General features: G+C 44.4%; 2 protein-coding genes across 2 annotated transcripts; both read right to left on the bottom strand.

Moving 5' to 3' along the window:
• Positions 1–59,019: 59,019 nt before the first annotated feature.
• Positions 59,020–276,190, bottom strand: LOC148008865 (uncharacterized). The gene is made up of 22 exons (XM_087673975.1): positions 276,074–276,190; positions 260,060–260,257; positions 239,697–239,918; positions 238,763–238,936; positions 238,454–238,668; positions 209,823–210,008; positions 198,913–198,982; positions 198,169–198,273; positions 187,518–187,685; positions 185,489–185,648; positions 183,017–183,117; positions 176,972–177,154; positions 149,239–149,463; positions 149,056–149,142; positions 137,167–137,273; positions 124,196–124,469; positions 74,670–74,927; positions 71,769–71,852; positions 70,287–70,406; positions 70,107–70,193; positions 59,844–60,008; positions 59,020–59,247 (listed from the first exon to the last, which is right to left on the bottom strand). Exons 1-22 carry the CDS (start codon positions 276,188–276,190, stop codon positions 59,020–59,022), a joined length of 3,534 nt encoding a protein of 1,177 aa, XP_087530101.1.
• Positions 175,045–176,624, bottom strand: LOC148008866 (uncharacterized). The gene is made up of 3 exons (XM_087673978.1): positions 176,589–176,624; positions 175,237–175,809; positions 175,045–175,199 (listed from the first exon to the last, which is right to left on the bottom strand). Exons 1-3 carry the CDS (start codon positions 176,622–176,624, stop codon positions 175,149–175,151), a joined length of 660 nt encoding a protein of 219 aa, XP_087530104.1. The 3' UTR covers positions 175,045–175,148.
• Positions 276,191–288,358: the final 12,168 nt, after the last annotated feature.

Raw genomic sequence — 288,358 nt, 5'->3', positions numbered from 1 at the left:
TTGTTTTCTTTCTGGGTTGTTTTTTTTTCTTGTGGTGTTGCTTTGTTGTTGTTTTTTAAAAAATTATTTTTTTGGATTTATTTATCATTATGATTATGTATTAGGTTGTGTTTTTTTCTTCTTTGTTTTGTGTCCTTATTGTTTGATTTTTTCATTTTTTTCCTTTTTTTTTTGCGAGGTGGGTTTTTTTTTCTTTTGCTGTGTTTTTTTTTGTTTTAATGGAAAAAGAAAAATAAAATAAATAATGAAAAAATGGAAAATGGAGGGGTAAGAAACACACCCCCGTCCCGTGCGCATGCCCGGGTAGGGGTAAGAAAATTTGCAATGATGGGGTCAAACGGGGCAGGGATGGCAATGCGCAAACCACAGACGCCACGGGGGCATCCCAAGGCACGTAAAACAAAAAACATGCGCGTTCACGCGCGATACGAGAAACGCGATCACACAGCAAAAAGAAAGAAAAATTAATAAAATCCAAACTGTTCGTCGGATTGAAAAACCTTAAGAAGGAAAAATGTGCCCGGAGACGAGAGGAAAATGATGGAAACATGCGACACCGGGTCCGAGGCAAAATCAGGGTGTTCACATGGAAAAAACGCAAAAAACAAACCCAAAGACACATACGGGCATTAATATCGGAAAATCTGCGTATTGGAATGAAGTGCGGAAAGAAGGAAATTTATGCAGAACACTGTGTCCTACAACCCTATTCATGACAAAACACAGTTTCGATCGAGATAGGATGCGTTCACATGGGAAAAACCCAAAAAATGGACCTGAAAATGGACTCGAAAATTAATACGAGAAAAATTGTGTGCCAGAATAGAGGACAATAAAAGGGAAAAATGTCTGAAAGAAAGGGATTCATAGGGCTGGCACATCAAAACTCAGTTTGGGGGAAATTATGAGGGGTTCACATGGAAAAAACAAGAAAAATGCATCCGAAAACACTTGGAAAAATTACTAACTAAAAACCCAGGAGTCGAAAGAGGGGAAAGGAAAAAGAAAAAAGTCAGGGAAAGGCTGATAAGACACGACTGTCAAATCAAACTGGAATTCTGGTGAAAATAGGGCAGGTTCACATGGAAAACTGTGAAAAAATAAGCACGAAAAGGTTCCAAAACTCATAAAAATTAATAACGGATGAAACATGCATTGAAATAACACGAATTAAAAAGTAAAAGTGTCAGGAGGGATGGGTAGGACAGGGCTGGCACATTAGATTAGAGTTCTGAAGCAATAAAGATGCGTTCACATGAAAAACCGTCCATTTTACGGGAATTGCTTCAAAAATTAATAACTTGAGAACCGTCTCTCGAAAAAGGGATCGATAAAAAGGAAAAATAGGTAGTTCAAAGGGACGAACAGGGCTCTAAGGTTGGATGTGATTCTCAGTGTATGTAGGGTGCGTTCGTATGAAAAAGTCACTAAACAAAGAATAAAAGAAAACGATCAAGAGACAACCCTAGGGACAGGGTGAAAAAGAATGGAAGGGTGGACAAGGGACCCCATCAGGGTAAAATGAATTCATGGCATAGATGCATGATCATAACAGGGTATATGCATGGGGGTAGGCAACATAGACGTGCAGGGACGTGTCCCCACACTTAAAACCTTAGCAGGAAGGGTAAACCAAACGTCAGACCAACCACGAATTTCCCCACACTTAAGACATAACCATCACTGAGAAACAGAAGGTGTAGGGTTAGAAAAACTTGGCCCATATTGCTGAGGAGGAATGTCAACTATCGAGGTTGCGTCTAGTGTCGTTGTGTCGGCTGGAGGAGGTAACAAGGTGTCTTCACAGCACACATCCTTCATCCTTCGTGGCAAGGACAATGCAGCACCACCCAGGGAGGTAGCTAGTTGAAGGAATCACAGAAAATTCGTTGATTGCGATGGATATGGCACTCAACTCACGATCACTCAAATGGAATAAAAGAGCAGTCACTCGCCCCATTACTAACATCACTAGAGGAAATAATGATGAAAACCCAGAGCTCACATCGGATTTAAAAATCGACAAAGGAATGGTGCAGAGGGAGTATGCCAAGATGCACAATTGATGGTGCATTAGTGCGTCCAACCTCTTTGGCATAGGTGCAAGGAGAAAGGCTAGGGAGCCTTGTAGTGCAATGTACAGAATAGAGTGACATGTCCTGTGCTGATGGCAAAGACCCATCCTGTGGGTGCATAGGGAAACGGGAACGTACCTGACTCCAATTGTTGTAACATCCCTCAATCCTCACCTCTCGATAATCGATTGAAGAAACGCCAGTCACACTCAGCCCACCCTCTGTCTCGCGCTCTGTTGATAGATACAGAGCGCAGCCCGTTCCTGAAACCCATTGATATAATCCTCACTATCACTTGTGCAAAGGTTGTATGCCTTGTGCGCATTTGATGGTGCAACTGTGCATCCCACCCTGTGTCGGCATACAGTGCAAGAAGGAAGACCAGGGAGCCTTATGGTGCAGTGCACATGAATAGATCATGCTTTGTGCATTAAGAGGCCCATCTCGTGCATGCAACACTCCGTTCACACATCTCACCTCTCATTTGATTTAAAGAGAAAGTCTGGTCACTCACCCCACCCTCTGTCTCACTCTTTAATAGATACAGAGGGCAGCCCATACTCACATCCCCATCCTGTTAGGATGAAAGCTCACATCACTCAAAGGATGGGTGATGAAGATCATGGCGGCTATTATTGTCATCAAGATCTTGAAGATGAGGCGTACCCAAGGAGGCAACCAACAAATCTCGTACTTCAATGATTGGTAAGAAAAGTCATCTGTTAAGAAGGGCAGACGAACTGATATTACAGAGACATCGCACCAAGGGAGGTGGCTTCAAATTACTTGTTGAAGAGGTTCTGCTAGTGATGAGTCAGCTATTCCGAACTGCGTGGTGTTACCACCTTTTCCACAGTCAGCTTCTCGCCCAAGGGTGTTTTCACCTTTTCTTGGAACGAGGCCTATTATGATAGGGAATTTCTTCCTTTTCTCCCATAACAGTTTCGTTTTTTTTTTTTTTTTTTAATTTTTTCTTTTCTTTTCTTTTTTCCTTTCTTTTTTTTCTCTTTTTTCATTAAGAAAGAGAATGGTAGAAATACCATGTGTCAGGACCAACCTCGCCACTGTTGTTGGATCAAACGAGAAGAGAACAAGGTCGGGTTGAGAGGTTTCTACGAGGGGTTAGCAGAATGAGACCACCTCATGAGGAGAATCATAAGGGCTATCAGAAGCACGACGAGAAGGACAGTGCGACGCCCAAAAGGGAAAGGGTAGGTCGACTGTGATTGTCAAGATTCCCAAGGAGGGAAGTACATCTTCAGGCAATAGCCATTGATGAGGAAGGGATCATTAGAGGCATCAACGGTCTGTAACTGAACAGAGCTGTTAGGATTGACAGCGAGTACCTTGTATGGACCCATCCACCGTTGTTGAAGCTTGCTAGGAAACTTGCCAAATCTCGAATCATAGGCCAAAACAAGATCACCTTCTTTGAACTCCTTGTGCTTGATGAAACTGTCATGATAGGCCTTGGGTCACGCTTGAGTAGTTCCCATGCACTGTAGGGCCAAATCTCGAATCATAGGCCAAAACAAGATCACCGTCTTTGAACTCCTTGTGCTTAATGAAACTGTCATAATAGGCCTTGCGCGTGCCTGAGTAGTTTCCATGCACTGTAGGGCCATCCGCTGTATCTCATCCAAGCATTCCAAGTACAGGAGACGGTGTTGAAGTGACTCATCGTCTCCCAAGCATTCTTTAACTGCCACTCGCAAAGAGGGCAATTCCAGTTCAACAGGGAAGATAGCTTATGTACCATACACTAGCTGGAAAGGAGTCTGTCCTGTAGCTGCCTTATGGAAAAAACTTTATGCGGCCCAGAGGGCCTCTGTAAGTTGATCGTCCCAGTCGCGACGATGTGCGACAATCGTTCTTGTCAGAATCAAGTAGAGGATGCGATTGGTGACTTCAACTTGGACATTGGCTCTGGGATAATAAGGAGTGGACTTACGACGGCGGATCTTATACAGCTCAGTCAGCTCCTCCATGACTTTGTTAAGGAAACGAGTACCTCTGTCACTTACCAGCTTGAGGGGACTGCCAAAACGGGTGATAATATTCTTGTACATGAATAGGGCTACGCTGTTACCATCATCCCACTTCAAGGCTTTAGCTTCACACCACTTTGTGACATAATCCGTACATACTAAGATGTATCTGTTCTACTTTGGCCTGGTAGGTGGATCAATGGGACCCACGAAATCAATCCCCCACTTCTCAAACAGCTTTAGGGGAATAATGGGTTGCAATGGCATGGCACTTGTTTTGTGGGTTTCCCCATTCGTTGACAAGCATCACATCTCTTACAGTAATCATATGCATCCTTGTGGAGGGTCGGCCACCAGTATCCTGCTAACAGAGCCTTCCTAGTTGTCACTTCTCCTGCAAAGTATCCACCACATGGTTCATCATGGCATGCTTTCAATACTATGCCAATTTCATCCCCTGCAACACATCTTCGCAGCACTTCATCTTTGCCTCTCTTCTACAGTGCACCGCCTAGCAAAGTGTAGGGGGTTGATTCTAACAGAAGCTTCTTCTTCTCACGGCTTGAGATGCCAAGAGGATACTGTTGAGTTGCCAGGAGGTTTGCTATGTCTGCATACTAGGGAGTAACTGTTTCAACTAGAAACAAAGAAGCATCAGGAAGGTCATGATCATCCTGTTCCACTTCTTCTATTTGAGGGATCCGTGATAGATGATCGACTAGGGTATGGGAACGGCCAGGCTTAGTGACCACTTCAAAGTCAAATTCTTGGAAGAGGAGCAACCATCTCATCAGTCATCCTTTAACATATGCTTTGTTCATCAGGAAGGACAAGGCTTCATGATCCATGTAGAACTTGAAATGTGTTGACATTAGATAGTGTCTAAACTTCTCTAGTGCAGACACCATTGCCAAGCATTCAAGCTCTGTCTCACTGTGTAGTTCCGTTCCCTATCAGTGACCTTTCGGCTTGCATAATATATCGATTGATCTAATTTAGAGGGGCCCTTTTGACATAGGACAGCATCTAGCCCTTCAACTGATGCATTGATGTGCACATGGAATTCCTTCATCTAGTCAGGAGGCTGCAAAATAGGTGCTTAGATAAGGCATTGTTTCAGGGTATTAAAGGCTTCTTCACAGTCATCATTCCAAAGGAAATCCGCATTTTTCCTTAGAAGCTTGTGCAGAGGGGCTGCCTTGGTTGCAAAATTTGCAATAAATCTTCTGTAGTAGCCCACATGGCCAAGAAATCCTCTCAATTTCTCGAGATTTGTTGGTGCTATTAAAGCGGCAATCTTTTCAATCTTTGCCGGGTCTGTTGCAATCTCTTGTGCGGAGACAATATGTCCCAGAAGAACTCCTGATGAGACACCAAATACACATTTGTCAGGGTACCAAAGTCCATTATTTCATAGACTACTAACATAACATAAGTGTATGCAATAGTACTAAGGTCCGTAGGACCATTCACACTGGGTCTAAGACCATGGACTTATTTAATGTCCCACACTTGCTGATACAGTTGGACACAGCTAATGTCGGTCATACATACTGACAGGAGAGTAATGGGAGCTTGATATTCTAACACTCCCCCTCAAGCTCAAATCATCTGATGAACTCCAAGTAGCTGTCTGAAACTACTAAACTTATCTTTACCCAAAGACTTGGTAAAGATATCTGCAACCTGTTCATTAGTCTTCACATGCATAAGATCTATTCTCCCTGCAAGAACCATCTTTTTGATAAAATGGTAGTGTACCTCTATGTGTTTTTTCATGGCATGGTAAACTGGATTCATTGCCAAGAGTACACTACTGAGATTGTCACATAATAAGGTCACTGGAGCATCCACCTGAATATCCAAATCAGCCATAAGCTTGAGCAGCCATGAAATCTCACATGCTGCCAATGCAGCACCCTTGTACTCTGCCTCAGTGCTAGACAATGCAACCATTGGTTGCTTCTTGCTGCTCCAGTTGATCATGCCACTTCCAAGGCCAAAAGCATAACCACTCATAGATCTATTAGAGTCAAGTGTATGCTGTATACTCACTAATTACAACAGTTCTTCACTGTTTTCAGACCTGTGGTCAACTGTTACAGCTCATAGATGAGCTCATAATCAAGTACTGACACATCCAGGACTTCAATGACCTTCCAGAGAGCATAGACAAGCTGTGTGTCAGTCATGGATGATGGAGTTGATGATTTGCAGACCATGAAGGCAGCAACATAAACAGGCACAGTTCACATAGCCTATAGATCTGATTCCAGCAACTCTTGTTGATGATAATAATGATGATGAGCACTCAAATATGCTCAAGGGTGCTCCCCAAAGCTCCCACAGAAGCCTCAAACACTAACATGAAGCACAGACTCCATCTGATAAAAAATGCATACCTTCACAGATACAATGACAGCCTGCACACTGTCAGCTTGCTTCTCTTCAATCACTGCCTTGAGTCTTTAGGTTGCAGGTCTTTCTCATAGCTTCATGCCTTCAAGAGCCTATCCATGATGGCTCTGATACCATGTTGGAAGAGAGAGGGAGAGAGACAATGTAATGGAGTAGCAACCTGACCTTTAGGTCGTTCATCATCTTCCATTATTTCATAGACTACTAACATAACATAAGTGTATACAATAGTACTAAGGTCCGTAGGACCATTCACACTAGGTCTAAGACCATTGACTTATTTAATGTCCCACACTTGCTGATACAGCTGGACATAGCCAATGTCGGTCATACATACTGATAGGAGAGTAATGGGAGCTTGATATTCTAAGACTTTCAGGTGACGTTCAGTATCGTCAGTATCCAAGAATGTTACTTTCCTTTCACCTTCCAGTTCGCGGATAAATGTCCCACGGATATAGAGGTCTGACTCTTTCAAGAGAGTAGTGTCCTCGTATGATGCTCCACTAGAACTAGTGTCCTCCTTCTGAACAGACGACTTATTTGTCTGTTGAGGTTGCTGGAAGGGTATCAGAGGTTTGTTTGCATTTGTGTGAGTGGTAATTTCTTCTGGACTTAGGGATTCATCTTCAGAGGATGCATCCAGGAATGTCACATAGCACGGACCTTCTAGAGGCCGTGGCTCTGATGGCTCTAGCTTCTATTGGCAAGGGGCATCATCATCATCTTTTCTCTGGACTGAACAGTTAGGGTGATAGGATCCACTGGTGAACTTAATTTTTATGCTTTTAATCTATTGCTTATACAGATTTTGCATACTTTGTGGTCCATTGGCCCCAAATGGAACTATAGTCATTCCATCCAACACCCTGAGATCTTCGGCCTCTAAGGTCTCTGTAGGGATATCAACAAGATCATTTGCTATCAGAGGAAATTCTTCATCTGCACTTTCATAACCTGCTTCATTTTCTTCCTCATCATTTTCATTCTCTTCCTCTGGAGGCTCTATCTCTGCTTCTGTAGAGGCTCTGTAGGAGAAGAATAGATCTTCTGCATCTGCAACTGCTTCTGCTTCTATCACAGCTTCTGACTCTGCTTCAGCCTCTGGTTCTGGCTCTCACTCTGTGTCTATTACTGTCTCTGTGAGGACTGTCTCTATATTCGCTCTGTATCTGTTTTGCCTCTGTACTGTCTTTGGTCTGTCTCTGCTTTGTATCTGTACTGCCTCTGCTCTATCTCTGCTCTATAACTGTTCTGCCTCTGCTCTGTCTCTACGACTGTCATGTAATAGGGAGAATAGTACATCCATGCTTCTATTTCACTGTCAGAGGTGATTTCAGAAGTTAATTCTAATTAAGGGAGGAGATATTCTCCCATGGACAAGGATTTTACTTCCCTTGGCAGTTGGCTTACAGTGCCCACTGTTAGGGATTGTGCCTTTGTTTTCTTAGGAAAGATCTGCTTAACAGCCTCTTCATCTCCTAATGTACCATCTGTTACCTCGTTGGAGGAGTCAGTTATGACTTCAATGGATGTGGATTCATTGACTTTTTGCGATCCATACAGCTTTAATACCACTTTGTTGAGTCCTCTGTCTAGGGTTAGGGTTCCTTTGAACCAGTCCGTCCTGGCTCTTGCTTCAAAAAGCCAAGGTCTTCCCAATAGCAAAGGGTATGAGGTCCCATAAGAATTTGGTTTGACCACCAGATATGTCAATGTCAGCCAATAGTCTCTTCCCGCAAGGGTTGTTTTGACGTATGGGAGGATGCCCAACGGTTTAATTCTACTTTGGTCTGCCAATCTGATAAGCCACTATGTAGGTTGAATTCCTTGCAACCCTAAGTCCTTCATTGTCACATCCACCATTATGTTTACTGATGAGCCTCCATCAATCAATGCATCTCAAATAAAGCATCCTTCTATCCATACACTAATCTCTGGGGTTCCAGGATCTAGGAAGACATTAGCCACATCGACTTCTTTTACAGGCTCCGAGGCCTTATTGGTCTTAGTCGCTGTTGAAGGAGCAATCCTTAGTCCACATCTTTTTGTCAAGTTGCTTTTGAATCTCTTTCGATAGCTAGGAGATAGCATTAGCAATTGTCAGAATGTTAAATTTGGTTTAAAAGTGTCTAGGTCTTTGACTAAGTCATAATCTTTGATAGGATCCACAAGCTTCTCTAGCCGACTGGGGAATGGGGCTACATTCATTTTCATCTTTCCTTTTTCTTCTAATAATTGCAGTATTAGCACTTCTTCTATTTCTAGAAGTGCTTTTGTCTCATCTATCTCCTGGACCTCTGGTCCTGTCTCTGGGACTGTCTCTGTAACTCTCTGTGGCATTGTAGTGCTCTGTACTGCACTGTTCTGTTCTGTACTGCTCTGTCCCTCTGTTGGTAGGTTGAACTTCACAATCTTGGCATGAGAATTATTTTCATTCTGAATAATTAGTTCATTCTTCTTGGTGCACGTAACAGCGGTAACTTCCAACTCTACTAAATTGGAGGTAGACTCTTGTACCTTCTGTTGGCTATCAGTGCCATTGGCCTTTACAAGGGCTGGGCTTGGACAATCCTTTGCAGTGTGGCTTTCACCTTTGCATCGGCTACATAAGGGCTTGTAATCCACAGATCGTCTAGGGTTTGGATAATTTCAGGAGATATGTCCATTTTCTCCACACCTATAACATTCCACCACTGATCTCTGACCACCACCAAACTGTCGTCCTCTGTAAATTTGAGAGGGAAACCTCCTTGGACCGAAATTAGGACCAAACTCCCTAGGCTTTGGTCCAATATCTTGTGTTGTCATTTTGGATTCCAACAAGTTGAATCTTGCATTTTCATCCTTCTGTCTTCGTTCATGCATCTCTTTCAGAGAGCAAATATCCTCTGTATGGTTCTTGCGCAAACAGTAGAAACATAAGGCTCCAGGAATGGTTGGTTTTCGGGTACATTCAGTGGCTAAATGTCCCGCTTGATGATACTTTTTGCACCATGTATTAGAGCGCATCACATCTCTTCCAGCTCCTGCAGGAGTGGATATATTGGCAGTATTCACCTTCAGCGTCTGTAGTTGCTTTGTAATCACATCCAGAAGCTCTTTCTTGATGCTTGCAACTGAGTCGGATAAGTAGTCCTTCAGATTTTCACCTCCTGAAGTGCTTGTAGTAGGGTTTTGGAAGCTTCTGTAATTACTGCATACATTGGTTGGGTTGATCTAGAAGGTCCTCTGATCTGACTCTGATTCAGAGCGCCTGCTGAGACTTGGGATTGTTGATTCCAGTTGGTAGGATTCCACTGTTGTTGAGTTGCCATTGGAGGAATTGTTTGAGGCCACTGTTGCTGTGGTTGAACCATCATTTGAGGCACTGTCGTCTGTGGTGACCACAATGAATTAGGTGCATTATACTGCAGCACTGTTTGCATCTGGGGATAGGGGTGGAGAACTGTCCCTGGGACTGCATTTGGTGGGTATACCATTCCAAGCATGGGAGGAGGTAAGACTCCTCTTCTTGGAGTCATTGACAGCCTTGCTTCAACTTCGTCATACAATCTTGCACCTTCCACTACAGCTTGTAGATTGACTGGTCTTCTCAATTCCACGAACTTGAGAACTTCTGGTTGTAGGCCCCTGAGAAACACTCCTTTCTGGATACCTTCGTCCAAATGATGGTTAGTCCATCTCTTCAGGATGGATTCCATTCGCGAGACATAAGCTTCTACTCTTTCTCCAGAGGACCGACTTAGGTTCATGAACTCCTCTCGCATCCGCTCTTCAAAACCTTCATGCCTGAATTTAGTGAGGAAGGCCAACTTCAGGTCGTCGCATGTGCCAAAAGTTCATGCTGCTTGACTCTCATACCATTGAAACACCGCACCCTTGAAAGTGGCGGGGAATATTGCTAACCAATGCTGAGGGGTTCTGGCATTGTTAGCCACACATGCTACCATGAACTTTGCTACATGAAGATTAGGGTCTTCATTGTACTCTCCCTTAAAAACTGGCAAAGGGACTACATTTGCTGGCCTGTCATCAATATTTCCAGGACGAATCTGACTAGGAAGGGAACCTTGAGTCGCCATGGAGACTTCTGTAAAGAGTGCTTTTAGGGTGTCAAAGGAAGCTTCTATTGCGAGCTCGTTCTCAGCTTTGATTTTTGCCTTCTCTCTTCTCACATACCTCTGGACTCGTTCTAACACTTGCCTCTTGATTGCGTCATTCATCAGGGGGTTGGCTCCAACCAATTGGTCTGTAATCAACAGGATAGTATCAGAGAGGGCTTCAGTCTCTGGAGGATTCTCTTGCCAACATCTCCTCTACTTCCTTCTTTTCAACATCTCTGAATTCGGCTTTCAAACCACTACAAAGGGGGAGATATTCCATTTTCAAAGTATCAAAACTCATTCTTCTTAAGATCGTTGTTGTGCCATTATAATAATGCCAGCTTCTGAGGGTTTCAATAGTATATGTTGTGAAAAACACTCTATCTACCAACTTCCAGTGGGTTGCTAATTGGACAAACAGAAGATTATCAGTGCACCAAGCATCCCACGTATCTTGCTGTTGAGCATCCACGAACAAATTGCAACTCTTTTCCTTCTTGTCTTCATGAACCTCCACAGACCATGACTCCTGAAGCTTCTTCACAATCTCCCACTTGATGATGTCTGGAAACTTCTCAATGAATGCAAAATCTTCCATGGGTAGTCATTCTCTCTGTTTCTGCTCTTCAATTTGTTTCCAAATAGTTTGCCACCAAGATGCAAGTTTCTGCTGCTTCAACAGGAAGAGGAAACAGTCCACCACATAGAGCATGCATCATGATGGTGATGTGTTTCCGCCATTATGGGATGAAATTCTTGTGGAAAGTGGCTTTGATAATGAGAATCTCCAACTATTCAGTGGAAGAAGGAACTTTGCAAACTTCCATTGACTTCTCCTCTTCTTGGCAATGCCATTTCTTTCATATTCAGCCTCTTCTGATGCTTGTTGATGGCAAGTTTCCCTGGCTGCACACCAAAAACATGGAGCCCCAAGAGGAACACCAAGGAAAATGGAATTCTCTTGCAAGAAAATCTATCTTGTAACATCAAAAAGCTTTTATTTCATTCTTTTGATAACCAAAACAAAGAAAACAGCAATTCTTCACGCAGCATCATAGTAGATATCTCCCACGGATTTGATAGAATCAACCATAATCTTCAACATCTTCATAGAATTCTTCAATATAACAAAGAAAATAAAAGAATACACCATCTTTGAATGGAAATCAATTACATAATATTCATCTTCAATGTCTTCATAGTTCTCTCTCTTAATCTCTCATATACAATTACACTGTTTTAATAGAATTGACTATCTCTGACTCTCTCTCTATCTTTCCATCAATAGTACATCATCTCCTCACTACAACACTCTCATAATAACTCTCAATAATCCTTATTAGGTCGTGGATGTACCTCCTAAGAGGTATGTCTGATATGAAGAGTCACCAGAGCCACTACAGTGTCTTTTCACAACTCACTACTGTCACTGTCACTCAGTCTTCTCTTCAGTCTTCAGCAGCTGCTTCTTCCATTTGTTTTAGCTCTTTTGAACTTAGATTCATCCTTTCCAAAGGTTAGAAAACTTTCCCAAAGTCACACATACATTCTATAGAATACTTACAAAAGGTCTACAGAACAGCTACAGTACAGTACCAGAGCTGTTACAGTATAGTTACAGTACAGAGACAGAGGAGAGACATAGGCTCTACAGAAGGTCTACAAGGGGTTACAGAAGGTCATCAGAACCTCATAACTCATACTCAAACCATTCCATACTATCAAAAACTATTCAATAGGCTTCCAAAATATCTCAATCTTCATAAATCATCAATCCATGCTTCATACATAAGAAAATCAGAACAAAACAGAAGCTATACAAAAGGTATACAGAACCAATCAGAACCTCAACAGAACATCATAGAGCTTCATATCTCCACTAAGAATCATCATGAACTTCCAAAACATAATCAATATCATCCAAAACACTCTCAAACAATTCCTTTAACAACCATACATCACTCTAAATCCATCAAAAATCAATCATTCAGACCTAAAAAACAACAAAAATCAGTCAAAAATTGTCTTTTTCCACTCTCAACAACCCTAGGCAAAGGATCCAACAAGAGGTGGTAGTAAAATTATATGGTTCACAAAAAGGTAATGGATCTACCTCTATTGAAGTCTTAATAAACTCCTCCAACAAAGTTATAGATGGTACATCAGTAATGAAAAAGTTGCCAAACATATATTTCCCAAGAAAATAGAGGTATAGTCCTTGACACAGTGGGCATTGTAAGCCAGATCCTGAAAGAAGTAAAGATCATACACAAGACCTCTATGAGAAATGGATTAAGCAAAATAATTCTTCCTTTAGTAGTGGCTCTTATCGCCTTAATTTAAACTTTTCAAGAAAGGACAATGATGATACACCTTGCCAATAAGCACTAGTCCCACAACCTAAACAAAACTTAGATGGTTCCTATTATGTAACATTCCTGCATGCATCCTCAAAAGATGAGTCATCGAGTCAAGAGGTAACTAACTCTCAAAAAAATTTAGAATAGCCATGATACCATTCTAGCATCCCAAAGAGCTAGGCGAGCCACCATTAAAGGAATAAGTCACTTATAGTGAATGATTAGATGAGGAGGCCACTCCCTTGAATGAGTCAGATCTATATCATCTAGAAGTAGTTTGCAAGATCTTCATCCACAAACTAATAGGTGAAAAGAAATTAACTTTTGTGGGTATAGATGGCATTAAACATCACTTGAAGGTAGCTAGTAATCTCCCAAAAAAGGAGTTGTTGGCCCTGCATGACCTACTGAAGGAGAACTTGAACATGTTTGCATGGTCATATAAAGACTTGAAGGAGATTGATCCCACAGTGTGTCAGCATCACATTGTCCTAGAGCCTGATGCCAATCCGATACGAGAAAGACAAAAGTGCATGAATCCAAATTACTCAGGCCTAGTGAAAGCAAAGTTGTTGAAGCTCTTAGAAGCTAATGTTTATCTATCCAGTGGCCAATAGTAAATGGGTTTTACCCATCATGGTAGTACCCAAGAAGAATCGAAAGCTGTGGATTTGTGTGGATTTTTGCAAGTTGATCTCTAAGATAAGGAAGGATCATTTTCCTATTCCTTTCACATACCAATTATTGGATACAATGGCTAAACATGAGCTCTATTCCCTCTATTGGATGGATTCAATGGATATAACCAAGTCCAGATAGAAAAAGGGGATCAATTTAAGACAACCTTCACAATAGAATGGGGAACTTATGCTTATAGAGTGATGCCATTTGGGCCACCCCTTCCACCTTTCAAAGAGTGATGATGGTTGCATTTCAAAATCACTTGAATGATTCCATTGAGATATACTTGGATGAATTCTATGTTTATAGTCTAATCGGTAAGCATTGGGGACACTTGGAGTAGTGCTTTGATCGATGTCGGGAGTATGGGATCTCCCTCAATCCTGACAAATGCATCTTTGGAGTCTTTTTAGGTATTTTACTAGGTCACATTGTCTTTGCACAAGGAATAGCAATAGACCTTGCCAAGACTGAGAAGATTATAGATCTAACACCACTAAACAACCTTAAAATATTGAGGGAATTTTGCGGCCATATGGGCTATTACAAGTGGTTCATTGCACACTTTGCAACAAAGGTATCACCCTTGCAGAAGCTTGTGAGGAAATATTCAGATTCTAATTGGACAAATGATTGTGAAGAAGCTTTCAACACTCTGAAGCAGTGCTTGATTGAGGTAGCTATCTTGCAACCTCCTAATTAGACAAAGGAGTTTCATGTGCATACTAATGCATTTGTAAAAGGCTTGGACACAGTCTTATGCCAAAAAGGCTCCTCTAAGCTTGATCAAATTATATACTATATGCAAGTCATAAGGTCACTGAGATCGAGAGAGAAACTACACAATGATGGAGTTAGACACAGTCTTATGCCAAAAAGGCTCCTCTAAGCTTGATTAGCCTATCTACTATATGCAAGTCGTAAGGTCACTGAATTCGAGAGAGAAACTACACAGTGATGGAGTTAGAGTGCATGGCAATAGTGTTTACCTTGGAGAAGTTTCAACACTACATGCTATCAACACACTTCAAGTTTTATATGGATCATGCAGCATTGTCCTTCTTGATGAACAAGGCTGATGTTAAAGTAAGAATGATGAGATGGTTACTTCTATTCTAGGAGTTTAACTTTGAAGTGATTACCAAGCCCATTCACTTTCATGTTTTGGATGATCACAGTGATCCCTTAGACTAAAAAGGAGGAGCAGGATGATCTGGACCTCCATGATGCTTCCATGTTTCTAATCGAAACAGTAATCCCATGGTATGTAGACATTGCCAACCTCGTAGACATTGCCAACCTCATGGCCACACAACAATATCCCCCCAAACATCTCTAGCAGAGAAAAGAAGAAGCTTCTGTTGGAATTGGCCCCCTTATATCTTGCTAGGTGACGCTTTGTTGGCCACACAACAATATCCCCCTTGGGCATCTCTAGCAAAGAGAAGAAGAAGCTTATGTTGGAATAAGCCCCCTACACCTTGCTAGGTGATGCTTTGTACAAGAGAGGAAAAGATGAAGTGCTATGGAGATGTGTTGTGAGAGATGAGATTAGGATCATGATGAAAGTATGCTATGGTGAGCCATGTGGGAAACACTTTGTGAGAGAAGAAACAACTAGGAAGGCTCTACTAGTAGGATATTGATGGCCTACATTGCATAAGAGCACCTATGACTACTACAATGCTATGATGCATGTCTCAGTGGATTGGAAAGCCCACCAAATCCAGTACCATGCCACTATAACCCACCTTCCCTTAAAGTTGTTCAAAAAGTGGGGCTTTGACTTTGTGGGTCGAATAAACTCTTCAACTAGAAGGATGCATAACCAATATATTTTGGTAATGTACGAACTATATGATGAAGTGGTGTTACAAACATGATACAGACCATGCAACCCAAAAAGAAGCAAAGAAAGACCAAGGAATCCCAAGTCAAAAAGTAAATAGAGAAGCTCATTCTGCCCAGGCAAGAAAAGTGGAGGAGAAGGCAAGCTTAGAAAAAACGTGGGAGAGCACCAAATATTCTAGCAAGGTGCTCTGAATGTCCTAGCAAGGAAAGCATAGGGCACAATGTAATTGATTTTATAAAAGAGTGCCAGGCTCCCTCCTGTGAAAATTGTAATGTCTAAATGGGCATAGGTGAAGGGATAAGGCAACTAGAAGGGAGTAGGGAAAGAGGACCTTGGCAAGTTGCTTGGTCATATAAAAAAGGGGATAGGTGCCCAAGGGATTGAAGGCTTATATATAAACTCAAAAAGTGAATGAGAAGCTCATTCTTTGGTGTGTGGAAAAAGTGCCAGTCTCTTCTCCTTCTCTTCTTCTCTCCTTCTTGCTTGCTTGTGTGTGCTTGAGAAAGGGAGTGTGAGAGTGTGAGGGTGAGGGATCTTGGAGAAGAAGCTCTCCATCACCTCCTCTCTTCTTCTTCTCTTCTCTTCTTCTTCTCTTGTCTCGTGCATAGCTATGGAGGATGGAGCTTGGAGGAAGAGGCTTGAGGTTGCTTGAGCTTGCATCTCGAATCATGGACCTACCAAGTTTCTTGAGGAAGGAGGCCACTCATTCGGGCATCAAGGTAAGCTCACTACATCCCCGTAGGATCGAAGGTGTGTCGACTAGGTGAGAGATAGCCATTTGTGCTCGCTTGAAATGCTTGAAGTAAGATGGGGTTCGTGGATTTTAATGGATGAGTGTGAGCTCCCACTACATTTTGGTTTCATTGCCAAGGCCAACGGATTCAAGCTTAAGCACTTGCATGCCTCGAATCAAGATCGAGCGTCAAAGTAGGGTTTCATCCCTGAACTGGTGCTTGATATTAGGTAGGAGATTTGGGGTTTTTAATTTTCAAAATAAGTAAGGATTTTGGGATTTTGATAAGTAGATAAGTAGGATAAATCATTTCGGTATTTGAGTTTTGATTTTTGTTACATTTAGAGTAGGATAGGATCGAGAGATCGAACTGAAATGCTTTAGGATTTTTGCCGTAAAACGGGCCCAAATAGGATAGAAACAAGGGAAAAATGGGGGAAAAGAGTGCTTAGATGTGTTAATACCACAAGGGGAGCAATCGGAGCGGTCATGACTAAGTGGAACAAGGGTTTAAGACACCATAGAGCAAGAGGAAAGCTCATTTTCACCTTCAACAGTAAAAGAGAGAGAGAGACCTTGAGCTTCAAGTGAATCAATCAACATCCACATGAGTTTTTTGTGCATATTAGGTATATAGAGACCTTTCTCTATGTCCATTATTGTATTTTGGAGCTCATTGCATGTTGGTGTTACCAAAATTGTTACCTTGAGTCAATTTTTTATTGTTGCTATTTTCACTCTGCTAGAATCGGACATGGTTCATAGGGTCCAATTCCCAAAATCCAATACTCAAACGTCTGATTTTGGGCAATTGGACGCTTGGACTAACTCAACCTGTCTAATCAGACGCTACTTGTTTGATTTTGAGGATAGGATCAACTAGGATTGGGAAGGCGGTCACCTCTAAAAATCTGATTCAGATGCTCGGCCATTGGCCACTCCGACAAATGATAATCGGACACAGCACAATCAGATGCTAGAATCAAACAAGTTTGAATCGAACGCATGGAAATCGTACGGTTGAAAATCGAGCATCCGATTCTAGGGATTGGACACTACAAAATTGGACACTGTAGAATCAAACCAAAACTCAAACAAGAGAAAAACTGACAAATTTAGCACATCCCAAGCAAAGCGAGACACCTCCCGCAATAGGGGAAAGCTTTGAAAGCCTCACAAGTGCAATCGACCTTAGAAATTGTAGTCGGATGGCTAGATACGACCATTGATAGTCATGTTAGCTTTTAGCCCCTCTTAGAGCCATAAATTGTCTTGTAGACTCCAATTGACCTTGATCGAGCTAAATAATGTAGCATTGACCCTAGAGACCAGTGAGAGTGGCCAGTGATGGAGCCTAAAGTCCTATTCGAACATATACTAGAGTGCGAAAGCTGTATTAATTATCTTGTGTTCACACCCATATTGTTTTCAACACTTGAAGTGCACTTGAAAAAACTGAAAGCCTAATTTTGCATAGTGAACGGAAAAGAGCACCATGCACACAGTGAGTGAACATAAATTGAAGATTGTTTGTAAATAAGAAGGAACATACTTAGGCTTAATGAATAAAATGAACCCACCAATAGAAGACAATCGTCAAATTTAGATGAGTGATCAAGAACCCCAATTGGTAGGACCAAGTGAGAGGCGCAACATGAAAACCTAGACATAGAAGGAGTGACCATTGGGAGCACAACACTGCCCAACTTGATCAACCTCATCGACAACTTGGTGGAGCAAGAGACTGCAGATGTGGCAGAACCCAGTATAGACTATAGAACTCGACCCTGGGGGATTTACCAGTCGAAATCCAGCAGATGGTAAATATGAGCCACAAACCAGGTTAGACCACCATGGAAAACCATCAGAAGACATCATAATGGACCTTGAGGAAGAAAGAAAGCTGGCGCGGAAAGCTTTGCAAAGTATAATAGCATACAACCAACAGCAATATGCTAGGAGATTGCGGCAGGACATAGAGATGCAAGAACTCTAGCCCTAGCAAATAGAAATCAAAACAGGAACTAGACGCAGAGAGAGAAAGAGCGCTAGAGGAGGATTTAACACTGGCTCCTCAGAAAGTGACTAATAGACAACACGTCAGCAGAACAAAGTGCAGCATTGCTTGTAGGATTAGGAGTTACCTGCTCTAAGAGCCAATCAAGAATCCTCGTAGTTGCAAAAAAACTAGACAAGTACCAGTCGAGAAATGACCCATATAGTTCATAGAGTAGTTCGAGTAGGTCTGCAAGGCTAACAGCCTCACTAATCTCGCTCAGTACTCACAAGATTTTGGCCTATGCTTGGGTGATAAGGGTAGGATGTGGTACACAAGCTTAGATGCTCTCGAGCGCAACAATTTCAATGACCTCAAGAGTCTCTCCATTAAGAGATTCTCGGAGGCCAGGTACTCAGATAATCTTATAGTGTGGCTAATGAATGTCAAGTAGGGGGACAAAGAGGACATCAATGAAAACATTACTCATGTGCAGAGTCTCTATAAGAGAATCCCCACTAACGAACAACCCACTAAGAGAGCGGTGTCCACCATGTTTATCAACAGAATACGTAATGAGGAGCTCTACAAGGTCTTGGCAAGCAACTCAAGCTTGTAGAGAGATGCACTAGCTAGGGTCTTTGAAGAGGCCATACAGGTGTATTACTAGCTCAAGGAGAGAAGCTTCAGGAGCTCGAATCGAGATGAAGCCAATCTAGAACCTTAGAAATGGCAACAACATCTAGCAAATGATCATGCCCAAGCAACCAAGACAAAGGGAAGGGCATTGACCCAAGCCAAGAGCTAGTAGAAATGAAAATGGAGCTAGCCAAACTAAAAGAGATGATGAGAAGACCTATGTGCCCACATGTCCAATGTGTGTATTGTGGCAAAAACAACCTTCTAGCTGAGTGTCCTGACCTTGCACCAACTGCCTTCGAATGTCTTTGGGATAGGAGCCCCATTGGCCCTTTTGGCACCTACTGATGCAAAGCCAGTCATCCCTAGGATGGAGATCAATCCCACAGGCATACCTAAACCACCTAGACCTTAGGTAACCCACCATCGAGCGATGCTCCAGTCCACTACGTGGACGATCCAAATGATGAGGAGTCTTATGTTAACCCTTATGTCTCATACGACGAAGAGGGAAATCCAATTCTCATGGACTATCGAACAATCCTAGTGATGGAAAATTTAGGAAGAGGGAGAGATAGAGGCTTAGGAGGGTAGACCCAAGAGTCAATTTCTTGTTGGACTTGCGTCATCCACCAGGGCACGTCTCTTTGTATTGCCCTGCGAGGGAGCAATTGTACCATTTCTTCCATTGGGGTTGTTTGGTGTTGATACACTCGATGGGGAGGCCACACCCATCCCGTTGTATATTATGACCCATGTGCACACAAAGTAGGCAAACATATCATTGCCAGGGCCTAGTAACTTGGACACATCGTCAATCAAAAAGAAAATTCATAGGCAAAGAAAAAAGAAAAGAAAAGAAAAGGTCATGTTGAAAACTGATAATGCAATGACACTACCTGTGGAAAGAAAGTCATGGACACTAAGGCAGAAACATCTGATCCAAAGACTGCTGAGAAAGGGAGTGCTAAGATAGGGGAATACCCCAACCTAAAGCGTCAATTAGAAGCCATAGAAAAGGTCAAGGAGTGGGTGAGAGAAGCGTAGGAACACCTAAAGGATGTTGAGCCCATCTTGGAGGATGAGATTGGCGATCTCTCTAGCATGAGCACACCAGTCTCTCCCACACTACCAAGAGACACATCCACACCTCAAATTGTGCCGCCTAGATAGAGCTTGAATGCCACGGGCCACAAAACCAATCAAAGCCATTGGCAAAGGAGCGTAGAATTAGGAGAGAAGAGAGCAGCTAGCAATCTTCTCACAATGCTAGTGACCACCCCTTTAACTCTGAGCTTAGGAGACCTAGTTAGGTAGCATCCAATGCTTTGACAGGAACTGAAGCAATGGGTGGAAGGATCAATAGAGTGAGCTATTGTTGGCTTGCAAGATCACGACACAGTAACGCAAATACTGAGCCTAACTTTGCACTTCGTGCCCAAGTCTTTGCATGTTAATGCTTTCTATGAAGGCACAGAGATGCAGGAGGTCTTGCTAGTCCTAGCTCTAGGTAATACCACTAGGAAAGGGATTATAGATACGGGGGCAGGAGCCAGTGTGCTTAGCCACGTAGTACTCTAGGCTTGGGATAGCCCACCTATTGAGGATGCTAGGTTCAACATCACACTGGCTAGCAAAATAAAAGCAAAGCCATCCAGAGTGTTGAAAAAATTGGCCATTGAAGATCACAAGAGTTGGGTTCTCCCTAGACTTCATAGTCATGAAAGGAGTGGACTAGGATATCCTGTTAGGCCGACCTTAGATGTGCAACACATGGGTCATAGAAGATTGGGGGAATGGTCTAATCTGCTTGGGAAATCAGATGGGATGTGGTAAGAGTGGAGATGGATACTTGGAAGACTACACCAGTCAACCTAGACATCATCTCCATTATGCTGAAGGACGACACTCATATTAGGAAATCTTACCCAAGTATATCCCTTGCCCTGAGGATGAGCGAGATTGGATGCATGTGCTAGCCACAATTGATCTGCCATTCTCGGATAACGAGGAATACGGGAAAGCTGATAAGGCAGTTGGTGAGCCTAGAGACGTGCCCTCAGTACTAGTTTGCATGATGGCTAGGGCATGGGTGACACACCTTTGTCACATTCCATGTCCCAAACAACAAATGAGACCTCCACGAGATCTTTGAGCACTTGATGGACAATTAAGCTTGTAACCCAGTTGCAAATCTTGAACCACTCGAGGATCTCTTGGATGATGAACCCAAGTGGCAAGGGACCAAGATGCATGATCTAAACCTGATGTACAATTGTGTCTTAGTCACCGATGACAAGGAAACACAATATCAAGACTTAGGAGATGAAAAGCAGTCGGATGAGGATTGTTCAGATGATGAGTATGAAGACTGCTATTCCTCCAATGGTGAAGAAGAGATTGACGCAATAGAGTACGACACTTAGGGACACATGATTGAACAAATACATGCAGACTTCAAACGACAGAAGAAAACATCTTCAAAATCAAGAAAGGAGTCATGCGAATGGATTGCGATCGCACTTGGTTGGGGCACATAGGATTGATTGATTATGAACGAGTGAGTCTTGGCCATGAAATCACCATCAGAGCTATGACCTCTAGGAGAGACTTCCTCTTCTAGAAATGATGGAGATTTCAATTTCAAGTCGGAAGGGAGCTCAGACAGTGATCCTGAGATACCTCGACTACCTAAGACCAAACGCACCAAAGGAGACCTACCAGTCTACCTAAGGCGTTGAATGTTGAAGGAGGAAAAAAGAAAATAGCCTAGGGATCTATAAGTTGAGGAGCTAAGGAAGCCGCAAGACCTATCAAAAAAATTCACAAGATTTAAGAAAGGTGATAGGGTAGTAGTCTTGCTTGGAGCCAAAAGACAAGGGCAAGCATGTGATCCTATAGAGGGACCCACCAAAGTCAAGGAGGTCAATCTAGCTAAGGAAGGGGAGACGCCTCGACCTATTTTTATGGCTATTGACTTGATTGAGGAAGAGGAGGAAACTCTTATTTCTTTCTTGTGTGAGTACATAGGCATATTCTCTTACTCCCTCAATCAGCTAAAAGAGGTAGATCCAAGTGTAGTGACTCATAACATCCTGATGACACCTGACACAATGTCGGTCAAGAAACAACTATATTCAATGAATCCCAAACATTCCCACATTGTCAAAGAGGAAATTGATAAGATGTTAAGAGTAGGGTTCATTTATGAAATTGAGCACACGGACTGGGTGTCACCCATAGTGATCATAATGAAGAAGAATGGAAAGATCAGAGTGTGCGTCAATTACAAGAAAGTCAATGTTGCCACAAAGAGAGACAATTATCCGTTGCCATACACTGAGCATATGCTCGAGAGGGTGGTGGGTAAAGAGGCCTATAGTTTTCTAGATAGTTTCTCTGGATACAATCAGTTACAAGTGCATCCGGATGATAGGCACAAGACCACATTCACCATTGAGTGTGGCATCTTTGCCTACATAATCATGCCCTTTGGGTTGATGAATGCACAAGCCACATTCCAAAGTCTCATGTGTACCATTTTCAAAGACATGCTTAGGTGAGAGTTAGAGGTATTCCTTGACAATTTTTATGTTCACTCTAATTGGAAGGAACACCTAGACAAGCTCTGAGCAATCTTTGAAAGATGTAGATTGTATCATTGAACCCCTTGAAGTGCCAATTCTGGGTAAAACATGGATGCATCCTAGGGCACGTGGTATCAAAGAATGACATTGCCACCAACCTCTTGAAAGTTAGGGTTATCATTGATCTTCTACCACTGCGACTGATTACAAGGGAGTTCAATGCTTCCTAGGCCATATAGGATACTATCAATGATTTGTGTTGAACTATGCATTGATTGTTGGACCTCTATACAAATTTCTAGTGATATTTGAATGGACCGAGGAATGCCAATGTGCATATGAAGAGTTGAAGAAGACTCTAACCACAACACCTATTCTAAGCGCCCTAGACTGGACCATAATCTTCCATGTTCACATTGATACATCGAAGTTTGCCATGGGAGTTGTGTTGTGCCAGCCTGGTGAACACAATTTAGACTATCTAGTGAACTTTGCTAGCAAACAACTCAGAATACTAAAATGAACTACTTCACCATGGAGAGGGAAGGTTAGCCATGGTGTTTGCTATAAGGAAATTTCAACATTACCTTTTAGCTACACCTTTTGTCTTCTTTGTTGACCAGTAAGCCTTGCTTTATCATGTTAACAAACCCTATGCTACAAGATGCATTGCTCAATGGTTACTTCTGCTTCTAGAGTTCAACTTCTCTTGGTTGTACATAAAGGAAAGCAACACTACATGGCCGACCATATGTCTCACATACCCACAGGAGAAGCTACTGGATAGGGCATCATTGACAACTTGCTTGACACACATCTATTTAACCTGTCTAGCAAAAGGGAATTTTTTAAAGCTAACTTGGGCAGACGATATAGTCCAAGTGCTTGAGTATGGATTACCTGAAAGACCCATTGAGAAGGTTTGACTTAGGCGACTCATCCTTAAAATACAACCATATCAATTGATAGCAGAGGACAACTCTATTTATAGGTTAGGGCAAGATGGCTTGCTATGTAGATGCATGTGAAAACATGAGATGCATAATGCAATTGTAGAAGCACACGACAAAATTGCAAAAGGGCACTTCAACAAAGACAAGATGTCCTGCAAGGTGTTGCAATCTCAACTATGGTGGCCTAATCTTTTTCAGATGTAGCACAATTTGTAAATCATTGTGACAAGTGCCAACAAACCAAGGTACCCGCTGTTTGCAAGGAGAAAATGGAGCTCAGTCCAATCATTACAAGACAACCATTCGAGAAATGGGAAATTGACTTCATTGGGTTGATTAGCCCTGCGGCACAGTATTCACAGGCCAAGTGCATCATCATTGCTACAGACTATCTCACAAAATGGGTAGAAGCATGAGCCACAAGATAAAATGATGCTAGAACCATTGTTAAGTTTCTTTGGAAGCAGGTGATCTCACGCTTTGGCTACCCCATTGAACTAGTTAGTGATCAAGGCACACACTTCATTAATGAAGTGATCACTCACCTCTTGTCGACCTTTCTAATCATCCATCAAAAATCCTCACCCTAATACCCTCATGAAAATGGCCAAGCTGAGTCTACTAATAAGGTCTTAGTGAACGTCTTGACCAAAATAGTCTCTGCCTTGTGTAGTGATCGAGACAACAAATTGATGGCAGCCTTATGGGCATATCGAATAGCCTATAAAACATTGGTAGGATAGACTCCCTCTTCAAGTTAACCTATGGGACTGAATCCATTCTACCTATAGAGTTCTTTGTCATGATCCTGAGATTGGCCATCCAAGAGAGATGGGAAGGAAAGGAGGCATGGACAGAGCACCTAATCAAGCTAGAATGCTTATCAGAGACTCATTTCTAGCCACCCATGCGTTGATTTGCGAAAAGGGACACTGCAAAAGTTGGTTTGACAAGAATGTCAAGTAGTGAGAATTCAAACAGGGTGAGTTAGTGTTGTTGCACTCAATTAAAAGCTATAAATAGAAGATTAAGTTCAAGGGATTAGGGCCTTTTCGAGTCCACACTATTAGCCAAACCAACAATGTAGAGCTCAAGACCCTAGATGGAGAGGGCATAGGCTTCTCCAATGGTAGCTACATAAAGAAGTACTACCCTCTCACACATCCACTGCATGAACCTCCCATGCTAAGTCCCTTGTGAAGGTCCGAGTGGCCACAATAATGGAAATTGATGAGGAGGAAGAGGCAGTAGCACTTGCTTACTTGCGCATAACGGTCACTACTTGACAAACACATACCTTCAATGCATTGATCGATGAGGGAGCTGATTTTAATATCTTAACTCACTATCATTGCACTCAAATTGGTCACCCACGACTACAACCCTTTTAATATCTTAACTCACTATCATTGCACTCAAATTGGTCACCCACGACTACAACCCACCAACTCTAAACTTAGCCCATTTGGGGGCCATTCATATGCCCTTTTAGGAAAGTGCAAGGTTGTAGCCTCTATCGAGTCTGAAAGCATACCCATAATCTTTTATGTGCTACTGAACACAAAAGATGTTGGTAAGGAATCGTTTTTAGGACACTCATTTAAAAAGTAAGCACATTATAATGTTGACTATGAGCCACAGATATTCACCTTACTATCAGCAATGTACGAATAGTCACAGCTTTCAGCAAGGGCACAATGTAGCTCCATCAAAGCTCGTGAGGCCACTAGTTGAGAAACCCACCACCAAGTCTAAGGAGGGGGGTCGAGACTTGTCACAACCCTCCATACCACACTGTCAGCACATCTCTGAGATCAAAGCTAAGGCCCCTAAACAATAGTTCAAATGGGTGCCTAAACATCAAGGGTTGCCACCTAGGAACATGCAATCATGACTTCACAAGCCTAGGAACTCATACTCAAAACCTAGGAGGCAACAGAGAAACTATAGACACCAACAAATGATCAAGCCAAGATGGGTCCCCAAAATCTTATTGCAAGCGCAAGGCTATTATGAGGGCAATGCTTGGATATGGGTGCCTAAAACCAAGAGGACCAATGACACTATTCAAATGCCACCCTCAAACTCGACCACACAAAGCCGCATGATGCATTAGGCACTAAAGCCGTAAAAATCTCAAGCTACGAAGCCCATAGAGTGCAACAATGTTAAGCTTGCACAGCCTCAATGAGTTTATCGACTAAAACCAGAGTTTGCTGACTCCAAACTGACCCAACCCAGCATTGCTAGTGCTACTCAAGCCTCAAAAACATCTAGCAGCACAACTGTATAATCTCAAACCACGCTTAGTGCATGAGGAACCAAACCGCACACTCAAAAACAGCCGCAACCGCAAATGTCAGATGTTGAGTTGTCGAGTCTAGTCAAAACCCCAGCCTCCAGTAGGTCTTAAACCCTCTTACAAATGACAATAAATCTTTACCTTAGCCGTAGACTTAGCTAAAAATACAAGGATGACATGGTTGGTTGCCTTTGGCATTTGGATGCCACGTTTACCACACTTGCTAAAAGTTATGACTAATTAGACCTAGGTCTTTTAGATGAGCCTTTAGCAACGAAAGTACACACGCTACCTCACTCATGGGAAGAATCAAATTTTGTATTTACCAAGGTTCCCTAGGCAGCTAAGGAACTCATTATCACCAAGATTTCCCACGAACAAGCACATAAGCAATGCCTCATTACGTCTTATGATGAGGGCACGGTCTTTGCCACCAACCAAGAAATTGCAAGCTGAAACAACTGGCTACCAACAACGACTCCTCTTTCTTCTTCTGACAATGGTATGCTCTTCGACTTCAATGAGAGTAAGAGGGCTACCAGATCATGATCAATGCGTAGCAAAGACATGCAATCAAGACCTCGTAATATGACCCAAATTACGTAGCCCCAACCTTCCATAGGGTATTGACCACCATTCTCAACCGGCCCCTCAAAGAGCATATCATGACTCACCCTTACCTAGATCGCAATTTGACAAAGGAGGAGTTACACATTGCTAGTAGAATAGGCTCTGGTGATTTCCTAATGGGGATGTCCTCACCTACATCACTCATATAAGTTTCCAACCTGTTGACATGAACCACTACGCTAACATGGAGTATAACCTGAAATTCTAGGCTTGGCTCATGTAAAAGAGAAACATCGTGAGCATGCGCTAAATGGTCTTATCCCTTCAACCTCTAATCTTAGGAAGTATTTTTCTCATTTCCAAAGGGGGAGGGGGTAAGGTGGAAAAAGTGGTAAGATGGACAAACAAACTTACTTTAAGAAAATTCTCATGGACCTTCATTAGATTGGGTGAATTGTTTATTGGATTATGTGAATTGTGAAGAAAAATTCTCTTTCTACACAAGCTTTTCATTTTTCTATAAGCACACAATCACTCTCTACTCGTTATCTTAAGAAAACTAATGGTGAACTATGGTGTTATGACAAGGACCCACAATGGCAGGCTAGGAGAAGAGCAACAAACTTCCATTCTCGAAAGAGGAACAAGCTAAATATGGCCTCTTAGTGGAGACGAGGGCCTTCAACTAGTTCAGGTTTAGAGTCCTGAACTTGGAGGATGTGGCCATGAAGGAATAGGCCGTAAAATAGATCGTGAAGCAATGCAATTTGCAGAAGTACTTAGAGAAAGTCAGCCAAGCCATGGAGTATGAGAAGTGCATGGAATTCCTCCAAACTTTCAACAGGAACCGCGGCACCATAATGATGTCAAGAAAATAAAACCTGCCAGGTGGAGATCGAGTTGAGCCCCGAGTTGGTGTAGAGAGCATTGAGCTTGCCCAACAAGGTCAAGAGACGGCCCAAAAGAGACGTATATGATATGCTAGGGATGGACAAGATCCTAGTCTACACCAATGACATCATCAACCTTTGCCAACCTCTCAGATCTAGAAGTCCAATTGCAAGCAAAGATGGTCCATGCATTGTTTTCCAATCATAGGTACAATGCATTGATGAGCCGAATCAATGTGCCTATGTTGGAGATCATTGTAGCCAAATCCCTGGATTAAGCAAACTTGAATGACTTCATGCAGAAGACAATAGAAACTTCAGCAAAGGCACTAGCCACAAGTGGAAGACTCGTGGATGGAGAATCCCCAACCTCCAAATTAAGGAAGAAGTCGTCATCAAAGGCCTCAACCATTGGGTTTTGGAGGGGCATTGATAGTCGTCATCAAAGAGGCTTTGGGGCAAGTGCAAAAATATGAGGGAGTTGGCGAGACACCAGGCAGGTCCCCTTCCCCTACCAAGAGCAGGAACAATCTAGTGAGAGGAAGGAGAGTGACGAACATGAGAGCAGGAAGAAAGAGAGAACAGACCTGCAAAGGTCCCAAAGAGAGTCCAAAAGCACCGAAGACAGAAGAAAGAAAAGACAAAAGGAGGAGGCAAAAATAATAAAAGAGGAATTCAAGAGGGCTGAAGAGGAGAGGAAAAAGCTGATGAGTTAAGGAGGAAAGAAGAAGAAGACATAGACCTGGCCATCTGCACCTATCAGTGGAGCAGTCCTCAAGGGAAAAAGAGCTGGCTGCCATGAGCCCACCTAGACACAAAGGCCCCAGTACTAGTACCCAAGTGCAAGGGTAAAGGCCTATTGCACCCACTTCTAGCCAGCCTAGTGCCAACCACCCCAACAACCACAAGCACCTAGGGATCTACACCTAAAGTCAATGCCAGCAACATCATGGCATGGGTGCAATTTTTGGTCAACAAAGAAATGGCCCAGGAGGGAGATGTAGGAGTTCCAATGATAGGGATGAAGAGACCAACAGAAAAGTAGATATCGAGTCGATGCAGGAACCTAATACGCATAAAATTGAAACATCCACAACCACTACCCCCATCACACTACCATCGTCCATGAACTATGACAACTATGTTCAAGAACTTCTATCACAATTTGAGAGAGAAAAAGAAGAAAGGAAAATATTTGTTGCTCAATTAGAGGCTAAAAAGGAGACTATGATAGCCTTGCAACTAGAAAGAACCTACCAAGTGGCCATGTGTCAAAGAGAGATAAATGAGCTAAAGGAGGAGCTCAAGGCCAAGGAAGGAGGAGAAGAAGGGTGGCAAGTAAAGCTCGCTGAAGAAACATAGGCTCTCATGAGCCTGCAACAACTGAATGAAAAGCTAGTAATATTGTATGAAGTGCTGCAAGGGGAGATGAAAAATGTCCAGGATGCCACAGAGTTGGTTGGAAGCAACAAGAGAGGAGAAAGCACAAAGGTATAAAAAAGACATAGAAAATTTAAAAAATAAGGTCACCTTAGAGCTAGTGAGGAGCAGAAGAGATTGGAGAGGGAAATTGAGGAACAAGAGCAGAGGATGATGATCCTAGCTCAAAGGTAGGGAGAAAGCTTCAAAGAAACGAAAAAGAAGGCAAAAGAATAGACAACTAGAGGTGGAAGATGAGTACAAGACTTAGCATGCCATCTAGCTCGTGAAAAATGGGACAAGGTGCTTGCAGAGAGCAAGGTAGAGGCTGCACAATTGAGCTTAGAGACCCAACAAAACACCTTCCTCAACACTATCATGGATGTCACCCAAACGAAAGAAGGGGAGGCTGTTGATTCATTGAAAAGAAAGTTGGGGATTGCGCGCAGGGACTGCATATGCCACCACAAGCAACATGAGTCAACTTAAGCCTACAAGACTAGAGAAATTATTTTTTGAGGGCAGGCTTGAAGATGCAAGAAGTGGATGCCTTGGGATTCACCGAAGGAGCACCATAGGAACACAGGGAGGAGGAAGAGGTAGAACACTTTGAAATGGGACAACAAGAGGAGGCGCTAGTCCCACAACCTCCTTTCCCACAACCTGAAGAGCAATAGCAAGTCAACACCCCTACTACTAGGAAAACCGAGCTCAAAAAGAAGAGGAAGCAAATGCTAGAGCAAGCATGAAGAAGGTTGACAATAATGCTAGCAACGCCCATCCCACCAAGAGAAGACTGCTTCCTAATAAACTATAATGCTAAACTCATATTTTGGGATCAGAGAGAGAATAACGTGAACCGTTTGACTTTGATTTTTGATTCCCCATTGCATTGAGCAAGGTATTATCAACCAAAGTGGTGGAAGAGGTGATCAATGTCGGAAGGAGGTTGAGAGATAGGTGGACCTCTGAGAGAGAGAGAAATCCTAACCAATGGGGAACAAAGGATCTAGACTACTGGGAGAACAAAGTCCATAAAGTGCCCAAAATAGTGAAGGGCTATGAGTGCCAACAAAGTGGAGGAGGCAAATTTGGGAAGGCAACACAGACACCTAGATATCATTTTGTAACACCCTACCTTTTGAAAGAAATAACCCTGCTTTCATGCCATATCCAAGAAGGGTAGGGGTGGATTACAATCTAGACATCCACGGTTGATATGACTTCCCCAACACATACAATGTCAATGCCACCAAGCCTGAGGACGCCCTCACTTTTATGCTGTAATATCTATATGATTCCATAGCCCACTTCCTTAATGAATTCAGTTCATGCCCAAGCCCAACCTTACATGTAATTATCTTAGATTACTTAGGGTACTATTAAAGTAAGAGCGTACATCACAAGAGTACCACCTGCTACCACTCTTGTTTTATTCGAATGGCACAGATAGCTATGCTATGACTAGGTTAATGATGCGGGCTGCCCTTCTTCTCTTTTTTTGTTTAGCTCTCTTAGAATATATGAATGATAGCCACTTCACTCACTATAAGCATCCATTTCTTTCCACTACTTCTCTTCAGGCATGAATGAACCTCAAAGGATGCATGCAAAGCTGGAGATTCCTTAACAAATCTCTTAAGCCCCCAACTCCTCCGTCTCATGACTATGATGATGAAGATTAGATTTTTGTCTTTTTTTTAAGAGAAAGAAAAAAAAAGAGAAAAGACAAAGAAAAGAGAAGAGAAGAGAAAAGAATAAGAGATCACGAAAAGAAAAGCAACCAAATCATCTCACTACATGTAGGCCATAGTCATTGCACTTAGTGGTCCTCAAGTTAGGCACATATGGTGGCTTCGATCACAGCCGACTGCTCTATCCCTAACCCCCTAGCCCATTTTAATTCCCCACATCATGCTTAGGGAACATCAAGGGTAGGACATACCTAGGGAGGTCACACTCGCCCTATGGTTAGACATGTCTCCCCAAGCCACACTCATTGAACCCCCTTAGGCAAGAACTGGGTCCTCAAGTGTGGGACAACACCGAGGCTTCGACCCAGGCGACCCAACTCCTAGTTCCACTACCATAAGCACAATGCACACACGGTAAGGTAAACACACCCCCAAGCACTGCATCTTCTTTTCTTTACAGGTAAATACAAATAATGCAAACCACCAACTTCAAAGGCCCCATCATCCACTCGATCCACTCTTGGCCTCCACCACCTTAATCATGTGATCAGTTTCTCCCCAGGGCCAATCCCCACAAGGCCCCATCATCATCAACTCACACCACCACCCTTCAAATCACCGAACCCTCATCAACTCAGACCCGCAAGTGCCATGGGATTAACACTCATCTAGGAGAGAGAGGGGTAATGTTACAGACATGTTACGGACCATGCAGCCCAAAAAGAAGCAGAGGAAGACTAAGGAACCCCAAGTCAAAAAGTGAATAGAGAAGCTCATTCTGCCCAAGCAAGAAAAGTGGAGGAGAAGGAAAGCTCAGAAAAAGTGTGGGAGAGCACCGAATATTCTAGCAATGTGCTTAGAAAAAATGTGGGAGAGTATATAATATTCTAGCAAGGTGCTCAGAAAAAATGTGGGAGAGGACCCAATGTTCTAGCAAGGCGCTCTAAACATCCTAGCAAGGAAAGCATAGGGCATAATGCAATTCATTTTATAAAAGAGTTCCAGGCTTCCTCCTATGCAAATTGTAAAGTCTAAATGGGCATAGGTGAAGGGATAAGGCAACCAGAAGGGAGTAGGAAAAGAGGACCTTGGCAAGATGCTTGGTCATGTAAAAAAGGGGATGGGTGCCCAAGGGATTGAGGGCTTGTATATAAACTCAAAAATTGAATGAGAAGCTCATTCTTTAGTGTGCGGAAAAAGTGGTCTCTTCTTCTTCTCTTCTTCTCTCCTTCATGCTTGCTTGTGTGTGCTTGAGAGAGGGAGTGTGAGGGAGTGAGTATGTGAGGGTGAGGGATCTTGGAGAAGAAGCTTTCCATCACCTTCTCTCTTCTTCTTCTCTTCTCTTGTGCACAACTATGGAGGATGGAGCTTAGAGGTGGAGGCTTGAGGTTTCTTGACCTTGCATCTCAAATCATGGAGCTACTAGGTTGTTTGAGGGAGGGGGCCACTCATTCGGGCATCAAGGTAAGCTCACTACACCCCTGTAAGATCGAAGGCACGTCGGCTAGGTGAGAGATAGCAATTTGTGCTCACTTGAAACAATTGAAGCAAGAAGCAATCCTTCCGTGGGTCTTGGCAAATGAGTCTGATCTCCCACTACAAGTGGTGTGAAGCCAAACTCTTAAACGAGATGATAGCAAGAACATAGCCTTATTTTTGTATGAGAATATCATCACCCGCTTTGGTAGTCCCTTAGAGCTATTCACTGGGACAAAGGTACTCACTTTCTGAATAAGATTATGGAAGAGCTGACAAAGCTTTACAAGATCTACAATGGCAAGTTCACACCGTACTACCCAAGAGTCAATGGCCAAGTTGAAGTTACCAATAGCATCATCTGTTTGATCTTGACAAGAACGATTGTTGCATATCACCGTGATTGGGACAATCGACTTATAGAGGCTCTCTAGGCATACAGAACCTCCCATAAGGTTGCTACATACACATTTCCAACTAGTGTACAACAATGAAGTCCTCTTCCTCCTTGTCGACTTAGAACTACCCTCTTTGTGAGTTGTTATCATAGAGTGCTTGGGAGATGTTGAGTCCCTACATCATCACCTCCTATACTCGAAATGTTAGGATGAAATACGACAGATGGCCTTACAATGTATGGAAGCCACACAAGCTTGCCAAAAGGCTTAGCATGATAGCTTCATAAAGCACAAAGAATTCAAGAAAGGTGACCTAGTCGTCACCTATGATTCATGCTTGGTTAAGTTTTCAAGGAAGCTCCAACAATGTTAGATGGGCGCATACAAGGTACTCAATGTCAACCCTACAGCTCTGTGTCCCTTCCTGATTAATGGTTACTGCTTGAAGAAGTGTTACCCTCCCTGATGATCCTGACAATCAAGCCAATAGACCCTCTCCCTTTTGAGCATCGCTTCTTACTGCTTCTCATGTTGTTGTTGATATCCATCATTCTCATTTTGATGATGTGGTATTGTTCTTTTAGCCCCTTACCTCCACCTCTTGTCTTTGTTCAATTACCCTCCTATTCAATTCAACTGGCATGGCAATGTTGGTTCTAATCTATAGTGTTCCGCCATTTACCTGAAAAAAAAGAAAAGAAAAATAGGTCATGAGAGGAAAGGACTTCGGTCCCTGTCATGCTGACTTACTCTTCGAGAAAAGGTGGAAACACCCTCGAGAGTAGAAAAGAAAATAGAACATAAATAAATAAATAAATAAGACAAAATAGATAGAAACAAAAAGAAAAATAAAAGAATAATAGAAACTATTATGGGAAAAAAGAAAAAATTCCATGTCATAACAGGCTTCATTCTAAGAAAAGGTGGCAAACACCCTTGGGACAAGAAGTTGGCTGTGAAAAAGGTGGTAGTACCCTATACTCTAGAACAACTGACTCCTCAAGATGATGGAAATCCCCAAGATGTAGTCTTGAAACCACCTCCCTTGGGATGCTGTATCTTGTGCTCCATTAGTGCATCTCTGACCCCTACAACATACATCTTCTACATGCAATTCCAATTTTTTATTTGTTGGCCACCTCCCTAGGTACACCTCTTCATTAATGGACACTATTTGACATCATCGCAAAGATGAAACCACTCTTCATTGACAACCCCTTGAGTAATGTGTGCCTTCATCCTAACCGGATGGGGATGTGAGTATGGGTTGCCCTCCTGTATCTATCAATAGAGCATGAGATAGAGGGGGACCTAAATGTGACGATTTTCCCTTTAACCAACTTTGATATGTGAGGATCGAGGGACGTTATGACACTAGCATCGAGTATGCTTTCATTTTTCTATGTACATGTTAAAGGCATGATTAAGGCATAACCTAGGGGTCTATTAAGTAGTTTTAAACCTTTGCAATGATTCAGATATGAATAGTCATGAGTAGATTATGAATTCTTTTTGGGAAGTTGGAAGGAATGATTCAAAATTAATGCTCGAGTCAAGAGAACACGAATTTTTGTAATCGATGTTTTCTAAGCAGAAGATGTGGAATATATAGAGCAGATTAATCTTGTTGTGTCTCAATTGGTCTTATACAATGTTTCCTATCTTGGTTTAAATTGTATCTGAATTGGGAAATGAATTATGAAACAAAAAATTGGTACGTATGTTGAAGTGATGTTCAATGGTGCGTGATGACAAAGACAGAAAGGCGAATATTAGTGGTAATTTGAATTTGTTTTATATCAGAGAGATGTCCGTTTTGGGTTAACTTAGGGGAAGCTTTTTGACCCCTAACACTTGGCAATCCTGTAAATTATTCTTTGGACATCAGGCAGGATGGTTCAAAATGGAATATGTGCAAAAGATTCATGAGTTAAAGGATAGAGTCAAAAATGGATTCATGGCTTGAGGAATTTCAGTATTGGACTACTAAAGAGGAGGAACGGGAATTATTTTGGCAATTTCGTTAACCATATGGGCTGAGTTATACACCTAGATTGGTCAGGGGAGGACAGAAAAATCAACGTGGTTGTGCCAGTCATCACTGTGAACATTGTGCACCTGGGTCTCAACAGTAAAATAATCTGATGACAGAATAGGTGCATGGTGTATGTCTGCTGAAAAATATACGGGTGAAGGTTTTGGAACCTATTATACCAAGCTACATGCAAAATTAGAGGATGAAGAGAAATAGAAGAAGAAAGAACAACAAAGGTCTAGCAGTGGCAGTCAAATGGATATCCTGGATTTAGGTTATCTGAGTGATCAGGAAGTACATATTGAAAAAGTAGGCCCTAGTCATACAACATGAGATGTTGTTATTGATCAGCAATTACAGGTTACACCAGGTGAGGAGGAGAGAAACATAAACCGATTTGTGGGACTGGTAGCATGGTCTCAAATTCAGAAACAGGCAAGGAGAAAACTAAGGTTTCAACCATTGCCTAAAAAACCAACAAGAAGAAAGGTTGCAGTAACACAATATCCAAGATCAATGGCACAACCCCCTAATCCAGCAATTCTAAAAGTCAAATTTGCAAACTTCAAGGGTGAGTCCAAAAAAGAAGACCATGACGTGCATGTAGCTCAATTCAGCACAAAATGGAAAGCAAGTGGACTAGGAGTATTGTATGGAGATGATGTGAAAAAACAGCAATTTGCAGCCACATTGGAGGGTAAGGCTATGAACTGGTTTATATAGTATGGTGCAGCCCATTTTGCTGATACACAAGCATTACAAATAGCATTTCTGGCAAGATTCAGAAGGTGGAAAACACCCACTGATATTCTGAAGAAGCTTAAAACAATGAAACAGAAGAGGCTCCTTGTGGAGGATTATGCACAGTAGTTTTTAGATTTGAATGGAAGACTTGCACCCAATGAAAGGCCAATCAATGAGTTGATGGGGGAATATTTCTCTATAATGGGTTGAAGGAATCCCTGAGAACTACAATAGCCAGTACAGATATTCTTGGTGCATGGGGGAATATTTCGACATATCAGAAGAAGGACAAACTATATTGTAATACATGCCAGAAGCATGGGTACACAAATGCTACTTGTTGGTATAATCCTAACAATAGGGCAAACCCAAGACAACAAGTGCCAAGGGTAAATACACTAGTTGCAAATGCAGTAGAACTAGATAGAAATAGAGCAATGGAAGGTCCACCTAGAAGATTTCAGGGGAGAAATAACTCGGGACCACCTAATCCTCAAGGATGGTAATTTGAATGATGACCCATGCACATACTTTGGAGAAATGAATCACAGGCAGGGTCCTAATTATTCATTGTGGTGTAAACACAAAGAGAAGAGAGGCATTCCTACTATTATTAGATATAACAATCAGAGACCACCTGCACAGGCACAATAGAATAGGCCACCACAAGCTAATGTAGTCATTGCGGAGGAAGCAAGGCAAGTTAATGAACCTATGTTGTGAAAAAAACAAGGGGACTATCTCAATGTTTTGTAGATACAATGTGATTGTTCAAATTGCATCCAAATGGAGGAGATTCCTAAAAAACTAGCATCAGTTCTGGTTATTACAAGATCAGGTGGAAAGTATGTGGTTGATCCTATTATATCCCATAAGGAATGAAACATCCTCAGTATTGGGAGAATCAAAGACATGTTAGACAAGGATGTTTGAAGGAAATTTAGAAGAGTCAGAAAACTGACTATGGTCAACAAAAATTGCAGTAGCAAATTCTTGATATACAATTAAGTATTCAGGAGGAGATTCAGCAGCAAGAAACAAGGGAGACTCAGTTTATAGCTGAAGTTTTGAGGAATACCACAGTTACAATGGATCATATTTTAAGTTTGGTTCCTGAATTTAAAAGATAGGTACTCCAAAATTTGAGTGAGGAGAAAGAATAGGTGGATGAACCTGAAGCATGTCAGATTGAAGCTGAAGATGTGGACTACAAAGTGCCCAAAATCACTGTTAATTTTCAGGAATAGGAGATTCAGGGAGCATTATCGGATGGAGGTTCACGCGTGAATATTTTACTTGAGTTCCTGTATACCAAATTAAAGCTACCTGAGTTAGAAGAAGCTCATTTTCAACTGAAGATGGCAGATCAGAGGAGGATTCCGTCTCTAGGAATTCTCCAAAATCAGCAAATTTTTGTTTCAAGACTTACCTTTCCTGTGAATTTTGTGGTTTTGAAAATGGATGAAGGAGACAGCCCTTATCCAATTTTGTTGGGAAGGCCTTGGTTCAAATAAGAAAATGTCAAACAGGATTGGGGAGCTGCTAAAATTACAATCAGGAAGAGAAGAAGAAAGTGCATATGAATATGGTGCCAAATGCAACTTTGCCCAGAGAAGCTAGAGCCTTGTATGCACATGGTATTAACATGGTGAATGAAGTTGTTGATGATGATGATGATTCTTTCCTTAAAGTCAATGAATCAGTTGTACTTGTTTTTGATATAGATGTGATTAGAATTTTGGAACATTATAAGGGGGCATAAGAAACCTGAAGCTTCACAACAACAGAATGAGAGTAAATAGGAAGATTCAGAAGAGGAAGACATAAACAAGAAGTTATTTGAATAGGAGGAGAAGATGCATATTCAACAAACTATTCGGGCATAAAAGGCTTTTGAGGAGTAGATGGCTAAAATAGCAAGAGTCTAAGAAGATGATTTACAAGATCTTAATTTAGGTTCTACAGAGGATCCTCAGATGGTCAAAGTTAGTGTTCATGTGGAAGGCCAGTTCAAAATAGATCTGAGTCAGCTATTACAAGAATTTAAAGATATTTTTGCATGGACTTACACTAATATGAAAGGAGTGGATCCTAGGTTTTGTATGCACATGATCAACCTAAAAAAAGATGCAGTTCATATTATTTCATAGAGATACAGGATGAATCCAAATTATGCAAAGGCTATTAAGGAGGAGTTGGATAAACTTCTGAAAGTGGGATTTATTTATCCTTTGGAGAAGGTGACATGGTTATCACCTATAGTGGTGGTGCCAAAGAGGAATGGCAAAACTCAAAATATGTGTTAACTACAGGAAACTAAATGTAGCCACTATAACTGATCCTTTCCCATTATCATTTCAGGATACTCTGTTGGATGCAGTTGCAGGTCATCAGATGTATAGTTTCTTGGATGGATTTAGTGGTTACAATCAGATATTGATGGCAGAAGAAGACAGAGAGAAGACTGCTTTTGTTACAGAGTGGGGAGTATATGCCAGTAATGGAATGGTATTTGGCTTGAAAAATGCTCCACCTACATTTCAAATATGGGTACAGGAAGTCTTTGCTCCATACTTGACAACATTCATGAGAGTCTTTCTAGATGATTTTAGCATGTTTGGGAAGGCTATGGATCACCTTAATCAACTCAGATTATACTTTGAAAGATGCAGAATGGCTAGGTTGAGTCTTAATCTAGCCAAATGTGCTTTTGCTATTAAAAGAGGGATTTTACTAGGGCATATCATTTCAGAAGAAGGAATGCAAGTTGATCCCAGGAAAATGGCAGCTATTCAAAAGGCCAAGGCACCAGCAAACTTGAAGGAATTGAGCAGATTTGTTGGATAGATCAAGTGGCATAAAAGATTTCTAAAATATTTGTCTCATGTCTGTGTCCCATTGACCAAGTTGACCAAGAAGGATATGAAGTATGTCGACAGAAGAATAGGAAAAAGCATATTTGTCTCATGTTTGTGTTCCATTGACCAAGTTGACCAAGAAGGATATGAAGTATGTTGACAGAAGTTGACCAAGTTGACCAAGAAGGATATGAAGTATGTCGACAGAAGGACAGGAAAAAGAATTCAAATTATTGAAGATATTACAAGTAGCACCAATAATGCAGCCTCCTTATTGAAGTTTACCATTCCATGTGTTTGGAGATGCATCTGATATTGCAGTGGGAGCTGTGTTAATGCAGGAAAAATAGAAAGGCTGGTTTAGACCAGTTTATTATGCAAGCAAGGTCATGATAGGAGCAAAAAGAAAATATTTTGTTACTGAAAGGGAGTAACACAATATTAGTGAGTTTGGAAATCTCCCAATTCCCATTTTTTGAATACTAAAAAGGTGGCACCCAGAAAACATGCCCATAAGTTTCTCAAAACCATATGATGTGACCTATCATTGGAAAGCACTTGAAAAATGGAATCTATTGAGCTATAGAGCGCTCGATTTGGAGTTATAGTGTCAAAGTTATGACAAGTCCAAATATTTGACCACGTGTCCTAAACTTATGGAAAATTTCCATATTCCCCAATATGGTGTTGAGTGCTTGGGAGTTATCTTTGCACTGAAAAAGTTCAGACATTATTTGTTGGGCAATTCAATCATAATTCATGTGGATCATCATGCATTGATCTATTTGGTCAACAAACCACAACCAACAAGAAGATTGGCTAGATGGATTCTACTATTACAGGAATTTGATTATTCCATTGTGCATAGACCTAGAAGAGAACACTTGATTGCTAATTATTTAAGTAGATTGGAGTCATGAGAACCTCCTGAAGGGATACCAGATGATTTACCTCATGCAGACTTATTTCATATTCAGGCAACCAAGTCAAATGATTGGTATGAACAGATGCTTAATTACCTTACTAAAGGTATATTCCCTGAGGGAATGACCAAAGACCACAGGAGAGGAAGCTAGTATTAAGAAGTGCAACCTATTCAGTAACTGGAGGATATCTATACAAGAGAGAAGTGGATCAAATTATCATGAGATGTGTTCCTGACAGTCAGCACAGGCAGCAGTGTTAACTGAAGCTCATACAGGAAGGTCTAAGGGTCACTTTTCAGGTGACATAACCAGTAGAAAAATATTTCGGAGTGGTTTATGGTGGCCAATAGTAATCAAAGATTCACATCAGTATGCAAAGGCCTATGATAAATGTCAAAGGGATGGATATCCAAGGAATCAAGATAGAATGAGGTAGCATCTAGTTTTGCCATTGGTTCCTTTTGAGAAGTGGGGAATGGATTTTATGGGTCCATTCAAGCCAGTAGTAGAACTTTCAAGAAACATATATATTTTGGTTGCTACAGATTATTGTACCAAATGGGTAGAAGTTGTTGCATTAAAGGATAATAAGGCAAGGAGTGTGGCCTATTTCCTGTACAATAACATAATGACAAGATTTGGCTGCCCAATGGAGCTTGTATCAGATCAAGGAGTCCATTTTCTTAACAAGGTGATTAAAGTTCTGATTGAAACTCATATGATTATAGCCATAAAATGTCCTCAGCATATCATCCACAAGCTAATGGGTTAGTTGAGTGCAGTAATAAGATTTTGGTTAAAATTCTTAAAAGGACTGTTTCAGAAAACAGGAAGGATTGGGATGTGAAATTGAATTCAGCACTATGGGCATTCAGAACAGTCTTTAAGGTCAATATAGGACTCATACCATTCAGATTGGTCTATGGCATGGAATCTGTGGTACCAATGGAGTTCAATGGAGTTCATAGTACCATCTTTGAGGATGGTAGTTTCAAATAGACTAACACAAGAGGATTCACTTAAACAGAGATTGGAGTAGTTGATGACTTTGGATGAAGACAGATTTCATAGTGCTTATGTGGCTATTGTAATTCAGAATAGAAGATCTGCATGGCTGAATCAGTACTTGAAGAAGAAGAAATTCAAACAGGGAAATTTGGTCTTAATGTATAACTTAAATTGGGCAAGCATCGTGGCAAATTAAAACTCAGGTACGTGGGACCATACATAATTTTTAAGGACTTAGAGCAAGGAACATTTCAGTTGGCTGATTTGGAAGATAAATTGTTGGCTAAACTTGTGAATGGTTTTAGACTAAAGTTGTTTTTTCTCAATAAGTTCCAAGAAACTGATTTGAATTTGGTGGGAGTGGACACAAATTCATTTTGAGTAACTCAAATTGATAAAGTTGTTCGAGGAGGAGAGGAAGAAAGCAAAAATGATGCAGAGATTGAGAAATCAATTCAATCAATTTTAACAAATATTTAGGCAAAGCAGAATTGACAGTCAGGAATGCACGAATGAAATTCTCAGGATTGAAATGAAATCAAGGGATTTTGTGGGTTCATGTCTACTATTTTGGGAAAATAGTAACCGCCATGTGTGCTAATGTTAAAGGCATGATTAAGGCATAACCTAGGGGTCTATTAAGTAGTTTTAAACCTTTGTAATGGTTCAAATATGAAAAGTCATGAGTAGATTATGAGTCTTTTTGGGAAGTTGGAAGGAATGATTCAAAATTAATGCTGGAGTCAAGAGAACAGGAATTTCTGTAATCGATGTTTTCTAAGCAGAAGATGTGGAATATACAAAACAGATTAATCTCGATGTGTCTCAATTTGTCTTATACAATGTTTCTTATCTTGGTTTAAAGTGTATCTGAATTGCGAAATGAATTATTAAATGGAAAACTAGTATGTATGTTGAAGTGATGTTCAATGGTGTGTGATGACAAAGACAAAATGGCGAATATTAGTTGTAATCTTAATCTATTTTATATCAGAGAGATGTCCATTTTGGGTTAACTTAGGAGAAGCTTTTTGACCCCTAACAGTACAAATGGGATGGGCCTCTACCATCACCACAAGACACATCACTTTGCTCTGTGAACTGCACTTCAAGGCTCCCTAGCCTACTTGCTTGTGCCTATGCTAGAAGGGTTTGGAAACATTGATGCACCATCAATTGTACATGCTAGCATACTCCCTTAACATCATTTCTCTTGTCAATTTCTCGATCGGGTGTAAGATATGGGTTCTCCTTTCTTCCTCTCTGAGTAACGTGAGCCATAAGGCAAGAGGCAAATCTATCATTCTCACATGAGCATTGTATTCTTCGTCATCAATAACTTCACAGCTCTTCATCAGCGACGCTACCTCCCCAAGTGTTGATGCATGGTCCCTGCCTTGTTGGATGTGTGGTGTGCCAAGCTATGGTACCTCTCGCGGCCAACTCCAACTCCGAGCGTGTTGACAATGGTCCACCTCGACCATCTGAATGGGACAAGTATTTCTAACCCTACCTTTTACATTTATATATATGTCATGTCTTAAGTGTGGGAATACAAGGGTTCAATTCATGGACAAGTGGTAGGTCCTTGCGAATTAGACAAACCGCTCCATTAAGGTTTTAAGTATGGGAACATGTCCTTGTATGTCTTGTCTACATATATTCATGAACACATTACTATATGATCTCTAAATGATGTGATGATTTATTTATGGTCTGTTGGGATCCTTCCTGACCCTATTGTCCTATTCTAACCTATCCTTGAGGTCTTCTCTTGCCCATTTAGCCTTTTTTTTCCTATTTTGATGCTTTTCCTGTCAAGGAGAGGATTGGGGTGAGAGAAATAGGAGAGATAAGACTACAAAAGAGAGAAAGAGAGTGCCGAGGAGAGAGAAATACTAGAAATGGAGAGAGAAAGACAAGAAAGAGAAGAGAGATGGTTGGAAGCCATGAAAGGACAGGAGAAGCTAGAGAGAGAGGAAGGACAAAGATGTATTATTGTGTAAAAACTGGTTGCATGTACATTTGTCCTTTGCCCTTTTATATGCCCCTAATTCAGTTCTTTACATCCCATCCCCACTCGGATGTTTTGGTCCTCAAAAACAAAATAGGACTTATTACAAATTGCCAAGTGGTGAAAAGGGGCAAGGTACTCTACATGGACTAAAATAAAATGGCCTAATCTTCAAGGATTCACAAAATAAGTATAATTAGAGGGTTGGGAATCAAGTACAAAGCATTGACAACCATTGGGAAATATGAAAATGAAATCTTGGACCAAAATGTTGCCATTAAGAGCTCCTCCCAGATGAAGACTCTGTGCTGTCTACTGCAGACCTTGTTGTACTAAATCTATAATAACTTTGGATTGGCTGATCCAAATCAGATATGCTATAGCTCCAGATGAAGCTCTCATTAAGTGCTATCAGCCCATATGACTCACACATCTCTATCATTAATTCAACATTAAATCTGATCCAAAGTAGAGATCTGTTCTGCAGTGAAGCAAAGCCCACTAGCTAGCATGATAGTTGTCTCAAAATTCTTGAAGATAAGGACATCATTCCCAGAGTAATGTTGGTCCACGCAGAACCTCCTGGATCAAAAGGAAATGTAATATCCCATCCATGTATCATGATCACCAAATTAGAGATATCATCACTCATAAAATAATAGGCATGTACGAATGAATCCACAAAAATTAAACCAACCAAATCAAATAGAAGCCCATGGTCATGGTCTTCAGCAACTGAATCAAAGAGAAGCCCATGGTCATAGTCTTCCACAAGTGAATCTTTATAGGCTGCAATTGTAAACCCTTTATTTTCCTTTGGATCATCATCAAAATTGTCTTTAGCATGATTGTCTTTATCCTCTTCATATGAATATTCAAGTACCACAAATATCCTTGCATTCTTTGCTCTGCAGATGTCTTGATTATTAGAATGCATCGGTTCAACACATCAATAGCATAACCCTTGAGCATGCAACTCTCTGATCTGATCACTAGTTAATTGTCGAGCTTTACGGGTTTTAGACCTAATGTTGGCCATATCATCACTATATAGATCAGCAATAGAATAATTATAGTGCTATCCATGGTACTCATGAGAAGCATATGGCTAAGAAGTACATGAATGCTGCTCATGGTCATATTGTTGTCCATATAGGTATCGGTGTCCATGAGAGAGTGATTGGCTATACTCATTGCTATATATGTTTAGCAATGATTGCAACAAGTCTTGCTGAACTACTGCATCAAACATGATAGTCGATACAACCAGCATACACTTGTCATATACATGTACTAAACCCTCTTGCAAAACATCATTACCATAAAGATTGATGAGAGCATCCAAGATGCATGGATGTACCAACAACTGATCCACATGGGATGTCAAATGTTTAACAAGTGCTCATTCTATCCGAATGGCATCTATCACTTCAGTTGCCATCATGGTTGCATCAAAATGCATAAGTGCATATGGCAACACGTCAATCATGTCAAGCATGTGAGCAACTGACTTGCTGAATTCCAATGCTCTTATGATGCTCATAATATTGCTATTGGATGCCACTTGCCTCCTATAAGACACTTAGAGTCAATATTGCCTTGTGGTACATGATAGGGATCAAAACCATGTGACCCTTGATGAAGCATCTCTTGCATCATAATCCACTAATGTTGATGAAGTTGCACTGCCATCTGTGCTGAAGCTCTACTTAAGGCTATAGATTTTGCATTCTAGGAAACTATATAGAGGGCATCAGAAATCTGCTTGTAATCTTCCTGTATAGAAATTGAGATTTTAATCTCATCTGACCGCTCCCATATTAGGATTAGTGATCACTCCCAAATGTGAATTAGCAGAACAGCTCATAGCACCGTAAGTGTCCAATTGTGGTTGTTAACCTGTGACCAAGAAGATAATGGAGCTTCCAGTCAGTTAGATAATGACAATGCCTTTCATCAAAATGTGTCACTGTAGACAACTCAGATAAGGGTATGAAAATCTGTACATACTCAGAACCCTCCTGAATTTACAAAGCTCCCCGGAAATGCAACAGATGGTACAGTAGTCAGATCTCTTTGGAATCCAGAGTTGCATATGCTTGTCGTTGCAAGAATGTTTATAGGAGTTGGACCAAATAGCTCAAGTAGTATGTTGGGAGACAAAATTGCTCTTGCAATGTTTTTCCAAATTTGAAAGCACATTTCAGAGAGTCCACTCAGCTCTTTTGAAATATTCAACTTGCTTTCAAAAATATCCAACTTGCTTCCAACATCTGTGGTAAATGATTTGCAATGCTTGGAAAGCTTAGTATAACTGTCCTTATGACATCAACAACTCCAGGTGCACAAAGTATAAGAAAGATATATCTTCATTTTATTGATGTAAAGCGTGTTACATCTCCCATTCTCTAACCATTTTTGAGTTTTTGATAAGACTCCTAATGCCTTTAGATGCCTGGGTCAGATGGTGATTGGCTCAACACTTGTTATTTCCACCAAAGAGCTGAAATGTGTTGATCTGAATCCTACTAGTTTAGCAGAGACTAGACCACTAAAGAGTAGTCAAGCTGTACTAAAAAATACAACTTCAGATCAGCTAGGTTATATGGAATCAATAATAAGTGGTGAACTAAGTTCTGATGGAGGTCATTCAAGACTTGATGTTCATGATTTTAGCTTTCACAAAGAAGGGAAAGACTTTGAAGAAGCTCAGCCTGCCAGAGTCTTGTTCTTTATCTTTGTGATCATCACCAACAAATCAATCATCATCATCATCTCTATCATCTAGAGTAGCAATAGTAACCAGACATCATTATAATCATCTTCACGATCTTCATCATCATCAATTGATTACACTTGATATGGACAACTTGTTGGCTATTGCCTCGATTTTCCATACTATCTATATTGTGCCCAGATTGCACCATTCCCACACGTTTCCTTGTCCATGCCAGCATGCCATCTAGTATCCATGCAATCAGCTATGAAATTTCATCCTCATTGGTTGAAGAACTAGCTCTTGAATATCCAAACTCAAGGTTGGTTCCAGAAGATCACCTCGAGTGGTTTCTCTTCCTTATGCCGCTCTTAATGTTGCCAATACCACCAATGATTATGTTTCATATTGCTTGACTGATCTAAGTTTGTTTGGAAATGTTCAGTTTCAATCTTGGCAATCTGTAGCTATGCTTCTTCAAGCATGCTCTGTGTTTTGGCTCCTGCAGATACCTGTTCTTTCATTTCATTAATTAAGTTCTAACACCCTGTAGAGTGTTTCCCTCCACAAGATTACCAAGTACATGAACACTTCTAACACATGGAAGAGTTGCATGTATTACACCCGTAGTTGCAAAATGAGGTTCTCCTTTTACACTTTCTTGAGTTACAGGTGTGTACATTAACAATAAATTGGCTCCAACATCATCAATTGATAGCAAGTACTCCAAATATTCTGCACTGGGGATTACAACTGGGCTGCAATTCTTGTATCTTCTTAGCCAACTTACAATACCCCTTGCTAGGAGTCCCACCACACCATTTGGTACCTGGTAATACAGGGAATGAAACAATTGAAATAGGAGGATATCATGTTGATCCAAGAATGGAAGTGCACTCAATCTTCAAGCATTGGCCAACATCATCATGATTTGGCCGATGAGGATAGACCAGATCAAGCCATTGAAATCCATGCACGTGGTTCAAGGATTTTTTGTTCTTGCTTTCCCCCTCTCCACTTGCTGTGTTTGTCTCTCCCAAATCCAAAGCACACGACTCCAGTTCAAGCCAGAGGAATCAGCAGGGAGACAACTTCTCACAGCCACAAATGGCAGATCTCCAACTATTTCAACATTTCTTAACTTCAATTCTGAAGGTCATCTACTCTTGTAGCCAGTACTCTTTTTGGATAGAACTTCAGTTCTTCATCAAGCTTTTTGGTATTCAAACCTGGAGTGCTGGAGGATGCCTTGTTTGAGCTAGTGTTGTACTTCTTGATTATTTCCACGAGGCCTCTAGTCCTATGAGTAGCGTTCACAACCTTCTCATCTAATAAACTAGTAAAAGAAACAGATTCTATTTTCGTATCACTTTCTATCAGCAAAAACAATGCTTCACATAGAGCATCATTCTCACAAACTCTTCGAAATTCACTTGTTCATAACCATCAACATCTGCTTCACGTATCATTTCATTGACTTCCTCATCAGAGCTTCTCCCCAAGTTTGTCATTACATGCCGAAGCTCAGCAACTGAAATAAAACCATTTTGATCCTTATCAAAGACTTTAAATGCCTCCTTCAGCTCTTCTTCAGAATCAATGTTCTTCAACTTCTAGGCCATGAGGTTGAGGAACTCAAGGAAATCAATGGTGCCATTTCCATCTGCATTTGTTTGAGGGAATGCATAACTGTCCCCAGTTCCTTAGTTGTGATGCTACCATCTAGATCTACCTGTTGGAGGCACTCATTGCAAACTGAAGGTCTTGAGTTCGATCCTTAGCGGGGGCACCATTGCAGCACAAAAACCTTTTCTTGCACCTCGAGCTCTGCACCGGAGGCAGGGTCCCTGAAGTGAGATTGGTCTCATTCTTGTTTTTTTGTTAGATGTTTTACCAAAATCTCTCCAGTTACAGCATTCTTAAGGTGTATCGGTTGACGTCAAGATTCTTCCACACAATAAGCATCTCAACAGTCCCCCCCCCTTCTAGAGCTTTAAGAGTGTCCTCAATCCCAAACACATACTTCCCAATGTCCTGACTGATCTCCTCAAAATACTTGCCAATAAGCTGTTTCTCCTAAATAGACTTTACATTGGCAAGAATTTCTGGATCTTGCGGGGAGGAAATGAGGCGTCCTCGATCTTTGGCTATTGGATAAAGCATGGATCCTGCGGCGGGGAGGAAATGAGGCATCCTCGATCTCTGGCTATTGGATAAAGCCTGCAGAGAGGAGTGCTTAGTATGATATTGTTCAGACTGTTTTGATGAATGACAATCTCAATCGTGATCTGACAAAGCCCCAACCATCTCCCTTTCTTATCATCCCTATGAGGCATTGAGTTCCTAGACACTTTTGGAGACGAACCCGTAACAGCTCCCTCTTGGTAAACCTGACTTCTGGTCTTGTTCCTTCTTCGGACCGGAATTTTGGCACGAATATTTGATGGCCACTTAGATGGTACTTCTGTCACGTATTCCTCACACCTGCAAGTGAGTACAACCAGCTTCCGCCTAATAGGAGAAACACATTCGTCACACCTGCAAGTGACTCCATCTTCTCCTGAACAAAAGGAACACATCCGTCACACTTCATGTCCACCCTGAACTCTTTCAACATATCTATTGATGATGTTTTGAGACGATGGAGTGCAGTAGGTCTTCCAAGCAGGAGAAGCACTCCTCAACAAAACACAAGTCCTCTTCTGATATTCAAGATCAACCTGTTATTGAAAACCAAACACTACCAAGACAGGAAACATCTTTGACTGCATGTTTGCAATTGAATAATTCAAAGTAGCCAAAGCACAAGTGGAAATTACCAAATGCCTGCTTGAAATGAAGCTTTAAGTCCCTGGGAAGCTCTGGTAGAAGCCATCTTATCCAATGGAGGTGGGTTTTGCTCCATGGAAGCTTGGTTGAAGCTTGAGAATGGAGAGAGAAGACTGTTCATGAAAAGTAACCAGGACTTTCCCCTCTTCTACTCCATTTACCACTGTCTTTTAAGAAAATGCCTTCAAAATTGGCCAAAAATGACCCACGAATCTAGAGGGTCCACCCTCTTCAGGGCATCGATTCCCTATCAAATTTTGTTGCTTCTTCAAGAAATTAATGTCGACGGCTATTTGTCGATATTGTTCGGAAATCATGTCGGTACAATGCTTCATCATATCCTTGACTTCGCCAAGGACATTAGATGCACTCGACTCATAGCCTCGATCGTCAACTCGTCCTTTCATTGGCCTAACAATCTGATTTGGCATTGGCTGTTGACCCACATGAACAACGTTAGAATTTGAAACTTGGCCTCCAACATTTGGTGGAGCCAACTGACTTGCCATAGGCATAGTCACACTGGGAGGAGCCGGTAGTAAAGGTACATTCGAAACCACACTCCCTCTCCCAATAGGGTTAGTCATAGGCATCCCTTGACTTCCATTCGTCAATGATGGATTGCCGCTATGTACTAAACCCCCATTAACATTCGTTCGAGAGAAGTAGGCCGTTTGTAATCATGCTTCTACTCCCTCTGCCCGCGTAATAGCGGTGTCTATGTCTGCCAAGGCCACACTGCTCAATTGTACTTGGATATTAAAATCCAACATTGGGCAGCTAGCAGAATGGGAATGTAAGTTTGCAACTTACGAAATACTTCAACTTCTTGGCATATGCTTTAACATTCTCGTGAGGATCTTGGCGTGTTACATTCAAGACCCGCAACCAATATTGGCCACCTCTTTCAGGGGCATATTCCGCTTGGAAAGCTGCATAGAATTGATCAATGGTGGTTATGGTTCTAGACTCTATGCTATGATACCATACCGTAGCCCTTCCTTTTAACGTCATATTGAAGAACATCATAAGATGTCCCTCATCTTGGATGCAATAATTGAATATCAATCTTTGAAATTCACAAATGTGAAATTTTGCATCCTCTTCCGCTAACCCATTGAAAATGGGCAAGGGAACTCCTAGAGCTGGTAAATCCGGTGTCTCTGCAGGAATTGCAATTGGTTGTGCCATGGCGATGATCGGATTAGCAATAGGAGCTTGAACGGGTGAATTCACCTCCCCCCCCCCCACTTAAAGTGGGTAAACTTGGTGGAGGAGAAGAAGAACTTACGCTTCCTCCTGCATCTAACATAACAGAATATGTGGAGCAGTTGGGTGACTAAGACCACTGCTTCTTATACGTACTGGGCTACTCCTTTGAGGAGAATAACGGCTTCGATCTCTAACCGCCATCTAGCCCTCTCAGCACGTTCTGCTTTCTAGATTTCGACTTGACGGTCCTTGTCAGAGGACATAAACCAACTTTCTTTTGGTCCCTAGAAACCCTAGATACGAAAACCACCACTTATAAGTGGCTCCCGGCAGACGCACCACTGATGGGACCTGACATGGGCCGGCACTGGCTAGAGCACTAGCCGGACCTCATGCTCATGACACACAAACACCCTCACGGCCTCACGGACCAGGAGCGTCAATCTAATGCTAAAGGACAAACTGCCCTAAAGCTTAATTCCTGCGTTTATAGTTTATAGTCCAACATTTCCCTTAAACTCCTCAGAGGGAGAACCCTTATACATTGGCAATGCCACGATCACACACATATGGAGGCACTCCACCAACTAATAGTCGGAGCCCCATTGTAGCTCTCCTACATCTCAGGGATTGGCCCTTTGATGCGCTGCTAAACATATAACACAAACAAGCGCAAACTCCTCTCAAGGTACCAATATTTTACGTTCCAGGATGTACCATTCCTCACTACAACTTTCCCCTTAGGACCCAACGACTAACCTACAGCTTAGGACATCCTCTCACACTCATCGTTGGTCACAACCTAAGGAAGATAGGTGTCATGCATCCAGGAGGTTTCTCTGATACCTTTTAATTATTATGCTTAATGAAAATCGTGTATGGCTATGTGCTCAGACAAAAGAAAAATCAGCATCGTGCATGGTGCATAAAGCATTCTTTCCATGAATTTCACTAACGTGTACTATGTTGAAAGGAGGCACCGAGCCATATGCTCATGCTACCATCCTCTTTATTCAAACCGTTTCCAATATGCCAAGTGCAATGCATAAATCAAATCTTTTCTTATCTTTCAATGTTTCAGCCCCTTTTCATCCAACTCTTAGCATTTTGCATCATTGATCAGTTAGATAGGGTTTCTATGCATTTTTCCCTTTTAAAAAAACGATAAATACACACAAAACATAGAAACGGGGACAAACCGAGGCCAACCTCGTGCTTTTCCATTGTTATATATTGCATAAACATAGATATAATTTTCCCTAATTTTCCTTAGCCCATTTTCCATTTTTTTTCCTAATTTTAAACCCATTTTCTCTATTTTTTAGGTATTTTTCTCTATTTTTCTTTAATAAATAATGACTGAAAATAAAAATTGATTGTGGGCTGTAGCCCTTAGGTTCATTGACAGCAAAAACTTAGATTTAGTTAGTGTGACATATCATATTTCTCATTTATATAGCGAAAAACCCAATTTTACCCTTAAAACTCGTGTTTTCATGTATTTTAACACTAATTCCGGCCATGTAGCCTTCTATTTTCTGATTTTCAGAGCATAAACTGATCAAACTCATGGCAAACAATTTCTTAAAGAACTTTCATCCCATATGAACAAGATTTCATAAAGCAAATATCATAAAAAGATCATTTTTCTTTATAAAAATAGCATTACCGCTTATTTTCAGGTCTCGATTTCTTGGCCTTGATTACGGGACTGATTTCCAGCATGCATTTAATGCTCAATATGACCCCGCATTGCCGTCTTCAGCCCCTCTTCATCCACGGAGCAATCCGATCTTTGCCGGACGAGCATTTGCCATTCCTTCTTCTTCTTTCTTCTTCCCGCGTGCACCACCCCTTAGAGGAGAGAGAGGGAGGAGAGAGAAATACTGATTTTCTCTCTCTCCAACCAGGCCACCATTTTCTGTGCGAAGACCGGCGATACGAAGCGAAGGACTTGTGCATCAGCCCTGTAGCATCATTGCTATGGCTTATTTGCAGCCACCAAATCGATTTTGGGGAGGGGCATCAATTTTCCGCTGCTAATCTGATCCACGACGTGCCGCCATACACGAAAATGAAATGGGGGGTTGGGGGGTTCCAAAGGGCACCCCCCACTAGCCACAAGATACATGCCTTTTCAAATTTGGCCAAATTTTGGCACCTCCCGCGTCCGGCATCCGATTTGCAATCCGAAAAATCCTGGGCATCCGTCTCGGCATCCCACACTGGCCGACAGCTTCCCTGAGTCACACTGGTGCACAGAAAAATTACTAAAAATCCCGAAGTGTCGCACGAACACCTTTAAAGCACTTGACGCTTAAAATTGTCCTAGGTCGAGCCGCCGCCTTCGACGTTGAATATTTTTCCCTTGATATTCGTAATTTTTAGCTATTTTTAAGCACTTCTCGGCATCAAAACTCCACTCTCACAACTCTTTTTCAATGCACATTATGAAGCTCCTGCAGAGATAAAACCAAGGACTTATTGGATACTAAATGGATCATCACTACATTCGGAGTTTGTGTTTCCATGATGTCCGATCCCTTTTGAAAACAATTATGTTAGTTTCTTTAGGACAATAGGCTTGTGCCTGCCAAGACTCCATCTAATTATATGTCCAAGGAATTATTCACTATTTCCAGAATGGTGCTCAAGGGCATAACTATTGATTGGAGTTATTATCTCCTTGCTAAAATGGATCAATACTTTATTAGGGTGACTAGGGGTATTGTGACTAATGTCACATATGGTTGTTACTTGTATATTTTCATGACATATTCTGCCCTTGCAAAGAAAATTCCACCTCTTGAAAATCCTCCATTAGTTCTTCCTCCTTCTACTGAAGTTTCTGAACCTATCCCTAAAGAACGTGACTCCCCTCCTCTTCTAGTCATTCAAAGGAAGCAATTAAAGAGTTTGGCTGGAATAGTTCCTGCTTTAGTTCCTCCAATATCAACCCCTGCTACATTGGACAATACCCTTTCTCTATGCCTAACATCTTCAAATTTATTTAGGGCACATAGAGATGGTAGTTTGGACATATCAATTCCTTCTCTGCATTGCATGGTGGTAGGAGACACAGTTTCTTTCCTATATAAGGATATTATATAAGGATAAGGATATTAAGCATTCCATAGAAATATTAGTTATAGCTTGTGTTCAACAAGTGTACTCTTCTTTCTATGAGGAGATGCAACAATCTAAGCAGGAGTTACATAAGGTTAATACTGAGCTTGCCTCAACTAAGAAAACTATTTGCGATGTGTTTAAACAAATGGAGTCATAGACTAAATTCCTAGAACCCTAGAAAGTGGAAATATCCTCTTTGTAGGTCCAATTGATTAAAGTAAAGACTCAAGTAACTATTGTCAATGAGGATAATATAATCTTTTTAAGGAAACCCAAGAGATTAAAGCTTTAATTATTGCTAAACAGTTGAGTTTCAATCAACAAATTGCATAATTGAGCATTCAAATACCAAGATTAACAAGTTAGAAGAACACTTGGCTTAGTTATGCTCCATTCCTCGAAGACCTAATGTACCATTAGTACCTTCTTTATTAGCTATGGATTTGGTTTCTCTCCAAGGTAATGTAACCTTGTGTCCTTTATTCCAAGCTAAGGTAGAAAGGTTTCAATCTAGAATGGACCTTTTATGGTCTTGTTTTGAGTAGTTTATGGATTACATCCCATTAGATCATTCTTTCTTTGTGCACTATCAACAAAAAAAGTTGGCCTTTTATATGAAGTTGTCCACTATGGATTTGTATTCTCTAGAGCATGGATGGAGAGGTGCTTGGTCCTCAGATCTCCTAGTAGAGGTTATTCTAATACCATGTTGATGTATTACATGTATCTTAGAGGTGATCATTTGATTCTTTCGAATAATGAGGATATATGGGGGACATTATTTTGCAAGATATTCTTTATGTTTGACATTTGTAGTTACAGACGGATGAGATTTTTCAAGCCTATTCTTCCAAAGTGGATGCATATCCTAAGGTTTCTTGGCATTTTGTGATAGATTTTATTGTATTGAATTAGAGATAACTAAAAGCTCCTGTATGGTTACGAAATACTAACCAACAGAGGGAGATCTTTTAGCCTATATTTCTAAACAATCCTCTTTGGATGCTTCCTTCCTTGAAGCTTATAATCATCAATTTGTTCTAGGTCCATCAGTGTCTTCCCTTTCTTATTACCAATAGATGGCCCATAGAGTTAATTCTTATTTATCCATCCTTCAATTGACTTCCCATGTTATTTCTCTTCTTTTTCAATTGCAAGGTGGTCCGCGAATTCCTATTTTTACTTATTGCATATTCATTGTAGCTGGTGTTTTCTCCTTTATTTCTTCTTATCCTCCACCATCTATCACATTTTTCCACTTGTTTAACATATTTCTTAACTCCTTTCTTATCCAATTTAGTTAAATTACTAGAATCTCTATCTTTAACCCTTTCTTCTTTTTACGATTTCACTTATCTATCCCTTCACCCCTTGATACTTGTTCCTCTTCCTCCATCCACATCTTTTATTCCTAGTTTTCCTCAATTGGTTAGTAGCCACTCTGGTTTTGATTTCTATATCCCTAGATGAAGAGAGTGGAGTCAAACTAATTCAGTGACAAGACCTCAGATTAATTGGCATGTGATTCTAGGGGATTGGCATACTCTTATATAAGCTTATTAGAATTATTTGTAGTTTACCCAGATCTATCATCAATCTATTGACCCTTCAATTAGATTAACAGCTCATTTTGTTTGGTACTTAGCATACACGCATTGTCAATCTCATAATGATCAGAAGCTAGTTACAAAGTTGTGTATTAACGTCAATGTGGATGTTGATCCCCATCAATTGGATATCTTGTATTTCCATGCTTTTGTCTTTTGAGTAGATATCTTATCTCTGTGAAGGGGATGTGCTATTTGCAATTCTTTCAAAATCCTCCCAAGATATTTGTAGATGAATCTGTTTCCATGAATAGATTCCAAAATCATTAGGCCTTTAAAAGAGAACATCTTCATTGATGGTTTCTTTATGGATATAATTGGTGATTGAGCTTTAATGGCATCTCTTTTCATTCTGTCAAATTTCTCTATGTTATGTGTTAGTGTGTGGGTGTGTTTGATTTGTATTCATCCAGAGATATGATTCAAGAAAGAAAAAAAGATTTGAAGATGTTGAATTCTAGATATGGCTAAAGTTTTGAAGACTTGCAAAGGAATGAAAGAACCTCTTACATCCTTTACTAATTTGTTTGGTTATAAGCTAAGAATCGGTTCATGCTTCAAGGTATTTTTCTTCTCTCAATATTTTAATAGATCGAGATTATTTTGGAGACTGATGGGGTTGAGGTTGGTTTGTGGATACTGATTGATCGAAGTTTGAGTTAGCAGTGTTGAGCTAGTTTTTGGGCTTAGTATTCTTTCTTGTTCCAAGGTCACAACAAAGATGCTTCTTGATTAAGTGAGAGATATCAATGTTGAGCTAGTTTTTTGGGCTTAGTATTCTTCCTTGTTTCAAGGTCATGAGGATGCTTCCTAATTAAATGTGGGGATATGTTGAGGGCTGAATTCACTTGTTTGCTTCTATAAGTATTCTAATAAGCCTTTATTTGCCTTTATAAGCCTTTGTTTGCTTTTATAAGTATTCTAATGGATGGATGTTTAGCTTTGAGAATATTTTATAATCTTGGAAGAGGAAGAATACAAGCTTGAAAATAGCTCAAAGAAGTAGCTAAATAAGACTTGAATTGAAGACTGAAGTGATAGTGACAGTAGTGAGCTTCGAAGGGACACTGTAGTGGCTTTGTGTGTGGTGACTCTTCATATCAGGCATATCTCTCGAAAGGGGTATCCATGACCAAGAGAAAGGATTATTGAGATTTATTCTTAGTTATTCCAATGTACTATTGAGATAGGGCATATGTGAGAGAGATAATGAGAGAGAGCCAATTTTCTATGAGAAACCTTGTACCTATGAGAGAGATTGAGAGAAAGTCTATGAAGTTGATGAAAGATGAATACTATGCAATGAATTCCATTCAAAGTTGATCATTCTTTTGTATCATTGTCTTGTAAAAGAGTCCCATATAAAATGTTGGTTCTTTGATGGTTTCTATAAAGAATATGAAGAATACGTTGAAGATTTGTTGTGATAAATCCATCGGAGACTTGCTATATGATGTTGCATGAAGATTTGTGAAGATTGGTTTTCTTTTTCTTCTTGGGGCTGATTAAAGTATGAAGAACATGCTTGTTGATGTGATAAGATATATTTTCTTGTAGTAGTTTCCTTGTTGGCTCCACATACCCATGAAAATAGTTGTGCTAAGTTAGGTTATTTTATGTATGAGTCTTAAGTTTCAACATTATACTTCTCATGTGTACCATTGGACATGTACTTGTTAGCTTTCAAAATGGGAGAGTGAGGTTTGAACATATGTACACGAGAAAATTGTATATTTTGATTGGTGTAAACTAGGATCATTAGTTCTCATTTTGCTTTTACTAAGACATGATTATTACCTTCATATAAAATGTTGCTAATTCAATTACAGAATATAACTCTTATCGTGCAAGATTGTTCTAAAACTTTTGAAGCCATAAACATATCTAGAAAAATGTAACCAATTACTTGTTATGCTAGATTTAAGTGAATAATAGGCACAATGAACATGAACAATATTCTTTAGAATGAACTACATAATAAGCATAATCATATCTCTCTTCTCATAAAGCTTGTGTTGTGCCAAGCATAGAAAATGATAAGCTTCTACATAGTACCAAGGCCTTTGTATGATGAGGTTTAAATTTGCATCCATGGTCTATTCTTGGATTGGCTCGTCAATAATAAAAAAAGAGGAAATGAAGTTAACACCAAGAATGGTTTCTCAATTTGGAGTAATAAGATGGTATTATTTGTCACCAAGATAATCAACACTACATATTTTTTAATACCATTCAAGGATTGGAAATGTGTGCCCATCTAAAGAAAGTTTGTGCTCAATTTTTGCATAATTCCATGTTTATGCTTGTCCAAATACATGCGTATGGTGGTTCTATCAAATAATGATTCTTGTTCTAGCCATGAAAAACCCAAAGAAGCCTTAAGATAAATGAAGCTATCCATAAAAGAATCCTCAAACAATCCATACCATGCATACAAGTAATTGATATTCCAATGGATAGATTCTAGATTCACAATCATGTTCACAGATCTTTTGTGTTTGATTACCTTTGGTTGCAAAAAAGAGTAAAATGATCTAGTAAGTCAAATATGTGACACTTTGTTCTAAGGTGTGTTAATAGAATTTTTACTTTTGTCTTTAAAATGAGTATAAGTTGGTTCTTTCTTTTGAGGCTGAATACTTGGCCAATAACCCATCATAAAGAGAGGGTATTAGCAAAATCTAACATGTTAGAGTGGAGAGAGGAAAGTCTAATAAGTGCCTTCCATTTGTGTTGCGAATTGCAAAAATTATTGCACCTTAATAAAACACTAAATGCTACGTGCCTACTATCTCCCAATGCTTTTTGCCAATATTCTCCTAGTGCTTGGCACTAGTATTCTCTTGGTGATTCACACTAAAGTTTGAAACATCAATATTTGTAGTACTTTGTATCCTAATGCATGACTTATACGGGAAGAGGGTTTGTGGGTTGTTGAGTCACAAAAAACCAATTGTGAGAGACCCCAAGGTTTTCATGGTACAGATAAGTATTTATGTATTCAAGAACATAGCTTCACACATCTATAAACATGCTCCTCTATATATGTACCAATATATTTAAATATTTTTTCAATATGATTATAGGATGTATCTAAAACTAAATCAAGAATATAATTTAAATTCATCACATAAATTTAACTTACGCATTTAGTTGTATATGAATATATAAGTAATATCCCAACATCCCTACATATAGTGATACTAAAGTAGCATAAATAAATTAGTGCATAATACAATTCTATATATCTTAACCATATGAAAAGATGAATGCATTAAAAGGTATACATGTTATGGTTAGGATAGATTCATTGTCCCATATCAATTATTAATACATATAAGAACTAAAACATTGCAATATCACAAATACCTCCACTTTTAAATGGTTGAAGGGATGGCAATCCCTCCCTACAAAGATTGAAACGGGTGAGGCTGAAAAACCACATGGCATGGGGCTCAATGGCTATAGGTGCATGTGGACTGCAAGTGGGGCACCGATGGATAGTATGTAAGCGTCTGGACTCTAATGATATCCAATGGTAGTTTTCTTAGGTGGTGACCCCTCCCTCTACAAAGTTTGAGGTGGGGTGAGGGTGAAAAACCATAGAGTATGGGGCTCGATGGTTGTGTGCATGAACGGATTGCAAAAAGAGTGTGAGGAGACGGCAAGTGAGCATGTGGCCTTGAAAGCAAGAAGATGTGGGCTCTAGAAGTGTAGCACATGGCAAGCCCTAGAAAACTTTTAAGAGTGTAAGATGTGGCCCCCATGAAGCTTTCAAGGGGGTTGATACATGTTTAATCACACCTACCACGAAAAAATTGTTGTTGTTGTTATTATTATCTTGTAGTATATCATATATAATATATCACACAGCATATATATGTGTGTGTATAATATAATATAATATAATATATCAATATAATGTATACACACACGCTATTATATATATTCTAATCTATTCTATATATTATTGAGAGCTTTGCCTTTGGGATCCTGAACCAATTAGAAGGCTCCCAAGCATATGTGGCACAAGGAGGAGTTTGATATTCAAGAAATAAATATAGATTTTTCTTGAAGGGTGAGTGGGGGTTATATTTATTTTCTATCTTCTCCTCCATCCAATGAAACATAAGTTACTCTCTCTTTATCTTTCTTTTTTGGAATTAAATAATATAGGATATGATCACGGAAAAGGGAAAGGTGAGTCTTTGAAAAATTGCATATGGCTTTCTCTCTCTCTCTCTCTCTCTCTCTCTCTCTCTCTCTCTCTCTCTCTCTCTCTCTCTCTCTCTCTCTCTCTCTCTCTCTCTCTCTCTCTCTCTCTCTTGAAATTTCCTTTTAATTAGTCATACAAATGATATGATATTTCAATGATTGAACATGTACATACAATGTGTACATATTCTAAAAACATTCACAAATGCACATTTGCTATTAAAAAAATGCACATGCACATTATGGAATGGGTTAATCATTTTAATGGTTGAACATGTTTATGTAATGTATATATACTCTAAAACCACACACAAATGCACATAGACTATAAAAAACATGAATAATATATGCATATATACACATAGACTCATATATACACATGTGCAAACACACACACACACACACACATATTTGTATACATGCACATGCACATATATGCATATATGCAAACATGCTTATACATAAGTGTGTGTATGTGCACTTGCGTGTGTGGAGGTGTGTGTGTGTGTGTATAAGAGAGAGAGAGAGAGAGAGAGAGAGAGACTTATAAAACATGTACTTACAAATATGCACACATGCACATATGTAAACACACACATCCACACACAAGTATATACAGCTATATATATGTGCAATGCATACAAACATGCACATGCACATATATACATGTGTACACATGTACATGTATGAGGTGAAGAAATATGAGATATAGTAGGAATAAAAAGAAAGAAGAGAAAATAAAATAATGAGGAGAGAGAGGACACATAGTTATGAGACCACACAAATAGACACACACATATTAAGCGCGTGCAAGCGTGCACACACATACAAAGCATAGAAAAAATAAGAATAGGTAAAAAGAAAAAAATGTATTTGTGTGCATGCATGTGTATCACACACACACACAATGATTATGTATTAATCATTAATAACTATTAGCTACTATTATGTAAAGTATACATAACCTTTAATCAATACATATATGTATAATTATATATAAGTATATTTACAATATATAATAAATAATAATGATGATATATGTGTGATATAATTATAATATTAATTTATTTAAATAACTATTAAAAATTAATTAATTAATAATAAAATTTATATAATGCATATATATATATATATATATGTATGTATGTATGTATGTATGTATGCATTGTGTTATATATATACATTAATATATACCTATAATATATAATATTAATTAATATATCATTATTTTAACTAATAGTTATTATGTATACTTATCTTTCATATATTATTTGTATTAAGATGATAGGTATATTATTAATTGATTTCAAATATTATTAATTATGTCATGTAATTGATTGGATATTAATGATTAGTTATTTAAATATGTTTTGTATAGTGGATTTTTTATATGATCAACAATGAATCCACCCTTTTTTAGTGCAAAACCTTTATTGCAATTGTTGCAAATGATTATCTATTTAAATAAATTTAATATTCAATAATTAATTTTATTATCATTCTAAATGATCATGTATACTTCATGCATTTGAGGACTTATATAGCTTAACAAGACACATGCATGAGAGAGAGAGAGAGAGAGAGAGATTCTACTTTACATTTTTCCTCTTTGGGGATTTGTTTGACAATCTTGAAGCTTTGATGGTGTCCAAAGAGGAATGGCATAGAGGACAAAATTCATGGGCATTGGCAAGAGCACACTTTAAATAATGTTTACATGAGGTACATATCACAAATTGATCATCTATAATTAATTGGCCATCTCCAATGCATATATAGTATTGTAAATCGCAAGATGAACACCTTTGATCTTTTATCTGCTCAAAGCACATCAAATTATGTTAATATTTTGAATAGCAAGGGATAGAATTATACATGTCAAAATATATAGAATGCATAAGAAATATTTGCTTTGACTACATAGAAATACAATCATAAAGATGTGCTTCAAATATTCTTGAGATAAACCAAGTATATGTATACACACTAGTCTTATTTAAATGATCATCTTAATGTAAGTACATAAAAATACGATCATTAAGACATGCTTAAGCTTAAAGAACATCAAGGTATTTACACATATATACATTCACATACTTGATGTGATGCACACAATATGCATACATGCAAGCATTAATGCACATATTGTCTTTTAAGTAAATACTTCTATGTATAACAAACATGACAAAAGAAGAATAAGCAATGATCTAGATATAATAATGGGCTTTGCAATGTATATACACAAATGTACAACTTATCTAGTAGATGTATATATGTGTTGTACATGTATGTATATGCAGATGTACATATGCTCTAAGATGTGGACATATGTGTGCACACACAAACACCTATCTATATGTGTAACATGCACAATTGGAAATATATCATGAGAGAGAGAGAAATGGAGATTTACTTCAATAGGTGCTCGACACTCTCTACACAAGTAATCGAATTTCTTTACAGACTCGAAAAGCTTGTGTTGAGAAAACATTGCTTTTGCTAGCTTTGATATATTTGTCATTGTGTCCTTACTAAGTTGTTCCAATCTTGTGAAGGCTTTTTTACATTCTTTAAATCTCTGGCTCAACCAAAAATGATGAACTTATAAGTAACTTAATATTAGCCTTTGTATCTAATAAGTCATTATGTATAAATCATGAGTAATCATAGAAAAGTGAATCAAGACCTTTATATATTTTGAACTAAACATGAGAAATTACACTAATATGCAAATTTCACATAATTAGATAATTGAACATAGACTTTAAACGTGACAACCAACCTTGTTGATAGAAGACTCATATAAACTCACTTGAAGCCCTCATTCACTTAAATGTGATTTATGTAGTGGCAAGTGAACAAAAAATGGGAAAATGTAAAATGAAGTCTAATATTCATGAATGTTGTGATCTATTGAATAGTCTTTCTTTGTTTTGACCCTCCAAAGGGGCCTATATTGTGTGCCATATCCAAAGCCTCAACTAGGCAATTGTTGTGATACATGGTTCAAGATATCAATTTTCAGTAATGGCATGCCTTTTTCCTTTAGAAAAAAAATGCAATCATATTGTATTAAAGTAAGTATAAATGTGCACAATACAAAGCTTTAACATGCTTCTTATAGATCACTTTGGAGACATGGGCATGAGCTCTCGTCTTCTAAAGAAAAACTAGGGCATCATTTTTCAGTTTGGTTTGTATAGGGTCACAAGTCCTTTTCTTTTGAAAGATGGCAGTGATTATGTGTTGCTAAACAAATTTTAGAATCATCCTCACAAGACATGAATTGGGTTGATAATCTCCTCATTGAAGGGCCCACAATCATAAAAAAGCACCACCTTAGCATTCAGAGAGTTATTCAGTTTTGCATGCTTAAGCCATTTCTTATCTATGCTCTAGACTAGCTATACTTTAGAGCACTCTCAAAAGTAGTGGTAGACAGAACCCTCTTTCTTGCCACACAATGGACACATGGGAGACATGGGAATTTTCCCCATTAACTCATATTTGGTAAGAAGCTTGCGAGTCACGACTGGTCACAACATGAAGTTGAGTGGAGTCTACTTACTGGACTCTTGGACCCCTTTCAACATTTCCTTCCATGTCTTAAGTTAAGAGGAAACCTCCTCTTCCATGTTTCAACCATATGGAGAAATCCTTAATGCTAAATCCCAAAGCCTTATCACAGAAATCTTGCATCTAATTCTAGCCCCCCCCCCCCCCCCCCCCCCCCCTACTATTACCAAGAAAGCACAAAGTGGCTCTACCACTCATGAGAACACTAGTAGGCCAATTGTCCTACTTTCTCAAAATCATTGACACTTGCTAAAGTGTAGGATTGTTCCAACATAAGTAGTGGATGCCACCAAGATACTTTTCAAGATTAACATTCTTCTTGAAACAAGACTTCCTTCCATGGATGATTTGTAATTTCCTGATTACAACTTAGTTACAACAACAACTTTTATTACAAAATCGAGAAATGCAAATTAAATCACAATCTTGGACAATGGACACCCTGTTAGCCCCAAAACTGGTGCTTCTTTTGATATTTCTTTAACTTTATTGAAGAGGAAGTTGATGTATGATGGGATTCTTCCAATTCCTTTCAGTATTCCAACTACCCTTGTTGTCCAAAATGAAGAGCAAGTCTTCACAAACTGATTTGCCCCTTGATTCAACAGTTGGTCTTCACTTGCTTTGATGGAGATGAAAAATGCCCCAAATTCATTGATTTGCTAGTCCCTCCACTTGAATTTGTTTGAACGCATATTTAGCTTGTAGAATCCAAGACTTGGAGGCTTCCAATTTTTGGACTGCTTCCGAAGGTGGCTATCAAAATCTTAATTTTTGCTATGAATTAGGGTTTATAGTAGAGATTGTCTAAAATCTCTTCCTCTGATGGCTCAAACTATTGAAAGATGTTGAGATAACTTGAGAGACGGCTGGGACATAAGAGAGAATACTGTGGAGAGGAAAATTCTAGAGTTTCATAGAGAGAAACACTGAAAAAATGCAATGGCCCTGCTCAAACGGCCATGGATGCTGCCATCTACAGCTTAGGACCACCAGAAAGACTGTTACCCCCCTCTTGCGTGCTGTCATCTACACCGCAAGGACCTTGGGCTGCTGTCACCTACTCCCAGAGGGCTCCAAACTATTGTTACATGTTGTAGGACTAATCCATAATGGTGACTACAAATCACATGAGTAGCCTCTCCTTGCTCTCTAATGGCCTCCTTCTCTCTCACATGGCTGGAATAGACTCCACCAGCCCTACCACTTCTCTAGTGTCACAAACTCACAATTATGGCCAAATGAATTATCTAGGCCAACAATTGGCACTAGATACCAAGTACTTGTGCAACATAACTTGTAGCAACTTTGGCTTTGACATCCCATGATTTCCTCGGGTCTCAGGCTCACAAATTTACTCTAGCCCAAGTTACATCTCACATGTACAATATTTACTTAACCATGTGATTAAAAATTAATTTACATGTTAAGTGAGGTTTCAAAAATACATGTCCTCATGACATCCCTGCCCCTTAAAATCCTTGCAATCGTTCGCAATTGCAATGCTAGATGCATAAAAAACAAAATAGTGGATTAGAATTTCCATAAGTCATCATAGTTAACATAGCATTGCACATTATTGCTCAACCATTCCATATGCCCAACATATGTTGAAAATTACCAACCAACATAGCATAACATAAGACTCACAAAGAATCTCAAAAACATTGCTATATTATCATGTGGTATGTCTATTTCTCATGAGCTTAAATCATCTGGGAAAACCAAACCATAGCATAGCATAAACCATGATTGAAACATCAATGGAATCATAACATATATTGTTGTCCACAAAACCAGTTGAATACCACTGAATATTAATGATCATACATTGAAAACCAACATTAGTTAAACAGTTCTCGATGATCATAATCAATGCAAATGTACAATTTTAGAGCTGTAGTGAAAACCATATCCATTTGGATACCAAACATAATGACTAGTAGACTCAATAGTGATCTCTTGGTAAATATAATGTCAGCTACAATACCATGAATGTATACTAAATAAATTCGAGATCCACTATATCTAGAGCTATCCATAATTGAGGATCAAAGGTGCTAGCTCCCTCATGAGCATTAGTAATACTTTGAACCCTTGCTCTGTTTAACCTGATTGAGTCCAAACTAAAGTCGCCTCTAATTGGAAAGGATCAAGGTAAAGCTGCAATAATTGAGGATGATCTGCCAAGTCATCCTCCTCCATCCATTTGGCATCCATTGGTGAATAATTGTGAAACTTCACCAAGTACCTTCTGAAAATCATAACCCTGATCTTCCACTATTTGTGTGTCAAACTATGCTTTGGTACCAATATTTTATCGAGCTCTTCAACCTCAAGATGGATTTTAGCAGATACATCCTTTGGCACATCACCATGAAAAGGCCTAAGCAAGGTCACATGAAAGGCATTGTGTATCTGCTAGTGTGGAAGCAATTTCATCCTATAGCATGCATCAGTGATCCTCTCCAACATTTGAAATGGTATCTCATAGACAACTTTGGGTACAATCACTCTTTGCCTTTCATCTTTTTCAACTGTGTCTTTTCAAAACATAGAAATACATAATCGCCCTCTGCAAAGTGCAAAGCACGCCTATGTCAATCAACATGTGGCTTGGCCTTTTTTCTTAGCCATGGTCTCAGTGACATATGGCTTGGCATCACTATCTTGGAATCCTACATCCTTTCCACGCAACAATGTGTCGTCTATAGTAACATTTTCTATAAGCCAAGATATGCTAGAAATAGTGGACTTCGTGCAAAAATCTCGAATACCGTTTCGCAAACCACAAGTATACTTCTCCACCTACTCATGGAGGGGTACTTTGCGATTCATAGTTGTCCACCCTTCATTCTTCCAAGATATGCATCGAGTCTACACTTGTTCCAAGCTTGTTAGAGCTTGTTCTAGGAACTCTTGAGGCTCCATTGTGGCCTATATAAGTAATAGCCCTTTACGACAACAATAGACACTTTGTGTTATTTTTTATAATCCATGCATTTCACCTACAACAATTTGGGCATCAATTGGGATTGCTCCCAAGGTCATTAGCTCACATTTGGGCACTCTTTTGGAGAATATACATTCTATCACATTGATTTAAATTTGAAGGAGACTTGCTAGTTACTAAGACGGCAACTTGTATTGGGTTACATATGGCTTCTTTAGTACCTTTGATAAGATCCTAATATACCTAGATGCTTTGAGATATATATTTGGAATTCAACTGATTCTAAGTTGTCATAATGTCTACTTCAAAGATACTTGTCAACCAATTTGAAGCAAAAATTTACTTGAATTGGACCCAAGTGGTAGGTGACTTCCCTTGAATAAGAAGTGTAGCCACCATTGCAATGCATTTCCCTTCAAAAATGTTGTTGCCTTTCGTATCTTAGATGCCTATGTGAAGTTTCCTCTAGAGTAGGCTACATGAAACTGTTGAATAAAAACAAGTGCTTTCAACCTATCTTGTGCACCACTAAGGGCTCAAACTTAACACTTTTGCCACCTTCATCATAGTCCTTCAGCGAACCTATGGGAGTCAAATTATCATAAATAGGCTGCTACAAAAAGGGTGCATTTTTTGTATTTACATGATAGCAAGCACTATTAGATGCTCCTACATGACCAGCACTAAATCATTATGCTCCAATAGTCCCTAGGGGTGTAGATATATATCCATATGGCTTGTTGCTTTGTACCCTAGGGCATCATGCCTATGCTACCATACATGAAATTAGGAATTCCACTTACATTACCCGAATACATTGGGTGTTGTGAGCCATGCATTGGTTTGCTGCATACCATAGAGATTTTAGCCATACATTCTTGTATGCGGTGCTTGTCCAACCATAGTATGAAAAATGGTACTACCACCAAAGTATCCTTGTTGTCCCATGCTTGAATATGCATAATTACCTCGCTGCCTATGTTCCCATGGATTGGCACTACCAAGTTGCCCATGCATTTGCACTTGTTGCCCTAGGCTACCAACTATTTGTGCTCATCAAGCATTTTGAACTCTTCCAAAGAAGGCTTAGGCATTTTCGTTGGTTCTTGTGGATGTCTTGAAGCCATAAGGTGTCTTCTTTTTTTTGCATTTGTTGTCCTTCCTTGGGGCATTCACGAATTGAGAAAATTGGGTATCCTTTGCCAATTCAACAAAAGGATTTGCTTCTATGCACATTTGGTCCTTGAAACTATCATCAAATTCTTCAACCCTTTGCTAATCATCAATCTCTTTATGCATTGAAGTGCCAACATTTGGATAATTTCCCACATTTTTAGCTTGTTGTATATGTTGAGAACCACACACATCATTGCATTTCCACCTTCACCACATGACTGATCAAGAAGTGATGCATCCTCTCCACTTGATCCCATATCACCATATGAAGATACGCTTGATGTAATTCATTGATGAGAGCAATTTCAACACTAATGCAATATTCTCAAGCTACAATCAAGTGCCACTAGCCCACCAACTCAAAGGATTTGATGGATGGTATCTAAGCAAGATGGAACCATGAAACCAGTCTTTCTTTCGTGGATGGGTGGTAATTTCCTAATTACAACTTAGTTACAACACCAAAAATTATTACAAAATTGAGAAATAAAATTAACTCACAATCTTGGACAATGGATACTAATGGCTCTAAAATTGGTGCCCCTTTCGGTAATTATTTAACTTAATCAAAGAAGAAGTTTATATATAATGGGATTCTCAGGATCCCTTTCAGTATTCCAATCACCCTTGCTACCCAAAAATACCAGCTAGTCTTCAATATCATTTGCTCCTTGGTTTGAGCAGTGAATTGGCCTTCACCCACTTTGGTGGAGATGGAAATGCCCCGAATTCATTGATTTGTTGGTCTCTCCACTTGAATTTGACTGAAAGCAGCTGCAACCTTATTGAACCCAGTATGGGAGCTTCCAATTTCAGGTATGCTTCTCGAGGCAATGATCAAAATCTTGATTTTTGTTATAAATTAGAGTTTATAGTAGAGATTAATTGAAACCTCTTTCTTTGATGGCTCAAACTGTTGAAAAATGCTGAGATAACTTGAGAGATAGCTACTAGGGAATGAGGGAGAATGCTGTGAAGAGAGAAATTTCTAAGTTTCATTGTGAGAAACACTGAAAAGCTCCTATTGCCATGTTCAAACAACCATGTATGCTGTCACCTATAGCCTAAAGACTACCAGAAAGACTGATGCCCCCTCTTGTCTGTTGTCATCTATACCAAAAGGACCTTGGGCTGCTATCACCTACTCCTTGAGGGCTCCATATTGTTGCCACATGCTACATGATTGATCCATGGTGGTTGCAAATCACACGAGTAGCCTCTCCTTGCTCTCTAAAGCCTCCTCAATCACAATGGTTGGAATAGACTCCACCAGTCCCTAAAAACATCTTTTGCACTTGCATGGGCAAGTTTTGCCAAGTGGTAGCCTTTTAGAATGTTTTTTTTCAATATTATTCATAATTAAATATTAACTTTCAATATTTAAATATTAAAAATTAATCTAATAATTATTTCGATGATTTAAAAAAATCTCATTGGTCAATAATTAAATTGGCTAGGCAACTTTCATTCTTGAGTGTCTTTGTGTAATCTTTGACCATCAGATTAGCATTAGATACCATCAAATGCTACTTCTCTAATGTTACCAACTATCAGTTATAGTCAATCGAATGATCTAGGCCAACAAATGGTATCAGATACCACCAAGTACACGTGCAATATAACTTATAGTAACATTTGCCTTTGACATCTGGTAATTTTGTCGGGTCTCGGACCCTAAATTTACTCTAATCCAAGTTACACATCACATGTGCAACATTTACTTAACCATGTGATTAAAAATTAATCCACATTAAATGAGGTTTCAAAAATACATGTCCTCATGACAACCGGTCTTTCTTCCCGGATAGGGTGGTAAATAACCTAATTTAGCACTAATTATAACAAGCATAAAATTCACATAAATTAAAAATGTACACTTTACCACTTTAATCTCGGACATTGGACACCATATTGGCCCAAAATTGTCACCCTTTGTGATATTTCTTTATCTTATATTGCAAATGGGCGGAGTACAATTGAGATCCTCTAATCTCCTCTGCTAATTCAAGTGTCTCTTGCTCCTTATAAAAGACAAATTTAGCCCCAAATCTCATATTGACTGGCCATTCTCTCTCACCCCCAGCCATTTCTCAAGTTATCTCAGCATTTTCCTTCTAGTTAGAGTTGTTAGAAATGTCTTCACCTATTAATCTTGATCTTGACTTTCTCATAGAACTAGCTAAATGTGTGCATAGAAATCCCAACACCCACCATTGGATAGACCAAATACAAAAAAACTTCGCCATTCTTGATGACCTAGAATCCAAATTGTACCATGGACTGGAGGAGAATCATTCTAGCTTAAGAATAGAAATTTTAATTTACCCTTGCTCATGACTAAAGCTGAAAGGTCTGCAAATTCTCAAAACACTCGTGTCGAATGGCTTCTATCAACAACTAATCAGCCTGCACAATCCTAGGATTGTTGTCAATAAAAAATTGAGCATAAAAAACATGTTCTTCTAGGAGGGAGAGACCTCTAATAACCCCATCTTGAAGTTCCTTATCCACCCTCCTCAATAAAGGATATGTGCTTATGGAAAAAGGGAGAGGGGGAAAGTGGACACCCTTGCCTTATAGATCTCAATTCAAAAAGAGTACAAACCTACCCATTTATTGAGACACATGTATTAGCATTAACAACCAAAGCATGCACTATATTCGTGAAGATGGATGCAAATCCCAATGCTTCAAGTGTAGAAAGAATAAAGGAGCACCTAACCGGATTGGAGGCCTTATCAAAATCTATATTCAGGAGGATAAATTTGGCATTCGTACTTAATGCAAAATCAGTAGAGAATGCTAGATTGAGTATGGGGCTTGGATTTTTGGCCCATAGACAAATCCATATTGTCCAGGCTGCAAAACTTGTGAAGAAGAAATGTAATACTTAGGTGCTCACAGTTGAGTAAAAAAATTATAGGCAAAGTTTAACATGGTAAGAGGCTACCAATGACTTGGTTTCCTCCCTTCAACTATCTTTGACGTAAGCTTGATTAAGCCAGTGTTGAACTCAGGTAGAAGCATACCTATCTTTTTGTAGCAAGTGACCATCTTGGTCATATCCTTCCCATATGCTTCCCATAGTGTTGAGAATAGGTAAAAGACCGTCAATCCTGTGAGATTTCCCATGTTTCATAGCCTTAGGAGCTATAAAGGCCTTCTTCCTTGAGAAAGGCCATCACTGCAACCCAATAGCAAGCTTGATAGAGAGTCGAGAATCCGAGTCTTCAAAGAAAAACATCAGTCTATAATGGTGAGCCTCTACCAATGGTGGTTCAGTCCCAACAATTTGAGCCATATGGTTCTTGAGCACTTGAAGGATGTCAAAGTCACTAGTAAGTAGCTTGCTCACTTCATCTTCAATGTCAATAATAGTTTATTCATTCTATTTGATTTTGAGAGCATGACCTAGTAATTCCCAATATCCTCTTCACTGAATCTTGACAGCTTGAATATAGTTATCTTCCTTACATTTAGCCTCAATCTCTTGTAGCAAGCACTAAAGATAGGGATTAGTAGAATAAGACACAGTAAGAGGGAGGAGTCTTTCTTTAAACTCAAGGCTATTTCCAAGGAACCTTCATCCAATCTCAACTTGAGTTTTGCCATGTTTTTGTGTGCACGCAATAATAGCATTAGAGCAAATGAGCCATCTATTTGACTAATGCAATATAAAAGCCCTTCCCAATAGAATAATACTAAACCAAGGTGGCACATGCTTGGTAGATTCCCAAAATCACCAATACAATTCCTCCTCAATAGGAGGTCTACCAAGGAAGTAAAAGAATAGTCATGCACTAACAAAATCTACATAGCTTTGAGTGGTTCGCTTAAGAAAGATGAATGGAGCTTTAGGCCACCTGATGTCCTTCATTGAGCTTAGCTTGATCTAGTCATATCTTGCAAGTTGTGAGTCTTTCAGAGCTTGTGAGAAATCCATTTCCTTGACCCCATCATGATGTCACTTCTCTTCTTGCTCATCTCCTGGCACCCATAGTTTTTCCCCTATTGCATACATTCATGCATGTTGTAGAGAGCCACCACGTATGGCAAGGGGGCTAATTGAGATTAATCGGAATAAATGCTTTAATTCCATGAAAATCATGTACTCAAACACATTGCCTCCTCTCGCTAAGGCTGGTTACACAAGTGACAAGCGTCCAATCCTTGCCTAGAGTGTGGCATGCACTTTTTGAATTTGGGCGCAGATTTGGGCACAATACCTTTACACACAAAAAGAATGCATTTGATAAAAAAGTAAAGACTAATAAATATATGGTTTTTCTAATTGGTTGCAAATGCAAAAAGTGCACCCTTCTCTGTCACTTTACAAAGTGGGCAGAAAAGACTCCCCATCTAAAAGTTGGCAACGATATACTTGTTTAGTAGGTAAACAATAGGTCACATCCTCTCCGATGTGCAAAGAACTCCGAACGCCCAACCCCTAAATAAGTGTTTTGATTAGTTAAAACTTAGAAAGTTGGTGTCTACCCGTCATTTGATATTTTTTCATGACAAGCCTTTTTTCTTACAAATTGTTTAGCATGATGAAGAAGTCTTTGTATTCCATTGTAGAACTTTGACTCCATGCACATCCATGCATTATTAGCAAAACAAATATTCAAGAAGTTCATCTATGTGAGAAAAATGGAGGGGTCATTTAATGAGAGAGCACCTTACATCATCCTTGCTTTTGCAAGGATTGAGTTGATCTAACCAACATTAGCACACATATCCACGAAAATTGTTGTGCTAACTTAGGGTATTTCAAAGATCAAAGTTTTCTTATCTACAAGTCTTAAGTTTCAACATTATACTTCTCATGTGTACCATTGGACATGTATTTGTTAGGTTTCAAAATGGAATAGTGAGGTTTGATCATATGTATATGAGAAAATTGTATATTTTGATTGGTGTGAGATAGAATCATTAGTTCTCATTTTACTTTTATCAAGACCAAATTATTACCTTCACATAAAATGTTGCTAATGTAATGATAGAGTATAATTGTTGTTGCTCAAGAATGTCCTCAAACTTTTGAAGCCATAAACATGTCTGGAAAAATGGAACAAGTTACTTGTTATGCTAGATCTAAGTGAATAATAAGCACAACGAAGATGAACAATATTATTTAGAATGAACACTTACATAATAAGCATAGTCATATCTCTCTTCATAAAGGTGGCGTTGTGCCAAGCATAGAAAATGATAAGCTTCTGCATAGTGCCAAGGCCTTTGTATGATGAGGTTTAAATTTGCATCCATGGTCTTTTCGTAGATGAGTTGGTGAACAATGAAGAAAGAGCAAATGAAGTTAGTAGTGGGAATGGTTTCTCAATTTGGAGCAATAAGATGTTGTTGTTTGCCAGCAGGATAATCAATACTACATAGATCTTGACACTATTCTAGTACTGGAAACATGAACCCATTTAGAGAAACTGTGAGCCCATTATTTGCATAATTCCATGTTCATGCTTGCCAAAATACACACATCTAGGTCTTTATGTTGTAGGTCAGGTAAGTGGAAAGGCTTTGAGAAGGCTTAAGATAAATGAAGCTATCCATAAAAGAATCCTCAAACAGTCCATACAAGTCATTGACATTCCAACATATAGATTCTGGATTCACAATCCCGTTTACAGATCTTTTGTTTGATTGACTTGACTTGCAAAAAAGAGTAAGATGATCTGGTAAGTCAGATATGAGACGCTTTGCTCTGAGGTGTGTTAATAGAATTTGGTTCTTTCTTGTGAGGGTGAATACTTGGCCAAAAACCCATTGTAAAGAGAGGTCAAAAACCATGTTAGAGTGCAGGAGAGGAAAGTCTAATAAATGCCTTTCATTTGTGTTACAGATTGCAGAAGTTATTGACCCTTAAATATGACATGATTGTCAACCTGATTGGCAAAACCTTAAGACTGGTGGCGCCAAAGAGGCAAGCTGTCCAGTTTAGGCCCCAGGCCCCCATGCCCATCCTCTTTGTTTCTATAACACGTTTCTTGTATGGGTTGTAACTTGTGTCATGCCATCTGCTGTTTGGATCCCCAAGACAACTTGTGCCTTTATATGAGAATCTTTTGCTTGGAACCAGAAAATCTCCTGCAGAATCAACTCCATTTCGCCTTTCTGCAGGCTGGACTGACTGAAAAATTAAGAGCTTCAGCCTGGTTTTAGAGGGTGAGAACAGGAAAAGCTTGTGTGCAATACACAGAAGGGCAGGTCTGATTTGGAGAGGAAGCTTGAGAAAACTGCCTGGCTGCTGACTCGGGATGGAGATGCAGCAGAAAGCTCATATGAGAGTGTTTGGGAATGATCTGATACAGAATACGTGCCTAATAGAAGCAGCCTTTAATAGCAGAAATTTTGTTGTAGAACAAAACATCTCCATGCCTGTGCAATATTGTGTCTAACAAGGCAACACGCAAGGAAACTGTAGTAGCAAACTGGATGAGAAGCTCTTTAGTCGATGCGATTTGGAACCGTGATATGCATCCTCCACAACGGTTGCTGTGCTTATTTGATTATTGACTTACATTTTTCCTTCCTAATCAATGGCGAGTCGTTTGAAAGCTCTTACTACCAATTCATTTTACGGGAGGGAAAGGAAAACAGATTAGTTGGAAACTTTACCTCTTGTTTTTTTGACAATATCTTCCATTTCTCGATTGTCAAAGCCATAAGCACATAAATTTTCTTCAATGATTGTGGATGCTCCTAAATAAGTTGAACAAAAAGGTAGATACTTAATGATCACGAATCTCTCTCTCTCTCTCTCTCTCTCTCTCTCTCTGTGGATGGCAGGAGAGCTAGAAGCTCTTACATATATTGATGCATATATTGATGTAGTGTTATCCATGAGTCATGACAAGACATGTCGTCGATCACTTGTAGTCCTTGTTTTGACTTCATGGGTCACTTTGGTCCCTAGTAAATGTCAATACGGCTCTGTATGTGTGTCTTGTTTGTAAAGTTTTGACTTAATATGATAATGAATAGTGGCTTTACACAAAAAAAAGGGGTGTGTGTGTGGGTGATTAGAAATGATTAAGTAATAGTTAGGCATCTGTACACTTTCATTACAGGGTTTGTCATCCATGTAGGTATAGGAATATGTACTTTTCCATGGATTATTAAGCCTGGTAATGATCTTTGGCAATTGAACAAATCATCAAGCTGGTGGAAATCTAATCTTTGTAAGATTTGGAAAATTAAACTACCTTTCGAGCAAATACTGTCATTCTTTGGAGTCGTCTAATAGGAGTGTTAATAACCCCCACCGTAAAAGATTGCCCTTCTCTAATAAAGAGCCTTACCCATGTTTGAGAGGTTTATTTATCACTTCTCCACTGTGCCCCAAATGCTGTCCATCACGTCTCTGGCCCCTGTGATACTAAAAAGCCTTTATCTTTGTTAATGAGTCGGTAGCTCAAGAAAGGTAAACCACTTCTCCACTGTAGAAGCTACGTGGGAAGAGAACTCCCCGCAGATAAGCATGCCCTCTCTCCAATGGCATGGCCTCTCTCTGTCTTGACTTGCTAGTTGAAACGAGTCTACCCTCTTCAGTTTAATGGTGGCTGGAGCAATCTGGTGAAGTCTTGCAGATGCTGATCTCCAAGCCTGGATAATAGCAACAGCAAACCTGACCCCGAAATTTTCCAAGCCATGTATCTTGGACATGCTGAAAATTTCAATGAAAGCTCAGCTGTTGTGGTCCTCCGTCGGCAAGAAAAATAATCACTAGTCTCTGTAGCAATAATTACATCCACGAATCCTCACCTAGAAAAATGACCCTCACAATAAGCTTCAACAACAACACTTTGATTCGACTGTTCGGTTCAATAATCCCCAAACCACACCTACATCACGGTTGAGTGATAAAATCCCAGGCTACGTTAGCCCTCTCTGTCCTTCCATCTCCACCTGACCAAATGAAATTCCTAAAAGAGGCTGTTCATCTGGCTGATGCATGACCTAGAGAAGGTCCAAAAAGAAGGAATGTACCACGGTGGTAAGTACAATCTAGTTAGCAACTACCACTCTCCATGTTAGAGATAGTCTGTTTGTGTTCCAATACAGTAGCTCTGCTTGAGGCTTAAGGGTACGGGTGCTAGCTTCTGCTCAGATGTGATATTGATGCCCACATGACAACCAAGGTATCTCATTGAAGTGCAGTTGAGAAGTATCACAGTAAGGTCCTGTCCCTTGGAGCATGCAAAAAGTATGGATTCCTAGAAGGCAAACATATTGTCCAGAATATTGTGCTTTCGAATAAAACTTAGAAGAGTAAGGTGCATGATGTTTGGCATTTGAAGAGATAATATGAGACTGAATTGCTTTAACAAGAATATGCAGGTCCAAGAAAAATAATTTGTCTCCACATCTCCAATATGTCTCCATTGCCTTATGGGATGAGGTGAATCACTCCCTCAGCCTCCCTGGCATATCTCCTGATGGCAAAATCTCTAGAAAGGTTGCAAGAAGTCGTGTGCCAATAAGGTCCCAGTAGCAGGACCTCTGCCAGTGGTTGATCTTGCCAGATTTGTCACACCGTCGAGCTCTCAAGTATCACATGGAGCATCTAGAACTTCAGCTAGTCACACATTGTCTATTTTAGAGGCATCTCCACCATGTACATCTTTTGGCCATGCACCTATGGATCCTCCGAGGTGACATGTTGAGGTTGTATAAGATCCACACCAGGGTCCAGTTAGCAGTTGGCTTGGTTACAACAATTTCCATTTGCTTGTGCTAGATATGGAGAGCCAAAGAAGACTTAAGAGGCAGTATCTATGGGGCTGCTGCAAGGCTCAGGAGGTATGGAGGAGAGCCCTCACTGTAGTCTTTCATGGTATAGCATAGACTATTAGTGACATCGGGGATAAGTAGCTTCGGTCATGGATAGAGGCCTTGCTTGCAGTATGGTGATTTTCATGGAAGTTAGTCCTATTTGCTTAAGCAAGATAGCCATGCTAGACTCCTCATAGACACCTCTTTGCATGTGAAGCCTCACATGCAAGAGGATGCAGAGCAGCTTTGAGAGGATGAAGAATAGAAGAGAGGATTTCTTGTGGATGTGGGACTAAGGCACTTTCTTCCATACTGCCCCTCATATGGTTTGGCATTACAGCCTGCCGGATTGGTTGTTCACACAACCATTGTATTTGTGATTACTTTGTTACTCTTTACAGAGTTTCTTGTACTTTGTATTTTACCTTTTTGGCCGAGGTGTTATCAATAGAATTTTCTTTTCTTGAAAAAAAAAGGGCTTAGTAGAGAATTCCATACTCTATCTTGACCTGCAATTTGTGAAACGGCCATTCAGTTACCGTTTTAAAGAATTGCCCATATTAATATCTCAACCCAAGTGGTAGGGAAAATTATGCTTGTGAGACAAAACCTCAGCAGGTCAAAGCAATTATACATAGACACACAATTGTGATGTAATACCATATCGTAAGTGCTTAAAACATATACCGCCTAAGGCAAAAAAATGATAACTATCAGATGCTATCAAACAAATTATTTCCTGACCTTATCCGGTAACTTTTTAGCAAAATCTTTGAGCAGCATTGCTACTTGAATGTGTTGCCCAGAATGCTCAGCAGCTTTGATTGCCAAGCTATGGTTGTTAGCATCAACAAGGTAACTTGTGTAAAGATGAAATCTGTCTTTCACAGTATCTTCATGATTGTAACTTTGTGCAATGCCAAAGGCCATCTTCCACATATTAAGATCGATGCAACATTCGATAGAGTTACCAACATCACCATGTTGAATAAATGCAGCCACCTGTATGTTCTATATCACGATCATTGCACAGAATTGAGAAAAAAGAAACCCATCATGTTTATGAAAATTTATCCCAGGTGATTGGAATGGAAGATGCAGATTGTAGCACAAAAGTTCAAACAGCTACCAGCTCGAGAATATTGCCAAACTGAAGAAGAAACTTTAAGAAACTGAAAAATCCATTTTTAAAAGAACAGAGAGATTGGCATTCCTAATGCTAGTTGCTTCCCCAAGACACAGTCATCTGCTTGACCAACAGCCAAGCTTATGCAATTATACACAGACGCTGCAAACCTTTCTGCATACTATCTGTTCTTTTTGGAAGAACTTCACAGAAAATTTCAGGTGCCTTATTGTTTTGGAGGGTCTACCCTTAATGTCAGGCTACCTGCCACATGACTGCATGTATGTGTGTGGGCATGGGTGTGCATGCACTTGAGAGAGAGAGAGAGAGAGAGAGAGAGCGATGGCAGACCTGCGCACATGCCTACCTGCCTGCGGACGCGTTTCCCCTGACCTGTGCGACTGTTCGCCTGCTTTGCGTGCCGCCTGAGTTCCTGCCGCAGATTAGCGCAGGGTTCCGTCTACCCTGCCCGACACTTCGAGTCCTGCCCTTGCCTTCCAGAAGTCCATTTTCTGTCCTACTCGCACTCTGTCTCAGCACACCTGTGTATCATCATCGACCTGATCTGCATCCTGACATTCCTGTGGCACCCTGCCCTGTGTCTGACTCCGAGGATCTGTCTTTGATGGCCTGCTCTAATCCCAGAAGGAGACAGATTGTGTAAAAGTCTGTACAAACAGTACCGCAGAGTATAGATTTGCGCAGAGGACCTAAGGTACAACGACCTGCACAGAGAGAGAGAGCGCCCTGTAAATAGCTTTAGATCTCTTGTTAAAGTGGTGATACAACATGGCTAGTCCGGACATGGCCTTTATTGACCAAACGGTGGCAGCCCTCGGTCCGGATTCTGAAACAGAGGAACCAGAGGATATGGTTTGTGGCACAGAGGAGATGCCACCTGGTCTTGACTTCCAACCTGCGGGCAAACGCACCAAGCATACTTCGGAAGATACAATGGATCATCAGGAACGTTCTTATGCTCAGGTTGCTTCTGATTCTGTGGATTCTCAGGATGTTGATTGGGAGCATTTGTTGGAGTTTGCCAACACTCTGCTTGGTGATTATGTTCAACATAATCATGAAGCCTTTTCTGGCTCTAAAATTGAAGATGTTCTGGAAGCCATTGTGGATCCTAAAAATGTTTTGCGCTCATTCTCAGTGTTTTATGAACGTGCTGTTATACTCTTCTTCACTAGTAGGATCCCAGTGCTTTCCTATATTCGCCAGTGGCTGCAAAGTCTACTACAAGGGGAGTGTGTTGAAGAGATTTTTGTTGGGCCCCGAGGCTTTTATGAGATGTTGTTGAAATCCGAGCAGCATCGTGCCGATCTGCTGACTAAACTGCCATTGTTCTTTGATCGCCGTTTGGTCCATGTTGTGCCATGGCACCCAATGGCAGATTTTTAGCGTTTGCTTCAACACGAATGCCCGGTGTGGGTTGAAGTGGAAAACTGTCCGGCTGTCTACTGGCCATTGTTAAAGGATACCATGGCCGTTGTGGGCACTGTTTTGGTTCCCCTGAGCCTAAGGGCCACGAAGCATTTGAGTATGCTGTAAAAGCATCAAGCTGCCAAAGTTTACATGCCCTAAACGAGCATGCCATAACTCCGCCTGTATCATAGCAGGAGTAAGAGTGGATGTCAAGTATGCTGACTGATCTACTGAAAGAGCATCCAACTCATATAAACCATGACACAAAGATCCTGTCAAGACCAATGTCATGCATTCTTTTTCTCGAACCAGGCAACGGTCATCATCAAAAGTGACCTGCATACCACAACGTGCCAAAGAAGAAATAGAAAGCAAATTCTTCTTTATTCCAGGCACAAACAAAGCATCCTGCAGGCGGAGAATGGAGCCATCAATGGCTGTGAGTTGAATCTCCCCAATACCACGAACAGGGTATGATGCATTATTGGCACACTGTACCGATTTCCCAACGGGAGGTGCACTAACTGAAGCAAACAAATCTCTGCGAGATGTGATATGTCTAGAAGCACCACTGTCAAAGAACCAAGTGTCAGCATCCTCTGTAGAGCTAAGTGCTCTATCGGCCCAAGAGATATCATAACTGCAAGTGTAAAAACAATAGTCCCTGTCCACAACAAAGGACGCGGACTCACTAGCAGTGGAAGGAGTAGTAGAAACAGACATTCCTGACTCCTTTTTCTTCTCTTTGGCAATGCGCTTTCTGCACTTAGTGATATAGTGGCCGGGCTTCTTACAATAATGACATTTTCCTTTCTTTGCTTGCGTCCCCCCTTGTGACTGATTCTGCGATGTGCCCGAAGTGCCAGAACTCTGTGGAGCATTTTTCACCTTGCTGTTCTTGCCTTTCTATCTTGCCACAAAAGCCTGCTCAGAGACTATAGCATCCACACCACTATTTTTCCGTGTTTGCTCCTCCTCTAGAAGCAAGCTAACCAACTGAATAAAAGTGAGTGGGTGCTCAGCAATCCCCATGGTGAGGTTCAATGCAGTATGAAAAGACAAGTACGAAGGAGGTAGGGGATTCAAGGTGGTGGATATCAACTGGGCATCCGAAAAATACTCATCTACATTCATGAGCTGCTCCCTTAAGTCCTGAATCTTGTTTAAGTGATCCTGCATAGAATCACCTTCATGCATCTTCAGAGTTTCCAACTCTTTCTTCAAGAAAGAGATCCATGTCTCATTTTTTCCTGCAAACATATGCTCCAAAGTCAACCATGCATCTCGTGAAGAAGATGCCGAACGGATATGAGGTATGATGGACCGCTGAACTGCCAGAGCAATCAGCGACAAGGCCTGTGCATCACGGGTATCCCAAGCTTTTTGAGCTGCAGTTCTTGGAGGAAGTGGCTGAGGTGGAGCGGGCTGAGGTCCCCGTTGTCCACGTGCGCCATGGGGGGGAGGAGTAGCGGGAGCTACAACTCCCGGCCGAGTTTCCTCTCCACTGACATAATCCCATAAATTCTTGGCCACTAATACATTTTTCATCATAAATGACCAAAGGGAATAGTTGTTTCCGTCCAGTCTGTCCTCCTTAGATACATACGTAAAAACATCACCTCCCTGATTTGCCATGATGACAAATCTCCAAGGACAAAATGAGCAATGTCAAAGCAGTACGAACTGGAAATCTGCAAATTTTCAGAAATTGCAGCAAATACGTTTTTGCAATTAATGTGCAAGGGCGTACTCTGTCAGAAAACTGTCTTTTACTGCATGTTTCCCAAGGTGCAAACAGTGCAATGCAACACTGTTATGAATAAATCCCCAAAATTTTTGCCAAAATTTCTGTCAAAAACAGTCGTTCTGTGACTGTATCAGCAGTTTAAATGCATCTGTCCTCCAAATACACAAAAGCCCCAAAATTTCTGACGATTTAGTCCAGAAATTTGCATGAAATTTATTTCTCCAGTAGTTCTGTGCCAACCGCGTGTGAACCTTCGCTTCCAGAATTTTATTCTGGGCTGAAATAATAAAAATTTTGAAAATTTTACCTGGGCGTGTGGCAGAGTACTGACGTGGACCTGACGTGAGAACTGTCGCGAGCTGCAGGCAGGTGTCAAACAGCGGGCAGGTTGGTTGCGTGGCAGGTCGTCTGACGGGCGGGCGGACTGGCTGATGTGGAGCTTTAAAATGGCGGCAGGCGGACTGGCGGGCTGGGCGAGGTCTGATGGGCGACTGCTGACGGACGACTGCTGACGGGCGAGGTCTGACGGGCAGCTGCTAATGTGGTCGATAGGCGACGACGACAGGCGACGCAGCTGCTGATGTGGACGACTGCAGGCGACGACGAAATGTGAGAAGGCTGCGCTGACAAACGTCAGCGCCTGTAGCTGACGTGACGCGTCTGGGATGTTGACGGCTCCTGCTGGTGGCACGCTGGGACAGGGCAGTGTTGTGCGTTGATTGTGAGCTGCGCGCAGGGTAGAACTGGGCAGGTTTTGAGCTGGCGACTCGGGGGCAAGACTGGCGGGGACTCCTGACTGTTGCCTGAGGACAACTTTGATACCAAATGTGAGAGCAGAGGATCGAGATACAGCCAGATTCAGTAGACAGTGTGAGAGTGAGAGAGACAGATTTGAAGCACGACACCCAAGAGAATAGACTGAATGAGTGTAATCTAAAAGTACAAAGTACAACCCTTAAACCTTAGGGTTGTAGGGGGGTGTTCACACCCGACACACACTAAGTGCCTAAATGTGTGTAACATAAGCACATAAGTACATACGATAATAAGACCATAAGTCTGGGGGAAAAAACCTCTCCTACCGAGAGTAAAAAGTGCCCTAGTGTCCTACTGATCACCGACACTCCCATATGAGCGTAGGCGTAAGTAAGGCGTGAGTAAAATACCCAACAGACTTAAAGGTCTCTTGCAGTGGCAGATAGATCTCATTCGGCACTCTGGCTTACTCCCTCGGGAGGACTTACTTCCCTGGCATATGGCAATTTCCTCTGCGTCTTTGCCATGACTTTTGTAACTCTTTTGTCGTTTAGTACTTTATAAATATAACATCCATTATGAAAAGAGAGAGAGAGAGAGAGAGAGAGAGTGTGAGCCCTAGTCAAAGTTTGAGAGGGACATTTGGAGCTTTGACCATGTCTTTCTTCCCAGTTTTGGTGTGTTTGTCAATTATGCTGCCGTGCCGGATGGTTTCCAGGCCCCCCAGGGTGAGTGCCATTTTATCCGGACTGCCCAGATGACACATCAACATTTTTTCACATTATTTTATGTGCTAGCATCAGGTTGGCCAAATTTGCAGTTTCCAGCTATGTATAGCTGGTCACTTTGTTGGGGCAGTCAATCACTTTTTTGCCTCACAGATGCTCCGTTAGGTGGCTCCAGTCTTCTCCTTCTCCCTCGTGGACAGCAGGCTGCATACTCTCCATCTCCATCACCGTTGATGGTGCTGTCATCATTATTCAGCCTAATCTAGTGCCCTCATTGATGCCTTGGGCTGCATGTAGGGACTGATTAGTCCTCATTGTATTTATAAAGCCACCTTCTTTGTTCATTGCAGATCATTCTTCTCCTTTTGCTTTCTCTTCTCCTCTTCTTTTTCTCTTCATGTTCGTGATTCACTTCCATTGCGCACTCTCACATGGTATCATTGCCAAAGTGAGGATACGGCAGTCTCCCATCAAGAGGTCCCCCAGGCTGAAAACATAAATTTTCAGCGTCGCAGAGGTGAAGCTACCTTACACTATTTGGGGCCGCCTACAACAAAATGCAGATTTTTGTGGGTGTTTGTAGGTATTGAAGATGTCTTATTATCGGTTCAATGGCTTTGATGACTTTGAGAGGAGATTTCTTATCACTCCTTTGACCGGCGGTGTGATCATTGTGAAGAACAAAGGTCTCACCCTTTTGTTTGGTCTCACCGTTGGGAGCAACATTCTCCTTCTTCTCACCCCTCTCTCCATGTTTCCCATAGAGCCCATTCTACTAGCTTTAAATTGCCTCACATGGCACCACCTACTCAAGTGCCTATTCTCCCTTCTTTATCCAAAGAGAACTGGCTAGACGGTTCTAACTATTCACTTTGGTCATGTAAGGTGGGATGCATCCTTGACACCTTCGATCTTTGGGAGCTTGTTACCCTACATATTCCCCGTCCTGTGGAGGATCCCCATGTGGGAACCACAATGGATCACGTAGCCCTCTTGAATCGGCTCAACTCTCGAGCCAGATCTTTCTTTTAATGAGCTTACACGGTTCTGTTGTCTTGGTGCATGTTTGCAGGTTGAATATAGTGGCAAAAGTATGGTTGAAGCTTGTATCTTTGTATCATAAAAAGATGTTTGCTCATGAGATTTCTCTTGAGAAGAAACTTTAGATGCTCAGTGTTGATGACTCCCTTTCCATAAAGGATAACATCAATAAACTAGAGGATATGAGGGATGAGCTTGCATCTCTCGGGAGGACTATATCTTCAGAGGATATGGCATTGATTCTTCAGACTCAATTGTCATCTCCAAAGTTGATGTGTTCTACACTAGCCTTCTAACATCAAGGACTTGAGATTACACGAGCAAAGGACCCTCACAGTCTTAGTTACCCTTTGGGAATTGATTGATAGGTAGGAAGCGATTGACTAGACATTGTTGAGTGAAGAGCTTGCCTTTTTGAGTTTGGAGGGATGACTTGCATGTGGTTGGTGGCCTATCTCCTTGTGTTGGAGATCACCAAGTCATCTGTGAGGATTCCACTCCAAAGTCGAAAGGGGTAGCTTGCAATCTTGTGAAATCGCATGTAGGCCATAACCTCTAGTTGCACCACACTGCAGACTATTGTTAGTGATTGGAAAATTTCATGAGGTCTAATCAAACTTATGTGATGGACTATGTACCTCCTGGGTAAGGGTTGAGTACTTACAAACTTTCCAGATGATAGGATCACCCATATTGCCTTGAACCCTAATGCATATGCTTATTCCAACTTCTGGAGTCACACTTGGACCATGATCTTCTAGGCAAGACAAAACCCCACAGAGGTCATCAACCGCCGCATGATTTTCAACACCTTGAGACTTAGTGCTCATCATTTCAATCATCCAAGAGATACTCTTGAAGTAAGGTGGAAGCCTTTACTCACCTTTAGTGCAATAGTGTGCCAAAAAACCTTTTGTTTGCCCTACTGGTTTTGGAGCATGACAAGTAGCTCAAAGAGGTTGGTGCCAGTGGATCTCGCTCCAAAAGGCTTTCACAGCAGGTTTGGGAGGAGGGAAGTAGAAGGCAAAGCCAAAGGCAAAGAAATATGAAATAAAAGAGGACACAAAGGATTCTAAGAAGAAGCCCAAGTGCCCACACTATGGAAGGGGCACTCATTTGGAGAAGTATTGCTAGAAGTACCCCCCTTTTAAGCACATGGAGGAGTCGATGAGTCTAAAGATTTGAAGGCTACCTCAGCTACCTCTGAATCGTTGAGTCCGTGTTCATACATTTATTCGAGGAGGAGGATGCCACTCTTGCTTCTTCTATGGCGAAGCCTTGGCTTCATTAGGGCTTCTTTCCATATGACTTTCCAATAGGATTAGCTTCAACACATGGGTTTCAAAGGGGGATCTGTCACCATTGGTGACAACTCTTTCATACTTGTTTGTGGAGTGGGGACCATTCCCCTAGTGCTGGGTCAGTAAAACTCTTTAGCCAAAGTTCTCAATGTATGAGATTTGGGATTTGACCTATTATTTGTTCATGGTCTTACACAGCTAGGTATCCACATTGTGTTCACGCAAGATGGAGTGACTATGAAGGATACTTCTATTGGAGCGGTTCTGTGGACAGGTACATAGGAGAGTGGGCTTATACACTCACAGCCCTTTCTGTGAGGACTTCCCACAAGCTAGAACCACTTTGGTAGATCTGATATGTGCGCCTCAACTTTGATGCTATCATGTGGGCTTTTCGGGAGAAGATGGTGGAGAGACTTTGTGATTTCCCCCATTTACACTCTCTGTCCTAGCTGCTTCAAGGGCAAGCAGCATAGGCAACCTCATTCACAGCTTGCTTCTAGGAGGGCTTCTACATCGTTGGAGTTGGTTCACACCAACCTTTGTGGATCTATGAGCATGGCCTCCCTTGGGAAGGCCAAGTATCTGATGTTGATTGTTGAGGACTTTAACCATTATGTATGGCCCTATCTCTTGGAGTACAAGAGTGTTAACGGTATTTTGAGAAGGCTGCAGAAAGCGCAAGTGCTGGATACTATTTTTTGGTGGATTACTATTTTGTGGAGCTTCATTGTATTACTTTGGGCACTTGTGTATTACTTTTTACTCATGGACATCATCAGACTATCATGGTTGTATTATTTTGTGAGAGCCGGGCTCACTCCCGTGCACATTGTATTTATCACCCGTAGTTGTATTTGTCGCACCCGCATGTGTTGCGTGGGTTGCGCACATGTAATTGTGATTAGAATAGTGTAGGCTTGGTCTATTTAGGCTAAGGTTCAAGCATGTTTCAAGGATTGACCGGCCTAAAGCCCACTATGTGGGTAGGATGCCCAAAGAGGGTGCAAACCCTAATTCACAGTTGTGGAAACCCTAAACGCAAAAGGGGCGCAAACCCTAACCCTAACCCTAAACGCAAAAGGGGCGCCAACCCTAACCCTAATTCTATGTCTATATAAGGGTGGGAGGTCTCAGTTGTATTCACCCCTTTGGCACATTCATGCTGCGGAAGCTCTGTTAGTGCAACCATTCAATCTTTCTATTCTATCATCTTGCTTCCATTGTGTTGAGAGTGACTGAGAGGGAGAGAGTGAGAGGTGTGTTGAGCGAGGGACTGAGGGAAGGTGAAGCTCTTCGTCGTCTTCTTGCTTTTCTCGTCGTCTCTACTAGCTCTTCGACTCGTTGGTGTGCTTGGTGGTGGATGCGAAGGAGCGATGGCATCGAATCGTGTTGATCGTGGTCGTGGAACTATCTTCGAGCCTTTGAAAGGTAAGTTAGGTGAGTTCACTACAACTCGAGCTAGTCTTGTGTTCTTGCTTCCTTGGGTTGGAGAGGAGAATGCTTGGTTAGTTAGAGCGGAGCGTGAGAGACAAGGTGAGAGATTGTCGCCAACGTGAGTTGGAGCTTCTGAAAGAATAGAAGTCCGTCCAAAGTCCCGACTGTTGGTGCGTTTGCCTCAACATTTTGGTTCCGTTGCCGGGACCTAGGATGGTGCAACCGCCGAGGTTCTCACACTCCCACCGTGTGGCGGAATAGGAGGCTTGTGCATGGGCGTGGATAGGATCGATGTGGTTCCGATCGTCCACGTTTGTGGCTAGCTTCTGAAACCCATGCGACTAGGTTAGGAAGGGCCAAATCGGAAGGAACCGGTTTGTTGGATTGAGATTGGAATAGGGTAGAATAGAAGAAAACACAAACCATAAACTCAAAAACACAAAAACACAAGAAAACACAAAACTTAAAACTCAAAACTCAAAACTCAAAACTCAAAACTCAAAGCGCTCTTCTTGTTGTTGGACATCTTGTGTGGGAACGTTGGGAGATGAGGGTTCATCGTTCTTGCTTTTGTCATTGGTTACATACATGTTTATGATTGAGATCTAACCAAATATACTGCTTGCCTTTGTACTCGTCTTCTAAAGTTATTGGCTTGTGAGGTAGATGAAGGGAAAAAGAGGTGTAAGTAGAAGGTGAAGGGGATAGAAGAAGAGAAGTGTTCCAAGAGTAAGAAGAAGAAGGTGAATAAGAAGAATAAGAAGAAGGGGATAGAAGAAGATAAGAGTACGAAGAAGAGGAAGCGTAGGAGAATATGAGAAGTTGAGGAAGAAGACTAGGAGAGAAGGGAAGTGGAAGCAGTTGAGAAGGAGAAGCGGATTAATGAGAATAAGTAGGGAAGTCGGCCAGAAGGGTCGGTAGGGGAATAGGAAAGAGATATATATATATATATATATATATATATTCTCACCCTTGCTCTAACACATCAACTCGCACCACCTCATTTGCACTAGGTCATACTCATTCGCACCACCTCATTCGCACCACCTAGGTCACACTCATTCGCACCACCTCGTTCGCATTCGCACCACCTCATTCGCATTACCTAGGTCATACTCATTCGCACCACCTAGGTCACACTCATTAGCACCACCTCATTCGCATTCGCACCACCTCATTTGCACCACCTAGGTCATACTCATTCGCACCACCTCATTCGCACCACCTAGGTCATACTCATTCGCACCACCTCATTCGCACCCACCTAGCACCTTACTCATTCGCACCACCTCTTATCACTCACTAGTACCACCCCAACCCTAATCCCTCACAAACCCTAATTATCACTTGCACCAATCACCCCTCACTCATACTCCTCTCTCACTAATCCCCCACTTACTTCTCCACAATCTCCCACTTACTTCTCCACACTCATCTCTCACTCATCTCTACTCACTCATCCTCTCTTAACTCTCACTGACATTCCCACCCATAGTCTCTTAACCTATGCCTTAAGCTTCACTCCTACTTGTTTTACTCACATTCTAAATTTGAACCTCTTGCTTTAAGTATTGGTATCAAGTGCCGTCCTTACTTGCCATATTGTCATCATGACCTGGTTGTGATACTTGGCGGAATTGCTTGTCCCCATGCACATTGTATTTGAAAGGAAGAAAGCTTGATTTCATACTTCGAGTGTTTTTCTTTAAAAATGGAAACGATGAAGAGAATGTGTGTATTTGACAAATATTGAGAGAACCCTTCAGGTACTTTTCACTCCCACTCAACAACTCAACAAAACAACCAATTCGGACGTTCTGAAACATTTGAACCATCATTCACTGAGGACCATTGCTAAGACCTAGGTTAACCTCTCATTGATTTAGTTGTATGCGCTTGCGAAACGGCAAGGTGATCCTCTCTCCTCCTAGGGAGCGGATCCCTAGCCCCGAGACTCTTACTGTCCCAACAACCTTCACAATGGATGAAGCAACATTTTTAGACTCTCTTCCACAAGATGTCCGAGAGTCCTTGGATAGCTACCAAATAGCTGCACGCTTTGATCGTGCTCGACTCTCCCTAGCAGACCTTGAGGAAAAACTCATGATCCTCAAAGACCAAGGAACTAGTACTTTTAGCAAGATCCTCGAACACACCATGGACACAAAGCAAGAACTTTTGAACATGAAAATCGAACTGGATGGGGATCATCCACTAATACTTTAACGGACCTCGTCCAACGCAGGCTCTTTGATCATACCGACTTGCTCACTGTGGGAGCTCACATGGCTCAAACACTGCTTACTAGGATGGGTAATACACCTGCCCAACGAGACCAAGCCAAAGTTCCCCTAGTGGCCAAGAAAATTGATAAGTATCGTGCTAGCGACGACCCATACAGCTTCATAGAGCAATTTGAGCAAGTTTGCGAGGCCAATAACCTTATAGGCAATGCCAAGCAGGCTCAAGCCTTTGGGCTTTGCATGGGCGAGAAGGGTCATACTTGGTTTACTGGCCTCGATCCAGCTGAGAAGGCTTCCTTCGCAGCTCTTAAGACTCTCTTCATAAAGCGATTTGCCGAGGCAGGCTACGGGGACAATTTAATTGTCCGACTCATGAATATTGAACAACACGACGAAGAGAGCATGAGAGACTATGTGTCTCGATTAAAAGGCCTCTACAAGAGAATCCCACTAGCTGAAAAACCAGCTGCTAAAGAAGTCACGAAGGCTTTCATCAAGGGTATCCATGATGAAAAGATCTATGAGGCACTGGCTAGCAATTCCGTGCTAGATCGAGCAAATCTCAATGGAGTCTTAGATGAAGCAATCCGCATAGAAGACCTACACAAGGAGAGAACTCGCGATAAGAAAGGAAAAAGCCTAGAATCTGAATCCCAATCTAGTAGAGGCAAACTTGAGATAGGAAACACCCAGACTCAGCATCTCATGGCTGATGTGATGAAACAACAGCAAGAGCTCTTAAAAATGATCGACTCATTCAGGCAGCCTCGACCGTACCGACAAAACGTGCAGTGCATACATTGCGGCGGTGATCACTAGCCATCCGAATGCTCTCGACAGAGTAGGACCTGCACAAATTGTGGGCGGTTTGGTCACGAAGCTTCTACTTGTAGAGCACCTAGGCAGCTTCCCTATGCTGCACCCTACGCAAATCGTGGGTTTCCATACCCCAGACCTCAGCAGATGGCTCTTCTTGCTCCTCCCGACCATAGACCTGTAGCTCCTCGAGCTAACATTAACCCATCCGGCATCCCACGGCCTCCGGGCCCTATCATAACTCACCCACCTAGTGATCCCCCTGTCCACTATATTGAAGAGCCCGTTGAGGACGATGATTATACCAACCCATTTGTCTCTTATGACGAAGAAGGAAATGTGGTACTCATGGACTATAGACCAATCCCGATCATGATGTTGGGACGGGGTCGAGGGCGCGGCTTGATACAACCCCGCGAGACTCTTGCTTGCTGGGATGTGGCCAACCTGGTCACATCTCCACACGTTGCCCGCAAAAACAAGAACAATCAAAGGAGAACGAATCTGATCAAAGGTGTCCTGAGTGTGGAATCACTCACATGTATTCCGATTGCCCGAAGCGGAAAGCTAGCTCTAGCAAAGCTATTGTTCCCACTGTTCCCTTGACTCTCTTTGCAGTAGAAATGCTGAAAGATGAGGATGTGATTCCCATTCCGATTAATGCCATTACCCGAGCACAAGCTAAGCAGGGTGGTGTCAGTATCCCTGGCCCATCTCTAGCTACTGGCTCTATCATTGGAAAGAAGAATGCAAAGAAGAAAACTAAGCGTGCTGCTCTCAAACTCAAGAGTGACGGGGTGACTTCAGTTCCCGCAGTTGCCTCGAGTGCTGAGCAAGCCACGCTTGCTCCACACACAGAAATGGTTGCTTCAGCCAAAGTAGGTGAATACCCCGATCCTGAGCATCAACTTAAGTTGATTAGCAAAGTAAAGAATTGGGTGGAAGAGGCTCAAGCTGAAATTAGGGCTGAAGAAGCCAAGGATAATTTGCAACCACATGGCATCAATAGCATACTTCCCTTGGCCTCAACAATTGGCCCTAACACCTTTGGACGACCCGCTACCGACCTTGGTGCACAACCACTTGCCCAAGGTCAGCCAAGGAAGTTATAGTATCAGGAAGTAGGCCCTGGGTTGCTAGCTGCCTTAGCCTCTACCAGTGTTTCCATCCCATTGGGCATGCTCTTCAAGAACAATCCTACCATTTGGACAACATTCAAGACTTGGATTGATGGAAGCACCGAGACCCAGCCTATTGAGGACGACCCCCAACATCCATTGCCTCGCTCCCCTCCTACCCCCGTCCTCGGAGCTCTTGGAGTTGCTACGTTCTGGGAGGGTGCTGAACAACATGCAGTACTCCCTGTGGAAGCACTTGGTGATTCCACGAGAAGAGGCATTATCGATACTGGAGCTGGTGTCAGCATCGTGAATCAAGCAGTACTTAAGACGTGGGGCAACCCTCCAATTGAGCCTGTCCACTTTAATCTCACCGTCGCCGATGGTTCTAAGGTCCGACCCTTGGGCGTGTTGAAGGACTGGCCGGTGAAGATCGCTGGTGTTAAGTTCTGTGTCACATTTGTAGTCATGAAAGGCGTTGACTATGACCTATTGCTTGGCCGACCCTGGATGCGTAATGCACGACTCATTGAAGATTGGGGCAATGGTCTAGTCTTTTTAGGAAATCGTACTGAGGCTGTACGCATTGAAATGGATAGCTGGAAGATTACCTTAGTCGACCTAGATGCTATCTCCAGCCTGTTGCGTGGTGACACCATCTGTCCCCCAATCCAGAAGCCCTTAAACAAATATATTCCATGTCCGGAAGATGAGCAGGACTGGCTTCATATTCTTGCTACCTTGGAGTTGCCCTTCACGGAAGAAGGAGAGTACAAAGAAGCTAACGAACGTTTGAGTCGACATAGACTTAAGGAAGCCCCTGTAAACAAGCTCGATATTCCTGATGAACTTCCTTCTATGCCATTGTTGATGATGCATGCTGGACCATCATGCACATCTAAGCCAAAAGGTTTCCGTGTACCTACTGATCGCCTTGAGCTCTGTAAACTCCTCTTCTCATGGAGACCAGCCTTCAAGAATGTGGCTGAGGCTAACCTACTGATCTTTGAAGAGCTTTTAACGTGTCCCGTATGGCATTGGACTGAACTTCATCAAGTTTTGTTCGATTATCATAATAACCTTTTTGTCTCCATGATGCCTCCGGATGACTCGGACACAGAAGAGGATGGTGACTTTGAAGATGACCCGACTGAGTATGCAAGTGATACCGATTCTGATGTAGACTATGACTCTGATGGAAGAACCATTGAGCAAATCACAGTTGACCAAAAACCCTCCAAAAGACCCACTTTTCACATTGATGCTGGCCTGGTCCGTGTTAAATCCGATTTAGAATGGTTGGAATACTTGCAAGCCATGGACTATGCACAGCTGGAATCCTATACTTTTGACCCCACTTCCAACCCTGATTTGTTTACTACCGAGCCCTCAGACAACCTCCCTTTTGATGCTCCACCGACGTCAGAGGAGTCTGATTCTGAGTCCGATGCTAGTACCGACTCTGATCCTGAAATCCCTCAGCCCACCCCAGCTCCACGCTCTAAGATGAACTTTCCGGTTCACTTGAGAAGGATGCATCTTAAGAAAGCTCCGAAGAACCCTGACTCTGACACAGGCTCTCAACGTAAGCCCCAAGATCTCCCTAAACGCTTTACTCGATTCAAGAAAGGGGATCGGATTGTCATTATGCTTGGTGCCAAACGCCAGGGCGCAACTAGTGAGTCTATTGAAGGCCCTGCAAAAGTAAAGGAAGTTGACCTTGCTGAGGAAGGGGAATTGCCTAAACCCGCCTTTATCGCTGAGGATTTACGCAAGGAAGATGAGGAAGCGCTCATCCAATTGCTCAAGGAGTTTCGAGACGTGTTTGCCTGGAACTATACAGATCTCAAAGGAGTGCCACCTCAGGTACTTACTCACACTATTCCCATGCGGCCCGACGCTAAACCTATCAAACAGAGGCCCTACCTCATGAATCCTCGCTATGCTCAGCATGTGAAGGAGGAATTGGACAAATTGCAGAAAGCAGGATTCATTTATGAGATTGAGCATACTGACTGGGTATCACCCATTGTCGTGGTCCTAAAAAAGAATGGCAAAATTCGAGTATGTGTCAACTATAAGAAGGTCAATGCAGCGACCAAACGCGATCACTATCCGCTGCCCTATACAGATTACATGATTGAGAGAGTGGCCGGGAAGGAGGCTTATAGCTTCCTTAATGGATTCTCTGGATACAATCAAGTTCAGGTTCACCCAGATGACCGTCATAAGACTGCTTTTGCCACTGAGTGGGGCGTATTTGCTTATATTGTCATGCCATTTGGGCTGACCAATGCACCCGCCACCTTTCAACGCTTGATGTGCACCATCTTTAAAGACGTGTTGCGTAAGTGGCTTGAAGTCTTTGTTGACGACCTTTGTGTCCACACCAGTTGGGACGAGCACTTAGCCAAACTTCGCTTTGTCTTTGAACGATGTCGGCAGTATCAGCTTTATCTTTTCCGTCCTTTGTCGCTTACCCCTGCAAGCTAGGAAGCTTGCTAGGTCTTTTTGTTGCAGGAGGGCAATTGGCAATCCATTTTGGCATTATTTTTATAAAAAGGCAAAGGTATAGTTTGACTTTTATATTTTGTGTGATGGTTAGCTAGAAATTTCTCAAGATGTGGTCTTATCTTTTGATTAAGCAGATGACAGGTTCACAGTTTGAAATGTCTACAATGTCGACATTGGTGGCTGTCAAGGATCATCATTATGAGGACAGGGGAGTATTCACTATGGAGCAATGCAAGGAGTTTGGTCTAGAGACCAGCATATGGAGTTTTGGGGCCTTGAAGTTTCGTCAACTTACCAACTTGGAGAATATTGTCAACAGGTATCCTAAAATTGGGGAGTTGGTGGCTAAATGTGGGCTAACCGACTATATTAAAGCAACCAATGGGCCTATTCACTTTGCCAATTGCTACAACTTTGTTCAAAACTATGATCCTAAGACTAAAACAAGTAGGATGAGCTACTGGGATGAAAAAGAGCAAAAAGTTGGGGAGGTAGCACTTACTTCTAAGCTGATAGAACAAGCCTTAGGTCTTTGTCAAGGGTCAAGAGGGCATGGTAAAGCTAGTAAAACTCATCTAGTGGATCAAAGGTGGGAGGGTAAGCCTAATGTTACTACTGGTGGTCTATTGTCCTCTGCCATTGAGGAGTTGGATCTTAGAGCCACTGCACAGGTGTTTCACCATTTGTTTACCTACAACAAAACCAGCACTCGTGCAGGGAGAATACCCAAGGGCTTCATGGAAGATATCTTATCAGACAGGATACTTGATGAGGATTTAAATAAGTTTTGGATGGATCAGATTTGTGAATCCCTTGCCAAGGCACATGAGACTCTTCCTAAAACTCCTGAAGGGAGACTCACCACTACTGAGGCCAAGATATGCATGATAAATTATGGTGGTGCACTCAGTAAGGTCATCACCACAGCTTTGGGACTCTCCGAGCCCTTTCAGGTGACACCCGCAGTGCTGAGATGGGTCAACTGAAGGACAAACGACCAAGGGAGGAACAAGAGCCAAGTGTTGAGAGTTCACTAAAGAAGATGGGTCAAAAAAAGAGTAAGAAAGGAAAATTTAAGACAGAGCACCACGTAGCGATCGAGGAGTCGCTAGAGAATGCACAACACTTGGGGGAAGCTCTCCACAAGGAAAAGGAGAATCAAGCCACAACCATACAGGAATCATCCATTAAGGACATGAGAGGGAAGGAATCCTCCGCTCCACAGGAAGTTGAAGAAGACGTTGCTAGGAAACCTGGAGATTCTGACAAAGGAAAGGGAAAGACTCAAGGAAAACAATCAGTGATTGGTCCAGGAGATTTTCAGATGCTCATGACCACTTTACAAACCATGCAAGCCCAGATAAACATGTTGGAACATGGTAGACAGAATGAAGAAATTACAGTCACTTCTAGTGTAGAGAAGCTGCGACCGGATGAGACTACCACTAGTTCAAAAGTTTGCACATTAAGACCTATCATGAGAAGCAGACGAGGGAGGAGACCATCATTTTTTATTTCAATGTCTATGGAGATGCCAAATTCAGAACACCCTTACCAGTCAGTACAGTGCAAAAGCTTATTAAAGTGGGAGAGAAGATTGCTAAGAAGTGGTTGAAGAAACAGGATAGGTCGGCTTTGAAAGGAGCTTGTAAGATTCCCAAGGAGAAGAACAAGAGGGAGTATCTCACCGAGAAGCCACGAGAGGTGTGGAAGCTTCAACCAGAATGGCAATATCCTATCCTTGAAGCGGATGAAATGGCCCATTCCGCCTTTTGCTACTCAAATCGGAAGACAGATGTACTCCATTGCCCCTATCCGAGAAGGTATGGCAGAAACTATGATGCTGAGAAGCATGGCAGGCATAACTTTCCCAAAATTCCCAATATCAATGCTCCGCATGAGAGTGATATCTATCACTTCCAGTTGCGTGATCTGCTACCCTCTTTTGACAGTTTCCTTAAACTCTACTTAAATTGCCCCGATCCTGCCTTCATAGTCACTTACAATTATCTCTGCCTCATAGTCAAGCTCTTATAGCAGCCACCGACTCCCTATGAGGATGGCTTGCCACCCTTATTCTTCGGCATTAACACAGGGATTGACCGCATTGCCATGGCAAGACTTCTTCTTCGAGCTGTATTATTCCCCTCTTACCGCGTAGCCTTGCTTGAGGATATGGTGGATAGCAGATTTGCTCGGTGTACCCATCCTTTTTATCCAGAATCACCCATTTATCTCTGAACCTTTCTTAAGCCATATCTTTTGAGCAAAGGGTGTCTTTCACTTACCTTGCAGCCACTTCCTGAGGAGTGACTCCCTTGTGCATCACATGATGGAAAAAATAAATAAATAAATAAATAAATAAATATATGCACTCACATGCACTGCACTGCACCTAGGGGTCCTCAAGTTGGATGCGTCCAGTGGCTTTGGTCGGCTGGCTCCGTCTCTAACCCCCTAGCCCTTTTTCCATTTCCCCACACATTTGCTTAGGGCACATCAAGGTCAGGACATACCTAGGGAGTCTCGGCTCGCCTAGGTTAGACCTGTCTCCCTGAGTCACGTGCACTTTTCATTTCTACTTCATTTATCTCAGTAACACCACATCACCTCAGGTCACCTACCACATGTGGTTGATCCAGTGGAGAACCATGTGCTTCAAGAATTCCTTTATCTATCCCACTTAGGTGTCTCCCTTGCATCTTCAACAACAACCTTTTTTTTCTCAGTACCTACCATTCTTTCCATCTTCATCAGATCAAGCTCCCTTGCTTCCTCATCATCGAGCATCATCATCAACAGAAGCACCCATGGAGAAGTCTTCTACCTATGTATTAGACTATGTATGCACGTGCACTCACTATAGTATTTGCACCATAACCTATTCACGGTTTTGGGTCCTCAAGTGTGGGACAACACTTCAGGCTTGCTTGGAGTTCAACCCATCTCCCACACCAACATCATCATATGTCCTGTGCACGATCAGAAGACTAGCACTTTTCCCCTAGGGAGTGACTGCACGTGAGGTTTTACTTTGCAGGTATTCGAGTTGTGGAGAATCATGCGCATCATTTCTACATCAACATTGCATCTCCCATCTTCTACGACCTCTATTCCATTTTCCAACGACCATTCAAGTTCTATTCATCAGAAGGATCAACAGTCAAGTGTATCTTCAGCATAGCCAACTTTTACAGGATTTGTCACCAGCAACACCATCAGTCTCACCATCTACCACAATTTGAGCAACATCATTTGTACCACCCGCTGCAGGCAACATCCTCATCTTCGACAACCACCGTTCTTCATCAGCCACATCCATTTCTTCTCCATCAGGACTACTACTTGATCAGGACTGTTCCCAGCATTCCGCGTCTTCGGTGCAAGCTACGGCATGCTACCTACGACGTGAGTGCCATGGGACTGGCACTCGTCTAGGGGGGAAATAATGTTAACGGTATTTTGAGAAGGCTACAGAAAGCGCAAGTGCTGGATACTATTTTTTGGTGGATTACTATTTTGTGGAGCTTCATTGTATTACTTTGGGCACTTGTGTATTACTTTTTACTCATGGACATCATCAGACTATCATGGTTGTATTATTTTGTGAGAGCCGGGCTCACTCCCGTGCACATTGTATTTATCACCCGTAGTTGTATTTGTCGCACCCGCATGTGTTGCGTGGGTTGCGCACATGTAATTGTGATTAGAATAGTGTAGGCTTGGTCTATTTAGGCTAAGGTTCAAGCATGTTTCAAGGATTGACCGGCCTAAAGCCCACTATGTGGGTAGGATGCCCAAAGAGGGTGCAAACCCTAATTCACAGTTGTGGAAACCCTAAACGCAAAAGGGGCGCAAACCCTAACCCTAACCCTAAACGCAAAAGGGGCGCCAACCCTAACCCTAATTCCATGTCTATATAAGGGTGGGAGGTCTCAGTTGTATTCACCCCTTTGGCACATTCATGCTGCGGAAGCTCTGTTAGTGCAACCATTCAATCTTTCTATTCTATCATCTTGCTTCCATTGTGTTGAGAGTGACTGAGAGGGAGAGAGTGAGAGGTGTGTTGAGCGAGGGACTGAGGGAAGGTGAAGCTCTTCGTCGTCTTCTTGCTTTTCTCGTCGTCTCTACTAGCTCTTCGACTCGTTGGTGTGCTTGGTGGTGGATGTGAAGGAGCGATGGCATCGAATCGTGTTGATCGTGGTCATGGAACTATCTTCGAGCCTTTGAAAGGTAAGTTAGGTGAGTTCACTACAACTCGAGCTAGTCTTGTGTTCTTGCTTCCTTGGGTTGGAGAGGAGAATGCTTGGTTAGTTAGAGCGGAGCGTGAGAGACAAGGTGAGAGATTGTCGCCAACGTGAGTTGCAGCTTCTGAAAGAATAGAAGGCGTACTCCAACTTTTGCAAGTGCAGTAATGCAAATGTCTTTCAAGATTTGAGGTGTACACACAGACTACGATGGCGGTGAGTTTTGTTGAATCTCAAGATTTAGACTAAGAGCACTTGTTGGAGTTTACCAACACACTGCTAGAGTGATTATGTCAAGCACAATCAAGAAGCACCAAAATGGTCTCCAACGGTGGAGAAACGGCCCTAAAGGCAGGCAGTAGTAGTCCAATCTCTCTTCCCAATAGCTTCAAAATGCAAAAATGAAATTTCCTTCTCCCTTCAAACCCAATTCAGCTTTCCCAAACTTGAATGGCAAGTTTTGCCAAGTGGCAACCTTCCAAATTGACTTTCTAGCATTATCTAGCCCATTAAATTAATTTTCGGAATAGAAATTTAAAAAATTAAGTTAAAAATTATTTTTGTGCCCAGAAAAAATTCTAACTAGCTAGTAATAAAGCTGGCTAGGCCACTTCATCTCCCAAGTGTCAGTGTGTCATTTTTGACCATTAGATCGATGTTAGATACTATTAAACACTACATCTCTAGTATCACCAACAATAGACACTTATGGCCAAATAAATGACTTAGGTAATAACTGGCACTAGATACCACTTAGTATCTATGCGACATAATTAATTGTAACTTTTACCTTTGAAATCCGTTGATTCTCTTGGGTCACGGGCTCATTAATTTACACTAACCTCACTTGCACCTCACATGTATAACATTTACTTAAACATGTGATTAAGAATTAATCCACGTGTTAAGTGAGGCTTGCAAAAATACATGTCCTCATGATAGCCCTCCACCTTAGAATCCTTGCAAGCATTCCCAATTGCACTACCAGATGCATCAAAAGAAAAGTAATCCATTGGAATTTCCACAAGGCATCATAGTACAACACAACATTGCACACTGTTGTTCAACCATTCTACGTGTCTAAGATATTTTGAAAATTACCAGCCAACATAACATAACATAAGACTCACAAAGAATCTCAAAAACATTGTTAAATTATCATGTGAAGGATCCATTAATCATGAGCTCAATTAATTTGGCAAAACTAAACCACAGTATAGCATTAACCATGGCTAAAACATCAATGGCATTATAACATATGCTGTTGTCCATAAAATCAGCTGAATACCATTGAAATTAATCCCATACACTAAAAACCAACATTTGATAATTAGCCTTTGATGATTATTAACTGATGTAAATGTATAGTTTTAGAGCTACATATAATAAACCATACCATATGCATACCAAACATAGTGTGTAGGGCACTGAATAGTGATCTCCTTGCAAATATACTGTTAGCTACAGTACCTTGAATGTATGCTGAATACATCCAAGATCCACTACATCTAGAGCTATCCATCACTAAGGAGTAGAGGTGCTAGCTCCCTCACGAGCATCAGGTAATGCTCTAGACCCTTGCTTTGCCGAACTTGACTAGAAAGCATCAAGATAAAGCTACAACAATTGAGGATGATCTGCCAAGACATCCTCCTCCATCCATTTGGCATCCATTGGTGAATAGTTTTGAAAATTTACGAAGTACTTTTTGGAAACCTTACCCTTGATCTTCCGCTCTTTGTGTGCCAAAATCCACTCTAGTACCAGTATCTCATCGAGCTCTTCAACCTTAGGCTGAATTTCAGTAGATACATCCTCTGGCACATCGCCATGAAAGGGACTAAGTAAGCTCTCATGAAAGGCATTGTGTATCCGCTAGCGTGGAGGCAACTTCAGCCTATAACATGTATCATCGATCCTCTCCAACACTTGAAATGCCCCATAATATCACATACTCAACTTTGGATATGATCTCTCTTTTCCCTTCATCTTTTTCAGCTATGCCTTTTCAAAACACAGCAACACATATTCGCCCTCCTTTGCAAAGTGCAAAGCATGCTTATGATGATCAACTGCTCTCTTTTGCTTATCCTGTGATCTTTGAAGTGCATACTTAACCATCTGATAAGCTGCATCCATGCTCTCCATATAGTGATCAGCCTCAAAGATCTTATCTTTTGTGTGCAAAATAGGGGTACTTTCGTACCACCCTCTACCACCTCAAAAGGAGCCTTATCGATGGAACTATGCATGGTTTTGTTATATGTGAACTCAACCAACGGCAAATACTGTTCCCTATGCTTTGTGGTTTGATACATAGCACGTCAAAAGATCTAAAATTGTGGAGTTAGCCTCCTCTGATTGACCATTAGTTTGTGGATGAAAGGATGAAGAGAATTTCGGTGTTGTGTCCATATTCTCAAACAATCCTTCCCAAAACAAACTTGTCGTTTGTGGGTCACGATCACTAATGATGGACTCAGGCATATCATGGTACTTAAACACATGCTGCATAAAAAGACGTGCCATATGATCAAATTTTGTCTTTTTCAGCTTGCTGCCTATTAGGATAGCTCCTTGCCAATGTGCCCTTCCTGCTCACAAATAAAGTATTTATTTGCAGCCATGAATTCTTTATGTTGTGCACCATTTTTCCCACTCTTTCTCTACCATCTCTTTCTCTTTCCAGCCCTATTTTCACATCTGTCCTAATTTTCAACCTTTATTTCAGATCTACCTTTTTTCTTAGCCTTAGCCTCTTTGACATGTGACTTGGCATCAATGTCATGAACCCTGTATCTTTTCCATGCAGCAGTGCATTAGCTCTAGTAGCAATTTCTATGAGTTGAGACATGCTAGAAACAGTGGACTTCATGCAAAAATCATGTATATCCTTTGGCAAAACACAAACATACTTCTCCACCTACACATGGAGGGGTATTGACCAATAAGAAGTGATAGGCAGCAAAGCATCCCAAAAATTCTTATTGTACTAATCCAAGTTCTTGCAATCCTTGGAATCCAATTGATTCCATGATACTTCAAAGGTACTTGTAAACCAATTTGAAGCAAACATTTGCTTGAACTTGACCCAAGTAGTAGGTGCCTTTCCCTGAATGAGAAGTGTAGACCACCACTACAATGCATCCCTTCAAGAATGTGGATGCCTTGCATATCTTAGATGCCTCTGTGAAGTTGCCTCTAGAATAGGTTGCACCAAAGTGCTGAATAAAAGAAAGTGCTTTCAGCCTATCTTGTGCACCTGTGAAAGGCTCAAACTTCACACTTTTACCACCTTCATCATAGTCCTTTGGCAGTCCTATGGGTGTCAAATTATCATAGATAGGCTGCTGCAAAAAGGGTGCATTTGCTATATTTACATGAAAACCATCATTATTAGATGCACTTGCATGACTGATACCAAATCCTTGTGCTCGAACAATCCTTGAGGGTGCAGATACATGTTCATATGGCCCACTTTGTGCCCCAGGCATTATGCCTATGTTGCCATACATGGGATTTTGCATTCCTCTTGCATTACCCGGATACATTGGGTGTTGTGAACCATGCATTGGCTATTGCATACCATAGGGATTTGTGCCATACATTTCTGTAGGCAGTGCCTATTCAATCATAGCATGAAAAATGGTACCTCCACCAAAGTATCTTTGCTGCCCCATGCTTATATTTGCATGAATACCTTGCTGTCCATACTCCTATGGATTGGCACTACCAAGTTGGCCATGCATTTGCACTTGTTGTCCCATGGATACCAACTATTTGTGCTCATCAAGCTTTTTTGGGCTCTTCCAAAGAAGGCTTAGGCATCTCCTTCAGTTCTTCCAGCTGTCCCTAAGCTTTATAAGAGGTCTTCTCTTTGCCTTTCCTGTCCTTCCTTGGGAGCACTCAAGAATGGAGTAAATTGGGGATCCTTTGCCAATTCAAAAAATAGTTTTTTTGCTGTTCACATCTGATCCTTCAAGCTATCATCAAATTCTTCAGCCTCTTGATGTATAGAAGTGCCAACATTTGGATCATTTTCCATGTTTTCAGCTTGCTATCCATACTAAGAACCATGTCCAACATCAGTCATTGCATTTCCCCCTAAGGAGAGATGCATCCTCTCCACTTGATCCCATATCACTGTATGAAGACATACTTGTTGTAATTTATTGCTAAGAGCAACTTCAACAAGATTGCAGTGATCCCAAGTTGCAATCAAGTGCCATGAGCCCACCAATTCAAAGGATTTGGTAGTATTACAACACTAAGTATTGATTGCAAACTTGAATATAAAACTTTACCTACTAATCTTTGGACAATGGACACCCGATTGGCCCCAAAACTGATGCCCCTTTCTATATTTTCTTTAGCTTTATTGAAGTACAAGTTGATTTACAATGGGATTCCCCCAATCCTTTTCATAATCCAAACTCCGCTTGTTGTCCAAAGTGACCAGCAAGTCTTCAATCAAATTTGCCTCTTGATTCGGGCAGTCAATTGGCCTTCACCCATTTTGAGAAGAGTGGGAATTTGGCCTTATAGGCTGGCTTGGCGCATCCAAAGGTACTCTTTAACTTGTATACCCACTTGGCCTTAGCAACCAATTTGGCCTTATAGGCTGGCTTAGGGCATCCAAGGATACTCTTCAACTTATATACCCACTTGCATAGCAAAGCATGTTTTCCACTAGGCAAAGAAACCAAAACCCACGCATGATTTTTTAGCAGTGAGTCATACTTTGATTGCATGACCCTCTCCCAAGAGTAACTATCACCTGTGCATATGGCCTCATCATAGCTAAGAGGCTCATCAGCATTTGTCACCATAACATAATGTATAGAGGGCGCAAAGCGATCAGGCTGATGTCTATCTCTAGTAAAATAGACTGTGTGGCCTATACCTCCTGTCTAATATCATGATCCTAGGCCACTGGAGCATCAACTGCTGTAGGTGGTCTAGCTGACTATACAGTAATAGGAGACTCTTTCGGAAATATCACCTTGTGTATCTCAACGACCTACTCAGGCTGCTTATGCATTTTCTCGTTACAAAAAACAACATCATGGTTGCGGATGACTTTCTAAGCTTGTGGATCCTATACACGGTAGGATATCTCACCTACATCCTCGTAACCAAGACAGATGCATTTCACGGACTTAGGATCTAGCTTATTATGCTTGTCTCTGAAAACATGGTAGAAAGTCTCACAACCAAAGATACACAAATGAGCATATGATGGAGGTTTTTCAGACTACACCTCCTCTGCAACCTGATAGTCAAGAGTAGTGCATGGGGACCGATTAATCAAATGTATGGCAATAGTAAGTGCCTTAGTCCAAAAGTGTTGCGGTAATCCTGCCTGGCTAAGCATACTTCTAACTTGCTTCTATATCATCCTATTCGTGCACTCAATCATGCCATTTTAGCATGGGGTATACAGGGTGGTCAACTAATGTTTAATACCCCTCTCATCATAAAATTGCTTAAAGGCTTTAGATACATACTTGTGTCCATTGTTAAATCGTAGGCATTTCAGCCTATACACAAAGTGGTTCTCAACAAAAGCAAGCCAATGTTGAAAGGTAGCAAATACTTCCGATTTGTGCTTTATGGGGTATGCCTAGACCTTATGCGAGTAATCATCAATAAAAGTGATGAAATACTTCGCACCACCTAATGACTTGCAAGGCATACAAATATGAGAATAAACAAGAGCTAGAGGCTCATCTATGCGCATAATGCTAGACTTCTTATGCCAATTATGAGTTTGTCTGCCATAAAGACAATGGTCACAAGAATCAAAATACTTATAGTTAAAAGGTGGAAGATACTGCAAACATGTAAGCATTTTTATTTCCTTTAATGACATATACCCAAGGCAACGATGCAATGACAATATATGTGGTATGACAGTCATTGCCCAAACATGGTTGATAGACTCACCCATGCATGTAATGCTAGACTTCTTATGCGAGTTATGAGTCTACCTATCATAAAGACAATGATCACAAGAATCAAAACACTTGATTAGGGGCAGAAGATACTGCAAATGAATAAGCATTTTCATTCCCTTTAATGACATGTGTCCAAAGCAATGATGCCATAACAATACACGTGGTATAGCAACTACTATCAAAACATGGTTGATAGGCTCACCTATGCGTGTAATGCTAAACTTCTTATGCGAGTTACAAGTCTACGTACCATAAAAAGATAATGATCACAAGAATCAAAATACTTATTGTCAAGGGGCTGAAAATACTGCAAATGGGTAAGCATTTTCATTCCCTTTAATGACATGTGCCTAAGCCGGCGATGTCATAACGATACATGTGGTATGGCAACCACTGCCAAAACATGGTTGATAGACCCATATATAAGTAAGGGATAAAGAGTGCCATACTTGGCACCTCATGCTATGACAAGATCTCATGGGTAAGCTTCCATGAGGAATCACCAAAAGATACAACATCACCTGCATCATCCAACTGTCTAGCCGAAAGAAGGCTTTTGGTCAAAGCCGGAACATGGCATATATCATGTAAAGTAAACATATTGCCTAAAGGAAATTGTAGTTGGGGACATCTGCAATATCAACAATATCCAAGGCCAAGTCATTACCCAATTTAATAGATCATGTCATGCTGCAATAGGAGTGGAATCACTCTCGATAAGGAGTGACATGAAATGAATCCCCTGAATCAAGTAGCCAACAATGAGCATAGGTAGAGGAGGCATCAATTGATTGTGGAGCATCAAGAGAAGAAGTTGCAAGTATATAGTCATCATCAGAATCAGTCTATATGACGTTAATCTCTTCGATCTTAACATTGGATTTGCTAGGGACAATACTGCGATTATAATTAGTTTCCTACAATTGATCATTTCCCTTGTGCTTATCATCACACATTTTATGGCATTGTAACCGAATATGACTCTACTTTTCACAATAGTGACAAGTCAATGCGGACTTACGGCCATGAGACTTACTACGAGATGTCCATGTGACTGAGAATAATACTTCTGAGATCTCTACCATGGTCATTACTGCTCCTACCAAAAAGTGCACCCTCTATAACTTGCAATTTTAGTCCATTAGTAGGCTTATTTGCACACATAGTAGTACGGAATGTATCCCCTAAATCAGACGATGTAATCAACAAGAACAAGGGAGGAAGATTGTCCTTAAAATTAAATTTTCTATGAAGATAAGTGGCTGAAAGTAGATGAAACTCATTCAAGTAGGTGGATATGAAGGTCCCTTTCTTTATACTCCCTAACAATTATAGATCCATAGAACACTGAGCAGATGTGTAGATGCTATTTTTTGGGACTTCTTGGTTTCATTCATGCACCTTTTGAGCATATTTCGCATGCCCGTTTGGTTTTTTATGCTTTGGTTAGGGATAAGATTTAGGTTGTCTTTGGAGGTTGATATTCGTGAGGGTGAGGTTATGGATATCTTGTTACACTTGCCCATAGATATTCATGAGGGTGAGGTTGATATTTGTGAGGGTGAGGTTATGGATATCTTGTTACACTTGCCCATGGGTAAAAGTCCCACTTGGGATGACCTCACTAATGAGTTCTTTGTGGCTTATGCTACTCGTTTGGTGAAACCCCTCACAATACTGTGTAGTTAGGTTTGCGACATGGGGATCATGCCTACATCTTGAAAGGAAGGGATTATCAAATTGATTTTGAAAGTCCGTGCTTCGTCAATGTTGAAGCATTGGAGACCAATCTCACTAATGGGCTCCATATATAATTTTTTTTGGAAGGTAATGGCTAATCATCTCCATAAGCATCTCCTTGGCATTGCCCATCCTCATCAATATGGATTCATTAAGGGCATAAATATTTTGCACAATGTGTTGAATGTGTAGATGGGTATTGATTATGCAAAGTATTCAAATTAGGAGATGGTCTTGGTTCAATTAGATTTGGAAAGAGCTTTTGACTACTCGGACTAATCTTTGCTTGCGGAACTTATGCATGCCATGGGCTTTGGACCACGTATGTCTTATTAATATACACTATTAGTAATGATGTTGTTTCATGGGTTATACTGAATGGGGATGTGATTGAGCCCTTTGTCCTTGCACGCTCAATCAGACAGGGCTATCCTTTGAGTCCTCTATTTTTTTCCTTGGCGACCCATGCAATTCTTAGCATGTTATCCCATTTGATGGATTTTGGATATTTGGCTGGTTTATCCCTTCCTTTTGGTCAGCTAGTCATTGGATGATGATACTTTCATGATCTTGAAAGTAGAAAGGGATAATCTCCGCAAGGCATTGGATGTCTTGAACCTTTTTGGACATGCTTCTGGCCTTTGTATTAATGCTTGAAATCCTCCCTTATCAGTGGTACTGAATTGGACTTGCAGACATTGGGATGGCAAGGCTTGGTGATACCCCATGGCAATGTCATCGGGCATCTAGGATATGCTTTGGGTATTGCTACTCAGCCAAAGGACTTGCTAGAATGGATTTTTACAAAAATTTAAGGGTAAGTCTATTTGTTGGAAATCTCAGGCAGCCTGGCCATTCCATGTTGATCTCAAAGTCGCGCAGACTATCATGTTACCTATGCTTACTTATTTTTTGCCACTTCTGCCCTGTCTACCATTACCTTGAATGATTTTACCAAGCACATCCCTTTCATGCTATGGAAAAGAACTCGCTGTCTGCAAGTATTTCTTGGATTTCTTAAAGCCATATTTACACCCCAAAAAGCATGGGAGGAGGAGTATTCTGGATGCTGAGATTCATATGGGATTGTGGCTCTTCATTGGTCACTTTTTCGAGCTATGTGCACTAATCATCATCCTTGGCTCTTTGGTATCCATTTCTTTCTAGAAGATTGAGGACTTGTGCATGGTAATACCACCATTTGGGGCTCGTGGTGGCACATCCTTAACATTGTTGGTTAGTTCTCCACATCTTTCTCTTTCTTGGTGAATCATTTGGTATATAATGGAAGCTAGTTCTACAAAAACTGCAATGGCACCTAGCAAAGGATCATTTGGTTGCTAACTCTTTCCAGGTGGAATTGTTGGCTATGTCAAGGCTATTTTCTTGGGATGGGAAACAAGAGGACCGATCCAAATTTAACCACATGGCACGTTTGGGTTTAACTTCTATTCCTGATGCCACCTTGGGGAGCCATAATGCGTTGATGTCTTTTCGCATAGCAAGGAGCCATTTTTGGATCCTTTGGGATATTGTGACTTATGGGGTCAGGATTTGATAGTGTTGTAGCATAGGTAGCCCTTTCTTGCCCTTGATATAGATCTTCCTTGGAAGGATTGACATCTTTTGGGATGGCTAAATCTTGAAAAGGCTTTGGATAATTAGGTGTATCATCTCATGATCAAAGATCACCATTGTTTGGTCACTGAAGCCAATGCTGTTTAGGGCCTACACAAATCTAAGGCTTGGTCGAAAATGACTATGATGGAAGGTTGGCTGAACAAGACTTCAAATGCAATGTCTTTCTTTGGAGAGTGATGATTGGTGGACTTTCCCTTAATTCGGCTCTTTTCAAGCACCAAATCTCGAATGACAACTTTTTCTTTTGCACCACTAGTGTGGAATCCTCACACCATAGATTTATTTCCTGCTCTATGGCCAAAAACATTTGGTCCTTCCTCTTTGATATTTGGAGAGCTGTAGTTGGGCTGTCTATGTACCCCCTAGACTAGGTCTTTGCTAAGGCAAAATTTTCCACTCACGTGCAACCACATAGGAAGATTTTGTTCCATTTGCTGTTGGCAGAATTGGGTTTTCCAAAATGTATTTGTTTTTGATTCAGCCTCCAATGTCCAGGGACACATATCTAGGCTCAAGAGCTTTCTGGATTAGCAGTTAAATCTCATCAAACATGATGATATTCTCCCTAGGGAGGACTTTGTTCCTCCTCAGCAAACGACAATTTCTTTTATTCCTTTGCCGCCATGACCTTTGTTTTCCTCATGTGATTTGATATAATATAATTACCCATTACGAGAGAGAGAGAGAGAGAGAGAGAGAGAGAGAGAGAGAGTTCGTGGAGATCACCAGAACAAGGTGGCGGCTATGGCGATGCGCTGGGCTACGGCAGGATCAGCGGCCGCACAGCAGCGCGCCATTTACCAGCCATTTGCACCTGTATGAGTTCATCTTCCTCTGAGAGAGAGAGAGAGAGAGAGAGAGAGAGAGAGAGAGAGAGAGAGAGAGAGAGTTCGTGGAGATCACCAGAACAAGGTGGCGGCTATGGCGATGCGCTGGGCTACGGCAGGATCAGCGGCCGCACAGCAGCGCGCCATTTACCAGCCATTTGCACCTGTATGAGTTCATCTTCCTCTCTGAGAGAGAGAGAGAGAGAGAGAGAGAGAGAGAGAGAGTGTGTGTGTGAGAGAGAGAGAGAGAGAGAGAGAGAGAGATCCTGAGAGAGATGGATCGTCGGCTGCCTAAGCCCCCGTCGCCTGAGCCCCCGTCGTCTGCCTGAGCCCCCGTCGTCTGTGCCCCCGTCGCCTGAGCCCCTGAGCCCCCGTCGCCTGGGCCCCCGTCGTCTGTCAGAGCCCCCGTCGTCTGCGCCACCGTCGCCTGAGCCCCCGTCGTCTGCCCGCGTTACGTCAGTCGCCGTCGGCCTCTGCTCGTCTGCGTCCGTAGGTACGCGTCTTCGCCTGGATACCTCTGCGCATGCCCGTGAGCGAGACAGAGCTCGACAGAGAGGAGTCGAGCGAGCGAGCGAGTTCAGCCCCTTCGTCAGTTGTCCTGTCCGCCCTCTGCTCTACGTCTGCTGCCCGCGGGTGCCCTCTGCATCTTGCGGTGCCGTGACAGAGAAAAGGGAACCCTAACCTGGCAGCACGTGACTGCAACCCTGCTCAGCTCCGAGATCTGATCTGCTCTTGTACAGAGAGAGAGAGCGAGAGAGGGAGAGAGAGAGAGAAGAGAGAGAGAGAGAGAGAGCCCTCCGGGACTTGCACAGAGAGAGAAAGAGAGAGAGTGAGGGAGCGAGCGAAAGCGAGAAGACAGCAGTATGGCTGGCCTGGATATGGATTTTCTCGACCGGACGGTGGCAGCCCTTGGCCCTGATTCCGATACAGAGGAGCCGGAGGATATGGTGCCATGCACGGAGAAGCCGCCTCCGGGTTCTGAACTGCCGCCTGCAGGCAAATGCTCCAAGCATACTTCAGACGAGCCAATGGGTCCTCAGGACCGTTCCTATGCGCAGGTTGCCTCTGAACCTGTGGATTCGCAGGAAATTGACTGGGAACATCTGCTGGACTTTGCCAATACTCTGCTTGGCGATTATGTCCAGCATAATAATGAAACTTTCTCTGCTGCGGCTGCGGATGATGTGCTGGAAGCCACGGTGGACCCAAAATCAGTCTTGCGGTCCTTCTTGGTGTTTTATGACCGTGCAGTTATACTTTTTTTCACCGGCAGGATCCCAGTGCTCTCACATATTCGCCAATGGATGCACCATTTACTGCAAGGGGAGTGTGTTGAGGAGATCTTCCTTGGACCTCGCGGCTTTTATGAGATGCTGTTGAAATCGGAATCGCATCGAGCTGAGCTCCTGTCCAAGTTGCCACTATTCTTTGATCGCCGCTTAGTCCATGTGGTACCATGGCGCCCTATGGCTGACTTCCAGCGTCTGCTTCAACGAGAATGCCCGGTGTGGGTGGAAGTGGAAAACTGTCCAGCGGTATACTGGCCATTGTTGAAGGACGCGATGGCGGTTGTGGGCACATTGCTGGTTCCCCCGAGCCTCAGGGCTATGAACCGAAACCGTTTATGCATGCTATGGGATACGGCCAGGAAAAGGCCTGCGTGGCTTCGCCTCAATTGTTCAGGCATGCATCCTTTGCATTTTCGCCTGAAATGGGGCAATTTTGCCGGACACTGCTTTTCATGTGGTAAATTAGGGCATTTTGTGGCCGAATGCCCGGAACGGCAACCGTCTTCTGAGGAGGCGCAGGTTGTGCAGCCCAAGGATGACATGGTGCTCGATGCCCCGGCACAGGAGACCCTTCAGCCACCTACTATCATGGATAAAGGCAAACAACAGGTCCGGGGTTTGGATTCTCCTAACACTGACTAGATTGAGGCACGACAAAAAAAAGGTAAAAAGTTGGACGCAGGCCTGGCAGATCCTGGGCCTAATGCTTCTCTGGATTCCGTGAGCACGTACACGCGCAGGAAAGACATGGTCACCTCACAGCAGGATGCGCGTACTATGGCCCCGTCCGCCCCCTGTCATCCGTCTTCAAGGAAAGTCTATTCAGAGGGCCCCAAGGGCCCACCTGCTAAGCTGGCATTTGATGCAGAAGGTAATGTGATTACACCTTGGGATAGGCGTTATCCCCGCCCTACTCCCAAGGCAGTGGATTTCCCTTCTACCTCTAAAGCAGGTCGCCCGAATTCGTTTGCAGTATTGGCTGATTTTCTGGATGAGGGTGTCCTGGATGCCCTCGCAGAAAAGGTGCAATCGAGGCAACAGGCGCCTCGTTCGTGACTTCCTTTTTTGAAAATATATGAAGATTGCCACGTGGAATGTGCGAGGCATTTGCTCTCGCCATAAGCAACATACCATGTGGTCTGTCTTGCATGAGAACCAGTGGGATGTATTGTGTGCAGTGGAGCACAAAAGTCACGGTGAGGCAGGAAAAGTTGTGGATTGCCATGGATTCCGTCTGTTTTATGCAGGGACACCTGCTAAGCACTACTCGGGCGTGCTGATGATTGTCCATGAGAAATACCAGCCTGTTCTTGTTAAAAATGATGTGTAGGGCCGATTTCTGGTAATCGAAGTCTTATTTGAAGGAGAGATTTTATGGTTGCTGGGACTCTATGCTCCGAATGATCCCGCATCCCGACGGGATCTATGGTTGACTTTGCAGGGCTCCATGGCACTTGGCCGCAGGGGGTTTTTGATGGGAGATTTCAATATGTGTGTTGACTCTTCTCAGTCCACCTCAGGGCATTCGGTCATGGATATGCCAGAAAGCCGGGTGTGGAACTCCTTTGCTTTGCACGTACTTAAGCAAGATCTTTGGTCGTGGCTTCACCCTTCTGTTTCAGGTTTCACTTTTCATTCCGCACAATATGCAACCACTTGGTCGCGATTGGACAGAATGTATATCATGCAGGGGATGATTTTCTTCCCGAGATGCTGGAGATGAAGGTCTTGCAGCAATATGCGTTGTCGAATCATTTCCCCCTCCAGCTTGAGATGCGGGCACAATCCATTGCACCTTTTATGCAGTTGCTGAATAAGCTCCCTTTACGCTTCAATTCCTCTTATTTGAAGCATCCAATTTTTCAGGGTTATATGCAGCAATTGATTGAGAGGTTCTTATTGGACTTCGCCTCTGAGGGCTTGGCTTCGTTCGCACGCCTGCTCTCTAATGTGCAGCGGGTTGCTCGGCAGTATGGGATTCATAATGCCTCTCTTTGTCGCCGTCGTCGACATGCAGCAGAGGACTTATTGGCCTTGGTCCGTTCCTTGCTCCTGGACTCCCCAGATGATGATTTTCTGCTGTCCCTGGAGCGGCGTTTGGCCCATCTTATTCAAGTATTTAGCTTGAAATCTTATCAGCAGGCCAAGCTGCAAAACTTGACTCACACATTGCAAGATAGTGCCTGCCAGTCTCATAAGTACTTTCGCGCCTTGCATGCTTCTCCGGCTCGCGAAAATATGACTCGACTCCAGGATTCGGAAGGTCGCATGGTCACTGATCCGCAGACCATTATCAATATGTGCAGAAATTATTTTATGGATCTTTTTGGTTCTTCTTCCTTGCCGTCTAGCCAGGTTACGCATGCCCGCTCGGTCTTCTATCATCTGGTCCACCAGCAGGTTCCATTTGATATGCAAGCCACTTTGGAGGCGGATATTTGCGAAGAGGAGGTTATGGATGTCTTGTTGCACCTGCCTAAGGATAAAAGTCCTGGTTGGGATGGTCTCACTAATGAATTTTTTGAGCACTCGGCCACGCAGTTGGTAAAGCCATTGGTGGTCATGTTTCAGCAGGTTTGGGAAACAGGGGTCATGCCTTCTTCATGGAAAGAAGGCCTTATCAAACTGATTCCCAAGGTCCCTTCGCCGTCAAAGCTGCAACACTGGAGACCAATTTCGTTGATGGGCGCGATGTATAAAATCTTTTCCAAAGTGCTGGCAAATAGTCTTCACAAGCACCTTCCAGCTATTGTGCACCCTCTCCAGTATGGTTTCATTAAGGGCCGCAACATTTTGCATAATATCTTAAATGTGCAAATGGCTATTGACTATGCGCGGCACTCCAATCAGCAAGTGGTCTTGATTCAATTGGACCTGGAAAAGGCGTTTGATTGTGTGGACTGGTCTTTCCTTGCAGATTTTATGTCTGCCATGGGCTTTGGTATCCGGATGTCCCGATTGATCTACACCATTAGTACTGAGGCTTCTTCAAGAGTTATGCTTAATGATGGGGTTACAGAGCCATTTGTCCTTGCACGCTCGGTCAGACAGGGTTGCCCTTTGAGCCCTCTCTTCTTTGCCCTGGCGACTCACCCGGTCCTTTCAATGTTATCCTCCATGGCGGCTTCTGCCCAGCTGGCAGGGTTATCTCTTCCTTTGGGGCAGCACTTCATTAGCCAATCTTTGGCTGATGACTCCTTTATGATTTTGCAGGCGGACAGGGACAACATTCGCAAGGCATTAGATGTTTGGACGCTCTTTGGTCAAGCCTCTGGTCTTCGCATCAATGCCTTTAAGTCAGCCATTCTCAGTTGCACGGAGCCGGATTTACAGTCGTTAGGCTGGCAGGGCCAGGTGGTTTCCCGTGGCTCCATTGTCAGGCATCTTGGATACCCATTGGGGGTGGATGTACGGGCAAAGGACCTGCTGGAGTGGATTTCACAAAAACTGGCCGCGAAGTTTATGTATTGGAAGTCGCAAGCCTGGCCGTTCCATGTCCGCCTCAAAGTGGCTCAGACAATTATGCTACCAATGCTGACGTATTTCCTGCCACTACTGCCATAGACGCCCACTACTTTGAAGGCTCTCACCCATCCCATTCGTTTCATGCTATGGAAGAAAGATTCACTGCAGGCAGGCATTTCCTGGATTTCATGGTCACATGCATGTACCCCTAAGCGCATGGGTGGTGGAGCTATTTTGGATGCAGAAACTCATATGCTGGCTCTTCGTTGGTCTCTTTTTCGTGCCATGTGTGTGGATCATCACCCGTGGACCATCATAGCCCGTTATTTTCTTGAGGACAGCGGGCTCCGCCAGGGTAACACACGGCTTCGGGCCTCATGGTGGCATGTCCTTAATGCTGACTCTCGATTTTCCAGTCCCTCTTCCTCTTTGTTACTGCACTTGGTCGGCTCTTGGAAAGTGGTGCTCCAAAAGACCCATTGGCATCCTGTAGGGGACCGCTTGCAGACTAATTCTTTCCAGCTGGAATTGTTGGCAGTATCCAGATTACTTTCATGGGAAGATAAACATCAGCTCAGACCAAGATTTAACCGCATGGCCCGTTTGGGTGTGACTTCGATTGCGGATGCTACCCTTGCTACTCGCAATGTCCTCGCATCGTTTCGGACTGCTAGGAGACTTTTCAGGATCCCGCGCGGATACCGTGATTTATGGGGGAAGCTTTCGTCGGAACTTCAGGGTAGGCAACCCTTTCCTGCCCTGGCTATGGATCGCCCTTGGCAGGACTGGGACCTTGCAGGCCGGTTGACTCTGGAAAAGGCCTCTACTAATCAGGTGTATCATCTTCTTATTAAAGATCACCAATGGGTGGGTGTGAAAGCTAATACTGTTTGGGGCCTGCGGAATTCACTGTCATGGTGGCAGGCAACGCTGATGGAGGGATGGCAGAATAGGGCACCTTTCAAATGCAAGGTCTTTCTGTGGCGGGTAATGATTGGTGGTCTTCCTCTTGCCTCGGCCCTTTCCAAGCGTCGAATCTCGAATGGCAATTGTTTCTTCTGCACCACTACGGCGGAATCGGCCCGACATCGTTTTCTTTCTTGCCCGCTCGCCAAGAATATCTGGTCTCTCTTGTCCCAAATCTGGCGCACAGTGGTGGGGTCCTCACTGACTCCTTTCGATTGGGTTTTTGTGCGCCCAAAGTATCCCACGCCGCCACCGTTACATATGAAGATCTTATTTCCCTTTTTCAGATACTGGGGATGCTGGCACATTTGGACCACCCGAAATGCTTTTCTCTTTGATTCGGCCTCTAATGTACCGCGACATATTGCAAGGCTTAAAGGGCTCTTGCATTGGCAGTTAGATCTCATCAGGCACTCTGACTTGCTCCCTCGGGAGGATTTGCATTCCTGGCATTTGGCAATTGCCTCTGGGTCCTTGCCATGATTGGTGTAGCCTTTTTAGTATACTAGTCCGGGGATTTCCCACACGTTGGCCTACGGCCTTCGTGTCTCTTGTACTCGTGTAATCATGTAATCTTGTACTTTTTTCGTAATTAATACAATTACCTTTTACGAAAAAAAAAGAGAGAGAGAGAGAGAGAGGTAATCTTGTATTTTTTTCGTAATTAATACAATTACCTTTTACGAAAAGAGAGAGAGAGAGAGAGAGAGAGAGAGAGAGAGAGAGAGAGAGAGAGAGAGAGAGAGAGAGAGAGAGAGAGAGAGAGAGAGAGAGAGAGAGAGAGAGAGAGAGAGAGAGAGAGAGAAAGAGAGAGAGAGAGAGAGAGAGAGAGAGAGAAGGCGACGGAACGATGGCGGAGCGTGGAGAACGGAGCGATGGCGACCTGCCGTGACCCGTCTTCTGCAGCGACCTGGCTCGAGCTTGCGCCTGCTTTTTTCTGCCCCGCTTCTGCACGCAGGTGAGAGAGAGAGAGAGGGAGCGAGGAAGGGACAGAGGCGTCGTGTTTACCTGCCTGCGGATGTGCCTCCCCTGCCCAGCGGACGTGTGTACCTGCTCGTGCGCTGCCTGAGCTCCTTCGTCAGACCAGCGCAGGGTTTGGCCTGCCTTGTTTGTGACCTGCCATCGCTTCCTCGTGAACAGCTGGCCTTCTTGGGAAGCCCTACTCTGCGATTGCTACACAGAGAGAGAGAGAGAGAGAGAGAGAGAGAGAGAGAGAGAGAACCAGAGGGGGATCGTCTGCAGGCTCTGCGCCCGTCCGCTATCGTCCGCAGGTCCGCCGCCTGCGTCTGCAGGCCTGCCGCCTGCGTCTGCAGGCCCCGCCCTCGTCAGCAGGCCCTCCGCCTGCGTCTGCTGGCCCCGCCCTCGTCTGCAGGCCCACCGCCCTCGTCAGCAGGCCCCGCCGCCTGAGCCCCGTCGTCCTAGTCTGCAGGCCCCGTATGCAGGCTCCGTCGCCCTCGGCTGCGTGCCCGATCTCTTGTCGCCCCTGCTTCGCAGCAAGTCTGTGGCTGACGGTTCAACAGAGAGAGAGTTCGTCCTCTGTGTGAAGACAGCAGTATGGCTGGCCTGGATTTGGATTTTCTTGATCGGACGGTGGCAGCCCTTGGCCCTGATTCCGATGCAGAGGAGCCGGAAGATATGGTGCCATGCACGGAGGAGGAGTTGCCGCCGAGTTCTGAACAGCCGCCTGCCGGCAAACGCTCCAAGCCTACGCCTGATGAGCCCATGAGTCCTCCGGAACGCTCCTATGCGCAAGTGGCCTCTGATCCGGTGGATTCGCAGGAAATCGACTGGGAGCATTTGCTGGACTTCGCCAATACTCTGCTTGGCGATTATGTCCAGCATAATACCGAATCTTTTTCTGTTGCGGGAACGGATGATGTGCTGGAAGCCACGGTGGACCCCAAATCAGTCTTGCGATCCTTCTCGGTGTTCTATGACCGTGCAGTTATTCTTTTCTTCACTGGCAGGATCCCAATGCTTTCGCATATTCGCCAGTGGCTGCACCATCTATTGCAAGGGGAGTCGGTTGAGGAGATTTTCCTTGGACCTCGCGGGTTTTATGAGGTCCTGCTAAAATCGGAAACGCATCGCGCTGAGCTCCTGTCCAAGTTGCCGCTATTCTTTGATCGCCGCCTGGTTCATGTTGTGCCATGGCGCCCCATGGCCGACTTCCAGCGTCTGCTTCAACGCGAATGCCCGGTGTGGGTAGAGGTGGAAAACTGTCCGGCGGTCTATTGGCCCATGTTGAAGGATGCAATGGCAGTTGTGGGAACAGTGCTGGTTCCCCCAAGCCTCAGGGCGATGAACCGCAACCGTTTATGCATGCTATGGGACACGGCCAGGAAAAGGCCTGCGTGGGTTCGCCTCAATTGTTCGGGCATGCATCCTTTGTATTTTCGCTTAAAATGGGGCAACTTTGCGGGCCACTGCTTTTCATGTGGTAAATTGGGGCATTTCATGGCCGAATGCCCTGAAAAGCAATCGTCTTCGGATGATGCGCAGGTTGTGCTGCCCAAGGACGACATGGTGCTTGATGCCACGTCCCAAGAAGCCCTTCAGTCTTCTCATGTCATGGACAAAGGCAAACAACAGGTCCGAAGTGTGGATTCCCGTCGTACTGACTGGATTGAGGCACGTCCTCAAAAAGGTAAAAAGTTGGATACAGGCCTGGCGGATCCTGGGCCTCCCGCTTCCCAGGATTCCGTGCGCACGTATACGCGCCGGAAAGAAATGGCCACTTCACAGCAGGCTCCGCGTCCTAGGGCACCGTCGGGCCCCCGCAATCAGTCTCCAAGGAGAGCCTATACCGACGGCCCCAGAGGCCCACCTGCCAAGCTGGCGTTCGATGCCAAAGGAAATGTTATTACACCCTGGGATCGGCGTTATCCCCGCCCCTCTCCCAAGGCAGTGGATTGCCCTTCTACCTCCAACGCAGGTCGCCAGAATTCTTTTGCAGTATTGGCTGATTTTCTGGATGAGGGTGTCCTGGATGCTCTCGCGGAAAAGGTGAAATCGAGGCAGCAGGTGCCTCGTTCCTGACTTCCTTCTTGGAGGATACATGAAGATAGCCACGTGGAATGTGCGAGGCATTTGCTCTCGCCATAAGCAACATGCCATGTGGACCGTCTTGCATGAGAACCAGTGGGATGTATTGTGTGCAGTTGAGCACAAAAGTCACGGTGAAGCAGGAAAAGTGATGGATTGTCATGGATTCCGCCTGTTTTATGCAGGGACCCATGCTATGCACTATTCGGGCGTGCTGATGATTGTCCATGAGAAATATCAGCCTGTCCTTGTTAAAAATGATGTGCAGGGCCGCTTTCTGGTGGTCGAAGTCTTATTTGAAGGCGAGATTTTATGGCTGTTGGGCCTCTATGCTCCGAATGATCCCGCATCCCGGCGGAATCTTTGGTCCACTTTGCAGGGCTCCATGTCACTCGGCCGAAGGGGATTCTTGATGGGAGATTTCAATATGTGTGTTGACTCTTCTCAGTCCACTTCAGGGCATTCGGTAATGGATACGCCGGAAAGCCGGGTGTGGAGTTCTTTTGCTTTGCACGTGCTCAAGCAAGATCTTTGGTCGTGGCTTCACCCTTCTTTTTCAGGGTTTACTTTTCATTCCGCACAATATGCAACTACCTGGTCGCGGCTGGACAGAATGTATATCATGCAGGGCGATGACTTTCTTCCCGACATGCTGGAAATGAAGGTCTTGCGGCAATATGCGTTGTCGGACCATTTCCCCCTCCAGCTTGAGATGCGGGCACACTCTATTGCACCTTTTGTGCAATTCCTGGATAGGCTCCCTTTACGTTTCAACTCCTCTTATCTGAAGCATTCAGTTTTCCAGGGCTATATGCAGCAATTGATTGAGAGGTTCTTATTGGACTTCGCCTCTGAGGGCTGGCCTTCATTTGCACGGCTGCTCTCTAATGTGCAGCGGGTTGCTCGCCAGTATGGAATCCATCATGCCTCGCTTTGCCGCCGACGTCGACATGCAGCAGAAGACTTACTAGCCTTGGTCCGTTCCTTGCTCCTGGATTCCCCTGATGATGATTTTCTGCTGTCTCTGGAGAGGCGGTTGGCCCATCTCATTCAAGTGTTTCAATTGAAATCTTATCAACAGGCCAAGCTGCACAACTTGATGGACACAATGCAAGATAGCACCTGCCAGTCTCATAAGTTCTTTCGCGCCTTGCATGCATCTCCGCCCCGCGAAAATATGACCAGACTCCAGGATTCGGAAGGTCGCATGGTCACGGATCCGCAGACCATTGTCACTATGTGCAGAAACTATTTTATGGATCTTCTTGGTTCCTCTTCCTCGCCTTCTAGCCAGGTTACGCATGCCCGTGCGGTCTTCTATCATCTGGTCCGCCAGCAGGTTCCAGTTGATATGCAAGCCGCTTTGGAGACGGATATTTGCGAGGACGAGGTTATGGATGTTTTGTTGCACCTGCCAAATGATAAAAGCCCTGGCTGGGATGGTCTCACTAATGAATTCTTTCAGACCTCGGCCACGCAGTTGGCAAAGCCATTGGTGGCCATGTTTCAGCAGGTGTGGGAAACGGGGGTCATGCCCTCCTCATGGAAAGAAGGCCTTATCAAACTAATTCCAAAGGTCCCTTCGCCGTCAAAGTTGCAACACTGGCGACCAATCTCTCTGATGGGCTCCATGTATAAAATCTACTCCAAAGTGCTGGCGAATCGGCTCCACAAGCACCTTCCAGCTATTGTGCATCCTCTCCAATATGGTTTCATTAAGGGCCGCAACATTCTGCATAATATCTTAAATGTGCAAATGGCCATTGACTATGCGCGGCACTCCGGTCAGGAAGTGGTATTGATCCAATTGGACTTGGAAAAGGCATTTGATTATGTGGACTGGTCTTTCATTGCAGACCTCATGTCGGCTATGGGCTTTGGTACCCGAATGTCCCGATTGATCTACACCATTAGTGCTGAGGCTTCCTCCAGAGTTATGCTTAATGGTGGAGTTACAGAGCCATTTGTCCTTGCACGCTCGGTCCGACAGGGTTGTCCTTTGAGCCCTCTCTTCTTTGCCCTGGCGACTCACCCGGTCCTTTCAATGTTATCCTCCATGGCAGCCTCTGCCCAGCTGGCCGGTCTGTCTCTTCCGTTGGGTCAGCACTTCGTTAGCCAATCTTTGGCGGATGACACCTTTATGATTTTGCAGGCGGACAGGGACAACATTCGAAGGGCATTAGATGTTTGGACACTCTTTGGTCAGGCCTCTGGGCTTCGCATCAATGCCCTTAAGTCAGCCCTTCTCAGTTGTACGGAGCCTGATTTGCAGTCCTTAGGCTGGCAAGGCCGGGTGGTTTCCCATGGCTCCATTGTCAGGCATCTTGGATACCCATTGGGGGTGGATGTACGGCCAAAAGCCCTGTTGGAGTGGATTTCACAAAAATTGGCAGCAAAGTTTATGTATTGGAAGTCGCAAGCGTGGCCATTCCATGTCCGCCTCAAAGTGGCCTAGACAATCATGCTTCCAATGCTAACGTATTTCCTGCCATTGTTGCCATGGACTCCTACTACTTTGAAGGCCCTCACTCAGCCCATCCGTTTCATGCTATGGAAGAAGGACTCACTGCAGGCCGGTATTTCCTGGATTTCTTGGTCACACGCATGTACCCCTAAGCGCATGGGTGGCGGAGCGATTTTGGATGCACACACTCATATGTTAGCTCTCCGTTGGTCCCTTTTTCGTGCCATGTGTGTGGATCACCACCCTTGGTCCATCATAGCCCGTTATTTTCTTGAGGACAGCGGGCTCCGCCATGGCAACACACGGCTTCGGGCCTTCTGGTGGCATGTCCTTAATGCTGACTCTCGTGTTTCCAGTCCCTCTTCCTCTTTGTTACTGCACTTGGTCGCCTCTTGGAAAGTGGTGCTCCAAAAGGCCCGCTGGCACCCAGTGGGGGACCGCTTGCAGACTAACTCCTTTCAGCTGGAATTGTTGGCAGTGTCGAGACTCCTTTCATGGGAAGATAAAAATCAACTCAGACCAAGATTTAATCGCATGGCCCGTTTAGGTGTGATGTCGGTTGCGGATGCTACCCTTGCTACTCGCAATGTCCTCGTCTCATTTCGGACTGCTCGGCGACTCTTTAAGATCCCGCGTGGATACCGTGATTTGTGGGAGCAGCTTTCGTCGAAGCTTCAGGGTCGGCAACCCTTTCCTGCCTTGACGGTGGATCGCCCTTGGCAGGACTGGGATCTTGCAGGCCGCCTGAGTCTGGAAAAGGCCTCCACTAATCAGGTGTATCATCTTCTTGTTCAAGATCACCAATGGCTGGGAGAGAAAGCTAACACTGTTTGGGGACTGCAGAAATCGCTGTCATGGTGGGCACAAAACGCTGATGGAGGGCTGGCAAAATAAGACACCTTTCAAATGCAAGGTTTTTCTTTGGCGGGTAATGATTGGTGGTCTTCCTCTGGCCTCGGCCCTTGCCAAGCGTCGCATCTCGAATGGCAATTGTTTCTTCTGTACCACACCGGCGGAATCGGCCCGACATCGTTTTCTCTCTTGCCCGCTCGCCAAGAATATCTGGTCACTCTTGTCGCACATTTGGCGTGCGGTGGTGGGATCCTCGCTAACTCCTTTCGATTGGGTTTTTGTGCGCCCGATGTATTCCGCACCGCCACAGTTGCATGAGAAGATCTTATTTCACTTTTTCAGATATTGGGGATGCTGGCACATTTGGACCACGCGCAATGCTTTTCTCTTTGATTCGGCCTCTAATGTACCCCGACATATTGCCAGGCTTAAAGGGCTCTTGCATTGGCAGCTGGATATCATCCGACACTCCGACTTGCTCCCTCGAGAGGATTTGCATCCGTGGCATATGGCAATTGCCTCTGGGTCGTTGCCATGATTGGTGTAACTTTTTCAGTGCATTACTGCGGGGCTTCCCCACACGTTGGCCTAGGGCCCTCGTGTATCTTGTAATCAGAAAAAAGAGAGAGAGAGAGAAAGAGAAAACCTCTTCACATGATGGCTTTGTGTCATCATGTATCTTGTAATCCAGTAATCTTGTATTTTTTTCGTAATTAATATAATTACCTTTTACGAAAAAAAAGAGAGAGAGAGAGAGAGACGATGGCGAGAGTGAGTGTGATGGAACTAGCTGCCCATCCATAAACAAAGGAATGCGTTGCATAACAAGAGCCTGTACTTCTGCAGAATGAAACAGAACCTCAAAGAACCCCTTCGGGCCATCATAAATCTCTTCAACTAGGGGAACCTGCATACGCCCTAAAGCATCATCTGGACACTATTCAGAACTGACAAGCATAGCCTACAGCCAAGCTCGAATTCTGGTGATCAAAGGAATCCTTCTAGTAAAATAAAATATGGCTGCCCTCTCATGGAAAGCAGCTATCTGTTGTAGGACTAGGTCGGTTCCCATGACTACTACTACTTGATCCCCTTCCGGTAATGTGTTAGCTTTATCCTCAATACTGTGAACATAGTCTGACATGAGATGATTGGCAATGGCTAGCATGAATTGTAAAGACCCATTAGATTGCGGACACGAAGCATGAACCTGAGGCTGAGGCAAATTCGGGCCGAAGACCGGTTCTTCCATCGACATCCTACGACGTTTGCCCATCTCTTCACTATCCAACAACGGGCCGTGCTCATCTGCCAATGAATCACCATCTGAGTCAGCCAAGTCTTTGTCATTCCCTTGCCCGATCTACTGATCGAGAAAGGCCATATTGATACCATTATATTCCTGCAGGTTTGCCATAGCAGAAGTAGATTCTGATCCCAAAATTCTCCCTCTGTCTCTCTCTCACTCTGTGCAACACCCTCGAAATGTGCTGCAGGCTCTCTTTTCTAAGCTAAAATGACCAAAGCCAGAAGAACTGATGCAGAAAGGAATGTGAATGAAAGGATTCCCAGGTCGGCAGGGCGTCGGCTTGATGTTGACATCAGAGCAGAATAACCGCACGTAGGTAAGCGGATGTGCAAAAACAGGGATCGACAGTACCCTGTTCCAGCTGCACAAGAAGAGTAGGCCGAGATGCAATGGCAGAAGCAAGAGGCGAGACGAAGAGCAAGTCGTCGTCGAGCGTGGGTTGCAGCGAATGAGAGACAAGGCAGACTGCACGAACAGGTGACGAGAACAGAAGATGGGTCCACACACAGGCGACAGACAGAAACCCTAAGCGGGATCACGCCCATGGCTGAATTTCAGGACATGCTGAGATAGGCCTACCCAATTTGGGTAGAGGTGGTGGATTTTCCTGCGCATCTTTGGAGACTTCTACCTATGGTACTGAGAACCCTTGGGGAGGTTCTGGTGGAGCCTCGGTTGGCTTCCCGTAATAGGAACCAGGCATGTATGCTGTGGGATATAGGCAAACCTCGCCCGGCAAAAATTCGTTTTGAAGTTCCAGGCTTACAAACGCTGGTATATGAGTTGAAATGGGGTACTTTTGCAGGACACTGTTTCAGATGCGGTCAGTTGGGCCATTTTGTTTTGGTATGCGACAAAAATATAGAGGCAGTGCAAGGCCCTATTGATCAAAATATGGAAATGCAATACCACCACCCTCAGCACGTGTTTCAGCAAACAGTACTTGATCCAGAGCACCTTCCCCAACAAGGTCGTGAGGAAGGCAAGAAGAATGATCATCACGAGGGTGGGGAGCGTTCTTCGACTGTGGTAGCGTGAAATTTGTCTCCTCGGGAGGATTCTTGGGTCATTGTGGTCCGTTGTAATGCTAGGCAAGATTCTCGATTGGATCGTGCCCATCCTTGGCCACCCCCCAATCACTCAGACCTTTCAATGCAGAGGTAGGGGTTTTTATATGAAACCTCAATCTTTGCGTACCCCAGCAGTGGAAGATAGAAGGACTTCTAATTCAGCCTTGCGATCCGATGCCCATGGAAGGCTTGTGCCGCCTCAAGACGGTTTCTGCTCCCAGCAACTGCAGTTGCCTTCCAGAGTTTCGATTGCGGGTCTGCAGAGAGCGGATCTTGTAGATGTTATACGTACCGAAATGGAGAGATTCCAGGCTGCCAAGGTTATAGATGTAAAAGGGAAAGGGAAAGCGATGGTTTAGTAGTTTTTCTTATTTTTTGATTGATCATGAAACTTGCTTTGTGGAATGTAAAAGGTATTTCTTCAGGATACAAGCAGTATCAGCTGTGGAAAGTTGTGCTTGTTGGAAATTGGGATTTTTTTTTGTGCTGTGGAGCACAAACAACTTTCTTTGGCTGGATCTTCTTATGTGTATAAGGATTATGCGGTTTTTTTTAGTGGTCGTGCTCCATACAAATCGGGAGTTATGTTGGCTGTCAAATCCTCCCTGCAAAACCAGCATTGGTTTCTCAAGATACCTGCGGCCGATTTCTAATCCTGGAAATATGTTATGAGGGGGAGGTTTTGTGGATTGTAGGCGTGTATGCTCCTTCTAATGCAAGGGATCGTCGTCAGCTTTGGGATGACTTGCACTGCCTTGCCTTTGCTCTGTTATGGGTGACTTTAATGCCTGTGTTTTTGCAGATCAGGCGACCTCTCCGCATTCGGTTATGGATGGTCCTGAGCAGCAGGCTTGGGTGAGCAAGCAAAAGAAAGAGAGGTGTGGGCTATGGCGGATGGAGTCAGAGAGCAAGAGAGACAGACTCAAGATGTGGGAACTCCAACAGTCACAATGTGTGACCAACCTTCCCTCTATTCAAATGTCACTGAAAGAATAAAGAATGAAATGATAGTAATGGGTACCCATGTGCAGGTGTAGGTACTATCAATGTAGCAATACATGGGTGGCTAGGCATAGGCACCTTTACCCCCAACATGCTCCATCCATCATAGCTCTTACTTTGCTCTTGCTTTCGCAGACTGGATAGAATTTACATCTGCCAAAGTGACTTCTTTCTTCCTGCAGTCATTGATATGCGGGTGGAAAGACAACATGTTCTGTCAGATCATTACCCTTTGGTCCTGGAAATGAGCCACAGACCTGTTTATGCATTCAAGGCTCTCCTTGCCCATTTGCCTCTTCGGTTTAATCAATCTTTTTTGCAGAAAAATCAGTTTTTGGTAGATTCTCAGCAGTTGATAGCTTCTTTTAGCTTGAAGGTTCTATCTACAAGAATGGAAGCATGGGGGGTTTTTAGGGATAATGTGCGAGCATTATCTCGACAATATGGTATTCAGCATGCTTCCTTGTTTCGGGCTGAATTGCAACATGCTCAAGCTTTATTAGCCCATTCCTTGGCTTTGTGTCAGACTAGGGTTTCCGATGATGACCTGCTCACTTGCATTGAATGGCTGAAAGGCAGGGTCCAATCTCTTCAGGAAGAGGAGTATGCAAAATACAAAGTGTTAGCCAGAGCCGAAGCTTTACATGATAACAACAGTCAAACTCATAAATTTTTTGCTTGTCTACATCAGAAATATGCCCGGGAAAATATTGTGCGCATAGAGGACGAGCAAGGTGATATGGTGACTGATCCTGCCTCCATTATTCAGATGACAATTGAATTTTATAGGGCCCTGTTGGGTCCGTTTGATGGTCAAGGCAAAAACGTCGAGGTTGAAGCAGAAATATGGGTCGGATCCATGGAAGATTAGTTCATTACTATTGGAATTACCCCAACTAATCAATGAATGATGGACAAGTTAAAGCTAACAAGAGAAGCCCGAATTTGGTGGAAAAAATGGTGTAAAGACCAAGGAATCTCCGAAGCATTTGTTAGTTGGGATGTATTAAATGATGCAGTGCGAGGCCGATATCGTCCGCCAGCATACCGTACGCAGAAGATGAATGAATTCATTGGTCTAAAGCAACTTGGACCAACACTGCATACTAGTTTATTCGTAGATTATGGGAAATATGTCCTCTATGCCCTCCTTGTCTTCAAATTGTTTCTGCCTATTCCATTTTCTTAGATGGACAGCCCTATGGCACATATGGCGTACTCGCAATGCCTTTATTTTTGATTCAGCATCGGGCATCCATGGGCATGTGGCCCGTGTGCATGGATTGGTCTTATGGCAAATCACTTCTATGATGTCACCAAACTTGGTCCTTCCGGACATTGCTGCTCCCTGGCTGGCGATTGTTCGCTCTACTCCAGCTGTTCTTTCTATCTGATTTATTTGAATTGGTCATGTAATAGGTTGTTCTGAGAAGCCTACTCACATCTTGTAAATTTCTACAGTGACAGTGTGAGAGATTGAGTATGCTGACCTGATGGTATGATGTAATAGCATTTAAGAGATACAGTGAGAATGTTGACCTGATGGTCTCATGTAAATATTTACTACTTAATTCAATTATCTTCACGAAAAAAAAGAGAGAACATGGGCCTTGTATTGCTCTTAATGGAGGGATTATGGAGGAAATTGCCTTATCTTGGTCCCTTAGGCAAGGCTGTCCTCTTAGCCCTTTGCTGTTTGCTTTGGTAACTCACCCCATGCTCTCATTACTGGATAAGTTGGCAGCTCAAGGTTAGACAGTTGGCTTGACTCTTCCCAGTGGTGACCAGCTTGTGGGTTAATCTTTGGCAGATGATTCTTTTATGTTCCTTAAGGCGGATCGTATTAATGTTAACCGGGCACTGGTGGCCTGGAATCTTTTTGCTTTGGCATCGGGTTTTCACATTAATACTTAGAAATCCACCCTTCTCTCTTGTACGGAGAATGATTTGCAGGCCTTGGGCTGGAATGGAATTGTGATTACAAGGGGTAATATAACCAGGCACTTAGGATATCCTATTGGTGTGGAGGTTGCTCCCCGAGCCTTGTTGGATTGGATGGCCTCCCGAATTCATGATAGGTTCATGTATTGGAAATCCCAGAGTTGGCCACTACAAGTTAGACTAAAAGTGACTCAATGCATTATGATCAGTATGATCTCATTCTTTCTGCCATTGCTTCCTTGGACTAAGAAGTCCATTTTGGATTTGGTTCAGCCTATCAGATTTATGCTCTGGAAAAAGAAAAGCAATCGTTTGGGCCACGTATGGATCTCCTGGCAACATGTGACCACTCCGAAAAGGATGGGGGGGTGCAGCTTTGCTGGATGTCAATTTGCATATGGCTGCTTTGAGGCTATCCCTGTTGCAAAGTCTATGTACTTAGTGTCATCCTTGGTCAGACATTGCCAAATTCTTCATAGAAAAGAATGGCATCTGTCATGGTAGCACGGTTATTCATGCCTCCTCGTGGCATATGCTTAATTCTACAAGGCCTTTAAAGGTCTCCCAGTTTTTTCTCCTTTCTCATTTGATAGCTTCCTGGCAAGAGATGCTTTGTTTTGCAATTTGGCGTCCCTCGGATATTCGTAAAGAGGAAAATTCGTTGCAAGAAAAAATACTGGCTTCTTGAGGTTATTGGATTGGCCACTAAAAGATTTTGCAGCGAGACAAATTCAATCAGATGGCTAGGTTGGGGTTGAACACAGTCTGTGATGGTGTTATTCCTGGGCAGCCCCGTCTTTATTCCTTTAGACATATTCATTAGTACTTTAGGGTGCCTTGTGGATACAGGGACATTTGGTCGTTCATCCAGGATAGTCTTCAGAGGTTCTTTCCTTTGCCTGTGTTACAGCCATTGGATCCTTGGCGCGACTGGATGTTTGTGCTTCTTGATGACTTTGAGAAAAGGTTAGCTAATCAGATATATCATCAGATGGTGGAAGCCAAGAATTGGGTCATGGGGAAAGTGAATAGGCGATGGCATCGTAGGGACAGTAAAAAGAAGTGGCGGGAAAGATTTATCCAGCTTTGGAAGTCTAAGGTCCCGTATCAGGGAAAAGTGTTCATGTGGAGCCTGCTCATTGGGGGTCTTCCAAACAGGTGAAGTGCTCCGTGCCCGAAAGATCTTTGCTGGGCGTTGTGTTTTCTGAACTATGTGTGATGAGAAATTGCTTCACCTCTTTGTCTCTTGCCCTGTGATGCAATAGATCTGGAATTTCATTTCCTGTGTGTGGTTCTCAGTGACTCAGCACCGCCTATCGGTTCGTTCCTAGCTTATGGGAAATATGTCCTCTATGCCCTCTTTGAGTTCAGATTGTTCTTGCCTATTTCATTTTCTTAGATGGACAGCCCTATGGCATATATGGTGTACTTGCAATGCCTTTATTTTTGATGCAGCATCGGATATCCATGGGCATGTGGCCCGTGTGCGTGGAATAGTGTTATGGCGAATCTCCTCTATGATGTCAGCGGGCCTGGTTCTTCCGGATATTGCGGCTCCCTGGCTGGCGATTGTTCGCTCTACTTGAGTTGTTCCTTCTGTCTGATCTATTAGTACTGTTCATGTAATAGGTTGTTCTGGTTGTTCTGAGAGCTTGCAGGCCTCATGTATATATTAGTTACACAGAGAGTGAGAGAGACAGAGTATGCTGACCTGATGGTCTGTTGTAATAGAAAGTAAGATTTACAGAGAGAATGTTGACCTGATGGTCTGATGTAAATATTCACTATCTAATTCAAATTTCTTCATGAAAAAGAGAGAACATGGGCCTCTTTGAACATAGATATAATATAATACAGTCATTTCAATAGAAGAATTCTGTAGACACACAAGCATGCATGCCTTGTACCTTGCCTCTCTAAACCAATGTTAATTCTTGGATTCTGCAAATGTGATTCCAAGCCTCAAATTTAAAAAGAATAGAAAAATGCAATGCCCATGCAATACAGCATGCTTTTAATGTGCATAAACAGCTGTTCATAACATTGGATGTATACCTATGTATGCAAGCACTACATGTGCTAAATAAAAGCAATGCATAGATCTAATCAAGTATACTATTCTCTTCCAAATAGGATGTTTGTATGCTAGCTGATGAGCAATGACATTCTGTTTAGACAAAAGTTGAAAGTTTCCTACAGCTTGTGCGCACATTCCCACGTTCCAAAAGTTATTTGCAATTCGTACAAGAAGTGGATCATCCTTTTTTAAGGACTCAGTCAATCTTTCAAGAGTTTTCCAGTCTCCAAGTTTGTAAAGGCAGTGTGCTATGCATGCATTGTTTTTGGACCTTTCATAAAACTTTTTCGCTCCTTTCCAATCTTGCCTGTCTAGAAAGTATTTACCCATGCTGTCATAAGTTAATTGAATTATAGAATCATCTCCAAGTTTGGAAACAACCAGCTTTTCAAGCCTGCAAAATTAAAGAAAGGAAACATATTAAGTGACACAAAACATCATGCACAGGAGATGGTCAAGAAAATATAAATGGCTATGATATTTCTGCAGATTCCATCCAATCAGGCAACAAAATAAACAAGAATAACACTATATTATGACACGCCCTGTCATTTTAAAATTGTGCAAGAGTTGAGTTGAATGCTTGGAGTACCCAAGTCCACAAATGTTCTATAAGTTGCATGGCCATTCATTCTTTACAATTGTAGTTATTGCCATATTAGATAGGTTGCATTGTCTGCCACCATTTTAAGAGCACATTACCTTTGCATCTAACCTCTATGTGCAAACTATTCTGCACATATCCTGCATGAAATAAGCCTGACCATTTTACTGTAATGTGTCATTATCAATTGCTGTCTCACTTGTTCATCATGGTAACTATCGGCTACAAATGAGCTGCACTTCATAGTGGTACTTTTTTTCATGATTAATACAATTATCTATTATAATGGTACCCTTTTTTTAAAGAGAAACAAAACTATATTAGTAGCACCATAGAGAATGCCCCCCCCCCCCCCCCCCCCACACAAAGTACCAAGAATCCTGCAGAGAGCATGATAAATATATCATACACACAATGGTTATGTGAACAACCAATTTGGTGGGCAATAATGCCAGACCAGATGAGGGGGGAATTGCAAGAAGGTACTAGAGTCCCAGTCCACAAGAAGGCATCTCTCTTCCTCATCCTCTTAGCGCCACCCTGCTGCCTCTCCATTCTCTCAAATAGAGTATGGATAATCTCTATCCAATCCTTGAGAGTCTCTGCAGTAAAAACATTCTGGAGGTCTACAGCATGGCTACACCTCACTTTTTTTGCAAGTAAAATGTGGCTGATTATATTACTGAAAAAAACTGATTACAACGGAGTACTCATGCTCAACAGACAAGCTGGAGCTGATGAAAAGTCATTGATACATCATATATACAAGCCTCTCAAGGTGGTCTGGGGGGGATGGGGGCAAGAAGCCATGGAGGGTGTATCGCCATCTGGGGCTGCTTGCCTGCATCACGAAGAACAGATCCTAGCCGCCCCAAGTGCGCACGAAATGACATCGGAGCTCTTGACGGGCCCTGGACTCGTCCTACACTTGATCCCACCGGCCTCGAAGGGAGTGGATGATGGAGGTCCAGAGCTCTGCTAAGGTTGCTTGTACTGAAAGTCTCTCTCTGCCGAAAGCCACCTGACACCGCGCCTTCCAAATATACCAACCAGTAAGACTCCCTATGATTTCCCATATGTCAGAGCGGTCTATTGTCGGCTCCAGTACCTGGCGGATGGGTAGAGCCTCTAAACCCACCACTGCGCATGACCCTGCCTCGATAATGAATATCGTATCCTGCATCTCGGCCTCATACAGAAGGTGACCCTGCCACACGCGGAGCAAGCTGCGTAGGAAGGGTAATCTGGGGGGTGATCTGGCCTGACGTGAAGATCCATCTCAGGGACGGCCTCCACTCACCGCCAAGTCTCGGTTTACAGTCCTAAAGACCCTCCTGCAATAGGACCTTCGAGGTCTGCCCTCTCGGTGTGAGGCCACGGACAACTAGCTTGCCCAAGAGGGCCATACTCTGATACTCTGGGTTTATGATCCCAAGCCCTCCCTTTGACTGATGTCGTATGATGGTCGCCCACGCCACCTTGGCCCTGGAGTCCCTGGAGCCATCTGACCCGGACCAAAGGAAATTCCGCACTAGGCGGCGAAGCTGCATTACGCAGAAAGAGGAGAAGCACCAACACGAGGCGATGTACCTGGCCGTCGCTAGGAGGACTTGGTTAACTACTAGGGCTCGGCCGGCTAGTGAGAGGCGAGCTGCGCTCCAATAGGTCACCTTCCTCTGAATAGAATTGAGGATTGGAAGAAACTGTTGGGCGGGAGTGATGTTGAGTCCCACCTGGAACCCTAGGTACCGGATGGTCTGTCCTCTGCTCACCTATCTAAATCCCAGGTGGACGCCCCACTCTGTGCTAGAGTCCGGGTCTGTGAGGAAACCAACCAACTTTCGCCAGTTGACTTTTGCTCCCGTTGCAAAACAGAACACCTCGAGAGCTAGCCTCACTCTCTCCAGCATCAACTCGTCGTCCTCTATGTAGAGCGCCGTATCATCTGCATACTCTAAGTCTAACAACTCGGTCTCCTCTCTTATTGGAAGTTGGAGGCCACGTAATCCGCTCACACGTGACCTGAGGAAGTGAGACATCGCCTCTGCAAAGAGAAGGAACAGGTACGAGGCCAGAGGGCAGCCTTGTCGGACCAATCTCTCCAGCTGAAACTCCTCCCCTTGCCTACCTCCTATGAGAACCCTGCTGGTGGTCGATGTGTAAAGTGCGGAGACCCCGCAAATCCAAGCCTGCGGGAAACCCAACCTCACCATAGTGCCCTCTAGGAAATCCTAGTCCACCCTGTCATAGGCTTTCTCAAAATCCAAGAGTAGTATGGCCAGTCTCTGCCCACTGTGCTGGGCCCACTCTGTCGCCTCAAAGAAGGTGAATACATTGTCCAGGATGCTTCTATCCTGGACAAAGCCTGTCTGTGTGTCATGGATGATGTCTGGAAGCACGGGGCGTAGTCGCCTACCAATCATCTTTGCTAGTGCCTTATAGGCCACAGACAACAAGGTGATTGGTCTCCATTGGAAAAGCTCCAACCGGTCTCCCCCTTTGGGGAAAAGACTAATAAGGCCTGCCGAAAGACTCCCTGGCATCTATCCTGAAGTGAAAATCTCCTGAAAGGCTATCAGTAGGGGGTCCTTCACCACTTCCCAGAAGGTAGTGAAGAAAGCCTTAGAGAGGCCATCCTCTCCCGGGCATTTTTGCCCGTCCTGTGTATGGAAAGCCTCCTCTAGTTCCTTCTTTGTGAAGGGGGCTAGGAGGGAGCATCCCATCTCCTCTATGACGAGGGACGGGATGTTATCCCAGACCTGCTGTCTACATCATTGTCCTCTAGGTGAGGCTGTCTCTTGCTGGAAGAGGCGACAGTAGTAGTCGGTGGCAATCTCCATCACCTCGTCTAGGCTAGAACGGGTCCTCCCATACTGATCTCGAAGGTTGCGTATTTGCTCTCCTGAGGTGCGAGGCTAGTGCACGTGGAAAAACTCTCTGGACATCGTGTCCCCCTTCCGCGCCCAGAAAGCTGCTGAGGTGCGGAAAGAGAACTCTGAGCGCCTGTCCTCTAGGCCAGCAATGGCTGCTCGCGCGCGCACGTCTTGTGCGTGGAGAGTGGGATCCCCTGGTGCCTCCTGTAATAATCTCTGCGTGGTTGAAAGGTCCCGCTGGAGTGCTCTCTCCTCCTCCCAGCTCTGCTGCCTGGCCTGTATGGCTGCCTTTTGGCAGATTCTGCTCGACTCAGCTAGGACCTCTGCAACCTTCTCTGCGATCTGGTCCCTCCTGCCACACTCTCTGGTCAAAATTTGCTCTATCTGTTTCGTCACCTCCTCCCTCCTATAGATCGAGCCAGGGATCTGACAAGATCGTGTATCTAGGGTAGATGCTGGGGGATCTAGTGTCAAGAGAACCAGGCAATGATCGGACAATGTGGTGCCCGCCAACTGCCCACCAATCTGGCCTCCCTGAGAGCCTCCCCACTCTCCCACATAAAACCTGTCCAACCGCTCCAGCAATAGAACTCCACCTAGCCGCCTGTATTCCCAAGAGAAGTCTAGCGACCTCTCCCTCCTGTGGAAGGCAGGGTCTCTCCAGGCATCACGTGCTCCTACTGCCAGTAGAAAGACCTCCCATGCCTCTTGCTCCTCCTCGGCCATGCCCTGGTAGTTTCTCCCTCTGCCCTGGTGGTCCTCCAAAGCCTCCAGGTTGTTGAAGTCTCCTCCAACAATCTAGGAGTCCACCTCTGGGAGTCCTTCCGCGATCTCCACCCCCAGAACCTATTGCGTGCGCTAACCTCCGTAGGAGCATAGATATTAAGGACTCCAAGGCACGTGTCCCCAATATCCAATCTGATCCATAGCACCCTCCCTGCCACTATCGTCCTGTGGTCTTGTACACAAGCGGTAAGATTCGGACCAATAGAGGTGCATACGCCTCCACTCCTGCCATGGGCACCTATCGGCCGGACCATAGGAGTGATAGATGTTCTAGGTGGTACTATCAATGCACCTATCATCCATGCTGAGAGTCGGGACTCTGTGCACTGGTAGAAATGGGCCACCTATGCCAGGGGCCACTCGATCACATCCCTCGGAGCTCTCCACTGTGGAGGGGCTCGAAAGATAATGCTCAGGTGAGGAACCTCGGCACTGGCCCACCGGTTAATATCCATCATGCAACCAGGCCACTGCTGTGCAAACAATGCTAGTCCTTCTCCCATCCACTGTGAGGTGTGGTCCACCACCTGACTCTTCAAGTCTTTCTCTATGTGTCATCGTCCACTCCTCTGAGTGAGAGGACTGAAGAAAAAAGGCGTATTTTGGTGCATCCGATGGTGCTAGTAGATGGACCTTGCCCCTCCTTGACTTACGAACCACGAAGATCCCCACCTCTAGAGGTAGTGGGAACTCTCCGCGCTCCGCAACTCTCAAGTAGGACCATGGGCCACTGTGGAAGAACTCCTGTGGAAACAGGTGTGCCTTTCTCGGGAAAGTGTGGTGGGCGGCAGGGGTGGATGAGCTGGTGGCTGTATGGGAGGGGAAGGACTACTGGTGCGAGGAGGATATAGGCGTGCGTGGCTTATCACCTCCTGGATCATCACCTTCTATGGGAGGAGGGGGGAGGGTCTGGGGGGATCACCTGAACCAGGTGCGGATCAGGGGGGGTGCTCGATATGGGGGGTGGTGGGGGGGAGGATGATCGAGGGATGGTGGGATAGACGGAGGTACATGGCGGGTGTGGGGGGGGCTGGCGGCCCGGGAAATGGGGGGTTGTGGGCCAGGGTCAGTGGGGGAGGGAGCATGGGATGTGGTGGGAGGTGGGTTGGGGGCTGTGGGGACTCAAGAGAGGTAGTCTGTGGCGCGGGTGGTGGATGTGGGGAGTTGCGGACCTGTTGGGTGGGGTGGGCAGGGGGGGTTGTGGGAGTGCTCTACCGAGGGGGCATCGCTCGTCCACTTGCTCCCTGCTGCCGAGACTGGGTTTAAGATGCTCGCTGCGCCCCCCCTACCGTCTCCCTCTCTGTCGTCTCTGGACCCGTGTGAAGCCGTCAGCGTCCACCTGTGGGCCTGTCGGCGGAGCCACCTTGGCTCCGAAACACGTGAAACCTGCTGCGTGATGCCCAAAGTCATGGCAGCGCAAGCACTGCCTTGGCTGCCCTGTCACAATGACCTGCTACCTAAAGGAGTGCCTGCCCACCTCAATCTCTAGGAACTGTGGGACATTCTTGACCTCTTTCACTGCCACCAGTACCTTTCGGACCCCTGCAGCAGTCACTGCATCCGCGAAGGACGCAGGAAGGATAGTGCCGAATATCCGTCCAAAGTCTTCCACCAACTAGCGATACTCTATCACCACGCCAGAGAAAGGAAGGGTGACCGGGTGCCGAAGAAACCTGTTATGGAGTGCAAATGCCTCCACAGTAAAGGCACTGTACCAAGGGACCATGTATATAACCCCCTTCGTGGACGCATATGGTGAACTAGCAAGCAACTCGTGAGCTGCGTCTGCCGAGCTGAGTCTGACCATGAAAATCCCTTGGCCCATTAGGACCACCTCCACGATCTGTGCTGTGTCTATGCGCAGCGTGGAGTGAAGTCAGTCATGAAGCTGGGCCCTCGTTGGGGAATGTCCTACTATCTGACCATAAATTGCTATTTCCTTTAGCTCCAACTCCTTACCTCAAATGGCTAAGAGTTGCTCCTCAGAGAAGACGACACACAAGGTGTTTGATTGGGGGGCACTCACTGAGTGCGCCGGCGTCTGACCAGAGGTTTCCATTGCGCGTCCCTTTTGAGAAAACTACCGATCACATCGCGGTGCTACCTGAGGGGGGAAAGTTGTTGCAGATAGAGGGAACAACTGGAGGGTGGGGGGGAACAATGGCGAGGGGGGAGAGGGAGCTGTAGTTTTCTCAGAGAAGAGGATACGCAAAGTGTTTGACTGGGGGGCACTCACCGAGTGCACCGGTGTCTGACCAGAGGTTTCCATTGCGCGTCCCTTTTGAGAAAACTACAGATCACATCGCGGTGCTACCTGAGGGGGAAAGTTGTTGCAGATACAGGGAACAACTGGAGGATGGGGGGGAACAATGGCGAGGGGGAAGGGGGAGCTGCAGTTTTTGGCAGGGGGTATTGGAATATCGCGGACGAAGGCAGCACGCCGGGGATGGGGGGGACAGCAGGGCAGGCGGGGGGGTGGATAAGATGGTAGCAGGGGGGTGGGTATGGTAGGATGGGCAGAGTAGGGGATGGCAGGATTGGGTAAGGCAAAGGCGGCGCGGAGGGTTGGCAGCGCAAGGGGGATGGGTAGGAGTAAGTGAGGTGGGGAAGATCAGGCGGGGTGGGAGTAGGCGGGGTGGGCAAGAGCAGGCGAGGCAGGGCGGGCGGCCAGGAGCAGGAGCAGGCGGAGGGGGAGCGAGTAAGATAGGAGCAAGCGGAGTGGGAGCGGCGAGCGGGGCAAGCGCAGGAGCAGGTGAGGTGGCCAGGAGCAGGCAAGGCGGGCGTAGGCGGACTGGGTAGGAGCAGGCAGGGCGGGTACCAAGTGGAGGTTGGCACAAGGGTATAGGTGGGCTATGGGCAGGAGCCATGGGGCGGGCGCCAGGCGGAGGTTGGCACGAGGGTATAGGCGGGGGCGGGGGCAGGGGCAGCAGTCGCGACACGATGGGCAGGGAGCCACGATACTTTGCTTTTTTGAATCTACTGCAAGGTAATGTATTATTGTGTTTGGCTACACCTCACTATCCAGATGTACCAACCAATAATGTTAGCAATCAGTTCCCATCTGTGAGAGTGTTCTTGGGTTCATTGATTGTGGTCAAGTGCTTGTCAATGATCAGAAAGAAGTGGATCCACTGAAAATCCTCATGTTCACATTCTAGGCTTGTGTTTATGACCCAAGCCATGGCCCCCCAAGTCACAACCATGGCCTTCGCTATGTGTGAAAGACCATCCTAAGGGCGGATAGTCTCACAAGCTGTGTTTTTGCATCTCCTTTGGCTCAACACATCTAGTACATGCCATTGGGCCCTACCATACCCAAGCCATGTACCAATTTCTAAGCATCTTGTGAGCTAATAGGCAAAGGAAGAGGGATATCTTCCTAGGCCTGAAGCTATTGTTTAGCTTCCTCCAAAAGTCAAACAAAAAAAAGGTTTGAGATGCCATGCTTTGTGCCAATGAGAACTAGCTGCTGGTTGTACTAGGTTCTAAAGTTGGTGATGGCAATGGCAATATGGGTTGGTGATAGTATTATGGGCATTCTTTGTTTAAAGACATGGATCCCAAGCGCTACGGATATTGGACTAAATGCATGAAGGCATCAAAATTATGATATTGTTCCCTAGGTTCTTGATTAAGTCCATAAAGACTTTTTCTCAACTTGCAAACTAGGTGTTCCCTTCCCTTTTCCACAAAGCCCTTAGGTTGTTGCATATAGATGTCCTCAAGTAAGTCCCTATGTAGAAAAGTTATCTTAACATCCATTTGGTATAACTTCAAATTCAATTGTGCAACCAAGGCCAATACCAAGGGAAAGGTAGTTATTTTGACCACAAGAGAGAAGATCTCAACAAAATCAACTCCCTTTTCCTTTCTAAAACCCTTTGCAACCAATCGGGACTTATATGTTAGCTTAGGGTGATTGGGGATGATCTTTAGCTTATACACCCATTTGTATAGTAATGCATGTTTTCCATTTGGCAAGGAAACCAAATCCCAAGTATGATTCCTTTGGAGTGAGTCAAACTTAGATTGCATAGCCCTTTACCAAGAGGAACTGTCACCTTTGCGTATAGCCTCCTCATAAGAGGGGCTTATTAGAATCTGTCACCATGATATAGTACATAAAGGGTCATACTAGTCATGAGGATGCGAGGCTCTAGTAGATTGTTCTCTCTATCCAGATGAAACATGGTCCTACACAATAGACTAATCCTAGGTTATAGAAGCATCAATAGCAACTATCGGCTATCTAACTGGGGCTAGTTGTATAGTAATAGGAGGCTCCTCCTAAAACATCACCCTGCATACCTCAATCACTTGCTTAGGTTGCTTATGCATCTTTTTCTCATGAAACACAATATCATGGCTATAGATAACTTTCTAAGCATCTGGATTTGAAAGACAATAGCCTATCTTACCTGTATCACCATTTCCAAGAAAGATGTGTTTGACATACTTTGGATCCAACTTGTTGTATGATAGAGTGCCTCACATCCAAAGACTCGCAAGTGTGGATGTGAGGGAGGTCTACCAAATTATATTGCCTCATTGACCTTATAACTGAGAGCAATGCACGGGGATCTATTAATCAAATGAACTATAGTAGTTAATTGCCTTACCCCAAAATGTATAAGGTAAGCCCTAGCCCAAAATGTATAAGAGCAATGCATCATCTTTCGGGGTGGGGTGTAAGGGGCGGTCAACTAATGCTTAATGTCCCAATCATCACAAAACTACTCAAAAGCACGTGAGACATACTCACCCCCATTATTGGACCTTAGGCATTTTAGCCTATACCCAGACGAGTTTTCTCGACCAAGGTAACAAAGTGTTGAAACATGGGTAAAATCTCTGACTTTCGCTTTATAGGATAGGCCCACATTTAATGTGAAAAGTCGTCAATACGTACTTAGTATCACCCAAGGATTGATAGGGTATGGAACCACAGATATCCGAATGAACAAGAGCAAGGGGCTCACCTATGTGTGTAGAACGAAACTATTTATGCGTGTTACATGTCAAGCAGATGGGTAGGAGATATTGCAAATGGATCAAAAATTTCATTCCTTTGAGTAACATATGTCCAAGGTGGCAATGCTAAGGGTGGGAGATACTCCAAACATGAATAATCCCACTTGGATTATTCAAGTCCGAATGAAACATGAATAATCCAAGGGTGGGAGATATTACAAATGGGTCAAAACTTTCATTCCTTTAAGTGACATATATCCAAGGTGGCGATGCTACAGAGATACATGAGGGAGATCGGTAACAACCAATACATGACCGGTGAAGCCAGAGATAAGCAAAGAATAAAGACTACCAATCTTGGCACCTCTATCAAAGATGAGATTGTGAAGAGTGATTTTCCATGTAGAATCACCAAAAGAAACATGATACCTAGCATCATCCAATTATCCTGCAGAGATAAGGATTTTGGTCTAAGCTGATATATGACAAACTTAATGGAGAACAAAGAAAATACTAGTGGGAAACTGCAAACGTATATCTATCGGTGGAAAATTGCAAACATACATGATGTATGTCATGAAGAACAAAGTTAGTGGGAATATACAAACATACATCACCAATGCTAGCAACATCACAAATATGATCATCCCCCAAGCGTGCTGAATAAAAAATAATACAGTAAGTATAGAACCAACTATGGTGCAAATAGCAGGGTGGATGTTGTAGCCTTTGAACAGGCCTTTATGGCAAGACAGAAGGGTAAGGGCAGCCAGCCTAGAAGTGCTTTGTAGAGTTTTGGATATTTAGATACTTCACAAAGAAACAAGAAACACGGGGCATGCAAGCCAAGAAGGGCAAGTGCCATTATTGTAAGAAGATAGATCACTACATCACAGAATGTAAGAAGTGTATTGCCAAGGAGGACGAGTTAGGGATGTCTATTTCTGATGTACCTTCTATTGCTACAAAGTTTGCATCTTTTGTTGTTGACTGTGACTATTGTTGTTATACTTGCAGTTATGATTCTTCTTGGACTGATAGAGCATTCAACTCTACTGAGGATGCTAGCACTTGGTTCTTTGATAGTGGTGCTTCTAAGCATATTATATCCTGTAGAGATTTATTTTCCTTTGTTATTGTAGCTCCTATTGGCAAATATATGCAATGTGCCAACAATGCATCTTACCTTATTAGAGGTGTTGTAGGGAGACTATCTTGAAAGCCATTGATGGCTACTCCCTATTTATAGGATGCATTACATGTGCTAGGGATAAAGAAGAATTCGTTGTCAATTTCTTCTTTAGCAAAGTGTGGTATGCAAGTCACATTTAATGATGACAAATGCATGGTCAGGGATAAGGAATTATTGACTTTGGTATTGACTGGCACATTATGTCATGGACTCTATGAGTTAGATCCTTATTCGATTGATCAGCTAGTCTATTTGGTATGATGAGGAAGGGATCATCAGAGGTGTCCACAGCTTGTATTTGAACAGAGTTCTTAGGGTTGACAACAAGTAACTTGTAGGGGCCCATCCAACATTGTTGGAGCTTTCTTGGGAATTTACCAAAGCGCGAATCATAGGCGAGGACAAGGTCGCCTTCTTTTAATTCCTTGTGCTTGATGAAGCTATTATGGTTAGACTCCTACTATGTCACAGGTAGAGTTATGGCATGCTCGCATGGGGCATGTTAACTATTGTAGTTTAATGCTTATGCAGCATACTCAGATGCTAGATGGTTTACCTCTCTTGGAGAGATCTCCTAAGCATATTTGTGAGGGATGCATTTTGGAAAAAATACATTGATTCTTTTTTCCTTGTGATATTGCTTTTAAGGCAATAGTCAGGTTACAGATTGTACATTCGGATGTATGTGGACCTATGTAGACAGTCATTGGGTGGATGCTATTATTTCATCACCTTCATTGATGACTTTACTTGCTTTTGTTAGATCTATTAATTTGTGAAAAAGTTAGAGGTGTAGGATGCATTTTTTTGGCTTTTGTTGCACTTGTGGAAAATCAATCTAGCTGTAAGATTAAGACTCTCCATTTGGATGGAGGGGGAGAATACTACGTCTTTTTTGCTGAATAATTTTTTGAAGCAAAAAGGCATTGCTCATCAGTATACTATTGCATATACTCCATAGCAGAATGGGGTTGCAAAAAGGAAGAATCGGTCACTAATGGAGATGGCCAGGAAAGCTAAGAATTTGCCACATGGCTTTTGGATAGAAATAAATATGCGTGCTTGTCACGTTTTGAATAGGTGCCCTACCAAGGTATTGAAAAATGTTACATCTTTTGAGGCTTGGGAATAGCTGGAAACCTTCAGTTGGCCACTTTCATACTTTTGGGTGTCTTGTATATGCTCATATTCCCAAAGTATTAAGAAAGAAGTTGGACAACAAGGCTAACAAATGCATTTTTGTAGGGTACAACAGTGAGAGTAAAGGATATAGATTTAATGACATTGTTTCCAAGAAAGTCTTTGTCAGTAGGGATGTGATTTTTTATGAAAAATCAAAATTCTCTCTTGTTGGTATTGACACATATCAGGCTGCAAAATGATATGTTTGAAGGGCTGTTGCCCATTTCTTTTGGTGATATAGCTGGAGTTTTAGTAAATGAACAAAATTTTCAGCTAGCTTCTCCATTAAGCAATGCAGAAATTCAGCCTATGGCTGATCTGAATATTCAACAAGATGCTGAATTTGAGGTTCATCAGGAGCATGCACATAATCAAGAAGCTAGGAAAATACCTAGATGGTACTTGTAGACTATGAAAGATAGTCATTTGGATGCTCCTATTGCTGGTTGTACTAGAAGACAAGTATGCCTGCATGATCATGTTAATACAATAGAGTTTGTTATGGTAGCACACACACTTGATGATGAGGAGCCTGATTGTTTTGAGAATGCACAATAGAGTATGCATTGGATGGAAAAAATGTGAGTTGAATTTGATTCTATCATGAAGAATCAAACATGGGATTTAGTAACATTGCTAGTTGGAAAGTAAGCCATTGGTACTAAATGGGTCTATAAGCTGAAAAGAAAAGCGGATGGATCCATTGATAAGTACAAAGCCAGGCTTGTGGCAAAAGGTTATGTGCAAAAGAAGGGCATTGATTATGAGGAGACATTTGCTCCAGCCTCCCACATCTCGTATGACTACTATTCGGTGTATAGTTGCTTCGGTTACCCATTATGGTTGGATTGTGCACCAGCTTGATATTAAAATTGCATTTTTACATGGGAAACTTCAAGAAGAAGTCTATGTATAGAAGCCCATTGGTTTTGCAATTGAAGGATCTGAACAGTTGGTATGCAAGCTGAAAAAAGACTTTGTATGGTTTGAAGCAAGCTGCACGAGCTTAGTATGCAAAAATTGATGCCTTTTTACTCAGCCAAGGGTTAATTAACAACCCATCAAAGTCTACTCTTTATGTATGCAAAGAGGGGGGCTTTTTGCTGATCATTTGTCTTTATGTACATGATCTTTTGCTCATAGGGACACCTGCTGATCAGATTTCAGCATTCAAGAAAAATTTGCGACAAACTTTTGAAATGTCAGATTTGGGGCTTTGCATTACTATTTGGGTATTCAGTTTATTCATGACGCTAGAGGCATTGGATTGTCATAGTCTAGATATATTGGTAAACTCCTACAAAAAAGTGAGCACTTAGGCTAGCTATGTGCCATTGCTCTATCCAAAAGGACACGTACAAAAAATGAGGTCCAATGATGATGTACTCCTATAGTCCGTGTAACAGTAGCAGTGGTATGTGCCATACTCCACACGTTTTTTATACTAATGGTCAATAATTTTGTAAGGGTAACAGAGAATTACGCAAACCAACGACCAAACTTGATATGCATGTTTAGTGCTAAATCAACCCGTTTCAATCGTAGTAGCAACTTTTCAGATTCATCAAATTTCTTGAAGTAAGCACAAACCTGCAAAAAAGAAAGATTTTTTCCTTTATGCTCTTTGGATAGCAAAATTTCAATTCCTATATGAAACAAGTTCTAATACTCTCAATGCTTAAATTTCAAGCTTTAAAACCTGAATGGATAATGCTGAGGTGAAATAAGAGTAGCATTTCGGGCATATTCTCTTCTAAATAAATATACAAACTTCTTAGAAATTAATTTCTAGCGCATATAATTATTTTTTCAATATAAAAATGGTAAAATATATATTGATCCATTATGACATATTGATACAAACTAGTTTGACCTCACAAATGGAGAATCACTCCATGCTTTAGATGTGTGTACACATGTGAGGGTGTATATGTGTGTGTACGCATACAAACAGACACCATGTTTTGAGATATATGTTTGTGCCCAACATGAATTGTGATTGCTACTACTAGATCAAATGGTTGGTCGAGTTTTAGGAGTAAAGTATGGATGTTTTGAGTCTCGAGATACAAGGTGACTCCTCTTCCTCCTTATGGAATCACTTCAATTCTTTTTTGCAACACCTAGAGTTTGTATATATATCTGTAAATGAATAGATAAATATTTCCTATATCAAATAACTTGCTCTTTTACGGAATCAAAGATTCTAATTTGAAGTCCATTTCATTTTCCCAAAGAGAAAATACTAAAAGAAATTCTTGCTATGCTTGGGATGCAACTTGCCAAAGTACGTTCTTTTTTCTAAGTAATCAAGCTATCATTTTATTGATGTTTGATTTATTGTTTGCGGCGAAAACTTTTTATTCCTATAAAGTGGGACATACACACACATACACACCCACCAACCCACCCACACAGACACATCCACATGTGTATATAAATATATATATATATACTGTCTTGCATCATGGGTGCATTAATATCTTTGCACTGGCTGCATGGCACCTCTTCTCTTGAGCATCAGACAAAAGCTTCTTTATTGGAGCAGTATGAGGCTTTCTTTAGCAAGGAGAGTGGTGGTAGACAATTAGGTTCTTCTTTCCACCATGTGGTATATCACTTCATGTTGGGCATTCTCTAGGTGATGTGTCAGCTGGGCGAAGTGCCCCATCAGGAATTTTATCAGGTTCACAGAGACTACTCTAGATGATACATGGGCATGTACCTAGTTGCTTGCTTGATCGATGGATGGGGACATTGGGTCTATCAGAGGAGGCCCCTGTAGAGACTACAATGCAACCCAAGTGAGTGGGTCTGGTGAAACCCATTCCTTGACAAACAATGCAATGTAGATTTCTTAGCTAAGCCACCAGGTTGGGCAGGACACCAATGAACAGGTTCAGAGTAGAGCTAGCAATCACTCCTCACTGTCACATATAGGGTATCTGAAATCCCTTTTCGCTAGACTTTTGGAGGAGGCTGGATAACAGCTTCCTGCCTAGGAAGATTTCTCTCTTTCTATGGCTAGTAGCTCGTAGGATTTTGGTAGTTGTTATATGGCTTGCTAATGGCATACAAAGTCCAAGCACGTGGATATGAGGATTTTCAAGGGAGCCACTTATCATTGGGCAGCTTGACCAGGATTCCCACTCCGAATTACTCACCATCACAGTGGACTCAAGGGCCATTGTCATCGATGGGAGCTGATTGCTAGTATCATTGCTTGGTTCATTTGGACTGTGAGGTGTAGCTGTTCTATTGACCTTTAGATGCACTGCAGAGCCACTTTCTAGCATTTGGGCAGAGACCATTCATTCTCTCCATGGTATATGGGAGAGGCTGCAGGTTGTTCTGAGTGGAAGAGGAGGAGAGATGCTTTCTTGCGGACATGCATGTTTGCTCCTTTCTTCACTCAGCTCCTCATATGATCTGGCACCAGAATCCACCAGATTGGTTGTTCACTGAACCATTGCATTTAGATTTACTTAGCTGCTCTTAACAGGGAGCCTCTCTTTTCTTCCTCATCCTCTCAGAGCTGCCCTGCATCCTCCCCCATCTCCCACGGAGAGTGTGGACTATCTCTGTCCAAATCATCGATAAAGACTCCCCGGTGGGTATATCTTGAAGATCAATGACCTGGCTACATCTTGCAGTCCATATGTACCAAGCTATAATACTGGAAACCAGCTCCCATCTGTGACAATTTCCCTGAGTCCACTGTGTCTGTGAGTAGTCTGGGGTAGGGATCCTGCTCAGACGCTGTCCAATGATGAGAAAATAAATGCTCCCCTGAGTGTCCTCATAGCCACAAGCTCGACCTTTGTCTGTGGCCCAAGCTACAGCCCCCCATGTCACCACCATGGAGCTGTACCATGGAATACTATCCTAAGAGCTCTCCTCCAAATCTCCTGGGATCTGGGACAGTCCCATAGGCAATGTCTCTGTGTCTCCTCTGGCTCACCACATCGCACACATGCCACTTGGTCCCTGCCATATCCAAGCCAAGTGCGAACTCCTCATTGGCATAGAGAGGGAATCCTCATTGGTCCCTGCTCATTTGTATCCTCCGTCGCAATCTAGTGGTGTATCAGGGAAGGGATCCCTCCACACCCACTCTCCCGGATCCCATTGAAGCCTCTGCAGAGGCCTCCTTTGGTATGCCCAATATCTCCATCTATCTATAAGACAAGTGGTTGGGTATGGGTCTATGTGCCATTTCCTTTCAAAGTGTGCCACTACTCTAATTCTCTGCCTAGAGCAGCCATTGAGGGCTGTAAGGTCAAGATCCTCTTTCTGGAGGCAGCCATCCTCCTCAACTGTGAAAGTGAATGTATACAATGACTGCTAGAAGGATATCCTCTCTAGAGAAGAGACCAATCCAAGGCTGAGAGGAAGCTGTGTCAGTTTGCCAATCTGGTGGAACCCCCTCCATCACGGCCTCAATCATAGCCCTGGCTCCCCTAAGACCATGAAGTCTTTGCCTTTGAGTCTTGTGTGGTAACTCCTGAAATGCAAATCACTCCCCCACTGATGTAGCGACCTACAAAGAGAATCTCCCCCATGATAAGTGCGTCCGCAACCCAATGGTGTGTCCTGACTCTGATCTCAAAAATGATTAAAGAGAAGAGGCTGTCTCCTCTTCTCTTTAATAGTAGTCGGGGGGAGCTGGTGGAGCCTTGGAGATATAGATCTCCATGCTCTAATAACGGCAGTAACAATGAGCTTGACTAGTAAGGCTTTGCTCTGGCTATCTAGGTCTATGATCCCCAATCCTCCTCTGGATCTAGGTTGTATGATGACATCCCAAGCCACCTTCGCTCTGGTTGACTCCCATCTCCTCCTGACCAAATGAAGTTCCTGATGAGGTGTTTCACCTCGCCTATGCATAGCCTAGAGAATGCCCAACAAGGAGTGATATACCACATGGTTGCGAGAAGAACTTGGTTGGCAACCACTACTCTTCTTGCCAATGAGAGTCTCACCGAGCTCCAATATAAAAGCTTATGTCTAATGCTCAAAAGGAGGGGTGCCAACTACTGCTCTGAGGTAATGTCAATCCCCACATGGCATTCAAGATATCTCACAGTGGTCCTGCGAGGAATCCATGAGAAATCCTCATGTGGTCACCACTCTGGCTATCTAGTGCCGCATGCCCAAAATCCATAGGATTTGTTGCCAATTAATTAGTGCTCCTAATGCTCTGCAAAATGCTCCCATGTCTGTTACAAAGGCTCTAAAGTTGCCCTCATTCCCATCCAAGTAAACTGCTGTATCATCAGCAAAATCCACATCACGAAGCTCCTCAAATTCAAGGATAGGTAGCTAGATGCCTTTGATACCTGTAGATCTGTCTCTCAAGAAGAAACTCATGGACTCTGCTAAAAATTAAAGCAAAAAAGGAGCTAGTGGACATCTCTATCTAAGTGATCTATGAATGGTGAATCTATCTCCTCTTGCCCCTCCAATCATGACCTGGCTATGTGTTGAAGAATAGAGAGCTGCTACTCCGTTGACCCACTGCTCTGGAAAACCCATCCTTAGCATTGTGCCCTCCAAGAACTCCCAATCCACGTGATCAAATGCCTTCTCAAAGTCGAGAAGTAGCACAATAAGGTCTTGCCTCCTTCTGGATCTAGCCAAAGCTGTGGTCTCCGAGAAGGTGAAAATGTTGTCCAAGATGTTGTGCTCTCAGACGAACCTTGTTTGAGTGGGGTATATAATATCTAACCTCAACAGTGCTAGCCTGAGACTAATCACCTTAGCGAGGATCTTATAGGCAATTCCAAGCAAGGTGATCGGTCTCCACTATGTGATCTCCAATCTATCTCCACTTCCTTTGGGGATAAGATGAATCAACCCCTCAAAAAGTCTCTCTAGCATAGTGCTTGATGCCATAATCTCCTGAAAGGCTTAGTGAAGGCCTGTTTTAATAAGATCCTAGTAGCTCACAAAGAAGGACTTATCTACTCCGTCTTCCCCTGGACACTTGCTTGAGGGTAGTGCCCGAAGTGCCTCCTCCAACTCCTTTGTAAAATGGGCCATTAGATGTTTGCTCAACCTGTCTATAACCACCTTTTGCGTACTTTGCCTCTCTCTCTCTCTCTCTCTCTCTCTCTCTCTCTCTCTCTCATATGGGTCATTAGAAGTGAGTACCTATGAGACACATCTATTGACTTTGGGAAGTGCACATAGACTAGCCATCTTTAAAGGTCTACCACAATGGCCAGGATCTGACAATTTGACATGTTGGAATCGCAAAGGAGGGGCAAGTTCTGTGGACTACTTGATAGGCTCACCAGCATTGATACCAGACGCCCAAAACTTTAAGATATCTAAGAGACAAATTGGCATAGTAGCAGATCATGCTATTTTGACATTCATGCTCTCTTGTGTACATATGAAACATTAAACACCATGCCTCCCTAAACATCCCAAATACTACTTTACAGAAGACACCTCACACATCTACAGTGGTTCTCTGCAGATCAATTTACATACATTGGACTTGAGTAGATCATTGGAAGAATGTACAAGGATTAGCAGAGGCCATACATGGATAAGCCATGTATGTATTCCCACACATCTTGCCCCGATGTAGACCCACATGATCTACTACTCCCCAAAATAGCTGGTATGATGATGAGTGTAGAGTCACTCGAGCTCGGTTACAGAGAGAAGTGGAGCTAGGCACTCAGACACATCGCCAACAAGCAAAGGCATTCTTCAAATGCCTTGTGTGAAAGAAGTAACGAGACTACTTATTAGCGAAAGCAGAAGCAGAGATATATCAACTATTTTTGGGGCGGGATAGCAAGAGCGCATGGAAGATGTTTCATGAAAGACAGCCCCCCATACAGATTACATCACCAGATGCTTGGCTTGACTATGGTAGACAATTGTATGACTTGCCAGGACAGCCATCTATGTAGCCCCCACAAGCTTGTAGGCCAACACAACGGTCTTTCTTCACATGGAAAATGGTTAGGGATGCAATTTATAGATTATAAAATGAGAGGGCACATGATGAGGATGGACTAGTAGTAGAACATTTCTCACATACTTGTGATATATTAGCACCCATATTAGCACATATGTTCAATAGAGCAGTATGTGAAGGTTTCCCTATGAGCACAAGGAGAGGCAGGTTTCAGACGAGGATATACCATCTTGGACCATATTCTCACACTTAGAGCCATTATTGAGGAGGGTCGAGCCCGAGACAAGAGGATCTATTGTTGCTTTGTAGACTTTCACAAAGCTTTTAATACAGTGCCTCGTACACGCATCATGCAGAGATTGTAGGACATTGGAGTACCAGAGGGTATATGATGGGGTGTCTATGCATTATATGAGGCGGTGACAGGTCATGTATGAACACGTGGGGGGGTATCAGGAAGGATTGACAGTACCATAGGAGTGAAACAAGGATGTCCACTTTCATCCACATTGCTTGGTCTATACATAGATGAAGTGTCTGATTACATAGACCGAGGAGGAGGAGCTGGAGCCAACCTGACTGATACCGATATTAATGTATGCAGATGATATTGTTCTCATTTCAGATTCACTGGAGGGATTGCAGTGCCATCTAGATGCTTTGCACATCTTCTGTAGAGATAAAGACCTCATAGTGAACCTTGGGAAGACCAAAACCATGGTTTTCAATACTTCAGCAGCATGGGTGACTAGATCTATGTACCAGTTCACATTTGGGGGAGACATATTGGAGCATGTGAGGAAATATGTCTATTTGGGAGTCACCTTGTTTGGCCCACGTTTTTCATTGAGAGGGGTATCAGAGGCACGTCTGGCACGTGGATACGCAGCACTAGGGGCACTTGAGAGTCGATGTGCTCACATACAATTCCAAAAGCCCCGCACCAAACTCTGGTTGTTTGACACCCTAGTCACACCTACATTACTATATGGAGCACAGGTATGGGGTTGCAGCTTGTACCACAGGTATCTTAGCCCACTCATTGATCAGATTGGAGTAGAGAGGGATTATTATGATGGTTGGATTGGGATAGCATGGAAAGGCCATTGATCATGATGATAGCATGCATGATTAGGAGTAAGCCCTCCATCCCACATCCATTGTCAGAGTAGAGCTAGGGACAACACCTATAGTTATCGAGGCATTCTTCAAGGCAGTGCCCTTTTGGCATAGACTATGGGAACTTCCACGCCATAGATACTCTAGATTGGCACCAACCTCATCTAGACAACTAGTAGCAGGAGGCGAGAAGAACTGTTGGTTTTCACAGATGGCTATTTGGATGAGCCTACATGGTTTGGATATTGACTGTCTTCCACCTTTGGATTATAGCCTTGACTACCCTACACTTTCTCTTAGCTGATCAGAGCTAAACCAGGTGATCAGAGCTGATATCTTGAGGATTGAGACAGCAAGGAAATGGATCCATCCACCACTCCCTCTAGGATGGAGGATGGAGTTCTACAGGAGTCATTTCTTGTGTCTCTCTGATGATGGTTTCACTATTCGGCCAGCATATATGGACACCTATCTCTCCCATAGCGTACGGGTTGCTATTGGACAGATTCGCACCTCTTGACATAGGCTTCAGATGGAGACAGACAGATGGACAAATACCCTAGTAGAGAATAGGACTTGCCAGCTTTGTGGTCGAGAGCCTAAGACGGAGGAACACTACATATGCAGATGCACAATATACTATGACATATGAGGATGGTACCACTGCCTCTTTCATGATGGATTTGGACCCCTTTGACCCGTCATGGAGTACGAGGATCAGAGATGCCTAGCTCTTTTCCTCTTGGAGCTTGAGAGGCGCCGAACTGCACTACTGCGAGACAGGAGGCCAACTCATCCAGAGGGACACACACAGAGAGCAGCGACAGAAATCTTCTACAAAGCCGACCCTATTGACATTACCAACCTAGCAGAGACAGAGCCACCCCACCAGACACCTTATAGGCCATGCCGTGGAGTCACATTGGATAGAGCCATTTCCCTTTGTCAAGGATGACGACCCTGTCTACCAAGACTACGTCCGAGGAGGCCACACCACAGTCGGATTAGGCCCAATATCACGAGACACCGAAGACTCACCACCAGGCATATCAGTGAAGCAGCTACTAGGGACCACGTCATAGCTGAGATCATGTGCAGATCTTGAGATCAGCTACAGCCCATAGTCTCCACCACACTTTTGTACATGGTTTTATCAGATTCGGTTCTCCTTTCCTTTCCTTTTCTTTTCTATCGATGGAACAACACTACACACGGTTCCAACCCTAGTATAGTCCCATCGTATAGTTATTTTCAGTATTGTTTCATAGGCCACCCACTTATTTGTAATGTTATCTTTACCTTACTAATGAGATGACATTAGACATGGATGTACTTTGGATTTTGTCTCATAGGCCACATTGGCCTTATGTAGACGTTAATATATCTTTCTTTCTTTCTTTCTTTCTCTCTCTCTCTCTCTCTCTCTCTCTCTCTCTCTCTCATATCCAGGGGGTCTAGTGGTGGATCCTACTAGGGATGTGTAGTACTGTGTGGCCCTTGTCTTGCCTCTAGAGGGCCCTATGCAATGGATCCATTAGCTCTTCAGAGTCTTTGAACACCTTGTCTAGAGTGTTTAGGCCCTGTGGTGTGGAAAAACTCCCTATTAACCCTGTCGGCAGACTGAGTCCAAAAAGAGGCTCTCGGATGAAATATGTACTTCGATCTAGCTTCCTTCATGGAGTCAATGTTTGCCCTAGCAGTATGTATCCTCTCAGCTATCCATCTGCATCCTGGCCGTCTCTCCTCCTCCCTCTGTAAGGCAACCAATGATACCCTTGCAGCTCTTTCCTTCTCTAGAAGGCTCTATCTCCTCCTTGTGGTCTCCTCCCTGAAGAAGGAACTAATCTCCTATAGGCTCTCATCCAAGTCACTAGTTGCCTGTCCAGCTGAGAAGGGTCTAGATCTCCATGTTTGTGCGACTCTTTCTCTAAGATCATCCTCATAGAACAAGTGCTTTGGAAACCTGGCACTGGAATGGGGTCCCCCTACTCTCTTAAAAAGAAGTATCTGAATCGGTGAGTGGTCCAAGAGGTTCGTGCCAGGTATGATGCCTGTAAGGCCACCTTTGTCGTAGGCCTTGTCATCCACATAAAATCGATCAATCTTGGAGAAGGTCCCAGCTCCTACCGCCTTGTATCTCGTGGAGAACTGAAGTGAGCTTGTGGTCCTGCCAAACTCTGTTGTGAACCACGGGTCCTGGCCTCTAATCTGGAATAAGAACTCCTTCCAAGCAGCCTGCTCTCCTCCCCTAATGATTTCTGTGCATCTGCCTCTCCTGTCCTCAAGAGCCTCCACCATGTTAAAGTTACCCCCTACCATCCAGTGATCAACCTGTGGTAGAGATTGACTGAGGGTAGTCCAAAACTGTCTCTTGTCTCGCTGGCCATTCGGGGCATAGATGGCCAACAAACTGATGAGTGCCTCCTCCACTCTCACCAAGAACCACATGGCTTTCCCTGGAATCAGAATACCCCAGCCCTATACTGACTAGGTCCACTGCTCCCCAATACATATGGATACTCCAGCCTGTATCTTGGTAACACCTACAGTCATTGCCCAATAAGTGTGACTCTGACCTGGCAATTGCTTCCTGCAACATCGGGATATCTTGTCTATCGAAAGATGGTGCTCCTGTAACATAAGAAAATCAATCGATCCTCCTACTAGAGCTCTATGCAAATCCTATCGCATGAGACTCCGGCCTTGCGCTTGAAGTGACGACCTCCGAAGCCTTGTACATTCCATGAGAGTATCCTCATGGAGTGTGTCTCAATCTCTCGGACCGGTGTGGTTCTACAGCCCATGCTTGCCTCTATTGTCTCCTAGTATATACTCTATCATGTGTCCTCTCCGCTATCTCTGCTGCGGGGTGTAATGGGGGGAAGTCCTCAGAGTAGGCATCTGAATCCTCCACCTCCTGCTTGCTGTCCTGGGCCATCATAGCCTCCCTTGCCTGCTGAGTGTTAGGTACCTAAGATGGGCTAAGCTCTGGGGGCTCAACTTGATGAGCTGATGGTCTAGGGGACTGTGGCGTATTTGTAGCCTGTTGTAGCTCCTGAGAAGCTACTGGTGTTGCTGCCTCTGTGGGCTATATCACATCAATCTTTGATCTTTAGTGCTACCACTATCAGTGGAACAAGATGTCCAATCATCCTGCAAGCAAAGCATTGACTAGGGAGGCCTGTATAAAAGACTGGTTGGATAAGAAAGCCCCCGTGAATGGAGGGAATCTTGATAGTTTGGGGAAGGCAGTGCAAAGACTCTGTGGGTACTATCACTCGGACCGATGGATATTTGTATGGGCCTTCTAAGACTGTGTTAGCAAAGGTCCTATCCCTCTAAATGACGTGGCTGAATGCATTGCCAATCTCAGAAAGGTACAACGTGAAATACTCATCAAGGCCAAAAAAAGAGATGGTGATGGCAGTGCCATCTCGAAGCAATGAATAATCCGGACCCTTGATCCATCTGTTGAGATATGCCATTGAGGTCCTGACATCAGGTGGGCTGGTTGCGAGCATCCCTTTCCAAGGGGCACTACTCGCGTGATCTTGGCTGGGGTGCCGGTAAGAGCTGAGTGGATGGAGTCCTTAAGGCTGTGGATCAGTGGATGATCTCCAACCATTCTGCAGGCCAAGGATGATGCTTCTAGGGCTGTCACTCTCTCCGTAAGTGCCATTTCTGTGTCCGAAGCGAAGCGGATCGGTGGGAAGGTATCAGCCGAGTGTGTGGGGGGGCTGCACTGGAACCCCCTGGGTATGGTGGAGGACCGGCTGCAATCTCAGGCGATACGCTAGCTCCATGTGTTTCTGGTGCGAGTGCTTCCTTGTTTGTTGGTGCGGGGAATTGCCGCTGGTCTGCCTGTTGGGGTTGTGAGGGGGAAGGCGAGATGGAGGTTGCCTGTGTGAGGAATCTTACAAAGGCTGCAAGGGTGGATGAGGAGGCTGAGGAAGTGTCCATGGCTGGGAAGCGAGGAGAGTGTGCAGGCAAAGCAGGTTGAGGCGTGGTAAGCAGGGCAGCTGCTGTGATCCAAGGAGGCGGCTGTGGTGGGATAGAGGAGGTGGTTGTTACCACATCTAGTGTGACCATGGAGAGGATCTGTTCAGAATGTCCAGCGTGACAATGCCCAGAGCTCAGCTTGCAGTCAGTCCAGGATGACCATGTCAGACCAGTGTCACGTCACATCAGACCAGCATGACGTCATGTCAGACCAGCACGTCACATAAGACAGTCGAGAGAGAGAGAGACGGTGCGCTTGCCCTGCCTCCCTGGCTGTGATGAGTCTTGAAATTATAACCATGTGCTTGCTCCATTATTTCAGGTGCCATCCCGTCAGTTACCCTGCGCAGCCCTGTTCGTCTGCTTCCCTGTTGGCAGCCCATCCATCAGTTTCCTTGCACACAGGCCGTTTTCTATCCCATAGTAGCAGTGATGAGCCAAGCATTCAGCATGGGACAAGTAGAGAAGAAGCGCAATCTCGCGAGATGTCAGCCAGTCGAAGCACAGTTCCTCCAGCCGACAAACATCCAATCCTTCTAAGGGTTAATAACTTGACATTTCCTTTTGGGTTTTCTTTTGGGCTTTAAGGACTATTCGGAAACTCTACAACTTGGTGACATTTGAGCATGTCATTGTGGATGGTTACCCTTACATTAGAGTATCTTTGCACTGATTTCTCTCTGGTAGACACACCACTGAAGGATTGGATCGACCTCAATTTGATCTTTTTTTATGAGTGTTTCTGGTACTTGTAGACCACGTTGTTCATAGTGTTCAGCCCCTTTCTATAACCAACATTAATTTTTTATAAAGTCTCCAACAAAGAAAAAATGTGTGTGTGCATGTTTTGGGGTTTGAGAGAAAGCTATGGCAGCTGCTTGTGCTCCTGCCCTTGCTGTACATCCTTTTGCAGGGCTTCTTCCTTGTGTGAATGTGAATTTATGGACATACCTGTGTATAAACAAGAGATGACATGTCCATTGCCACCAGTCTATCTCTAATAGCGAGCTTTGTATCCGGAGCAAAACCAAGTTGGAGGCAAAGGTTGCTTTTTTCTGGGGGGTAGGGGAGCTGAAGGCTGAAGGATTGGCAGAATGAGAGAGGAGAAAGTGGAGAAGATATCAGGTTAAGGGAGAAAAGGGTGGCTGGCTCTTTTCCTTTTTCAAAGAAAGAGTTAATCGTCAAAAGAACACACATAACTCTATAATTTGGGATCATTCTCTCTGGTAATAAAAAATAATGATGACATTAAGCAAGATCACATATTAAAAGTGGTGTTCATGAAAGGGGAGACAGCAGAAGAAGCTGAAACTTTACCTCTGCCTTCTGCTCATCGATTTCTTTCAGAGAGTGAAGCCTTTTAACAAATTGTATCCCGAAGTAGTTTTTACACTTAACAAAAGCCTACACTATTTTCAAACACAAATTAGAACTACATATACTTGTCATAGAGTTAGAAAGCATGAAAACCACAAATTATACACCAGTTCTTGTACATGCCTTCTCAGCTATGGAAAGCTCAAGTTTCTGAAGTGCACGTTCAGCTAAGCTCATCCACAACCGTGGATGAGAGTGCTCCTCGATGTAGGAGAATGCATTTTGCAGTTGATCTGCATGCAATATTTGTTGAGTGTCACGAAGTGACTTTGTTTCGTAGAGAAATAAATGTTGTTTTTCAGGGTTTTCAGGTTGTTGCATGATCTCATCCAGCTGCACTGCTTGAATCTAGAATGATCATATGGACAAAAACAAGTTGGTTCTTTACATAGAAGTTATTCTGCTTCTGTCCTCCCAGTATATCCCTTTCTACTCTTTGAAAACATAAATATTTTCCAGTTAGATATTGCATTTCAAATATAGGATTGGTGGTGCATCTTCAAATATCCAAGAATCGAGGTGAGCATTTTAGAGGTAAGGTAGAGCACAGTTCTTTTTCTGCAAAATAAGTGTGACTGATTACATAATTCAAAATCAAGGAAATAAGCTTATGCCCAACAGCATGGCTGGAGTAGAAGGGTCTACATTACGTAAATGAAAAGCCTCTCAAGGTAGTGAGTGTGGAATGGCAGAGAGAAGCCATGGCCTGGACTTTTTTGTTGTTTTTTTTGCCCTAGGGCAGGGGGGACTGGGTTGTGGTTTTGGTTAACACCTCTGAGGGTTACCATCCTGTAGCATGAAAAACAGACTATGGTAAGCCTGCAAGTATGAATAACAACTATCATAGCTCGTGGCAATTCTGAGAGAGTCACTGCGGCACCCAAGAAGGGAGTCTATAACGAGGATAAGACCTCTACCAAGGTAGTGAATATAAATGGACACTCATCACTGAAGACCAATTGGCAAGAAGCATTCCAAATATGACATCCTGCTAGGCTTCCAATGAGCTTTGAGACCTTTGATCTGAAGTGAGCTATGCGCAGTGGCGATGCAATGTCCGGCGATGAAAATGTCAGGACATGTAGCAACCATGGCATACATCAAACTGCCAACAGTTGAAGCATATGGTATCTTGGCCATTTCAGCCTTCTCATCATCAGATGTTGGGAATAAAGGGCCATCGTGCCTTTTATATGTGCATGGGTGTGAACACACCCTTAGCACATTTGTACTTTCATATGTATCTATCTAAAACCTAAAGAGGTACACACACAAAAAAAGATTGTACCCAAGAACATCGTGCATCTTTTTTTTCGTAAAAGGTAATTGTATTAATTACGAAAAAAAGTACAAGATTACATGATTACACGAGTACAAGAGACACAAGGGCCGTAGGCCAACGTGTGGGAAATCCCCGAACTAGTATACTAAAAAGGTTACACCAATCATGGCAAGGACCCAGAGGCAATTGCCAAATGCCAGGAATGCAAATCCTCCCGAGGGAGCAAGTCAGAGTGCCTGATGAGATCTAGCTGCCAATGCAAGAGCCCTTTAAGCCTTGCAATATGTCGCGGTACATTAGAGGCCGAATCAAAGAGAAAAGCATTTCGGGTGGTCCAAATGTGCCAGCATCCCCAGTATCTGAAAAAGTAATATAAGATCTTCATATGTAACGGTGGCGGGGTGGGATACTTTGGGCGCACAAAAACCCAATCGAAAGGAGTCAGTGAGGACCCCACCACTGCGCGCCAGATTTGCGACAAGAGAGACCAGATATTCTTGGCGAGCGGGCAAGAAAGAAAACGATGTCGGGCCGATTCCGCCGTAGTGGTGCAGAAGAAACAATTGCCATTCGAGATTCGACGCTTGGAAAGGGCCGAGGCAAGAGGAAGACCACCAATCATTACCCGCCACAGAAAGACCTTGCATTTGAAAGGTGCCCTATTCTGCCATCCCTCCATCAGCGTTGTCTGCCACCATGACAGTGATTTCCGCAGGCCCCAAACAGTATTAGCTTTCACACCCAGCCATTGGTGATCTTTAATGAGAAGATGATACACCTGATTAGTAGAGGCCTTTTCCAGACTCAACCGGCCTGCAAGGTCCCAGTCCTGCCAAGGGCGATCCATAGCCAGGGCAGGAAAGGGTTGCCTACCCTGAAGTTCCGACGAAAGCTTCCCCCATAAATCACGGTATCCGCGCGGGATCCTGAAAAGTCTCCTAGCAGTCCGAAACGATGCGAGGACATTGCGAGTAGCAAGGGTAGCATCCGCAATCGAAGTCACACCCAAACGGGCCATGCGGTTAAATCTTGGTCTGAGCTGATGTTTATCTTCCCATGAAAGTAATCTGGATGCTGCCAACAATTCCAGCTGAAAAGAATTAGTCTGCAAGCGGTCCCCTACAGGATGCCAACGGGCCTTTTGGAGCACCACTTTCCAAGAGCCGACCAAGTGCAGTAACAAAGAGGAAGAGGGACTGGAAAATCGAGAGTCAGCATTAAGGACATGCCACCATGAGGCCCGAAGCCGTGTGTTACCCTGGCGGAGCCCGCTGTCCTCAAGAAAATAACGGGCTATGATGGTCCACGGGTGATGATCCACACACATGGCACGAAAAAGAAACCAACGAAGAGCCAGCATATGAGTTTTTGCATCCAAAATAGCTCCACCACCTATGCGCTTAGGGGTACATGCATGTGACCATGAAATCCAGGAAATGCCTGCCTGCAGTGAATCTTTCTTCCATAGCATGAAACGAATGGGATGAGTGAGAGCCTTCAAAGTAGTGGGCGTCCATGGCAGTAGTGGCAGGAAATACGTCAGCATTGGTAGCATAATTGTCTGAGCCACTTTGAGGCGGACATGGAACGGCCAGGCTTGCGACTTCCAATACATAAACTTCGCGGCCAGTTTTTGTGAAATCCACTCCAGCAGGTCCTTTGGCCGTACATCCACCCCCAATGGGTATCCAAGATGCCTGACAATGGAGCCACGGGAAACCACCTGGCCCTGCCAGCCTAATGACTGTAAATCCGGCTCCGTGCAACTGAGAATGGCTGACTTAAAGGCATTGATGCGAAGACCAGAGGCTTGACCAAAGAGCGTCCAAACATCTAATGCCTTGCGAATGTTGTCCCTGTCCGCTTGCAAAATCATAAAGGAGTCATCAGCCAAAGATTGGCTAATGAAGTGCTGCCCCAAAGGAAGAGATAACCTTGCCAGCTGGGCAGAAGCCGCCATGGAGGATAACATTGAAAGGACCGGGTGAGTCGCCAGGGCAAAGAAGAGAGGACTCAAAGGGCAACCCTGTCTGACCGAGCGTGCAAGGACAAATGGCTCTGTAACCCCACCATTAAGCATAACTCTTGAAGAAGCCTCAGTACTAATGGTGTAGATCAATCGGGACATCCGGATACCAAAGCCCATAGCAGACATAAGATCTGCAAGGAAAGACCAGTCCACATAGTCAAACGCCTTTTCCAGGTCCAATTGAATCAAGACCACTTGCTGATTGGAGTGCCGCGCATAGTCAATAGCCATTTGCACATTTAAGATATTATGCAAAATGTTGCGGCCCTTAATGAAACCATATTGGAGAGGGTGCACAATAGCTGGAAGGTGCTTGTGAAGCCTATTTGCCAGCACTTTGGAAAAGATTTTATACATCGCGTCCATCAACGAAATTGGTCTCCAGTGTTGCAGCTTTGATGGCGAAGGGACCTTGGGAATCAATTTGATAAGGCCTTCTTTCCATGAAGAAGGCATGACCCCTGTTTCCCAAACCTGCTGAAACATGACCACCAATGGCTTTACCAACTGCGTGGCCGAGTGCTCAAAAAATTCATTAGTGAGACCATCCCAACCAGGACTTTTATCCTTAGGCAGGTGCAACAAGACATCCATAACCTCCTCTTCGCAAATATCCGCCTCCAAAGTGGCTTGCATATCAAATGGAACCTGCTGGTGGACCAGATGATAGAAGACCGAGCGGGCATGCGTAACCTGGCTAGACGGCAAGGAAGAAGAACCAAAAAGATCCATAAAATAATTTCTGCACATATTGATAATGGTCTAACACCGTGCATCTCTCTCTCTGACTCTCACTCTCTCTCTGACTCTCACTCTCTACTCTTGCTTACGGAGTAGGAGGCCCCCACAGCTCAGCTCACATAGACAGAGAGCAGTCGCTGACTTTTTCACTGATACAAGACAGAGTATGGCAGATACCACTACTACCGCCACACAACCTACAGGAGTACATCATCATTGGACCTCATCTTCTGTAGGTGTCCCTTTGGATAGAGCAGTGGCACTTAGCCAGTCTAGGCGCCCACGTCCACCTAGACGAAGGCCTAGACATCCACACCACAAAAAAATTAAAGCCATCATTGAGCGCCACAGGAGACAGATGCCGAGACGCCTCAGCCACGCAGAGATACACCTCCCTAGAGAACAAACATATCATTGATGGAGAGTTTTCCTTTTTCTACTCTCACTTTCAGATCAGGAGGGTGGGTAGCATTGGCTAATCTATGGAGAAGCCACACCCATTTAGCAACCCTAAAAAAGGCCTCCATAAAACGGTCCCTCTCTACAGCATTCCTATAACCCATGCTCCAAGAGAACATGGCCATGATCTCCTCACTCTTGTTTGCACAGAAAGCATGAAACCCAGTTTCATATAATGGATTGTGCATCCTTAGAGCTTCCTAAGGATCCACACATTTCACCCTTAAATAATCCTACAAGTCTAGCCAGTACCTTGGCACTCGAATAAAAAATCTGTGTCAATATGCTATTATCAATGCTATCATTATCAAAGCACTTGAAGAAGGCATGGTTGATCTTGCATTCAAGGGCATAGCTAGCATGAACGTGAAGAAGGCATGGTTGAGATTTGCGTAATGCTAGTGCCATAGCTAAGCAAACAGTGGTTGCAAGATTTGGCCTACTTCAATGATAGGTAAGTATACGAGAAAGAGTGTGTTGCAGATGTAGGTGACTAGAAATGGAGAGACTCCATTGTCAATGACTAATTGAACAATGAAGCTAAACAACAAAGCTAGCCACAATCTAGATGACATGGATCTAGAAGCTCTAAGTGAGATATGTCCTGCTGGCTATGTCTGCCATGTTGGAGGGTCAAGTGGAAACTGAGGTCATAAGCTAACAATGAGCTGGCCAAAAGTGAAGCGGTGCTAAGAGAGTAGAGAAGAAAGCTGATTTGAGCTAAGTAATTTCTGAGACAAATATCACTGTTGTGTCTTGCTCGCATCAAATCTAGACAAATCCCCAAATTTTTGGCACAAATCTGCCCAAAATTCTGAACTGTGCTTACACGCACGAATGCCCACCAAGAGTAAGTGATGGCTTTGCATGACTTGACGTGGGTCCATTGACTCGTCAGGCGTCGCACGTGCTGCAGTCTCACACGGCGCCTGTCTGACTGTCTGCACCTGTCTCACGCCGTCCGCCAATTACGCTTGCCCGTGGTCGCCTGCCCGTGGTCGCCTACCAGTCATCGTTCATGCAGCAGTCGACTGCACCCAACCAGCACGCCTGGTCGCTCCCTGCATGCAACCACTGTGCCTGCCGCATCAGCTTTCCGACACATTGGATGCATCTGTTGCTATTCGTCACGGGCTCAAAGATTATTGTTCATTAGCATGTCAGCTAATCCCATCAGATCTCGGGAAGCATGCAAAACTTGACGCTTTGATACCAGTTTAAAGTGAGCGATGCGCAATGGCGATGCAATGTCCGGCGATGAAAATGTCAGGTAGAGAGAGAGAGAGAGATAGAGAGAGAGAGAGAGAGAGTATATTAACGTCTCTAAAAGGCCAATGTGGCCTATGAGACCAAAACAGTACATACAATGATGGTGTGTTTCTCATCTGGAACAAGAAAAAGATGAAAAACATGCCTATAGGTACAGATCACAACAGAAAGGCAAATCTGATAGCAAGGGACGCAGTAAATCACATGGTAAGGATGTTAAATGCCATCATTGTGGCAAGAAGGGTCACTTTAAACGTGATTGCTACAAATGGAAGAAAGAGAAAGGAAAGGGCAAGAAGATAGATGATAGCAAGGAAGAGAAGAAAGAGAGTCAGCCTAAGAAGAGTAGTGTCAAAATTGAAGAGGTAAATGTAGTCACTCATGATAGTGACAGTGGGAATGACATACTCTTTGTCTCTTCACACTTTAGTACGCATGCTTTACTTGCAGATATAGATGATGACATGCACACTTGAATTTTAAATTCAGGTGCTTCCTTTCATGTCACCCCTCATCATGAGTGGTTTTCTGACTATAGAGGGGGCGACATGGTGTTGTCCATCTTGAGAAGCACTATGCATGTGACATTGTAGGTATTGGCAGTGTGCAGTTGCAGTTTCAGCTGTCTTCACACTTCAGCATGTACGGCATGTACCTCAGCTCAAGAAAAGCTCGATTAGCGTAGAGTAGTTAGATGACGATGGATTTCATACCACCTTTGGTAATGGGAAATGAAAGATAAGGGATTTAGAGTGATTGCCAGAGGTTGTAAAAGTGATACCTTGTATCCTCTCCATGTATCTAGTGTGCGTAACCATGTTGTTGCTGTGACCGAGCAGCCAAGTGTTTCTTTGTGGCATGGTCAGTTGGGACATATGAATCAAACTGGAATGAAAGTGCTTTCTCATTTGGGTTACTTGCATTTTCTTTGTTATGCTAATTTTGAGCATTGTGATCATTGTGTTTATGGTAAACATGCACAGACGTCTCATAAGAAGTCTCTTTCATTGAAATCTTCTCCTCTAGAGTTAGTACATTTGGATGCATGTCAGATGCCAGGCTTATCTTTAGGGGGAAAAAAATACTTTGTCATCTTTGTCGATGATGCTACACAGAAGCTATGGGTTTACCCTATTCGTAGCAAGGACGAAGTGCTTGACAAGTTTAAAAAATTCTTGGCATTGGTTGAAAATCAGACTGATAAGACACTTAAGTGTCTTCGCTTTGACAATGGTGGGAAATATGTATCCAAGGCCTTGTGTCCAAGGCCTTTAAGGCATTTTGTGATAGCAAAGGGATAAAGAGGAAGCTCATTGTCTCTCATAATCCACCCCAAAATGGAGTTACAGAGCGTATGAATTGGACCATACAGGATAAAATCCATACTATGCTGTCTCATGCTACATTACCCTTTGGCTTTTGGGTAGAGGCTAGTATGACAGCTGTTCACTTGATTAATCAGTCACCGAACAGGTCTTTGGGAGGGGGGGGGGGGGAGGGGGATCCCTCAGGAAGCATGGTCGGGCAAGCCACATTCATATGCTCACCTGAAAGTGTTTGGCTACGAGGCTTTTATGCACATTCGTAAAGAAGAACGCATGAAACTTGAGCCAAAGTCCTGTAAATGCATTTTCCTAGGATATGGCGACGAGGGTGAAATGGGGTATAGATTATGGGATCGCGAGAAAAGGAAACAGTTCGCAACAATGATGTTATCTTCCGGGAAGATCGCATGCATAAACAGCCCGAAATAATTGAGGAGGTCCATAGGGTTGTATTCCGGGAAAAAATACATGTCGGACAGCAAAATGTGCCCGTTTTACAACAACAAATACTTGCTATAAATGAACCTGCAAATGCAGAAAATAATGCTGGAAATGATCAGCCAGCCACTGCCTAGAATGATGAGCCATTGGATGGGCAGGAACAGCCAGGACAACAAGATATTAATGCTGATTTGCAAGCTGAAATGCCAGGACAGCAAGCTGAAAATGGAAATTTGCAGGCTCAATAGCCAACAAACAATGATCATTGTGTTAGGAGATCGTAGGGCTACTAAACAACCTGATAGATTCGTTCCTGATGCAAACGATGTGGCTGATTATGTCATGTTGACAGACTGTGGTGAACCGTCTTGCTTCAAGGAAGCAATGGACAGACAGGACAACAAGAAATGGTATAAAGCCATGTTATCAGAGATGGAATCACTTGAGAAAAATGGCACTTGGGACTTGGTGCAGTTGCCTAAAGGACAGAAAACCCTTCCATGCAAATGGGTTTACAAGATGAAGGTCACTTCTGGTTCCTCGCCAAAGTACAAAGCAAGATTGGTTGCGAAGGGATACAAGTAGGAACATGGAGTTGACTTTGATGAGATCTTCTCTCCTGTAGTCAGGATGACTACATTGAGAACCAATTTAGGCTTGGTTGCAGCTGAAGATATGGAGCTCATACATATGGGTATAAACACTGCATTCTTACATGGTGATCTGCATGAAGATATATATATGCAGCAGCTTGAAGGATTTGTGGCAAAAGGGAAAGAGAAGATAGTATGTAAACTCAAAAGGAGTTTGTATGGGCTGAAACAAGCACCAAGAGAATGGTATCATAAGTTTGATACATTTATGCAGTCTCAAGGTTTTCATAGAAGTCAAGTGGATCACTGCTTGTACACCAAGAAGGCAACAGATAGCAGCCTGATTATCTTGGTTCTGTATGTTGATGACATGCTGATTGCTAGCAGGGATACTCATGCCTTGGACTCACTGAAGCAAAGTCCTCATGGCAGCTTTGACATGAAGGATCTTGGTGATGCAAATCACATTCTTGGCATGCAAATACTCAGAGATAGGTCAAAAGGATTACTCTATCTATCTCAGTAGGAGTATATCTTCAAGGTTTTGTAGTGTTTCAATATGGAGGGGGGGAAAACAATTGGGGTTCCATTGCCTCCATATGTGAAACTCAGTGCAGAGGACAGTTGTATATTTGATGATGAGAAGGCTGAAATGGCCAAGATACCATATGCTTCAGATGTTTGCAGTTTGATGTATGCTATGGTTTCTACACGTCCTGACATTGCGTTTGCAGTGGGAGTGGTTAGCCAATACATGGCAAACCCTGGTAAAAAGCATTAGGAAGCAGTGAAAGGTATTATGAGATACCTCAAAGGCACAAAGGATTTGTGCATTTGCTTTGGAAAGCAGAAGGCATCTGTCATTGGCTTTACTGATGCAGACTATGCTGGTCATGTGGACTGTAGAAAGTCCACTTCTGGGTATGTGTTTATCTTCATAGGAGGAGCAGTCTCTTGGATCTCCAAGCTACAAAAGTGTGTTGCATTGTCTACTACAGAGGCAGAGTATGTGGCTACCACTGAGACATGCAAGGAGGCTTTATGGCTTTCACGTCTGGTGGGAGAGCTTGGCATTACAGAGTTACCTATTCTCCATTGTGATAGTCAGAGTGCTATCGTGCTAGCACGGAATCCCGGCTTTCATGCAAAGACGAAGCACATACAGGTGAAGTATCACTTCATTAGAGATGTACTTGACAGCAAGTGCATTGAGCTTGTCAAAGTGCATATAGATGATAATCCTGCAGATCTTCTCACGAAGGGTCTTCCAACAGAGTGGTTTGCTCATTGTCAATAGATGATGGGAGTTGGATAGGTATCTGTATTTCAGCTTTGCACATACCTAGACTTAGCTGATGCTTTTCTCCTCTTAAGGCACATTGCCTTTAGGTGGGAGGTTGTTGGGAATAAAGGGCCATCATGCCTTTTATATGTTGTTGGAAATAAAGGGCCATCATGCCTTTTATATGTGCACATATAAAAGGCACGATGGCCCTTTATTCCCAACATGATCAGAGTGCCAAGGGTGCAAGTAGCTGTTGGATGTGCAAGGCTTCCGAGCCTATCACTGCACAAAAATATGCCCCAATGATGAAAAACATGTCTTGAATCTTAGCCTCATAGAGAAAATGCAGCCTCCCTAGATAACTGACTGCCAACAGAAGGCCCCCTAGTTCTTTTATTCTTTTTCATTCTAGTCCACCCTTGACTCAATTACATTTGAGGAGTGGAGGCTTCATAGTCCTAACTTAATGTGGCTTGGAGCTTATGGATTTGCATGCCAAGCTTTGTAGGTGTGATCCCAAGTTGTCGCGCTATTGGGGGCAAGGCGTGGTTGCACAGTTGTAGGCATGTTGTGCCATGCCTTAAGGGAGGCAGTCCATTGCGTTGCTCGTTGTGCTGTTCCTCCCTTTCGTCATGCCGTCTCCCAAATTTTCGCGCTATTGGGGGAAAGGCGTGGTGGTGTAGTTGTAACCATGTTGTGCCATGCCTTAAGAGAGGTAGTCCATTGTGTTGCTCCTTGTGCTATTCCTCCCTTTTGTCATGCCGTCTCCTTGGGCCTTGGGGACTTGGGTCTCTTGTTTCGTTTGCCAAGACGCTTTGCCCTCATCGCAGAGTCAAGAACTTGGGTTGTTTTCCTTGGCCTCCTTGCCGGATTTGTCTTGCTTGCTTTGAACTTAGACAAACCGGTTGGTTCAGCTTTCCTTCTCGCACGAAAGGTGCGGTCTTGGTGCGTGGTACCTCTTTGGCTCTTCTTAGCCTCATTTGGAGTTGAAGTTCTTGGAGGGGAATGGACTAAGTTGTCACAGTTAGACTAGATTTTGGGTTGCGTAAGTAGAGGTATCCTTGAAGTTCTTGGGGTGACACCCATATTTGTGGTGCTTGGTGTGCCACGGATCCATAGGATCGAGAAGACAACTCCTTGCACTGCTTGTGGCCTGAATGTTGAGATCTCAATCTTTACCCACATTGAGTATGGTTCCAACGAGTTCCATAGCCCAAAGACATTCACCTTAAGAGTGAGTTGGAGAGTTCTCCAAGGCTCAACTAGCAAGGTTTCCTTCCATGGCACAAAGCTACCCTGATTGGACCATATTGCGAGCACTCCCTCATGCTCTCCCTTCTTTGAGGCTTTGTTCTCTGACTTATTCTGTCCAAGCTAATAAGGGTTTGCCTCTTCGAGCTCAAAGGCGCAAGTAATGACTCCATTGCCGAAGTGCACTTGGTTCCTACTTTGATCCAAGTTGGCTGGGAGGGGATGTGGCCTTGGATCAAAAGCTTGGTTTGCTTCATCCTTAGCCATGAGTTGAGTTTGGGGGTTTTGTAGGCATCTTCATTCTCATCCCTCATCTTGGCTCTAGCAGCCTGCCTCCATTTCTCGGCATTTGGTTTCGCATTCTTCTTCGTCTCATTCTCATTCTCCTCATTCTCTATCTTTCCTTCTTCTTTTCGGCCTACTTCGCCTAGGTCTATCTTTTCTTGCTCTCCTTGTTCTAGTCTATCTTCTTCCTTTGGCTTCCTAGCTCTCCATACTTGTTCTTTCAACTTGCTGTCTCTGTCTTTTTCTACTCGCTCAATCTTTCTCCTAACTTTCTGCTTCTTGTTTTCTTCTACTTGTTTCCTCATATCGTGCTCTAGCTGTTCTTTCTCTTCCAGCTTCTTCCTAGCTAACTCTACTTGCTCTTCTATCTCTTTTCTTCTATTTTCTTGTCTCATCTTTTCCTTGATCTTCTCTATGGCTCCATCTAATAAGTCTCTTTCTTCTTCTTTTCTATCGTCTTCTTCTATCTCATCCCATATTTGCATGATTCTCTTCTTCAACTCTTTTCCTAGACTGTCATCATTGAATTGTGAGGGTTTGGTTGATTGTTGGGGTTGGGGTTGTCGGGGTCGAGGTGTTCCAAGATCTAGGCTAAGTTTCTCCTCCCCCTTTGCTTCATCTACAAGTTGTTGGGGTACAGATGTTCCAAGATTTAGGGTGAGCTCATCCTCCCCCTTTTCTTCTTTCTTCTCTTTTAATTCCTCTCTTATTTCTTTTCCTTCACCTATATCATTATCCAAAGTAGAAGTGTTGGTTCCATGTAGTGGATATCCTGCCCCAAGTGCTTTCGCTCTTCCATTCTCATCTTCTAACTCTATTTCTTCATCTACTTCATCTTCTTCTTCATCAAAGGCATCTCGTGCCTCACTAGAGGGCGCCAACCTAGCCTCACCCTCAATCTCAATGGGTGGAGGTGTTCCAAGATCAAGATTGAGCTCATCCTCCACCTTCTCTTCTTTTAACACCGGTTCTTCTTTCAACTGGGTTGTAACTTGTGGGTGTAGTGGTTCCTCCTGTTGACATGTCCACCTTGCTTCATATTCTTTTTTGTATCCTAACTCCATCATAATATTTTCTACATTTGAGCTCACATCCACTTTCCATCCTTTTCCCTTTACATAATATTTCATCATTTCTTCTCCTCCTTAAACTCCTTCAGGTTGGCATTCTTCGCGATAGGGGTATTCTCCTTCTGGTTGGTAGTCAATGGGAACATCTTTAGGGTAGTAGTATCCATATCCTACAGGAGGGAATTTATTGTAGAGGTATTGGTCTTCAAGGTAGTCTTCTTGGTAGTAGTCTTCCGAGTAGTAATTGGGGTAGTAGCCGTTGGCTCCTTGTTGGGGATGAGGTGTTCCAAGATCTGGGTCAAGCTCATCCTCTCCCTTGTCTTCATCTTCATCTGACCACATTTCTTCTCCTCCTTTCACGTGTTTCTCGTGTTCTTGGCTCCTTGGTCCTTCTTTGGTTGGCTTCACTCCATTTTTCAACTCTTGGACTCTTTCGGCCCGCATTTGCTTCGAGTATCATTTGGCCCTCTCTTTGGCTCTTTCAGATCCAAAGGCAGTTTCGCAATCCCACCTCAACATGATTTTCTCTTGCAACTCCATGTAGAGGTCTCGGGCCGTTTTTACTTGCCACAATCTCCCTCTCTCTTGCACCATGATCAATTGGTAGTCAACCTCCCACAGGTCTTCATCAAGCTCTTCAGCCCTCTCTTCAAGATTGTGTAGTGCATCTATTCCTAGTTGGGTCTTCCTTAGCATCTTGATGGTCTTCTTCGTTTGCTTGATCAGTTTGAGTTGTAGCTCTTTCTTCTTGTATGTGATTTTGAGCCAGTAACATAGCTCATCTTTCTCTTCAAAGAAAGTGTCCTACCACACTCTTAGCTCTCTCTAAGTCATTTTTGAATGGTATGCCACACGTCCCTATCACGCCACAATTCCCTCTCAACTTTGTTGGCACATCAGGTTCTCTTTCAATTTTCAGCAACTAGCACGCTCAAGGGGGGGGGGGGGGGTTGCTCCCCTCTCGAGCTAGTATGCTCCATGCTAGAGTTGCTCTGATACCAAGTGTTACGGACCTTCACGGGACTTCAAGTCATAACCTGTCATGAGGCACAAAAAGGCACAACAGAATGGTACACAAGATATATCATTAGGAAATTTTTATATTCATGATATCAAAAGATAAAACATTGAGGCACATCTCAGGACTACACCCTCGTGATGCCTCACATGTGAGGGTTCACCACTGAGTATAGGGAATCACATGTAGAGTGGAAACCAAGTAGAGCTCAAAGTTGTTGAGATGACAAGCTCAACACATGCGGACATTGATGATGGACCGCCTGGTTAGATGGGTCCACATGTCTACACTTAGCACGTCGGTGGTCATTATGACTTTCACATGGCCACTGACTCATTACTTATTATATTCAGGTTGTTACACCTATTTACAGCTGACATAGTTATAACGCCAGTCGACTAGTGTAGTCGATTATGCATTGTTTGACTTAGTAGGCCACTTTCCTTTATGTTGTATCTTATCTATACTTTATGTACATTGTAAAAGGGTGTGGAAGAATAAGAAGAAACCAGCAAGAAAACGTTTTGGCCTCCATCTCTCTTCTTGTCTCTTGAGTGAGCTTCTCCTTGTGCATTCTGTGTGTGTTCGGCGCAGCATCTTGAGCAAGTCTCCCCACCACGCGATTCTTGACATGGTATCAGAGCCGCGTCACTGAGAGAGGCTGATTTCGAAGGCTGAAGTGAAGGAGAAGAAGCAAGGTTCGAGCAAGCAAGCCACGGGTAAGAAGCTCTCCCATTTTTCCACTCTCTCTCTTGGATAGTGTTTGTGGAGGCACCAGAAGCAGGGTCGAGCAAAAATCTCAGATTGCAGTGAGATTTGGTGTGCGTGAAGAGCGCTGTGTATTCTACAGATAAGCCCATTAGGGCTTACCCGCAGTTATTTTGGGCATCTGAGGCCGTTTCAAGCCCTGTTTTAGAGCTGCAAGGTTGCGGACAGCAGTTTCAGGGTACACTGTGACTTCGATTGTATTGGCCGAAAGTGGGTGCACAGGTTACAGATTTCAGATCTGTAGGTTCAAAGGTGTTTACTAGCGAGTAAACACAAGGTTTATCTGCAAACTGGTTTGCAGATTGCATGTATTGTTGAGCAAACAGTGAAAAAGGCTGTCTGGTGTATTGCTGTGCACTACAGGTGGAGGGTTGCAGAAGATTTGCTTGCTGTTGGTATTAATTTTGTGATAATGGCAGAGAACAATGGAAGCCCCATCATTGAGAAGCTCGACAAGAACAACTATCCTTCATGGAAGTTCCGTGTCACGAATTTTCTTATTGGAAAAGGCCTCTACGAGTTTGTTTCAGGTGAAGAAAAGGAGCCGGAGGTGAGTGATCCTCCAATTGCAGAAGAGACAAAGGCACGGAAGGAATGGAATGCAAAAGACAAGAAGGTCATGTATTGGTTATCTGCAGTAATTGACAATAATATGCTGGGACACATTAGAAATGCAGAGAATTCATATGCAGCTTGGACCATACTTGAAAGTATGTTTTCTGTAAATACAAAGGCACGAAAGATTCAACTCAAGCAAGAGTTGAATACATTGAAGAAAGGAAAGATGTCTATCAATGAGTATGCACTGAAGGTAAGGAGCATTGCAGATGCCTTGGCAGCGATTGATGCAATGCCCGATGATGATGATTTGGTGTCGTCTACCTTGGGTGGACTTAACAATAAAAAGGCTTGGAAGTCTTTTGTAACTTCCGTATATGTTAGAAAGCCATTTCCAGATTTCGATGAGTTGGTCTCCCTTATGATCACTGAAGAGATCAACATGCAAAGTGAGACATTTGAAAAAAGTGGTGAACAGGTCCAAGCTTTCTACTCCAGTTCAGGAAGGGGACGTAGCAGGTTCTCTTCAAGAGGCCGTGGTATAGGACGTGGTAGTGACAACCAGCAAAACAGATTGAATCGGCAATTTGGCGATATGCAGGTTTCAGGAGGTCGTGGTAACTTTAGAGACGGGGGAAGCTTTAGAGGAAGAGGTGGATAGCAGAACAGAGGCTCTAACAACTCTGGTATTGTGTGTCACTACTGTGGCAAAAAAGGTCATATTGCAGCCCAATGTTATGCTAAGAAAGATGATATTCGCAGTGGTAAGTTGCAGCAAGGAAACTATGCATCATCTTCACGACAGAATGAAGACAAAAATGAACGTCTATTTGTTATACAGCATATGCTGATGTTGAATGCTGTTACAGGAAAGGGAACACATGATGATGTTTGGTATGTTGATTCAGGTGCATCCAATCATATGACCAGCCATGCAGAATGGTTTGGAGAGATGCAGGATTTGCAAAATGCAGGTTATGTGCAGACGGGTGATGATTCATGCCACCCAATTTCACATATTGGAAAAGTTTCCTTGACCTTGCATGATGGTAAGACAAAGAGTCTTTCAGATGTTTTACATGTGCCATCTATTACAAAGAACTTGGTGTCAGTCGGTCAAATGGTAGAGCAAGGGCTGCAAGTCAGATTTAATGCAAAGGGCTGCTTTGTAGAAGACTTCAATGACAAGTGCAGGTTGGTAGCAAAGGGAAGTAGAGTTGGATGTATGTTTACTTTGGATGCTAGAATTCCTACTATGAATGGTGCTATGTATGCTAAAGGAAAAGGTGTTGTTGCAGATATTGAAATTTAGCATAAACGCATTGGACATGCAAATGTACAAAGGCTGAAATTAATGCAGTCCAAAGGGTTGGTTATAGGTTTGCCTACATTTAGAGTTGCAGAATTTCATAAGGTATGCGAAGCATGTCAGTTTGGTAAGCAGGCAAGACAACCCTTTTCACATGACAGAGATGTAAGCAGAAATATCCTTGATGTTGTGCATACAGACATTTGGGGGCCTACACAAAATGTATCTCTTGGAGGCAGTTCATACTTTGTCACATTCATTGATGATTGTTCTAGAAAGCTGTGGGTATATTTTATGAAGGAAAAGAGTGAAGCGTTTGAGCACTTCAGAACTTTCAAGGCTGCAGTTGAAAGAGAAACAGGCTTGAAAGTAAAGTGCTTGAGGTCAGATGGAGGGGGAGAGTACCTCTCAAATGAGTTCAGTGATTTTTTGAGGTCTTATGGGATAAAGAGACAGTTCACATGCAGGTATACCCCACAGCAAAATGGGGTTGCAGAAAGGAAAAACAGGCATATTGCAGAAGTTGCACGTGCCTTGATGGCTGAAAAGAATATGCCTAAGCATTTTTGGTCTGAGGCTGTTCATACTGCTGTTTATATTATGAACAGAACTCCCACAGCTGCAGTTCATGGTATGACCCCCGAAGAATGTTTTACAGGTAAGAAGCCTGATGTCTCACACTTGAAAGTGTTTGGCTGCATTGTGTATGTTCATGTGCCAGATGAGTTATGGAAGAAACTAGATCCAAAGGCTGAAAAGTGTATCTTTATTAGATACTCTTTAGAGCAGAAAGGGTATCGCTGTTATAACCCTGTCATATGTAAGTTCAGAGTGAGCAGGGATATCATCTTTGATGAAATGAGCAGTTGGTATGCATCTAGTGGTGATGCATTGGATGATGATGACATTCATGTGCAGGCTGAAAAGCAAGAATCATGGACTCTTAGTGGACCAGAGACATCATCTGGTAGTCTTTGGTCTGGGAGACTAAGGAGTACCTCTACATCTTCAGGTGCATCTAGTAGCACTACAGGTAAAGACAAAGGAAAGAGTAAAGTGTCAAAAGGCATTAATGCAGTTCTTGATGGAGACTCCAGTGGCTTAGAGAGCTTGGATGATGAGCTTGGCATTCCTTCAGTAAGGACACCAGGTGTACAGAGAGCTCATAATAATGTAAAGGCTCCATTGAGTGTTCCGGTGGTACGCAGATCTAGCAGGGTCAAATACCCTATTAAAAGATTTCGTTTTGAAGGTTATGCAGCTCACCATTATGCTTATATGGTGAAACTAGTTGAGGATGTTGAGCCCACTTGTTTTGAGGATGCTGATGGCCATACTCATTGGGATGCAGCAATGGATGAGGAGATGGCTGCATTAGAAGCCAATAAGACTTGGGATCTAGTATCTTTGCCCAAGGGCAAGAAAGCTATTGGATGTAAGTGGATTTATAAGATTAAGCACAATGCAGATAGTTCTATTAGTAGGTACAAAGCTAGGCTGGTTGCAAAAGGCTATGCCCAAACATATGGCATAGATTATGATGCAACCTTCAGTCCAGTTGCTAGGATGGCAACTGTCAGATGTGTGATTACTTTGGCAGCAGCCAAAGGTTGGAGGTTGCAGCAAATGGATGTGAAGAATGCCTTATTGCATGGTGATTTGCATGAAGAAGTGTATATGGATCAGTCAGCAGGTTATGAAGATTTAGAGCATCCCACGTATGTGTGCAGGTTGAAGAAGGCACTCTATGGGCTCAAGCAAGCACCTAGAACATGGTCTGACAAGATCAGAGAGTATCTTGTCAATATTGGCTTTTATGTTTCTGATGCTAATCACTCACTTTATGTGAGAAAGGGAGATGCAGGTTTGGTCATCGTAGTCATCTATGTGGATGACTTGATTATTACAGGTGATAGTGATAGTGGGATTGCTGAAGTCAAGGATTTTTTGAAGAAGAAGTTTGAGATGAAGGATTTAGGTGAGCTAAGGTACTTCCTTGGCATTGAGGTGATCAGATGTGATGATGGTATATGGCTGTCCCAAAGACAGTATGGCTTGGATATGTTGTCCAAGTATGGTATGACAGCATGCAAACCACTTTCAGTCCCGTTGGAGCAGAATGTAAAGTTGAGTACTGATGTTGGGGATGAGATAGAAGACCCTACTATGTTCAGGAGGATAGTGGGGAGTTTGATCTACATGACCATTACAAGGCCAGACTTGAGCTACGCTATTGGTCTTGTGAGTCAGTTTATGCAAGTACCTAGAAAGCCACATTTGGATGCAGTCAGACGCATATTGAGATATGTGAAGTCCACATTACATTATGGACTTTTCTATGAGGCAGGTACAGATGTACAGGTGTTTGGATACACAGATGCAGATTGGGCTAGTAGTATGTCTGATAGAAGATCTACCAGCGGATACATGTTCTCTCTTGGTAGTGCAGCAGTTGCTTGGAGCAATAAAAAGCAATCTACAGTTGCTTTGTCCAGTACAGAGGCTGAGTATAGAGGTGCTGCTGTTACAGCATGTGAGGTAGTATGGCTACAAAAGTTAATGGCTGATTTGGATGTGCAGGTGGAAGGTCCAGTTGTCATTTATTGTGACAACATGAGCAGTATACAATTGGCTAGGAACCCTGTGTTCCATGCTAGGACAAAACATATTGAGGTATACTACCACTTTGTGAGAGAGAAGGTACTAGCATGTGAGATTGACTTGGTGTATGTCAGCACACAGGATCAGATAGCTGACATCTTCACGAAGGCATTGGATACAGAGAAGCTTCAAAAGTTTCGAAGCTTACTTGGAGTTGCAGAGATGCAGTTGAGCTTGAGGGGGAGTGTTGAGATGACAAGCTCAACACATGCGGACATTGATGATGGACCGCCTGGTTAGATGGGTCCACATGTCTACACTTAGCATGTCGGTGGTCATTATGACTCTCATATGGCCACTGACTCATTACTCATTATATTCAGGTTGTTACACCTATTTACAGCTGGCATAGTTATAGCGCCAGTCAACTAGTGTAGTCGGTTATGCATTGTTCGACTTAGTAGGCCACTTTCCTTTATGTTGTATCTTATCTATACTTTATGTACATTGTAAAAGGGTGTGGAAGAAGAAGAAGAAACCAGCAAGAAAACGTTTTGGCCTCCATCTCTCTTCTTGTCTATTGAGTGAGCTTCTCCTTGTGCATTCTGTGTGTGTTCGGCGCAGCATCTTGAGCAAGTCTCACCACCACGCGATTCTTCACAAAAGTCTACTACTACTCCCTATATAGGTGTGTTTGGCTCCAACACCATGGTATAGCTACAAAGCCCATAACCTTATACGGCCCCCCCAAACCCAACCCGCCTCCCCCCCCCCCCCCCCCCCTTGTGTCACTGAGGTAAATACAAAGTACAAGGAACTTTGTGAAGAGTAACTAAGTACATAAGAAATACAACAGTTGTGTGAACAACCAATCTGGTGGGTTGAAATGCTAGACCATTGGAGGGGTAGTATGAAAGAAGTTGTCCAAATTCAAAATCTTTAGAAAAGCCTCTCAAAGATTCCTGCATCCTCTCCCATCCATCTCCCACAGAGAGTGTGGACTATGTTTGTCCTAATCCTTCATAAAGACTCCCCAATGGATATATACTAAAGATCAATGACCTGACTACCTCTTGCAGTCCATATGAATCAAGCTATAATGATGGAAATCAGCTCCCATCTATGACAATGCCCATGAAACTACTGTGTCTGAGAGTAGTCTAGGTTCCAGATCCTGCTCAAATGCTGTCCAATGATGAGAAAAGAAGTGCTCCCCCGAATGTCCTCATAGCTGCATGATGGACCTCTGTCCTGTCACCGAAGCTACGCCCCGTCATGTTGCCACCATGGACCCCGCAGTGCCATGAAATACTATTTTGAGAACTCTCCTCCAAACCTCTTGGTCGTTTAGGACAATCCCATAGGCAATGTCTTTGTATCTTCTCTGGCTCAGCACATTGTGCACATGCCAGTGGGTCCTTGCCATTTCCAAGCCAAGTGCCAATTGCTAAACTCCTATGGGCTAGAAGCCATAGAAAGAGAGATATCTTCCTAGGCCTGAAGCTATCATGTAGCTGCCTCCAAAAATTGTGTAGGAAATCATCTAAGATTCCCTCTCTGTGAAGAGTAACTAAGTACATAAGAAATACAACAGTTGTGAACAACCAATCTGGTGGGTTGAAATGCTAGACCATCGGAGGGGTAGTATGAAAGAAGTTGTCCAAATTCAAAATCTTTAGGAAAGCCTCTCAAAGATTCCCTGCATCCTCTCCCATCCATCTCCCACGGAGAGTGTGGACTATGTTTGTCCTAATCCTTCATAAAGACTCCCCAATGGATATATACTAAAGATCAATGACCTGACTACCTCTTGCAGCCCATATGAACCAAGCTATAATGATGGAAATCAGCTCCCATCTATGACAATGCCCATGAAACTACTGTGTCTGAGAGTAGTCTAGGTTCCAGATCCTGCTCAAATGCTGTCCAATGATGAGAAAAGAAGTGCTCCCCTGAATGTCCTCGTAGCTGCATGATGGACCTCTGTCCTGTCACCCAAGCTACGCCCTGCCATGTTGCCACCATGGACCCCGCAGTGCCATGAAATACTATTTTGAGAACTCTCCTCCAAACCTCTTGGTCGTTTAGGACAATCCCATAGGCAATGTCTTTGTATCTTCTCTGGCTCAGCACATTGTGCACATGCCAGTGGGTCCCTGCCATTTCCAAGCCAAGTGCCAATTGCTAAACTCCTATGGGCTAGAAGCCATAGAAAGAGAGATATCTTCCTAGGCCTGAAGCTATCATGAAGCTGCCTCCAAAAATTGTGTAGGAAATCATCTAAGATTCCCTCTCTGTGCCAATGGGGGGTAGCTGCTGACTGTGCTCCAATCCTGCTCATTTGTATCCTCTGCCCCAATCTAGTGTAGCCAAAAAAGGGTACATCACATGGTCTGTCAAGGAAGGGTCCTCTCCACACCAACTCTCCTGGATCCCACTGAAGTCTCTGTAGAGGCCTCCTCTCGTATGTCCAGTATCTCCATCCATCTACAAGACCAGTAATCTGAGCAACCGTTGAGTGCTATGAGGTCAAGATCCTCTTGCTGGAGGCAGCCATCCTCCTCAACCGTGAAAGTGAATGTCTTGTCTCTACTAGACTCAATAACTACTAGAAGGATATCCCCTCTAACGAAGAGACCAATCAAGGTCTGGGAGGTAGTTGTATCTGTCTGCCAATCTGGTGGATCTCCCTCCATCATGGTCTCAATCATAGCCCTGGCTCCCCTTAGACCGTGTAATCTCTACCTCTGAGTTTCTTGTGGCAACTCTTGAAGTGCAAACCAAACCCCCACTGACGCAGCGACCTATATAGAGAATATCCCCATGACAAGTGTGTCTACTATCCAGTAGTGTCACCTGGTCTACCACCTCCCTCATCCCTGATGAAGGTCTGGCATCAATATTGTCAGATGGGAGAGGATCGAGGTGCAGCTGAAGTGCAGTAGACAGTGTGAGAGTGAGAGACAGAGTTGAGCACGACACCCAATGCTATAGTACTGAATAGAGTGTCTAATGAAAGTACAAATGATAACCCTTATACCTTAGAGTTATAAGGGGCTGTTCACACCCGAACACAGTAAGTGCCCGTAAGTGTGCACCACAAGCACATACAAAATAGTACACATAATCTGGGGGAAAAAACCTCTCCTACCGAGAGTAAAAAGTGCCCCAGTGTCCTAGTGATCACCCGCACACTCCCATATGAGCGTAGGCGTAAGTAAGGCGTGTGAGATACCCAACAAACCCCCCTGGAGTGAAGAGTGATCAAGTGTACAAGGATCATCCGCCACCAAAGGGCGTCAAATTCAAAGCATCGCGAAATGCTTCAAATTTGTCTCGTGGAAGAGCTTTGGTGAAGATGTCTGCCACATTGCTGGTGGTAGGACAGTAGACAAGGCTGATATCACCTGCATGTAGCCTCTCTCTGACAAAGTGGTAGTGAATCTCTATGTGTTTCGTGCGAGCATGAAACACAGGGTTCCGTGCCACTGCAATGGCACTCTGACTGTCAGTATATAAAGGAGTAGGCTCCGTAACAGATACATCCAAATCAGCAAGTAAGCGTCTAAGCCATACGCACTCAACTGCAGTAGTGAAGGCTGCCTTGTACTCAGCTTCACATGACGACGTGGCAACAGTGGATTGTTTCTTGCTAAGCCAAGAAATGCATGACGAGCCAAGAAAGAAACAATTGCCACTAGTGGAGTGACGAGTATCAAAATCACCAGCCCAATCAGAGTCACTGTAAGCATGTAACTGCAGTTGTCCCCCCTTGGCATAAAGCAATCCAAGAGCTCTAGTACCCTGCAAGTAACGAAACACACGCTTCACAGCTTGCCAATGCGACATACGAGGCTGATGCATGTACCTGCTCAAAACTGAAACGGCAAACTGTATGTCTGGCCGAGTGTGGCATAGATAGATGAGACATCCCACTGCTGGAGCATAAGTATGGATATCAAACAAATCACTGTCATCATGTAATGACAGTTTGAGCCCAGGTTCCATGGGTGTACAAACTGGCTTGCAATCCTGTAAGCCAAACTTCTCAAGAAGTTGCCCAATGTACCTTGACTGACATAATCCAATGCCTCTAGCATCATGTACAAACTGGATGCCCAAGTAATAGTGCAAAATACCCAAGTCAGACATGTCAAAAGTTTGCTGTAAATTATTTTTGAATGCTGAAATCTGATCAGCACGTGTTCCAGTGAGCAAAAGGTCGTCTACATATAGACACAAAATCAGCATGGATCCCCCCTCTTTATGTACATAAAGGGTAGACTCAGATGGGCTGTTTACAAACCCCTGACTAAGCAAGAAGGCATCTATCTTTGCGTACCAAGCTCGTGGAGCTTGTTTCAAACCATATAGAGCTTTTTTCAGCTTGCATACTAAATTTTCTGAGCCTTCAACTGCAAAACCAATGGGCTGCTGTACATACACTTCTTCCTGAAGTTCCCCATGTAAGAATGCAGTCTTTATATCCAGCTGATGCACTTTCCAACCAAAATGTGCAGCCAAGGCAATCATAGACCGAATGGTCGTCATACGGGAGGTAGGAGCAAAGGTCTCCTCATAGTCAATGCCCTTTTTCTGTGCGTAGCCTTTAGCTACCAGCCGTGCCTTGTACTTATCTATGGATCCATCTGCATTCCTTTTCAATTTGTAGACCCATTTCGTACCAATGGCACGCTTGCCAACTGGCAAAGACACCAAATCCCAAGTATGATTCTTATGAATAGAATCCAATTCAGCTTGCATGGCTGCCATCCAATGCACACTATGTCGTGCATCCTCAAAACATTCAGGCTCCTCATTATCATGAGTACATGCTGCCATAACAAACTCCATGGAATGTGCTGAATCATGCAGTCGAGTTTGCCTTCGAGTACGACCAGCCAAGGGTGTTTCCAAATGACTATCTCTCATAGTCTGCGTGTACCATCTAGGCACCTGTCTTGCTTCCTGACTGTGTACAAGTTCCTGCTGAATTTCAGTTTCAGCAATGTGCTGATTTACTGCATGTTCCATAGGAGCAGCTGGCTGAACATTAGGTTCATTTGCTGAAGTACCAGCTGAATCACCAAATGTGATGGGCAGCAGCCCTTCAAAGACATCACGGGCAGCCTGATATGTATCAAAACCAGCCAAGGATAATTCTGATTTTTCATCAAATACAACATCCCTGCTGACAAAAACCTTCTTGGTCACGGGATCATAGAGTCTGTAGCCTTTGCTTTCGCTGCTATATCCCATAAAGATGCATTTTACAGCCTTGTTGTCCAACTTCTTTCGAAGTACCTTTGGAATATGGGCATATGCAAGACACCCAAAAGTACGGAAGTGGCCAACAGAAGGTTTGCGGCTGTGCCAAGCCTCAAAAGGTGTGACGGTTTTCAAGGCCTTGGTAGGGCATCTGTTCAAAATGTGGCAAGCGCACATGACGGCTTCCATCCAAAAACTATGAGGCAAACTCTTTGCCTTCAGCATACATCTGGCCATCTCCATGAGTGACCGATTTTTCCTCTCTGCTACCCCATTTTGCTGTGGAGTATATGCAGTAGTGTACTGATGGATAATGCCCTTCTGCTGCAAATAAGAATTCAGCATAGAGGACATGTATTCCCCCCCTCGGTCCGAACGGAGAGTCTTAATCTTGCAACCAGACTGAGTTTCCACAAGTGCACTGAAAGCCAAAAATGCATCATACACTTCTGACTTCTTTTTCAAGCAGTAGACCCAGCACAAACGTGTAAAGTCATCAATAAATGTTACAAAATAGTAACAACCACCCAATGACTGTGTCTGCATGGGCCCACAAACATCCGAATGCACAAGCTGCAATCTGGCTGTTGCTCTAAAAGCAACATCACGGGGAAAAGAGAAACGATGCATTTTCCCCAAAATGCAACCCTCGCATAAATGCTCAGGAGGTCTCTCCAAGAGAGGTAATCCATCCAATATCTGAGTACGCTGTAATAGCATCAAGCTGCCATAGTTTACATGCCCCAAACGAGCATGCCATAACTCTGCCTCTAACATAGCAGGAGTAAGAGTGGATGTCAAATATGCAGACTGATCTACCGAAAGAGCATCCAACTCATATAACCCATGACACAGAGAACCTGTCAAGACCAATGTCATGTGTTCCTTGTCACGGACCATGCAACGGTCATCATCAAAGGTGACCTGCAAACCACAACGTGCCATAGAAGAAATGGAAAGCAGATTCTTCTTAATGCCAGGCACATACAAAGCATCCTGTAGGCGGAGAATAGAGCCATCAATGGCTGTAAGCTGAATCTCCCCAATACCACGAACAGGGTATGATGCATTATTAGCACACTGAACAGACTTCCCAACGGGAGGTGCACCAAGAGAAGCAAACAAATCTCTACGAGATGTGATATGCCGTGAAGCACCACTGTCAAAGAACCAAGTGTCAGCATCTTCTGTAGAGCTAAATGCTCTATCAGCCCAAGAGACATCATAACTGCAAGTGTAAAAACAATAGTCCCTGTCTGCAACAAAGGACGCGGACTCACTAGCAGTGGAAGGAGCTGCAGAAACAGACATCCCTGACTCCTTCTTCTTCTCTTTGGCGATGCGCTTCCTGCACTCAGTGATGTAGTGGCCAGGCTTCTTGCAGTAATGGCATTTTCCTTTCTTGGCCTGCGTGCCCCCCTGTTTCTGACTTGTCTGTGAAGTGTTACTACTACCAGAACTCTGCGAAGCATTTTTCCCTTGGCTGTTTTTACCCTTCTGCCTTGACATAAAAGCCTGCTCAGAGGCTATACCATCCACACCACTGTTCCGTCTAGTTTGCTCCTCCTCTAGAAGCAAACTGACAAGCTGAATGAAAGTGATGGGCTCTTTCGAAATCCTCATAGTGAGGTTCAAGGCAGTATGAAAAGCCAAGTAAGAGGGAGGCAGTGAATTCAATGTCGTAGAAATCAGCTGCGCATCTGAGTAGTACTCATCCACATTCATGAGTTGCTCCCGCAAGTCCTGAATTTTGTTGAGATGATCCTGCATAGAATCACCCTCATTCATCTTTAGAGTCTCTAGCTCTTTCTTCAAGAAAGAGATGCGAGTCTCATTCTTTCCTGCAAACATCTGCTCCAATATCAACCAAGCTTCTTGTGAAGAAGCTGCTGAACGAATATGAGGAATGATAGAACGCTGAACTGCCAATGCAATCAGCGACATAGCCTGTGCATCCCGTGTATCCCAAGTTTTCTGAGCTGCAGTTCTTGGGGGAAGTGGCTGAGCGGGCTGAGGTGGAGGGGGCTGAGGTTGCCCTCTTGCACGTCCTCCTGGAGGAGGAGTAGCGGGAGCCACAACTCCCGGTCGTGCTTCCTCTCCACTGACATAATCCCACAAATTTTTTGCCACTAATACATTCTTCATCATGAAAGACCAAAGGGAATAATTGTTCCCATCCAATCGGTCTTCCTTGGACACATAGGTGAATACATCTCCTCCCTGATTCGCCATTATTTCCCAAAAGGCAATAGAGCAATGTCAATGCAGTACGGGCTGGAAATCTGCAAATTTCCAGAAATTGCAGCAAACACAAGTCTGCAATTAATGTGCAAAGGGTACTCTGTCAAAAAAAACTGTCACTGATGCACGCTTTCCAAGGTGCAATTAGTGCTCAGCAGCACTAAAACATCAAAAGCCCCAAAATTTTCTGCCCAAAATTTCTGTCACAAATGTCTGTTACAAAAGCCCCAAAATGTGCATTCAATGTGTCACAGACAGACACAGCACGTTTCCCAATGCTGAAAACTGAACCTGCTGTTCAGCACGTTTCCCAATGCTGAACCTGAACCTGTTGCACGAACTCCTGTGTAAAAGAAAAGTGCAGAATGTTACCTCTGCGTGTTGACGACGGGCACGATTCCCGAGATAATGACTGCTGGGTACAGTCGGACTGACGCACAGGTACAGGCGTGCAGGTCCAGTGACACGCGCAGGCAGGACTGGGCGCACGCTGGGCAGAGGAGGCGGTACCCAGGACTGGGTGGTGGAAACAGGTGGCGCGCTGGCAGCTGGAGCTGACGGCACAGTCTAGCTCAGCGCAGGGAGGCTGCGCAGGCAGACTGACAGGCGAAGGGGCACGCTGGGCAGACACAGGGCAGAGGACACGCTGGGCAGAGGTGGCAGCACGCAGGTACAGGTGGCGCGCTGGGCAGGGCGCGCTGTGCAGGACACGCACAGGTACAGGCGGCTGGGGCAGAACTGGCGGGGGCTGGCTGAACTGGAGTGGGCTGCAGACTGCAGACTGAAGACTGCTCTGAGCTGAGCTCTGATACCAAATGTCAGATGGGAGAGGATCGAGGTGCAGCTGAAGTGCAGTAGACAGTGTGAGAGTGAGAGACAGAGTTGAGCACGACACCCAATGCTATAGTACTGAATAGAGTGTCTAATGAAAGTACAAATGATAACCCTTATACCTTAGAGTTATAAGGGGCTGTTCACACCCGAACACAGTAAGTGCCCGTAAGTGTGCACCACAAGCACATACAAAATAGTACACATAATCTGGGGGAAAAAACCTCTCCTACCGAGAGTAAAAAGTGCCCCAGTGTCCTAGTGATCACCCGCACACTCCCATATGAGCGTAGGCGTAAGTAAGGCGTGTGAGATACCCAACAAATATGTACTGGGACATTCTACTACAATATGTCCAATCATCCTGCAAGTAAGGCACGATCCATCTTAGCCTGTCCACAAGGAACTCCAAACCAAGCTTCTCTTAACCAATAGGATGATACTCTTCATTCACAATAATTTCCAATGATACAAAGGTGCCTTAGAAATTGTTTTTCAAAGTGTAGCAGCAAGTGGTAGGATTGGGGAATATATTCTCTTTGGCTTTAGGAGAGACATGGTTGGATTGGGTCTCCAAGGACATCATTACACATACATCCAATGCTTCTTTTCATTTGTTGGTGTAGGATAATGGAAGACTAATAAAGCCGATAAAGTTTGGATAATGAATCACACAGCAATATCGGTAGTAGACAACACCGATGACTAGATAAAATTCTTTAGTGCATTGCATATTCCACATGACTTGCATAGAGAACAATAAACATCTGTGGAATTCGTGCTCACTTGCTCAAACAGTTTGGGGGTTCATTCCTGAAGTCAGGAAAGGGATTAGTCATCCCAGAATACCAGAGTTGCAAAGCATTGAGACTCCCAATACTGCATAAAATGACTAAAACATCACATGGTTAATGGCCAACCTTACAGATGATGCCTTAAAACTCTATCTAATTAGTTTCGTAAAGAGAGTTAGCTTCCAATGGTCTAGATATCAATTTTCGATAGTTATAAACCACAGCAATCTAGTCCAAATATCTTTCTATTCCCTCTACTCTTTTTATGTGAAGAATCTGCAAATAGAAGTTATTGCTCCAAATAATGTAAGCAACAAGAACGTGATGTTGTGCTCTACAATCTGAAGCATATTGTTTTTCTCACACCAAAAATGAGAAAAATAAAACTTGAGATACAATGTTTTTTTACTAAAAGAACTTGAGCTTTTAACTTTTGACCTGCAGATTGTGAAAACTGCATAAATATGCAGTGCAACTAACTGGTTCTTCAAGCTCTGTTCCACGTACTATATACATTCGTGATTTCTCCATCACAGCAAGGAGGTCACTATTGTCATCTGCCCATTTCATATTCCATACATCTTTACGTTCAAATTTGAGAGAGAAAATACCTCCATCACCCTGATAAACAGCTCCAATTAGAACCCTTTTACACCACGTTACACTTCTTACTGAATTTGAGAATAGGTACATTAACTGTTTCAAATTTGAGAAGGAAACAGTTAATGTACCTCACTAGTAAAGACATCCTTGATAAAAAACAAAACTGAGATATTTGCAAATCAGTAAAGCAAGAAAAAGGCCATTCTTTTCCAAGAAGAGAAAACTCCTTTTTTTTTGAGAGAGAGAGAGTAAATCGCCTGAGGAAAAATTGCTGTGAGGCAAAGTATGAAATTAGCCCTATACTACGATAATGAAGATAAAACAAAAGAGGAAGTCTACTACAAAGGCCTGAATGAACAACCAGTCTGAAGGTCTACAATGCTAGCTTAGGCATGTGCAATATTCCCCTCCTTGACTTACGAACCACGAAGATCCCCACCTCTAGAGGTAGTGGGAACTCTTCACGCTTTGCAACTCTTAAGTAGGACCATGGGCCACTGCGGAAGAACTCCTGTGGCAACATGTGTGCCTGTCTCGGGAAAGTGTGACGGGCGGCAGGGGTGGATGAGCTGGTGGCTGTATGGGAGGGGGAGGACTGCTGGTGCGAGGAGGATGTAGGCGTGTGTGGCTCATCCCCTGCTGTGGGAAGAGGGGGGGTGGGTCTAGGGGGGATCACCTGAACTAGGTGCGGATCAGGGGGGATGCTCGGTACGGGGGGTGGTGGGGGGGAGGATGATCGAGGGATGGTGGGATGGGTGGAGGTACATGAAGGGTGTTGGGGGGGGGGAATGCTGGTGGCCCTGGAAATGGGGGGCTGTGGGCCAAGGTCAATGGGAGGGGGGCATGGGATGTGTTTTTTCTAGGTACCTTTTTTGAAAATTAGTTGCACATTGGCGACAAAGTCCTCCATGGGGTTAATTCCTGTTATTCATGAGTGACTTTTTGTTTATTTTTTCTACAAGAAGGCTGCAGAAAAGAAACTTCTTTCATCATACCTCTCTTGGGAACAACTTCAGAGGTAACTTATCTCTCTACTCGCATGTCTTGGGACAGCCAACAACAAGGTTGCTTGCAACAAGGTAACTTATCTCTCTTCAAGCATATGTCTTGGGACAGCCCACAAGAAGGTTTCCTACCAATTTGCAAGTGAAGCACTACCTTGGAAGGTGCTCTAGTAGACTATTTGCATCATATACCCCCCATGCACAGAGGGGATCCAAATAGAACAAGGAAGGGAATCTACAGATGGAGTAGGAACCACGACTCTAATTGACAAGTGTTGAGGGTGCCACTCCAACACCACATCTACAAAACTCTTATCCCTTTGAATCACAGACCCAAATCCCTTTTAATATTATCGGGATTGGCCTTTAGAAACATTAAAACATCATCGGCCAAAGCTTGGCCAACCAATTGTTCTGCTGAAGGTAGAGGAATACCAACCACCTCACCATTAGTGACTAGATGAGACGACATTGTCGAAATTGGATGAGTGGCTAGAGGAAAGGAAAAAGGAATCAAAGGACAACCCTGCTAACATATGTGAAGAGTGAAAGGTTTAGTAGCATTGCCATTAAGCAAACCTTTGGGAAAAGAATACAAATTGATAGTGCAAATCAATCTAGACACAAACACACACTCTCTCTCTTTTTGTGAAGAAGCTTCAATTTAATGAGAATATTTACATCAAGCCTTCTGGCTAGCCAGTGAAAATCACAACAATGCCAATGGGATTGTAGCTCAAGTGGTTTGAGCATGTGGGTGTGTACATGGGTGTATAAGTTCAAACCTTGGGTACACCCTTGGAGCATCTTTCAAATTTCAAGCCTTCTGAAAAAGACACACACACACACACTCAAAGAAATCATAAAAAGCCAAAAGACTACCAAAACACAACACACAAATATACTTCAGCTATGTATGCATTCCCACACACCTTGCCCCTGTGCAAACCCCCATGCTCTACAACCCCCCAAAATGGATGGTATAATGATGAATGCAGGGATACTCATACACACCTATAGAGAGAGATTGCTTTGGGCACTTAGACATATAGCCAAGCAAGGACGCTCTTTAGACACCTAGTGCAGAAGAAGAAGTGAGACTACTTAGCAAAAATAGAGACAAAGATATACCAACTATTTTTGGGATGGGATAGCAAAAGAGCATGGAGAATGTTTCGTGAGAGACAGCCCCCTATACATTGGTTCCATTATGGGAGATAGTTATATGATGTGCCAAGACAGACACCCATACAATCTCCATAGGCCCACAAACCAATGTACTCATCGTTCTTCACTACTAGTAAGATTGTTAGAGAGGCGATCTATAAACTATAGAATGGGAGAGCACAAGATGAGGATGGTCTAGTGGCAGAGCATGTCTCACATGCATATGACACACTGGAACCCATATTGGTAGGAATGTTCAACAAAGCAATATGTAAGGGATTCATGGAAGAATGGTTAGACCTTACTATACTCCCACTCTTTAAGAGTGGAACCTCTTTGATTCCTAGTAACTATAGGATCATCATGATTGGCCACACACAGTGGCTAAGATATATGGATTGATACTGGAGCATGAGTTTAGTGCATGGGCTGAGATGCAAGGCAGGAAAACACATGGGAAAGCTGGTTTTAGGCATGTATACACCACATTGGATCATATTTTCACACTCGGGGACATCATTGAGGAGGGCCGAGCTTGAGACGAGAACTTTTCATGCAAAGATTGCAAGAGCTTGGAGTGCTAGAAGGTATATACTAGGGCATTCATACATTGTACGAGAAAGTGACAAACCATATGCACACACCTAGGGGGATGTCTAAGAGGACCGATAGCACCATAGGAGAAAAACAGGGATGCCCACTTTCACCCACACTATTTTGACTATACATAGATGAGGTGTCTGACTACATTGATAGAGGAGGTGGAGCTAGAGCTAGCCTAGCTGGAGTGTTAATATCGATACTATTGTATGCATATGATATTGTACTTATTTCAGACTCACCAAAGGGCTTACAACATCACTTGGATGCACTATATACCTTTTGCAAAGATAGAGATCTCATAGAGAATCTTAGAAAAACCAAAGTCATGGTATTCAACACCTTGGCAACATGGGTGACCCGATTTATATATCAACTCACATTTGGGGGAAATGTAGTGGAGCATGTGAGAGAATATGTATACCTAGAAATCACTTTCTTTGGCCCCAAATTTTCACCGAGGGGGGTAGTTGAGGCTTGTTTGGCGCAAGGCTATGTAGCACTAGGGGTCCTTGAGAGCTAGTGTGCCCATATATAGAATCATGAACCTTGTATTAAACTATGGTTATTTGACACACTAGTCACACCTACTCTTTTGTATGGAGTGGAGGTCTAGGGTTGCAACCTATATCATAGACGATTGAGCCCGCTCACTAACCAGATTGGCCCACGGAGAGACCATTATGGTGGTTGGGACTGCATAGAGGGACCATTGATGATGATGATATCATGCATGATCAGGAGTAAGCCCTCCACCCCTCTCCCTATCATCAGAGCAAAGCTAGGGGCAGCACCTATGGTTGTGGAGGCACTCTTTAGAGACACAAGATATGGGAGCTTCCATGCCCCAAATATCCCAGATTGGCATTGACTTCCCAACACAGCTAGCACAGGCAGGTGAGAGGGATTGTTGGTACTCACAAATGGCCACTTGGATGAGCTTACATGGGGCTAGACATCAACCATCTCCTGCCCTTTGATTAAAGACCAGATTGTCCTACACTCCCTCTTAGTTGATCTCAGTTAAATTTAGTCATTAGGGCCAATGTTTTGAGAGTTGAGAGAAGGAGAACTTGGATCTAGCTGCGGCTCCCTCTAGGTCTGAAGATGGAGTTTTACTAGAGCCACTTCCTACACCTCTCTAAGGATGGATTTGTTGTCTGACTATAGTATATGGACATGCACCTCTCCCACAATATGCGGGCTGTATTGGATAGATGCACGTCTCCTCCCATTAGTTGAGGATAGAGACATGCAGATGGACAAATATTCCAGCAAAGGATAGGATATGCTAGCTTTGTGATGACACAGAGCTTGAGACGGAGGAGCACTACATATGCAGATGTACAATGTACTATGACATACAGGGAAGGTATCTACTATCATTGCCTTTTCCATGAGGGCTTTGAACATGTCATAAAGTATGAGCACTAGAGATGTCTAGGGCTTTTCCTCATGGAGCTCCAAAGGCGCAGCACTATTGCAAGACATGAGGCCAGCTTTCCCAAAGAGACTCAAGTGGAGAGCAATGATGGATTTTTTTCATAGATGAGACCCCATAGGCACTATTAGCTCAGTAGACATAAATCCATCTCACCAGACTACCCCTTCTCCATGCCACGGAGTCACATTAGACAAGGCTATTGCACTTTGTTGACCATGGGGTCCGCGATTTTGGGACCCATACTATAGTCATCAGATCAGAGCCATCATTACGAGACACAGGAGACTCACCCCTCGATACATTAGCAAGACAACCTTGGATCACATCATGGTTGGGATCATATGTTAATCTTGACATTTAGAGAGAAGCTACTATAACTAGACATTTTATACATTCAGTTTTTTAGATATAGAGACATTTAGATGTTACCCTTATACTAGGATGCATTTTTCTTTGATGCATTTTTCTTTCCCTTTCATGATGAGATGACATTGGACAAAGATATACTTTGGTTTTGTATCATAGGCCACATTGGCCTTTCGTAGGTGTTAATATATCATTCATTCTTTATGGTCTCATAGGCCACTTTTCTTTCTTTCTTTCTTTCTTTCTATCTCTCTCTCCATAATGACTACGATTTCTAGTAAACAAACTTGGCCTCCAATTTTTGGGAGATCCATTGCAACAATTGCTTAGATTGAACATGAACACCCAAGGGGTAACCCAACTACCTTACAACATTGTCGCGTGGAATCACCACAGCTTGCCATTGCAAACACTACATATCCAATTCCGTAGAGCTAATGAAAGAGGATTTGGTTGCATTAATATGAAGGCAAAAGGCCTATCCAAAGCGATTCCATATATCCACTGCACTATGGAGGTTATCTCATTCTTCTTTCAGAATCATGAAAGTGTCATCTACTAATGATTGGCCCACAAAGTGTTACCCAAAGGGAAGAGAAAGACCAGCCAATTGTCTTGTGTCCATAAAATGGGATAGCATGGAGAGGATTGGATGGGTTGCTAGGGCAAAGAACAAGGGGCTCAAAGTGCAGCCCTGTTTGATGGATTACGCAAGAGTGAATGGCTCAATGACCCCACCATTAACCATGACCTGTAACCTCTTTCCCTAGTTAAAACTATAAAAAATCCCTACGAAAAAAACTCACGTTTCTTATTTTACCCCCTTTTGAAAGAAACTTACGAAATATGTTTCTAATGTTTCATTTCTTAACGTTTCTGATGTTTCTGGCTGCATCATGCCATAACAAATGACATCTTAGTATGTCACACTTTGATACTCAGTGACGATCATCATTGTGCATGGTTATGACTCATAGGCTGATTTTGGCCTTAGTAGATGTTAATATATCTATCTTTCTTTCTTTCTTTCTACTTGGACTTCTAGTTATGGATCCTATTAGGCTTGTGTAATAATGCATTGGCACAATCCAACCTCGTGTGGCCCTAAAGTTGTTTTTTGAGAAAGAGCTTTATTCAAAGGACAAGAAACTTCTGAACTTTAAAAAGCTTGAGATTATATTAGACTAATTTTGTGACTAAAATGCATCATTTTGGGATTTCCATGACAATTTGAATACCAATGATCTAATGCTGAAATATTGTCAAAGAACTTACATTGTCAGATATAGTCTCAATCACCTTCTTCTGTTTCTGTGAGTTACTAGTCAACTCATAGAGTTTCAAAATCCCATTCATATCAATCACAGCTAGCCGTGTGGAGTTGCAATTCAGCTCCATTCCTACAAAGTTAATGCAATTTCAAGCCATGTTGAAAGAGAAACAGGAAAATTTTGATCTGTTAACCACTATTGACTTGAAGCACTTTATAAACCATGTTCATTGTGGTTAGTCATCATCTTTTGTGAAGAAATTTTCTGCTAGTTGAATGAACAAAAGGAAAAATGCTATACCAGGCTGGCCGCTCCAATGGGTGACTAGGATATGTACAAACACAAGTGTCTAGAATTGATGATCAACTACAGAACAGCCTTGTTGCCTTCCCTCCTTATCATTGTATTGCTAGTGAGAAACTTTGCCTTAGACAAGATGCTTATGGAGACATTTTAAGCTTGTTCAGTAGTGCTGAAGAATATGTCACTGCTTATGGCTCATAATAAATTAGAGTTCACAATCAGTACCCAAGATAGTTTCACAAAGGTTATTTCACACAATCTCATAAAATTAACTTTCGATTAACATTTATTCATTGGTCTACACCTTTTGTTGCCTTCTATTGTGGTACTTCCTCTCCTACAGTCTACTCTCGCTCATTAGTGTACAATCTTCTTGCTAATATCTTTAGCACCTTTTGTTGGTGCCAGTCTTGTTTAATTTACTCCCTCGTTTTGCCTGAACTTCTTGAGTGTAGGTACGCAGTCTGTTTTTACATTGCCCCATCCAACTCCTTGGTGTTGTTTGCCCAATCCAACTCCTTTCTGTTGTTCAACTACTTCACGATTTGGACGGGCATATTTGGGACACTTGACAGACCAGTCAGAACCTTGAGAATCAATTCAGAGAGAGCTGTTGGAGAAACTCAGCCAAGGTCAATGCAATCATTCTTGCAAATTTGGTTCGAATTGTTAAAAGGGGATGAGACAAATATCCGTGGCTTGGGCTTCCTATTGTGCTGCATACTCAAGCATTTGTTGTAGTTGACAATGGAGCGAGATAAATATAAGAGCATTGGTGTGACATTGGGGGGAGGTGGGGGGGCGCGGGGAAGGGACACTAGCTTTGTTGTATTCACGGAGGAATTTTTAATATGATGGTTTCTATGGTGGTTACAAAATATTGACAGTCTAAGAGAGCATCATCATGCGCTCTACTTTATCTTAGTTTGTTCAGCTACGTACATGGGGTATTTGTTGAAAGACATCCCTCATTTCTTGGAGCTCTAGGTACATCTCTTGTCTCTTCTTAGTTTTTTCTATTTCTATGATATTTGGAGTGAAAATTGCTTGGGAGTAGTCACATATGGATCTGTAAAAAGCACACGTGGGGTCCATAGCCATTCTCAGCACTTAGCATTGTGTATTGTGGAATTATGCACTTAGTTGGCAGTTGTGTATCATGGAATTATGCAAGTAATTATCGTAAGGTTTGTGAGCAATGATTGCAACAGAAACACCCCTTTCCTAGCAGTATCACTAATGTGACTTTGGCTGTTATACCTATGTGAGTGTTTCTCACTGCGCAAAAAGGTGGCTAACAGCCGGTAGACGAGATGATCCCTTTAGGGTGGCTACTCTATCCCTAATGACTCAAGATCCCCCATCACTTTGTGATGAGATTCATAGTAGGAATGAACATATTACAACAACATTCCCCATACTTAGCCATGTGTCCACGGGTAGCCATGAAGTATGATGTGGCTACATACAAGCATCACAAAATTAAGTAATGTTGTGAGAAGCTCAGGTATCTTGCCATGTGGTTCTTCAATATTGGAGAGCCTAAAAATGGGTTGTTGCTCATATTCAATAAATAGGCAATGTTGTACTCATCTTCCTTTGGGCTACTTCATCCGAGACAGGGTTTTAGTTTTTCCCTATAAGATATTGCAGAATATGAGTACCGTCAGCTACAAGCAGTTTATACTCCATTTCTGAGAAATCACAAAAGCTCTTTCAACAACCATCACTCCAATAATCCCATCACTCTCTCTTTACTTTCGGCTCCTTTCACTAGATCAATGTTGTCACTGCCCTTAGTGGCACTACTCCTTACCATGTGCCTTGGGGAGGATCCATTGTTGCCATGTGATCAACTCTTGTTAGAAATGAGGATAGTGACTTCCATGCAGATGTTTAAGATTGGCATGGAAGTGGTACAAGTAATGAAATACCAATTATATTAAGCCAATAAGAAGATGCTTATTGTTGGGATGGAGGTGCTATTGCTGATGAAATGCTAATCATGTCAAGCCAAGTTAATATGAGTATGGTTTCCTAAATGAAAGAGCATCACATTGTGCCCATGAACATTTTAGAAGATATCATGAGCTATTGCTATGAAAAAGTTGCCTAATCATAAGAACTATAATATTCTTGACCAAAGATATTCTATTTCAGAGTTCTAAAATCATACGTGAACACATCATACCCTCACCTTGAGGCCTACATTGCAGAAGATCAGTGCTATCCAATGTAAGGTCTGGAAGGTTGAAACGATGAAGAATACCCGAGTCACGTCCCACCATTAAGAACCTTTTTGATGCACAAATACAACAAATTTGGTCAATGCTTTCCATCACTTGATCTCCTTTTCCCTGCACAATTCATCATATCAATGTCCTTACATATGAAATTGATGGTGAAAGTGTGATGGATGAAAACCACAAGAAAATGTCTATACAGCATACACAGTTTTACAGGTAATGAGGCTTTGAATCTTGGTTTCCCTCCTTTCCCATGGAAAACAAGGAACATGATTGTATGGGTCACAGATAGAGGCATATGAAAGACATATCAGAGGAGGCCTCTCTAGAGACTTGTATGGGACCCCATGGAGTGGATCTGGAGAGATCCCTTTGTAGAGACACCAAGGGATGTTCCCTTTTTCAGATACACCACCAGATTGGGAAAGAGGATACACGATCTTTGCTTTTTTGAATACACCACCAAATTAGGAAGGAGGATTTAGATAAGGAAGATTAGAGTGTTGTCAAATAGGACTTGGCATTGGATTGGATAGGGTTTCTCATTGGCATTCCTACCTAACTTCTGGAAGAGATTGGATGATAACTTTAGACCTAGAAAGATTTCACTCTTTCTATGGTTACCAATGCACAAAAGTCTAGCGATTGGTACTTGAGTTGGTTATGGTAGGGATCCATTTCCTTGTGTTAGATGTGGAAAGCTGGAGGAGAAACATAGACACTACATATGGGACTACCCTAGGACACACAATGTTTGGAGGAGAGCCCTCAGAATGGCCTTTCATGGCACAATAGAGTCTATGATTGTGATATGGGGGAAGGCTTGCTTGGGTCATGAGAAATCACAATCCATGCTACTAAGGCCTCAAAGATGCTTACGCTCGTAATGAAAGAGCCAAAAACCCACAGTACAAAACAAGTGATGAAAATCAACTTACAAATAATTGGCATCTCACAATATTGCAACCTAATAAAAATGCTTTATTGGGCATAGTCTCTTGATACAATCAAAACAAGCATGGGACCAAAACAATGCCACAAAGTAAATGTGAAGCACATTGTATGCAGGCATCCTACTCACAAAGTTCTTCAGACATAAACTCACTTCAATCACCCCCTTTTGGATAGGTTTAGACAAAATCACCACTTCAGTAGCTATGAAAAGGAAGTGTTGCTCGAACTCCAACCCAATACATCATATTACACTCAATGTGAAACGCATCTACCTCCTCAACTCATGGCTCATACACTACGAGCATCAATATCACTCAAAACAAAGAACTGAACACAATAATTGTGCAAACTAAGCCTTGTCATAAAATTAGATGCAAACAATGCAGTAGGCATGAGCCTAGAAAATCTTCAAGGTCCCTCCAAGAGCATTCGATGGAAGGATCTCATAATCCCACTGAAGTAATGGGTCCTTGGGAGGAGGTTTGGGAGTCAGAGACTCTACAACTTGGTTAGAAGCTGGGAGAAGGCCATATATCAAAGTTCTCTTCCACTTTTTGCACTTCTGGGGCTGTTGGCACATACCGACTATGTGGAATGCATTCATTTTTAATTCCGGTTTTGGAGTATAGAGTTACATTGCCCATTTGAGAGGCCTCCATTGGCAGCTTGAGATCATGGAGCTGGCAGAAATTCTTCCTCCACAAGATTTGCTTTCTTGGCACACTGCAGCTTCTTTGGTTCCCTTGTCAGTGATATAGACCTTTTGCATTTGTAGTCGTGTTGTACTTCTAAATTTTGTGTTTTGGTAATTAAAACAATTATCCTTCTGGGGAAAAAAAGACTCTTGTACTCTTGTACTTTCACAGTAATTAATTTTATGAAAAAAAAAGAGAGATACAGAGTTGACATGACTTAACATAAGAATGTATAAGACAGCAATAACAAGTTTTCTACCTTCATTTATGATCACTTTGCAAAATAGTAAAAAAGAGTTCACATGATCTGGGAAAGAAATGACCTGGCTACCTGACAAGGGGAAAGCCGCACATGGTTATCGATTTCGAATGTTTTGACATCAGTTGAAATATCTGTTGCTGGTGCCAACAATGAGTCCGCTTGTCTGGATGATTCATTTAAACAGCTTCGATAGTCCCATGAGTATATAGAGCGCTCTGATGATACAAACACAAAAGTCTGGAAACAGAGTTTCAGATAATTCATGCACACTAACACAATTTACCTAAGCAGTACTGACACTTGTGCTTCAAAACCTTATTGGAAGGACTGAGTTTCAGAATAAAAATGGGGATTGAAAAAACTATGAACTTTAACTTGTGAGCTATGGAAGTGTATCCATATTTCATTTTGAAGTTGATATGAAATACTTTAGAAGTTGCTAATATGTGTTAGGAGGCAGGTTGGCTTGATCCCAAGACACAATTCAACAGGTGAAAAGTATGAAAAGTGAAGTCAAAACTTGTCAACAACAGTGAGTGCAGAAAACATTCAGATCAAGGTATGGTGTTCGGCACAAATTTCTCAGAACAAATAAAGAGTCACTGATGCATACAATACATAATTCTTTAGCATGTGGAAAATCATCATTTCTGTCGAGGGGAGATCTTTTACTTCACAATCAAAAACACGGAAGAAACACATAATGATGCAGTCAAACTTGTTGCTCCAATTGAATGCAACCAAAAGCAGTGGAGGAATACACCAGTCAAAACTTTTTTCTCCAACTAAATGCAAACAAAGAGAGATTGCTGCAGCAGTTCACACAAGGCTGCTAGCTGCAGGGAAAGTTTTGAAGCAAATCTTTTGTATGACTGTATCTGTTAAGTTGATGAGAGCCATCTTTTTTGTGCTAGAAGCAATGTTTCTCCAACAAAAAGGGCTCCAACGAGAAAACACTTGCTTGGAAGGGAGCTTACTTTCCAGAATATACATTAATTTAGGTTCCTTTCCTCTCACTGCTAATCATATAACTAGGACTAAAATTGGTAAATGGTACGAGTCAACCATACAATCCCCCATCGGTCTCATGTCTTACCCTGCAGGATAGATGCATAGTCACACAGATGGTCTGGTATTATGGCCCATTGATTGTTCACACTACCATTGTATTTATGATGCACTTAGATGCTCTCTATAGGGTTCTTTGCACTTTGTAATTTTACCTCCGGGGGGTTTTCTTTGAGTTGTTATTAATAGACTTATTATTTCACCTAGAAATATATATAGGTGTAGATATATATATGGAATGACTACAATACGCAGTCCAAAGTTCCAAGAAATAATGCTAGCAATCATCTCCCATATGTGATAACACCCCTAGGTCCACTCTTGAGTGCAGGAAATCTAGCCAAGGGGACTTAGGCACCTTTTTCCACACTACCCCTCAAATGATCTGAACATATAGCTCACCAAATTGGTTTCTCACACAACCGCTGTATTTGTGATGTACTTAGCTACTATTTATAAGTTCCTTATACTTTGTATTTTACCCCGAGTTATGTTACTAGAATTTTTCTTTTCTCAAAAACAAAAATTCGGTAGGGGATCCTTCACTTCACTTCTTGCATCCCCTTGGAGGGTCCTGTCCAAAAGGTGGCCAAAAATGAGAAAAGGCAAGCTCGCTTGAAAATCCTCATATCCACATGTGGGGCCTCTATTCACAACCCAAGCTACTAACCCCCAAGTCACTACTATCATATTCTGAATTGTACCATGGAAGACTATCCTAGGGGACTCTCCCCCACACCTCTTGGACCCTGTGGCAGACCTAGAAATAGTGAATGTGTCTCCTTTATCTATTGACTTCTATTGCAAGCTACCAGGAAGCTGTCATAACCAAGCAAAGTGTTAACTACCAAGCTCATTTGTGCTACTAACCACATAAAGAGAGAAATTTTCATGGGTTTAAAACTGCCATCCCATCCTCTCCAAAATACACTCAGGAAGGCTGAAGAGAAACTTTATCTATCACAATGCTGGGCAGCACCACTATAACTAGCACTGCTCTAATCTTGCTCACATCTGTATCCTCTTCCCTGATCTCATAGTGCATGGGTTCGAGGCATATTCATTAGACTGTTATTTGTCACACAAGAAGCTGGGCAGCTCATTTAGGGCTCCCCTACTGTCTCCAATCTCATCCTTATCCCTATATATACTCCACTGCTCCAGAATGCAGGGCAGTTCCAAGACTATGAGGAGGAGGAGAGATGCTTTTCTCAGGACACAAGCTTTTGGCATTTTTTGTCTTTTCCAAACCCACATGGTTTGGTATAATAGACCTCCAGATTGGCTATTAATTCAAGCTCTGTAGTAGACTTCCCCTTGTCACATATTTCTTGATATGGAAGTCCTCTACAGGACTCTTTGTATTTTTCTTTTTGCCTTTGGATACTTTGTTCCAAGGAGTGTTAATAGACTTTCTACTTTTCTTTGAGAAAAAGGAAACTAGATGCAGTGCTGGTCATCATGCATTCTCATCCCTGTGTGGTATTGTACCATACATCTCATGCTTTCATTTAAGGATTCCATTTGTCATTCACCATTCAGTTTTTGAGTTATTATGTTATTCTTCACTGTTCATTGTGTTAGTGTTCATGCATTGTGTTTTCTCACTTCCACTCATTTGCACATTTTCAGATAGTCTTAGACAGCTAGAATATGCAATTATGGTGCTATTGCTGTTGTGTTTACACTGGTTACAGGTCCTGCTGCTGGTCTGAGCTGCTGTAACCTGTGTTTTTGGCTGTGGAAGCTTCCTCTACCTTGTGTTTTACCTATTCAGCCCCTTTTACACACAAGACAAACTGTCTAATTGCTGGTCAACACCTATTTTGCAGCAGACGACCTGTTAATCCTGATGTAATATTGGCTATACCCTGTCTTTTTTACTGCTGTGCCTCTTGTGGAGGAATCCTGTTGGGTTTGACTCGTGCCTACACTCATAGAGGAGTGTCGGTGATCCTTGGTAGGACATTGGGGCACTTTTCACTTTCCTTACGAGACGTCGTTTCCCGCAGCTTTATTCTCTTTTATTTTATGTGCCTATGCTACACAGTTTGGGCACTTATCGTGTTTTACACTTTTCGAGTGTGAACACACATTAGAAACCCTAAGGTTTAAGGTTGTACTTTGTACTTGCACAACACACTCTTTGATTATTGCATTGGGAGTCCTGTCTTCACTCTCACACTCTTCACTGTCAATTGTACTCTCAGCTGAGCTTCGATCTCTGTGCATCCTCTTAGCTCTCACATTTGGTATCACAGTAGAATTCAGCACCACCAGCTGAGATGCCACCTCCAGTGTCAGCAACTCCACTGCCATCAGCTGTCTTCAGCTCTAGCAGCTGCCACCAATCTACCAGTCTGAGCTGCCACCAGCTGCAAGTCCATCTCTAGCTCCGACTACCAAGCACCACAGTCCTGTCTGCCACAATAGCGCTACCACCTGCCCCAGGCACTGCTAGCCTCCAGCTCCATGTGCTCCTTCCTTGCCTGCCTGCACTCCAGTCCTTTGCGCCGCCACCTCCAACCCAATCCTGACGCTGCCCGCCATTCCCTCAGCCTGCCTGTGTGGGGCAACCTGCTTGCGCCGCCTGCCTACCCTCCAACTAGTTGCACTTGCGACTTGCAATAGTGCCCTGCCAGCTAAGCCACCAGTGCCACCACTTGTTCCGCCAAGTTTGCCAAGTCTGCCAACCTGGTCCAGCTCAGCTAAATAAAAAATAAGAGGTAAAAAGAAAAAAATAATTAATTTTTTATTTAGACGTGTCTAGGACACATTTATTGCAGAGATTTCATGAATTTTGGGCCAAAAATTTGGGGCTTTTGATGTTAGCTCAAACATTGGCAAATATACATCAATGTCAGTTTGTAATATACTGAATTTGTGCATTTTGGGACAATAAATTTTGGGGCTTTTGCACTTCTTGTGCTACTGAGCACTATTTGTGCATTGGACAGCGTGCACATTAGACAATTTTTGACAAAGTGTGATCAGATTTGCTAATTACAACAGGGTGCTTGCTTTAATTTCTAGAAATTCTCAAATTTCCAAGTTGGTATAGCTTGAAGTATTGCTCTTGTGCTCTTTGATTAATAACATTTACCATGGCCAATCAGGAGCAAGGTGATGTATTCAACAACTATTCTCTATGGTCTTTTATGATGAAAAATGTGTTGATAGCAAAGAATCTTTGGGATTATGTCAGTGGTCAACAAGTTCATTATGGAGTTGTGGCTCTTGCTACATCTTCTCTAGGAGGATGTGGTCAAAGGCCCACTTAGCCTACTTAGCGCCGCTCTAGCTTAGCCACTTCCCTAGAGATCAGTAGCACAAAAGGCTTGGGACACATGGGATGCTTGAAAGGTGAGAAGGATCGAAGCTTGCACGCGAGAGCTATGGCGGGAGAGCAAGAGCAAGAAAGAGAGAGACAAGAAATGGGAACTCCAACAGTCACAATGTGTGACCGGGCCTTCCTTTATTCAAACTGTCACTAAAAGAATAAAGAATAAAGTGACAGTGACGGGCGCCCGCCACCTGCAGTGTGCAGTGGCGGTGACTGTCAGTGTAGTAATACACGGGCGGCTAGGCGGAGGCGCCTTTACCCCCAACAACCTCCCACTTAAAGGCGAATCTGCCCTAGTGAGGAGTGAAAAGAAAAAGAAAAAAGACAATACAACATGTACACATGTACAACAGGATGAGGAAAGACATCATCTCATCCCACGCCCATCAACCTCCTGAGGAAGGCAAAGCGCTCTGTAGAGAGGCTTTTTGTGAGCAGATCTGCAGGATTCTGGTCAGTTGAGATCTTGACAAGATCAACAGACTTGTCCTCAACGACCCCACATATGAAGTGATACCTCACCTCAATGTGTTTCGTCTTCGCACGGAAGACCGGATTCTTGGCTAACTGAATAGCACTCATAGAATTCGAATGCAGTGTAGGGATAGCATCAATACCAAGGTCAACAACCAAACGACCCAACCAAATGGCCTCCTTGCAAGCCTTAGTGGCTGCAACATACTCAGTCTCTGTAGTAGAAAGGGCCATGCATTTCTGCACCCTAGACATCCAAGAAATAGCACCTCCAGCATATGTGAATACATAGCCGGAAGTGGACTTCCTACTATCTGCATGTCCTGCATAATCAGAGTCAGTGTACCCTACGACTCCTGTATCCTGGCTGCCATAGCATATGCACATATCTGCAGTGCCCTTCAAGTACCTCATGATACCCTTCACGGCATCCCAATGCTTCTTGCCAGGTGTAGCCATATAGCGTGCCATAACACCAACTGCAAAGGCAATATCTGGACGAGTGGCTATCATGGCATACATAAGACTGCCCACTGCGGATGCATAGCGAATCTTGGCCATCTGCTCATCTGTCTGCGGACAACCAACCTGTGATACCTTTACATAAGAAGGCAATGGACATCCAATAGGCTTTACGTCCTGCATGCGGAAGCGCTTAAGGACTTTATGAATGTACTCCCTCTGTGACAAGTAGAGGAGTCCCTGATGCTTGTCGCGTGTAATGCGCATACCAAGTATGTGAGTGGCCTGTCCTTCTTTCATCTCAAAGCTCTTCTTGAGCTCAGCCTTAAGAGCATCTAGCTCATCATGAGCTTTCCCTACTATTAGCATATCATCCATATAGAGTACCAAAATCAATAAAGAACCATCACGGGCTTTATTCGTGTAAAGACACGGATCCATAGCACTCCTGCTGTAGCCCTGTGACTGTATAAAGGCATCAAACTTATGATACCACTCCCTAGGTGCTTGCTTCAAGCCATAAAGACTTTTCTTCAATTTGCATACTAGGTGCTCCCTGCCAGGTTCTGCAAAGCCCTTAGGCTGCTCCATATAAATCTCATCATGCAAGTCCCCATGTAAGAAAGCCGTCTTGACATCCATCTGGTATAAATCCAAGTCAAGCTGAGCAACCAAAGCCAAGACTAAGCATAGGGTGGTCATTATAACCACAGGAGAAAAGACCTCATCAAAGTCCACACCATGCTCCTGCTTAAAACCGTTTGCTACCAATCTAGCCTTGTATGCCGGCTTGGGGTGTCCAGGGGTACTTTTCAGCTTGTACACCCACTTGCATGGCAGAGCCTTCTTGCCCTTAGGCAAGGAAACCAAATCCCAAGTCTCATTCTTATGCAAGGAGTCTATCTTAGACTCCATAGCCCTCTCCTAGGAGTGACTATCACCCCTGCGCATAGCCTCATCATAAGTGAAAGGCTCTCCTGCATCTGTAACCAAGATATTATGCATCGAGGGCTGAAATCTATCAGGCGGACGTCTGTCTCTAGTAGACCCCGTCTCATGGCAGGCTCTGCTGCCCGCCCAGCTGCCTGTCCAACACCTTGACCATGAGCATCTGCTGCAGCTGTAGGCTGTCCAACTGGCTGTGCGGGAGCTCTCGGCTCTTCCTGAAATATGACCCTGCGGATCTCAACAACTCTCTCAGGCTGTCTATGCATCCGGTGGTTCTAATAGGTGGACCTTGCCCCTCCTTGACTTACGAACCACGAAGATCCCCACCTCTAGAGGTAGTGGGAACTCTCCGCGCTCCGCAACTCGTAGGTAGGAACATGGGCCACTGCGGAAGAACTCTTGTGGCAGTAGCTGTGCCTGTCTCGGAAAAGTATGGCAGGTGGCAGGTGCGGATGAGTTGGTGGCTGTGTGGGTGGTGGGAGACTGCTGGTGTGCAGAGGAGGTAGGTGTGTGTGGCTCATCACCTCGTGTGGGAGGAGGGGGGGTGGGTCTGGGGGGGGCTTACTTGACCTTGGTGCGGATCAAGGGGGGTGCTCGGTAGGGGGAGTAATGGGGGTGAAGAGAATCGAGATATGGTGGGATGGCTAGAGATGCATGGCGAGTGTTGGGGGGGGATGGTGGCCCTGGCAAGGGGGGGATGTGGGCCAAGGTTAGTAGAGGGAGGGGGGGGGGATGGGATGTGGGGGGCTGGGTGAGGGGCTTGTGGGAACTTAGGCAAGGCAGTCTGTGGTGCATGTGGAGAATGTGGGGGGCTGCGGTCCTGTCGGGTGGGGAGGACAGGGGGGGCTGTGGAGTGCTCTGTCGAGAGGGGGCCGCTCGCCCGCCAACACCCTGCTGATGAGGCTGGGTCTGAGGAGCTGGCTGCGCCCCCCCTTGCTGTCTCCCTCTTTGTCGTCTCTGGACCCGTGTGAAACCGTCAGCATCCACCTGTGGACCTGTGGGCGGAGACGCCTTGGCTCCGAAACGCGTACAAACTGCTGCCTGATGCCCAAAGTCATGGCAGCGCAGGCACTGCCCTAGTTGCCCAGTCACAATGACCTGCTGCATAAAGGAGTGCCCACCTACCTCAATCTCTAGGAACTGTGGGATATTCTTGACCTCTTTCACTGCCACCCATACCTTTGGGACCCCTGCAGCTGTCACTGCATCCGCGAAGGACGCGGGAAGGATAGTGCCGAAGAGCCGCCTAAAGTCTTCCACCAACTGGCGATACTCAATCGCCAGGCTGGGGAAAAGAAGGGTGACCGAGTGCCGAAGAAACCTGTTGTGGAGTGCAAACGCCTCCACAGTAAAGCCACTGTACCAAGGGACCATGTATATGACCCCCTTCGTGGATGCATATGGTGACTAGCGAGTAGCTCGCGAGCTGCGTCTGCCGAGTTGAGGCGGACCATGAAGATCCCTTGGCCCAATAGGACCACCTCCATGATCTGTACTATGCCGATACACAGCGTGGAGTGAAGCCAGTCCCGAAGCTAGGCCCTGGTTGGGGAATGTCCTACTACTTGACCATAAATCGCTGTTTCCATTAGCTCCAGCTCTTTAGCTCGGACGGCTAAGAGTTGCTCCTCAGAGAGTACTACGCGCAAGGTGTTCGACTGGGGGGTACTCGGTGAGTGCACCGGCGTCTGACCATAGGTTTCCATTGCGTGTCCCTTCTGGGAGAACCTACCTATCGCGCTGCTATGCTACTGCATGGGGAGTTGCTGCAGGGGGAGGGAGAAACTGGAGGGGGAAGGGGGGGTGTTGATGGCGAAAAGGGGGGGGGTTTCTGTTTTCGATGGCGGTGGGTTGCAGCCTGATAGAGGGCCAGGCCTCTCAGCAAGACAGCACGCGGGGGGCGGGGGGTTGGGAGGGAGGAAAAAAAGATAGGCGGGGGGGCGGGGGGGGTAGGGGGGATGCAGGCGGCGCACAGGGAGCTGGCGAATGGCTCTGGCGAAGGCAAGAAAGATGGGCGCAGGTGGTTCTTGTCGATGGCGAGGGAGGGAGTCGCTGGCGAAGGCGCTGTACTGGCGGGGCACGACGAAACAACGGGACGGGGCGGGCCGGGGCACAACGAACAGGCGGGCAGGGGCACAACGAACAGGCGGGCTGGGGCACAGCGACGTGACGGGCAGGAGAGCTAAAACCAGAAACTTTTAGGAAAAAGGTGCTAGAGTCCCAAGTCCTGAGAAAAACATCTCCCCCCTTCCTCATAGTCTCCAAGCTGCCCTGTATTCTCTCCCATCTCCCATGAAGAGTATGTATAGCCTCTATCCAGATCCTGGGAGAGAGTCTCTACAATAGATATGTCCAAAAAATCAATAGCTTGGCTACATTTGGTTGTCCATATGTACCAAGATATAATGCTAGCTATGAGCTCCCATCTATGACCATGCCCCTAAGTCCATAGTGTCTGAGAAATCTGGCATAAAATTCAGGCTCACAAGCTGCCTCTCTTGACACCCTGTACATCCTCATAACCACAAGCTGGGCCACTGTCAATGGCCCATGCAAGTATCCCCCACGTAGCAATCATAGAATCTATAGTGCCATGAAACACCATTCTGAGGGCTCTCCTCTAGACCTCTTGAGCCCGTGGGCAAACCTGGAAGCACTTCCTCTGAGTCTTCTCATGATCCCCACATCTAGTGTAAGGAATAGGGTCTCTACCATAGCCAAGCCATGTACCAACGGCTAAACTCCTGTATGCTAGTAACCAAAGAAAGATTGAAATCTTTCTTGGTCTAAAGTTGTCCTCCAATCCCCTCGAGAAGTCTACTAGGAAAGTCCGTGATATACCCTGGATATTCCGATGCTCAGTTGGAACTGGCACCACTCTGGTTGCCCATCTGTATTCTCCTCCCCAAACTAGTGGTATAGCCAAAGAAGGGGACATCCTAAGGCATCTCTGCAAATGGATCTCTCCATACTCACTCCCCAGGATCCCACTGAAGCCTCCGTAGCAGCCTCCTCCCATATGCCCAATGTCTCCATCCATCTTCCTTACAAGTCTAGAGGTCTGGGTCTAAATACCAAGTCCTATCACGATGAGCCACAACTCTAATCCTTTGTCAAGAGCATCCTCTGAACTCTAACTGATCTAGATCCTCTCACCTAAGTCTGCAATCCATCTCTACTGAAAAAGTAAACACACTCTCTCCACTGGTGGCTACCACTGAAAGAAGGATCTCTTCTCTAGTAAAGAGCCCTATCCATGTCTGATCTGTCACTATGTCATTTCTCCATTCAAGGGGCAAGGCCTCCCTGATGCTCTCCATTATAACTCTGACCCCCCTGATACCTTGAAGTCTTTGTCTTTGTATATGGGCTGGCAGTTCCTGAAAGGCATATTACTCCCCCACCATAGAAGCTAGATGTGCCAAGAGCCTCCCCCAAGATAGGAGGGTCCTCTCCCCAATGGTGTGCACAACCTCTCTCTGTCTTGAGGAGCTGATAAAAAAGAAGTGCGTGCCTCAGCTTCTCTTCAACACTCACTAGGTCAAGCAGCAGGGACTGATGGGAGGCAGCAGGGGTGACAAACAACAAGGGACAGGTAGAGAGGTGAGTAATCAGGCTATTATGGTGGCATATAGGCAGCATAGGGGTTGCGGGAGGCAGCGGTGTGAGTTGCAATTGGACTCTAGACTCACAAACGGTCTTGCAGGCCAAACTAGGGTAAGGATAATACAATGGGGATCTCTAATGCTTCTTCAAAGCCTTTATTGGCTTACAGTCATGGCTCCATAGGAGGTGGAGAAGAAGGCAGGATAATCTTGGGTGGATATTGTAAAGAAATAGCCTTCAAGGTCAACTCCCCCTACAATTAATGAGGAGCAACAATAAGGACGAATTTCTAATGCTTATTCAAAGCCTTTATTGATTAATGACCATAGATTGGCTGAGTCAACTGGGGGATCAAGTTTGTGCAATCCTGCCGAATTGCTTTTTTTTTTTTTGGTAAAAGGTAATTGTATTAACTACGAAAAAAAATTACACGATTACAAGACATAGGATGGCTCTAGGCCATCGTGGATAAACTCACTTTACAGAAGATCCTGCCAAATTGTTTACCATTCAAGCAGGTTTGAAATTGTAATGTTTTGGAACTGCATCCACCTACAGTCAAAGCAGGTGACAATAGAGCTGAGGATGAAGAGAATAGCTAGGTTAGGAAGAGGGAAGATGGAAGGCAGAAACAAAGACTTTTTCACTAAACGTATTGTTCAAAGAAGTAATATTAAAAAATGTTCATTAGCCAGAACATGCCAATTTACTATGAACTATCTGACGTCCTCATCAAAATAAGAAAACTAGATCAAAAGACACAAGAATGCAGTACGAGGGAACTATAGTATAGACAAATAAAACAGATTTCAGACTTACATTGTTCATAGTTAGGAATAAAGGCTCGACATTAGTTATTTTGGTTGCTATAGATTGTCCATAACAATTGCATATAGAGAGGTGGCAGTTATCTGATCCGTCTCCCTGTTAATCACGAAACTAATCACAGCCATGTATCATGCACTTAGCTAAGCTCGATTTCTCTCAATATCACTGTACATATATATGTTCATTTAACTGATGTGATGCAGCTGAATATATGTTCAAGCGAGAAGATTACAGCAGCTGAATATATGTTCATATCAAGATACAATTCAAGGCTTAAAAGTTTAAGTTATGAAAGGCAAGTACGATGGAGAAACAAGGAAGCACACGACACATGTGCAGCATCAAGAATTCTATACAATCTAAGGGCAAAGGCCAAGGAGTGCACTAGTATTAAACTATGTGTACTACACACATTCAAGGGGTAATATGAGAACCTGTTACCTATGAATTATACTTAGATGCATAGTCTCTTTTTCCTTAAAGAAGCATGATGTTTTTCTAGCCCAATCAAAACCCCTTTCGTAAATACATTTATGTCAATAGTATCTTTGTTTGGTAAGAACCCCCAGCGCCAAGATGGGCAAGATATGATCTCAGACAAAAAGCCCTGAATCAGATGTTAGAACTTGTCCAAAAGACATGGACAAGCAAGCAGACAGCTTCAACATCATACAACTTATCAGGGGAACCATAATCCAACATGCAGCTTACCAGAGAGTTTCAGATTTCACGTACCAGAGTGGCAAGTACACAAAATTCTTCACTTCCACGAATAGCAATCAAGCCCTTGAAAAACTTGGAGTGCCTGAAAACCAAAAAGCAAACATTTTAAGAAACCTCAAAGTTGGAAGATATTCAAATGAATCACTGACTTTCCCAACCAAGCCTACAAGAGATCTTGACTGGATGACATGCCCAGTAGGGGCTTCCTTGTTCCAGTGAAGGTATACTAATGAAAGGTATTCCTGATGAATATCATCATCATGATCTACTAGAAATTAGCCAGGTGTCTATGCAATGACAATCCCACAGCTCTACGGCACTTTGTGATGTGTCCCAAACCATGCCAAGTAGCCCCGACTGTGTGTATGAGGTCTTTAGCCAACAACCTGTATAGGATTTGAATGTGCACATATATTTGAAAGTAATCTCTTAAAAGAACTAACAACTGTACAGTATAAAGTATTTTGAATGCTAGCCAATAAAGTAGCACTGATCACCAGCATTACTGGTTTTGCCTTCTACAATCAGCACCTTGACTTAATATGAACAGTAGTGAGATTTTGGAGTTCGTGCACATGATCCAAGAGGGGATGTTAGTGTTCATGGTCATGTCCTAGTTATGAGCCCTACACTGAGTAAGTGAGGACATTAGGAGCTTTGTCCAGGTATGCTCATTTTGGTCACTTTTGGTATTATATTCCTTTGTCCCTATTTTTTAGGTCCCATCCATCTTTTTAGCCTGCATCATCATCTAAGAGTACTTTAGGGTTTCTTCAAGGTTATGCCACCGGAGAGTATTCTACAGTTTCTTACCTATTTATAGGCACACCTGTCAATTGGTCATTATCACCTACTTCCATCTCTCACAAATCTTCGTCTAAATCCTAGATAAAGTCTTTGTAGTGGATATGTCCAATGAATCTAAAGCATGGCCGCATCTAGCAGTCCATAAATACCAAGCAATAATGCTAGCTATGAGCTCCCATTTGTGACACTACCCCTAGGTCCACACCGTTTGTGAGAAATCTCACATGAAAATCATGCACACAAGCTGCCCCGAGACAAGGTAAGCATGACACCCTTGTAAATCCTCATATCCGCAGACTGAACCTCTATTTGTGGCCCAAGCAACTGTCCCCCATGTAACAATCATAGTATATAGTGCCATGAAACGTCATCCTATGCGCTGTCCCTCAAAACTCTTGAGCCCCAGGGAAATCCCAGATGTAGTGCCTAAATCTCCCCTAGCTCCCTGCATCTACAAGGGGCACAGTCTCTGCCGCAATCTATATACTGACTGCTAGACTCCTATGTGCTAGTAACCAAAATTCCTTGGAAATATGCACCTCCAAACTGGAATATACTCAACCCACTGTACATGACTTTGTGCAGCCAGCATAGAAGATTGTTTTAACATTTTCTTATTATTTCCTTTTGGCTTGGTTCATTTGTATGTAGTTGAGGTGAATCTTTTATGAGTCTAGCGCGATAGCAGTTCCCTGCGCCAACAAGCTTCTGCTGCTGCATGGCACCCCTGTCTTCGAGGCACTTCTCCCGTGACGAAGCCTGCAAACTCTCACTACCTCCACGGGTGACGCGGCAGCCATGTCCTCGCCTGAAGCTCTGATACTTCTTTACGGGTGCGTGGTCAAGGACACATTCAGGAAGAAATATGCAGAAGAAATGGACAGAAGATGATGGCCTTTAACCTAGGCGACTTACAACTCTCTCACAGCCCTGATGCATGCACGATCCTATCAAATGCAAACACAAGGAGATCATTTCAAAATACACCAGGAAAAATTGAGGTAGCTGGAGGAAGCCAAAAATCAAAACATCTGCCTGTGCAAATTCTGTTATAAAATTTGCCCTTGTGTGAGCTGTAAAATCTTATTGGGCCTGTGGCAGGGACCATTCTAAGAAGCTATTGACATGTTGTGGTGGTTCCACCCTCTGCCTCATGCAAGGAAGACCTCCCCAGTCGACCTGCTCCATCCTATGCTGCATGTTCATACCACTAGCATTTGTTGCTCTCTCCATCTGTAGCAACATTCCCCCCTGTATCACAGCAGCTAGATTGGTAGTCCCCCAGCAGTGACGCACAATGGAAACCTCTGGTCAGATGCCGGAGCATTCTGTGAGTGCCCCCCAATCAAACACCTTGTGCGTCGTCCTCTCTGAGGAACAACTCCTTTCCATCCGTGCCAGAGAGCTTGAACTGAAAGAAACAACAATGTATGGACAGGTCGTAGGACACTCTCCATCTAGGGCCAAGCTTCGGGATTGGCTTCACTCCATGCTACGCATTGGCACAGCGTAGATTGCAAAGGCAGTTCTCATGGGTCAGGGGATCTTCATGGTTTGACTCACCTTTGTGGATGCAGCCCACGAGCTAGTCGATAGCTCACCTTATAACTCCACGAAGGGGGTCATTTACATGGTTCCCTGGTATAGTGGCTTCACAGTGGAGGAGTTCGCGCCCCACAACAGGTTTCCTAGACACCTGGTCACCCTTCTATTCGCTGTACTAGCAATAGAGTATCATTAGTTAGTGGAGGACTTTGGACGGCTTTTTGGCACAGTTCTTCCTCCCTCCTTCGCTGATGCAATAAGACAACCGCAGGAGTCCCAAAGGTACGGGTGGCTGTAAAAGATACAAAGAACATACCCAAGTTTCTTGAGATTGAGGCAAGTTGACACTCTTTCAGGTAGCAGGTTATTGTGACAGGGTAGCCTGGTCAGTGTCTACGATGCCATGACTTTGGGCATTAGATAGCAGACTACACGTGTTTTGGAGCCAACGCAGCTCAGCCAGCACAACCACAGGTGGATGCTGACAGTTTCACATGGGTCCAGCAACAACAGAGAGGGAGACAGCAGGGGAGGCCTCAGCCAACACCTGAGACATAGCCACAGAATCAGAGAGCACGAGGGCAGGTGACGGGCCCCCGTCAGAACACCCCGCAGCACCCCCCCACTTGTCCCACCCAACAGGATCACATGCCTCCACCCCCACCACCCACGAGGAGTCTCAGCCCCCCCCCCCCCAACACAAGATCCCCCAGCCCCCATGCCCACCCCTCCCCTCATGGATCCCCCCCGACCCTATCCCATAGCCTCCCCCTTCTCCAGGGCCACTCGCCTCCCCTCACACCCGCCTCATATGTGTGATCACCCCACCACCCCTTACTCGTCCTCTTCCCCACCTTCTTCCCCGCCAAATCAGTCCCTCCTGATCCTCACCCAGTACATGTGTCCCCGCCCCCCCTCCCCTCTCCGCCCCCATCCATTCGCCCCCTTCCCACAGGGGGTGAGGAGCCTCACACGCCCATATCCTCTACTCATCAACAGAGCACAGCTCCCCCCCCCCCCCCCCCCCCCCCACACGCAGCCACCAGCTCATCTCGTCTAGCCGCCCACCACACCTTCCCTCAACAGGCGCAATTGCTCCCAGAGGAGTTTTTCCATAGTGGTCAGTGGTCTTATTTGAGAGTTGTGGAGCACAGAGAGTTTCCACCACCTCTGGAGGTGGGGATCTTTGTGGTCTGCAATTCACGAAGCGACAAGGTCCATTTACTTACACCACTGGATGGACCAGACTATGCTTTCTTCTTTCAGACCTCTCATTCAGGAGACATCTCCCAGTGGATGGGAGAAGGAGGACTAGCGCTCTTTTCCCAACAGTGGCTAGGGTGCATGATGGACATTAACTGGTGGGCTAGAGCCGAGGTCCCATATCTAAGCGTTATTTTTCAAGCCCTCGAGAGTGGAGTTCACCGATGGATGTGATTGAGTGGCCCCTCGCACATGCTGCTTGCTTCTACCAGTGTACAGAGTCACCCCTCTCAGCATGACTGATAGATGCCCTAGTGGTACCGCCTGGAGCATCTATCATCCCCATGGTCCGGCCGCCCGAGAGCCACCATGGGGGAATGGAGTTCACCCTCCAAGACTACATCTAATCACATTCGCATGCCCCCATAGCTCTTCCTCTTAATCAACAACTTCCATGCCATGTTCGGCCAGTCATAGGTTTCCCCATAAGTATATACCTAGCATCTTGGAACGTGTTCGGCCAGTCATAGGTTTAGGAGCACAAGCTCACCCCCTCCTAGGCCCATCGGGTAGGGAAGGTACTTCCACGTAGCTCACACATCTACTGGGAGTACTCCATTGGTGCCCACAGTAGGAGTGGAGGTGTATGCATCTCTATTGGCCCCAAGCCTCACCACCTATGTACGAGACCACGAGACAATTGTGGAAGGGAGGGTCCTATGGATCAGACTGGATATAGGGGACTCGTGCCTTGGAGTCCTCAATGTTTATGCTCCTATTGAGGTTAGGACACGGAACAAGTTTTGGGTAGAGATCGCAACAAGACTCCCAAAGGTGAACTCTTGGATTGTTGGAGGACACTTCAACAACCTGGAGGCCTTAGAGGACCAGCAGGGAAGAGACACAGATTACCAGGGTATGGCGGGGGAGGAGCAAGAGGCATGGGAGGTCTTCCTCGTCACAATAGGAGCACGTGATGCTTGGCGGGACCCAAATTTCCACATGAGGGAGAGGTTGCTGGACTTCTCTTGGGGATATAGGCAGCTGGGCGGAGCTCTTTTGGAGTGGCTGGACAGGTTCTACGTGGGAGAGTGGGGGTGCTCTCGCGGAGGCTAGGTAGGGTAGTTGGTTGGTACCACTTTGTTTGATCACTGCCCGGTTCTCCTCAATCTTGATGCTTCTGCTTCAGCCCATGGCACGCGATCCTGTCGCATCCTAGACTCGATCTACAGGAGGGAGGAGGTGAGGAGGCAAATTGAGCAGCTATGGACTAGGGAGTGTGCCATCGCAAAGGAGGTTGCAGAGACCTTAGCCGAGCTGAGTAGGATCTTCCAGGAGGTAGCGCTACAGGCCAGGCAGCAGAGTTGGGAGAAGGAGAGAGCACTGCGGCGAGACCTGGCAGCTACGCAAAGACTACTCGAGGAGGCACCAAGGGATCCCACTCTCCACATGCAGGAGGTGCACGCATGGGCAGCCCTCACCAGCCACGAGGACAGGTGCTCTGAGTTCTCCTTCTGTATCTTAGCAGCTTTTTGGGCATGGGAGGGGGACACGATGTGCAGGGAATGTTTTCAGGTGCATTAGCCTGGCAAACATTCCAGGTGCATTAGCCTGGCACCTGAGGAGACTAGATTCACAGCCTCCATGATTAGCACGCGAGGATTCACTCTAGCCCAGATGAGGTGTTGGAGATTGCCACTGACTTCTACAGACAACTTTTTCAGCAGGAGGCAATCTTAGCTAGAGTACAATGATGTAGATAACAGGTCTGGGATTGCATTTTGCCCTTGGTCATAGAGGAGATGGGACGCTCCCTCCTAGAACCCTTCATAGAGAAGAAGCTAGCTGAGGCCTTCAATGCACAGGATGGGTAGAAATGCCTGGGAGAGGATGGTCTTTCTAAGGCCTTCTTCACTACCTACTGGGAGGTGGTGAAGGACCCCCTACTACTGGCCTTTCAAGAGATTTTCAGCTCAGGACGGATGCTAAGGAGTTTATCAATAGGTTTTGTTAGTCTCCTCCCCAAAGGGGAGATCAGTTGGAGCTATCCCAATGGAGACCAATCACCTTGTTGTCAGTGGCCTTAAGGTCCTAGCCAAGATGATCAGGAGTCGACTCTGCCCCGTGCTTCCAAACATCATTCATGACACCCAGACAGGTTTTGTCTAGGATAGGAGCATCCTAGATAATGTCTTCACTTTTTTCGAGGCAACCAAGTGGGCTCAACACAGTGGTCAAGGATTGGTAGTACTCCTAGACTTTGAGAAGGCCTATGACAAGGTTGATTGAGACTTCTTAGAGGGCACCATGGCGAGCCTAGGTTTCCCCCAAGCATGGATTTGCAGGGTTTCTGCACTTTACGAATTGGCTACTATCAGGGTTCTCACTGGTGGCAGGAGGAGGGAGGAGTTTTGGGTAGAGAGATCTGTCCGGCAAGGCTGCCCTCTTGCCCCATATCTGTTCCTACTCTTTGCGGAGGCGATGTCCTATTTCATCTGCTCACAAGTGAGCGCGCTACGTGGCCTCTGTCTTCTAGTGAGGGAGGAGACTGAGCTGCTGGACTCAAAGTATGCAGATGATACTGCTCTTTATGTAGAGGATGATGAGCTGATGTTGGAGAGAGTGAGACTAGCTCTGGAGGTATTTTGCACTGCAGCTGGAGCAAAAATCAATTGGCGAAAGTCGGTTGGTTTTCTTACAGATCCGGACTCCACCACGGAGTGAATTGTCTACTTGGGATTCAAATGGGTGTGTAGGGGACAGACCATGCGAAATATAGGGCTCTAGGTGGGGCTCCACATCACTCTTGCCCAGCAGTTTCTTCTAGTTCTCAACTCAAAAATCAACTAGCGAAAGTTGGTTGGTTTTCTTATAGATTCGGACTCCAGCACGGAGTGAAATGTCCACTTGGGATTCAGATGGGTGAGTAGGGGAGAGACCATCCGAAATCTAGGGTTCCAAGTGGGGCTTGACATCACTCCTGCCCAGCAGTTTCTTCCAGTTCTCGACTCTATTAGGCGGAAGCTAACCTACTCGAGCACTCTTCGCCTTTCTTTAGCGGGCCGAGCCCTGGTGGTCAACTAGGTCCTCCTAGCGATGGCTTGATAGATCGCCTCTTGTTGGTGTTTCTCCTTGTCTTGTGTGGTTCAGCTTCGCCACCTAGTGCAGAATTTTCTTTGAGCTGGCTCAAACGGTTCTAGGGACTCCCGAGCCAAGGTGGCATGGGATTACATCATCCGGCATCACTCTGAGGGAAGGCTTGGGATCATTGACTCAGAGTTCCAGAGCTTGGCCCTTTTGGGCAAGCTAGTGATCTGTGGTCTCACACCAGGAGGGCCGACCTAGAAGGTCCTTTTGCAGGAGGGTCTCTAGGAGTGTAGACCAAGGCTTGGCGGTGGTTGGAGGCCATCCTTGAGATGGATCTTCACGACTTCCCAGATCTTCCTTCCTCCTATGTTTACTTATAGTATGGCAAGGCCTTTGCAAGGCCCTAGTTCAGAGGCCCCCAGGATGCCAAGAGGAGATAGACCGCTAGCCGGTGGTCTGAAACCCTAGGTCAGAGATCCGAACGGGATACAGATAGATGAGCGATCCCACATCCAGTGGGCTGAGGTTGGCCCTGCTCGTACTATCAGGATGTGGAGGGAGGTGTACAGGATGGCGGATTAGGAGGTGTTGCAGTAACCCATGTGGCACACAGCCTTGGATGTATCTCGTGGGGGGACTTTTTGCTGGTAGGCAGTCAGTCGGGGCCGTCACCTCTTGTATGAGGCTAGGATACAGGACACGATTTTTCTCATCGAGGTTGGATCTTGTGCAATGGTCAACTTGGAGGCTTTACCCATCCGCCAAGTATTAGAGCCCACAGCAGAGCGCTTAGAGGTATGGGAGATCATAAGCAGTCTTACAGGATGACACATTTGGAAGGCACGCTGTCAGGTGGTTTTTGGCAGGGAGTGCCTTTTAGTATATGCGACTTTGGCAGAGCTTTGGACCTCCATCGTCTACTCCCTTCGCGGCCGGTGGGACTAGGTGCATGGTGAGTCTCAAGCCTATCAGGAACTCTATTTTCACTTTCTACGCACTGGGGGTGGCCATGACTTGTTCTTCATGATGCAAGCGGGCAGCCCCAGATGGGGATACACCCGTTTCCAAGTTTCCATGGCTTCTTGTCCCCATCCCCCCCAGACCATCTTGAGAGGCTTGTATACATGATGGATTTGTGATTTGCATCAGCTCCAGCTAGTCTGTTGAGCATGTGCACTTCATTGTATTCAACCTTTTGAGTAATATAAATAGCCACACTTTACTTGCAAAAAAAAAAAGTAGTTGAGGTGAGAGACTTTCTTTTCTTGGATGAAAGAAAGCAATGCAGGAGCTATCAAAGCAAGGACTTGAAGAATGTGCCTACCCATTTTGGTGAAACTTGATTTAAAGCCACACCAAAAATAGATCACTAGGTGCACCTCCACATGAAAAGACAAAAGTACACTACAAACAATACCCAGTTAGGGTTTTCCACATGGATGGGAACCTATCAGACGTTGAGCGCCCTGAGTGGAATAGGTCCTTATCTGAGCATGCTCACTGTAGGTGGAGATGACAAAATAGGACATTAACCAAGCAACTAACCCTTTCAATCTCTAGATAAGATATCTTCAGGACTAACCAAGAAGCCCTTCCCTATGAATTTTTCATGGCATAGATTCTTTGTTGTGTGATAGTTGACACAATTGAACCTGCAGCTTTATTGCCATTTGAGAAAGATAACCTTTTCTAAGATGGCTTGGCAGAGACACTCAAGCCCACACCTTAGATCAATCAGATTAGCATTTCTGTTTTTACAACTTTACAAGTGTGGATAATTATATTATTCAAAATACGAAAGCACAAGTATTCAACGATCTAGCTGGAGCTGAATGCCAGATAAATCAAATATATACAAGGCCTCTCAGGGCGGTCTAGGGGAGACGGAAAACAGAAGGCATGGTGGAAGGGTATAATACCATGGAAGGTTGCTATCCTAGGTGTGAAGGAACAGCTGCCAAAAATCCCAGTAAGTCTCTCTGAAGTTGCTTCTAAAGGCCTCGGAGGGAGTAGGTGATAGAGGATCAGATCTCCCAAAGAATCTCTCTGCTGAATATCAGCTGGAAGCAGGCTTTCCAAATATGCCACTGTGTGAGGCTCCTAATAAACACCCACATTTCCACCTTGGCGTTGTGGGCTCCAGCACTTTTCAGCTAGGCAAGGCCTCGAGACCCACCACTATGCGTGATCTAGCTTCAATGATGAAGATCGTGTCATGCATCTCCAGCTCATGCAGTAAGGGACATCCTTGACTAAGAGCCTGCCAATAGAAAGCTCCCCATGTAACATACTTGGAGCTAGGCTCTACTTGACAAAAGATCCAGCAAACTCTTCTCTAAACCAGCTGCATTTCCTCACATGACCACAAATAGTACTATGGGTTCAAGGGTGGCTGTGGCAATGCTAGCAAACCCCACCCCCTACATTTGAGCCGACCAGCTACCTATTACTAGATCACCATGGGCCACCATCCACAGGAAGTATGAGACCCTCCTCAATCGCCAACTATCCCTAAGCGCCTCCAGAAAGCGTATCCAAAGGGGTCCATGGGTGAAAAAACTCACTGCCATCTGTGAGACTGGAGAAGCAAGCCACATCCACTCTCCTGGATCCCAATCCAGCTCTCCCAAATCCATAGCTACCACTCCTAGATGTCCAAGCAAGTGAGGTACAAGTTAAGCTTCCACGACTTTCCCTGGAGTTCTATGACTCTAGGAAAGCTATTCCCTGTTGCTCTCCTGTATGGTGAAGGTGTGTAGGGGGGTGTAGCACACTACTACATGCATAGAGACACCTGATGGTGAAAACTAGGATGCCAAGGCATGGCCCAGTTGCACATGCTCTCTGTGAGGGAAGGCAAGCCACTCCTGTGGGATCGCTGCATTGATCTCCCACCATCTAGCCCCTATTCCCCACTGCATGCTGAAGGATTCCTACATCTGCAATAGTGTAGATGATAGAACGAGCAGGGCCAGCCTCCCAAGCAGCCCACAAAATGTGCACACATTTCCCAAGCTACAAGCCCTCTCTGTCCTTGAGTTGCCCATTCCAAAAGACTGGCTACTCTATCAATCTCCTCCTGAAACCACTGGGGTCTCTAGTCCAGCACCTTCTGCAAGAACTGCCAGACATGTAACAAGAACTGCACAGAAAAGAGGATTGCACTAGGGTGGTCGGAGCCGTAGTGAACATCCACCTTTGTGAGGGCCTCCAGTCCTCTCCTAGGTATGGTCAACATTCTTGGAAATCCTCTTGAACAAGAAGTTTCAAAGTCTGCCCACCTGGCAGGAGTCCTCAGACCACCAGCTTGCCCAAAAGGGCCCAACTCTGGTACTCTGGGGCAGTAATCCCCAAACCTTCCTTTGAGCAGTGTTTGATGATGGTTTGCTAGGCCACTTGAGCGAGAAATTCTGAAGCAGTATAACCGAGAAATGCAGGCTAAAGAAATCCACCACCATGAAGCTATGTTCCAAGGGGTTGCAAGGAAGACCAGATCAACTACTATATCTCTGCCAGCTGAGAGAGGAACTCTGTTCTAGTAGGTGAGCTTCTGCTGGATGGGATCTAACACAAAGACTAATTTTTGGGCTGCTGTGATGTCAAGTTTCACCTGGAACCCGACCTATCTGCCTGCCTCACCCATCTGAAGCCCAAATCAACTCACCAATCTGTGCTGGAGTTGGGATCCGTAAGAAAATGGACTTCTACCTGTTGATCTTCGCACCTGCTGCAGAGCATTTCAATAATTAAAATGGCTTTGTCAAAAGATGTATCTTCTGAATGCTTAATCTTCAAATATAGATAGCCCACCAGGCTTTTGATACTTCTTGAAGACACACTAGATATTACCACAGCTAGATGCACAAAAGTGCTTGAAGCCACACATGGAATGCATACTATATTGTGTTTGAACTGACATTAATGTTATCAGAGCTGCTTGATCCTGTACAAAAGGAGAGTCTCAGAATAGGGAACTGAAGTTCAACCAGTCCTTTGCAAACTATGATTATAATCATGTCCCTAGTCTCATGTGTGGAGACATTCTCTGCCACATCGAATGCCTTTCAAATCTGTAAAGAAAAGCTTCTCTTCTCAACAAAAGGCTGCTTAGAGATTATCCAGCTACCACTTCTCCAATTTGTTAGACCATGTGCATCTGACTCAATCTAAATTGGAGTGTCACGAAAGAAGTGCATGAATGTTCACAGGCACAAACCTTTAGTTGATAATATTGTTGTAACACATCCCAGGGGAATTTATATATGTAACAAAAAACGCACCTCTTCCCTGCCATTACATCCCAAAATATGACACAGAAATCTTTGCTGGCCTTTTTCTGGAAACCATAGACACATACGTTCTGATTGAAAAATGCCCATTTGTATTCTGGTCTGATATTTGCAAGATATATGTATGAGTCCACTGCTAAAGCTAGCTTCAAGCCACCTCCTTCCCATGCTATTGTGCTGCAAACCTCCAAAGCATTTTGAGAATTGGTTGACTTGAGAAAAAGAGAATTAGTAGCCATAAGCAACACCATGCTGTTACCATTCAGGCCATTAATCTTAGGATTACAGATGGAGAAGTATCAATTTAATGAAAATTTTTGTTGAAATGAGATCCCAAACCAAATAAGAACATCCTAATTATTTTTCAGGCATAAGCTGAGTATGTTTGAGCATAGAGCCACAAAATACTTTGTGTTGATGAGCACATTTGTTAAGAGTGTATTGGCATGACATAGGACCAAAAAATAACCTTTAAAATTTTCTGATTCAAGAATGGATTCTTTAGAATGTAAACCCCTAGTTCTTGTTACTTTGACTTCAACAACTAGTCTAGCAAGCCGCAGCTTATCTATCTCTCTATCCATCTGTAGTGTGTATGAGGTTGAATCAGATGCTCTACACACTCTGCTTATGTTCATACCATAAGAATAGGCTCTACTAGTTTACATTGGATGCTCTCAGTCACTCTAATTTCACTTTTTCCAGACATTTTGGATTTCTCTATGGCAGTAAAGAACAAGATGACAGCTTTTTCATGGAAGAAGGAGAACGAGCTCAGCACCTTTTTTGTTTCCACGGCAGTAACAATGACATCGCTCTCTTCAAAGTTACTGCAAGTATCCTGATTATAATGCATATACTCTGCAAGAAACGTGTTGGCACATTACAGAAGATGCTCCCAATCCAAGTCTTGAGAGTCATCTGACTACCCTGCTGCTTGAGCGTAGGACAAAGTGTGACTCATCTCTAAAGCACATGGCATTGTTTGCGATTCCCCACAGGGCAACACATTTGCCCCTTCCGCCAGGGAGGGGTCTACGCACATGGAATGCTTGACAAGGGGCTCAGCACACTCCATGTAAGCATTCAGAGTCCTTTCATCCTCCATGTCTCAAGTCTGTTCATGTGCACTGCAGAAATTCCAGGACATGCAGCAAACAGATGTGCTCCCACAGCGATCTCTGTTTTAGAGCTTTTGATGGTGGTCTGCTGCTGTTTGAACCCTACACCTTTCCACATGAAGGTTGAAACGTGCCTAAATCCTGTGCCTGTCAATGCAAAAGCTGTAAGACAGGTTGCACCTGACAACTGGTAATCTGTGTGACCTGTGCTTGTGTATCAGGTTGATGACATAGAAAACCCTAATGCTTGCAGAAACACGCTAGCGTGCAAGGAAAACGATGAACGGACTATGCGCAGGTAAGCTGATGAAAAGGGCTGCACACGGTGAATGACAGATAGGGCTGCCTCTGCAAAAGATACAAGTTGTTAGTTTCTCTTTGCAATAGATACAGGTTGTCACCGCAGCAGGTGCAAGGAGGCTAACTGCAAAAAGAGGGCACACAACAATTCAGGAAGGGCGCAGCAACTGGCCCACAGATGAGGGCTGGCAACTGGTAGGGTAGAGTACAGCATCTAGTGCATAGGTCAGGGCAGGATAACTGGTGCCCTCTCTCTCTCTCTCTCACACACACACACACACACACACATTGATATGTTTTCTTTTTATAGGACACTATTTCACTTTTTAGTGTTATAGGCATGCTTTTCATCTTTTCTCATTCTTCCAAATGAGAAACACACCATCATTGCATGTATTGCTCTGGTCTCGTAGGCTGCATTTACCTTTTAGAGATGTTATACTCTCTCTCTCTCTCTCTCTCTCTCAAAGCCTGACTGGATGACTGGACACTAGCATGAGGGCATTGGTGTGGACGATGGCGGGAGGAGGACTTCTGCCTGCGACTGGACACTGGCGTGAGGGCACTGGCATGAGGACGATGGCATGAGGATGACTGCCCAACTGCACGTTGGCATGAAGACGCTAGCGTGAGGACTGCCCGACTAGATGCTGGCGAACCGCTGACATGAGGCTATGGGATGCTGGCTGAAACAGATGTAGGAATGGTAGTGTGACAGACAGGTCACATGTGAGAGACAGGTGCTGACGTGTCTGGTGTGAGCTCCGACGCACTGATGTGAGTGCTGACGCAAAGGCATTGCTCTGTAGGGGCACATCTCTGCATAGAGAGACAGTCACTGTCCTACAGAGTCACATCTCTGCACAGGGAGACTCTGGCTGCCCTGGAAGCTGCAGAGGTATTGGTAGTTGTTTAGGAAGGGTCTACAGGGTCAATGCAAGCACGCTGATTGGCTGTCCTAGACTACGAGATGGCAGAGACTACTGACAAAGAAACCAGTGGACATGAGATCAAACTTGATACACAACCAATTGGACCAACCACAGGAGGCACTCCATCAGAAGGGCAGTACAAGACCCCCACTAAGGACGAAAAGTTCTACTATAGACAACAGAGAAGGAGAGCTCATGAAAATGCTGTTGAGCTAAAAATGCATTAGCTTCACTTAAATAGCCCCAAAACTTGCTTAATTAATGAAGAAACCTTGTTTATTTAAAAGAAACGCGATCCTAGAGAGTTTCTATGTCCCATAAGCACAAACCCACTTGGGAGGGCCCAAACTTTCTATAAATACAAATGCTGCCCTCCATTCAGTCTTCAATCTCGTCTTTGCAGATTTCAAGTGTTTTAGCTTGTTGCCCACACCCCGTTCATGGCGGACATCTTAGCCGAAGCTATCCATTGCTATCTTTTTTTTTGCAAATAAAGTGTGGTTAATTATATTACTTCAGAAAAAAACATAAATACAAGGAAGTGCTCATGCTCAACAGACTAGCTAGAGCTGATTTAGAGTCACAGATATATCAGATGTACAAGCCTCTCAAGGTGGTCTAGGGGGGATAGGAGCAAGAAGCCATGTAGGAGGGGTGTACCGCCATCTGGGGCTGCCTGCCTGTATCACGAAAAACAGGTCCTGGCTGCCCCAAGTGTGCATGGAATGACAACGGAGCTCCTGGCGAGCCCTAGACTCGCCCTGCACCTGGTCCCATCGGCAGCGGAGGGAGTGGATGATGGAGGTCCAGAGCTTTGCTAAGGTCGCCTATATTGAAAGTCTCTCTCCGCCAAAAGCCTCCTAACACCACGCCTTCCAGATGTGCCATCCAGTAAGACTCCCTATGATCTCCCAAACCTCACAGCGGTCTGTTGTGGGCTCTAGCACATGGGTAGAGCCTCCAAACCGACCACTGCGCACGACCCTGCCTCAATAATGAAAATCATGTCCTGCATCTCGGCCTCATACAAAAGGTGACAGCCTTGGCTGACTGCCTGCCAGTAGAAAGCTCCCCATGAGATACATCCAAGGCTGGGTGCAATATGGCGAAGGATGCAGCATGCTCCTCTCCACACGAGTTGTGTCGCCTCACATGACCAAACGCAGTGCTTTGGGTTTTCCAGAGGCTGCTATGTGCAGCGCTTACAATCTCTCTCCTTCTGTATTTGGGCTAGCCAACTTCCCACCGCCAAGCCTCCATCTGCCACTAGCCATAAGAAATACGATACCCTCCTCGGCCTCCAACTATCCCATAGATGCCGCTAGAAGGTGCATTGAAAAGGCTCCGTAATGCTGTGCTCCGCCCAGTGCCTACTATATGATGGCGCCCAATCCATGTTCTCTTGCATCAGTACGTGTTTGCCAATCCTGGTGGTGTACTCCAGGAAACTCGGTGGCTTCTTGGAAACCGCAGTGGCCGGCCATAGCCACTCTCCTGGATCCCACTCCAACTCATCAGATGGCCTGTCCTCCCAGATCCAGAGACGCCACTTCTTGAGCTCCTTCCAGAAGTTATAAGGGTCCACCAACCGCCATGTCTTCCCTTGAAGGCCAATCACCTAAATCCTCCTCCATGAAAGAACAGCTATCCCCTTGTCCTGCTGCCCTATGTCAAGGGCCAGACGCTCCCCCTCCTGCACGGTGAAAAAGGTCCCAGGTGGAGTGCCGCCCACTCTACCTGCTACTTATAGGGCTGTAGGGGGATACTTGCTGGTGAAAACCTAGCGGCCCATACCTCCCCAGGCTCTATCGGCTCTTGTATCGGGGCTCTATCGGCTCTATGATCCCAAGCCAAGACGAGGGGATAGCTAGCCTTTCATGGAAGAGGATCCGGGTGGTTGGCCTTTAGGGGAAGACATGGCAGTTGGACCCTTTGGTCTTTTGGCAGGAGCTCAGGGAAAGGTGCCTTTGGATCTTGGAAGGAAGGCCACTTGATGAGCTAGAGTGGGATCTAGGAGAATGGCTTTGGCCGGCCACTGTGGTCGCCAAGAAGTCACCGAGGTTCCTAGAGTACACCACCAGGATTGGTAGACACGTACTGATTCAGGAGGATATGGATTGGGTGCCATCACGTAGCAGGCATTGGGCGGACCACGTCTAGCAACTCAATCTCCTCTCTCACTAGAAGTCGAAGGCCGCATAATCTGCTCACACGTGTCCTGAGGAAGTGAGACATCGCCTCTGCAAAGAGTAGGAACAGGTACGGGGTCAGGGGGCAGCCCTGCCGGACCGATCTCTCTAGCTGAAACACCTCCCCTCACCTACCGTCTATGAGAACCGTGCTGGTGGCCGATCTGTAAGGTGTAGAGACCCGGCGAATCCAAGCCTTGGGGAGACCCAATCTCACCATGGTGCCCTTTAGGAAATCCCAGTCTACCCTGTCATAAGATTTCTCGAAATCCAAGAGTAGTACAACCAGTCTCTGCCCACTGTGCTAAGCCCACTTTGTCGCCTCAAAGAAGGTGAATACATTGTCTAGGATGCTCCTATCCTCAACAAAGCCTGTCTTTGTGTCATGAATGATGTTTGGAAGCACGGGGCATAGTTGACTACCAATCATCTTTGCCAATGCCTTATAGGCCACTGACAATAAGGTGATCGGTCTCCATTGGGAAAGCTCCAAACGGTCTCTCGCTTTGGGGAGAAGATTGATAAGGCCTGCCGAAAGACTCCCTGGCATTTTTCCTGAAGTGAAAATCTCCTAGAAGGCCATCAGTAGGGGGTCCTTCACCACCTCCCAGTAGGTAGTGATGAAGGCCTTAGAGAGGCCATTCTCTCTCGAGCATTTCTGCCCGTCCTATGTGTGGAAAGCCTCCTCTAATTCCTTCTCTATGAAGGGGGCTAGGAGGGAGCGTCTTATCTCCTCTGTAACGAGGGACAGGATGTGATCCCAAACTTGCTGTCTGCAACACTGGCCTTTTGTTGAGGCTATCTCCCGTCTCTAGACTATTACAGATGCCTTTTTCGGCGGGAGACAGCCTCAACCAAAGCTACCTGTGCCAAAGGTCAGGTAGCTCTGAAGGGAGGGGGGGGGGAACCGTGGGGAGGGGGGTGGGGGGTGTGGGCCCTCAGGTGAGGCGTCTTGCAACACCTCCGTGGGGGGTGGATGTGTGGGCCTGTGGTCCTACCGGGTGGGGCGGGGAGAGGGGGGCTGCGTGGTGCTCTATCAAGGGGGTGATACTCGCCCTCCTGCACTTTGCTGTCGTGGCTGTGTTTGAGGGGCTGGCTACAACCCCCCTTGCCGTCTCCCTCTCTGTCATCTCTGGACCCGTGTAAAGCCATCTGCGTCCACCTCCGGGCCTATTGGCGAAGCCGCCTTAGATCCGAAGCTCGTGCACTCTACTGCCATATGCCAAAAGTCATGGCACCGTAGGCAATCACAATGACTTGCTGCCTAAAGAAGTGTCTGCCTGCCTCAATCTCTAGAAACTGTGGTATATTCTTTGTCTCTTTCACTGCCACCCGTATCTTTGGGACTCCTGCGGGTGCCACTACATCCGCGAAAGAGGTGGAAAGGACCGTGCCAAAGAGCCATCCGAAGTCTTCCACAAGCTGGTGATACTCTTTTGCCCGTCTAAGGAACAGTAAGGTGACCGGGTGTCTGAGGAAACTGTTGTGGAGCATGAATGCCTCCCCTGTGAAGCCACTGTACTAGAGGACCATATGTATGACCCCCCTCGTAAAGACATAGGTTGAGCTAGCTAGTAGCTTACGCACTGCGTCTGCTGAGGTAAGTCGTACCATGAAGATCCCTTGACCCATTAGAACTGCCTCCGCTATCTGCGCTGTGCCGATGCGTAGTGTGGAGTGAAGCCAATCCCGAAGTTAGGCCCTGGATGGGGAATGTCCTACTACTTGACCAAAGATCATTGTTTCTTTAAGCTCTAGCTTTGTGGCGCGGACAGCTAAGAGTTGTTCCTCACATAGGATGACACGCAAGGTGTTTGACTGGGGGACACTCGTAGAATGCACTAGCGTGACCAGAGGTCTCCATTGCGTGTTCCTGCTAAGGACCTACCAATCTCATTGTCGTGCTACCAAGGGAGAAGGGGGGAGGTTGTTGCAAGAGGGAGGCAGCAACTGGGGGGGGGGGGGGGGGGGGGGGGGGCAGAACAAACTCTTTTGTGCCGGTGGGAAGGGGGGGGGGGTGCTGGACACTGCTGGAGGCCGGCCCCAAAAAATGTAAATATATTGTCCAGGATGCTCCTATCCTGGACAAGGCCTGTCTGTGTGTCATGGATGATGTCTAGAAGCACGGGGCGTAGTCGCCTACCAATCGTCTTTGCTAGTGCCTTATAGGCCACTAACAATAAGGTGATCAGTCTCCACTGGGAAAGCTCCAACCGATCCCCCCCCTTTGGGGAGAGGACTGATAAGGCCTGCCGGAAGATTCCCTTGCATCTGTCCTGAAGTGAAAATCTCCTAGAAAGCCATCAATAGGGGGTCCTTCACCACTTCCCAATAGGTAGTGAAGAAGGCCTTAGAAAGGCCATCCTCTCCCGGGCATTTCTGCCCGTCCTGTGTATGGAATGCCTCCTCTAGTTCCTTCTCTATGAAGGGGACTAGGAGGGAGCGTCCCATCTCCTCTATGACGAGGGACGGGATGTGATCCTAGACCTGCTCTCTACAACGCTGTCCTCTAGCTGAGGTTGTCTCCTGCTAGAAGAGACACCTGTAGTAGTCGGTGGCAATCTCCATCACCTTGTCCGAGCTAGAACGAGTCCTCCCATACTAATCCTGAAGGCTACGTATCTGCTCTCCTGTGGTGCAAGGCTGGTGCACCTAGAAGAACTCCCTGCACATTGTGTCCCCCTTCCGTGCCCAGGAGGTTGCTAAGTTGCGGAAAGAGAACTCCCAATGCCTGTCTTCAAGGCCAGTATTGGCTGCTTGCACTCGCACCTTCTGTGTGTGGAGGGTAGGATCCCCTGGTGCCTCCTGTAATAGTCTGTGTGTGGCTACAAGGTCCCGCCAGAGTACTCTCTCCTTCTCCTAGCTCTATTGCCTGGCCTGTATGGCTACCTCCTGGCAGATTCTGCTCGACTTGGCTAGGACCTCTGCAACCTCCTCTGCTATCCGGTCCCTCCTGTTCCACTTTTTGGTCCAAATCTGCTCTATCTATCTCGTCACCTCCTCCCTCCTATATATCAAGTCAGGGATCCGACAAGATTATGTGTCTAGGGCGGATGTTGGGGGATCAAGTGTCAGGAGAGCCAGGCAATGATTGGACAACGTGTTGCAAGCCAACTGCTCAATCTAACCTCCACAAGAGCCTCCCCACTCTCCCACATAAAACCGGTCCAACCACTCCAGCAGGACTCCATCTAGCCGCCTGTATCCCCAAGAGAAGTCCAACGACCTCTCCCTCCTGTGGAAGGTAGGGTATTTCCACGCATCGCGTGCTCCTACTGCTAGCAGAAAGAGCTCCCATGCCTCCTGCTCGTTCCTAGCCATGCCCTAGTAGTTTCTGCCTCTGCTCTACTAGTCCCCCAAAGCCTCCAGGTTGTTGAAGTTTCCTCCAACAATCTAGGAGTCCACCTCTGGGAGTCCATCCACGATCTCCACCCAAAACCTGCTGCGTGCCCTAACCTCCGTAGGAGCATAGACATTGAGGACTTCAATGTGCGAGTCCCCAATATCCAATCTGATCCATAGAACCCTCCCTGCCACTATCGTCCTGTAGTCTCGCACACAGGTGGTGAGACTCAGGCCAATAGAGGTGCATACGCCTCCGCTCCTGCCGTGGGCACCTATGGCATGCTCCAAGTAGGTGTGTGAGCTGGTTGGAAGTACCTTCCCTACCCGTTGGGCCTGGGTGGGGGTGAGCTTGTGCTCCTGTAGTAGTAAGATGTCGATCTGTCCGGCAAGGGCAGGCTGTAGCTCCTGCCGGACAATCAACTTCCTGGAACCACGTGCCCCACTGTAATAGAGACTATTCACATTCCAGGATGCAAGGTGTCGGCTCATGGGAAAACCTGACCGAACAGGCATTTGTTCGGTGTGGAGGCTGCTGATAAGGAGGAGAAACTATGAGGCATGCAAGTACGCTTTGCCGCTGGTCCTAGACGGCGAGCTCCAGTCCCCCCACGGTGGCCCTTGGCCGGACCATAGGGGTGATAGATGCTCCAGGTGGTACTATCAATGCATCTATCAGCCATGCTAAGAGTTGTGACTCGATAAACTGGTAGAAATGGGCCGCTTGTGCCAGGGGCCACTCGATCACGTCCCTCGGAGCTCTCCACTATGGAGGGGCTCAAAAGATAATGCTCATGTGTGGGACCTCAGCACCAGCCCACCATTTAATGTCCATCATGCACCCAGGCCATTGCTGTGCAAACAATGCTAATTCTTCATCTCCTATCCACTAGGAGATGTGATCTGCCACATGACTCTTCAACTCCTCCTCTATCTGTGTAGTCGTCCACTCCCCTAAGTGAGAGGACTGAAGAAAAAAGGCATAGTTTGGTCCATCCGGTGGTGTTAGTAGATGGACCTTGCCCCTCCTTGACTTACGAACCGCAAAGATCCCCACCTCTAGAGGTAGTGGAAACTCTCTGCGCTATGCAACTCTCAGGTAGGACCATGGGCCACTGCGGAAGAACTCCTGTGGCAACAACTGTGCTTTGTTTCAGGAAGGTGTGACAGGCGGCAGGGGTGGATGAGCTGGGAGGGGAAGGACTGCTAGTGCGAGGAGGAAGTAGGTGTGTGTGGATCATCACCTCTTGTGGGAGGATGGGGGGTGGGTCTGGGGGGCACCACCTGAACCGGGTGCGGATCAGGGGAGGTGCTTGGTAGGGGAGGTGGTGGGGGGAAAGAGGATCGAGGGATGGTGGGATGGACAGGGATGCATGGCAAGTGTGGGGGGGGACTGGTGGCTCTGGAAAGGGGGGTCAGTGGGGACGGGGGGAGGGGGGGTCATGGGATGTGGAAGGGGATGGGTGTGGGGGTTGTGGGATCTCAGGTGAGGTAGTCTATGGCACAGATGGTGGATGTGGGGGGCTACGATCCTACCGGTTGGGACGGGCAGGGGGGGCTGTGGAGTGCTCTGCCGAGGGGGCGTCGCTCGCCCCCCTCCTGCTCCCTGCTCTGACGATGCTGGGTGTGAGGGCCTCGTTGCGCCCCCCGTTGCCGTCTCCCTCTTTGTCATCTCTGGACTCGTGTGAAGCCGTCAACGTCCACCTGCGGGCCTATCAGCGGAGCCTCCTTGGCTCCGAAACGCGTGCACACTGCTGCATGATGCCCAAAGTCGTTGCAACGCAAGCACTGCCCTGGTTGCCCAGTCACAATGACCTGTTGCCTAAAGGAGTGCCCGTCTGCCTCAATCTCTAGGAGCTGTGGGATATTCTTGACCTCTTTCACTGCCACCCATACCTTTGGGACTCCTGTTGTTGTCACTGCATCTGCAAAAGACGTGGGAAGGATAATGCTGAAGAGCCGATCAAAGACTTCCACCAACTGGCGATACTCTATCGCCAAGCTAGGGAAAGGAAGGGTGATTGGGTGCCGCAAAAACCTGTTGTGGAGTGCAAATGCCTCCACAGTAAAGCCACTGTACCAACGGACCATGTATATGACCCCCTTCGTGGACGCATATGGTGAACTGGCAAGTACCTCACGAGCTGCGTCTGCCGGACCATGAAGATCCCTTGGCCCATTAGGACCACCTCCACGATTTGCACTGTGCCGATGCGCAGTGTGGAGTGAAGCCAGTCCGGAAGCTGGGGCTCTGGCTAGGGAATGTCCTACTACCTGACCATAAATCGTTGTTTCTTTTAGCTCGAACTCAGCTTGGACAGCTAAGAGCTGCTCCTCAGAGAGAACGATGCACAAGGTGTTTGACTGGGGGGAACTCACTGAGTGCACTGGCGTCTGACCAGAGGTTTCCTTTGTGTGTCCCTTCTAAGAGAACTACCAATCACGTCGTGGTGCTACCTGAGGGGGGAAAGTTGCTGCAAATAGAGGGAACAACTGGAGGGTGGTGGAAACAATGGCGGGGGGGGTGGGGGGAATGCTATATAATGCGGACGAATCTGAGATTATGAACGGAGGCAGCTCACTCAGGGGGGAAATCTGTAGCAGAGGGTGGCAAGGTGGGGGGGGGAAGGGGGGGGGGGTGTGGGGGAGCGGGTGGACAGGGCGGCCGAATCTATTGGAGCAGGGGGAGAGACAAGGCAAAATCCTTTGGATCGGGCTTGGGCGAGATGTTGGGGCGAGACAGGGCGAAATGACGGAGCGGGATAGGTCAAAATGTTGGGGCGGAGAAGGCGAAATGTCGGGGCGGAGGGGGCACAATCGTGAACCATCGGGGCGGGGGGGAGTTGGCGAACCGGCGTTCACGATGGTGCGGTCGAGCTATGATGGGCGCGATCAGACGGAACGGGGAGCAGCTTGCGACGTGACGGGTAGAGAGCTTAAGCCCGCTTATGGTATCCCTAATACTTCACTGAGGTCCAAGGAGAAATCTAAGTAAAGAGCCTACTCTACACTCTTGATCTTTTTAAACTTAGTTTTTTTCAACTTTTTCAGTTTCTATACTTCTCATTCCAATCTACCATGTAAGCTTACACATAAATTTTATCTCTTCTTATCTGATGAGAGATGATGATACCAGTTGTATTGGTTATGGACTCAGAGGCCACTCTAGCCTTTTAGAGATGTTAATAGATCTTTCTTTCTTTCTATGTAAGAATGGTTAAACCGGATGAGAAAAGCTCCCTAATTAAAGATGCTACAGCTCTTGCCACTGAAATTAGGGCTACAGATGTGTATGTACCCATCATTGGGGCTTGACGAGTCGGGAAAGATGACACAAAAACAAAAGTCCTCATCCTGAAGTTTGGAGACTTGGAAAAGAAGAGAGCCTCCCTCTCCAAGAGGATCACTCTCAAAGGAGAAAAGATCTACCTAGATGAACCAGCCTAGATAGCCCAGAGAAGGGAAAACATGCCATGTGTCCTAGCGGCACAAAAAGCAGGTAAATGGGCTATCTACAGAGATGGAAGAGTCATCGCCATAGAGAAATGGACATCATGACGATGTCCAGCCTATGAGACCTTGAAGTTCACACTATGGAATTGCAATGGCTCCCTTAAGACAAATGCAAGTCATTTTGAGGAGACTTTCAAAGGGATAGACATTGCCATATACATTGAGACATACTAGTATAAAGACAACCGTCTACCTGATGTATATGGGTATAGATGGGAAAGTACATATCACTCTCAGCCTAGGAGGCCTGGAGGGATGAGGGGATAAGGAGGTGTGGCAATTCTATTTAGAAAAGAGCTCCAAGATAGAGTCCAACTAGTACATAGAGATGCAAAGGCAAGATACATGTGGATTAGGTTATGTACAAATGGAACTCGAGATATGTATATTGCAATATGCTACTTTTCCCCTGCATACTCTTAAGTTTTGGGCACTCCTAAAGAGGCATCCCCATCTACACTACTATATGAGGACATAATCAGATTTATGAGCATTGGGGATGTTTTACTAGCAAGAGGCTTTAATGCATGCATGGGAAGCAACCAATCTGCTTTCTTTGACACTAGTAATGAGATGTTCAGAGATATTGCATTAGATGAAGTGGGATTAGTCAAATTAGCCAAAGACAGAGAGTTAACAAATATGAAACACACCTATTGGCACTGGGAAGTGCACATGGTTTGGCCATCCTTAGTGGGCTGCCACAGTGGTCAAGATCTAATGGTTTCACATGTTGGAATAACAAGAAAGGGTCAAGCATAATGGACTACTTGATTGGATCACCCAACTTGCTACCTAACATAAAAAGCTTTGAAATCTCAAACAAACCAATTGGACTAGCAACTGACCATTCTATTCTAGCTTTCACAATGCAATATGGGCATATACATGAGGCACAATCACACATACCAAAATTACCATGCTAGGATTTTGTGGAAGTCACCTCACACATATGTAGCACTGTTGTGCTAGATGCATTGAGGGAGTTAGACACATAGGCCTCTCTAGATGAGTTTAGAGGATAGCTGGCTGAGATAATACATACTTCAGCAGCCTATGTGTTCCCACACACTACACTATCAAATAAGCCTCCACGAGGTAATGCCTCACAGAATATCTGGTATGATTATGGGTGTAGAGAGACACGAGCACATTTTCAGAAAAGGTGGCATTTGGCATATGTTCGCACAAGCATGCTCAAACATTCTTTAAACAATTGGTATGCAAAAAGAAGTGAGAACACCTGAGCAGACTAGAAATAAACATGTATTCCATGTTCTTGGGACAAGACAGCAAGAGAGCATGGAAAAGGATGCATGAGAGCCAGCCATCTATACAGATTGCTAGACCAGATGATTGGCATGAATATGCTTACACACTTTATGATGTTCCTGGCTGAGAGCCCATGCCACTCCCCTCAACCTCAAGAGCAACAAATTGCAAAATCTTCACAGAAAAAAAAGTGAGAAATACCATATGGAAACTGAAAAATGAAAAAGCTCAAGATCGTGATGGTTTAGTAGCAGAACACTTCACACATGCTTGTGATACCTTGGCACCAACATTGGCTCACATCTTTAATAGGGTAGTCTGTGAGGGATTTCCAACTAGTTGGTCAAACCATACTATTGTGCCGCTCTTTGAGAGTGGAGACCCTACGCTACTTAGTAACTATTGAACTATCATGATTGGACACATGCTGGCCAAAATATATGACTCTATTGTGGAATGAGCATTGAGTGAATGGGCCAAGATGCATGGCCTAAGATCAAAAGGCTAGGTTGGCTTCAGGAGGGGATATACAACTCTAGACCATATGTTTACATTGAGGGCAATCATTGAAGAAGGCAAGGCATTTAGGAAAAACATCTACTATTGTTTTGTAGACTTTTGCAAGGCCTTTGACACAGTGCCGCATGCTAGACTCATGAGAAGAGCAAGACATTGATGTGCCCGTAGAGATACAATGGAGTATCTATGCCTTAATGAGATAGTGACAGGTAGAGTACGAACACTTGAGGGCATCTTCGATACAATCCATAGCACCATTGGGGTGAAACAAGGCTGCCCACTTTCACCGACACTAGGTGGGTTGTACATAGATGATATTTCAGAATATGGACAAAATTAGTGGGGCCGGAGCGAGCCTACCTGGAGTACTAATACCATTACTTCTCTATGTAGATGATATTGCACTTATATCTGACTCACTTGAGGGACTAAATAGCTATTTGGATGCATTATCAGCTTTTTGCAGAGATTGAGACCTCAAGGTGAACCATGGGAAAAGTAAAGTTATGGTTTTTTAACACTTCAGATGCTTGGGTGATGAGAGCTGAGCACTAGTTGACTTTTGATGAGAGCCAGTGGAGATGGTCAGGCAGTATGTTTATTTGGGGGTCACATTGAAGGGACCACAATTCTCTTGAAGAGAGACATTAGAGGCTCATTTGGCAAAAGCATATGCAGCTTTAGGTGCATTGGAGAGGCAATGTGCTCACATACACTTTCATGAACCATGCACCAAATTGTGGCTTTTTGACACCTTGGGTACACCAACAGTCCTATATGAGGTAGCTGTTTGGGGTCCGAGACTCTTCCACACAAGAAGAAAACCTTTGGGAAACCAGGTTGGACAAGAGAAGGAATACTATGATGGGTGGGAGCATATGGAAAGACCACTGGTCATGATGATCTCACGTATGATATGAGCGAAGAGCTTGATCCCACATGAGATTATCAAAGCTGAGTTGGGAGCATCACCCATGGTGGTTGAGGCCTTGGTCCAAGAGATGACTTTCATGCATAGACTATGGGAGCTTCCCTAAGATAGATACCCATGGCTAGCCCTGGCCTCTAACCTGGCCTCTTCTAGACAACTAGCATTAGATGGTGACAAACACTATTGGTATGCTCAAATGAGTACACGGATGATTTTACATGGCTGCAGATTGACAGACTACCCCCCTTTGACTAAAGTTTGGATTGCCCTACACTTGACCTAAGCTGATAAGAGTTGAACCATGTGATCAAAGGAAACATATGAGGTTAGATACAGAGAAAACTTGGATCCAACACCCCTCCCCCATGGCACGAGGATGGCACACTACCAGACCCACTTCCTTCAGGTATCTAAGGATGGTTTCATCACCCGATCCAATTACATGGATACATAGCTGCCGCATGGATTGCACACAGTTATTGCTGGTCAGTCCACACCTCATCCCACCACCTAGGATTGAGATAGGTAGATGGGAGGGCATACAAACAGAGGAATACATATCTCCACTATGCGACAGAGAGCCAAAGACAGAGGAACACTACATCTACCGATGCACAGTACACTACGATATACAAGGCAGATATCACTATCTGTTTCAAGAGGGTTTTGGACCCTTCAGACGAATCATTCAGTTTGAGGATCAAAGATGCTTTGATTTCTTCCTCTTGGAGTTCTAGAGGCGCAGAGCAGCTATTCTATAGAGTAGGAGGCCACTGCATCTCGCCTCACATAGACAAAGAGTGGTCACTGACTTTTTCACTGCTACACGACCCAGTGGCACATATCACTACTACTATCACATAGCCAATAGGAGTACATCATCATTGGCCCTCATCTTCTACAGGTATCCCTTTTGATAGAGCAGCGGCACTCAGCCTGGTCTAGGCACCCATGTCCACCTAGGCGAAGGCATAGACATCCACACCACAGACAAATTAGAGCCATCATTGAGCGTGCAGGAGACAGATGCCGAGACACCTCAGCCATGCAAAGATACATCTCCTTAGAGGACAATCATCTCATTGATGGAGAGTTTCCTTTTTCTACTTTTACTTTTAGATCATCGACATGTCTTCTTTTTATAGGACATTGTTTTACTTTTCAATCTTATAGGCATGTTTTTCATCTTTTCTCGTTCTAGATGAACAAACTCTGAAATGCCTAGAATTGGCCCTACCAGACATCTAAACAGTTGAAATTACACTATTTTCCGGTTCAGCAAGTCCCTACCCATGGCACCTACCCACCACTTGCCTACCCTCCACAACTACCCTTCCCATCAACATCCTAGTCACCATCTACTCCACCACCTCCATTCTCATCTAACTTAACACTTTGCTTGCCATGCATCACCACGTTGCCGGTTTGACCATCATTTGCACTACCCATCACCATCTTGCAACCACCCAGCATCTACGTTCCTCCTTGGCACGTTGTTTTGCTTCGACCCCACTACCCCCAAACAACTACCCCTTTGTTTCCCTTGCCAGTCTTGCTGCTCCCTTCCGTCCAAGTCACATCCACATTATACACATGGATGCATCTTTAGTTTCTCCAGCAACCCTCATAACTTTCATCTAGTTCCTTTCCAAAGCTACCTCCTAATTCAGACAATCCCCTCAAGTACCAAAATCACCCCAACATAGCTCAGCACAAATAGTCCATTTAACACACGGGGGTTTTACTAGTAGTAATAAGGAGATGTCAACTGTGTATAAGAAATATATGAAAATACCCCTTATCTACCCCCTATTTGAGGGACATTACCTTATAAAATGTACCTTTCTTCCCTTATATATCCCCCCTCCCTTACACTCATATGGTACCATACGGTAAACCCTAGTGGACCCCCCCGGATTTAGCACCAACACCAAAGACACATGAGGCTAGAAAGTCACACAAGATTGCAGCCGCTTCCCCACCACCACCAAGGGGCTCTTGTGCAACCCCTCACATTTCTATGGCCAATGTCTTCTTGCCAATCTGCTTCACTCTAGATACAAGAGAGTGGCTTGCTCCCCCGATACGAGAGCCGATAGAGCCCGGGGAGGTATGGGCAGCTAGGTTTTCACCAGCAGGCTTCCCCCTTTACGTGGCAAGTAGAGTGGGTGGCGCCCCGAAGGGGACTTTCTTCGCCATTTAGGAGGGGGGACTTCTGGCCCTTAACAGAGGGTAGCAGGATGAGGGGATTGCTGCCCTCTCATGGAGGAGGATTTGGGTGGTGGGCCTTCAGGGGAAGACATGGCGACTAGACCCCTAGGTTCTCTAGAAAGAGCTCAAGGAGTGGCGCCTTTGGATCTGGGAGGGCAGACCACTTGATGAGCTAGAGTGGGATTCAGGAGAGTGGCTATGGCTGTCCTCTGCGGTCGCCAAGAAGCTACCCAGGTTCCTAGAGTACACTGCCAAGATTGACAGACATGTACTAATGCAAGAGGATATGGGTTGGGTGCCGTCACGTAGCAGGCACTAGGCGGAGCACAGTATCACGGAGCCCTTCCGATGAACCTTCTAGCGCCACCTATGGGATAGTTGGAGGCCGAGGAGGGTGTCGTATTTCTTATGGTTGGTGGCACATGGAGGCTTGGTGGTGGGAAGTTGGCTTGCCCAGCGAGGAAGGTTGTAAGCGCTGCACAAAACAACCTCTGGAAACCTCAAAGCACTGCCTTTGGTCATGTGAGGAGCTATAGCTCATGTGGAGAGGAGCATACCGCATCCTTTTCCGTATAGAACCCAGCCTTGGATGTATCTCATGGGGAGCGTTCTATTGGCAAGAAGTCAGCCAAGGCCATCACCTTCTGTATGAGGCCGGGATGCAGGACACAATATTCATTATCGAGGTAGGTTCGTGCGCATCGGTCGGTTTGGAGGCTCTACCCATCGGCCAGGTACTAGAGCCCACAGCAGACAACTCGGAGGTATGGGAGATCATAGGGAGTCTTATAGGATGGTATATCTGGAAGGCACGGTGTCAGGAGGCTTTCGGCGGAGAGAGACTTTCAGCACATGCGACCTTAGTAGAGCTCTAGACCTCCATCATCCACTCCCTCTGCGGCTGATGGGATCAAGTGCAGGGCGAGCCTAGGGCTGGTCAGGAGCTCCAATGTCACTTCATGCGCACTTGGGGCGGCCAGGGTCTATTTTTTGTGATGCAGGCAGGCAGCCCCGTTTGGTGATACACCCCCCCCCCCAAATGGCTTCTTGCCCCCAACCCCCCAAACGGCCTTGAGAGGCTTGTATACATGATGTATTAGTGACTTTGCATCAGCCCCAGCTAGTCTGTTGAGCTTGAGCACTCCGTTGTAATCAGTTTTTTTTAGTAATATAATCGGCCACATTTTACTTGCAAAAAAAAAATACAAGAATTGCATTTAGGGATAGAGTGGCAACCTCTGGGATGGGATTCCCATAGTTTTGGGTCAAGGGAGTAGGACCTCTTTACTCAGTAGTACATAGCCATGTTATGTTTTGTGGGGCCAAAGGAGAGAGATTCAACATCAAGAGATCAATGAGACAAGGCTGCCCATTGGCCCCCTTCTTGTTCTTATTCATAGTGGAGGCCATGAGCTCCCTCTTGAGAGACAAATCCACAAGTATCAAAGGCATCAGGTTACCCATCCTTGAGTTCGAGGAGCTTCTAAATGCGAAGTTCATTGATGAACATAAAAATTTATTTAGATGGGGATGAGAGTAGCTTTAGGGCCTTTGTAGCGGCTAGAGAAGCAAGTGACCTAATTAACTCACACAAGTTCTATGGATTCCAAATATGCAACACTAGGCACTAGAATGGTGACAACACAAGGATTTCACATGGGTTCCCAAAAGGACTGCAATGAGATATCTTGGATGTCATCTCAAGATTGACATAACCTTAGAGCAACAATTGGCATCTCTTCCTCTAAGAATCAAACAAAAGCTCCTTTATTAGAGCTCAGTGATACCCTCATTAGCAAGCAAAGTGGTGGTCACCAACAACAAGGTTCTTCTTGCGATCATGTGGTACATCACTTCTTGTTGCTAGGCATTCTCTAGGTCATGCATTGGCCAAGTGAGGCACCTTATCAGGAACTTCATCTGGTTAGGAGAAGATGGAAGACTAGCTACAACAAAGATTACTTGAGGTGTTATCATACAACCGAGATCTAGAGAAGGCCTAGGGATCATAGACCCAGATTGCCAAAGCAAAGCCTTATTGGCTAAGCTCATTGTCAAGGGTCTTCTTCTAGGTAGAGCTTTGGGAGAAGCTTCTAATAGGGAGGCTTCAATCTATCACACCAACACACAGGATGTTGAGCTAAAAATGCATTAGTCTAACTTAAACAACCCCAAAACATGCTTGATTGATGAAGAAACCATCTTATTTTAAAAAGAAATGTGATCCTAGAGACTTACTGTGTCCACACACAAAACCCTAATTTAGGTGCCCCCAACTTTCTATAAAAAGACATGCAACCCACCAATCTCCCACAATCTCGATTTTGAAGGTTTTAGGAGCTGTGTCTCTACTGCCCACACCTCGTTCGTGGAGATTAGAGCTTCCCCCAACCATCTGCTACCATCTGGCAATTGATTCCAGCCTTCGCCTTCACTTCGTAGCTATCACCTAGTAACTTGGAGCTATCATCTACAGTCAAATGGCTCAATTTGATGCTGGTGTAATCATCTGGTGTTGTCGAGTTTGGAGCTACTGCCTCAACATTCTCTCTCTTCCACATGCTATGTTTACAATTTTTGGCTGCCACCCTAACTTTCTCTTTCCTCTGTCTACTGCGTTTGCATCTAAGAGCTATCACCTAGCTTTTCTCTCCCCCAAGAAACCTGCATTTTTATTCTCTCTCTCTTGCATTGTCGTGTGCATCAGATTCAGCATTTTTTAGCTGTGTTTGCTGGTGTTTGACACACAGATGGTGCCTTTGCTGTGATTCCAATCAGTTCGGAGTACGACACACTGTAGAGCTCATAACCTCTGCCTTGATCCCAGATATACAAGCTTTCAAGATTCCATAATCACTGCATAGAGTGTTTGCTACATGACCATTGTATATTCAATATTCATTCACTTCATTATTCATTTAATCCATTTAATCCATTTAATGGACAAAAGGAACCAATCATATTTCACGCAACAACATCTATCACAAATCCATTTGGGCTTTCACCCAACCCTTCCTCTATCTTCTGCTACACCTTCCTTTCCGCTCCCATTAAGTGCGCCACATTATCCACCACACATCACATGGAGGGGTTTTGCAAATTCAAGCACAGCCTTTAGGACCTCTACATACCCATTTTCGGGTGGTGTACTTGTGACGGAGGCTCGATCTCCCCCACACACACTTTCAAGCTATCCCTCTGGGAGTGCATCCCAAACATAATGGAGTATGGACCGTTTGGTATTACAATTTGCCTCTATTGGATTACCTAGTGGACCATTAGGTCAATTTGTTGTGCCCCAGTCGACATTTGGACAAGGCTATTGTGTCTTAGTACCTCCACTTACACGTACAGTATCAGACGAACCTGTAACCATTTTGGTACCTCTGTAGCAATCCACACTCATTGGATATTAGCAATCCATTTTTGCCTATCTATTATTATCCCCTCCTCCTTATCCACCAACACTACCACCATCTTATCCCATTTATCCATCTTCATAGACACCTCATGGTTCTAGTCCCTCATTTTCCAAGCATGCTTTTAATGACAAGACTCGTTTCAATAGGTCAAACTACACCACTTGGTCAAACTTGATGAGGCATGCCTTAGACTCTCACAGCCTATGGGATCTAGTGCACGGATTGGAACCCCAACCTAATGACGTCCTTGTTCCATACGAGGTCTTCTACCCATGGAAGGCTTGTAACACCTCCGCTATTGTCAACAAGATTATGCAGGGCTTATTGCTTGAGTTTCACTCTCAGTTTCAGCATTTCCACTTAGCATCGAAGCATTGGGCACATTTATGTGGCTCAGGATAGGACCCATTGCATCAATTTGGATCACGAGCTTCAAAACTCTAAAATCACAAACAAAGATAGCTTGAAAGTCAACTTGGCTTAGTATCAGTGTCTCCTCGCCGAGTTCTCAACCATTGGGGCTCCTAAGTCCTCTGACGATTAGGTTATCCTATTTCTTAATAAGCTCCCAAGAAAATATTTCCATTTTGTACAACAAGTGATTTCATAGCCTCAGATGCCCACATTTTATGAGTTTGAGTGTTACTTGTTGCATTACGTACGGTTGTTCAATCAATTTCATAACACGTCCTCGATAGAGGGGGCTCTATTTGCATCTTCTCAGAGAGGTCAATAGAGAAAGGGCAAACAAAACTCAAATTGTAATCCAAATGAAAATAAGGCTAGTGAATACCAAGGAACCCTTCAATCTACTCTTAAACTTGGATGGTAGAATGTACCTAGGAAGAATAGGTATTGTCAACATTGTCAAAAGGCTAGTCATTATGACAACAAATGTTGATCCAAGGCAAGAGGCACACATCAAAAATCCAAGAATCAAATCCCCACACCCTAGTTGGGTAACCCCCAATAGGGGAAGTAAGGTGGTGGCAACTCTCAACAGGGGCAATGGCGAGGCCAAACCCACACTGCCAGTGGCCAGTCATCACAATTGGCAAACTACTCAACTCTTGAGGGTTTGTTTGAATGGTCTATAGAGGCCCACATTGTCTCCTTAGAGACATCAGATGCGAGTCTCGTTCACATTTGTGAGTTGCCTCCTAATGAGGTACATGCAGAGGCCCACTCGTCACACAACCGAGCACCTCAACACTTGTTTGGCTTGTGGACAGTGGAGCTATCCATCACACGACTCCTATAGAGGACATCTTCATTTTCTAAGCCCCTGCAACTGGGAGAATTTGCATAGGAAACAACTCTTTGGTCGAGATTCAGGCCAAGGGTTGCGTCAATTTTCCCACTAAGCTATGTCCAGATCTCGCTTTGCTAGATAACGTCTATCATGTCCCCTAGCTTGGATTGACCTTGTTGTCCATTGAATAGCTTTGCTAGTTGGGGTGGGAAGTTTCTTCACTGCGACCATAGTTGAAGTCCTAGACTCTCAAATTGGTTTAGTAATTGCTCATGGCAAAGCACAGCCTAATGAGCTTAACCATATGACACGCTTTCTTATAGAGCTGACTCCCGATGATTTAGAGTTCCATCGCTTCCAAGCCTTAGTCACCACACAGGAGCCCCCAGACTCTGAGTGTCTTTGGCATTTTCACTTAGGACATCTTGGCTATGACTCTCTTTATGAGTCATTGTCACAGGGGATGGTTGAGGGCCTTCCACACCTAAAACTATCTTGAGAGGTCTATAAAGTATGTTAGCTAGGTAAGTAGCATCGTACACCCTTTCCTCAGCAATTTGTCACTCGTTCTGTTGAACCCCTTAAGCTCATTCATGTAGATCTTTGTGGTCCCACATCCACTACTGCCTTGAGTTGATGTTGGAGAGAGTGAGACTAGCCCTGGAGGTATTTTGCACTGCAGTTGGAGCGAAAATAAACTGGTGAAAATCAGTTGGTTTTCTTACAGATGCGGACTCTAGCACAGAGTAGGGTGTCTACTTGGGATTCAAATGGGTGCAGACCGTTCGATACCTAGGGTTCCAAGTGGCACTTGATATTACTCCTGCCTAGCTGTTTCTTCCAGTTCTTGACTCTATCAGGCGGAAGTTGACCTACTGGAGTACTGTCTGCCTCTCCTTAGTGGGCCGAGCCCTGGTGGTCAACCAGGTCCTCCTAGCGATGGCTTGGAACATTGCCTCGTGTTGGTGCTTCTTCTCCTCTTGTGTAGTTCATCTTTGCCGCCTAGTGTAGAATTTTCTCTGGGCCAACTCAGACGGTTCCAGGGATTCTTGGGCCAAGGTGGCATGGGCGACCATCATCCGACATCGGTCTAAGGAAGGTCTTGGGATCATAGACCCAGAGTTCCAGAGCCTGGCCCTTTTGGGCAAGCTAGTAGTCCGCGAGCTCACACCAAGAGGGCAGACCTGGAAGGTCCTTCTGCAAGAGGGTCTCAGGAGTGCAAATTGAGGCTTGGTGGTGATTGGAGGCCATCTTTGAGATGGATCTTCATGACGGCCTAGATCATGCCACCCAGATCTTCCTTCCTCTACAGCCTACTTCGTGTGTGGCAGGGCCTCTGCAAGGCCCTAATTCAGAGCCTCCCTGGATGCGAGGAGGAGATAGACTACCATACAGCCGGTGGTCTAGAACCCCCAGGTCAAAGATCAGGACAGGATACAGATTGGCGAGCACCCCCACATTTGGTGGGTTGGCCCTACTCGCACTATCAAGACGTGGTGAGAGGTGTACAGGATGGTGGATCAAGAGGTATTGCAGTAGGTATTAGGTTGTCAACGACGAGGAGTTGAGTTGAGGAGAAGGAAGATTGATGTAGTGATCCTTCAGGAGTGGCTTGACCCCCCGATCCAAGAGCTAGTGGAGCCTGTCGAGGTGTGGGTCACTAGATTCTCACTTGTAGGTATCCACCTACAGGTGTCAAGTAGAGTGGGCAGCGCCCCCTATGGGATTTTCTTCACCGTGCAGGATCGAGGGTGTTTGGTCCTTGACAAAGGGCAATAGGATAAGGAGATTGTTGGCCTTCCTTGGAGGAGGATTCATGTGGTTGGTCTCCAGGGGAAGACCTGGCTTTTATAGCCCTATGTGTTCTAGGGGGAGTTCCAGGAGTGGCACCTCTGGATATGGGAAAGAAGGCCACTTGATGAGCTGGAATGGGACCCTGGAGAGTGGCTATGGCCGGCCACTACGCTCGCCAAGAAGCCACTGAGTTTCTTGGAGTACACAACCAGGATTGGCAGACATGTACTGATACAGGAGGACATGGACTGGGTGCCTTTGCGTAGCAGAGCATCATGGATAGCTAGAGGCCGAGGAGGATATTGTATTTCATATAGCTTTTGGCACGTGGAGGTTTGGTGGTTGGGAGTTGGCTAGCCTAGATGCAGCAAGATGAAGGGTGTAAATGCTGCCCATACCAGCTTTTGGAAAATCCAAAGCACTGCCTTTGGTTTTGTGAGGTAGCACAGCTCGTGTGGAGAGGAGCTTGCCGCATTCTCCGCCGTCAGGAAGCCAGCCTTGGATGTATCTCGTGGGGAGCTTTTTTTCTAGTAGGTAGTCAGCCAAGGCCACCACCTTTTGTACGAGGCCGGTATGCAAGACACGATTTTCATCATTGAGGCTGGGTCTTGCCCAATGGTTGGCTTGGAGGCTTTGTTCAGCTGCCAAGTACTAGAGCCCACAACAGACCGCTTAGAAGTATGGGAGATCATAGTGAGTCTTGCAGGATGGCACATCTGGAAGGCATGTTGTCAAGATGTTTTTGGCGGGGAGTGCCTTTCAGTATAGGCGACTTGGTTGAGCTTTGGACTTCCATCATCCACTCCCTCCTGGCTGGTGGGACCAAGTGTAAGGCGAGTCTCGAGCTTGTTAGGAGCTCCATTTTCACTTTCTGCGCACTTGGGGCAGCCAGGACGTGTTCTTGGTGATGCCGGCAAGCAGCCCCAAATGGCGATACATCCCCCCTCCATGGCTTCTTGCCCCCATCCCCCCTAGACCACCTTGAGAGGCTTGTATATATGATGTATTTGTGACTTGCATCAGCTCGAGCTAGTTTGTTGAGCATGAGCACTCCATTGTAATCAGCCTTTTGAGTAATATAATTAGTCACATTTTATTTGAAAAGAAAAGTGTCAATTGACAGTGCCTTATACACCTCAACAGAATGGTGTTGTTGAACGCCGAAATCGCACCATCGTGGAAATGGCAAGATGCATGCTTAAGGGCAAGGAATTGCCTAGCCAGTTTTGGACAGAAGTTGCCAATACTGCAATCTACATTCTCAATTAGAGTTTCACAAAGACTCTTTCACTTTCTGCGCATCTGGGGCAGCCAGGACCTATTCTTCATGATGCAGACAGGAAGCCCTAGATGGAGATACATCCCCCCTCCATGGCTTCTTGCCCCCATCCCCCCTAGACTGCCTTGAGAGGCTTGTATACATGATGTATTTGTGACTTTACATCAGCTCGAGCTAGTTTGTTGAGCATGAGCACTCCATTGTAATTAGCCTTTTGAGTAATATAATTAGCCACATTTTATTTGAAAAAAAAAGGTGTCAATTGACAACGCCTTATACACCTCAACAGAATGGTTTTGTTGAATGCCGAAATCACACCATTGTGGAAATGGCAAGATGCATGCTTAAGGGCAAGGAATTGCCTAACCAATTTTGGGCATAAGTTGTCAATACTGCAATCTACATTCTCAATCAGAGTTTCACAAAGACTCTTAAGCGCAAAACTCCTCACTTTTGGATTTGAATGTTATGCACTAGTTTCAAAGGATAAGACAAACAAGGTAAATCCAAAAAGCACAAAAATGTATCTCCTTGGATTATAGTGATGAGCAAAAGGCTTACAAATTATATAACCAAGAGGCAAAGAAGATCATACTGAGCCGTGATGTGGTGTTCAGGGAGCAACCACATTTTTTTTGCAAATAAAGTGTGGCTAATTATATTACTTCAGAGAAACCTTGAATACAAAGAAGTGCTCCTGCTCAACAAATTAGCTGGAGCTGATACAGAGTCACAGAAATATCAAATGCACATGCCTCTCAGGGAGGAGTAGCCACATACAGTGGATGAGAAGAATATAAGTTCTTCCACTTTATCATCCAGCAAAGAAGAAGTCCACTATGAATCTATCCCAAGAGTTGTCGCTACCCTCAAGGAGGAGAAAGCATCATCTTCAGATGATGAAGAAAAAGTTCACCAACTTACAATCACGCAACTGGAAAATCCATTGCTTTGATGGGTGAAGTAGCTCTATGATCGCAGTAATCTTATGTCTATCACAGTTGAGGAAAATGTAGATGGACCAAGGACGTTTCTAAGAAAAGAGGAGCAAAGAAAGGCTTCTAGTCACATAGTCAATATGGCCTCAATAGCTGAGATTACGAGAGAAGTAAACGAGCCACCTGACTTGGAAGAAGCACTTGCTAATCCACCATGGAGAGTAGCTATGCAAGTTGAGTATGACAACATGCTGAAGAATGATACTTGAGAGCTAGTGGATCGACAAGAAAAAGGGACATTATCTGCACCAAGTGGGTCTCGAAGGTAAAGTACAAGGCTGATGGCAGCTTAGAAAAGTACAAAGCCAGATTAGTTGCACAAGGATTTTCATAGGTTGAAGGATCTCATTTTCAAGCATCATTTGCTCCAACTGCTAGAATGACCACTATTCGCATAGTACTTGCAGTGGCCGCTCAGAAAAAGTGGCTAGTTTACCAAATGGATGTAGAATCAGTGTTCTTGAATGGTGACCTCAAGAAGGAGGTGTATGTGGCTTAGCCACTGGGGTTTGAGGGCCCACATTCTGAGAACAAAGTTTGTAAGTTGAAGAAGTCATTGTATGGGCTGAAACAAGCCCCTAGAGTATGGTACCAATAGATAGATAAATTCTTTTTAGGCTTGAATTTCAAAAGATGTACCTCAGATGCTAACTTGCATGTTTACAAGCATAGTGAAAAGCCTATAGTGATTGTTCTATATGTGGATGACCTTCTTATTCCAGGTGACTATGAAGATATAATCCATCAGACTTGAAAGGCTTTGAGCTTTGAGTTTGAAATGATAGACTTGGGCTTGTTGCACTAATGTTTGGGGCTTGAAGTCTAGCTGGCAAAATCTTCATCTCTCAAAAAAATTATGCATGGAAGATCTTAAAAGCATTTGGCATGATCAAGTGTAAGGAGATAGCTACACCTATAGAGATCAATGTAAAGTTATCCTTTGAGGATACATCAACACTAGCAGACATTGGGAGATATAAGAGGTTGGCTAGCAGCATCATCTACTTGTGTAACACCAGACCAGATACCAATTTTGGTTGTTCGTGTTTTGAGCAAGTTCTCACTCTCACTTGAGTGTTTAGGGCACTTACCAATCTATCAAACTTTGGTGGATAAATCTAAGGACACCTCCGAGCTAGCTCCTCACCAATCTTTTGTATTCTAGCACCAGCCATTTAGTTGCACGGATTTTTTATCTGAGCGATGAATGCTTTAGTTATCTCCCCTTCAGCAAACTTCTCAACTGCTAGTTCATTCTCCAAGTTTTGAATTCTTGTTTGATTTCTTGTTTCCTACTAATTTCTCAGTACATTCCAAGCCTTTAATGCCTTCGTTGTACGCTGAATCAAGGTCAAAACATTGTCAAAATAGCTTGTAACTAAGACACACCCTGCATTTACGTTCCTTTGTTTTCAAGCTTGCAGAAGATTTGCACTTGGACGAATCATGACACTCGAATTTGATGGGTAGGGGATGGAATGTGGTTCTAGGTCAGTCCCTAGCACCATCTCCACCAAAAGCTCATAAGAATCAAGGATAGTTGTGATTTTAAACTTTCACAAAGTGTAGTTTGTGCCATCTAACTTGCCTTCGCTGAAGGTTAGTGAACGAATCCTCAATGCTTGAATTGCCGGTACAGCATCACCACCACTTGATGTGCCAACACAGCTACCTGGTGTAGCAGACAACATTTTTCCTCTTCTCTATTGAAGCCCTTGCCTCTCTCGTACTCTTCACTCCTCAAAGCCCCTTGGGCTCTGATACCATGTAGAAACTACATGGCACACAAGATAGAATCTGAGCAAGGACTAGAGAACACATAGCAAATATGAGAAGAACAAAGTTTTCTTTAATTTCATATGAATTAATACAAAGATGGCTTTGTCTACCTGTTTGCTTCCATTGTGAAGCTTAGATGGCAATCCTAACAAATGATAGTCGAAGAGCTTAAGGGTAGCTGGAAGAACTCTAACTAGGTGAAAGATAGATTGATGATGGCTTTAGAGAGGCGTCTTTCTTTTATAGCCCAAGAAGGTAGTTTGGTCCACGAACCCCAAAATAAAGGTCCCTGATAACTCCCACAGCCCCCAATTTGATGCATTGTGCCTGGAGTTGATACAAACATAACTACTCTATCTAACCCAAAGGATAGATCCAAAAAGGTCACTTTTTTGCCATTCGATCACATGGACCTCATCTGACATACAAGTCAAGACCCACCCAATGTCTGTGCTTAATGCTCACACATGGCTTCTCCTCATAATGGGGACCTTATGACTTAGAGCACCATGGATCATTGGTGGCACCTTATGAGGGTGGGGCATTGAGCATATCTAACATTTGGTTGAGGAGAATGGATGCCTGAAGCGAGAGGACTTGGACCATACAGATTTCACAAGATGCTCTAGACATAGGATTACAGTATTGGCACATTACAAGAGAAAGAAAAAGTACATTGACCCAAACCCAAATCACCTATCTTGCAAATGGATGGAGATAATGGGCTTATCAGAGGCCTCTACAAAGACTACAATATGATGCTTAAATGTGGTTGTGGAGGGATCCATCTCTTGATAGGCCATGTGATGTGGCCTTCTTTGGCTGGGAAGGAGGATTCAAATGAGCAGAATCAGGGCATAGCCAGCAGCCACCTCCCATTGGCATAGATAGGGCATACCACTAGACTCCTTGAGGAATTTGTAGAGATCCCCATCTCACCCCTTCTTGCCCAAACATTCTTTGTCATCAAGCACCAACCATGCATTGTATACACCAAACGCAACAACACATTTGAACTGTACAGACACCCCTGGTCCACCTCTAAAAAACAGGATGGACTAGCCTTCATTGAAATCACCAATCTTGATCTCCAACACTGTGCCAAGTACATTCATACTGCACTTACATCTATATGCCCAATGACCAATCACATTCCACTCGAATAGTTGGAGGATTTGATGGGCAAGCACTCTCCAAGTAGAACTCTGCATATTTCTGGACCAGATTTGTGAAGGAGGAAGCAGAGAAATAATTGCACAATATCCTGCTGAGCTTATAACTGTGCACTATGCACTAGAGAGACATGCTGAGCCCATAAACACACAGCAAGTTGTCTTGTTGAGAGAGACATGCTCAGTCCACAACAGCAGCAGCATTTTAATACTGGCCTATGGTCAAATACCCAGCAGGCTGGAAAGTTCGATAGCTTTTTCGACATAGATCTGGAATTAAACTCCTGTTAACCTAGGACTACAAAAATGGATTATTAGAAACTACTTGAGAAAGTGACTTTTACAAACACAAACTCACATTTATAAATGGAAAATCCCCATGCAAAACAGGCAATTGAATGCAAGCAACTTAGCAATGATAGGATCAACATGCCCAACATCACACAAACTAGGCATGTCAAATTTAAAAGAAAATAATAGTCCGCTATCAGAAAAACATAACATTTTCACTTCCAAGAGATTAATTAGTGTCTGGAAACTGTATGAGGAAGAAACAAAAAGAAGCCATTTTTTTGCCTTCTAAACATGATTAATACCTTATCTTCTTCCCAGGCACATAAAGAGTCCGAAGGTGTATGCCATAATGTGAATATAGTTGTACACTAGGATGATTTTCAGTAGTAGTAGATACTTCAGACCTTTCAGATCCAACAACACCTAAAACTTCTCCATTTGGGCTCCATCTTATGCATGTGATGTCCATCTTTGCATCTATCAAGATTGGTTCTTCATCAAGTTCATGTCTCATCATCTATAAAGGTATACAATGATTGAGGTGGTCTTGCAATGCCATTCCTCTCAAATGTCATGGACATCATTTCCAAGCTCAGAAACAAAAAGCTTACCTGAATTTTCCCTCCACAAAGTGCCACCGCCAAAGTTGGCACGCTAGAGTCATAACCTTCAGCCTTGCTAAACCACTCTATACCCACTATTGATGATATGTCCTCTTTTTTTGGGAAGCATATATTGAGCCGTGATAAGAAATTTCCAAAATAATCATGAATATGGCATTTTCCCTGTAAAGTTTCAATATAACATTTATATGTGTTATCAATTACATTGACAAGACTTGTCAGACCAGCATGCAAGTCATTAACTACAGCTTCACTGGAAAAGGCACAACGGCGGGAGGACAAACATCAGAAGTGTAGCCTACCCTGCAGCTCACAACAGACAGCCCTTAGCCTCGTGTAGGCTGGCGGCAACTGACACTCCCTCCTTACTCTGCTTTATCCCTCTCCTCCTGCATACCCCTCTCCTTTCCAGGCCATCCAGTGTCCACCTCTCCTTTTCCCTGTCTGTGCGGCCCATCTTCAACACACCTCTCTGCATCCCAACCACCTCCCAGCCTCTGCTCTCCCCTGACCTGTGCAGTCCCTGCCTCTTCTTTCACCCATCTCACATCCTATCTCCTCTCCTGCCTGCCCTCGCTTTCTGAGCATGCCTCTGCTTTTCCCCAAGCCGACCCTTTTCCTCTCTTCTTGACCTTTTTCCTTTTTTTAACACCCTCTTGTGAGCCTGTCTCCTGCCTCTCTTTCCACCCAATCTACAGGGTCATCATTTCAATTTTTATTTTTTCAAAGGTCCTCAAGGATGTTGTCTTAAACCCTAAACACAAGGCCTGGAAAAGAGAAGTTCTCACAAAAAAAAATATTAATTGACATGGGAAGACCCACTGGACCCTTGAGCATGTAAAACATACAAAATCAAGTCATCAAATGGAGTGTTAATTCTTGCAGATATCTAAAACACCTTCAAGTTGTGTCACGTACTTACATCATTTGTTCCAAAGAGTAAGAGTCTTCCATCTGGTGACCATTCTACAATGGAAGGTTTGATACTTACGTCCCTTCCCCATGAACGGTTTCCATCAACATTTCCAACAATGACTTGACCATCTTCATACACAATGCATATCTTCTGGCCATCAAAGGACCATCGCATGTCCTTTACTAAACTCTTACTTCTACTGTTGACCATCTCTTCAAACCACATTCCCTGGAAAGTACAAAATGTCAACCACTGCTTCATATTTTCTTGTCATAAAGGTAAATACAGTGAATATATGGGAGCAAATAATGAGGTACACGTATTATTAAATGCAAGACCAAGATGTGTCACTCATTTAAAGCCAACAAGTGAGTATTTCTATGTGGACCTCAAAATAACACTTACTGAAGTTATTGAGAACTCAGCAGTTGTTGGAATTGACATGTATACTAAGCCATTATTTAGAAAGCTAGTGACTTTTCTTAAGCTCTCAACAGAGATCATGCTGATTTTTTCTTGTTACACCCCCTCCCACCAAAAAAAAGGGGAAAAAAGAAATGTCCCATGATGGGTATCCAAATTCATTGGTGATGTCAAATCTCCAATCTAGAATCAATATTAGGCATCCCTTTTCATAGGGCTATCGAAAGCCTTCCAATCTCAAAAATGTTCAATGATTAGTCTTGTGACAACGGACATCTAGAGGTAGAATGAATGAAACATTTGCTTGTGTAGACATTGAAATGAAAGATGGTTAAGATTCTGGTTAGGAAAGCACTAACGTTAAGCAAGAAAAGTTGGTCAAGAGATAGTGTCAAGCTCACAAGTGGTTTGATGCAAGTATAGTTTTTATCATACTCATATGCTTGCATGAAAACGTTTGAAACATGTGACAAGTGTTGGCCCAAACACACATGACTTTTTTCGGCCATGAAAAATGATATGCCTTGTTAAAAATATATATTTTCCTAGCCTCCTATATATTTGCATTGCTAATACTCACTAGATGCTTGTTGCTAAACTACCGACCTACCAAATCTAGCACCACTTTATGTTTCAGAACAAGGAAGCCAAACATACTCGAAGCATTCTTTCATTCTTGTATGCATATGCATTTGCTTCACATATGTTTCAATTGGCTGCAGTGGAAAGGGACAAGATTTAGGAGGTCCCATTAGTCTACAAAACTTGATCTAGAAAGCTCTTGACCTAGAAGTTTCTTTTTTTTTGCAAGTAAAGTGTGGCTAATTATATTACTAAAAAAAAAAAAAAGATTACAACGGAGTGCTCACGCTCAATAGACTAGCTGGAGCTGATGCAAAGTCGCCAATACATCATGTATACAAGCCTCTCAAGGCGGTCTAGTGGGGATGGGGGCAAGAAGCCATGGAGGGGGGATGTATCGCCATCCGGGGCTGCTTGCTTGCATCATGAAGAGCACGTTCTAGCCACCCCAAGTGTGCAGGAAGTGAAAACAAAGCTCTTGATGAGCTTGAGACTCGCCCTGCACCTGGTCCCACCGGCGGCCGTGGAGGGAGTGGATGATGGAAGTCTAGAGCTCTGCCAAAGTCACCTATACTGAAAGTCTCTCCCCACCAAAAACCTCCTGATAGTGTGCCTTCCAGATGTGCCATCTAGTAAGACTCCCTACGATCTCCCATACCTCAGAGCAGTCTGCTGTGGGCTCAAATATCTGGCAGCTAGGTAAAGCCTCCAGGCTGACCATTGCACAAGACCCAGCCTCAATGATGAAAATTGTGTCCTACATCCCGGCCTTATACAAAAGGTGATGGCCCTGGCTGACTACCTGCCAATAGAAAGCTCCCAACGAGATACATTCAAGGCTGGGTACCAGACGGCGAAGAATGCGGCATGCTCCTCTCCACACGGGCTGTGCTACCTCGCATGACCAAAGACAGTGCTTTGGAGTTTCCAAAAGCTACCATATGGGCAACATTTACACCCTCCATCCTGCTGCATCTAGGCTAGCCAACTCCCCACCACCAGACCTCCATGTGCCAAAAGCCATAGGAAATACGATATCCAGCCTCCAGTTGTCCAATAGGCAGCGCCAGAAAGTCTAACGGAAAGCATCCGTGATGCTCTACTCCGCCCAGTGTCTGCTACGTGAAGGCACCCAGTCTATATCCTTCTGCATCAATACATGTCTACCAATCCTAGCTATGTACTCCAAGAATCTCAGTGGCTTCTTAGCGACTGCAGTGGCTGGCCATAGCCACTCTCTAGGGTCCCACTCCAACTCATTAAGTGGCCTGCTCTCCCATATCCAGAGGCGCCACTCCCGGAACTCCTCCCAGAACACTTAAGGGTCCAGACGCCAGCTCTTCCCCTAGAGTCCAACCATGCGAATCCTCCTCCAAGGAAGGACAATGATCTCCTCATCCTGTTGCCCTCTGTCAAGGACCAAACGCTGCCCCTCTTGCATGGTGAAAAAAATCCCGTAGGGAGCGCCGCCCACTCTACCTGCTGTCACTTGTAGGAGGATACTTGCCAGTGAAAATCTAGCGGCCCATACCTTGCCACGCTCTACCGGCTCTCAGATCGGGGGGTCAAGCCACTCTTGAGAGGTATCACTGCATCAATCTCCCTTCTCCTCAACTCATCTCCTTTCTGACAACCTAATGCCTGCTGCAATACCTCCTGGTCCACCATCATGTACAGCTCCCGCCACATCCTAATAGTACAAGCAGGGCCGGCCTTCCAGCCCATTAGCTGTGGGGGCACTCGCCAATGTGTATCCCATCCCGATCTCTAACCTGGGGGTACCAGGCCACCAGTTCGTAGTCTATCTCCTCCTAGCATCCTGGGGGGATGTAAAAAATTTTTTGCAAGTAAAATGTGGCTGATTATATTATTCAAAAAAACTGATTACAACGGAGTGCTCAAGCTCAACAGACTAGCTGGAGCTGATGCAAAGTCACCAATACATCATGTATACAAGCCTCTCAAGGCAGTCTGGGGGGATGGGGGCAAGAAGCCATTGGCAGGAGGGGGGGGGGGGGGGGGGGGGGTGGGTGTATCGCCAAACGGGGCTGCCTTGTATCGCCAAACAGGGCAAGAAGCCATTGGCGATGAAGTGACATTGGAGCTCTTGACGAGCTTTGCACTCGCCTTGCACTTGATCCCATCGGCCGCAGAGGGAGTGGATGATGGAGGTCTAGAGCTTTGCTAAGGTCGCATGTGCTGAAAGTCTCTCTCTGCCGAAAGCCTTCTGACACTGTGCCTTCCAGATATGCCATCCCATAAGACTCCCTATGATCTCCCATACATTCGAGCAGTTTGTTGTGGGCTCTAGTACCTGGCGGATGGGTAGAGCCTCCAAACCGACCACTGCGCACGACCTTGCCTCGATAATGAATACCGTGTCCTACATCCCGCCCTGATACAAAAGGTGATGGCCCTAGCTGACTGTCTACCAACAGAACTCTCCCCATAAGATACATCCAAGGCTGGGTGCTATACGGGAAAGGATGCGGCATGCTCCTCTCCACACGAGCTGCGCCTCCTCACATGACCAAAGGCAGTGCTTTGAGGTTTCTAGAGGCTGTTGTGTGCAGCACTTACAACCTCCCTCCTTCTGCATCTGGCCAAGCCAACTTCCCACCGCCAAGCCTCCATGTGCCACCAACCAGAAGAAATACGACACCCTCCTCGGCCTCCAACTATCCCATAGGCCGCACCAAAAGGTCCGTCGAAAGGGCTGCGTGATGCTGTGCTCTGCCCAGTGCCTACTACGTGACGGCACCCAATCCATATCCTCCTGCATCAGTACATGTCTGCCAATCCTGGCAATGTACTCTAGGAACCTGGGTGCCTTCCTGGCGACCGCATAGGCCGGCCATAGCCACTCTCCTGGATCCCACTCCAGCTTATCAAGTGTTCTGCCCTCCCAGATCCAAAGTCGCCACTCCCTGAGCTCCTTCCAGAGAATATAGGGGTCCACTCACCATGTCTTTCCCTGAAGGCCCACCACCCAAATCCTCCTCCATGAGAGAGTGGAAATCCCCTCATCTTGCTGCCCTATGTCAAGGGCCAGACGTCCCTCCTCCTGAACGGCGAAGAAAGTCCCCTGTGGGGCGCCGCCCACTCTACCTGCCACCTGAAGGGGGATTTTTGCTGATGAAAACCTAGCTGCCTACACCTCCCCAGGCTCTATCGGCTCTCATACCAAGGGAGCAAGCCACTCTGGAGGTATTGCTACGTCTATCTCTCTTCTCCTCAACTCCACTCCTCTCTGGCAGCCTGATACTCATTGCAACACCTCCTCATCCACTATCCTGTACACCTCCCGCCATGTCCTAATGGTACGAGCTGGGCCAGGCCTCCCACCTAGCCCACTGGATGTGGGGGCACTCACCTATCTGTGCCCCTTCCCAATCTTTGATCGGGGTTCCAGATCACTGGCTGATGGTCTATCTCCTCTTGCCAGGCTTGGGGGGCTCTGGATTAGGGCCTTATGAAGGCCCTGCCACACGCGGAGTAAGCTGCGAAGGAAAGGTGATCTGGGGGGGGTCATCTGGGCTGACGTGAAGATCCATCTCAGGGATGGCCTCCACTCACCGCCAAGCCTCGGTCTACAATCCTGATGAAGGCCCTCTTGCAATAAGACCTTCCAAGTCTGCCCGCCTGGTGTTAGAAGACATAAAACTAGCTTGACCAAGAGGGCCATACTCTGATACTCTAGGTCTATGATCCCAAGCCCTCCCTCTCACCTATGTTGTATGATGGTTGCCCATGCCACCTTGGTGCTAGAATCCCTGGAACCATCAAACCCTGACCAAAGGAAATTCCGAACTAGGTGGCAAAGCTGCACTACGCAAGATGAGAAGAAGCACCAACATGAGGCGATGTACCAGGCCATCGCTAGGAGGACCTGGTTAACCACCAGGGCTCGTCTAGCTAATGAGAGGCGAGCCATGGTTCAATAGGTTAGTTTCCTCCGAATAGAATCAAGGATAAGAAGAAACTACTGGGCAGGAGTGATGTCGAGTCACACCTAGGACCTTAGGTACCGGGCAGTCTGCCCTTTGCTCACCGATCTAAATCCCATGTGGACGCCCCACTCCGTGCTAGAGTCCGGGTCTGTGAGGAAACCAACCGACTTTCACCAGTTGATTTTCGCTCCCTTTGTAGAACAGAACACATCAAGAGCCAGCCTCACTCTCTCTAGAATCAACTCATCATCCTCTATGTAGAGGGCTGTATCATTTGCATCCTCTGAGTCCAACAACTCCATCTCCTCTCTCACTGGAATTCGGAGGCCGCATAATCCGCTGACACGTGACCTGAGGAAGTGAGACATAGCCTCTCCAAAGAGCAAAAACAGGTATGGGGCTAGGGGGCAGCCCTGTCGAACCGTTCTCTCCAGCTGAAACTCCTCCCCTTGCCTTTCGCCTATGAGAATCCTGCTGGTGGCCGATCTGTAAAGGGCAGAGACCCCACGAATCCACACCTGGGGGAATCCCAACCTCACCATGGTGTCCTCCAGGAAGTCCCAATCCACCCTGTCATAAGCTTTCTCAAAATCCAAGAGTAGTACGGCCAGTCTTTGCCCACTGTGCTGAGCCCACTCTGTCGCCTCAAAGAAGGTAAGCACATTATCAAGGATGCTCCTATCCTGGACAAAGCCTGTTTGTGTGTCATGGATGATGTCTGGAAGCACGGGGCGTAGTCACATACCAATCATCTTTGCCAGTGCCTTATAGGCCATTGACAATAAGATGATCGGTCGCTACGGGGAAAGCTCCAACCAGCCTCCCCCTTTGGGGAGAAGATTGATAAGGCCTACCAAGAGACTCCCTGGCATTTGTCTTGAAGTGAAAATCTCTGCATGGCTGTGGGGTCCTTCCGGAGTGCTCTCTCCTCCTCCCAGCTCTGCTCCTTGGCCTATATGGTTGCCTCTTGGCAGATTCTGCTTGACTCGGCTAGGACCTCTGCAACCTCCTCTGCTATCCGGTCCCTCGTGCCCCACTCTCTGGTCCAAATTTTATCTATTTGTCTCGTCAACTCCTCTCTCCTATAGATCGAGTCATAGGATTGTGTGTCTAGAGCGGATGCAGGGGGTCCAGTGTCAGGAGAACCGGGCAATGATTGGACAACGTGGTGCTCGCCAATTGCTCAATCTGGCCTCCACAAGAGCCTCCCCACTCTCCCACATAAAACCTATCCAACCGCTCCAGCAGGATTCCACCTAGCCGCCTGTATCCCCAAGAGAAGTCCAATGACCGCTCCCTCCTGTGGAAGGCAGGTTCTCTCCAGGCATCGCATGCTCCGACTACCAACAAAAAAACCTCTCATGCCACCTGCTCCTCCCCAGCCATGCCCTAGTAGTTTCTGCCTCTACCTTGCTAGTCCTCCAAAACCTCCAAGTTGTTGAAGTCTCCTCCAACGATCCAGGAGACCACCTCTGGGAGTCCATCCGCGATCTCCATCTAAAACCTACTGCATGCCCAAACCTCCGTAGGGGCATAGACATTGAGAACTCCAAGGCACGAGTCCCTAATATCTAATCTAACCCATAGAGCCCTCCCTGCCACTATCGTCCCATGGTCTCATACAAAGGTGGTGAGACTTGGGCCAATAGAGGTGCATACGCCTCCACTCCTGCTACCGGCACCTATGGCATGCTCCCAGTAGGTATGTGAGCAGTCCGGAAGCACCTTCCCTACCCGTTGGGCCTAGGTGGGGGTGAGCTTGTGCTCCTGTAGAAGCAAGATGTTGATCCGTCCGGCCAGGGCAGGCTGCAGCTCATGCCGAACAATCAACTTTCTGGAACCACGTGCCTCACTATAGTGGAGGCTATTCACATTCCAAGATGCTAGGTGTAAACTCATGGGAAAACCAGAGTGTACAGTGTGCTCAAGGCCAGAGCAATGTTAGAGTGTGACGTCCACCGAAGACGGATCCCAAGACTGTGGCCACCAATCGGAGTGTAGGAGTGCTGAATAGTAAATGGCAGCAGGTTGGTCACCAAAACGCAGAAGTCTGGAGGCTGGAAACTGGTAAACGCAGCAATGTACCATCGATCAAAGGCTGGAAACTGTGCACAGTCTGCTGTAAACAGCAGGCTGAAACAGCGCCTGAGAGTGTCAGGGCCTAAATGATGAAAACGCAGGCTGGCTGACCCTAGAGATGATGGACAGCAGGCTGAACAGCAGTCTGGGATAGTCTCGAGCAATCGCCAGCAGCTGAGAGCTATCGCCTACAGCAATGGACAGGCTGAAGATAATGTGGCTGCAGTCGATGATGGTTGGAGAGCAGATGGAGGTGGACTGCAGGCTGGAAACAGGGCGCAACAGCAGTAGAGGGTGTATGGGTTGGTGTAACCTGCAAACAAGGATGATAGCTGAATGGGGGCAGCCTCTCTATTTATAGATGTGGAAGGGCGCCCCAAAAATTAGAGTTTCCACTAAACTCTCTCGAACCGCTCCCTGTTTTAGGGTTTCCATTGACCTCTCTCGAACTGCTCCCCGTTTTAGGGTTTTACTCTAAAATAGCATTTTTAGTGTGTTTTGGGGTTGTTTAAGAGACTAATCAGCAAGTAATGTATATTTTAGCTTAGCACCCCCTCTCAGGCCCAAAACTGAACTGAAAGGTTAGGCCAGCCATTGTGATGTTTATGTATCCCAAGGCGTCCCACCCCAAAGCAGCCAAGGCATTGGACAAAGGGTCCACATCGGCTGCCCAGTGGCCTACCAAGACTACAGAGGCGATGGTTATCGTTTCAAGGGAATCCAAGTGGTCACCCCAGAGATGATAGGGCATCGGACAAAGGATGCACGTCGGCTGCCCAGTGGCCTACCAAGCCCTACAAAGGCGGATGGAACTACATGGAATGTTTTTTTTTTATTAATAAGTGAAGTAAATTTGATAGGATGTGGCCGATTGAGTAAAAGTGACCCAGAAGACGGGAGTAGGGAGGGTACACCCAACACATCACAAAACAATATAAGCTAACCCATCCACTCAGGGTGTCAATGACGAGAAAAAATAGGTGATGAGGTATTCATATGATGAAGAAGGAGAGTGGTGTGGTAACAATAGCCGACGATGGAAATAGCTTAGGATCCGCACAAGTGGTGCTCTGCACAATGAGATGCAAAGTATGCTACATGCTGAAGAATGCTCATGCAACAGTAGGTGCCACTTGGACAGTGTCCCTCGTGGGGAAATTGTTCACTTGCCCAAGCGCCCTAGTACAAGGATGATGTAATCATGCAATGCAAAGGGTAAGGTACAATAGGGGGAAGAAGCCGATGTCAAAGACAATGTGCTGAAGCCTGTATAATACCAAGAAGGGTAGGAACCCCCTCTCAACCTGGATGTAGATACCAAAGAAGAAAGAGGAGCCTAATGTCAGTCTTCATAAGAAGAAAGAGGAGCCTGATGTCAGTCTTCATAAGGTGCCGAGAACCATAAGGAATGAAAGAAGATGAAGTGGATGAAGCACCCCACTAGAAGAGCAAGGGAGAAGTCACCGCCATGATAGCATCGAGAGAGATGCTGCACGATCCGCCTTGGGGGGGGAAACCTCTATGCTGGAAGAAGAGCAAGCACTCCTAGGATGATGAAATCATGAAAGGAATGGTGCACATCCCCACGTCTCTAGCCCAAGGAGGCCCAAAGCAATCTGCAAGTTAGCCCTACACCGAAAGACAAAACCTTGCAAAAGAGATGAAAATTTGCAAAACACAGAGGTTAGTGGTGAGATGCTCCAAAGAAAAATAGAACAAAAGAAAAATCTAACTTAAAATAAATGCAATGAATATGGATGTGTGTGAGGAAATGCAACGGAAGACAAAAAAATGGAAAAACTAAGGATAATGAATCCTATGGTCCTGACTCTAAGAGTGTGAAAAATGAATGCTAGACTGACCTAGGGTATCCGAAAGGACCTAGAGGCATGTGAGTCGAAGAAGGTGGCTACCATTGCATATGTCCAATAGCAGGGCTCTGCCAAAGGAACGCCTGACAAGGCGGAGAGGAAGGTGATATGGACGCATGAAGTGCAACGGGATCGGAACCTGTAGACCAATCAGCCAATCCCTCAAGGGTAGTGAAAGAGATGGACCGTTGAGGCTATACTCGAGCCATATGTCCAACAGCAACAACGGGTGCTGAAGGAGCAGATGAAGCAAGAGCAGAGGGCATAGCCCCACTGGACTGTGCAGTCGCACTGGTTTGCGGTGGCTTTTTAGGTGGAAGACCTTGGGCCTTGGAGCGACACTCCTCGTCCACATGGCTTGCTATCTAGCAATGTGCGCAAAATCGGTTTTTCCTAGGGAGTTGCTACTAGATAGGTCTAGATTCTTTAGTTCCATATGAGGAAGAGGAGTCGCCCTTTGATTGGCTTGCCTTCGCATCTAGTGAGTTCTTGCTACTAGTGATTGTCCCTCTTGAAGAAGAGGCAACCAACCCCCTCTGCTCTGAATAAGGCTGTGATGAGGATTTTTTGTGGACTTGATCATACAGCCTCGCGTAACGCAAGAAATGGCAGTTAAACTCGTAGAAGGTTGGCAATCTAGGTTGGGAGATGATATGTTGAATGAAATTGAAGTACTTGTCGGGCAACTTATTCAAGAAGAATGTAACCCGATCGTTATCAGATAGACTAGAAACCACATGAGAGTTGGAAAAAATGGCTCACGCCCGTCACGTCGCGATACTGTCCCCCCGCCCCGACTACGCACACCCGTCCATCTGCCCACGCCGTCCGACTGATCGCCCCCACACTGTTGGTGCCGTCCGACTGATCGCCCCGTCCGACTGATCGTGGCCGTCCGATCTTTGCCCCCGCACTGTTCGCGCCCCCCGCCCTTACGTTTTTCAATGGCTTTCTACCTGTCCCTCCCCCCGCCCGGCCAGGCCTCCTTTCCATGGAAACCAGCAAAGTCCCCCCCCCCCCCCCTTGCAATTGATCCCTCCACCCCCCAGTTGTTCCCTCTATCTGCAGCAACTACCCCCCCCACCAGGGCACCATGACGTGACTGGTTGTCTCGTAGAAGGGGCATGCAATGGAAACCTCTGGTCAGACGCCGGTACACTCAGCGAGTGCCCCCTAATCAAACACCTTGCGCGTTGTCCTCTCTGAGGAGCAGCTCTTAGCCGTTCGAGCTAAGGAGCTGGAGCTAAAGAAAACAACAATTTATGGTCTGGTAGTAGGACATTCTCCAGCCAGGGCCCAACTTCGGGACTGGCTTCATTCCACGCTGCGCATCAGCACAGCGCAGATCGTGGAGGCGGTCCTACTGGGCCAAGGGATCTTCATGGTCCAGCTCAGTTCAACAAACGCATCTCGTGAGTTTCTTGCCACTTCACCGTTTGATTTTCACTTCATGACAGATGCTAGGGAGTCTCTCGGCAAGCCTCATCAATCTTTTCCCCAAAGGGGAAGACCGGTTGGAGCTCTCCCACTGGAGGCCGATCACCTTATTGCCAGTGGCCTACAAGGCACTGGCAAAGATGATTGGTAGGCGACTACGCCCCGTGCTTCCAGATATTATCCATGACACACAGACAAGCTTTGTCTAGGATAGGAGCATCCTTGACAATGTATTTACCTTCTTTGAGGCGACAAAGTGGGCTCAGCACAGTGGGCAGAGACTGGTCGTAATACTCTCGGATTTTGAGAAAGCTTATGATAGGGTGGACTGGGATTTCCTAGAGGGCACCATGGTGAGGTTGGGATTCCCCCAGGCTTGGATTCGTGGGGTCTCCGCTCTGTACAGATCAGTCCTGTGCTCATAGGCGGAAGGCGAGGGGAGAAGTTTCGGTTGGAGAGATCAGTTCAACAGGGTTGCCCCCTAGCCCCGTACCTATTTCTACTCTTTGCATAGACGATGTCTCACTTCCTTAGGTCATGTGTGAGTAGATTACGCAGCCACCAGTAGGGTGCTCATAGGCGGAAGGCGAGGGGAGAAGTTTCGGTTGGAGAGATCAGTTCGACAGGGTTGCCCCCTGGCCCCATACCTGTTTCTACTCTTTGCACAGACAATGTCTCACTTCCTTAGGTCACGTGTGAGTAGATTACGCGGCCTCCGACTTCCAGTGAGAGAGGAGACTGAGTTGCTAGACTCAGAGTACACAAACGATACAACCCTCTACATAGAGGATGATGAGTTGATGCTGGAGAGAGTGAGGCTGGCTCTTGATGTGTTCTGCTCTGCAACGGGAGTGAAAATCAACTAGCGAAAGTCCGTTAGTTTCCTCACAGATCTGGACTCCAACATGGAGTAGGGCATCCACCTGGGATTCAGATGGGTGAGCAAAGGGCTGAGCAAAGGGCTGACCGTCCGGTACCTAGCGTTCCAGATGGGACTCGACATCACTCTTGCCCAATAGTTTCTTCTTGTCCTGGATTCTATTCGGAGGAAACTGACCTACTGGAGCATGGTTTACCTCTCACTAGCCGGACGAGCCCTGGTGATTAACCACGTCCTCCTAGCGACGGCCAAGTACATCGCTTCGTGTTGGTGCTTTTCCTCATTGTGCGTAGTGCAGCTTCGCCGCCTAGTGCGGAACTTTCTTTGGTCACGGTCTGATGGTTCCAAGGATTCTAGGCCCAAGGTGGCATGGTCGATCATCATATGACATAGGTTAGAGGGAGGGCTTCGGATCATCGACCCAGAGTATCAGAGTATGGCCCTCTTGGGCAAGCTAGTTGTCTACGGTCTCACACCAAGTAGGCAGACCTGGAAGGTCCTATTGCAAGGAGGGCCTTCAAGACTGTAGACCGAGGATTGGCGGGGAGTGGAGGCCGTCCCTGAGATGGATCTTCACGTCAGCCCAGATCACCCCCCCTAGATCACCTTTTCTTCGTAGCTTACTCCACGTGCGGCAGGGCCTCCGAAAGGCCCTAATCCAGAGGTCCCCAAGCTGCTAGGAGGAAATAGACCGTCAACCGGTGATCTGGAACCCCCAGGTCAAAGATCGGGAAGGAGCAGAGATAGGTGAATGCCCCCAGATCCAGTGGGTTGGGTGGGAGGCCGGCCCGGCCCATACCATCAGGACATGGCGGAAGGTGTACAGGATGGTGGAGAAGGAGGTGTTGCAGCGAGTATCAGGCTACTAGAGAGGAGTGGGGATGAGGAGAAGGAAGATAGACACAGCAATACCTCCGGAGTGGCTTGCTCCCCCGATACGTGAGCCGATAGAGCCCGAGGAGGTATGGCAGCTAGGTTTTCGCCAGCAGGTATCCCCCTTCAAGTGGCAAGTAGAGTGGGTAGCACCCCGCAAGGGACTTTCTTCATCGTTCAGGAGGGGGGACGTCTTGCCCTTGACAGAGGGCAACAGGATTAGGGGATTGCCGCCCTTTCGTGGAGGAGGATTCAGGTGGTGGGCCTTCAGGGGAAGACATGGCGACTGGACCCCTATGTTTTCTGGAAGGAGCTCAGGGAGTGGCGCCTTTGGATCTGGGAGGGTAGACCACTTGATGAGCTGGAGTGGGATCGAGGAGAGTGGCTATGGCCGGCCTCTGCGGTCGCCAAGAAGCCACCTAGGTTCCTATAGTACACTGCCAAGATTGGCAGACATGTACTGATGTAGGAGGAGATGGACTGGGCGCCATCACGTAGCAGACATTGGGCGGAGCACAACATCACGGAGCCCTTCCAACGGACCTTCTGGAGCCGCCTATGGGATAGCTGGAGGCCGAGGAGGGTGTCGTACTTCTTATGGCTGGTGGCACATGGAGGCTTGGCGGTGGGAAGTTGGCTTGCCCAGATGTAGAAGGAGGGAGATTGTAAGCGCTGCACACAGCAGCCTCTAGAAACCCCAAAGCACTACCTTTGGTCATGTGAGGAGGTGCAGCTTGTGTGAAGAGGACCATGCCGCATCCTTCGCCGTATCACACGTAGCCTTGGATATATCTCATGGGAAGTTTTTTGTTGGCAGGCAGTTAGCCAGGGCTGTCACCTTTTGTATGAGGCCAGGATGCAAGACACGATATTCATTATCAAGGCAGGGTCATGTGCAGTAGTCGATTTGGAGGCTCTATCCATCCGCCAAGTACTGGAGCCCACAGCAGACCGCTCAGAGGTATGGAAGATCATAGGTAGTCTTACTGGATGGCATATCCGGAAGGCACGGTGTCAAGAGGCCTTCGGCGGAGAGAGACTTTAAGCACATGCGACCTTAGCAGAGCTCTGGACCTCCATTATCCACTCCCTGCGCTGCCGATGGGACCAGGTGCAAGGCGAGTCCAAGGCTCATCAGGAGCTCCGAGGTCACTTCATGCGCACTTGGGGCGGCCAGGGTCTATTCTTCATGATGCAGGCAGGTAGCCCCAGTTGGCAATATACCCCCTCCCCCCCCCCCCCATGGCTTCTTGCCCCCATCCCCCCAAACCGCCTTGAGAGGCTTGTATACATGATGTATTAGTGACTTTGCATCAGCTCTAGCTAGTCAATTGAGCATGAGCACTTTATTGTAATCAATTTTTTGAGTAATATAATCAGCCACATTTTACTTGCAAAAAAGAAAAAAGCATATCCTTGAATATAGCACGCATGAGCCTCTGGAAGATAGCTGGCGCATTAGTCACCCGAAAGAGCATGACTATATAGGCAAAGACTCCCCACTCAGTGGCAGAGATGGTCTTGTGCCTATCGAAAGGGTACACTTGCACCTGATTGTACCCCGAGAAGCCGTTTAGGAAACTGTAGGCCTCTTTACCAGCCACTCTCTTGAGCATGTGCTTGGTGTATGGCAATGGATAATCATCTCTCTTCGTAGCAGTGTTTACCTTTTTGTAGTTGACACACACTCTGATCTTCCCATTCTTCTTTAGTATGATGACTATGGGTGAGACCCAGTCTATGTGCTCAATCTTGTAGATGAATCTTGCTCTCATTAGCTTATTAATTTCTTCCTTGATAGCGTGAGTATGCTTTGGATTCATGGGATATGGTCGTTGCTTGACCAGCATTGCGTCGAGTGCTATGGGTATATTGTGAGTCACTACACTCAGATCTACCCCTTTGAGTTTCTCCAGGGACCAAGCACAAACATCTATATACTCTTGCAAGAGAGCAATGAGACTTTCTTCCTCTCCCTTGGTCAGGTCATCGACATCCCTCTCTCATAGGCAGCCTAGCCCTCCCCATATAGCCACCAACTCATCCAACAAGGCCGCCCAACACACTTTCCTGAGGCAGGCGCAACTGCTACCACAGGAGTTCTTTCGTAGTGGGCTGTGGTGTTACTTGAGAGTTGCGGAGTGCGGAGAGTTCCCACTACCTCTGGAGGTGGAAATCTTCGTGGTACGCAAGTCAAGGAGTGGCAAGGTCCATCTACTAGCACCACCAGATGGACCAACTATGCCTTCTTCCTCCAGACCGCTTATACAGGAGATTGGAAGATGGCACAAATAGAGGAGGAGGTGAAGAGTCAGGTGGCAAACCACATCTCCCAGTGGATGGAAGGAGGACCAGCACTTTTTTCCCAGCAGTGGCCCAGATGCATGATGGGCATTAACTGGTGAGCTAGGGCCGAGGTCCTTAATTTGAGCATTATCTTTCAAGCCCCTGATGATATGGAACCCCTAGATCAGAGATCGGGAGGGGATATAGATTGGCGAGCACCCCCACATCCAGTGGGCTAGTTGGGAGGCCGGCCCGGCTTGTACCATCAGGACTTGGCGGGAGGTGTACAAGATGGCGGACTTGGAGGTGTTGCAATGGGCATCAAGTTGCCAGAGAGGAGAAGAGTTGAGGAGAAGGGAGATTGACGTTGTGATATCCCTGGAGTGGTATGGGCCGCTAGGTTTTTACCAACAAGCATCCCCCTATAGGTAGCAGGTAGAGTGGGGCAACGCCCCACAGGGGACCTTCTTCATCGTACAAGAGGAGGGGCATCTGGTTCTTGACAGAGGGTAGTAGGATGAGGGGATAGTTGGCCTTCCGTGGAGGAGGATTCATGTGGTTGGCCTTCACAAGAAGACATGATGTCTGGACCCTTATGTGTTCTGGGAGGAGTTCCAGGAGTGGCGCCTTTGGATATGGAAGAGCATGCCACTTGATGAGCTGGAGTGGGATCCTAGAGAGTGGTTATGGCCGGCCACTGTGGTTGCCAAGAAGCCACTGAGGTTCCTGGAGTACACAACTAGGATTGGCAGACACGTCCTAATGCAGGAGGACATGGACTGGGCACCCTCGCGTAGCAGGTACTGGGCGGAGCACAACATCATGGATACTTTCTGATGGATTGTCTGGCGCTATCTATGGGACAGCTGGAGGCTGAGAAGGATATCGTATTTCTTATGGCTGTTGGCACATGGAGGCCTAGCGGTAAGGAGCTGGTTAGCCCAGATGCAAAAGGATGGAGATTATAAACACTGCCCATAGTATTCTCTGGAAACTCCAAAGCACTACCTTTGGTCGTGTGAGACGGCACAGCTTGTGTGGCGAGGAGTATGCCACATTCTCCGCCGTATAGCACCTAGCCTTGAATATATCTCTTGGGGTGCTTTTTGCTAGCAGGCAGTCAACCAGGGCCGTCACCTTTTGTATGAGGCTGGGATGCAAGACACGATCTTCATCATTCAGGCTAGGTTGTACGCAATGGTCAGCTTGGAGGCTCTACCCATCCTCCAGGTACTGGAGCCCACAACAGACCGCTCTGAGGTATGGGAGATCGTAGGGAGTCTTAGTGGATGGTACATTTGGAAGGCGTGGTGTCAAGAGGTTTTTGGCAGGGAGAGACTTTCAGTACTGGTGACTTTGGCAAAGCTCTAAACCTCCATCATCCATTCCCTCTGTGGCTGATGGGACCAGGTGCAGGGCGAGTCTTGAGCTTGTTAGGAGCTCCATTCTCACTTCATGCGCACCTGGGGCAGCCAAGACCTATTCTTCATGATGCAGTCAGGCAGCCCCAGATGGTGATACATCCCCCCCCTCCCCAATGGCTTCTTGCCCCCATTCCCCCTAGACCACCTTGAGAGGCTTGTACACTGTTGAGATGGCAAGCTCAACACGTGCGGACATTGATGATGGACCGCCTGGCTAGATGGGTCCGCACATCTACACTTAGCACGTTGGTGGTCATTATGATACTCACATGACCAGTGACTTATCACTTATTATATTTAGTTTGTTACACCTACCTACAGCTGGCAAAGACATAGCGTCAGTCGATTAGTGTAGTCAGTTATGCACTGTTTGACTTAGTAGGCCACTTTTCTTTATGTTGTATCTTATCTATACTTTGTGTACATTGTATAGTGTGTGAAAGAAGAAGAAAAAACCAGCAAGAAAACGTTTTGGCCTCCATCTCTCTTCTTGTGTTCTTGAGTGAGCTTCCTCTTATGTATACAGTGTGTGTTTGGTGCCGCAGCTCAAGCAAGTCCCCCCACCACGCGATTCTTGACATGGTATCAGAGCCGCGCCACTGAGAGAGGCTGAAGTGAAGGAGAAGAAGCAAGGTTCGAGCAAGCAAGCCACGGGTAAGAAAGCTCTGCCATTCTTCCACTCACTCTCTTGGATAGTGCCTATGGAGACACCGGAAGCAGGGTCGAGCAAAAATCTCAGATTGCTGTGAGATTTGGTGTGCGAGTAGATCACTATATATTCTACAAATTAGCCCTTTAGGGCCTTCCCGCAGTTATTTTGGGCGTCTAAGGCCGTTTCAGGCCCCATTTTAGAGCCGCAAGGTTGCGGATAGTAATTTCAAGGTACACTGTGATTTCGGCTGTTTTGACCGAAAGTGGATGCATAGGTTACAGATTTCGAATCTGTAATTTTTGAGGTGTTTGCAGGAAACAAACATAAGGTTTATCTGCAAACAGGTTGCAGATTACATGTACTATTGAGCAATTAGTGAAAAAGGTTGCTTGGTGTTTCGCTATGCACGTGTTGTGAAAGATTGCAGAAGACTAGCTTGTTGTGTTATATCCTTGTTTGTGATAATGGCAGAGAAGAACAGTGGAAATCCCATTATTGAGAAGCTTGACAAGAACAACTACCCTTCATGGAAGTTCCGTGTGACGAACTTCCTCATTGGAAAATGCCTTTATGAATTTGTTTCAAGTGAAGAAAAGGAGCCAGAGCTGGGTATCCCTCCGACTGCAGATGAGTTAAAAGCATGGAAAGAGTGGAATGCGAAAGACAAAAAGGTGATGTACTGGCTACTATGCTGGGACATATCAGGAATGCAGAAACTTCACATGCAGCTTGGACAATTTTTGAGAGCATGTTTTCAGTAAATACAAAGGCACGAAAGATTCAACTCAAGCAAGAGTTGAATGCTTTGAAGAAAGGAAAAATGTATGTCAGTGAGTATGTTTTGAAGGTGAGGAGCATTGCAGATGCCTTAGCAGCGATTGATGCAATGCCAGATGATGATGATTTGGTTTCATCCACTCTGAGTGGTCTTAACAATGAGAAGGCATGAAAATCATTTGTTACTTCAGTATATGTATGGAAGCCATTTCCAGATTTTGATGAGCTGATCTCTCTCATGATTACTGAAGAGATCAATATGCAAAGTGATTCATCTGAAAGAAATGGTGAACACGTCCAAGCATTTTACTCGAGTTGAAGAAGGGGACGTGGTAGATCCTCTTCAAGAGGCTGTGGTATGGGACGTGTTGGCGATAACCAGCAAAACAGGTTCAATCAACAGTTTGGTGAAATGCAGGTTTCTGGAGGCAGAGGAAACTTTAGAGGCATGAGAAGCTCTAGAGAAAGAGATGGATGACAGAATAGAGGTTCTGGAAATTCTGCTATTGTTTGCCATTATTGTGGCAAAATAGGCCATATTGCAGCCCATTGCCATGCAAAGAAGGATGATATTCGCAGTGGTAAATTGCAGCAAGGAAACTATGCATCGTCTTCACGACAGAATGAAGACAAAAATGAGTGTCTGTTTATTATGCAACATATGATGAATGCAGTTACAGGAAAGGGGACACATGATGATGTATGGTATGTTGATTCAGGTGCATCTAATCATATGACCAGTCATGTTGAATGGTTTGGAGAGATGCAGGACTTACAAAACCCAGGTTATGTGCAGACGGGTGATGATTCATGCCACCCAATTTCACACATGGTAGTGCAGCAGTTACATGGAGCAGCAAAAAGCAACCTACAATAGCTTTATCGAGTACAGAGGCTGAGTATAGAGGTACTACTATGGCAACATGTGAGGTGGTATGGCTGCAAAAGTTATTAGGTGATTTGGACGTGCAGGGAGATGGTCCAGTTGTCATTCATTGTGACAACATGAGCAACATACAGCTAGCTAGTAATCCAGTGTTCCATGCTAGGACAAAACACATTGAGGTGCACTACCACTTTGTGAGAGAGAAGGTACTTGCAGGAGAGATTGACTTGGTATATGTCAGCACACAGGATCAGATAGCTGACATTTTCACAAAGGCATTGGGTGTAGAGAAGCTTTGAAATTTCCGAAGCTTACTTGGAGTTGCAGAGATAGAGTTGAGCTTGAGGGGGAGTGTTGAGATGGTAAGCTCAACATATGCGGACATTGATAATGGACCGCTTGGCTGGATGGGTCCGCACATCTACACTTAGCACGTTGGTGGTCATTATGATATTCACATGACCACTGACTTATCACTTATTATATTTAGTTTGTTACACCTACCTACAGCTGGCAAAGACATAGCATGAGTCGATTAGTGTAGTCAGTTATGTACTGTTTGACTTAGTAGGCCACTTTCCTTTATGTTATATCTTATCTATACTTTGTGTACATTGTATAGCGTGTGAAAGAAGAAGAAAAAACCAGCAAGAAAACGTTTTGGCCTCCATCTCTCTTCTTGTGTTCTTGAGTGAGCTTCCTCTTGTGTATACAATGTGTGTTTGGCGCCGCAGCTCAAGTAAGTCCCCCCACCACGCGATTCTTGACATACACTTGATATATCTGTGACTCATCATTAGCTCCAGCTAGTCTGTTGAGCATGAACACTTCTTTGTATCTCAAGTTTTTTCTGAACTAATCTAATTAGCCACACTTTATTTGCCAAAAAAAAAAAGCACACCACACAAACCCCCAAACTAGAGGATTCTCCACAACACTTTGCCCATCCCTCAACATGGGCACATCCCCCTGCCCCAAAAAAAAAACACACTAAGCCTCCACCCACAAGGAGTGATGAGCCTTGCACACCAACATCTTCCCCCTGTTAGCAGGAGAGCAGCCCCTCTCACACCACCTCCAGCTCCTCAGCCTAGACAGCATGCTGCAGTTTTCACTGCCAGGCTGAGCTCCTTCCACAGGATTTCTTTCACAATGGCCCTTGGTCCTACATGAGAGCTGCAGGTCAAGTGGAATTCCCACTTCCCATGGAGGTGGGAATCTTCATTATCTGCAAGTCGCAGAGTAGCAAGGCACATTGGCTAGCTCCCTCAGATGGATTGAACTACACCTCCTTCCTCCAGACTTTCCACTTTGGCAGCTAAACACAAACTCATGCAGAGTAGGTTCTGAGGGGCGAATGCTGCCATAAAGGAAAGGAGACAACAGCTAATTTGGTTGGGGCCAGGTAAGCCATGCAGAAGGCTGCAAGAAGTGGGGGCAAGGAGCAACGGAACGTGCAGGAGCGAAGAGTGGGGTAGGGTGATGCATAGTAGTTGCAGCTGGGTGGGGCAGCATATAGGTCCAGGGGGGAGGTCGTAATTGGGAAGAAGGGTGCTTTTAAAGCTAGCAAGGACAAGGAAAAAGTAAGTAGAAAGATAACCCTGCACTGTGCCTTCTTTGCAGACAATCAAAGCAGAATTTCTTTATCTGTTCAGTGATTGCATACATCTCAGACCACTTTGGTCTGATATAATGGACAGATGATGCTCAACCTCATAACAGACTTATTTGGAGGTAGGCCTGGGACAAAGGAACCATGAACCCAGAAGGATTGAAGGACTGGCAATGGATCAAAGTAATGTTGATGCAATGTAAATAAGAATGCAAATGTCACTTCTGACATAAAATGTTCCTGACGGCTTCTGAATAACACAAGTCGTTTTTCTGACAGAATATTACACCAACAAATCATCTATTACATGTCAATTATAGCTCATACTATGTTCATCATACTTCCATGAATCTGATGAAATCCTTCCGATAATGTGAAAACAAAAGGTATCATCAGTTATGCAAAACATGCATGATAAAGCCAATAGATCAACAATGGTATGTCAATCAAACAAAACATTACTGTGTAACCAAACTCTTGTGAGCATTATGCAAACAACAGTGAACATCAGACTGGAATAACAAGAGCCCATCACTATGCCAAAACGATATTTTTGCATACTAAGGGTAATGGGCAATACACTTGCCAGACAAGAACTCGTAGAGTGTGTGAAAGCCATAGAGGTAAGGTTTGCAACCTTGTGAAGAATCCAAACAATAATGAGACCCCTATCATCACTGGATGTCAATTTTCGGTAGTTTTCATTCCAACGCACAACAAGGACAGATCCTTGGTGACCTTCCAAAGTTTGGTTCATAGTAAGGTTTGATTGAGCAGCAACAAATGGATCTTTCTTCGCATCATCTACAGCAGTTGATCCAGGTAGCTTCAACACCTGTGGCAATATACAAGGATTAAAATGTCTCAAGTTTAATTTAAAGAGAATGTGCACAAACGCACTGCTTGTTTATACCCAAAAATATATTTCCTTCAACCAGAAAAAAGTTTTCTAGGATAGGCACACCCTAGGTCATCTCCATCAGGTCGGCTGCAGTAGGATGTCTGGAGGAAGGAATTTCAAGCAGAGATGCTAAGTGTGATGCAAAGTAGGGCGATTGTGCAACAGGCAACGATTTCTTTAGGTGTTGTCCCTACATAGGACATGGCAGTTTTGGCATATGTAGCAGACCTGGATTAGTCAATGATCTCTGCATCTGTTAGCAAGGGATACCATGCCAAATTCGATTTAGTAGGCAGCATTCAATACTTGGGTCAGTTGGGAAGTAGTACCCCCCTGCTCAAAGCAGTCCCCTCTATTTCAAGCATGCCCTCTCTAGCACCTGTCAATTCAGCCACCACAGCTCACCTTCACCTACCGCCACAAGTCACACATGGCATCCTCAACTTCTTCATAGAGCAAAGCTCGGCACCAATCGTTGAGTCAAAGCCAACACCAAAGTCATATGGAGCTAGTGCATTGCACGAGATTATAGCTGGTTCCCCATCACCACCAGAAGGGATCCAACACAGCCCCTCGCACACACTCGGTTGATGCCTTCGTGCCAATTCGCATTCTCAAGGAATTCATCTAGTTGGCTCTTATTGGGACTCCTGCCAAGGTCACATGAGTGGTACCCTTCGGGAAGGGGTGCTTCAGGCTCCAGTTCAAGGCTCCAATTCGGCTGATAGAGGCAATGCTTGCTACCAGCTTGCTTGATGTTAGATCATTAGTGGCATACTTAGACAAATGGATGGAGGGTCGAGACTACTCATTACTTGGAGATGGAACTACCATAACCATCTCTTTTCCGGGCCTCGATGAGTACTTCACGCCATAACCCTACAAGATTGGTAGTGCATTTGGCCATGTCATCTAGGAGAGAAGACCTTTGTGGACATAGCATGTCGGAAGGCCCACACAGATACCCATTGGTTCGAGTTATTGTTCCCAGAAAGTCCTTATATTCCCTTCCTCACAGCATCAGGATTCCCTCTATCTATGAGGGCTTTCTAACCCAGCTCCTCACATACACAGGACTTCTAGACCAATGCTTCTCATAGACTATGATCAGACATCTTGCAACGGAGCACCCCAGGACTTGCTAGCGCCAGCAGATCTCCTTCAGAGATGAGGGAGGTGGTATCCCCAGGACGCAGAGAAGGAGCAACGTAGAGCACCAGAGATGATGCAATGCCAAACAGAGGAGGAGACAGCACTAGCGACAGCGAGAGCGTGCATACAAGGGACAAGAGCAAGATCAAAGAAGCCCAAAGCTGAGACATGCGGACGGACGGTGGAGAGTGGTCAGGGACCATAAACCATCAGCCCATATGGTGCCACCCTAGCCTCCTATGGCTTCCACAGCCACTTCCCTAGCTATCTAGGAGCTAGAGATTCCAAAGTAGACTACAGCACACCACGAGTAGATGAAACGCAGCCCACAAAGGCAATGATACTAGCAGTGACTCGAGAGATGCAACAAGCTATAGAGGCACCATCATCCCCTAGACTTCTATCCCACCAAGGGGCAATCCCAGAGCTAATCCCATCTCAGGTACCTAACATGCATCAGGGTGAGGAGGGTGAGCAGACATAGGAGAGTGAGGAAGAGGCAGAGGACTCGAATGCATACTCTCAGGACTTTTCCCACTCCACCCTATAGCGAAGATAGTAGAGAGGACACATGACAGGGTGTATGCTAGGAGACAACAGGACAGGAATGGGTAGCAAATCCATGCCAGTCTGAGGGGCTAAGATGCACTCCATGAGGATACTCTCATGGAACATATGAGGCTTCGGAGAATGACACTTCAAGCAGGGCTGAAGCCTCACAAGGCAGGATTTTCACAGAGCATTAGCAAGAGAAGCAGATGACTTTCTCATGTTACAATAATACCACCTATTAGTAGAGAGGATATCTCGCTGCTACGGGAAGCTATTGCTAGGGCAGAGTCACACATACTGGGCAACAACTGTGGGAGGTGCAAAGATACAGGTTAGAGTTTGCATATTTGTTGGGGAGTAGTACATCCAGTCTATACACGACTGCAGTATTGTGATTCCAAGGAGAGCTATGTGGGTCTCAATGAAAGTGGAGGAATCACCTATTGGTCTATTGGTCATTTATCCCCCGAATGGTAATATTCCACATTGTAGCCAGCTACTGGTTCAGCCTCTACTTCTGGTGAATCAAATGGGGCTCAATTGATTTCTACTAGACAGGAAATAAAAAACATAATCGATACAGGAAACAAGAGAATAAGAAACCATATCTGCTCTTACACCATAACAATCTCACTTAAATTACAAAAACCTACACAAATTAGTACAGTAATGATAATAGGACCAATAGATACTTCATAATAAACCATTCAAGCAGTAGATCATAATGCTCCTAGAGAAGCATATTTGGGATAAAAAGTTAAAATATTCCACCAATCCTTCTATGTACATTTACTTCTCTCCAAACCATACAAGCACGTCAACGCGCATATAGCTCTTTACCCCAACAACTTGCTTTCGATTGGTAACAGGGTTTTTTGAAAGGATGGACTAAGCTTTATAGATGCAAGTGCCGCTATCTAGCCTTAGCTTTTGCGAAGGAGTTCAATCGCTTCGCGCTATGTGTTTTTTGTGGAAATCTTGTGATATGTCCTACCTCCAATAATAAATTCACTAGACTATAATCCGCTCCATTTCACATCAAATGAAATGTGAGAGAATGGCCAACTAGATATAGGAGACGTTTTTGAACTACCCTTAGTCACTCCCTATCACAAGTGGATCATTGGATAGTAGGGGGCGACTTTAATATGGTGGAGGCTCTTGAGGACAAGAGAGAAAGACACATGGAAACTATTTGAGGAGGAGAGAAATTTGCCTAGGAGGAGTTACTTTTTCAAATCAAAGGCTAGGACCCATGGTTCACAGCAAAGTTTGGCGAGTCCACTAGATCACTCCAATTCTCTAGGAGAGACAGGGTAGTGGGAGCCAAGACTTTCTGTAGGATTGACCAATTTTATATGGATGATTGGGCCTATGACAGGGGCAGCCTAACACACATCATAATTGCATGACTCTTTCAGACCACTCACCTATTCAACTACTTCTCTTTGAGAGAGCCGGAGGTTCCCAATCTAGTGTCAAGATTCCAGCGCACTTGTTCTATGAGGATGATTTTTTTTTGCAAGTAAAATGTGGCTATTTACATTACTAAAAAAAAAAAACTGATTACAACGGAATGCTCCTGCTCAACAGACAAATTGGAGCTGATGAAAGTCACAAATACATCATGTATACAAGCCTCTCAAGGCGGTTTGGGGGGGATGGGGGCAAGAAGCCATGGAGGGGGGATGTATCGCCATCTGGGGCTGCTTGCCTGCATCATGAAAAACAGGTCCTGGCCGCCCCAACTGTGCATAAAGTGACATCGAAGCTCCTGACGAGCCCTAGACTTGCCCTACACCTGATCCCATTGGCCGCGGAGGGAGTGGATGATGGAGGTCCAGAGCTCTGCTAAGGTTGCCTGTATTGAGAGTCTCTCTCCGCCAAAAGCCTCCTGACACTGCGCCTTCTAGATATGCCAACCAGTAAGACTCCCTATGATCTCCCATACCTCAGAGCGGTCTGCTGTGGGCTCTAGTACCTGGTGGATAGGTAGGGCCTCCAAACTGACCACTGCGCACGACCCTACCTCGATCATGAATATCGTGTTATGCATCCCGGCCTCATACAGAAGGTGATGGCCCTGGCTGACCGCCTGCCAACAGAAATCTCCCCATGAGATACATCCAAGGCTGAGTGCTATACGGCAAAGGATGCGGCATGCTCCTCTCCACATGAGCTATGCCGCCTCACACGACCAAAGGTAGTGCTTTGGGGTTTCCAAAGGCTGCTATGTGTGCAATGCTTACAACCTCCCTCCTGCATCTGGGAAAGCCAGCTTCCCACCGCCAAGCCTCCATGTTCCACCGGCCATAAAAAATATGATACCCTCCTCGGCCTCCAGTTATCCCATAGGCGGTGCCAGAAGGTCTGTCAGAAAGGCTCCATGATGCTATGCTCTACCCAATGCCTGCTATGTGACACCGCCCAATCCATATCTTCCTACATCAGTACGTGTCTACCAATCCTGGTGGTGTACTCCAAGAAACTCAATGGCTTCTCGGCAACCACAATGGCCGGCCATAGCCACTCTCCCGGATCCCACTCCAGCTCATCAAGCGGCTTGCCCTCCCAAATCCAAAGGCGCCACTCTCTAAGCTCATGCCATAAGACAAAAGAGTCTAGCCGCCATGTCTTCCCCTGAGGCCAATCACCCAGATCCTCTTCCATGAAAGGACAGCTATCCCCTCATCCTGCTGCCCTCTGTCAAGAGCCAGACGCCCCCCCTCCTATATGGTGAAGAAGGTTCCAGGTGGAGCGCCGCCCACTCTACTTGCCACCTGTAGAGGGATGCATGCTGGTGAAAACCAAGCGGTCCATACCTCCCCGGGCTCTATTAGCTCTCGTATCGGGGGAGCAAGCCACTCCTGAGGTATTGCTGCATCTATCTCCCTTCTCCTCAACTCCACTCCTCTCTGGCAGCCTAATACTCGCTGTAGCACCTCCTTGTCCACCATCCTGTACACTTCCTGCCATGTCCTGATGGTACGAGCTGGGCCAGCCTCCCAACCAGCCCATTGGATGTGGGGGCACTCGCCAATCTTTGCCCCTTCCCAATCTCAAACCTAGGGGTTCCAGATCACCGGCTGACGGTCTATCTCCTCCTCACAGCTTGGGGGGCTCTAGATTAGGGCCTTATGGAGGCCCTGCCACACGTAGAGTAAGCTGCATAGGAAAGGTGATCTTGGGGGGACTGATTTGGGCTGACGTGAAGATCCATCTCAAGGACGGCCTCCACTCACTACCAAGCCTCAGTCTACAATCCTAAAGACCCTCCTGCAATAGGACCTTCCAGGTCTGCCCTCCTAGTGTGAGGCCACGGACAACTAGCTTACCCAAAAAGGGTCATACTCTGATACTTTGGGTCTAGGATCCCAAGCCCTCCCTCTGACCGATGCCGTATGATGGTTGCCCACGCCACCTTGGCCCTGGAATCCTTGGAGCCATCTAACCCGTACCAAAGGAAGTTCCGCACTAGGCAGTGAAGCGGCACTGCACAGGACGAGGAGAAGCACCAACACGAGGTGATGTATGAGGCCGTCGCTAGGAGGACCTGGTTAACCACCAGGGCTCGGCCTGCTAGTAAGAGGCGAGCCGTGCTCGAGTAGGTTAGCTTCCTCCAAATAGAATTGAGGACTGGGAGAAACTGTTGGGTGGGAGTGATGTCAAGTCCCACCTGGAACCCTAGGTAACGGACGGTCTACCCTCTGCTCACCCATTTGAATCCCAGGTGGATGCCCCACTCCGTGCTAGAGTCCAGGTCTGTGAGAAAACCAACCGACTTTCGCCAGTTGATTTTTTCTCCCGTTGCAGAACAGAACACCTCAAGAGCTAGCCTCACTCTCTCCAACATCAACTCATTGTCCTCTATGTAGAGTGCTATATCATCTGCATACTTTGAGTCTAACAACTCAGTCTCCTCTCTCACGGGAAGTCAGAGGCCGCGTAATCCGCTCACACGTGACTTGAGGAAGTGAGACATCGCCAGGTACGGGGCCATGAGGCAGCCTGCTAGATCGATCTCTCCAGCTAAAACTCCTCCCCTCGCCTACCACCTATGAGAACCCTGCTAGTGGCCGATCTATAAAGTGCGGAAACCCCACGAATCCAAGCCTGGGGAAACCCAACCTCACCATGGTGCCCTCTAGGAAATCCTAGTCCACCCTGTCATAAGCTTTCTCGAAATCCAAGAGTAGTACGGCTAGTCTCTGGCCACTGTGCTGAGCCCACTCTGTCGCCTCAAAGAAGGTGAATATATTGTCTAGGATACTCCTATCTTGGACAAAGCCTGTCTGTGTGTCATGGATGATGTCTGGAAGCACAAGGCGTAGTCGTCTACCAATCATCTTTGCCAATGCCTTATAGGCCACTGACAATAAGGTGATCAATCTCCAGTGGGAAAGCTCCAACCAATCACCCCCTTTGGGGAGAAGATTGATAAGACGTGCTGAGAGACTCCCTTGCATCTGTCCTGAAGTGAAAATCTCCTGGAAGGCCATCAGTAGGGGGTCCTTCACCACCTCCCAGTAGCTAATGAAGAAGGCCTTAGAGGGGCCATCCTCTCCTAGGCATTTCTACCCATCCTGTGTATGGAAAGCCTCCTCTATTGCTTCTCTGTGAAGGGGGATAGGAGGGAGCGTCCCATCTCCTCTTTAACGAGAGACGGGATGTAATCCTAGACCTGCTGTCTACATCACTGTCCTCCGGCTGAGGATGCCTCTACTCTGGAAAAGGCATCTCTAGTAGTCGGTGGCAATCTCCATCACCTCGTTTGGGAAAGAACGAGTCCTCCTATACTAATCTCGAAGGTTGCGTATCTGCTCTCCTGAGGTGCGAGCTTGGTGCACCTGGAAAAACTCACTACACATCGTGTCTCCTTTTCGCGCCAACAAAGCTGCTGAGGTGCGAAAAGAGAACTCCGAGCGCCTGTCCTCTAGGCCCGCAATGGCTGCTCGCTCGCGCACCTCCTGTGCATGGAGGGTAGGATCCCTTGGTGCCTTTTGGAATAATCTCTGCGTGACTGCAAGGTCCCGCTGGAGTGCTCTCTCCTCCTACCAGCTCTGTTGCCTGGCATGTATGGCTTCCTCTTCGTAAATGCTACTGGACTTAGCTAGGACCTCTGCAACCTCCTCTGCGATCCGGTCCCTCCTGCCCCAATTCTTGGTCCAAATCTACTCAATCTGTCTCGTTACCTCCACCCTCCTATAGATCAAGTCCGGGATCCGACAAGATCGTGCGTCTAGGGTGGATGCTGGGGAATCAAGTGTCAGGAGAACCGGGCAATGATCGGACAATGTGGTGCCGCCAACTGCCCAATCTGGCCTCCACGAGAGCATCCCCCCTCTCCCACATAAAACCTATCCAACCGCTCCAGCAAGACTCCACCTAGCCGCCTATGGCCCCAAGAGAAATCCATCAACCTCTCCCTCCTGTGGAAGGAAGGGTCTCTCTAGGCATCTCGTGCTCCTACTGCCAATAGGAAGACCTCCCATGCCTCCTGATCCTCCCCAGCCATGCCCTGGTAGTTTCTGCCTCTGCCCTGTTGGTCCTCTAAAGCCTCCATGTTGTTGAAGTCTCCTCCAACGATTCAAGAGTCCACCTCTAGGAGTCTATCTATGATCTCCACCCAGAACTTGCTGATGCCCTAACCTCCGTAGGGGCATAGACATAGAGGACTCCAAGGCACGAGTCCCCAATATCAAGTCTGATCCATAGAACCCTCCCTACCATTATTGTCCAGTGGTCTCGTACATAGGCAGTGAGAGTCGGGCCAATAGAGGTGCATACGCCTCCACTCCTGCCGTGGGCACCTATGGCATGCTTTCCAATAAGTGTGTGAGCTGCCTGGTAGTACCTTCCCTACCCGCTGGGCCTGGGTGGGAGTGAGCTTGTGCTCCTGTAGAAGTAAGATGTTGATCCGTCTGGCAAGGGCAGACTGCAGCTCCTGCCAAATAATCAACTTACTGGAACCACGTGCCCCACTATAGTGGAGACTATTCACATTCCAGAATGCAAGGTATAAGCTCATGGGGAAACTTGTGACTGACCGAATAGGCATCTGTTTGGTGTGGAGGATGTTGATGAGGAGGAAAAACTATGGGGCATGCAAGTACGCTTTGCCGAAAGTCTAGACGGCAAACTCTAGTCCCCCATGGTGGCCCTCGGCCGGACCATAGGGGTGATAGATGCTCTAGGTGATACTATCAATACATCTATCAGCCATGCTAAGATTCGTGACTCTGTACACTGGTAGAAGTGGGCCGCTTGTGCCAGGGGCCACTTGATCGCATCCCTCGGAGCTCTCCACTGTGGAGGGGCTTGAAAGATACTGCTTGTGTGGGACCTCGGCACTAGCCCACCAGTTAATGTCCATCATGCAACCAGGCCACTGCTGTGCAAACAGCGCTAGTCCTTCTTCTCCCATCCACTAGGAGGTGTGGTCCGCCACCTGACTCTTCAACACCTTCTCTATCTGTGTCGTTTGGTCCATCTAGTGGTGCTAGGAGATGGACCTTGCCCCTCCTTGACTTACGAACCACAAAGATCCCCACCTGAAGAGGTAGAGCAAACTCTCTGTGCTCCACAACTCTTAGGTAGGACCATGGGCCACTATAGAAGAACTACTGTGGAGACAGCTATGCCTATCTCAGGAAAGTGTGACGGGCGGCAGGGGGCAGATGAGTTGCTAGCTGTGTGTGTGTGTGTGTGTGGGGGGGGGGAAGCACTGTTGGTACGAGGAGGATGTAAGCATGTGTGGCTCATCCCCTCCTGTGGGAGGAAGGGGGGTGGATCTGGGGGGGATCACTTGCACCGGGTGCGGATCAGGGGGGGTGCTCGGCAGGGGACGTGGTGGGGAGGAAGAGGATCGAGGGATGGTGGGATGGTCGAAGGTACGTGGCAGGTATGGAGGGGACTGGTGGCCCTGGAAGGGAGGGGCCGTGGGCCAAGGTCGATGGGGGGGGCATGGGAGGTGGGGGGGGGGGGGGGGGGGGGTGTGGGATCTTAGGTGAGGTAATTTGTGGTGCGGGTGGTGGATGTGGGGGACTGCGGTCCTGCGGGGTGGAGCAAGCTCCCTCCTGCTCCCTGTTGTCGAGGCTTGGTCTAAAGAGCTGACTACCGTCCCCCCTGTTGTCTCCCCCTCTATCATGTCTGGACCCGTGTGAAGCCGTCAGCGTCTACTTGCGGGCCTGTCAGCGGAGCCACCTTGGCTCCGAAACTCGTACAATCTGCTGCTTGATGCCCAAAGTCGTTGCAGCACAAGCACTGCCGTGGTTGCCCAGTCACAATGACTTGGTGCCTAAAGAAGTGACATCCTGAATCAATCTCTAGGAGCTTTGGTATACTCTTTGTGTCTTTCACGGCCACTCGTACCTTTGGGACTCCTACAGCTGTCACTGCATCCGCGAAGGAGGCAAGAAGAACTATGCCAAGCATTGCTTTGCATGGGGAAGTGACTAATGAGATTGCTTTTTCATAATCGCTTCATCTAGAATAGCCCCTAAGTCATCTTGTACTTAGTGGCCACACAACCATACATTGCAGGTGGCTTCTGTAGCTCCCGACCAATGTGCCGCTACCCTCGCCCCCATGCCCTATGAAATGCGCTGCCTCCTCGCTATTGCGCTGCCCACCTTGCTCGTCGTCAATGCTGCGCCACCACATCATGCTTCCCCCGCCTTTGCATCGCATCACGCTGCCCTGTGACCCCCGCCATCACGTTGTGCTTGCACCCCCCCACCCTACGCCCCCGCCACCATGCTATGCCTACGCCGCCTCCCCCCCCCCCAACCCTGTGTACCTTTGACCTCTCCCGCGTTCTCTCCCGTCTCTTCCACCCTACAGTCACCTGCCTACATGCCTCCCACACCGTCATCCATGGCACCCGGCGCCTCTACCGGTATAAAAAAATAGAATCCAACCCCCCCCCCCCTCGCCATCGCCATCGCTCTCGCCCCCCTCCCCCCCCCCCCTCCGGTTGCTCAATCCATTTGCAGCAACTCCCCCTCCCCTCCGGCAGTACAGCAATGTGTTTGGTAGGTTCTCAGTAGGAAAGCGCAATGGAAACCTCTGTTCAGACGCCGATGCATTCTACGAGTGCCCCCCAGTCCAACACCTTGCACGTTGTCCTCTCTGACACTAGTATCCATGGCTTCTTTACCAACAAATGTCCAGACTACTGGGTGCTCCTACTGTGGCATCACCGGACACACCACTGATGCTTGCTGACTTCGACCTTTGCACCACCCCACCCCTCCGGAGTACATGCGTCTTCCACCAGGCACTCCTTGTGCCACCTCTCCTTTCTGGGCCACAGAGATTGTTCTACATCAGCTATCAGAGTACTATGCTCAAGGCAATAAGACGCATCCACTGCACACTAAGTCCTTTCGAGCACATGGAGGATCTATTGGCGCTACGACCTCCTGGAGATCGTCACAATGCTAGTGGTAGTCTTCTCCCACTTATTTTCAGGTACAGTGGCTTCCACGACCCTATGGCTCTGCAGTCCACTCCATCGAGAGACAGTGATTGTTTGATACCGTCTTCTCATCAATCTTCTCCTTCGAGAGACAATGGCTGCTCGGCTTCTTCCTCTTCTTCGGCTACCCAGTCCACTCCACTGAGAGACAGCGACGGTTGCCCACCTCTTGCTCATTCTGAGCCCCACCCTCGACTACTCAGGTTCGAGAGCCTACCTCTGGGAGCTCTTCAGCACCTCAGATACCTTCTTCGGCACGACCAACGGCACTTCCTTCGTCATCAGACATTTCGGAGTCCGTGATCCATGATTTTTTGGATTCCCTATCTACTTCAGAGGGGGATGTTATTTCTTTGCCCTCAGAGGGGGCATCTACTTCTTCTTTGACTTCAGCGGGGGCCCCTCCACCTCCCACCTCAGAGGGGGAACCTACTCCACATGAAGTTCTTCACCCATCCTCTACTTTCTTGGGGTGGCTGTCTTTGACCAGTCATCTCTTCTATTGATACCCAAGATCTAGAGGTCTACCTAGATTGGGGCCCTTGGGTCTTCAGCAGCGACTTGGTGGCTAGGCCTAATATTCCTTCCAGCATGGAGTTACGGAGCTAGTGGCTTCTCTCCCGAGGTTGAGTTTCGGGTTCTATAGCTCATCCAATCTCCTGACTATCTTCAAAGGTCTCCTTTCAGGTGGTATTCTCAGATTACAGGATGGATCTTCTTCGTCACTTGGTTAGCATGGAGCCACCTCCCGAGATCAAGTACGAGCATATTCTTCTGGTTCTCGGCACCACACAAAGTCCGACATTCCTTCTATGCATTGCATGTTTTCATCATCTTTGTACTAGGGCGCTTGGACAAGTGAACAATTTTCCCATGAGGAACACTGTACAAGTGGCACCTAATGCATGAGCATTCTTCAGCATGTAGCATTGCATCTCCACCTCACTCTTCTCTTGTTTCCCTTTTTGGGCCTGAGAGGGGGTGTTGAGAAACCCTTCACCCTTCACCCGCAGTTTGCATTTTTATGTTTCTGCATTTTGCGTTTAGGGTTTGCATTTAAGGTTTGCAGCCCCAAAAAGGGGTGCCATCCTAGACTAATTGTGCCTATTTATAGGCAACTCTCTCATTCATTCCTCATGGCTGATTCATTCCAGTCCGTCGCCTCTTCTCTCCAGCCTCTCCGCTATCCTCACACCCCTTCAGGAGGACATTGCAGTTCGTGGTTCATGGCTGTCTTCATCATCTTCCTTGTGCTACGGCACCCTTGTTTCCTTGTATCACATTCACTCCATGATTCGGAACTTCATCATTCCATTCATCAGAGTTTCTTCTCTCTTCTCTTCTCTTCTCCATGTTTGCCGAGTTCACTCCATGTTCCTCCCCGCAAACCCTACTGTCTCGCTGATACGCCGTCTTTTGACAAGGAGGTATATACAAGTCATGATGTTTGGTTCGTGGAGTTTTCCACTGCAAAGGAGGGGGGTGTTGAGCATCCTATCCCTGAAGATCTAGGTGATAGTTAGGCAACTGCTCTAGTGTCTTTGGATCCCCTACCCATTAAGTCTCCACCCTCACTGGAGGAGGATATTGGTTCACCACTGGATTCACTCATTGAGTCGGCTCATTGAGTCGACCCTGGCAGATAGTTCACAAACTTCAATAGAGATAGGGCAGCGAGGGGAGTATTGACCTCCTCCTCATTAGGCACATGATACACTTTGTGGTTCAAGGATTGAGGGATTCCTTGAGGAGTGGTAAACATAGGATGGCCTGCGGCGCTCTTGGAGAAACTAGGCACACTCCACCAAGCTTGTTTGTACTGACTATTGGTTGATGTCTTGTGCCATGTAGGATAGGGAGTGCATCTCCATGAAGGAGGCTTTACAGTCATAGCATTGAAAGAAGGCTATGGAGCAGAAGTTGGATATGATTGAGAGGAATGACACTTGGGATCTTGTGCCTCGTTCTACTCATAGGAAGGTGATTAGCATCATAAGCACAAGGCAAAGCTTATTGCAAAGGGCTTCGCCCAACAGGCTTAGTAGCGGCCAAGTGTGGATTTCCATGACACCTTTGCACCTAGATCTTCGGCTGTGTTTATCAAATTTTGCTGAATTTATCGAATTCCGTTGGCGGAGAGGCTAGAAACAAACGTCAGATGGGTGTAGACAATGTTGAGCAGCTTTAGCTAAGATGTCCTCTGTGAACTGGGTAAAGGCCACAAATCTCTAACACCTAAAACCTACAAAAACAAGAATAGGCTGAGTAGGAGGGGAAGCTATCTATTTATAGAAAGTTTGGGGCCTCCCAAATTAAGGTTTACACATGGGACACTGAAACCCTCTCAAACAGCTCCTGATTTAAGAGAAATGGTTGAATTTCATTAATTAACTTAAGTTTTGGGGTTGTTTAATGAAGGCTAATGATAATTTAGCTCAGCATCCTCTCTTAGGCCCAAAATTGGAACCAGAAAGGGACTACAAATACACCCAAGCCCTTTCTCTTTTATTTTCCCAAGGTCATCCCACCCAAAGCAACCAAGGCATGGGGTAAAAGGTGCATGTCAACTACCAAGTGACCTACCAACACTACAAAAGGCAATGGTTATCTTACCAAGGGAGCTCAAGTGTTCACCCCAAAGAGGAAAGAGCATCAGACAAAGGATGCTAGTGTATCTCCTCATGACTGTCCACCACAATATAGACGTGGCTGCACCTCTACTACTGAAAATGCAGTTGGCTACACCAAAATGAGTTGTAGAAAGCTGCCTAGCTGATGGCAACGATGATCCAATCGGCAAAGGCAGAGTGTGCAGCAGGCCATGCATTGCAAATTCACAATCCTAGTCAGATTGTTGGAAATTTCCTGAATAGATGAAAGATACCACCAAAAGGACACACTTGGCTGAACCACTGCTGAATCTGATGTCAAACAGCAAAAACTTAGTCAAATACTATGTTCACTGAATCAGCGCCTCCTTCAGGGAAGTAGACACCTCACCAGGCTGAGAGAGCACTGGTCAAGAGATGGAGGGTCAGCATCAAGCATTGGTGATGATACCCAAAGCTCTAATACCATGTCAAAGTGTGCAGCAGAAGAAGGAATGAAGACATGAATGGATGAAGCCATGGAACACCATAGAGGGAAAAATCAAAATTAAGATGGCAGCCCCGAACAATGCTGTGTGCATGTAAGTGAGGATGATCTTGCTGAGAGAGAGGGTGCTACAAACCCACCACATGGTGTCTAGGCCAAAAAGCAAAAGGACAATATCACTAGAAACTATTTAGCCTAAATAGAACTAGACACTATAGACTAAAATGTTCAAACTGACCATAAAAAGGACTAAAAGTGTCAAATCTCCATGATATCCCCCACTGACTTGGTGTGGGTTCACAACCACAAGATGGCATTAGCATTGCTGACATAATCCACCCTATCCTCACCTTCTTGAAGTTGAGAGTAAAAACAAAGAGATCCTCTCTCTTAGACTGGGTGAGCGTGGCTTCCCAAGAGATGAATATGTTGTCCAAGATATTCCACTCTTGAACAAAGTCAATCTGATGTGTATATTGTCCAGCATCATGGATGAGATCCTCATTTTCATCTTATTGGCTAGAATCTTGGATTCATTTCGGCTTCATGAGATATTTCAATTGTCACGTTGGGATTGATATCAAAAACAGGCCACTTTATCAAGTATCAGAGAAAAGTTAGACAGGAGTTTCTTTCTTGGAGTATAGCCAAATTATCTCTTGCTAAGAGAGTTTTGGTTGGCTAACCAAGATTTGAAGGGGTATTCCACTTAGTTTTGAAGATGAAAAACATTTTTAAGACCTAATCAACGTGAAGGAAGTGAAATTGACTGGAAAAAGAGGATCCAGATGGTATTTATATGAATGAGGATTAGTGACAATGCCTAGAAGAGTAAAACATAGGTTTTGACAGCAGCATGTAAATAAGGTCTTTAGACACACTCTTGCTACTTGAGAAAGGTAAGTAACAATGTGAAGCAAAAGGAGAAATGTGGGGACATGAGCGGGAGGTGGTGAATGAAATGAGCTATCATCCTTATGTATCAGTTTTTTGTGCTTTCATGGCTGCTGATTTCTTATGGTTTCCTATCACCATCAGGGAGCCATCGAGCTATCCACTGCAGATCAGGATGAGCTCTCGAATGTTGAGTTGATAGATTGATAAGTAAGAATGTGAAGCAAAAGGAGAAATGTAGGGACATGAGGGGAAAGTGGTGAATGAAATGAGCTATCATCCTTATGTATCAGTTTTTTGTGCTTTCATGGCTGCTGATCTCTTATGGTCTCCTATCACCATCAGGAAGCCATCGAGCTATCCACTGCAGATCAGGATGAGCTCTCAAATGTTGAGTTGATAGATTGATTAAGCCATGGAGGTTTTTATGAAGCTTCTGACACCCTCATCAACTGGCACAAAATCTTCCAATTTTTGGGTCAACAACTCTTCTCAACCAATATGAAAGCCTCACAAGCACTTAGGTCACAGCAAGACTTGATTATGGTATCTTGGTTGCTACATTGAGATAGACAAATTTTCAGAGCAGCAATTGACCCCACTACTGTTGAGCAACATACAAGCTTTTTCATTAGAGCGCTCTTAAACTCTCTTTAGAAAGAAGAATACTGATAGGAAATAAGGTTCTTTTATTGACTATATGGTACATCACTTCTTGTTGGGCCTTATTCCAGATTTTGGATAGTGGTCTCATTCATAGGTTCATATGATCAGCTTGGGATGGGAGCCCACCAAGAGTTAAAGCCACCTAGGTTGTGACTGTCCAAGTCTACCTCATCTCTTACTGCAAGGCTACGTATGTGGTAGCTCTAGATCTTGCAATGGGGGGCAGCCGGCCATAGATGGGATACCCATTCCCCATAGTAACAAGCTAGGTATCACAAGAATCTTTCAGCGGTGTATTGATTTTGGTGTGCATTATATTCGATGTAAGATGACATAGGAGCCAATGGTGATATCAAAATAGTTGCTAAAATGATGGCAACTGCCACAGTCGAGTTTTCCCTTTGGAATACGTTATTCCCAGGTAGTATTGACAACGCATGAGCTCCTGCAAGGGAGCAACCCCATACCTAATCTAACTTTTGCAGTGGGGAGGTGCCACTCTTATCCACCCACAATTCTTGTCCCTGACTACATGGACAATGCCTTGTACGGTGAGGCGGAGGAGACACAGAGGCACTGCCTATATTGGGGCTGTTCCAGAGCTCAGGACGTATGGAGGAAAGCCCTCAGTATGATAATCCACGGCACAGCGGAAAGAATGCCTTGTGCGATCCCCATCGACCATTGGTCAGAGTTTCAGAAACAGGGATTCGCGTGTCGGAAAAACGTGTTGAGCTTCTTGTGTAAAATTCTATGGTAGCCGCTTGCAGAAGCTCATGTAAATGTTGGAGTTAGAGGAAATGTGGATTCATACGGGTGAGAAAATGTTGAAAAATTCCTGTGAATTATACATGGAGCACTACATTAGCGATTCAGGAAATAGGTTTTGGCGGAAGGGATCAGGGACGCACCTTAAGAAGGCCATTGTCTCCTCCGCAAGCAAGCCAACCCTGCTGGGAGTTCCAAGCGATGCTTCTCAGACGGATGCCGCTGGGCATGGTCACTTTCTTGTTGAGGTAGACGAACATCGGAAGAAGGGGGAAACCCTAGCCGGTGCACAGAAAACTACTCGGGCTGGTGAAGAAGGAAAAGCCAGCTTCTTTCTTCCACATGCATGCACACAGCAAGAAAGTCCACGTACTTACTGCAACCTCAACGCGTTGTTTTTCATTTTCCTTATTTCTCTTCGCACTTTATTCTATTTCTCTCTCTATATATAAATTTAATCTTCTTTCTCTATCTCTAAATTCACACACTCAATCACATACATGCACGCATTCTCTCTCTCTCTCTCTCTCTCTCTCTCTCTCTCTCTCTCATTTTTTCTTCTCTTTCTTCATGATCTCTTTTTTAAAAATTTCCTCTCTCATTTTTTTCCTCTCTCTCTCTCTCTCTCTCTCTCTCTCTCTCTCTCTCTCTCTCTCTCTCTCTCATTTTTTTCACTCTCTAAAACTTTTTCATCTCTTCATCTCTCTATTTTTTCTCTCCCTCTCTCTCTCCATCTCTCTTCCCCACTTTTTGTCTCCCCCTATACTCTCTCTCTCTCTCTAACAATGTCAAAAAAATTATTGAAAATATATTTAAATTAAAAACAATAATTCAAAAATATGTTTATTTAAAATATAAAATCACATATTTAAAAAACATTTAATTAAGAAAACCTTTGATTAAAAAGGGAAGGGTAGAAAATAGACTTTTTTAAAAACTTTTAATTTAAAAAAAATTCAAAAACATTTAATCAAAAGAGAGGAGGAGAAGAGAGTGTGTTATTTTTTAAAAATGTTTAAATTTAAAAGTATATATTTTAAAAATCTTTGATTTAAAAAGGAAGAAAAAATACACATTTAAAATTAAAAAAATAAAAAACATTTAATCAAAAGAGAGGAGGAGAAGAGAGTGTGTTATTTTTTTAAAATGTTTAAAATTTAAAGTATATATTTTAAAAATCTTTGATTTAAAAAGGAAGAAAAAGATGCCTTTAAAACATTTAATTAGAAAGGTTTTTAAAAGCGTTTAATGAAAAGGTGGGGAAAGGGGAAGAGAGAGAGGGGGGAGGGCATGTTAACCACACGTGAGAGAGAGGAATGAGGTTATTTTTAAAAATGTTTGATTAAAAAGGGGGGAGGGGAAAAGAGAGGGGGGGAGGGAGGTTTGGGATATTGTGTAGGTTTGGGAGGTTCTCTAGAGGTTGGGGACCTCCCAAAGCTACAACCAAAATAATATTGTAGTATAAACTACATACCAAGCCTATTGAGTTGGAGCATTGTCCATTTTAAGATGTGTGTGTGTGTGTGTGTAGTGATTAGGTCTTGAGTTCAATACCTACACCCACCTGGTCATCTCTAATAACAAGAATTAAAAAAGCCAAGTTTGAACTTGAGCCTACGAGTTAATAAAACAAGCAGTTTATCACTTGTGTGTGTGTGTGTGGGGGGCGGGGGGCAAGGGAGGGTATACATCCTCAATTATCATTTCATGCAAATTATATAAAATATAATATTAATTATATCACATGTCTAGCTAATTAACTCTAGTTAACTTGAGGTTATATTTCAAAGCTTGAACAAGCAAGGCACACCATCCCTTGAATATGCTTTTACGAGCAATGCTAACCAAAACACATGAAGTCTTGACTATAGAAGTGCATAAAAAGAATGATATTTTCTCATTTATATCTTCCCTAAAGTATGAGAATGAATATAGCACATTTATATTGTCCTTGAATTGTGAAAATGAGTATAGCACGATAAATAAGTTCCTTAGTTAATATAGAACAAGTTAGTAATATATCCTCTTGAGAGCATGTGGAAGAATCTCATTAACTAAGTATAGATAGACTTTGCATGTTCATTTGATAGCATGAAAAAGAGCCTTCTTCTTAAGAATGAACCTTATTTATTAGCATCGCCATGCTTAGCAGCAAAATGAGGTAAGATACAAGATTAGGCCAAGAATTTCAATCACATCAATTTATTTGGAATTACTTGAGGTGAGAATGTGTTTGTATGTTGGCATGTGGAGCATAGGTTTGAGTTCTCTTTTCAATTGAAGCAAGGAAGGAGATTATAGTTAGTACTAAATGTTGCATACTTTTTTTTGTGGTTTGAGGCACTCGATTGTGTGTGCATTGGTTCTCAAAGAAGAAATACACTAACATTCATACTCACACAAATTTTGGCCCCTCCAACTAGCCTCATTGTCACATCCTATTTTATGAGACTTGATACTTACAACTTCTTTGTTTGTCATGCCCTTTTTATGCCTATTCATACTAGAAAATTCCCTAATCTCCACCCCCTATTTTGCAACTCTCATCACTTACAAAGGAGTTATTGCTTTATTTGGCTTCTATTTTTTAACAAATCATCTAAATGACCCAAGGTTAATTGGATTACAGGATTACAAGGTAATCCATTTCCACATCCCTAAGAAGATAACCACTACATCATCACCACTAGAGTTTGTCTACACCACTTGACAATTGATATGTAGAGCAAGATGAATTAGATATACACGAAAAGTGTAATTTATTCAAAAGACTTATTCATTAAATTATTTAAATAGATGCACCACCATTTATTCTAAGGCATGTGTACATTCTCTTTGTAAATATTTATTGATACTTGAGCTTCTAGGAGATATATTGAAGACATTTTAGAAATATTTTATGGCTCTTAGCAATTTGAGTTATACAATTGATTGTAACCATCTATTCAGTTAACTCAAACTTTTATGTGAAAAGAGTGGTTGTAAAGGGTCTATCTTTGGGCAAAGCAAGATTTATTTAAATATTATAAATACAGTACGGAGGAGATGTCCACTCCATGTATAAGGGAAAATTGCACCCAATAGTGTGTCGCTCAACTTTGCTTTACTCTTCTTTAAGTTTATTTTGAGTTTTATGAGTCGTGCTTTCAATTTTTATAAGAAAAGGGAGTAAGGGAGAGCTTCTTTTGCTCGTTATACGAAAGTCTCACATCCGATCTGTGCAAACAGTGGTATTCGAGCTCAATTTACATCTGGGGCTTCCAATTGCCTATCATCTTACACAAAGGCAAGCTCTCTAGAGCAATTGTGCTCTACAGTCCATCTCAGCTCAAACCGACTTCACTATTAGATTCCCAAGGCTTCAGTTAATGGCGAAACTGAAGCTACTAATAGCACTATTCTTGATTTAATTCGTGCATATAATACTATCTCTTCACTCAACACATGGAATCAACATTTGCATCTTTTACAATTTGCCTACAATAATACACCTCACTGTGCCACCAAGAAAGCACATTTTGAAACTATCTATGGTCACAAAATGTCAACACCAACGTTTCATTTAAGTCAGAAAGTCCTTCTGCTGATGATTGGATCCATACTCATTCCATTATTTTCGAACAAGTTAAACAATTAATTGCTAAGGCCCATCAATCCTCTGCTAAGTAAGCTAATAATAAATGCCAAGCTATGCATTTTAAAGAACATGTTCATGCTTGGTTGCGAATTAAGAAATGTATATTGCATAGTGTTGAGAAGAATCCTAATGTTAAACTTACACCTAGATTTTATGGACCATTCAAACTTCATTGTATCAATGCTAATGCTTTTAAATTAGAATTGCCCTCTCATTGGAAGATTCATAATACCTTTCATATTAGTTTTTTTCATCCCTTCAAAGTTTCATTACCTATCCATCTCGTGTATGATTCTCCACCATTGCTTGAAGATGATCATGAGCTTTCAATTCCTAAATCTATTATTGATACTGATTATATGACCACCTACACTGGCAATAATTATCCTCGCTATCTTGTAAAATTTCAACACCATCACCAATAGCAATTGAGGACAATTGCTATCCCACCCCAGGGGTATGTTGCCAAGTGGCACCTACATGAGGGGATGATCACCTTCAATAGTTCTCCCTTGTGTGCACATTGAAGGGATGAGTGCCTTGAATGGTTATTCCTTTAGCATAGGGCATGTTCCTAAGAGTGAATTACTTTTTGTTTTGGCCGGTGAAATGTTGATGAGGATACCTATCCTTTTGAGGCATGAGACTTGTAGGTGTAAATGCGGGTGAAGCTGTATGTGGGTGATACCACAATATTCATATCTCAAGTGTTAATATCTATGTAATTTGATTATTTAATGACATTTCAATGATTGATTGATTTATTATGGCTAGCTACATTTATTTAGTTAATTATTTTTCTAACATGATTTTTTGAATGATTGATAATTGATATGTAGAGCAAGATGAATTGGATATACACGGAAAGTGTGACTTATTCGAAAGACTTCATTAAATTATTTAAATAGATGTACCACCATTTATTCTAAGGTGTGTGTACATCCTCTTTGTAAGTATTAATTGATACTTGAGATTCTAGGAGATATATTGAAGATATTTTAGAAATATATTATGGCTCTCAACAATTATGAGTTTTGCAACTAATTGCAACCATCTATTCAATTAAATCAAACTATTTTGTGAAAAGAGTAATTGTAAAGGGCCTATCTTCAGGCAAAGCAAGATTCATTTCAATATTATAAATATGGCATGGAGGAGATGCCCACTCCATCTATGGGGGAAAATTGCACCCAATAGTGCATCGCTCAAATTTTCTTTACTCTTCTTTAAGTCTATTTTGAGTTTTATGAGTCGTGCTTTCAATTTTTATAAGAAAAGAGAGTAAGGAAGAGCTTCTTTTGCTCGATACATGCAAGCCTCTCATCCGATTTGCGCAACATAGGATGTATATCCAACCTTAGCCCTTGGACATTAGACCTTGGACCTTGGGCATCAGGCCAATCTATCATTGGATCTTGGTCCTCAAACCTCAAACCTTAGATCTCAAACCTCAAACCAATCTATCATTGGATCTTAGACCTCAAACCTCAAACCTCAAACCTTGGATCTCAAATCTCAAACCTCAAACCAATCTACCATTGCACCTTGGACCTAAGATTGGTCTACCCTTGGAACTTGGACTTTGAACTACAAATCTCTTTCTTCTCTAGACTTGCCTTCACCTTTATAGGACTTTCTCTCAATTTTTTTTTTACTACACTGGACTTCTCCCTAGAAGTTCTTAAGGGCTTCCCTCCATACTTCTCCCCAACCTCGTGAGTACTTCTCCAACTACTCCATGCATTTTAAAGAAGGTGATTCAAAGGCATATCAAAGTTGGTGACTAGAGAGCGAATGTACTACTCTGAGTAACCCATCTACACTACATAAACTTTCCTTGCATATTAGCTCTATATTCAAGGTGTACTTTTGGTTCTATCATATGCTTAAAGATTTTCTAATCCATTTAGTCAATTGCACTTTGTCTAGAAGATTCAGAATAATGAAGCCTACTCAAAGTTTGTTGACATTGGCCTTTGCAAGAGCTCAATACAATAGGGTTAACATAGACAATTATTCTTTCGAGTGCTTTTACTCATTATCGATCATGGCCCAAACCAACCATGCTCTCCTCACTCACCCCTAGGAACACAAGAATGCAAAAGGAAGATTCAAGAATGGATATAGCAAGCTCACTATATTTTACTTCTCTTCTTGTATTTTAATCTTTGAAGGAGCTCCAATGACCTCACAATTCAAGTGATCATATTTGGATATTCTTCAAAGAGAATGCTAAGTTGAGAAGAAAGGGGAGAAGGAAAAGAATGGAAGCAAGAATGGGGAAGAGAATCTTTTTCCAAGATCCCTCACCAACTATCACCCTAAGAAGCATAAGCACACAAGGTATATGAGATTTTATGGTCATAACTATATGCACATATAGAAACACATCTAAATGCACATCCATCCTCTAGGATAGACACACCTATATACACATTTAGATAATTTGACATTTCAAATCATGAACAATTATTTTATCTTTTATTTTTTCAATCATGGTGTTAATGAAAAGAAGGTGCTTCTATTTTATTTTTCTTTTTTTGGTGTTTCTAGATGTTTGTAGACATGTTATAGACATCGTATAGACTAGTGAAAACAAAGTGACAAAACTATTATGTGTATATCGATGTGTGTGTGACTATTGCTTTGGTTTTCTATGCATGTAAGAATGCACCTACATAGATAGAGACAGGTGTTGGTGTATGTGCACATGTGTGTGCCCTTTTACCTTATTGTTTATCCCCACTATAGATAGGCAAGGCATAAGGTAAAGGAGGTTGTGTCACTTTGCCTTTCTATTTGATGGCTAGACATATGTGACATCTACATTAGCTTATGCGTAGCATAGCTATGATTCTTATGCTCACCCTATGCCTAACAAACTAACCTAGACTAGCTTCTATGTATGCATACCCTATGGATAGCCTAGGTCAATCTAGACATAGGACCAGCCTATGCCTATGCCTAGCCTATGAGTAGTCTATCCTAACCCTAGGATTTAGCTTATGGCTAGCATGACCTAGCTAGCTGATTTTAACATAGTTAGCCTATGCCTAGTCTATGTAAAAACAAGTTACATCTTTAGCCCCTAGGCCTAGGCCTAAGCCTAACTTAGCTCAATGCTAGCCTACACTTAGTCTACCCTAGACTAATCCTAAACATATAGAGACTAAGGTACACATGTACAGGCTAGGCCTTACACTTAAGCTTATCGGTCCTTCTTGCATCCATCTCTTGAGGCATCTTTGTTGAAGAGAGTGAAGTAAGCAACTCAAAAGAGGGTAATGAGAGAAAGAGGTTTTTGAAAATGTGTGGGTGTAGTAGGTCCCAATGACGAGCTAATTAGTTCAAAGAGCATTGTTGATTATTTGTCAATTAGTAGTTAGTTGCCTATCGAGACCTACTATACCTTCACAATTTCAAACACATGCCTCTTCTCATTATCTTTTGAGATACTTGCTTCATTCTTTTTTAAAAATGGCACCTTAAAGGACAAATGCAAGGAGTAACAAAAGCCCTAGTGTGATTACTAACCTAGTTGTGATATGTTTAGGCTTATGATAAGTTAGGATACATCTAGGATATGTTTGGGCTAGGTTAGGCGTAAACATAGGCTTAGGCTAGGGACAAGACTAAGCTAGGCTAGCTTTACGCATAGACTAAGCATAAGCTAGAGTTTAGAGGCTAAGTTAGGCTTGGGCTAGGTGAGGCTAAACTAAGCTAGGCTAGGCCTAATCTACATTCTAAGCTTGAGTTAGGTATAGGTTAGTCTAAGTGTAGGTTATGCTTAGGCTAGGCATAGGCATAAGCTAGGTGTATACCTAATGTAGGCATAGCGTATGCATGCGCACATGCTAGTCTAGGCTAGGCATACACATAGGCCACATATGCACCTAGTCTAGGCTAGGCTAGGCATTGATAGGCATAGGGCTAGGTTAGGCTAGGTTGAGCATACATTAGCATAGGCTAGACTAGTCATATGCTAGGTTAGGCTAGGTATAGGTTGCGCTAGGTTTATACATGGCATATGCATTTTCCTAAGCCTAAGATATGCCAATGTCTAACCTAACTTATGCTTCTAGCCTATCCACTCAACCTAGCCTAGCAAGATATTTGAATGATATTATGATGACCAAACAACATGATTCTAAACTTGGATTAAAAATTGAGTCACACCCCTAGCACACTTGTTAGTCTAGAAGATTTGCATAAGATAGAAAGATAAGGTCATATTAGAACAAGTCATGCTTGATAATGAAATACAAATTTACCTTAAATCCCACATTCAAGAAAAGTTATAGCATCTAGTTGTTAGGTATGGATAGCAAGGTAGACAAAGAAATAAATTTTCTTCACTTCTTCAATTTTCATTCATATTGCTAACAATTTGATGGTTTAATTTTATGCACATAATTGCTCAAGCAAAGGTCTAATTGGGCAATGAAGAGTTCTCGATTACATACTATATATGAGAAAAGTTTATAAAGTAAGTTTCAAAATGGCAAAAAGGACAACTTATAGCCTCACTCCATGTCAAAGTAAACTAATTTTGATTAGGATAAGCATAGGGTAGGCTAGGCATACTATTAAAACCTGAAACTCAAACTTAGAAATGTATGTTTACCTTTTTGGTAATATAGTGAGTATGTTGTGTGCAAATATTCTTAGTGTAATGAAAACTTGTAGTTGAATGTGTATATATTCACCTTTTATATATAGATGGAAGTAGTTGATTGTCTACTTTGTGATGGGAGTGATGCTTTTGGGTGTACTCCTTTTGTGTGTCATTAGCAACCCATGCTGATGGCAATAAAGGTGGCATACATAATATCGACTTGATTTGGAGGAGGTTTTCTTGGCACCATGCACCACTCATACCTTTTTATGAAGAGATCACCATGCTCCTCCACAACATACACTTCCCAAAGTGCAAGCTCCACATGTGCCATTGATGCACTAGTTTTCATGATGCCCCTTCCCTATCATGTGTCCTTATGTAATGTATATCTTAGATTAGCTCTATTAGTGCATAATGCACTTTAGCTCTATTCTTATCTTTTTGTAATTCAAGAAAAACTTTGGATTTGAGATGCATACATACACCCATGAATTTCTATAAATAGACTAAGAAAAATGTTGTGTTATTTCATAGTATTACATAATGCCATGTTGTCCTGGGTTTCAATAATTGCTTCATGATTGAGATCAATATGCATGCATATACTAATGAACATTATCCTAATTAGATTGATCAAGCATCTTAAAAATATTATCGAGTTAGATCTATATGCATGCATATAAGTATATGTAGCATTTATAGGCAAGTGACTTAGACGCTAGAACATAATAACTTTGACAACCTATTCCTTTTCTCCTATTCTCTTTTGGATCAATATTATTGTAATAGAAAATGTTTAGGGTCAAGATTGTTTATTACAATTCATGGTATAAACTAACCTCCTTCTTTCTTACTTTCATCCAAAGTAGGTTTGTTATTAAATTGAGATAGAATAAAGTATACATGGAAAATATTGTGTTGACATAGAAGAAAAATTGTAAGATATTGATTGAGCCAACCAATTGGGGGGTTTGGCCACATGTTAAGGCAATATGTTTTGTATGTGACTATATGCTATAGCTATAGGCAAGTGTCTTAGAGAGTCAATCATAATTCATTTGGCCAAAATCAAAGCTCCTTATAGCTATAGGCAAGTGTCTTAGAGAGTAGATCATAATTCATTTGGCCAAATCAAAGCTCCTTATTGCTAACAAAAGGAAGGATAGCATGAGTTTACACAAGTTAGCATGATTCAAATGAGCTTGTTTAGCTTTTGGGCTAACAGATTGCATGGATCCCATATAGGAGGAATGTGACTGAGTTGTTGCATATTAGACTCTTGTCCATAACTAATGGTTTATGTCTGATACTAAATACCCTTATTACTGTGACTAAAATGAAATCCATTTCTTCATCAAAGTCACTATAGAGATATCTTTAGGTCAACTCAAAAACACAAAATGGCATTGACATTCATGAAGGTCTTAACATTCATGTGCATATATTGGCTATAACATATGCTCTTCTAACCATGTTATTCAAGCAAAAATAGCATTCAATTGTGCATGTTTCTACTAGTATTGCAATGCAAGCTAATGCTTTGGTCAATAGTTTGTGAATGTTAAGAACTTCTGGGTAGAGTTGAGGAATCATTGAGAGATATTTGTATGGTGGCTGACTTGTTTGATATTGGAAAGATATTATCAATTGTTGCCACATGGGAGACAAGCAAATACTTTATAAGAATGTAAAGTATTCATCATTGGAGCAACCTTTCACTAAAAATGAACCTCGTAGGCCTTGTGACTTGGCATGTCATAGCATTAAGAAATTGATGGGCATGTTCTTACTTTTTCACATGCAAGTATGGACTTTGGGGTCAAGATACATAATAAACGTATTTGGAGGTGGATTCTCAAACTAATAACACCTTTGGAGCTAGTTCCTTGCTTAATTCATGTTTCTCATTAAATGATCAAACCATGATCACATATAATAATGCTTATAATTTAAATAATATCCAAGAAAAATGGATATTGCATGAATGTCTAGTTGCTCCACACTTGTCATGACATTAAGAAAGTTGATAGGCATGCCTTTCACATGGAAGTATGGACAAGATTCATAATAAGCCTATTTAGAGGTGGATCTTCAAAGTAATAATGCCTTTGGAGCTAGTTTCTTTGCTTGATTCATGTCACTAATAAAGGATCAGACCATAATCACATATAATAATGATTATAATTTACATCATATCTATGTCAAAAGGATATAGCATGAAGGTCTATGTACTCCACCTTAGATATATGAGCATAGTGCTTAGTCAAATCTACAACTTGTGAGGCATGGAACCTTTTAGGGTAAGAAAAAGATTAAAGCAAATATTATCCTTATGGAGATGTCTAGTTGAATCTTTAAAAACAATAAGATGATTTTAATGTGTGTGAGTGCCTTTCTACATGTCTATCAACAAGTTGAGCCTATTTTTCACTCTTAAGGGTAAAGCTTCGCATATTAGTAAATAGCTCCCTCTACAAAAAATATCCCCCACCCCCTCCCTCGAGTCGCCCCAACCAAGTATTGAACCAACGACCTATACATACACACACACACACACACCCCACATACCCAACCAAATGGCTTGCCAGTTTAGAGGTAAAGAAACTTGTAACTACTGGGTGTAAGAGATGTGGACTAAACTGTAACATCCATCAATTTAGAGAAATCATGAACTTTTCATTGCTCAAACTTATATTACTTCTTGGCATGGACTACATTTTGGGCCATGTGGACAATATGGACACTACATAACCTATCAATTTTTTGTCATCTTCTCTTATTAACAATCTCTCTCTTTTTTTCCATGGCTCTTAACAACAATCATTGTATGATTTTCCTTCACTAGATGGTGTTGATGGTTCAGTATTGTATTTCAAATATATCTTTTGTGGCCCTAAACTCCATATTAGAATCATCCCCTTGTAAATTAATTTGATCAAAATAGTTTACCACGAAAATATATGTATGTATGTAGAACATATGTATAAATGAGGCTATGCACACAAAACAATGTGTTAGTACCATATGTTAATGTGGCAAAAGCATCCTAGTGGAATAACTATGATGGCTAACCTTGGAATATTATCAAAGAGTACAAAATGTGATCTTTATTACATTCTTGGATACACCTTGGAAATATGTATTTTACTAATATGTATAACTTATTCATGGTCATTAGCTAGGTAACTTTGACAAGGATGTCATCTCTATGTATGGGTATATGACTAGCAAAATATAGGACTATCCTCAAGTCTCATAGTTGATGGAAAGAGGTACTCTAGTATGGTCAATGGTCTAATAGATCACACAAAATAGGAAATCATTTAAGACTTGGAATTTCATGAGCCTTTTCCTAGTTCATTTATTGTCCAAAAAGGGGCTCAACATCAGACATGGTGTTACTTTAGTTTTCAAGACTATTTTGACTTATATGTAAACCAAGGAGAATATGAAATCTAAGTTTATACCATGGTGAGGATGGAAATTCAACCTTTCCAATTGGTCCTAAATTCTATATTGAAGATGGAAAAAAAATGGGATGCTTACCTTAAATGAGTATATTATTTCCTATTAATTGGAAATTGCAAGAAGGATGTAAGTTGTTAATCCTAGCTTTCACTACCATATGGGAGCCAATCATTAGCAAATAGAAAATGACAAGTGTGATAGCTTTTAAAGGCATTATACTTGAAACACCACATTGGGGAATATGGAAATTTCCCATAAGTTTGGGATACATGGTCAAATCTTTGGATTTTTCATAACTTGAACACTATAACTCCAAACTGAGTGCTCTATAGCTCAATAGATTCCATTTTTCAAGTGCTTTCCAATGATAGGTCACATCATATGGTTTTGAGAAACTTATGGGCATGTTATCTGGGAGCCACCTTTTTAGTATTAAAAAAATGGGAATTGGGAGATTCCCAAACTCAGTAATATTGTGTTTTGAGGTGGGATGACAACTTACATATGGATATTTACACTATGACAACCTAAGCCTTTCTAAGTGGCATTGCATTTCCCCCCTTTATTATGACTTTCACATGTTGGAATCATCAATCATAGCAGAGTGGAATGCTAGATAAGTAAGATGTATCCTTTTTCTCCATATATGGATAGGTATCAATCTTTCCCATGGAACCTATCTTATTTAAAGGAAAAGGGAATAAT

Source organism: Lygodium microphyllum, unplaced genomic scaffold (assembly GCF_053477565.2).
Source record: "Lygodium microphyllum isolate KBCC unplaced genomic scaffold, Lygodium_microphyllum_v1.1.10 scaffold_57, whole genome shotgun sequence".
Classification (NCBI taxonomy): domain Eukaryota; kingdom Viridiplantae; phylum Streptophyta; class Polypodiopsida; order Schizaeales; family Lygodiaceae; genus Lygodium; species Lygodium microphyllum.
Note: the sequence above shows the minus strand (reverse complement) of the source record. Positions and strands in the feature narration are given on the sequence as shown.

Excerpts from the sequence above, each read along its gene's own strand:
- LOC148008866 (XM_087673978.1), bottom strand. The coding sequence starts at position 176,624 with ATGCAGTATTGGGAGTCTCAATGCTTTGCAACTCTG. Across the intron at positions 175,810-176,588 it reads CTCAATGCTTTGCAACTCTG|CATTGGGTGTCGTGCTCAAC; the intron begins GTATTCTGGGAT and ends TCAGTACTATAG. Across the intron at positions 175,200-175,236 it reads CACAGGAGTTCGTGCAACAG|GTTCAGTTTTCAGCATTGGG; the intron begins GTTCAGGTTCAG and ends GCTGAACAGCAG.
- LOC148008865 (XM_087673975.1), bottom strand. The coding sequence starts at position 276,190 with ATGTTCGTCTACCTCAACAAGAAAGTGACCATGCCCAGCGGCATCCGT. Across the intron at positions 238,669-238,762 it reads TTTGTGGAGGGAAAATTCAG|ATGATGAGACATGAACTTGA; the intron begins GTAAGCTTTTTG and ends ATACCTTTATAG. Across the intron at positions 185,649-187,517 it reads TGCGGCTTTCCCCTTGTCAG|GGAAAAGGAGATCAAGTGAT; the intron begins GTAGCCAGGTCA and ends TGAATTGTGCAG.